The 282682-nt window shown below is 40.0% G+C and overlaps 1 protein-coding gene across 1 annotated transcript; it reads left to right on the forward strand.

Moving 5' to 3' along the window:
- The first annotated feature begins 57750 nt into the window (after window positions 1-57750).
- Window positions 57751-230067, forward strand: LOC119562801. Its single transcript, XM_037875967.1, has 3 exons — window positions 57751-57846; window positions 105114-105715; window positions 229806-230067. The coding sequence occupies exons 1-3, from the start codon at window positions 57835-57837 to the stop codon at window positions 230050-230052; spliced, it is 861 nt and encodes a 286-aa protein (XP_037731895.1). The 5' UTR covers window positions 57751-57834; the 3' UTR covers window positions 230053-230067.
- Window positions 230068-282682: the final 52615 nt, after the last annotated feature.

Below are 282682 nucleotides of genomic sequence, written 5' to 3' on the forward strand. Positions count from 1 at the left end.
GACTGTATTTCCATCGTTCGAATTCGCGTGGAGCGAGCTTATCGCCCTCCTCGAGCGCCTTTACGGAGCAACTCCGCGCGGCTTTGGCTACGCCAATTTTACCGGAAGACTATAAAACTTGTACTTAGAGGGTGGCTGTTCGAACGGCTCCCTTTTCCGGACACTTTTCCGCGGAAACCTAAACTTTCATCCTGCGACTGCCTGCGGACGTGCGGGGATGACGCCTTCAACCGCGGTTGAAAAAATGTCTGGCCGACCATCGCTGCTTTTCATGCTCTGCACCACGGGCTCCAAAGGTCCTACGGATTTGTCCTCCACAGTTCAGACTGCCAAGAGTATCCTACCGGCAAATCGGTATCTTATACAAGCGCCAAGCCTATTAAAAAAATATGATTTCGACCAAACTTGTTTCTCCTTTCTCCGTCTTTCTTTATACTCACTTCCTAGTTCCCACAGCGACTCCTAAGAGCGTTACCCGATCCACCGATCAGATTGGGAATTCAGGCTCGATAATGCTAGCAGAGGAAGCATAAATCAACTTCAATATAAACGCTGATGTTTGTAGCTCCCAGCGCAATGAGGTAATTAATGAGGCATTGGCAGAGGCAATACCACTGTAACGGACATTGAGGTGACAACAGCAACACCGATACTGGCTCGTCGTTACTAAGTTGCATTTTCAAAAAGATTGCACTGTGATCTCATTTAAATCTCTTACTCAAGCACAATATCATCAGTAAGAGCACCTCACCACACGCGTCGTCGGCGATATTAGTCCCAAAAGCAAACAGAGAAAGCCGATAGTACATCGAGGAAAAATTTGCGTAGCTGCCTGAAAATTTTTACTTTACAACTCTGGACATGACTTCAGTATACTACCAGATTTCCGTGGGCCAGAAGAGGAAGAAATCAACTGCATTTATGACCCAGATGGACTATACGAGATCAACGTATTGCCACTTGGCATGGTAAATCTGCTAATGTTATTTCAGGAAGTAATCATGGATTTGCTACTTCAACTAGAACACCAACGCAACATAACAAGTTATGTAGATGAAGTCATTATACCATCAAAAACATTCCATCGCAGATTTCTCAGAATTACTGCAGCAAAGGAAATGCAGGCGTTCTACTGCAAGAAGAAGACGAAGGAGTCAATCCGGTATTCTATTACAGCAGGCTTTGCTCGGGAGCTGAGAGTCGTTACTCAAGTTATGCGCTGGAAGTTCTAGCTGTTATCCGAGTTTGTAGTGGTGACCGATTGTAATGCTGTGGCAACGCTCAAGGAGTCAACGGCTTTACAACCTCAAATCGCACGCTGGTGGTTGCGACTACAAGAATTTGTCTTTAAATGCAAAATTCGGCCTAGAGAGCAAATGCCTTACGTAGATGGGATGAGTAGGCACCCAAAAATAAAAGACATATTCGAGGTTTTTGCCAAAAAGGACGCCACTTACCAGTGGAGCCAAATAAGAACAGACTATGTAATCTGTAAAAGCCGATTGTATGGGACAACTGATGATGGCGACAGCCAATCTGATGGCGCGTTATCAAGTCCAACCATAACACTATGGGGCATTTCACCACTTTGGTTGGCCAAAACCCATTTTTGAAAAGTCGTTAAACCAAAAAATGTTGTTTGAGGATGCATTAGCAGAAGATCAATCTTCAATATAACGGTTCAGAAAATCCGATAGACGGCGTCTCTGTTAACATAACAGGTGTTAAAACAGCTGGTTGTGATGCAATCTATGTGTTTGTGAAATTCGACTTTTTGCCGAGCATTTTTAAAGTATACACAAAAAAAAAACAATTTAAAAGCGTTCCAAGAAGTTGTTGTAATATGAATTCAAAGACAGGTGGTGTATAATAAGTGTTTGTGTGTTTAAATGGTTGAAATGTGTCGTGTTGTTCTTGTAATTAATTGTTTAAGTGAGTTGTCTTTTACGGTTTTATTAATTAAAAATCTTAAGATTAACTAGAGCAACAATGTGATTTCAGCGGAGTCTACTTCGGAAACCTATTAAGATTTGTAGAGCATTTAATTCTTCTTCAAATGTATGTTGTCAGAATCGCCACTTATTGCCACTTTTTGTAAAATTTAATTTTTTTCGTACATAACCTCATGTTATGCAACTTTGAGTTGTTTTCTGAAAAGAAAATGCAACCAAGAAGGCCAAAGAAGATCCTATTCTAACTTTTTCAAAGCCAAAGTAGCTAGTTCTGACCTAGAGAAATGGGAAAAGTCTTTGGTCGCGAGAAGCAGAACAGTTTGCTATTTCAAATTCAAAGACAAAAGCGAATGTGTCTTCCTACTGAAGTCATAGAGTTGTTATCTAGTTCTACGAATAGTAATAATTAACCATTGGAGGGCGATAGTAGTTTGGCTAAAGTTGAGAATCTTTTTGATTTTTCATGTAATATTAAACTGGAGTTTCATAGCAGCTGCGTCTGTTAAGTCCTACAGTGAGTCATTCCCCGAATGCTGCGTAAACAAGGTAAAAGGCGGACAATCTGAGGGTGAAATATTGTAAGAAGTAGACCCCGTTCTGTTCCGAACAATTAACATTGATCACATTGGGCCGTTCTTAAAAAGTCGTGCGTGCTTTCACCAAATACATCTTCATAATACCAACACGTAAAACCAAAACGACACCGGTTTTAAAATGTTTCATTTTTATACCCGTTACTCGTAGAGTAAAAGGGTATACTAGATTCGTCGGAAAGTATGTAACAGGCAGAAGGAAGCGTTTCCGACCCCATAAAGTATATATATTCTTGATCAGGATCACTAGCCGAGTCGATCTAGCCATGTCCGTCTGTCCGTCTGTCCGTCTGTCCGTCTGTCCGTCTGTCCGTCTGTCCGTATGAACGCTGAGATCTTGGAAACTATAAGAGCTACAATACTGGGATTAGGCATGCAGATTCCTGAGATTCCTGCGCAGCGCAAGTTTGTTTCAAAAGAGTGCCACGCCCACTCTAACGCCCACAAACCGCCCAAAACTGTGGCTCTTACAGTTTTGATGCTAGAACAAAAATTTTAACTGAAATGTATTGTTCTCATCAATACCTACCGATTGACCCAAAAAAAAGTTTGCCACGCCCACTTTAACGCCCACAAACCGCCCATAAACTTCAAAAAATCGTAAATATGAACGCGGATATCTCGGAAAATATCAAAGATAGAGAAACGAGATTTCAGATTTAGATTCCGTAGGCTTGAGCGCAGCGCAAGTTTATTGCGCGAATATGCCACGCCCACTCCAACGCCCACAAACCGCCCAAGTCTGTGGCGCCCACAATTTTAATGGTAGATAAAAAATTTAAACTGAAATGTATTGGTCTCGTCAATACCTAACGATTGATTTAAAAAAAAGTTTGCCACGCCCACTCTAACGCCCACAAACCGCCCAAGCCTGTGGCGCCCACAATTTTCGTGCTAGATAAAAAATTTTAACTTAAATGTATTGGTCTCGTCAATACCTATCGATTGATTTAAAAAAAACTTTGCCACGCCCACTCTAATGCCCACAACGCTTAAATCTGTCTACCGCCGGTAGGTGGCGCATTTGCTGCTTGCATATCTCCATTTTCCTTTGGTCCCTTTAGCTGAGTAACGGGTATCTGATAGTCGAGGTACTCGACTATAGCGTTCTTCCTTGTTTGATTTTGGGTAACCTGTAACCTGCCTAATACATCGTTTACATCAAAGGAGTTCGACCATTCTATATATGAAAATGGGATACATCACCTCCAAACGACAGTTGGCACGATTCGCGCTAATGGCCATGCTGAACGTATAAATAAAACTTTACTGTGCATTGAAAACTAGCACAGCCAACGATAAAGGTTGGAATCAAAACCTTGACAAATTTCAGTGCACCATAAATACGAACATCACGAAATTTTGCCCAAACGATCTGGAATTTAACTTTAATCTACGAGATGTTTAAAAAAATCTGTTAATTCAAATTTGATGTGGAAGTGAATCGCCAGCAAGCAGAAGGAAATATTAAAACGGATCAGCAACAATGGAAGATACGCTATGATGCAAGGCATAGGAGTAGGAGTCGAAGAATTTCTGGGTGATCCTTGATGCTTCGATTGGGCAAGAGGCGTTCGCAAGAAAGGCAGTGTCGCCAGCGTAAGTAGCCAGAATCGTGCCGGTTTATTAGGATCTGAAGTGAACAGGGTGTACAAAACGGGACCCAGAACGCTTCCCTGAGGACCGCCAGCTCGAACGATTCTGATGCTTGACTTTCCCTTGTCACCTCGACCAAAAACTTCGGTCAAGCAGGTATGATTTTAATAGCAGGAATTGGATAGTCGGGAGAAGGGACTTCAACTTATAAAGTAAGCCATCATGCACGCGGTCGAAAGCTTCCTTAACGTCGAGAAAAATTGCAGAGCTGTATTGCTTGTTTTCAAAAACGTCTAAAATATGCTGGATAACTCATTTGGCTTGCTCTGGGGTTCCATGATAATGCCTAAAACCAAACTGATGGTCGGGAATGGCATCCTGCACGCTTCCTACTCCCATGATTCTGCTAAGAAATATTCTTCCGAATATTTTAGAGAATTTGGGTAGCAAGCTTATCGGTCGGTAAGACTGAACAAGGCTCTGCGGTTTTCCTGGCTTTGGTATCATCGATATCACAGCACGCTTCCATTGAGAAGGAAAGTGGTGGATACGTAGCATTGAGTTAAATAGGAGAACAAGGATCGGAATTCCCTTGGCGATTCTGCCATCAATGCCATCGAAGCCCGGAGCTTTTCTAGGATGTAGCTTTTGGATATGAAAATAAAACTTCTTCTGGGCTTACGTGTTGGATCGGCAAAGCATCTAGGAAAGGAGTATCAAGCAAGGCAAGTGTTTCGTCAACATCCTCGCGGCTCGAGAAGTCAAATGGCTGGATGCGTTTCTCAAGTTCGTCCGCAAAAGCTAAAGAAATTTCTGAGTCGGACCTGCACCATGTATCATCAGATTTTTTTATGGGGATCTTTCGGAGAGGCTGTCGCAATCAGGAGCATCTCATCAAAATATTTCCATTTGGTTTCATAAAGATGCTTCTTAGGATCGTCCTCTGCTCGTCGATATTCGCTTTTGTCGACAGGATCTTTAGGCCTCATATATCTGCGACGTAGGGATCGTTTCAACCTTACCAGGTCCATAATCTCAGGTTTTGAAAGAGCCTGAGGTGTATTGGAGGGGCTTGAGACTTGTCCACTAGTTGAGGACTCGGCAGCGATATGAATGTTCCGGACATATATTCAGGAGAGCTTAACATCGTATTGAGGTTAACAAGCCGGTTGACTGCTTCTTGAAAGCGTGGGAGGCTCGCATTTCGAAGAAGGATGCGGCCTACGGGAAATGTTTTGCTCAGCGACTCTTTATTTTACTATGAATGGGATGTGATCAGCGCTTAGCTCAAGACTTTTTTTTTTATTGAATCTTCTCCCTTTGGATACTAACAATAAGTGTATCAGATCTTAAACTAATTCATCTAACTAACAGTCATATGACTGATATTGTGCTAAAGGGGGCCTGAAAGTTATTTCTGGCTTGGCAGGTCGTTGCGTTGTAGACGGGATCGGCTGGAAACCCAAGTCAAGCAAACGAGCGATAAGAATCCAGTGGAAGCTGCTGGCTTTTAGTTTTAGATGTAATTTCTTGCGATCGATGTGTCTTCTCCAGGTTAGTCGTCTGTCAAGGTGGACGCCGAGATACGTTACATCGTTGACTTGGGGAATCTGCGTATAATTCAATGATAATGGAGGGCATGTTTGCCTGTTGAGAGTAAACGTTATGTGTTTACATTTTTGTTCATTTGTTTTAATCCGCCAATCAGATAGCCACCTCTTTACTACGGAGAGGTAGTTTGCTGGCTGTGTTGTGGCTCGGCCTGGGCACCGCAAGCGACTTAAAATTGCGGTGTCGTCAGCGAACGTAGATGTTATTAGCTGCTCGTTCGTGGGAATATCCGCTGTGTATAGGAGGAACAGAGTAGGCCCTAGCGCACTTCCTTGCGGGACTCCTGCTTTGATAGTGTAGTCGTCGGATGTTGTTGTGTTGCACCTTACTGCGAAGTTCCTGTTGTATAGATACGACTCAAGAAGCTTGTGAGTGTAATCAGGCAAGTGTGTTTTGATTTTGTGCATGAGACCATCTAGCCATACTCGATCGAAGGCTTGAGATACATCGAGGAATATTGCGCTGCAGTATTTCCGATGCCCGATGTGGTAGGACAAGTGAACCAGTGGCAGGGTTCGGCTGGAAGACGTTTCTGAGATGTAAAGAAAAAGTTTCGGTTCTATCTTCGTCGCTGCGGACCCAGCTGCCACATGAATTTCTTATCGGACTGACTGTTTCGATTGGAGAGCTCAGATTTGGGTGAGCCCTCCACAGAAGACGTTCTGTACTGGTTGGCGAAAGTTTTTTAATGTTCCGCAGCTGTGCATTTTCTGTTTCTTGCTTTAGAGCTCGATTTAGTGTGCGAGTGGCTTTCTTAAGACGTTGTTTTGATGACGGCGATCTGTTGGTTTGCCAGGCACGTCGCAGGCGCCTCTTTCTGAAAGGGAGAGTCTTTAGGGCCGTAGCCTTCTGTAGACAGCAAAGTCAATGGCTATTGGTTGCGATTATGAAAATTGTTCCCAGATCTTCGAAGAGTTTTTCGAAGTCGTCGGCAGAACATTGTACGTTTTGTGGACAATAGACAGACGCAATAGCTGTTTCACCAAGGTCTGTTTTAACTTTGACGGCGACACATTGAACATTTGGACTTTGTAGACTATAGAACTGGTTACATTGAAGACAGGATTTTATTAAAACTGTAGGGACAGCACGCTTCCGATCAGCCGGATGGGTTGCTTGATGGATATCGTACCCGTGCCACTTGTAGTACGACCTCGAGCAGAAGTGTGTTTCACTAACCAACATAATGTCAATACTATGACATTTTACAAAGAACTCCAGCTCAAGGGCTTTATTGGCAAGTCCGTCAGCGTTTCACAAACCAATGTTGAGTCCGATTTTACTCATGGTTGTGCATGGAGAGTTTTGTAGTAAAAGTTTTGAGACAAGTCCCATCATAGACACCATCATTTGGAACAACTTGTTAATCTGAGCGACGAGGACCGAAAGATTTTGGTTAGATTGGATGAAGATTTGTTCTTGACGCTGCCATTGCTGGTCGATGATCAATGAACATCCTTTACGCAGGCCTACAAACCGGGTTGTAGGCCACATCTGACGCATTTGGAGAGTTTTTGGCAATGATTTTTAGTGTGTCCAATTCCTGATACCAGTGGCATCGTCCTTTTTTGAATTTCGTGAATTTCTTTGTTACTTGCCGCCGGCTCTAACTATACTAAAACAAGATTGACGAACTTGGGTTAGCCGAAGCGGCTTCTAGGTCTATTTACAAATCGAACCTTGTGGCCACTCCAGGTAAGACTTTCCATAATGTTTTCATCTGGGATGGAATGATGAACACCACGGATGATTACACGATTGGATCTCTCTTCTTTTAGCTGCCACGAGTGGAATGACACTTTTTTAAGGGTAAGTGACTAGGTTAGGTTAGTTAGGTTAGGTTAGGGCGGCTGTCGGACTATAGTCCGACACACTTAGACCTCAATGGGTCTTGTGATACCGCATGATCTCGTTTTTCCTTCTCTGGGGTCCCGTTTCTAGTAGTTTCAGCCTATGTTAAGCTGGTCAGCATGTCTTCCACCCGGAAGATTTAATAAAGGCACCTATGCTTTTGAGATTTATCTCCGATATTTCGGTAAGATCGTCGATGAAGGGTTGCGTTTTGCCAATGGGTGTTGGCTAGTGTGTTGAAGTGGTTTTTTATGTTTAGCTTGCAAGTAGCCATGGGCATACCGACATTTTCCTCTCCTGGTAGGAGAGGCTTGGTGGTGCCCTGCCTGGCTAATTCGTCCGCTATGCAGTTGCCTACGATGTCCCGGTGACCCGGAACCCATATTAGGCTGATAGTAAACTGATTTGCCATCTCGTGGAGAGATCTGCGACAGTCTGCTATTGTACGGGAGTTGGTGTTTGTCGAGTAGATCGACTTAACAGCCGCTTGGCTGTCACTATATATGTTTAGGTGTCCTCTTTGGAGGCTAAAGTTCCCTAAACAGGTTAGTGCTTCTTTTATAGCGTGGACCTCCGCCTGAAAGACGCTACAGTGGTCCGGGAGCCTGAATGACTTCCTGATATCTAAATGTTCGGAGTATACACCTCCGCCAACGTGTCCTTCTAATTTGGAGCCATCTGTATAGAAACAGATTGCGACCGTCGTGCCCGGTCGGCCCTGTTCCCATTCCTCTCTATCGGGAATCAGGGCCTCAAAGGGTGTGTGAGTATATTCAATGGATTTGCATAGATCCGTGATCTTCGGAATCGATTTATCATGCTGGAGAATTTTAGCATGGCCATAAAATTGGGCTTTCCACTGCCCTGTGTCCCTCAGTCGAATAGCTGCCGATTTGGCCCTTTCCATGCCTGCTAAGTCCAGGCTAGGGAGGTTCAAGATCGCATTCAGCGCTTCATTCGGGGTGGTTCGAAGGGCTCCACTAATACACAAAGCCGCCATTCGCTGTACTTTGTTTAGAGGAGTCAGTATGCATTTTTTGTGCAAGGCGGTCCACCACAGAGCCACTCCGTACAGTAGGATTGGCTTAACTACCGCTGTGTATATCCAGATAACTATTCTTGGGGACATGCCCCATCTTAGCCCGATTGCTTTTTTACAGGAGTAAAGTGCAATGGTCGCTTTTTTGGTTCTCTCTTGGTTGTTTAAGCCCCATTTGAGGCGTTTATCTAGCACTAACCCCAAGTACCTGGCGTGATCGCTAAAAGAGAGATTACAATTGTTTAGAATGGGTGGGTTAAGTTGTGGAATTTTGTACCTATTTGTAAATAGAACAAGTTCTGTTTTCGAGGGATTTACACCGAGTCCGTTCGCTATCGTCCATTCCGATAGTATTTTAAGTTTAGCGGTCATGAGATCGCAAAGTGTTTGTGGATATTTTCCATTAAAGATGATGGCGACGTCGTCTGCGTATGCCACGACCTTACAACCTCCTCCCTCCAGAATCCGCAGTGGTTTATTTACTGCGATATTCCACAAGAGGGGTGACAGTACACCTCCTTGCGGGGTGCCTCTGTTCACTAGTCTAGTCTGGGTTGAGGTCCCTAGTGTGGCTGTGCTTATCAGCAATTTATGGATTAGCCTCACCATTGGCGGCTCAACCCCTAGTTCTGTGAGATTCTGTTATAGCAGTGGGAAGCACGTTATTGAAGGCTCCCTCTATATCCAGGAAGGCGATCAGTGTGTATTCCTTGATGTTGAGTGATTTCTCGATGCTGCTTACCACCAAGTGTAGCGCCGATTCGGTTGACTTACCTTTGGTGTAAGCATGTTGTGCTTCTGATATTTGTGTCGGGTCTACGGTGGCCCTTATGTGTAGGCTTATCATTCTTTCAAAACTCTTAAGCAGGAATGATGTTAGGCTTATTGGCCTAAAATCCTTTGCTGTGGTGTGAGTGGCCTTCCCTGCCTTGGGAATGAAAACCACCTTTGTTTCTTGCCATGCTGTTGGTAGTTCTCCTACCGCCAGGATGGATTGGAAGATTTTTTTCAACCAGTTTATGGCTATTTGTCCTGCTTGTTGGATGTGAGCCGGTGTTATCCCGTCCGGTCCCGGCGATTTGTATGGTTTGAAACTATGAATGGACCATTTCATGTTGCGGTCTGATAGGAGTGTATCTAATTCGATTCCCTCTCCTTTCAAGAGGATGACCTGCTTGTTGGCTCCCCGGGAAGTGAGCGTCTAGGAGCAGGTCCAAGGACTCTTTACTGGAGTCTGACCATGATCCATTTGCTTTTTGAAGATAGCCCAAAGGCGCGGCTGTCTTAGAGAGTATTTTCTTCAGCCTTGCGGCATCAGTTGTTTTTTCTATGTCAGAGCAGAAGGTCTGCCATGCCGTTCGTTTTGCTCTTCTAATGGCCTTTTTGTAGGAGGCTAGTTCATGCTTGTAGTTCAGCCAATTTGTGTCCTCATTTCCCGCCTTTGCTCTGTTAAACAGGCATCTGCAGTTGGTTCTGAGGATAGATAGTTGTTGGGTCCACCAGGGGGTTTTTTCCTTCCTCTTGGTTTCTCTGTGGGGCATGCCACTTTGAAGGCAGTGTTGCATGCCTCTGTGAATTTGTATACTGTTTCGTCCAGCTCCTGTGGGTTTGTGATGCTTTCTGATGGTTCCATGGGGAGGAAATTTGTCAGAACTTCTTTGTACCTGTGCCAGTCGGCTCGTCCAGTGACTAGGTTATGGGCTAGTGAAATTTCTCAGAATTTTGGTAACTAAACTGTTATCTGGAGTCAAGAAGGCGTTTGCTGTTTGCCGAACTTGGAGACCACAGTCTTCAAAGTCGCTATTTATGGCTGCTAATTCCTGTTCAACATCATAATTTGATAATGATGAGATTTGGAAGAAAGTGAATGCATATAGCCGGCCGAATTAAGCTAATGAGCTATTAAGTGCCTCACTCATAATCTGTTGTTGTCGAGCCACAGAACTTCTGATGTTTAGCTCATCATCGAAGCCCCAATGACCACTTCTTATATATATTGGGTACTGCTTTACCGACTTTTTGTATACAAAGGACCTTTGCACGGTTTGCGAGAAAACGATTGTGGCCTAGTGGGCAATACGAAAGCGCACTCAGGCAGCACCCAGCTCGATCACACTTAGGCTCGAACAAATTCCAACTTTTTTTTTTATTTGGGATGAAAATCTGAACACAAATTGCCGTAGTACCAAAACCTGTCACATGTGTGGTACCTAAAACAGTCACCTGTGTACCGCAGCGGAAACAAATTTTTGTTTCTCGGCTAAATCCTGACCTTTCATCCCTGGACATTACGGCCTATATCCGTAACAAAGTTCAGATTGATGATCTAAAGGTTGAACGATTTAATTTTCCATATGCTAGGGAAGTATCATCTTTTAAGATCGGTGTTCCCTGTGCTCATTTTGCAACTATGTGCTCACCCAATTTTTGGCCTGTTGGCATTTTTGTTAAAGAGTACGAAGCTAAAAAAAAGAAAATTCGTTCAAAGGAAGTTGGAAATCCCTTTAAAGAGCCATCCACATCTACATCCTCATCTATCTCAAAAAACTAGATTCTTTTCTTCAGCTTTATTATCAGAATACAAGAGGTTTACAAAGTAAGTTGACCAAATTGTATACTGATAGTTTTTCCTTGTCTTCCCATGTTATTGTTTTTACTGAAACCTGGTTAAAACCGGAAGTTCTAAGTTCCGAAGTTTTTCCAAGTAAGTACACAACTTACAGGCTTGATCGTCCGTCCCGACGTGGAGGTGGAGTTTTAATTGCAGTTGACTCAGAATTAACGTCTGAAGTAATAACGTCCGACGAAATAAATGACATTGAATTTCTGTGTATAAAACTATCCCTTCCGGGTATTTCTATATACATAACATGTTCATATATTCCGCCATCATCGGAATTCCCGACATATGCGAATCATCTGTCCGCTATCCAGTTCATTTCAAGTAAACTATCAGATAGGGATCAGTTAATAGTTTTAGGTGACTTTAATATACCTAGGGCGACATGGTCCACCGTCAAAACCTCAAATATATTGTTACCTTCAACGCAGCATGATTTTCTTGACGGTTTGCTTGATATTTCATTGTCTCAAGTAAATCATGTATTAAATTTCTTAGGACGATTACTGGATCTATGCTTTGTTTCCAGTCCAGATTGTGTCTGCATAGCTAGAACCTCTGCAATTACTTTACCAGAAGACCCTTATCACCCAACGCTAGAGCTGACTATTGACACGGGTACAAAAGTGTATGAAGTATCTGAAAAAATAGCTAAACGCATCCCCTGCTTTCGTAGAGCGAACTTTGCACTCATTAATAGCCTTATAGCTTGCTCGGATTGGTCCAATCTGTACTTAAGTACTAATATAAATGAAGCGGTTAATATATTTTATAACATATTAAACGAAGTTTTTGATACATGCGTTCCTACGTATTATCCTAAAATTTCAAACCAACCTCCGTGGTTTAACAAAGAGCTGGCACGACTTAAAAATGTAAAGTCTAGACTCTACAAAAAGTTTAGAGCTTCAGGTTCACAAGCTGCCTTTTCCCGATACTTAAATGCTCGGTCTGATTTCACCGTGCTTAACGCCCAGTGTTATAAAAACTATTTAGCTCGTTGCAAGACCCAGTTTACACTGGATCCAAAACAGTTTTATAATTTTGTTAACACAAAGCGTAATTCTTCTAGTTACCCATCATCACTTAAATTTGAAAATTCGGCTGCTAGCACTGATCAAGCCATAGCCGATCTTTTTGCACAGTTTTTTCAAACCACCTATTCAACATCAAGTCCTCCAGATCAGTCTTACCCATATGTCATTCCTAAATCAAACTTTATTTGTTGTCCTGTTATAAGTAAAAGTTCACTTCTTTTAGATTTGCAAAGGGTCAAACCAGTCTACTCTCCGGGTCCTGACGGAGTCCCTGGATGTGTGCTTAGGTATTGCGCTGAGACTTTGTGTAGACCATTGCACAAACTGTTTACTTTGTCTTTAGAAATATCCGATTTCCCACACAGATGGAAGGAATCGTTTGTTATCCCGCTTCATAAAAAGGGAGTAAATTGAACGCATGTAATTACAGAGGTATTTCAAAGCTATCAGCAATACCGAAGCTCTTTGAGAACATTATTACGCCTCATTTACAACACAGTTGTAGGTCCCTTATTTCCTCTTGTCAACACGGATTTATAAAACGTAGGTCAACGACAACCAACCTTTTGGAGTTTACTTCATTTGTTATAGGAGGTTTTAGAAAGAATCGTCAGACTGATGTGGTCTACACTGATTTTAGTAAGGCGTTTGGTTCTGTAAATCACCCGATTTTAGTCCGGAAATTGGACCTTTTAGGGTTTCCAGGTGATCTTCTTAGGTGGATTTTAAGTTATTTGAATGATAGGACTCAAAGGGTCATTTTTAAAAACTCTTTGTCATCCCTAATCCGAGTTACTTCCGGTGTACCACAAGGAAGTCATCTTGGTCCGCTCCTGTTTACATTATTTATAAATGACCTTCCATTAGTCTTAACGAAGTCACGGGTTCTTATGTACGCAGATGACGTTAAGTTGTGCCTGCAATATAATGACCCCGCACAAAGTTTAGCTTTACAATCGGATCTAAATGCATTTCAAACATGGTGCATGGATAATGAATTGAATTTAAATGGTTCTAAGTGTAAACTAATGACCTTTTTTCGTGTCAGCCCCCACTACTCAACGTATACTTTGAGTGGTTGTGCGTTAGATAGGATAACGCATGCTGACGACCTTGGAGTCTACATGGATCCTAGACTTAAATTTTCCGATCACATTACTACTATGGTAAATAAAGCCTGGGGCGTGCTTGCATTTATCAAAAGGTGGTCGAAGGAATTCGATGATCCCTATGTCACAAAGACCTTGTTTATTTCATTAGTCCGACCAATTCTTGAGTACTGCGCTCCTGTTTGGAGTCCCCAATATGGGGTGCATATAGACCGGATTGAGTCTGTGCAAAAAAACTTCTTAATATTTGCCTTACGGAGACTTAACTGGGATACAAGCCTAATACTACCATCCTACTCTAGTAGACTACTTCTAATTAACTTACCATCGTTAGCTAACCGTAGAACTATGCTTGGTATTACGTTTATTAGAAATCTTATTCATGGTGATGTAGAGAGTCCCGAGTTACTGGGTCGCCTGCATTTTAATGTGCCAAATAGATTCACTAGAAACTATATTCCTTTAGTATTAAATCACTGTATCTCTAATTACGCAATGCATGAACCTTTTAGAGTACTTTGCAATGATTATAATAGACTATATCATCTAATATCTACTACTGACTCACTTCCTATCTTTAAATCAATAATACTATCCTCCCTAGTAACTAATTAGTTTTACTTGATGTATTTTGTCTATTCGTGTATTGACCTGTATTTTTAATTGTCTATTGTTACATTGTCCTTTTCTTTGTCCGCGATTATGTTTACTCGCCCAAAACGGTGATGGGCTCCGCGCGTAACAAGCTTTGCTTGGTGTCGTAGGGCCACTTGTTTGTACTGACCATAGTGCATCAACGTCCAAAAAAAAAAAAAAAAAAAAAAAATGAATTTAAATGCAAATTTAAACCAACTAGCGCGTAAAAGAATTGCAACCGTTCGTTTTGACTTTCTGTTCCACTTGTTTTCGCGACTAGGTACAACTAACGGACCATAGCAGCACTGACACTGCGAAATAAGAGACAGATTCACGAAAGCAATAACTTTTGCCACGGAGGTGGACTTATCCATGGACTCTTAACAAAGAATTTCGCACCGATGCAAAAAGGCATCTGCCTTACACGAAAGCATGATGGAGACGCATTGAATTGTTTTACCCTTGCAGAGGGTATAATGATTTCAGTCAGAAGTTTGCAACGAAGTGAAGGAGACGTGAGACGTACGCAAGCTAGTCTCTCAGTTTTAGAGCTATCGCGATGAAACCCACCGAAAAGTATTATTTCTATTGCATGTAGTACATAAGTCAGAACGGACAACTATGTCCTATAGCACCAACAGGAATGATCAAGAAAATATATTTAAAAAAATTATATCTTCCGTGTTTTTTGACAAGTCCATCGGCGTTCCACACACCAACATATGAACTAACTAACAGTTGGGGCACGGTGCTGCGATGGATGTGACACTTTTACGTCGATTTGCAATCTGCTGGTAGACGACACAGTTTTTATAGCTAGCTGTATGGTATACTACAAAGGTTACGCCCTTGACTGGGTGAACATCCTTTACGCAGGCCTCCAAACCGTGTTGTAGGCCACATCTGACGTATTTGCTTTCGGCAATGATTTAAAGTGTGTCCTAATATTTGTGACCGGTGGCGTTAAAAAGGAGTTTAACTTGAACGCGTTGCCGACAAAGTGTCTTAATTTCATGCATTTTTCTGTTATTTGCCGCCGGTTCTAATTCAAGAAAAACTGGGTTGACGAACATAATTTTGTCGAAGCGGCTGTGGCCTTCTTTTAGCTGCCAGGAATGGGATGATAGTTTTTTTTAGGGTAAGAGATTTTGTAATAGCTCTGTATGCATCTGAATCTGCAGTCAGAATAAAAACAGAGTTGTTGTGATGGCATTTCAGGGAGTGTTTGGACGACTCAACGATCTTGTCTGTGGATCTAAAAAGTCCATTCAGATTCTCGCAGTCATTACCCACAATTGGGGGTGGTTTGTGGGAGGCTGCCAGACGGTTGGCTGTGTTTCTTAGTGTTGCTAGCGGTATGGTTGCCAACATTAGTGTTGACAACGTTGTTGCTGCTGGAGGTACTGGCTTTTTCAGCGTCGTTGGGGCTGACCATTAAAGGAACTTCGACGTGTATGTTTATGTTTGACAGTTCTGAAAAACGGGTAGCAGAGACGTTCTTTTTTGGGCGGTTAGAATTTCTAATTATTTTGGTGACTGAATTCGGTGATGTGGAGTCAAGGAGGCGGTTGCTGTTTGCCAAACTTGGAGTCCACCAGTCCTCATCCTCGCCATTTATGGCTGCTAGTTCCGGATTAACTTCATTGTTTGGTAAAGGTGTGTTGTTGTGAGAGGTGGCATTATATAGCCGACTAAATTTGGCTAATGAGCAATTCAGTGCCTCACTCATTTTCTTCTGTTGTAGAGCCACACTATTTCGGATCCTTAGCTCATCTTCGGAGTCCGAAAGACCAGCCATTGTTGCTATTAGCCACTGGTGTGCACCGCTTTACCGACTTACAAGTATTGTATACAATAGCCCTTTGACCAGCCTGCTTTGAGGCGATCGTGGCCTAGTGGGTAAGGCGCTCAAACCCACCAAGAGGCGGGCAATTTCAAATTTATTTTTTTCTTTCATTTGAAATAATGAATATAAATATAATTCGAACTCGAAATTGAACCAACTAGTGGTAATTTGTACGTACAACAATTGCAACTGTTAGTTCTTACTTTCTGTTCCACTTGTTTTGTCCTCGCGACAACGCTCAACTAACGGAGCGTAGAAGCACAGACACCGCGACCCTAGAAGTCGGATTCACAAAAGAAGTAGGTTTTGCCAAGTAGGTGGACTTTTCACAGGGAATTTCACAGCGATGCAAAAGAGAGTCTGCACTCCACGAAAGCATGATTGAAACTGAAATCGAAATCTGTAGAAGGGCATCTAAGCAATTTATTGACATGCATCAAAAGAATTGAGTATAAACTCTCGAAAATATTTTAAGTCATAACATACAACCGCTATTCTACAAATACTACACAATAGTTAGAATATATGCTCATATACGTCTATATTAACTATTAAAAATTTTGTTGTCCAGTCTTTTCTATATTTATTCATATCCTAAATTGTTTCGATTTCAAATATTTTCCATCATCAGCAATATCAGCTTTAACCCAGTTTATCGCCACAGCTTACTGTCTGATCCAATATGAGCGCATTATAAGAATTGTTTTATTTAAATTCAAAGCTAGTTGCAAGGCTCATTTCATTGCTTCAACATCCCCACTCACCATTGTTGACTTTCGCTTAGCTTGGGAAAATCAAATCGATTGCAGGTGAACTGAAAACTTTCTCTGGGACCACATGGACCCATCGCACAAGAGTCTGGAGCAGCCTTAATGGAATTTAAACACACCATTCATGGTGCACATTCTATCTGCTTTCCGGCATTAATATTGAGTGGTGAGACCCAATCCTCGACATTATGGAAGCAATACTTACGAAATTCCTACTTGGCTTGACCTTGATTCATTCCTCACTGAGCGCCGTGGAACCCTTGAGGCCGTCGGGGCTAATTCACTCCAGAATGTTCACGCCAAAAGGCCGTGTACTTTCTGGAGACAGTGTCGAGCAGCAGCTTTCTCCAGATGTTCACATCTCGCTAGCTCGCCTTGCCCTTCGCTCACCCTCTCCTCTTCCTCAAGCCACCGCTTCGATTAGGAGCTAATACCATAGGCTTATACCCTATCCACACAAAGGAGGTTTCGCTTCATCGAGCAATTTCCGCTTTAGCGACCTTTTTTCTCTCCATTAGAAATACAAGTGTAGAAAAAAGACGGGAAAATGCGACCTTACACGCACACCGATTCAGTATTCCAGTGTTTAATTCTGTTAATTTAATGATTTTAATTTCTTCTTTTTGATGTTCAGCGTGTTCTCTCTTCTTCTTCAATTAATAGTACATTCGTTGTGTATCGACAATCGAGTTCACAATGTAATCGATATCTGTTGTCTTATCGATGCTTAATATAAAATTACATTGTAGAAAGTACACACTAAAATACAATGCAAAACATAACATTATGTTCACACTTAATACTATTTAGTATATATTCACATATGTTTACAACAGAAAGTACACACTAAAATACAATACATAACATAACATTATGTTCACACTTAATACTATTCAGTATATATTTACATATGTTTACAACTCGGTAAACCTGATATATTGATCGACCTCGATCAAGATTATGTACAAAATAAAGATCAGTGGGTTAGTCCCGCGTAGTACCGCTGCGTAGCTCTGCGTCTTAGCTGTGTAGCTCTGCGTCTTCGCTGTGTAGCTCTATGTCCTACTGCTGATCCTGATGTATCTCGTCCTGTAGTGGCCTAGGCCAGGTGCTGGAACGATGATTAGGTTGGCGGTAAGCTTTACCGCTATTGCTGGCCTTAAGCTTAGTCAATAATAAAAGATATGGCTTAACGGCTTTGCCGGAGTATGTTATTTATTGAGACAAGTGAACTGTCGTATTGTTCATTCCAGACTGACAATAAGAGTTTACAATAAGAACCTTAAAGCCAAGCAACAATGCATCACTCCACAAAGTCATGGTCGGCAAGCTGACTCAGCATTCCATACAGCGCAGCACTCCACTTCGAATATGAAGTGTCAGCATATCACTGTTGGTCGTTCTTGGCGCAGAGCGCTGAACTCAAATGTGGCGCATCGGCATTACTCACGTAAGCTATTTGATAACTAGGGCAATACATTGTGCAATATTATACTTAGTTGTTAGCTTACATAATGCTACAGTCTTCTTTAATATTTGTAGCCATGGTTTTAACCTCGCAGCTTCTAAAATCCCTTTATAAGGTAACTGAGTTAATTGACAGTTATCCATATCTGTTACTTCATACCTTTCGTTGTCAAAAACTCTATATTTAGGCGTAAATTTTTTACAAGTCCCAGGTGTTACGTCTATATTTCTAATTGCCACAAAAACTCCAACGCTATATTCCGATGGTGTTTTCTGTTAGCTGCTTTAATAATTTCATTTCTTTTCTGAGACTCTACAATCTTTAAATTTGCTTTATCCCTTATTTCTTTTTAATTTATCTTTTTGTCTTTATTTAAATTATCATCTAAATACTCATATAATTCATCAACTATTGGACCTTTTTGATCTACTCCAAAGAGGATCGTGCTTGGTGTTTTTAATGTACTAGAATGGACTGAATTGTTGATCCCGTGTTCATCCTTATTTATAAGTTCATACCAATTAGCTTGATTAATTGGATTAGACACTTTTCCTAACATCGGTGTCAGCACTCGATTTACTCTCTCAACATGTCCGGTTGCTCGGGGAGCACATGTCGCCACTTTTATATGTCCAATGTTACGTTCCGTAAAAAATTCACTAAATTCTAATGAAATAAAGCAACTACCTCTATCAGAAATAATTCTGCGTGGCCTTCTATAAAATTCGAAATATTTACTTAAACTCGCAATTACTTCACGTGTACTTGTAGAATTTACAGGGAATAACTTCACAAACTTTGTAAATGAGTCAAATACTACCAATAAATGTTTCCTTTTTGAATTTATACACGGCAAGGAATCGGCACTTTGGGTATACTATGTAAAATTCTATTGTTAACTGACTTTGGAACAGATGTAAAATGCACTTCACACAATTTCGAATCAACTCATCTATTTTCGTTCTCATTAAGGGAAACCAATACTTAGACTTCATATTATTGTAGCATAAATAATCTCAAGTGTCTCGAGCTCGAAACTGTGGTACCTTGATTCGGCTGCCGAAGCTTTTAATGAATAACAAAAGAATGGATGCATTTTCCCATCGTTCTGTTTCTGCAATAAAACTGCTTCAAATCCTCGAGAACTGGCGTCAGTATGCAATTCCGTTTCACGATTAGGGTTAAATATTGAAAGTATTGGCGGAGTTGATAAACGATTTCTTAAGTCCTTAAAAACTTTCATTTGTTCTTCATCCATCGGGAACGTTCCTCCTTTCTTTAATAGTTCAACTAATGGTCGGGCTATACTTGCATAAGAAGGAACAAATCTACGAAAATATGAGAACATACCCAAACATAAGTTAAGTTGTTTGGTATTATTCGGAACAGGATAATTTTTTATAACTTCTATATGCGAATCATTAGGCAAAATCCCTTTATTGCTAACACTGTACCCTAAATAATCTATTACCTTTCTTCTTGTAGCTACTACTATATCGTCCATGTAAACAACAATTTTGCGATTTCTAACCAAGTCCATCAGACTATTAGAAAAAAATCGCTGAACTACTGACGGCCCATTTCGCAATCCAAATGACATTCGTATATACTCAAACTGTCCTTGTGGCGTTACAAACGATGTATACTTTATAGAACTTTCTTCAACACCGACTTGATGGTACTCACTTTTTAAGTCAACCGAAAAACAATTTTGCCCTCTAAATACTCAAGGCAATCTTCTATTAAAGGCAAAGGGAAATTATCACGAACTGTGCACTTATTAAGGCTTCTGTAATCAACACATAATCTGATTTAACCTGGTTTTTTTTAAATAATACAATTGTGAAGGCAAATGGTGAATTACTCGGACGTATTATGTTATCGTGTAACAGCTCTTCAATAATTTTCGAAACTTTATCTCGTTCAAAATATGATAGCCGTCAAGGTTTAAAATGAAAAGGAATATCACTTATTAGTTTTATAATCATTTTGCAAACAGGTTCAGCTAATTTCGTACTTAAAACATTTAAATAACTTTCACAGATCAACTTACAGCATTTTTCTCTATTCCCAAACCCGAATTCGCAACCGATATCTAGATTTGTATTTAACTCTGTTGTAACACCTGCACACAAACAATCCTTGGCATTCATCCACTGCTCAATTTGAGTATTCTCGGTAGTTAATTGACCTCCGTTTATGTCAATGTTTATCCTATTGTCATTTGTATTATAAAACAGAGATGCACAAGAAGTAGTTAAATCAAATTTATTATAATCAAATACTCACATTTTTCCGTAGTCTGAGTTTCTTTGGTATAATTGTAATTGTAAAGCGTCAATAGCGTTTCTGCCAAGAATCATAGCAACAGGTAATACATCATCGTGAACAACAAAAACTTCAATTTCATAAACTTTCAAATTGAACTTAATATAGTATTTAACTGCGCCGCATAGCATAATATTTCTTCCATAAATTCCACGGTATTTACTCTCAAATGGATTGGCTAACGTAACATCTTTGGGAAAAATTTATTTTGCTTACGAAGCTAACCAGGGTACCGGTATCAAAAAGAACATTAATTACTATAAATTTTGTGCATCTAAGTTCATTTATATTAAAACTTACTAAATGTTTACCAATTATGTCAGCAACAGCTTGTTGATCTTCCACACTCGCCACTGTCTGCTGCAGTTTCCCAGTCACACGCTTCGGGGAGCTACGGAATTGATGATCCACGCGTCCACAAGTATAGCAACTATTCGGTTGAAGTATGGTCTTGTTGCCATCTTTTATCATATGTCCTGGCTGACGACAATTGTAGCATTTTATATCATGGACGCTCGAAGTACCACGACCAGCGTAAGAATTTGGCAGTGATAAACGGATTGGATCATACTCTATCAAACGGCGACGCAATTGATCAAGATTGTCGCAAAAATAAAGTGACGCAGTAAGCTTAAGCTTTATAATTTGTCTATTTCATCATCAGTTATTCCTACTATCTGGAAGGACTCTTTTATCATTCCACTTCAGCTTGTAATGAAAAGTCCTATATTTTAAATTATTAATTTAATTCTTATTAAAACTGTTTAGAACAAATGTGTTTTACTTTAGAAACCATAAAACAAAAATGTACAGCTTGGCGGGCACCTAAAGTCGCAGATTGTTTCAATAGAAACTATAATACATTATTATCCAATTTCGACATAATTTTAAATTTAGTATTATCAACGTTAAAACTACTAATCAATTATCTAAAAAAAAAATTATATATGTTGCCTAAAAGTACAAAAAAACGTTTGGTAAAGTTTCATCCCGATATCTTTTAAATTGCGCGAGTTATTAATATTGACCAATAGAAGTGGTCAAATGCCCCATAGTGCGGCGCTTCTGTTATTTATTCATCGTTTTACGAGGACGATCTGCTTTGCGGAGCAAGCGACGTACACACTTTGGAACTCATCAAACAAGAAGTCATCGAAGTTCTTCAAGGGGGGCTGCTTGACCAAGTGGAACTCCAGCGATCCAGGAGATCAACTAAGACTAAAGCAAATAAGTTAAGATTTTAGTTTTCAATAGAGGGATAGAAGTTGAGGTGTAGTATGTTCACATATCGAATGCACACTGTACTCAGTGTTATGCATTAATATAAGTACAAACACATAGTAGCACTTGGCCACAACACTTACATACAAATCTACGACCCAAGCAGTTACCCAAGTGCTCGGTAATATGACCACCATTGAGTGCACTGGGACTGGACATTGCAGAGTCAGCATAATACGCCACCTATAGGCAGTAGACAGATTTAAGCGTTATGGGCGTTAGAGTGGGCGTGGCAAATTTTTTTTTGGGTCAATCGATAAGTTTTGACGAGACCAATACAGTTCAGTTAAGATTTTGTATCTAGCATGAAAATTGTGGGCGCCACAGGCTTGGGCGGTTTGTGGGCGTTAGAGTGGGCGTGGCATATTTGCGTAACAAACTTGCGCTGCGCACAAGGCTACGGAATCTAAATCTGAGATCCCAATTTTCTATCCTTCATAGTTTTCGAGATATCCACGTTCAAATTTACGATTTTTTGAAGTTTGTGGGCGGTTTGTGGGCGTAAAAGTGGGCGTGGCAAACTTTTTTTAATCAATAAATAGGTATTGATGAGAAAAATACATTTCCGTTAAAATTTTTATTCTAGCATCAAAACTGTAGGAGCCACAGTTTTGGGCGGTTTGTGGGCGTTAGAGTGGGTGTGGCACTCTACTGAAACAAACTTGCGCTGCGTAATAAGCTCAGGAATCTGCACGCCAAATCTCAATAGCCTAGCTCTTATAGTTTCCGAGATCTCAGCGTTCATCCGGACAGACGGACAGACGGACATGGCTAGATCGACTCGGCTAGTGATCCTGATCAAGAATATACTTTATGGGGTCGGAAACGCTTCCTTCTGCCTGTTACATACTTTCCGACGAATCTAGTATACCCTTTTACTCTACGAGTAACGGGTATAAAAAGTTAAAGCAGAGAATAGCGCATCCGAAATGGTTACTCTATGCAAAAATCCCAGCACCCGCATGGTCGACGTCTCAAATGCTACAAGCTGAGCTCGTTTTTTGATAGAAATCAAAAAAAGTTTCCAACACGTCTACTCACTCAAAAGAAATTAAGACCACATTGGAACAAACAATTAATAAACCAGCTACCCAAAAAAAAAGCTTCCCTAACTCAACGACTGCAGAGGACTCCTGGAATCATAATTTTCTGAATACACCTGTGCCAGTACCGGTAATACAACAGTGAAGTCACTGGAGTAGTAGCAGCCTGCGCAGCCACCAAATGTCCCGTCCGGCGCACCAAGCCGGACTACGGAAAAGTGAACCGACAGCGCTTCCAAGAGCGCACAGCTATGATTTTTTTATACCCGTTACTCGTAGAGTAAAAGGGTATACTAGATTCGTCGGAAAGTATTAACAGGCAGAAGGAAGCGTTTCCGACCCCATAAAGTATATATATTCTTGACCAGGATCACTAGCCGAGTCGATCTAGCCATGTCCGTCTGTCCGTCTGTCCGGATGAACGCTGAGATCTCTGAAACTATAAGAGCTACAATACTGGAATTAGGCATGCAGATTCCTGGATTCCTGCGCAGCGCAAGTTTTTTTCAGAAGAGAGTCTTGTCAATACCTATCCATTGACCCAAAAAAAAAATTTTCTACGCCCACTCTAACGCCCACAAACCTCCCAAGAAAAAAAGCTATGACGTCAGAGCCAGACAATGCGAAATGTTTTTACGCGTGTATGTGTGTGTATGTAAATAGTTGCCGGCCGAACTTAGCGGCAAAGAAAAAAGCACTGCCGGCGCTCAGAGAAAGCAAAGGTCGCGGCTAACTTATTCTATTGAATAATGATTTTTTCACGCCTACCGTAACGCCCACAACGCTTAAATCTGTCTTCCGCCGGTAGGTGGCGCATTTCAATCTCGCTTTGCTGCTTGCATATCTCCATTTCCCTTTGGTTCGTTGGGCTGAGTAACGGGTATCTGATAGTCGAGGCACTCGACTATAGCGTTCTTCCTTGTTTTGTTTTATGATCACGATACATTTTATCACCACTTGAACTTACATGATCCAATTAACAAGGTTCGAAACTGAAGTTGGGCGCCAAATAAAGATCAGTGGGTTAGTCCCGCGTAGTACCGCTGCGTAGCTCTGCGTCTTAGCTGTGTAGCTCTGCGTCTTCGCTGTGTAGCTCTATGTCCTACTGCTGATCCTGATGTATCTCGTCCTGTAGTGGCCTAGGCCAGGTGCTGGAACGATGATTAGGTTGGCGGTAAGCTTTACCGCTATTGCTGGCCTTAAGCTTAGTCAATAATAAAAGATATGGCTTAACGGCTTTGCCGGAGTATGTTATTTATTGAGACAAGTGAACTGTCGTATTGTTCATTCCAGACTGACAATAAGAGTTTACAATAAGAACCTTAAAGCCAAGCAACAATGCATCACTCCACAAAGTCATGGTCGGCAAGCTGACTCAGCATTCCATACAGCGCAGCACTCCACTTCGAATATGAAGTGTCAGCATATCACTGTTGGTCGTTCTTGGCGCAGAGCGCTGAACTCAAATGTGGCGCATCAGCATTACTCACGTAAGCTATTTGATAACTAGGGCAATACATTGTGCAATATTATACTTAGTTGTTAGCTACAGTCTTCTTTAATATTTGTAGCCATGGTTTTAACCTCGCAGCTTCTAAAATCCCTTTATAAGGTAACTGAGTTAATTGACAGTTATCCATATCTGTTACTTCATACCTTTCGTTGTCAAAAACTCTATATTTAGGCGTAAATTTTTTACAAGTGCCAGGTGTTACGTCTATATTTCTAATTGCCACAAAAACTCCAACGCTATATTCCGATGGTGTTTTCTGTTAGCTGCTTTAATAATTTCATTTCTTTTCTGAGACTCTACAATCTTTAAATTTGCTTTATCCCTTATTTCTTTTTAATTTATCTTTTTGTCTTTATTTAAATTATCATCTAAATACTCATATAATTCATCAACTATTGGACCTTTTTGATCTACTCCAAAGAGGATCGTGCTTGGTGTTTTTAATGTACTAGAATGGACTGAATTGTTGATCCCGTGTTCATCCTTATTTATAAGTTCATACCAATTAGCTTGATTAATTGGATTAGACACTTTTCCTAACATCGGTGTCAGCACTCGATTTACTCTCTCAACCTGTCCGGTTGCTCGGGGAGCACATGTCGCCACTTTTATATGTCCAATGTTACGTTCCGTAAAAAATTCACTAAATTCTAATGAAATAAAGCAACTACCTCTATCAGAAATAATTCTGCGTGGCCTTCTATAAAATTCGAAATATTTACTTAAACTCGCAATTACTTAACGTGTACTTGTAGAATTTACAGGGAATAACTTCACAAACTTTGTAAATGAGTCAAATACTACCAATAAATGTTTCCTTTTTGAATTTATACACGGCAAGGAATCGGCACTTTGGGTATACTATGTAAAATTCTATTGTTAACTGACTTTGGAACAGATGTAAAATGCACTTCACACAATTTCGAATCAACTCATCTATTTTCGTTCTCATTAAGGGAAACCAATACTTAGACTTCATAATATTGTAGCATAAATAATCTCAAGTGTCTCGAGCTCGAAACTGTGGTACCTTGATTCGGCTGCCGAAGCTTTTAATGAATAACAAAAGAATGGATGCATTTTCCCATCGTTCTGTTTCTGCAATAAAACTGCTCCAAATCCTCGAGAACTGGCGTCAGTATGCAATTCCGTTTCACGATTAGGGTTAAATATTGAAAGTATTGGCGGAGTTGATAAACGATTTCTTAAGTCCTTAAAAACTTTCATTTGTTCTTCATCCATCGGGAACGTTCCTCCTTTCTTTAATAGTTCAACTAATGGTCGGGCTATACTTGCATAAGAAGGAACAAATCTACGAAAATATGAGAACATACCCAAACATAAGTTAAGTTGTTTGGTATTATTCGGAACAGGATAATTTTTTATAACTTCTATATGCGAATCATTAGGCAAAATCCCTTTATTGCTAACACTGTACCCTAAATAATCTATTACCTTTCTTCTTGTAGCTACTACTATATCGTCCATGTAAACAACAATTTTGCGATTTCTAACCAAGTCCATCAGACTATTAGAAAAAAATCGCTGAACTACTGACGGCCCATTTCGCAATCCAAATGACATTCGTATATACTCAAACTGTCCTTGTGGCGTTACAAACGATGTATACTTTATAGAACTTTCTTCAACACCGACTTGATGGTACTCACTTTTTAAGTCAACCGAAAAACAATTTTGCCCTCTAAATACTCAAGGCAATCTTCTATTAAAGGCAAAGGGAAATTATCACGAACTGTGCACTTATTAAGGCTTCTGTAATCAACACATAATCTGATTTCACCTGGTTTTTTTTAAATAATACAATTGTGAAGGCAAATGGTGAATTACTCGGACGTATTATGTTATCGTGTAACAGCTCTTCAATAATTTTCGAAACTTTATCTCGTTCAAAATATGATAGCCGTCAAGGTTTAAAATGAAAAGGAATATCACTTATTAGTTTTATAATCATTTTGCAAACAGGTTCAGCTAATTTCGTACTTAAAACATTTAAATAACTTTCACAGATCAACTTACAGCATTTTTCTCTATTCCCAAACCCGAATTCGCAACCGATATCTAGATTTGTATTTAACTCTGTTGTAACACCTGCACACAAACAATCCATGTCATTCATCCACTGCTCAATTTGAGTATTCTCGGTAGTTAATTGACCTCCGTTTATGTCAATGTTTATCCTATTGTCATTTGTATTATAAAACAGAGATGCACAAGAAGTAGTTAAATCAAATTTATTATAATCAAATACTGACATTTTTCCGTAGTCTGAGTTTCTTTGGTATAATTGTAATTGTAAAGCGTCAATAGCGTTTCTGCCAAGAATCATAGCAACAGGTAATACATCATCGTGAACAACAAAAACTTCAATTTCATAAACTTTCAAATTAAACTTAATATAGTATTTAACTGCGCCGCATAGCATAATATTTCTTCCATAAATTCCACGGTATTTACTCTCAAATGGATTGGCTAACGTAACATCTTTTGGAAAATTTATTTTGCTTACGAAGCTAACCAGGGTACCGGTATCAAAAAGAACATTAATTACTATAAATTTTGTGCATCTAAGTTCATTTATATTAAAACTTACTAAATGTTTACCAATTATGTCAGCAACAGCTTGTTGATCTTCCACACTCGCCACTGTCTGCTGCAGTTTTCCAGTCACACGCTTCGGGCAGCTACGGAATTGATGATCCACGCCTCCACAAGTATAGCAACTATTCGGTTGAAGTATGGTCTTGTTGCCATCTTTTATCATATGTCCTGGCTGACGACAATTGTAGCATTTTATATCATGGACGCTCGAAGTACCACGACCAGCGTAAGAATTTGGCAGTGATAAACGGATTGGATCATACTCTATCAAACGGCGACGCAATTGATCAAGATTGTCGCAAAAATAAAGTGACGCAGTAAGCTTAAGCTTTATAATTTGTCTATTTCATCATCAGTTATTCCTACTATCTGGAAGGACTCTTTTATCATTCCACTTCAGCTTGTAATGAAAAGTCCTATATTTTAAATTATTAATTTAATTCTTATTAAAACTGTTTAGAACAAATGTGTTTTACTTTAGAAACCATAAAACAAAAATGTACAGCTTGGCGGGCACCTAAAGTCGCAGATTGTTTCAATAGAAACTATAATACATTATTATCCAATTTCGACATAATTTTAAATTTAGTAATATCAACGTTAAAACTACTAATCAATTATCTAAAAAAAAAAATTATATATGTTGCCTAAAAGTACAAAAAAACGTTTGGTAAAGTTTCATCCCGATATCTTTTAAATTGAGCGAGTTATTAATATTGACCAATAGAAGTGGTCAAATGCCCCATAGTGCGGCGCTTCTGTTATTTATTCATCGTTTTACGAGGACGATCTGCTTTGCGGAGCAAGCGACGTACACACTTTGGAACTCATCAAACAAGAAGTCATCGAAGTTCTTCAAGGGGGGCTGCTTGACCAAGTGGAACTCCAGCGATCCAGGAGATCAACTAAGACTAAAGCAAATAAGTTAAGATTTTAGTTTTCAATAGAGGGATAGAAGTTGAGGTGTAGTATGTTCACATATCGAATGCACACTGTACTCAGTGTTATGCATTAATATAAGTACAAACACATAGTAGCACTTGGCCACAACACTTACATACAAATCTACGACCCAAGCAGTTACCCAAGTGCTCGGTAATATGACCACCATTGAGTGCACTGGGACTGGACATTGCAGAGTCAGCATAATACGCCACCTATAGGCAGTAGACAGATTTAAGCGTTATGGGCGTTAGAGTGGGCGTGGCAAATTTTTTTTTGGGTCAATCGATAGGTTTTGACGAGACCAATACAGTTCAGTTAAGATTTTGTATCTAGCATGAAAATTGTGGGCGCCACAGGCTTGGGCGGCTTGTGGGCGTTAGAGTGGGCGTGGCATATTTGCGTAACAAACTTGCGCTGCGCACAAGGCTACGGAATCTAAATCTGAGATCCCAATTTTCTATCCTTCATAGTTTTCGAGATATCCACGTTCAAATTTACGATTTTTTGAAGTTTGTGGGCGGTTTGTGGGCGTAAAAGTGGGCGTGGCAAACTTTTTTTAATCAATAAATAGGTACTGATGAGAAAAATACATTTCCGTTAAAATTTTTATTCTAGCATCAAAACTGTAGGAGCCACAGTTTTGGGCGGTTTGTGGGCGTTAGAGTGGGTGTGGCACTCTACTGAAACAAACTTGCGCTGCGTAATAAGCTCAGGAATCTGCACGCCAAATCTCAATAGCCTAGCTCTTATAGTTTCCGAGATCTCAGCGTTCATCCGGACAGACGGACAGACGGACATGGCTAGATCGACTCGGCTAGTGATCCTGATCAAGAATATATATACTTTATGGGGTCGGAAACGCTTCCTTCTGCCTGTTACATACTTTCCGACGAATCTAGTATACCCTTTTACTCTACGAGTAACGGGTATAAAAAGTTAAAGCAGAGAATAGCGCATCCGAAATGGTTACTCTATGCAAAAATCCCAGCACCCGCATGGTCGACGTCTCAAATGCTACAAGCTGAGCTCGTTTTTTGATAGAAATCAAAAAAAGTTTCCAACACGTCTACTCACTCAAAAGAAATTAAGACCACATTGGAACAAACAATTAATAAACCAGCTACCCAAAAAAAAAGCTTCTCTAACTCAACGACTGCAGAGGACTCCTGGAATCATAATTTTCTGAATACACCTGTGCCAGTACCGGTAATACAACAGTGAAGTCACTGGAGTAGTAGCAGCCTGCGCAGCCACCACCGGTCCCGTCCGGCGCACCAAGCCGGACTACGGAAAAGTGCACCGACAGCGCTTCCAAGAGCGCACAGCTATGATTTTTTTATACCCGGTAGGTGGCGCATTTAAATCTCGCTTTGCTGCTTGCATATCTCCATTTCCCTTTGGTCCCTTAAGCTGAGTAACGGGTATCTGATAGTCGAGGTACTCGACTATAGCGATCTCCCTTGTTTTTATATACAAGGGTGGTCAAAAGTGTTTTTACAAAACAAAAGTTAAATATACTCATAATTTGAACTTACTTCTTGTTTGTTTGGCACCAATGAAAAGGTAATTTAAATGCCGTTTGAATGATACAATACATTTCTTAACCCATTCAGTACTTATTGAAAAGGACGAATTTGTGTAAACATCTACTTCTTAAACTTTTTTCCTCGACATGAAAACTTAAATTTTTTGATTCAAAAAGTTTTTTCAAACAAAAATAATAGTAACTGCAAAAAGAATTTATCAAAAATCATTTTGCTTATATTTTTTATGATTACCCATTACCCTGGGAGGAAAATAAAAAAATTAAGAAAGAACTAGAGAATACGTATAGAGAGTTAGATGCGTATAAAAATAAGATATACATGAAAGAAGCGAGAAAACCAAAGTGCCCTGCACATTGAAAAGGGCCTTTTGAAAATACAGATAGCGAATATACATGTCAGAGCAAAAACTAAATATATGAAAATAAAAGAAACATTTACTATGAATGACTTTTTTTATACCAGTTACTCGTAGAGTAAAAGGGTGTACTAGATTCGTCGGAAAGTTTGTAACAGGCAGAAGGAAGCGTTTCCAACCCCATAAAGTATATATATTCTTGATCAGGATCACTAGTCGAGTCGATCTAGCCATGTCCGTTTGTCCGTATGAACGCTGAGATCTCGGAAACTATAAAAGCTACAATACTGGGATTAGGCATCCAGATTCCCTGGATTCCTGCGCAGCGCAAGTTTGTTTCAGCAGAGTGCCACGCCCTCTCTAAAGCCCACAAGCCGCCCAAATCTGTGGCTCCTTCAGTTTTGATGTTAGAATAAAAATTTTAACTGAAATGTATTGTCCTCATCTCATCAATACCTATTTATTGACCCAAAAAAAAAAGTTTGCCACGCCCACTTTAACGCCCACATTTCGGTGTCCAGGCACCCAGATGAGGTTAATTCTCAGATGAGTGGCCGTCTCGTTAAGAGATTTGCGGCATTCAGATATAGTTTTTGAGTTTGTTGTGTAGGAGTCGAGGGCCCTGAGGGCTGCTTGACCATCGGAAAAGATGAAAATATCTATGTCGTGATGATCTGGTGGGACATGGCTTCCTAAATTGCCATGACTTCCGCTTGGAAAACACTACAGTGGTCTGGTAGGCGGAATGAGACTTTTATGTCTAGTTCGGGAGAGAAGACTCCCCCACCAGTTGGGAGTTAAGCTTGGAGCCATCTGTGTATATGTTGACGGCGTTTTCGAATTGGTGTGGAAGGTTGTCCCAGTCTGTATGGGTGGGTATGAAGATCTTGTATCTTCTTACGAAGTTGGCTATCGGTGGAACGTAGTCTGTACTATGTGGTATGGATATATGGTTTGTTAGGATGCTGGAGTGACCCGTAGAGCGTGTTGTCCATGCCCCTGCAAGTAGGTCCAGGTGTTGGAGGTCGAGGATTGTGTTTAGTGCTTAAGTGGCGGTGGTGCGGAGCGCCCCACTGATGAAGAGTTCTGCGCTTCTTTGGATCTTGTGAAGGATCCTGAGGTTACAATTCTTTTCTAGGAAAGGCCACCATACGATGTTTCCGTAGAGGAAAATGGGCCTGACTTTTGCAGTGTATAGCCAGTGAACTATCATGAGGGAGAAACCCCACTTCCTCCCTATGGCTTTTTTACAAGTGTGCGATCTAGGATGTTGTGTTGTCTGTCCAGTGGTGCTTATTGTCAAGGATGACACCTAAGTACTTTGGTTGATTGCTAAAGGTTAGGTGCGTTTGTTGTAGTTTTGGGAGAGTTAGATTTGGTATCTTATACTTCCTTGTAAAAAGAACTAGTTCGGTCTTTTCTGGGTTAACTCCCAGTTCACAATCAGCTGTCCACCTTGAGAGGGTGGATAGGGCTGTCTCGATTAGATTGCAAGGAGTTTGTGGGAATTTACCCTACCATAGGATAACCACGTCATCCGCGTAGGCTACCACTTTAGTGCCCGCCTCTTCTAGAAGTGATAGTAGTTTGTTGACCACTATAACCCATAGAAGAGATGAGGGTACACCCCCTTGTGGGGTTCCTCTGCTGACATTCCTGGTCGAGTGGGCTGATCCCATAGTGGAGTATACTACTCTGCTGGTAAGGATGGTGTGTATGAGTCATACTATGGGCCTCTCAATGTCCAGTTCAGTCAGAGCGTCAGTAATAGCCGTTGGGGTGACGTTGTTGAAGGCGCCTTCTATGTCTAGAAACGCTGCCAAAAGTATTCCTGGAGGGCGGTATCTGTTGATCTGCCTTTACAGTACGCGTGCTGTGCCTCGGAGAGTAGGCTTGGGTTGATGGTTAGCCTGATATGGATGTCTTTCCAGGGTCTTCAACAAGAAGAGAGACTTATCGATGGAAGTCCTTTAGGTTGGTGTGTGAGGGTTTGCTGGCTTTTGGTATAAAAATTACTTTAACGTCCAGCCACCTTGTTGGAATGTGGTTTAGAACAAGGAAGTCGTGGAAAATGACTGTCAGCCAGGGTAGGCATATATCTAGTGTCCGTTGTAGCTGGGCCGGGGGATTTGAAAGGCTTAAAAGAGTTAATAGGCCACTTAATGCGGTCAGGGTTCGAGATGTTGTCTATGCTCTGGTCGTTAAGGTTCTCCTCTATGTAGATGTCCTCCACTACTTGGGTGTTTTTAGGGGAGTGGATGTCTAACAGGAGTTCAAGGGTTTCCTGACTGTTTTCCGTCCAGCTATCAACATTGGTTTTTAGGTAGCCAATGGTTGCTGGAGATTTGGCTAAAATTCTGGATGTCTGGATGCCTCCGCAGTAGATTCTTTGCTACTATAGAAATTAGCCCATGCTCTTTTCTTTGATATTCTTATTTCCTTTTTGTATAGGCTTAGCTTTGTATGGTATAAGATCCAGGAAGATTCGCTGTTGTTGTATTTAGCTCTATTGAATTTAGTATTTAGCTCTCTTTTAAAATTCGCCAGGGTTGTGTTTCACAATGGCGGTTTGTGCTTTGCTGTGAGCCCTTTTAATGGCCTCACCGCAGATGTCAGTGAAAGTATTAACTAGTTTTTCTAGTTCTTGACCGTTGAGTACGTGCGTCGGTGGAGCGTGTAAGTTCCTGTTGAGAAGATTTTTGTAGTATCCCCAGTTGGTTAATTATACCCGTTACTCGTAGAGTATAAGGGTATGCTAGATTCGTCGGAAAGTATGTAACAGGCAGAACGAAGCGTTTCCGATGCCATAAAGTATTTACAGGGGTGGTCAAAAATATTTTCACAAAACAAAAGTTGAATATACTCATAATTTGAACTTACATCTTGTTAGCTTTGGCATCAATGGAAATGTAATTTAAATGCCGTTTGAATGATACAATACATTTCTTAACCCATTCAGTACTTATTGAAAAGGACGAACTTGTGTGAAAATGTCCTTTTTGAACCTTTTTGAAAAAGTTGCCACACCCACTCTAACGCCCATAACGCTTAAATCTGTCTACCGCCGGTAGGTGGCGCATTTTAATCTCGCTTTGCTGCTTGCATATCTCCATTTCCCTTTGGTCCCTTAAGCTGAGTAACGGGTATCTGATAGTCGAGGTACTCGACTATAGCGATCTCCCTTGTTTTTATATACAAGGGTGGTCAAAAGTGTTTTTACAAAACAAAAGTTAAATATACTCATAATTTGAACTTACTTCTTGTTTGTTTGGCACCAATGGAAAGGTAATTTAAATGCCGTTTGAATGATACAATACATTTCTTAACCCATTCAGTACTTATTGAAAAGGACGAATTTGTGTAAACATCTACTTCTTAAACTTTTTTCCTCGACTTGAAAACTTAAATTTTTTGATTCAAAAAGTTTTTTCAAACAAAAATAATAGTAACTGCAAAAAGAATTTATCAAAAATCATTTTGCTTATATTTTTTATGATTACCCATTACCCTGGGAGGAAAATAAAAAAATTAAGAAAGAACTAGAGAATACGTATAGAGAGTTAGATGCGTATATAAATAAGATATACATGAAAGAAGCGAGAAAACCAAAGTGCCCTGCACATTGAAAAGGGCCTTTTGAAAATACAGATAGCGAATATACATGTCAGAGCAAAAACTAAATATATGAAAATAAAAGAAACATTTACTATGAATGAACTTTTTTATACCAGTTACTCGTAGAGTAAAAGGGTGTACTAGATTCGTCGGAAAGTATGTAACAGGCAGAAGGAAGCGTTTCCAACCCCATAAAGTATATATATTCTTGATCAGGATCACTAGTCGAGTCGATCTAGCCATGTCCGTTTGTCCGTATGAACGCTGAGATCTCGGAAACTATAAAAGCTACAATACTGGGATTAGGCATCCAGATTCCCTGGATTCCTGCGCAGCGCAAGTTTGTTTCAGCAGAGTGCCACGCCCTCTCTAAAGCCCACAAACCGCCGAAATCTGTGGCTCCTTCAGTTTTGATGTTAGAATAAAAATTTTAACTGAAATGTATTGTCCTAATCTCATCAATACCTATTTATTGACCCAAAAAAAAAAGTTTGCCACGCCCACTTTAACGCCCACAAACCTCACCCAAACTTCAAAAAATCGTAAGTATGAACGTCCTGTGGCGCCCACAATTTCCATGCTAGATTAAAAATCTTAACTGAAATGTATTAGTCTCGTCAATACCTATCGATTGAACCAAAAAAATTGCCATGCCCACTCTAACGCCCATAACGCTTCAATCTGTCTACCGCCGGAAGGTGGCGCTTTTCAATCTCGCTTTGCTGCTTGCATATCTCCATTTCCCTTTGGTCCCTTTAGCTGATAGTCGAGGTACTCGACTATAGCGTTCTTCCTTGTCTTAAATGAACAGTAGGTTAGGTTAGGTTAGGTAGGAGTGGTTGGAGATTAGATACTAATCCCTACTCCTACCACGTGATCTCTGTGCAGATCCTTTTCCCTAGCTCATGGTCTAATTGTTTTCGATAAGTATTTTGTTCTTCTTAGGAAACATACGAATTTTTGAATGTTTACGCCTTGAATGGCAGCAAGGTTCGGAAGTGTGTAGCTTCCTAGGGTTTGAAAGCGCTTTAGGTTATGTGCTGAGCAGAAGCATTGGAGGTGTTCGATGATCTCCTCTTCGTCTATCTGTTTGCAGCTACGGCAGAAGTCGTGGTTACTGAATCCCAGCCTGTACGCATGAGTCCTCATAAGACAGTGGCCCGTGAGGGCATTTAGGAGAGTGGAGATGTCTTTCCTACTACATTGTAGAAGAGTTAGTTCTTTTCGAGTCGTAATTTGACGTGAGTCTAGAATCTTGGCATGTTGAGATTGAGTTCCAACGGTTGTTGGAGAGGGTGTACAGTCTCTGCCTGAGATGGAGCTTGCAGGTAGCCATGAGCGTACCCACCGTGTCCTTATGGTCTGCTATGCAGTTGCCCTCAATATTTCGGTGTCCAGGCACCCAGATGAGGTTAATTCTCAGATGAGTGGCCGTCTCGTTAAGAGATTTGCGGCATTCAGATATAGTTTTTGAGTTTGTTGTGTAGGAGTCGAGGGCCCTGAGGGCTGCTTGACCATCGGAAAAGATGAAAATATCTATGTCGTGATGATCTGGTGGGACATGGCTTCCTAAATTGCCATGACTTCCGCTTGGAAAACACTACAGTGGTCTGGTAGGCGGAATGAGACTTTTATGTCTAGTTCGGGAGAGAAGACTCCCCCACCAGTTGGGAGTTAAGCTTGGAGCCATCTGTGTATATGTTGACGGCGTTTTCGAATTGGTGTGGAAGGTTGTCCCAGTCTGTATGGGTGGGTATGAAGATCTTGTATCTTCTTACGAAGTTGGCTATCGGTGGAACGTAGTCTGTACTATGTGGTATGGATATATGGTTTGTTAGGATGCTGGAGTGACCCGTAGAGCGTGTTGTCCATGCCCCTGCAAGTAGGTCCAGGTGTTGGAGGTCGAGGATTGTGTTTAGTGCTTAAGTGGCGGTGGTGCGGAGCGCCCCACTGATGAAGAGTTCTGCGCTTCTTTGGATCTTGTGAAGGATCCTGAGGTTACAATTCTTTTCTAGGAAAGGCCACCATACGATGTTTCCGTAGAGGAAAATGGGCCTGACTTTTGCAGTGTATAGCCAGTGAACTATCATGAGGGAGAAACCCCACTTCCTCCCTATGGCTTTTTTACAAGTGTGCGATCTAGGATGTTGTGTTGTCTGTCCAGTGGTGCTTATTGTCAAGGATGACACCTAAGTACTTTGGTTGATTGCTAAAGGTTAGGTGCGTTTGTTGTAGTTTTGGGAGAGTTAGATTTGGTATCTTATACTTCCTTGTAAAAAGAACTAGTTCGGTCTTTTCTGGGTTAACTCCCAGTTCACAATCAGCTGTCCACCTTGAGAGGGTGGATAGGGCTGTCTCGATTAGATTGCAAGGAGTTTGTGGGAATTTACCCTACCATAGGATAACCACGTCATCCGCGTAGGCTACCACTTTAGTGCCCGCCTCTTCTAGAAGTGATAGTAGTTTGTTGACCACTATAACCCATAGAAGAGATGAGGGTACACCCCCTTGTGGGGTTCCTCTGCTGACATTCCTGGTCGAGTGGGCTGATCCCATAGTGGAGTATACTACTCTGCTGGTAAGGATGGTGTGTATGAGTCATACTATGGGCCTCTCAATGTCCAGTTCAGTCAGAGCGTCAGTAATAGCCGTTGGGGTGACGTTGTTGAAGGCGCCTTCTATGTCTAGAAACGCTGCCAAAAGTATTCCTGGAGGGCGGTATCTGTTGATCTGCCTTTACAGTACGCGTGCTGTGCCTCGGAGAGTAGGCTTGGGTTGATGGTTAGCCTGATTTGGATGTCTTTCCAGGGTCTTCAACAAGAAGGAAGAGAGACTTATCGATGGAAGTCCTTTAGGTTGGTGTGTGAGGGTTTGCTGGCTTTTGGTATAAAAATTACTTTAACGTCCAGCCACCTTGTTGGAATGTGGTTTAGAACAAGGAAGTCGTGGAAAATGACTGTCAGCCAGGGTAGGCATATATCTAGTGTCCGTTGTAGCTGGGCCGGGGGATTTGAAAGGCTTAAAAGAGTTAATAGGCCACTTAATGCGGTCAGGGTTCGAGATGTTGTCTATGCTCTGGTCGTTAAGGTTCTCCTCTATGTAGATGTCCTCCACTACTTGGGTGTTTTTAGGGGAGTGGATGTCTAACAGGAGTTCAAGGGTTTCCTGACTGTTTTCCGTCCAGCTATCAACATTGGTTTTTAGGTAGCCAATGGTTGCTGGAGATTTGGCTAAAATTCTGGATGTCTGGATGCCTCCGCAGTAGATTCTTTGCTACTATAGAAATTAGCCCATGCTCTTTTCTTTGATATTCTTATTTCCTTTTTGTATAGGCTTAGCTTTGTATGGTATAAGATCCAGGAAGATTCGCTGTTGTTGTATTTAGCTCTATTGAATTTAGTATTTAGCTCTCTTTTAAAATTCGCCAGAGTTGTGTTTCACAATGGCGGTTTGTGCTTTGCTGTGAGCCCTTTTAATGGCCTCACCGCAGATGTCAGTGAAAGTATTAACTAGTTTTTCTAGTTCTTGACCGTTGAGTACGTGCGTCGGTGGAGCGTGTAAGTTCCTGTTGAGAAGATTTTTGTAGTATCCCCAGTTGGTTAATTATACCCGTTACTCGTAGAGTATAAGGGTATACTAGATTCGTCGGAAAGTATGTAACAGGCAGAACGAAGCGTTTCCGATGCCATAAAGTATATACAGGGGTGGTCAAAAGTATTTTCACAAAACAAAAGTTGAATATACTCATAATTTGAACTTACATCTTGTTAACTTTGGCATCAATGGAAATGTAATTTAAATGCCGTTTGAATGATACAATACATTTCTTAACCCATTCAGTACTTATTGAAAAGGACGAACTTGTGTGAAAATGTCCTTTTTGAACCTTTTTGAAAAAGTTTCCACACCCACTCTAACGCCCATAACGCTTAAATCTGTCTACCGCCGGTAGGTGGCGCATTTCAATCTCGCTTTGCTGCTTGCATATCTCCATTTCCCTTTGATCCCTTTAGCTGAGTAACGGGTATCTAATAGTTAGCGTTCGTCCTTGTCTTACATTAGTAACGTTCTTGGCGGAAGAACAGTTTAGAGTTATTGTAAATTCTATGTATCGATGGTCGGAGAATGAGTGCTCGATCCCCACCTTCCACGCTTCTAGCTGGTTAAGTAGGGGATCAGATATTAGTGTAATGTCTAAGACTTCCCTCCTATTTCTAGTGATGAAAGTTGGGTCATTACCTAGATAGATAGAGATAGTCGTAGAGAAACTCACCCCTTTAGTTTGTTTTTGTACTTTTCCATTGCGTGTGGTGTGAGTTAGCGTCCCCACCCAGGATGAGTTCCTTAAATAAGTGTGTCTTTGTAAGGATGGTTTTCGTTTTATCCTTACCCTTGGTGTAAAATAGCTTCTATAAGGGGGTTAATAAGCCACAGATGTTGTTACCAACAATCCATGGCTCTTGAATGAGGACTGCGTCTATATTGCCTGTTGCCAGGAAGATGAGGAGGGCAGCGGATGCTGCCTTGCTGTAGTGCAGATTAATCTGCAGGAACTGCACCATCTTTAGGACCGTGGTCGGGCTGGGAAACTTCCGCTTCCTCCGCTATGTCTTGGAGAACAGTGCGCCCTGGTCGGGTCGTGTCCTGGGTGCACAGCTGCTTCAGGCTTTCTGTTAGCTCTGAGTCAGTTGACACGTACCCTGTATGGGTGGCCTCCTCGTTCTCCATTTCTTCGTCGCTTGGGGGTTCATACGTCGCACAGGCAGCCAGGTTGTCTGCCGCTAGTTTTTCTGTGTCGTAGATGCGAAGTTGCACCTTTTCGAACCCGTAATTCAACCGGTTCTGTTGCGCTGCGAGGGGTTCCAAGCAGGCCTGGTTCAGGAGGATTACCACGTTCATAGTGACGCGCTTAACCACCTTCCAACCGTCTATCGGAAGCTTTGGGTTGAACCTGGTCAGCAGGCTGATGATAGCCCCTGGCTCCGATGGTTCCGACGGCAGCCACACCCTCGCTCTCGGTCGAGAAGGGATGTCTGCAGCCTCGCAAACTGCCAGCTTGGCCCCGGGGTAGACCTCGACGACCTTGTTGATGGCAGCCTTGTAAAGTGCTGCCGATCTCTTGTCCTCACAGGCGATTAACTTTACGTTGCCCTGGTACCACCCTGCATCTGTGCAATCGGGTGGCGCCTTTGCCCAGGCTATGTCTTCTCGGATTTTTTGGTAATCTAGTTTCGACGTTTGATCCTCACGTATGGGGTTGATGGGCAGCCGTTTGAGGATACGGAGTGCTTTCTTTCGTTTAAGAGGTCCTGCCTGGTTAGGTGGTGTCCTCTTGAACTCCTTTGTCCTGGTGCTCACCACAAGACCGGCTTTGGCGCTCCCCTCAGGTTGGAGTAGCTGGTTAGCCACTCCTACGCTGGTGGGAGGCTTGGGCTGGTCTTTTTGGTGAATTGGGCTGTTCGCTGGCCTTGGCAAGGGTCGACGTCACATGGACTTGGGTTTTCGGAGCAGTGTTCTTGCTCGTCTTATCGTCGCTGGTTGCGACTTCCGAATTTTTAAGAGTGTCGGGCTCTTGTTTGGTGTTGTTGTCGTTTTTCAGATTGACTCTCGGCACGGTATGAGTGACATCTTAGTCCAGACCGGGGTGAGATGAGTGTTGTGCGGGTAGGAAATAGGTAGGTTTAAAACGTGTGGGAGGGGGTAAGTGTGAGCTATTTGTCGGAGGCGGCAGCACAACCGCGACTGACTGTAAGGGGCTACTTATTTACGCTTTATATATTTATATTATTATCAATAATTGTTTTTTGAGTGCATTCGTTTTGTATAAAGCCTATAAGTACCACAATAAGTGTGTATCAAAAAGGCCCATAAACAGAAGCCAGGCTAACGATCTGGATAAGATCTTAATTAATAAAACACAAATAATTGTTTTAAAAATATGTTTTAAAATAAAAATAAAATACAAAATATGTATATGTAAACAGTGACATTAAAAAGAGAAAATTAAATGTTGTCTAAGAAAATGACCCTTTTGAAAAAGAAATAAAAATTATTAAAAACTAAAAACGAATACACAGGACTGCAGAAACAGAGCAGAGCCTCTATTAATTTCCGATTTTGAACATGAGTATATGAATAGGTACAACCTAAGCTTTTTCCCCACTTATTCATTGCAGCTGCACGCAATAAGCAACAGTACTGTCTACCGTAAGAAACTGTAAAGTATTCTCGGAAATAGACATACACCCATTGTTAGGACTCATAAATGTGCCAAAAATTATGCACAATTAATACAAAAAAAATAATAAATACAATTTTAGTATGGAATGGGAGCAATTAACTCCATATACGAGAATTAAGGGACAGCTTTGATAAGTCTTACAAATGTATAAGCCAAAATAGGCCAATACATAAAGACAAAATTAATAAACGTGCAAAGACTCTTGCAGATTCTTTCAATACGGCTGAACCCTAGGACATGAAAATAGGGAAGCAATAAATAAAAGAAATTGGTCACAATTATCTAAATTAGTGATCACGTTACGTACAAATCTAATAACTGTCAAAGATAGGTATAATTATACCCGTTACTCGTAGAGTAAAAGGGTATACTAGATTCGTCGAAAAGTATGTAACAGGCAGAAGGAAGCGTTTCCGACCCCATAAAGTATATATATTCTTGATCAGGATCACTAGCCGAGTCGATCTAGCCATGTCCGTCTGTCCGTCTGTCCGTCTGTCCGTATGAACGCTGAGATCTCGGAAACTATAAGAGCTACAATACTGGGATTAGGCATGCAGATTCCTGAGATTCCTGCGCAGCGCAAGTTTGTTTCAGTAGAGTGCCACGCCCACTCTAACGCCCACAAACCGCGCAAAACTGTGGCTCCTACAGTTTTGATGCTAGAACAAAAATTTTAACTGAAATGTGTTGTTCTCATCAATACCTACCGATTGACCTAAAAAAAAGTTTGCCACGCCCACTTTAACGCCCACAAACTTCAAAAAATCGTAAATATGAACGCGGATATCTCGGAAAATATCAAAGATAGAGAAACGGGATTTCAGATTTAGATTCCGTAGGCTTGAGCGCAGCGCAAGTTTGTTACGCGAATATGCCACGCCCACTCTAACGCCCACAAACCGCCCAATTCTGTGGCGCCCACAATTTTCATGCTAGATAAAAAATTTTAACTGAAATGTATTGGTCTTGTCAATACCTATCGAGTGCCACGCCCACTCTAACGCCCACAACGCTTAAATCTGTCTACCGCCGGTATGTGGCGCATTTGCTGCTTGCATATCTCCATTTTCCTTTGGTCCCTTTACCTGAGTAACGGGTATCTGATAGTCGAGGTACTCGACTCCTTTGACAATAAATCAAGAAATAGACCTAACGGAAAATGAAGATTCCGATTCGAGCGAAGGAATTGAAATAAAAGAAAAAGATCTACATGATCTAACAATTCCTGCAGTTATAACAGTAACAGAAGCAGAAGAAAATATATAGAATCAGATATAAGCGTGCCAGATATAAAAGAAAACATAATGGCAGATCCAGCAGCACAAAGGGCATATATAAAAGATATCTTAAATGCAATCCCGGAACTTAACTTCCCAATAGTATAAGATAATATGTCAAAAAACACAGAAGGTATAATTTGTTTCTTATTATTTTTCAATTTTTCGATCGTTTCTATGGCAGCTATATGATAGAGTCGTCCGATTTTGATAAAATTAAATTCGAAGTTCAAAACTAATTAAAATATGATATTTTCAAGCGTAGGAGGTTATATGTTAAAAAACAACAAAGACATAATTTTTGTTAAATTTTTTTTCCCGATTATTCCTATGGGAGCTATAAGATATAGTGGCCCGATCCGGCTGGTCCTGACTTATATACTACCTGCAAAAGAAAGAAGACTTTTGGGAAAGTTTCAGCTTTAAAACTGAGAGACTAGCTTGCGTAGAAACGGACGTACAGACGGGCAGACGGACAGACGGACATGGCTAGATCGACTCGTCTAGTGATGCTGATTAAGAATATATAAAAAATTGCAAGACACTATAGTCGGCGAAACATCCGACGTAGTCAAAGCCAAAATGGCAAAAACAAGCCAGAAAGGCTTATTATTTTCGACCATATATTTATGGAAGACATTTTACAGTCAAAACAGACCATAGGCCATTAACTTACTTATTTTCAATGACAAACCCGAGCTCAAAACTAACAAGAATGAGATTAGACTAAGAAGAATATGATTTTATTGTGGAATATCTTAATGGAAAATACAACCATATAGCCGACGCGCTTTCAAGAATAACTATAAGGGACTTAACAAATATGCAAACAAGTAATAAAATTCTGAGAGTCAGTACCAGAAACCAAAGTAAACAGAAAAATTCCTGCGCAGGAAAAAAAAATAGATTTGCCTAGGCAAACTCTAAATAAAGCTTCTCAGCCGTATACGAAGACATTGTAAATGACGAGGTTCGAAAAGTAGTGACCTTGCGAATAACAGACTCACTATGCTTACTAAAGCATGGAAAAAAAGTTATAGCAAGAATTAATGTTAGCGATATGTACACCAATGGAATTCTAGACTAGGAATTCTAGTCAGTTCTTTCAAAGGCTTGAAAAAGAATCCGGTATACTAATATATATAAATGACGAGCCAATACAAGGAGGTCATACAGGCATAGCTGAACATTAGCAAAAATAAAAGGCTATTATTTTTGGAAAATATGATAAAACAAGTTATATAAGAAAATGCCAAAAATATCAAAAATCAAAAACAATAAAACATACATACATACATACTTCAAATTTTCCTAAACATTTCAATAGTATAGACAAAATAAAACCACTATATATATAGATGACTATGCTAAAGAATCAAAGTTTAGACTAGAACAACCACTTAAGAGAGGTAGATTAATGTTAGAGTCTCAAAGGCAGAAACAAAAAATTAGCTACGACTAAATACTTTAAATTTTGATTTAAAAATATGAGATCAGGTTTTATTGAAAAATGAAACAGGGCATAAGCTAGACTTTAAATATACTGGACCCTATTAGGTTGAAAGTATAAAGAAAAATATAGCATAGTAATTTCAAATAATAAAAATAAGAAACAAACAGTACATAAGGATAGGCTACAAATTTTTACTACATAATCACTTTAATTCTCTTTATATACATATATCACGTATGGCACGTATATACATAAAATAAGAACCATACTTATAATGGACCAAATATACAAAAAATATTTAAAAAAAAAACTAAATAAATACTTTCTGATTCGAAAAAAAACAAGAAAAGAAGTTAACTTCGACAAGCCGAAGTTTGTATACCCTTGCAGTTGTAATTATTAAATTTAAATTGAAATTCTGAAAAATACAAAAAATGATATTCCCAATAGTATAAGATAATATGTCAAAAAAACACCGAAGCTATAATTTGTTTCACATTATATTTCCACCAATTTTCCGACCGTTCCTAAAATGAAATTCGAAACTCAGAACTAATTAAAAAATGTTATTTCCAAGCGTAGGAAAGCTATAATTTATTCTATATTATTTTCCCACCAATTTTCCGCTCGTTCCTATGGCAGCTATATGATATAGTAGTTCGATTTTGATAAAATTAAATTCGAAATTCACAACTAATTAAAAATTTCATTTCCAAGCGTAATTTTGTTTAATTGTTTTTTCCGATCATTCCTATGGGTTCCGACTTATAGACTGCCTGCGAAGGAAAGAAGACTTTTGGGAAAGTTTCAGCCCGATAGCTTTAAAGCTGAGAGACTAGATCGACTTGTCTAGTGATGCTGATTAAGAATATATATACTTTATGGAGTCGGAAAAGTCTCCATCACTGCGTTGCAAACTTCTGACTGAAATCATAATATCCTCTGCAAGGGTATAAAAATAATAATAATAATAAAATAAAATGTTTATTTATATTGTATATACATATACTAAGAAAATAACTTCATAGAAATACGTTATTTTTCAAAAGGAGGGAGATGTAGGACGGTTCACATTTGTATGCAAATTTTTAAGGTCCTACTCTCACCCGCCTATACTGTGCGCTTTGATGTATTTAATGTATACCAAAAGAAATTTTTTGAAAAAAAAGGCGTTTTAGGGTCTGCGAATTAGTTTCAAAGTTTATAACTCATACGCACTGTTGCCCTCGATCAAATATATTTTTTTCATATGGGTGGCCTTGCCTTGGTTTTATTTCTCAAATTCGTTTGTCACCTTTCCGAACTACTTTGAAAGCTTTAAAAATTTAAAAGGTTTTCTAGTTGCTAAGACCAGAATTTACAAGATCGATTTGGATTTAATTTTTGAAAATATTGACAATAAGGTATTAAAATCCTCGACTTGCATAATAAGTCATTTAAAACATTTCGCATATAATTTTATTTATTGTTGAAAATAACCGTTTCATAAATGGACCTTCTCTAAACACTTATATACCCAAATGAGGAAGGACAAAGAAGGCAATACTTAATTATATATGCTTATTTATTATTTAAAAACTGCCATCAGTTACATTGCCATCACTTTCTTCCGACAAAGCAGATGAAGATGCCATGGCATGGTTAATATTAAAGCCTTCGTTTAACATGATTGTAAAACGGTTTTCCCTGTTTCGGTGAAGCTCTCCTATCTTATTAACATTTTTTTTTAGGCTAAAAAATCTTTGTGAAGCCGCGATATGGATTTAATAATATGATGGTGAGGCCGTTAATTCGATGTGTCAAATTCAGATTTTAGATGTCCAAAAAAAAACATTTCGGAATTGTGAATTTTTGTACTAATATTGACTGAGTTTAGAATGTTGACAAAGTTGGGGGTGGGAAATCGATTTTTTCGAATAAAGTTCTGACTGGAACACATGTCATATGAGTAATTTTAAAGCAAACTTTGAGGACGATTCGCAAGGTCTAAATCTCAACAAAAATTTTTTTTATTTTTGATTACATTTTTTACAGACCTTAATCTACCATGTAAAATAGTGAGAACCAGTTTTCATTTTTTGTACCACCCTAAAGTTCACATATCGAATGCACACTGTACTCAGTGTTATGCATTAATATAAGTACAAACACATTGTAGCACTTGACCACAACTTACATACAAATTTACGACCCAAGCAGTTCCCCAAGTGACCACTTTTGAGTGAACATCGCGAATTTCCATGCGCGACCGCGCGGCCCTCCGTCAGCCTCACATATACCCATTTATACATAATCCCCGACCGCCATTCTGCCGGCGTCTCTGCCACAAATGGATAACATATATTTTGGGATGGATCTTTAAACCTTTATAGAGGAACAAATAAAATGATATTGATATAATGATAATGATATAATTATTGGTTAGAACGCGAAAGGGCTCGTGCTGACTAAAATTAGATGTACATCGTGGACAGTTAATAGGATAGTAGTTTCGCATTAGTCCAACAGGAACATTCAAGGTTAGGCTGCCAAATTTATATCTGATAAGATTATGCATGAAAATATTACGAATCATAATTCTACGATTTACTAGAGTAGGCAACTTAATCAATAGCAATTTACACGAGTAAGAAGGCCACCTGACGTTTTGATCCCAGTTCAAACCACGTAAGACAAAAAGAAGAAATTGTTTCTGTATAGACTCTATACGTCAATGTGCACTTGATACTGTGGACCCTTAACCAAAGAACAGTATTCTAAATTAGGACGGACAAGGGAGGTAAATAATAATTTGGTAGTGTATGGATCATCAAATTCTGTTGACCAATGCTTTATAAACCCAAGAACACTCATAGCTTTATTTACAGTAGAGGTTATGTGGGAGACAAATTTATGTTTTGGATCCAGGAGAACCCCTAAATCGTTTACTGAGTACTTTCGGTCCAGAGACATGTTCTGAAGAGAGTAACTCATGAACTTTGATATCCTACGAACATATGGAAATTTAAACTGTTCCACTGTGATGTTTTGCGATGGAAATTCTTGGTGTATAAATTCCAAAACATCTGCAGATGTGGTTTCAGGGATTAAACGATGTAGTATTTTGAGAATTCTCCCTGCGAGCAAAAGGGCGATATTTCTATCGCCTGTCATCCAGAAGTCACTTAGTAATTTCTGCGCGATAGAAACACGATAGAACACATTTTACAAAAACAAAATATACTTATACATATATCGCGTAGAAGTAACTTCTAGGTCACTTCTGGACGATACAATGGCGATAGTACACATTTTACAAAAACAAAAAGGGTCGGGATCGCGAAGAAGTAACTTCTGAGACACTTCTGCGCGATAGAAAGGCGATTGAACAGATTTTACAAAAACAAATAGGGTCGGGATCGTGAAGAAGTAACTTCTGAGACACTTCTGTGCGATAGAAAGGCGATTGAACAGATTTTACAAAAACAAATAGGGTTGGGATCACAAAGGAATAACTTCTGAGACACTTCTGCTCGATAGAAAGACGATAGTAGTGGGTAAAACACGCGATAAAAAGAGGTCCCGATAATTTTCCGTTACCCCTTTATTTCGGAAAATTTCTCGGGTCTTCCTTTTGACACACGCTATTATTTTTCGCCCGAGCGTCATTTCGTTGCGCGATTTGTCTATGGAAAGTGCGGTTTTGCATCAAATTTGTGCGTTTACGAAATATAGCTTCGTTTTTTCTAATTGTTTTTAATTGTCCCTCTCAACAAAGGGTGCGAAATTACGTGCTTATCGTGAGCTGTACGATTATTACTTGGCGTGTAACTGCATCCCACGATTCTCAACATATTTCATTATAAAAGGTAATGTATTCCAGTTTATTTTTATTTCCTACATGCCAGGGATTTTGTATACAAGCGGACAAAGCCCTTATACAAAAAATAAATGCAAAATATTGAAAGTATACAAAAAAATGTTTTTATTCAAGATTTTGCAATTGGGAAAGACTCTTCTAGGTATCTTCTACAGGCATATGTAAAGTCACTTCTGAGTATCGCATTCGGATCGCGGAAGTGACTCCCGTCGGGAAGAAATGTACTACTTCGGCGACACTTCTCGGAGTCACTTCGGCGACACTTCTAGAAGTGTCGCCGAAGTGGCAAATTTCTTCCCGACGGGAGTCACTTCCGCGATCCGAATGCGATATCGCGGACGATCGTATTCATCTTCTAGAAGTTACCTAATAGTGCCTTCCGCGATAGAAAATGCTTGCAGGGCTTGGTGTATAAATTCCAAAAAATCTGCAGATGTGGTTTCAGAAGTTAAACGAGACACAAATAATTGCTTCCTTAATGAAACAACAGTCTCTTTCTTCTTCAGTCTCTTTCTTCCGCCACCAACAATCTGAACATCGTTCATCTGATTTTTGAGACCAGGGACTCCTATAGAGCTAACTTCACTTGTAGGCACAGAAAGCTCAGTAGTGTTTGACCCCTTAGGCTGACTAGCAGAACCAGGGACTCCTCCAGAGCATTCGGTACCTATAGGTACGGCTGGCAGTAAAGCTTTTGGCCCCCAGCGTCAGTGGATGCCGACATAGCTGCCGTTACCGATCGGGTAAAAATATTTCAAACTAAGTTGGGATTTGGGACTGATGCCTTTACTCCCACAGATTTTAAAGGAGCAGTCTTTTTGCGCTTAGGTGACCCTACTGACATTTTTATATTATCAAGGTCGGCCTTGAACTCTTTGAATTCAACAGCTACGTTTATAAGTTTATCAAAAAGTTTCTTAAAACGATCATTGGTCTGCACCACATGGCCATACAAATCATGGTCTTTTTTAACGCATGAGGCACACATCCACGAAAAACCAACACGCATATTAATATACAGTTGCAAAGACGACAGTAAATAAAAACGTCATAGGTTACGACCGAAACTAACAATCTTTTCTGGAACAAAAGACAGTAATTTTTATAAGTATATTAAATATTTAAAATTTAAAATGTAAATAAAAAAGTTATTTATAAGAATCAAAATATTTATAACTACCTCACTCAATTTGACACTGGGATCAAAAAAATAAACTGTACACACACAAAAACACAAAAGTATAAGAGCGCATAGAGACTGCGAGAGCGTGGCTTGCGAAACACAAACAAAATATACACGACAACAGTTTAAACAACAAGAAACGGGAGAGGGATTACAGAAAGCTATGGGAAACAACAACAAAACCTATTGAAACAAATCCACTACAGCGTACAGAAGTTAAAACAAGGAAGAACGCTGTAGTCGAGTACGTCGACTATCAGATTCCCGATAGGGAAATGGAGATATGCAAGCAGCAAAGCGAGATTGAAATGCGCCACCTACCGGCGGTAGCCAGATTTAAGCGTTATGGGCGTTAGAGTGGGCGTGGCAAATTTTTTTTTTGAATCAATCGATAGGTATTGACGAGACATTTCAGTTACAATTTTTTATCTAGCATGAAAATTGTGGGCGCCACAGGTTAACAAACTTGCGCTGCGCTCAAGGCTACGGAATCTAAATCTGAAATCCCAATTCTCTATCTTTGATATTTTCCGAGATATCCGCGTTCATTTGTGGGCGGTTCGTGGACTTTAAAGTAGGTGTGGCAAACTTTTTTTCGGTCAATAGGTATTGATGAGAACAGTTCATTTCAGTTAAAATTTTTACTCTAGCATCAAAAATGTAGAAGCCACAGTTTTGGGCGGTTCGTGGGCGTGGCACGCTGCCGAAACAAACTTGCGCTGCGTAAGAAGCTCAGGAATCTGCATGCCAAATCTCAATAGCCGAGCTCCTATAGTTTCCGAGATCTCAGCGTTCATCTGGACGGGCAGATAGACGGACATGTCTAGATCGACTTGGCAAGTGATCCTGATCAAGAATATATATACTTTATGGGGTCTGAAACGCTGCCTTCTGCCTGTTACATACTTTCCGACGAAAAACTTTTAGAATTTAGTACATTAAATACTTCAGGAGGAGCAGATATTTTAAATGATGATATCCTACAAACATATGGAAATTTAAACTATTGTGGTTTTTTAAGATGGGAATTCTTGGTGTACAAATTCAAAAACATGTTCAGTTGTGATTTCAGGAGTTAAATGAGACACAAGTAATTGCTTCCTATAGGGAACAACCGAGCGTCTCGTTCTTACCTACAATCTGAACATCGTTCGTCTGATAATCGAGACCAGGGATTCCTATAGAGCTAACTTCACCTGTAGGCTTAGAAAGCTGCGTAGCGTTTGACCCCTTAGGCTATAAATAGGGACTCCTCCACAGCTTTCGGTACATATGCCCTTCAGTTCCAAAAAAAAGTTTCACTTGTGAATCACCTTGTGAAGCCCGTGGGACCAGTCCTCTTGCACAAGTGAAGAAAAAGTGACACTCCATATAGACAATTGTATGGGATGTCCGCTTTTTCCCAAGTGTAAATTCAAATGAAAATTTTTCGTAGTCCCACGGGATTTCACTTGTTCCTTATACTCATCTGTCGTATTGCCTGTCACGTGCCGGTGACACGTCCCATGAGAAATCACTTGTGAAATCCAGAATATTTCCAATGAGTTTTCACTTATGAAATCACTTGCAAGTGACACGTCCCAAGTGAAATCACTTGTGAAATTCAATTCATACAATTTGAATTACATTTTAATTAAATCGTATTATTAATATTTTCAATAAGGGGACAAAAATTGTTGTTGGTATTTCTGTTTTTTTGTTTTGTTAGTTTTTTTTCACGTTTGTTATCGCCTTTCTCAAACAATTTTCCTGGTCCTCGGAGTCCTTGGCCAACGCTCCTGAATAAAATTTTGGGCATGTGATGATAAATGCGTATTACTTGTTTATTTGTATATTTACCATTTAGAGCTGTGTATAAACCCTTTGCGGGATTTTTTTGGCACAAAACATTTCATCATCCTCTTTCGGCTAACGGAACCCATTGAATACCTTCAAAATGTACGTACTTTAAACTAAGATCAATGCACAACATCTTAAACTTAACGTAGCACTTACCTGACTTTATTATATTAACTTAAAGAAACGATTAAAGTAACTCTGCTGCACACAATTAAAATGGATGCTTCCCTTTCAGTCACTCAAACAGAATGCACCAAGTCTTCTTCTCACCCCTTTACTTGATTTCTTTTCTTTTCTCTTCGCTGTTGACGCGTGCCACTGCGAAAAAATATCCGACTACATAATTTTTACTTCTTGGGTAAAAAATACAATATGAGTTTTTTAAAAATGTTAATACTAAAAAGTTTTTAAATATTTAAATCAATTTTAACGGACTGAATTTCTATAACTAAACTAAAAAATTATATTGTGATAAAAATGTATAATAAGTAAAAATAACATTATTAGTAAAATCAATTTACTTAATTTTAATATAATCAAATAATTTACTTTTCTAAAACAATGTTAGTTGTTTTTTTCGATATACAATAATGATTCTAATATATTAGGGCATTCACATGTCGCTGCGCCACGAAAATTTTTCCTCCGAAATGTTAGTCGCTAGCCAAACATAACGGAGAGACGCAAAAAAAAATAACGGACCGGCCAAAACTTGTCTCTGAGAGCGCCGAGTGCAGGCAGATTATAAGAAAAAACGAAAGGGAACCTCCGCATATCTGCCTCTCCTTGTTGCACGATCGTTTTCGTGGGCAGTCTTCTACGCTGCGCCGACTTCTCTGCTGACGTCAACAGCGGCACAGCGTTTTAGGCACAACAAAAAAACAAAAAATGTTTTTTGCCTTGAGCCATGTCACCGCGTCCCTACTGCAGAACTGAAGGGCGGGTACTGCCGGCAGTGAAGCTGTAGACACACAAAAACACAAAAGTATAAGAGCACGTAGAGACTGCGAGAGCGAGAGAGCGCGAGAGAGTGACTATCGCCTGAGCGTGGCTTGCGAAACACAAACAAAATATACACAACAACAGTTTAAACGACAAGAAACGGGAGAGAGATTACAGAAAGCTATGGGAAGCAACAACAAAACCAATTGAAACAAATGCACCACAGCGTACAGAAGTAACAATAACAAAATGCACAGGCAAAAATCAGAATACAGTTTTGTTAAAATTGCTACAATAAAGTAGACAATAAAGCATGAAAAACGTTTTTAAACACAAACACGGCTGATTACGTTGGACTAGGTCACAAAGCAAGGCACCAGTACCACATATATTAATGACAAATTGATAAGAATCACAGAGCACAAGATTAACACAACCGGTCACAAGCGACGCTAAAATGGAGTTTCGTGCCCACCCAAAGCAACCCCGCCGTTATTGCATGTCAAAGTTGCTGGTTGGAAAAAAGGTTGCCATAGATTTGGACATCGTCAAAAAACGGTACACGGAAACACATATTTTCAACCATATTTTGCATCGCTCGAAAATCACAACTCACACGCCGTCTGTCTACGCATTGTCGCGTGGACGTTTCGATTCATATGCGCCATACGGAGGTCATCCCAGTTAAAAGGTCTTACCCTTAGACCAGAAGAGTTAGAACACGCATCAAACTGCATAACCTGTAATCTACAGAGTAACTCATTTTCGGAAGAACTGCGACACCTCAGGAACAGCAAGTAATTAACGGTTCTCTAAAGTGTCTTTCTCCTTTCTAAGATAACTCTACTGGATTTTAACTCATAAAGGTCGGAGGAAGACTTGACTATTCCGATCTACCAGAGATTGAAAAGCACCCGATAATATTTCCCAGCAAATCTTTAATGGTGGTTAAATATATCCGCCACCTTCACAAATAAGAATAAGAATCGAGACGGGATAGTTTTAGTTACACTTTAATTAAATGACTACGTTGTCGTTAGGACACAAACATAATTATACGTTTTAAAGTTAATCGTTGAGTTGGACGCGTACGTTATTGCCGTTCGTTGCAATCACGTCTGCTCGGATCGTTGGCTTTTTCGTGACTATTTTCTGTGGCTCTCCCGTGGCAGTGTCTTGCGGATTATTCAAGAATTAATGTATATATGTAACTTAGAAGGATGCCAACAGGTTGCATTTTAGTAAGAGGGTGACAGAAGCGGTACTGAAGAGCGCAGAAGGCCTACTCAACATAACCTTTTTAAATTGTACCAAATTATCGTACGATAAGATCACAACAGTCGTGGTTGAGATAGAAGCAATTCTCAATTCACGCCCCCTCACGCCCGTGTGATCAGAACCGAACGACCTCTTGGCTCTCAGAAGGTCACTTTTTGACGGGAGATTCACTGCGTTCCATGCCCGAACGTATCATCAACAAATCTAAGGTCAGCACATTGCAACGATTCGAATCGGTCCTGGCGGTAAAGCAGTCCTTTTGGCGTCGCTGGTCTACAGACTTTAATTCACTCTGAGCAAGAACCAAGTGGGTTTCCCCATTGCCAAACGTCGCTGTCGGTTCACGAAAATATGGTACCCTCTCAGCACTGGCGAATGGGCAGAATTAGATCCCTTGTATACGGTTGTCCAGCTACGCACCACCAAGGGAACCTGTTACCGCCCTGTTCACAAGCTTGCTCTACTTCCGACGTCTTGAAAGCGGATCCTTTCAACGGGGCTGAGATGTTGGATATAATATATTCTTATATTGTTTAACCCTAATGTCTACAAATTTAAAACTGTAAGCCCTATAATAATAATCCGATCTGCTCGGCTTAATGAGCCTTCGTAAAATAAATCAGTCCCATTTAATCTGTAAGAGAGGAAAGTCGTCGTTGTCTTAAATTGGTCGGTTGGTCTATTGATTGCACTTAAACTTTCGTACACCACCATTTCTGATTTTAATGAGTTATAATTATAGAAAACGCCCCATAATTCACCGTTCAGTAATTTTAATCCTTTTAGATGCTCATCACAAGTTGGTTTCCATTACTTCCCAAAAATAGGTCGTACCCGTTTACGCCGGCAGTGGCCAGGCAGCGGCTTGCAAGCGCCCTTGTACTTATATTACATATATATTCTTGATCAGGATCACTAGCTGAGTTGATCTAGCCATGTCCGTCTGTCCGTATGAACGCTGTGATCTCAGAAACTATACAAACTGCAATACTGGGATTAGGCATGCAGATTCTAGAGACTCGTGCGCAACGCAAGTCAGTGTGCCACGCCCACTCTAACGCCCACAAGCCGGCCAAACCTGTGGCGCCCACAATTTTCATGCGAGAAAACAAATTTTAACTGAAATGTATTAGTCTCCATAATTTCTATCGATTGGCCAAAAAAAACTGCCCTGCCCACACTAAAGCCCATAACGCTTAAATCTGTCTGCCGCCCAAGTAACCATATATTGAGATCGCGGGTAGGTTGCGCCTTACAATCTCGCTTTGCTGCTTGCATATCTCCATCTCCCTTCGGTTCCTTTGGCTGCGTAACTCGAGGTACTCGACCCTAGCGTTCTTCCTTGTTATCCCTGTTACTCGTAGAGTAAAAGGGTATACTAGATTCGTCGGAAAGTATGTAACAGGAAGAAGGAAACGTTTCCGACCCCATAAAGTATATATATTCTTGAACAGGATCACTAGCCGAGTCGACCTAGCCATGTCCGTCTGTCCGTATGAACGCAGAGATATCGGAAACTAAATAGCTAGGCTATTGGAATTTGGCACGCAGATTTCTGAGCTTCGTGCGCAGTGCAAGTTAGTTTCAGCAGGGTGCCACTCCCACCCGAACGCCCACAAGCCGCCCAAAACTATGGCTCCTACAGTTTTGATGCTAGAATAAAAATTTTAGCTGAAATATATTGTTCTCATCAATATCTATCGATTGACCCAAATAAAGTTTGCCACGCCCAGTTTACCGCCCACTAGCGAATATGCCACGCCCACTCTAACGCCTACAAACCGACCAAACCTTTGGCGCCCACAATTTTCATGCCAGATAAAAAAATTTAACTGAAATCTAATAGTCTCTTCAAAAAAAAGTTTGCCACACCTACTCTAACGCCCATAAGCTGCCTAAGCCCACAATTTTCATGCTAGCAAAAAATTTTAACTAAATAAAAAAGTTTGCTTCACTCACTCTAACGGCCATAACGCTTAAATAAGTATACCGCCCACATAGCCATATATTAAGATCATGGGTAGGTGCCGCATTTGAATCTCGCTTTGCTGCTTGCATATCTCCATTTCCCCTTGGTCCCCTTAGTTGAGTAACGGGTATCTGATAGTCGAGGTACTCGACTATAGCGTTCTTCTTTGTTTTTTATTCATATTGACTGAGATACGTGAGTTGACAAAGGTGGGGATGGGAAATTGATCTTATTAAAAAAGTTAAGGCTGGTATACATGTCGTACGAGTAATTTTTAAAGAAACTTGGGGACGTTTCGCAAGGTCTAAAGCTCAAGCAAAAAATTTTAGTCTTTGAATACATTTTTTGAACACTTTAAACAACCACGTGAAGGGGTGAGAGCAATATTTCATTTTTTGGACCGCCCTAATACTCATACATATAGCTGGTAACAGCGTGGGCGCGAGAGAGATGTTCCTGCATGCATCGGCTGTTTGTGCGCTCAGGCCAAAAGAATATGTTGACACTTTCACTTTCCATATGTTGGGCTCTAAGGCGCATTTTGGGAGGTTCTGTTTCAGAAGGGCACTTGAATATATCGACAGTGCCTTTATGTTTACGCAAGTGCATTTTAACTCAATGTTGGCATTGGTACAGTGGGTACTCGCTACAGCGATATATGCATACTACGTCTCCCTCCTTTTGAGAGATAACGGAATAAAATAAACTTATTTTGTTGAGATTATTTATGTTTTTAAGATTGTGGATTTTATACCCTTGCAGAGGGTATTATGATTTCAGTCAGAAGTTCACAACGCATTGAAGGACCCATAAAGTATATACAAGGGTGGTCAAAAGTATTTTCACAAAAAAAAAGTTAAATATACTCATAATTTGAACTTACATCTTGTTAACTTTGGCATCAATAGAAAGGTAATTTAAATGCCGTTTGAATGATACAATACATTTCTTAACCCATTCAGTACTTATTGAAAAGGACGAATTTGTGTAAAAATGTCCTTTTTGAACTTTTTTCCTCGACTTGAAAACTAAAATTTTTTGATGCAAAAAGTTTTTTCAAACAAAAATAATAGTAACTGCAAAAAGAATTTTTCAAAAACCATTTTGCTTATATTTTTTATGATTTTTTAAAGGTGACAATGTCGGAAAAAATTTGTATGAAAAAGAGAAAAATATGGCTAAAATGCATGTTTCTAAGCATTTTCAAAAAATCATAAAAAATATAAGCAAAATGTTTTTTGAAAAATTCTTTTTGCAGTTACTATTATTTTTGTTTGAAGAAACTTTTTGCATCAAACAATTTAAGTTTTCAAGTCGAGGAAAAAAGTTCAAAAAGGACATTTTCACACAAATTCGTCCTTTTCAATAAGTACTGAATGGGTTAAAAAATGTATTGTATTATTCAAACGGCATTTAAATTACCTTTCCATTGATGCCAAAGTTAACAAGATGTAAGTTCAAATTATGAGTATATTTAACTTTTTTTTTGAGAAAATACTTTTGACCACCCTTGTATATTCTTGATCAGCATCACTAGACGTGTCGACTTAGCCATGTCCGTCTGTCCGTCCGTTTCTACGCAAACTTGTCTCTCAGTTTTAAAGCTATCGGGCTGAAGCTTTACCAAAAGTGTTCTATATTTTCAGGTATCGGATTGCAGGATTGGACAACTATATCTTATAGCTCCCATAGGAATAGTCGGAAAATCAAATTTTAAAAAAGTATATCCTTGGTGTTTTTATACCCTTGCAGAGGGTATTATGATTTCAGACAGAAGTTTGCAACGCAGTGAAGGAGACGTGTCCGTCTGTCCGTCCGTTTCTACGCAAACTAGTCTCTTAGTTTTAAAGATGTTCTTAAAAATACAAAAAAATTATATTCCCAATGGTATAAGATAATATGTCAAAAAACACCGACGCTATAATTTGTTTCATTTTTTTTTCCCACCAATTTTCCAATCGTTCCAATGGGAGCTATATGATATAGTCGGCCGATATTGATAAAATTAAATTCAAAACTCAGAAGTAATTAAAAAATGTTATTTCCAGCGGAGGTTATATGTTAAAAAATACCAAAGGTAAAAATTTTTTAAATTTTTTTTCCGATTATTCCCATGGGAGCTATACCTGCAATAGAAATAAGATTTTTGGGTAGGCTTTATACCGATAGCTTTCAAACTGGAAGACTAGTTTGCGGGCGCCATAGATGTCTAAACCATTATGCCACCACTGCCGTTTTTGAAGGTTGGGGCAAGTTTTTTTTAGCTCTATACCATTTATTCAGCACACGTGCCCCTTTATCCCAAATATACAGAATTTTCAATCGTAACTAAAAATCACTTCTTCCATAACTCCTTGGGCTCATTTTAGAATTTATTAGCAAATTCCATCCGTTAAGTTTCGTTGACTAGTGAGATTAGTGGTTTCTTTCGTGCACCACGGCTGTTATAGCCTTCTTAGAGTTATAAGTCTTCTTTTCATAAATCCATAATGGATCCCAAGAAGTATATGGACATCCTAATTGAAAATTCGGATCTAAGCGTCACGAAACTGGGACTCGAAATTGATTTTTGGATCCAACAGGACTGCGACCCTAAGCATTGTGCCCACAAAACAAAGCTTTGGCTGCTCTATTATGTGTAAAACCTGATAAATTTGCAACCGAAATTCCAGATCACATTACCATTAGGCATTTGTGGGAAGACCTCGGGTGCAGGTTACGCCTACATATTGTGTGTATTGAAGGATATGCTGAAAAAAGTCATTGTGAAGAAATGCAATCAAATAACGGTGAAGGATGGAGGGAAATTAGTCTAATCAATGCAAAATGGGTTGACTTAAAAAACACCAAAACTGGTCATCAATAGGTGATTTTTATACCCGTTACTCGTAGAGTCTACTAGATTCGTCGGAAAGTATGTAACAGGTAGAAGAAGCGTTTCCGACCTTATAAAGTGTATATATTCTTGATCACTGTCAGTCTGTCTGTCCGTCCGGATGAATGCTGAGATCTCGGAAACTATAAGAGCTAGGCTATTGTGTTCCTACAGTTTTTATGCTAGAATAAAAATGTTAACTGAAATGTATTGTTCTCATCAATACTTATCGATTGACCCAAAAAAAGTTTGCCACGCCCACTTTACCGCCCACAAGCTTCAAAAAATCGCTAGTATAAACGCGGATATCTCGGAAACTATGAAAGAGAGAGAATTGGGATTTTAGATTTAGATTCCGTAGTCTTGTACGCAGCGCAATTTTGTTACGCGAATATACCACGCCCACTCTAACGCCCACAAACCGTTCAAACCTGTGGTGCCCACAATTTTCATGCTGAAATGTATTAGTATCGTCAATACCTATCGATTGATCCAAAAAATTTGCCACGGCCACTCTAACGCCCATAACGCCTAAGTCTGTCTACCGCCGGTAGGTGGCGCATTTCAATCTCGCTTTGCAGCTTGCATATCTCCATTTCCATTTGGTCCCTTTAGCTGAGTAACGGGTATCTCTGAAAAACAGACCCGACAAAAAGCGTTAGCCGCCTTTTTGCCTCTTGCTCACTCCTATGGTTAGCTTGCGGTTACACAAAAAATACAAAGGCACAGTCATACTTTTTTCGAAGACTTTTCGATGTTCCGTTTTGATATGAAAACCATATCAAACGGGTATCGTTCCTTTTTTTCTCTGTATTCCAAATTCAACGTACTTTGCCCAAAATAAGCGTTTCTTAATGATATGTGCGCATACTTTTTCTGATGTTTCCTTCTTTGGTTTGGCTTTTTTGTAAATTTTTTTTTAATATTATGAGTCACATCTAATTAAAACTTAATAAATTAACTTTTCCAACACGTTTTTTAACTCCAAAGTTTCGGAACATGTTTGTATGCATACTTTTTCTGGCAAGTTCTCAATTTGACCTACACCCAAAAAATGTTCTTGGTCAAATTGACCAATGCATATACAATACATATACAGTTTTTTAACTTTAAAACATTACTTTACTTTTGGATACCTATAAAAATATATATTTAACTAAAATCGATAGGTTGGGGGCCCAAAGGATCCGTTCACAGAGTTTTAAACACTTTGACGGCCGCCTGTTGCTGCCAAAAATGTATTTACATCGTCGACAAAGCAACGTGCTCTGTGCGGCGACCTACATTTGAATGTATGTACAGTGTAGTTTGTACACACACGCCTGCATCAGGCACTACCGAAAAGCTCCTTATAACCGAAAAGCTCCTTATAACTGACATGCGCAGAAGCGTCAATAATTTGTGGCACTACTTCGCTCCTGACCAGTCCGCCAATAATGGCGCCAGTATCTACCTCAAGTTTAAACACGAAACACACTCTGGTGCGGGATTTGGCAAAATACGCTTGTTTTTCTGCGTATTAGAGTTGTCTGTTACGGGCCATGTTTGACCAAGTAAAAGCGAACTTTGATTAATTTATTGTATTTAAGACGAAGAGTGTTAGAAAGGAGCAATGCTTAGGAACCGTAGTAGTATTTACAGTACCAACCCTTGCTTATCTTTCCTTCCTATAGCCAAAAAAATGCTTATCACTGTATCGGTGTTAGTGCATGAGCTTGGCACTTTTTTAAGCCATTGGGTTGGCTTTGAAATGGCCAACAATTCTTAAGTCGATCAATAAAATTAAATTGGGTCGCAATATAGTTTAATCAAATACATTTTTATGCGGCATAGTGGTTCGATCAGAGTTGCTTTTGGGTGTGACTATCTGTCTTTTAATGTGTTTACGAAAAATAAAATGCTAAAAATTAAAAATGTTAAAAATTGCGGTCAAAATAAAAGAACAAAATATGGATCGTGCAGTTATTTATCAAAAGTATTTATAATAAAAAAACTGGCCTTATACATGATTTAACAGTAACAGATCCTATATTTTATCTCCAGCACCGCGCATTAGTTACCTTTACTTGTTAATATTGAAAATAATAACATACTTGAAAAAACAGCAAAATTTTGAACCGAAATCTTAGTTACTTAGGTTAAATATCGCACTCATAGCAAATATATCAAAACGGAAATTGGTCCGATGTGTCAAACAGAATATCGATTTATCGCACATACTTGTATATCGCAACGTTAAGAGCGGCTATATGATTTTTGCACAGGGAATTCTTAAATGGTGGTGTTTGACCTGGAATGCTCTACAATTTTTGTGGTTAATGGTTAATACTATGAATTTTATGTATTTTCGAACACAATAAAAAACAAGCAGTTATAATTATTAAACTAACTTCGAAATTTCTAAAAATTAAAAAAAAAAATATATTTCCAATAGTATAAGATAATATGTCAAAAACACCGAAGCTGTAATTAGTTTCATATTATTTTCCCACCAAATTTCCGATCGTTCCTATGGCCGCTATATGATATAGTCGTCCGATTTTGATAAAATTAAATTCAAAATTCAGAACTAATTAAAAAATGTTGTTTCCAAGCGTATGAGGTTATATGTTATGTCCGATTTTGATAAAATTAAATTCGAAGTTAAGAACTAGTTAAAAAATGTTATTTCTAAGCGAAGGAGGTTATATGTTAAAGAACACCGAAGCTATAATTTGTTTCATATTATTTTCCCACCAATTTCCCGATCTTTCCTATGGCAGCTATATGATATAGGCATCCGATTTTGATAAAATTAAATTCGAAATTCAGAACTAATTATAAAATGTTATCTTCAAGCGTAAAAAAACACCAAAGACATATTTTTTAAAAATTTTTTTCCGATTATTCCTTTGGGAGCTATAAGATATAGTTGTCCGATTCTGGTGGTTCCGACTTATATACTACCTGCAAAAAAAGAAGACTTTTAGGAAAGTTTCAGCCCGATAGCTTTAAAACAGAGACAAACGGTCAGACGGACAGACGGATATGGCTAGATCAAGGACCATAGAATAACAAGATGCGTAACTAGGAGTAAGAAAATGTACACAGGCGGGCTAATTTTTGCAAAGCAACCCTTACACGTATAGGAATCTATTTTTAGCAGAGCTCGCAAATAACTGTTGACCGTTTTTCTTCTCGTGCTCTCGTTGCGAGCAAAACCGAAAAAGGTCCTACTGTCTCGCTCTAGCTCTGAGCAAGAGACACTTGCTGTCATCATTTATGTTTTCTGTTGAGCGCTTTTCGTTGAGCTCGTTGTATGTTGCTCCTTAATGAGCAGTGCGTAAAGAGCGGAACGAGAAACGCTCGCACAATGACAGTCAACAAAAGACCGATTGACCGAAAAACTCAAGGCAAACGGTCTTTACATTTACTTTCGTTGTTGTGAAAAAGAAATAATATAATTTGTTTAATACAACATTCTAAATTTATTTTCAAATGTTTTGGTTAACAAGTTCCATTTCGATTCCATATTCCATATAACAAATTGATATCAAAAAGCAATAAAAAGTTTCAGAATATGTTGTTTTTACATTTTATTTTATTATGTTAAGCTTTATAACTAATAAGGCGTTCAGATTCTCTGCACTAATCGAACTTCTTCGTTCACTTAATATAAAGTGTAAGGCTGAGAATGCCCGTTCGGCTGCAAAACCGACGATTAACGATTTGCTTGCCTATGCGTGTGAGTGTATACCAACACATACGCAAAAGACCGTTTGCCTCACCTGAACAGGACAAAACGGTCCTGGAACAACCGTAACAAAACAGAATAGAAAAAAAAGGTTTTGCTCTGAGCGCGAGCGAGCTCATTCAAGAACCCATAAATCGGTTGCTCTCTGAGTCTTTTCGTAAAGAGTCAGGAAAAGACACATATTTCCAGACAACGAGAAACGGTCAACAGTTATTTGCGAGCTCTGATTTTTAGAATGCCGTTGCTTTGTTTCCTTCTCTCTCCCTCTCTCTTGCTATCTCGCTCGCGACACTTCGCGCTGTGAAAAAGTCAAAATTCAATTTTTGTCTCAATTGTCGATTCTTGAATTATGTTGACGAAAAGGAATCGATCTAAGAGACGCATTGCTCATGCGAATTATAAGCGGGCTGTGGCGCTCTGCGTATGTTGGTGACCCGTGGATAATGGATTTGAGTTCCATGTTCGAGTCCACTCAGAGGCTGGATTCAACTTAATTTTTTTTATAGTTTTTTTTATTTTAATATTTTTTTAGCTGTAAATTTTTGACAATTTTTTTTAGTAGATAGATTTTTTATTTTTTTAGTTTGTTTTCAGTTTTTTTATTATTTTACGTTATGTTTTTATAGCCGAAGTTTTTTTTAAATGTACCAATTGGGACTTTAGCAATTAATCGCTCCTATAGATATATTTTTTTTTGTGTAAATTACATATCAAAGGCTTTAGAAAAATATCTAATAACAATAAAAATATGAACACAATAAGTAATTCACTTTGAATAAAAGCGTAATGTGTACTCAAGAAAACGATTTTTCATTATATTTTGTTGAACATGGTGAGTGCAAAATGCAAATTTTTGATAAATGGATTAAAGCTTTACTGTTCATAACCCCCAGATATTTATTTATTTTTGACGAAGTATATTTAGCTTATTGCTACTTTTACATTTGTCTGGGGAGTCTAGCCACTAACAATGTTTGTACAGCAAAACTGTAATCAATTTACCTAACATTAGCATTTTATGTGAATAACACTCATGATTTTCATTAATTAAAAAAAAAAAAACGATTGCATAAAAAGAAAAGTTGTTCCCAGTCGGGGTTGAACTCCGACCTGCAATTCCCGCGGTTGAGCGGGCCTACAGGCCATTGACACCTCACGTTAGTCAAATGCGAAATTGAGCCCTTATTCCAGCAGACCACACGAAATGATTCAACAACACAACCAAAGAGCTTTACACGGACAACGCACACTAGCAAAATCGAAAATCCACATCGAAAATCCACACCAAAAATTTTGACGTACATTCCGTTGTATGGCTGTTACGCATCTTGTTATTCTATGGTCTTTGGCTAGATCGACTCGTCTAGTGATGCTGATCAAAAATATATACACTTTATGGGGTCGGAAACGCTTCCTTCTGCCTGTAGGAAGAACGCTATAGGCGATTACCTCGACTATCAGATAACCGTTACTCAGCTAAAGGGACCAAAGGGAAATGGAGAAATGCAAGCACCAAAGCGAGATTGAAAGGGGCCACCTATCCGTGATCTTAATATATGGTTATGTGGACGGTAGACAGATTCAAGCGTTATGGCCGTTAGAGTGGGCGTGGCAAACTTTTATTTGGATCAATCGATAGGTATTGATGAGACTTATCAATTTCAGTTAAAATTTGTTTCTTGCACGAAAATTGTGGGCGTAGGCGGTTTATGGGCGTTAGAGTGGGCGTGCCAAACTTTTTTTGATCAATCGATAGGTATTGGCGAGACTATTACAATTCAGTTAAATGCATACAAGGCCACGGAATCTAAATCTTAAATCCCAATTCTCTATCTTTGATAGTTTCCGAGATATCCGCGTTCATATACACGATTTTTTGAAGTTTCCGGGCGGTAAAGTGAGCGTGGCAATTTTTTTGGGTCAATCGATAGATATTGATAAGTACAATACATTTCAGTTAAAATTTTTATTCTTCCATCAAAACTGTAGGAGCCATAGTTTTGGGCAGTTTGTGGGTGTCAGAGTGGGCGTGGCACCCTGTTGAAACAAACTTGCGCTGCGCAGGAAGCTCAGGAATCTGCATGCCAAATTCCAATAGCCTAGATTTTATAGTTTCCGAGATCTTAGCGTTTATACGGACAGTCGGACAATAGCTTAGCTGTTATAGAGAGAGATCTCATGGCTAAATCGACTCGGCTAGTGATCCTGATCAAGAATATATATACTTTATGGGGTCGGAAACGCTTCCTTCTGCCTGTTACATACTTTGTTGTTGCTAAGGAATATATTTGGGGGTAGGCCGAAGAACCACTTTTCGCTTTTTGAAAAGTAAAACGAAACAAAAATGTGAAAGTGAAAACCGAAGCCCGGCTAATTTTGCAATATTCCACTCCCTTGAATCAGAAAATACACACCCTTTTCAGCGCCGCTCAAACTAAAACATCTAATTTTCATTGCCTTTTTCATCGGAAATTCATTGGGTTTATTTTACACCCATCAGACAATTGGATACATGGACCGCCGGCTAGTGGGAGACTCATTTCAGACTTAGACGCATAGACTGCCGCTCTGCCCAATTTTTCGTGATGTGTTTATTTTTATTTTTAATTACTCCACATGTAATATTTTCAAGGTGAGAAAGTGGTTTTCACTACATATTCTTTCCACTATTTTCTTAAAACCTACATTAAATGAAATGACTTTCCTAAACCACGGCGGCTTCCTGGTTTAAAGGGGTCGGGTTCCTTGGCAACCTCCTCAGCTTCCACAGTCACAGCTTCCTTTTTAAAGGAATGCATTACCTTTTGTAAGGTGTTCTCAGGAGGTTTCATTATATACCGAGACAAGAATTTACATACTTGTATAAGCGATAAACTGGAAGTAATTAGTATCGGTCAATTTTATTTTTGGCATTTATATGCCGACATCTATTTAATTTTTGTAAGCCTCTCACTTTCCATATTTGTAATTTATTAAAACAATTTTATACTTTTCACTTTTGTTGAAAATAACACTTTTCCACGGAACAAAAATTAGAGATGCTTAAGACTTTTATAAATTTTTAACAAATTTTAAAATCACTGCTGCTGTTAGTAGTAGGGAAAGACGCGTTCTGGGACAATTAGCATATTAATGGCCACCGCCCCCCCTCCCCCCTTATTAACGTATGCGGGTTCTGGGACAATTAGCATAATCCATAAATTATCTGATTTTAAAAGGTTTAGATGTCATAAAAATGTCACGATCATATCCATAAAGAGCATACTAAATTGCCCCGAACCCCACACCACCATGTGACAATACTGATCACGTGACCTTTTTGCCTCATTATCAGCAGTTAATATTTAGCAGGTGTTGCTGTACACGACAGAAATGTCGCACACTTTCCCCACTTCCCCATGTGACAATATTAATCATGTATCCTTTTCCTCATTATCAGCAATTAATATTCAGCAGGTGTTGCTGTGCACGTGAGAAAGGTCGCAAACCCAAAACATCTAAAGATGGTTGCCTTCGAGGGACATGTCCGATCATGTTGGGGAATAACGTTTCCTATGATTGTAAAACTAATTTAGAGATCAAAAGAACCCCAATAAAATAAATCTCACAAGTTAATGATTCTCAGATGTCGATTATTTTCAAACAGACATTTTTTTTCGCCCCAGAATGTTTAACTGGTAAATTTTCCAAGATCTCCATTCCACAAACGGGTCATCAACATATTATAAAAGGGATTCAAGCAAGAGCTACCCGAACATGCGCACCTGTCTATTACCTGACCGGAATAAAAGGGACACATGCACAAGTCTGAAGGAGCACGCCCATTGACAAGATCATGGGCGTCACGCCAACGATCACACGGCTGACTACTAGCTCTAATACGTTCCCATAAGGGTTGAAATCACGACCGCGCAACAATTCGCAAGTAGCCGACATATCTCAGTCAAGGAAGTATTTTCCATTCTCCATACCTGTAATTTTAACTCGAAATAAAAGGTCAGAAGTTTATTTTGTAGCATAATAATACATTTATTCATTTATTTTGGTATTGCGAACATGTTTTATTATGTATTGAAATTAATTTTCTGGTAAGTGTTCATCAAAATTCATAGTTTTGAGATCATGTCCACCTCGATTCATGAACATAGTTTTTTTTGTTTAGAAGGTATTGAAAATACTGACCAATTATCTGTCCTTTAAATTATTTAATAAATTGGTCAATTTCCTCTTAAAACTTAATTTTGTTAATTTTGTTTCTTGCACATCTTTACACATCTACTCTTAACTTTAAAATAATGTATTAAAATTATTTTATTGTTTTGGAGCTACTTTTAAAAAATGTCAAAATAATGTATGCATTGTTAAGAACACAATCCCCGCCCTTAAGGTGTGTTTCACAATAGGGAAACCGGTTTCCTTTAAACCTGTTTAATGACGGACAGCCCATTTCCTCGATATTAATGAGCTGACGACTCCCAAAAACCGTCTGTAGAAATCGTTTCTTTTCCACACCTTTACAAATAATTTGTTTTCCGCTTGTAATTGTCCTTAGATACTTTCGAGTTTATAGAAAACTATTTTCTCCATCGTTCCAAAAAATTTTGTGATGTGTATTGGCTAACCAAATTGCAGTCTTTCGAGATTTTGTATTTAGCAAAGTAAAATCATATGGTGGTTCTATTAAAAAACTATTATTCAAGTTTGGATCTTTTTCGAATACAATTCCAATTTCCTTTAGAATAAAATTATTATTATTATCAAAGAAACCTTGAACATCAATCGAAACAGTATCATTCAACATTTTTCTAATGTTAAACAACTCGTTGTACTAGTCCGTTTAATGGGTTATATTCAACTAAACGGTCATGTATAAGGAGACAGTAAGCTTGGGTATTTTCATGACTTGGTGTCTTTAGTTCTATTGAAATTCTCACATCAATAGGACCAATTTTTACTGATTCGTTTTGATATGAAAGATCAACCACAATAATAGGGGTCTTCAATTTAAATTCATTTGGGGTTAAAAATGGTTGTGATTCACGAACTAGATTGAAATCTTGTATACATTTCATATAGGTGAGCATACTAATTCTTACTAAAATCAACATTCAGATTATTATGGATATGGCTCAGAATTCAAGTGAACTTTCTAGTTTGATAAGTTATTTGTGATAAGTTCTCCATTTAGTGTAAATACAATTATGGCAAATCTTGGTTTTTCGCGGTTAGCCGACAATTTCACATTTCAGCTCTGTTGACTTCCATACCCCAATTTGGGGTTAACATATAAATCCCAACTCTGGAACGCGATTGGTAGGTTTACACAACTTTTAATAATATCGTACATCTTAATTTTTGTAAAATCGCTCAGAGTTACATGGGGAATTTTCCCGGTTTTATTCGTAATTTCCAGTTTAAAAGTTTGTTCATTTCTGGTTTGTTCAAGATTCACCAAGATTCTTAGTTAGCATCAACACTAGTTCGTGTTTACAATTTAACAAAACTTTTTTATAATCCTCAGCCAATCCCAACAAAATTTTATTGGTACAGAAAAGTTGAAGTGGGGTACCGTAGAAATTTCGTCTCCACTGCTCCATCCAGAATTTAATAGGTATTGACTTTGAAGATTATCCAGAGATATATAATTTTTTAGGGTAGTACTCATATTGGCATGGACTTGACTGTTTAGTCTTTTTTTTGGATGGTTACTTTTGTATAGTACCTGTACAGTACTTGGTTTTGGATGGTTACTACATATCTGTATAGTATCTGTAAAGTACTTGGTTTTAGATGGTAACTAAATGTTAACAAGTATTATGAGTTGCTATAGTCTCTTATTAAGATTTATCAAAGTACACAAGTTAAAGTTTCTAAGATGTGTTAGCCAAACACACTTGCAGTGAACTATCATTACCTGACCGTCATCAAAGTCACATGCCCAAGACCCAAGGACATTAAATAAAATACTTCCCCTTCATTTAATATTAATAATTGGGAAACTCTATTGATAAATCTAAAAAATTGTAAGATATATTATGAATATTATTTGAATGCGATTAATGAATAATTTTCAGAAATAAATAATTTTGAAATTATACTAATAAGAACTATGTATTATTCATGGGATATTATCACAAAAACATTATTATCTCTGTTGGCTTAATAATTTTTAATAATTTAATTCTAAGAATAAAATGAACTCCAAAACCAGTTTTTGAAATTTCTTAATATTGATTAGAAGAAAAGGGACGGAAATATATTGTGCATTACAGATACCTTGAGAGTCAGTTCTATGAGGTTGTAAACCAGTGTCTGAATGGTATGGAGTTGGCAGCCATTTGTTAAAAATTGGTATTCACCAGCGGGAATCTGTGAAATCAATAAATTAGAAAATTAAACTGCAAATACCAAACTCTTCTCCAGGGATTGTAGATGGTAAATTGAATTGTAGGTAAATCTTGTCTTTTTAGAGTCTGATTTTTTTGACTATATTCTGCTAGTTACATTTTATGAGTTACTATCTGGGATTTCGGGTGCTCAATAATCCCATAAAATGATAAAAGTTTTACAACCTACTGTTAGGAAAAGATCAGAAATATAACGAAAATAAAGTAGAGGATGTCATTAAAGAGGGAGGTCAGAACCAGTTTAAAAATTGTGTACATTGCTTAGAAAGAAAAAGAGAAAATCAAAAGAAATGTACAGTTTAGGTAGCTGGGGCAGCCATTGGAAAAGTCAAATCTGTTACAGTGGTGGGTGTGGCTAGGGGTTGAAGCATGCAATACAATTCTAAACCTGTTTACATGGTGGATAAAAGGATATTAGTTAGAGAAGGATGGAAATATCTTAAATATGAATTACAAGTACCCATCTATGTTGCGGAGGTTGGTCGGGGTTGACAAACCATCATTATTAAATATGAGGAACATATATTTCACCGGTGGGGAATTAGAGGGATACAAAAGATCAATTTTATGAGAGAAGACTAATACTGTTTTTGAAAAATTAAATAGACACATGAAAACTTATTACTCTATTAGTTAGAGAATATCAAACAACTAGATTTATCAAGCATTTTGATGGAAAAAATCAAAGTATTGAATTAATATATATTTTTTTATTATCCAAATATCATAGAAGAAATTTTCGTTTTTGGTCAAGGGATAATATTCCATGAATTTTTCCATTACCTTGACCTTTGCGCCTGCATCAAGGCATTTTAGCAATCCTTTGTAACAACTATTTGTGTTGTTGGTAACAGTTATAAATTGTTCGCAAATAAAAAATACTTTCCTAATTATATATTTTATGACCTCTTTTATGAAGGGATATTCCATCAATTTTTTCCAAAACCTTGACCTTTGCGCCTGCGTCGAGGCATTTATGCAAATCCTTTGTAACAACTATTTGTGTTGTTGGTAACAGTTATAAATGGTTCGCAAATAAAAAATACTTTCCTAATTATATTTTTTATGACCTTTTTTATGACCTTTGCGCCTGCGTCGAGGCCTTTTAGCAATCCTTTACACCACTACCTATGTTTATTGTATGTAACCAACTTGACTCTGCGGTTATGGTACGGTTAGCAATGGGTGGTTTGCTTAATGGGATTTAAATTATCGGTGACCAATTTATAAGTGAAAGTCACAGACATTTTTGGACAAAGGATACAATTGGTCATTTAGGTGTGGGTATACACATTTGTTATGGTGATAGAAAATGGGATAATCACAGTGGTTTTTGTTTTTTACTGTATTACGCCGGAGCGATTTCAATTACTTTCACAATTATAGTTTTAAATCGTTTTTTGACATTCATATATTTTATTCTATCTGGACATTTTATTGTAGCTAATAACTATAGTTATGGGATGTAAGGCTAGCTATCGTAGTTTAGATTACATTTATTATACCTACATAAGATGAAAGAACATGAAAAATGAAAATGTTTTATTTTAACAATATAGTAGTTAAAGTAGATGATATTAATATATATTCATAGTATCTGTCATTATGAATCAAAATTGTTTATCAAAAAGGCTTCTAAACAGCTTTTAGACAGCTTGTGAACAATTTATTTCTCAATTAGTTTTACAATCACAGGATACATCTTCCCCCAACATAATCGGATATGTTCCTCTAAGATTTATATATCAATCTTGAGATATTTTGGCTTTGCGTTCTTTCTCACGTACATAGCAAACACATTGAAAATCAGAGTGTAAGTTTAAACTTCACATCGAAAGTCGTCTAGTGATCAAGAATTTTGGATCATTCTTAACAAAAGACTATAAAAGCTCGTAGACGTTAATAGCAACAAGTAACCAGCTAATAATAACTAGTAAACATCAAGTAAACAGATACTAAGCAAATAGAAACCAAATTTTAAACAACTAGTAAACAACTTGTATACATTTACTAAACAACTTGTCTACATCTACTAAACATATAGAAACCAGATACTAAACAGCTAGTAAACAACTTGTATACATCTAGTTAACAACTTGTATACATCTACTAAACATATATAAACCAGATACTAAACAACTTGTATACATCTACTAAACATAATATAGTAACCAGCTAATAAAAACTAGTAAGCAACTAATAGACATCTATCAAGCAGATAGTAACCATCTAATAATAGCTCATAACAGTTAATAACAGCTAGTAATCAAAGTCCAAGCAGCTCAACCGCCATCATGAATCACGAAAACCAGATGAGTATTGTAATTAAAGAGTTTATTAAACTTATTCAGAATCTTAGACAATTATGCCTTACTTATACAAATAGTATACAAATAGAATAGAACTAGAAAACTAGAACTAGAAAAATAGTTGACAACAAAAACCGATATTACCAGTTCCCAACACCTCTATCATAAACTTGAATCAGAAATTAAATTGAAAGACGCTCCTATGCTAGCTAATGATGCTTTCGAAATATGTTATAATATTATTATGGGTTATAACAAATGAATTCTTTAAAAATAATCCAAAATCTGAGAACGATTACATTGTGAGAACTATTTTACATATATATATGGGAACCAAGCGAAAATCTGCGCCTGGAACGAAGATTAATAACCGACATGTTTCTTACAGAGGGATGGAGTAAGAAAATTAATTATATACAAATATACACAAAATATAATTAATTATGAATTTAATGAAATATGTTTACAATAATAAAATATATACAAAAATATTTAATGATCCTACAAATTTTGTTTCTGACTGTAATTAAAACTACAGGTACAAATGAAGGGGAAGTATTTTATTTAATGTCCTTGGGTCTTGGGCATGTGACTTTGATTACGGTCAGGTAATGATAGTTCACTGCAAGTGTGTTTGGCTAACACATCTTAGAAACTTTAACTTGTGTACTTTGATGATTCTTAATAAGAGACTATAGCAACTCATAATACTTGTTAACATTTAGTTACCATCTAAAACCAAGTACTTTACAGATACTATACAGATATGTAGTAACCATCAAAAACCAAGTACTGTACAGGTACTATACAAAAGTAACCATCCAAAAAAAAGACTAAACAGTCAAGTCCATGCCAATATGAGTACTACCCTACAAAATTATATATCTCTGGATAGGCCTAGTATTCAACCTAACAAAAAGTTATCCAAAAACCTTCTAAACAAAAAAAAATATGTTCATGAATCGAGGTGGACATGATCTCAAAACTATGAATTTTGATGAACACTTTACATTTTGTAACCCTGAATTGACGTCGGAAACGTGCGCCTGCCTCTTCTATGCAAATCGCTGGAACAAAGCCAAAAAATTAATTTCAATATATAATAAAACATGTTCGCAATACCAAAATAAATGAATAAATGTATTATTATGCTACAAAATAAACTTATGACCTTTTATTTCGAGTTAAAATTACAGGTATGGAGAATGGAAAATATTTCCTTGATTGAGATATGTCGGCTACTTGCGAATTGTTGCGCGGTCGTGATTTCAACCCTTATGGGAACGTATTAGAGCTAGTAGTCAGCCGTGTGATCGTTGGCGTGACGCCCATGATCTTGTCAATGGGCGTGCTCCTTCAGACTTGTGCATGTGTCCCTTTTATTCCGGTCAGGTAATAGACAGGTGCGCATGTTCGGGTAGCTCTTGCTTGAATCCCTTTTATAATATGTTTATGACCCGTTTGTGGAAAGGAGAGATTTTGGAAAATTTACCAGTTAAACATTCTGGGGCGAAAAAAATGTCTGTTTGAAAATAATCGACATCTGAGAATCATTAACTTGTGAGATTTATTTTATTGGGGTTCTTTTGATCTCTAAATTAGTTTTACAATCATAGGAAACGTTATTCCCCAACATGATCGGACATGTCCCTCGAAGGCAACCATCTTTAGATGTTTTGGGTTTGCGACCTTTCTCACGTGCACAGCAACACCTGCTGAATATTAATTGCTGATAATGAGGAAAAGGATACATTATCAATATTGTCACATGGGGATGTGGGGAAAGTGTGCGACATTTCTCCCGTGTACAGCAACACCTGCTAAATATTAACTGCTGATAATGAGGCAAAAAGGTCACGTGATCAGTATTGTCACATGGTGGTGTGGGGTGTAATTATAGACATAATCAACACAATATACTTATTAAATTTTTAAGTATGGTAAAGTGACGAACTGTTAAATACACACTAAAACTTTGTTCAGATGTGAAAATTTTTTGTCATGAAAATTGTGGGCGCCACAGGATTGGGCGTGTGGTTGTGCCAAAGCGGCGTTAAACCAAAAAATTAACAAGGAAGAACGCCTATTGACGAGTACATCGACTATCAGTTACCCGTTACGTTTTTCTGGGCCAGACGAAATTATAGCGTGTTTGATGATTGGGTCCGAAATAACGTCAGGAAAAGTCTTCCCTGTTTTTGTGTTGATAGGAGGCAGTGAATCTGTTCCTGTTGTAGGGCTCCCCCTACTCGCATCGAACGTAGAAGACTGAACCTCGCGATCTCTTACATTTTGGGATGATTTTGGCTGTGGCTGTGGTTCTGTGGCCAACGGAGATAGATTCTGAGTTGATGTACTTGCTTCAGGCTCTGAGAATTCTGTATGAAAAATTATTTTCTTAATCTCAACTTGGATTATTCGCAATTTATGAAATATTTAAAATATTTCTTTTTTTCAAAGGGATTATTTTTAAAAGAATTATGGGATAATTTTATTGGTCATTTTACTGTCTACATTTTTCTGATTTATATATCAATAAATTGTTTTCGTTTTCTACTTAACGCTTATGTTACCGATATTTAATTTAAGTATTTTTCTACCCGTTACTCGTAGAGTAAGAGGGTATACTAGATTCGTCTGAAAATATGTAACAGGCAGAAGGAAGTAACTTGAAGAACATTTTCCAACAACTCATGTGCCCTAATTAAGTCTATCGCTTCTGCTTGAAGAGCTTTTGACACAATATAAAGTATATATATTATTGATCAGGATCACTAGCCGCGTCGATCTAGACATGTCCGTCTGTTCGTGTGTCAATATGAATAAAAGAGCTAGGGATCCCTTCCTTGGGATTCCTGGCAGATTCCTGAGGTTCTTGCGCAGCACAAGTTTGTTTCAGCAGGGTGCCACGCCCACTCTGACACCCACAATCCGCCCAAAACTGTGGCTCCTACAGTTTTAATGCAAGAATACAAATTTTAAATGAAATGTATTGTTCTCATTAATACCTATCGATTGACCCAAAAAAAAAAATTTACCGCCCCGAAACTTCAAAAAATCGTGAGTATGAACGTGGATATCTCGAAAACTATCAAGGATAGAGAATTGGGATTTAAGATTTTGATTCAGTGGCCTTGTATGCAGCGCAAGTTTGTTACGCGAATATGCCACGCCCACTGTAACGCCCACAAGCCTAATCGTGTGGCGCCCACAATTTTCATGCTAGATAAAAAAATTTATCTGAAAGGTATTGGTCCCGTCAATACCTATCGATTGATCAAAAAACAGTTTGCCACGCCCACCCTTAAACCCGTAAGCCGGCTAAACCCACAATTTTAATGAAAGAAAAAAATGTGAACTGAAATGTATTGTTCTCATCAATACCTATCGATTGACCCAAAAAAAGTTTGCCACGCCCAGTTTACCGCCCACAAGCTTCAAAAAATCGCAAATATGAACGCGGATATCTCGGAAACTATCAAAGATAGAGAATTGGGATTTCAGATTAATATTCCGTAGCCTTGTACGAAGCGCAAGTTTATTACGCGAATATGCCACGCCCACTCTAACGTCCACAAACCGCAAAAGCCTGTGGTGCCCACAATTTGCATGCTAGATAAAAAATTTGAACTGAAATGTATTGGTCCCGTCAATACCTATCGATTAATTAAAAAATTTGGGCGGCTTGTGGGCGTTTGAGTGGGCGTGGCACTCGTCTGAATCAAACTTGCGCTGCGCAGGAATCTCAGGAATCTGCATGCCTAATCCCAGTATTGTAGCTCTTACAGTTTTCGAGATCTCAGCGTTCATACGGACAGACGGACAGACGGCGAATCTAGTATACCCTTTTACTCTACGAGTAACGGGTATAAAAACTATCATCAAGAAACAATTGAAATAAAAAACAGGTTGAAGGGCAATCCCTCGCCAAATAAAGATAGTTACAAAGAAGGAAGACCGAAAAATTAAAAATCTAAAAAACAAAAAGTGAAGGACGACCCCAACAGGATAATCAATCAAGAGTAGGACGACCCCGATACAGGATCATCAAGAAACAGGAAGACAAATAGATTATTTTTAGTTTTAAATAATAAATTAAATTAATTTTTTTTTATTAACTAAGAATTTTTTAAAAGGGAAGTAATAAACTAGAATGGAAGATAATTTCGGCATGCCTAATTTTGTATACCCTTGCAGTTATAGTTATTAAATTTGATTCGAAATTCTGAAAAATACAAAAAATTATATTGCCAATAGTGTAAGATAATATGTCAAAAAACACCGAAGCTATAATTTGTTTCACATTCTTTTTCCACCAATTATCTGATCGTTCCTATGGCAGCTATATGATATAGTCGTCCGATTTTAATAAAATTAAATTCGAAATTCAGAACTAATTAAAAAATGTTATTTACAAGCGAAGGAGGTTATATGTTAAAAAACACCGAAGTTATAATTTGTTTCATATTATTTTCTCACCGATTTTACGATCGTTCCTATGGCAGCTATATGATATAGTCGTCCGATTTTGATAAAATTAAATTCGAAATTCAGAACTAATTAAAAAATGTTATTTCCAAGCGTAGGAGGTTATATGTTAAGGAACACCGAAGCTATAATTTGTTTCATATTATTTTCCCACCAATTTTACGATCGTTCCTATGGCAGCTATTTGATATAGTCGTCCGATTTTGATAAAATTAAATTCGATATTCAGAACTAATTAAAAAATGTTATTTTCAAGAGTAGGAGTTTATATGTTAAAAAACACCAAAGAAATAATGGGAGCTATTAGATATAGTTGTCCGATCCGGCTGGTTGCGACTTATATACTACCTGCAAAAGAAAGAAGTCTTTTGGGAAAGTTTTAGCCCGATAGCTTTAAAATTGAGAGACCACTTTGCGTAGAAACGAAGGGACAGACGGACATTGCTAGATCGACTTGTCTAGTGATGCTGATCAGGAATATATATACTTTATGGGGTCGGAAACGTCTCCTTCACTGCGTTGCAAACTTCTGACTGAAATCATAATACCCTCTGCAAGGGTATAACAAAGTGGAAGAATTAATTTCTTAATTTGAAAAAATTCTTAAAATGAATCCTTCAGAGCCTTCAACCAGCCAGGCTGGAACCAACAATAAAAGACCACACCTAATGAATCCGCATCAAGAATATACAAACCATCAGGGGGTAACAAATAATGAAATGTTAAATGTTTTAGATTTAATAAAACAAATTGTAAATTTTGAATTCAATTCATTAAAAGAAGAGGTTGTGATCCTAAGATCGCAGTTAGCTTACAAAATAAAAAAGGTTGGAGATTATCAGATAGAGATTATTGATCCCAATATTAAATTGGACAGGTCTTATGAGATCATCAAATCGGTAAGAGAATATAAAGGTGAGGAAGACAAATATGTTTGTTGGAGAGAATCAGCGGAAAAAGCTATGGGCCAATATGCCAGAGGCAGTGAAAGGATTTATTTTATTTAGTCAATCGATAGGTATTGATAAGAACAATACATTTTACCTAAAGTTTTTTTTCTTGCATCAGAACTGTAGTCGGTTTGTGGGCTTTAGAGTGGGCGTGGCACATTGCTGAAACAAACTTGCGCTGCCCAGGAGTCTTAGGAATCTGCATGCCTAATCCCAGTATTGTAGCTCTTAAAGTTTCCGAGATCTCAGCGCTCATACGGACAGACGAACAGTCGGACATGGCTAGATCGACTCGGCTAGTGATCCTGATCAAGCATATATATATATACACTTTATGAGGTCGGAAACGCTTCCTTCTGCCTGTTACATACTTTCCGTCGAATCTAGTATACCCTTTTAGTCTACGAGTAACGGGTATAATAGCTCCCGGAACCCGGGCAGATTTCATCAACAAAATCAGTGGAACACTTTTAGGCAGCCACAAAATAAGCCAGAGCCAATGGAGATAGACGAGTCTTTTCAGATTCAAAATGGGGCCAATAACGGCTATAATTAGGGCTATAACAAATATCAAAATAACAATTATAATCAGAACAAGTGGGATCAGACCAAAAGAAATGAAAACCAGAACACTCAGCAAGGACAAGCCCAAAATAAAAGGGTACTAACTGGAACTGTTGACCAACCGGCTACCAAGACAATGAGATTGAACAATATTGAGGAGGACCATTTTTAAACAATTAAATCATATGATAACTATATTTGATACACGATTCAGATTTACTTATTGGTAATAACCTTTCTAAAAAAAATAGGAGCTGTGATTGACACAGCTAAAGGAGTAATCAAAAATAACGGAAAGAAAGAAAAATTAAATTATGACAACATTTTAAACCAACTTTCCTTAACAGAAGAAAACTGCATTCTTCCATTACAGGAATTTATATTAAAAATATATTTTGATGAAAAGACTCAAATCAGATCTGAATCTGAAGTGGGTAATCAAAGCGAATTTAGGGATATAAAAATCTTGAACACGCCATCGTTGAATTATCCGACAACCAAAAATAATCATTATAAAAATATCATCTGCAAATCAAAGAAAAGATTTGGAGAATGAAATATTGAAAATTATCAATGAGGAGCATTCAATAAAAAATATGCAGATACCTTTTAGGATAGATATACATATATTTGTAAACTCTCAAATAAGTCGAATGGTAAAAGAAGAAAATATAAGGCCAAGTACAAGTCCTTATATTTGCCCAATGCTAGTATTACCAAAAAAGGGTTTCAACGAAGATGAAACTCCAAAACTCAGACTAGTAAAAAATTAAAAAACTCAATGAAAATACTATACCTGATAGATATCCAATGCAGGACCCTTCGTTGATTTTTTCTAATCTAGGAAACGGTAAGTACTTTTTCACAATTGATTTGGAATCTGGATTTCATTAGATTCTCATGAATGAAACAGACATACGAATTCCCTTTGGTTTTACAAACGCTCAATGAATATTCCAACGAGCAATAGATGATATTTTGAGAGAACAACTAGGTAAAACGTGTAATGTTTATATGGAAGACATTATTATATTTTCAAAAACGATTGAACAACATTACAAAGATATAGTTGTCATAATTAAAATTTTGCTGAACGTTTAAAGTTCTTTAAATTAGAAACAAACTTTCTCAGTTACGTTGTTTCTCACAATGTGATCTAAGCCGATCCCAAAACAATTTCAATAAATTTAGCATATCCAATTCCCAAAAATATTCGAGAGCTTAGAAGCTTTCGTGGTTTTATAGAAAATTTGTGCAAAATTACGCAAACATTGCGAAACCTTTAACAAAATATTTAGAAGGACAAAATGGAAAAGTATCTAAAAAAAATTTACAAGCTTTTAACGAGCTGAAAGATAATTTAGTCGCACAACCAATTACATTTATTTCAAAAACCTTAACCAAAGCCGAACAATTATACGCAACAAATAAAAAGGAACTTTTAGCCATAGTATTTAAAAAATGCAGAATTACTTATACGTGACTAACAATATCGAGATCTACACAGATCATCATCCTCTTTCATTCTCAATTTCTCAAAAAAATCCAAATATCGAATTGAAGAGGTGGTATTCCTTCATTGAAAGTTATTCCCCCAAAATTATTTATAAGCCAGGAGCAACAAATGTTGTGGCGGATGATTTATCAAGGATCCAAATAAACAACGTGACGGAAAGTAACGAATCGGTCTCAGATCAAAGCACTCAGCATTCAGCAGAGAAAAATTTTGAGAATGTTAAACAATAAACCCGAAAACTCTTAAACCAATTTAAGCAACAATTGCTAATACCAACGGGGAGGTATACAATACATGAGTCGATTATTGTATTCGGAAATACTAGACATGTTATAGAGTATGACACTCCAGAAAATGTAATGTCAATTTTGAGGGAATATATTCCGCCTAACATAAAAATAGGAGTTTACTGTACTTTAGAGGACTTTTATAGAATTTAAGAATTACTCAAAGAAAATTTTATAAATAAATTTGTATACATAAAAACATTTGTCCAGGATGTCGAAAACGCTGAAGACAGATCGCTTATAATCACAGAAACGCATTGTAGGGCTCATAGAGGGCTTGATGAAAATTATAAACAAATAACTCGACATATTATTGACCTAACTTAAACAAGATGTTTTGTAGTATTTATTATTATTTTATTGTATTATTTATTGTATATTTTTATTTGATAATTATATGTTGATCCCAGTAAATACTTCAATTTGGTTTCAGTGACCATCGGCCACTCCAAGATGTTTATTCATTGATGCTCAGAGTTAGAGTGACTTACAACTAGCTATTCGCGGCTGCGCTGCCTGTAAACATCGGCAGCGGCCGTCATGTCTATATCACAAATGTATTTGGCTGATAGCAGCTAGAGCGCGAGAGAAGTTGTATATGCATTCATTGTATGTGTCTACACTCAGGCCATGGGAATATGCTGACACTAGCACTTCCCATAAGGTGGTCTCTGACACGCGTTCATATTTCGGATGGCCGCACGAGATTAGCGGCCGGGACTTTTGTATTTGCTTAAATACACTGTAACACAATGTTGGTGTCGGTACAGTGGGTACTCACTACAATGATACATGCATACTACATCTCCCTCCTTTTGAAAAATAACGTTATATTATGAAGTTATTTTATTAGTATATTTTACTTAAAAGAATAATTTTTAATTAACAAAGAAAAATTAATTATCACCTACTGATATATCGTTAGTTACAAAGAAAATGGAATTAGGAATAATAATCGTACGTAAAGAAGAAATATTTTTGAGCATGTCCATACTAAATACATTTATGAAATAAACATTTTAAGTCTGTCCTTATGAACTGTTTGTTTTTGTTTTTGTTATTCGTTATTATAATGTTATTTCTATCTCCTATTTCCGTCACTTTATACGGACCAGTATATTTATAATCCAACTTATGACCTGTTTCATTTCTTAAGAGGACTATTCTAGCTCTTTTGTATGCTACTTCTTATCTATATTTACTTTTCTTAGCAAAGTCATCTATATTATATATGGGTTCTATATTTTCTATACTATTAAATTGTTTTGGTAAATTATTTGTTTTACCAAATACTGGCTCATTTGGACAATAAGTATGTGCCATTGAGGGGGTCGTGTTGAAACAAAAAACGAAATATTGAAGCCATACGTCCCAATCAGTTTTATTAACCGATATATATGAGCGTATGTATTCATGACTTCGATATATTGTTCCTACTGTCTGGTGGTGGTGTGCCGTAGATGTTATATTTTCAATTTTTAGGTATTTGCATAAATCATTTATAATTGAATTCTTATATTCTGTACCCATGTCCGTAATGAACGTATTTATTGGAACATATTTCAGAATAAATGATTCAAAAATTGTTTTAGCGACAGCAACTAAATATTAAGTTAAGTCACATATTAGAGTGACTGCATATTCATTGGCATTTTCTGATTTTGGTAGTGGACCAAAAGTGTTAACTATCACTCTGTCGAAAGCATTTATAGGCGTATCAGTTACTATAAATGGAGTCTTATTGTGCTTGATATATTTATCTTTTTTGCATTTATGGTATTTTCGTATGTACTCAGTAATATCTCGAGTCATACCTTTCCAAAAATAATGCCTTCTGACCTTGGCCAAGGTTTTTGTAATGCCAGTATTACCTCCTTGTATTTGATTGAGTTGAGTAGCGCTAATCTTAATGTATTCAATATCATATTGCCCATTTGATTGAAATTATCTATTAAAAAATGTTCAAAGATTTTTTCCTACGGTGCCATTTTGAGTTGGCTGATTTTGTTTATAACGGCTTGCATTTCAAGCCTTTGGAAAAATTGACCTAAGTCTAGGATTCCATTGGTATAAAAATCGCTTACATCATATCTTGCAGAAATTGCAGAAACTTAGCATATCTTTTACATTCAAGGTCACTACTTTACGTACTTCGTCATTGCTTATGACTTTATATACGTTGGGCTTAGAAGCTTTCTCTGTAGATTGCGTAGGCAATTTTATTTCTTTGTTTTCCGCGCGGATTCTTTGTGTATTTTGATATCTAGTAGTGACTTTCATTATATTTCCAGTAATGTTTTGTAGATCTTTAATGGTTATTCTTGATAACGCATCAGCTACATAATTGTCTTTTCCCTTTAGGTATTTAACTGTGAAAACATACTCTTCTAATTCTAGGCTCATTCGTGTCAGTTTAGAACTCGGATTGATCAATGAAAATAGATATATTAATGGTCTGCGATTTGTTTTGATTGTAAAGTGATTTCCATAAATATATGGTCGAAAATTTAATATTCCCCAGTGAATTGCAGCTTATTCCTGCTGTTGTACACTTATTACTTTCTTCCTTAGTGAAAGCTCTTAATGAATATGCAATGGGAAGTTGGAGTCCGTTATGGTTTTGAGTAAAAGCCGCTCCACACGCTTGCTTACTTGCATCCGTAATTATACAAAATTCTTTGCTGAAATCGGGATATTGTAGCAAAGTAGGTTCCATGAGTTTTGTTTTTAAATATTGGAATTCGTTTTGGCATTCATCTGTCCATTCAAAAGGAACATTCTTTTTACATAATCTTGTTATGTGCCGTGAATATTCAGCGAAGTTTTTTATGAAACGCCTATAATAAATGCAAAATTTCTTGATTTGAAATCAATACACTGTCATCTTTTGAATTTAGATGAATTTTTCTAATAATTTGGACTCTTGCTGGCAGAAGTATTGAGTTGTTGCCAGAACTGTATGTTATTGGAACATAAATTGAAAATTATAATTTATTAGGTCTAATTATAAGCCAATCTTCAGATGGCTTGAAGTCTAATTGACAGTTGTATTTTTTTATAAAGTCGATTCCTAATATGCCTTCCCAAGGAATAGTGAATTGTAAATCCACGATGTGAAAATAGTGTTGAATTATGTACTTAGTGGTCTGTATCTCAATAGAAGTAAACCTCTTGGATTTGGTTACCTCTTGACTTATTCCTTTTATGTCTATAATATAATTATCTTTTATGTCATGAAAGACATCAGAATTTTCTTTAACTATTGAAATGTCTGCACCTGTGTCTACTAAAAAGACAAGTTATTTTCCTGTAGCCACATGATTGAATGATACAAATATGTTTTGACTGAGATTAACGGAACCCTTGTATTTTCACGTGCCGGTGACATGTCCCAAGTGAAATCACTTGTGAAAATCAGAATTTTTCCAATGAGTTTTCACTTATGAAATCACTTGCAAGTGACACGTCCCAAGTGAAATCACTTGTGAAATTCAGAATTTTTCCCATGAGTTTTCACTTATGAAAATATAGAATTTAAAGTACATACATTTTTAATAACATTTAAATTAATTTTAACTACATCGTATTATTCAGATTTTCAATAAAGGGACAACTATTGTTTGTATTTCTGATTTTTCGTTTTGTTAGTTTGTTTTTCACGTTCGTCATTGCCTTTCTCAAACATGTGTCCGGGTCCTCGGAGTCTTTGGCCAACGCTTCTGAAAAAATGTATGTGCATATGATTCAAAAATGAGTTTTACTTGATTATTTGTATAGTTACCTTTTAGAGCTGTGTATAAACCCTTTGCGGGATTTTTTGGCACAAAACATTTCATCATCCACTTTCGGCTAACGGAACCCATTGAATACCTTCAAAATTTACGTACTTTAAACTAAGATCAACGCACAACATCTTAAACTTAATGTAGCATTTACCTGACTTAATTATATTAACTTAAGGAAACGATTAAAGAAACTCTGCTGCGCACAATTAAAATGGATGCATCCCTTTCAATCACTCAAACAGAATGCACCAAGTCTTCTTCTCACCCCTTTACTTGATTTCTTTTGTTTTCTCTCCGCTGCACAGTGGGCCAGAAAGTTCATTTTTTGGCCAAAAATCTGTAATTTCTTTCCTGGGATAGTTAGAAGGATGCAGTTTTTTGCATTTATCTCTTAAAAGATTGAACTTTTCAACGAACTAAAAGTAAAATTTATTGGAATTTTATATGGTATAGATAATCCAAACCAAAATCGGAAAATTTTACATACTTTTCGGTTTTTTATTTTTAAAAAAATAACTAGAAGACGCACTCAATCCATTTTCATACACGATTAAGTATGAGAGAAAACAAATTAAAAAAAATTAACACCACTATAAAATATGATGTCGTTTGAGATTTATGAACCGTTAAAAATTGCTACTTTCGGAGGCTCCCACTTAAACGTTTATTTAATAATCGACCTAACAAAATTTTCTATTTTTTTCTTCTTGTTATCTGTTTAGATTCTTATAATCAAATTATTAGAAAAAAATTGTTTGAAAAATATTGTTTTTTAATTTGTGTAATTTTAATTTGACATTTTCTGAAGTCATCACAAAAGTATGCTATTTATTTAATTATTTATTAATTTGAGATCATAGTAAAGTTTAAAAAACTAATACTAACATAGGGGGTAGTGCTAGCTACGAGGCCTTCGACTACGTATTTATGTAAGCTACATTTATATTCTTATAATATATTTTAGTTCTTCTCCGAAGAAAGTACAAGAAATGCAGCATACCTTTGGGCATACATAAGTCCTCCCTTAAGCGCTCTGCCAGGCATTTCATCTCTGAGCTGTAATTTCCTGTTTAATAGTTTCCGCATGGAAACTATACAGATTTCGAAAGTGACATGAACGGTTAGTGTAACTTTCTGTACCAATCACATGAAATTCCACATAAACGATCAACGTGGCGCTCACAACATTTGTCAACAAAGAAAACGAAACGGATTAGATTCGCTTGCCTTTAGGCTCAGCTCGCAAGCGGTATTGAAATAGAAACTGACAGTCTGCCTATTCTAGTGATCATGATCCTTCTGTCAAATGTTGTGGGCGCCACGTTGACCGTTTATGTGGGATTTCAAGTGATTGGTAAAGAAACCAAGAGTTGAACGGACGAATAGATGGATTTTAGAGATTGTAAGCCTTTAATATTCTTCTTCTGACAATTCTAGGGAGTTTTGGTCCTCTGAGTCTGAATCGGAAAAGTCTGAGTCGCTTATGTATAAATTTTCATTTGGGTTTAACATACACAATGCTTCTTTTGGAAAGTGCTGTTCTCGTTCCTTGCAATTTTTTAAACGTAATGAAGAAATAACAGGGTCGGAACAGTCCATTGATCTATAAAAAAGGTCTGACATCGTTGATATGCGATCACACTTTCTCGTATGGTTTATACGATCCTTTTTGTAAGAGTTGTTTTTAGCCTCAGAGGCTTCTTCGCCCAACATACCTACCGGTAAAATACTCGTTCGAATTATATCTGCTCCATGAACCAATATTTTATGTAAAGTAGCGGTCATTGGGTACCACGGATATGCATCTATATAAAGAAGAGCAGTTTGTAAAGCATATTTTTCAAATTTTTGATCATTTATGTCATGTTTTGAGTTAATTACTATTAAAATAATTTTTAACTTATAAAGGAGCTTGGATTTTAAGCCCGTTATTTTTGAAAAAACGTCGATGTCCTTGAAGGCTCTTCTGGCAGTATTTCCTGTGTTGGTGTTGCCGTACCCGCCGGGCTTTGGCTGGCTTACCCTTAGGCTCAGCTTTTCCCAAAACTGATTTTGAATATAAGCCTTTCTGGAATTAAATTCCAGTTTGTCTTCCTCGGACCAAACGTGATGTCTTTTTATATTCAGCCTGTACGATATTTGTAGGCACATTTCAAAAATCCGAATATAGGCATGCAATGGGCTTATGCCGAAGGTAAGTGCAGATTTTATTGACACAAAAAGACGACCCTCAATATTGGCCTTTACATTAAAATCCTTGGGATTTCGATGACAAATGGGGCATGTTTGCATCGATTTTGTGCCTGTCAAATCGTTTAGAACTTTTCCGTCTATTAATGTAAGAGATAGCACGAACTCTACTGAAATATTGGTATTTTCAATAATCGTTTGGAACAGTTGTAGACTAGAAATCTCCTTTTCCAAATTATTGTACTCCGATAAAATCAATTCTTTACTTTCTTTCACGAATTGTAACTTTATCGGCCTACAAAATTTGTCGGACTGAGCCGATTTGTTGTTCCAAATTATTTCGCCAGATGGTCTTACAATAATTCTAAGAGGAATTAGAGTTGTTGCGAACAAATTTTCATCCTTTCCAGGCCCATTCAAAAATTTTTGGTTATAAGCAGAATGTCCGCTGCTACCGTCAAACCCATAGGAAAATATAGCCTGCAAGTCAAGTGAATTGCTGCCTAAACTTATTATTAAGTCTGAACATAAAGTTAAAAGCCGTTGGGTCGTGTGATTCACTAAAGCTTGTAGCTTAACTTCAGCTCTGTCTTCGGAAATTTTCACAGTCTCTGCGGACGGACGGCATTAATGTTTAGCCTCTCTTAAAGTATTATAAGAAGGCCAGAAGTCGGCAGAAGATTCCTTCGACGATATTCGAATGGCAGTATATTGTGCTTTGGAAAACGAATTATTTAAAAAAAAAGCCAAGGCTTCATCGGCACTTTTTTTTAAAAGTTCCCTTTTTAATTCCAGTCTATTAGAAATATTGTTCAATGCTGAACTTAGATTCTTATCCCCAGACCTCTTTGCAGCATATGTCCCAGCTTCGAGAAGCTTCTGTGAATCATTATTATGCTTGACACTTATATTTGAAATTTCTCGACGCTGCGACCTGTTAGACATTTCCGAAAATTTTAATTTCGGACGACCCCTCTCGGATGGACCACGTTTTAAGGGCATTGGAAATAAGAATAATGAATTTAACCAAGTCGAATGACGTTCGTTAAAATTGAGACTTGATTTTTTCAAATTACTCCTTTTAACATGGTATTCGGATCTCAGTTTGCATACTTTAAGTTTTATAGCTTTAATGCAATTGTCATCAGAAATTCCAGCTTTAGATGCAATAAAACCAGCTTCTAAAGATATATCATTGTTGTATTCAGAAAGTAAGTCCACAATTTCCGCTTTTTTAAAGTTAGGCATGGTGTGTTCGCTTCGAGTTTCGAGCACCGAATGACTGAAATTGTGAACATTTTTAGAGAAGAGCCAACAAAGTTGATATTTCTCTTTTCGATATATCGATATAACATTCGATTGTTGGGTTTCAGAAATAAAAGAAGCGGGAATGAATGAAAAAAGTAGATTTTAGATCTAAGGCAGACTAAAATCAAATTTTGGCGCGCAAAACGTACATTAAAACCTGACGGAAAAAAAATACGGCATACTTTTAGGCATTCTTAGTAAAGCTCATCAAAATGGTTCGACTTCAAATTAAGCCATCAACTAAAACTAAAATTACTGAAAACTAAGGCAAAACCGCATCGAGTCGGCGATGAGCGATTTTAGTAAATTAATAAAAGAATTTATTTTTGATGTAATGACTTCATTCGGGGATGGCACTCAAAAGCACTCGAAAAGCAAAGTACTCATTTGCTAAAAAAAGCAGTAAAAATCAACGAAAAAGTTTCTTTTAGGAAACAAGTAAGTCAGAAGAGCTATTTAATATTTTTTACTTGTTGAAAATAATGACTTCTAAAAGTTCTGTGAAGAAGTCGAACAGCTACATCAGCATCTTTGACTTCTAGATTTTTTTCATTTCCATCAATATTTGATGAATTTTTAACTTTAAAAATACGGTAAAAAAAAACTACTTGCCCGAATTCTTTGAAACTTTGGCATAAATTAGTTTAATGTATTAAAAAAATGACTCCATACTCGGTCTTGTCATTTTCTTAAAAAAAAAAAACGTATTTTTGGCCAAAAATCGGATCGGCTGGCCCAGTGTGCGCTGTTGGCGCATGCCATTGCACCTATACCCTTTCTAAAGCGAAAAATATCCGACTATATAATTTTTACTTCTTTAGTAAAAAATACAATACGAATTTTTTTTAAATGTTAATACTAAAGTTTTTTAAATAATTGAACCAATTTTAACGGACTAAATTTCTATACCTAAACTAAAAAATTATATTGTAATAAAAATGTATAATAAGTAAACATAACATTATAAGTAAATTCAACTAACTAAATTTTACTATTATCAAATAGTTTACTTTTATGAAACAATATTAGATGTTTATTTTCGATATACAATAATGCTTTTAATATATTAGGGCATTCACATGTCGCTGCTCCACGAAAATTTTTCCGCTGAAATATTAATTGCTAGCCAAACATAACGGATAGACGCAAAAAAAATAACGGACCGGCCGAAATTTGTCTCTGCGAGCGCGGAGTGCAGGCAGATTATAAGACAAGAAAAAAAGGAAAATCTCCGAATATCTGCCTCTCTTTATTGCACGACCGTTTTCGTGGGCAGTCTTCTACGCTGCGCCGACTGCTCTGCTGACGTCAACAGCGGCACAGCGTTTTACGCACAAAAAAAAAACAATAAAGCTTTTTGCCTTGAGCCATGTCACCGCGTCCCTACTGCAGAACTGAAGGGATGGTTTCTGTCTAACTCCCCTGCAGTACCATTCAGCGCCGATTGAGCACTCAATCACTGCAAAAAGTTCATCACTCAGCGCTCAATAGGGGCCCAATTTATATGGGATTGAGTGCTCAAATTAACATAGGCATGTCCTAGGGTTCAACAGTGCACAAAAACTAGCACTCATTGAGCGCAGAAAAAGCACACATTCAGCACACGTTGAGCGCTCGATTAGGCAGCAGAAAAGGCACACATTCAGCACACGTTGAGCGCTCGATTAGGCAGCAGAATAAGCACACATTCAGCACATGTTAAGCGCTTAGCAGCAAATATAATTTCAGTTGTAATTATTTATTTTTATTTATTTGTTTTAAAATTTCAGCTCGGGGGTTCCCGGTGTTATCGGAGTCGTTGGTTCGTCAGCATCTGGGGCCGGCGTTGACTTCTTTTTTGCCCAACTTAAGTTTTTAACGCACCTCATTGCTTTTTGGAGTGCCTTTTCGGGAGGCTCCGAGGGCTCCACCAGAGCGATTGCATCTAGTATTAGAAGAAAAATTAGTTTTGAAAATAGAACGAGACGAAAATAAAAACGAGTGACCGAAAGTAATCGTTATTTGTAAGTTTTATTTATAATAAAAGATGTGTTATCTTTGACATTCAATGTAAAAATTTCAGAAGTCTTTTAAAAATTAAACTTACAAACAATAGTTACTTTCGGCCCCAATAAAAACTTACCCAACAAGGCACGGACGAAATTTGGGTAGACTTTGAGCTTCTTCTTGTTTTGGCCCCCCTCCAAGTTGTGGGACAGAACAAGTTCCTCGGATAATATGCTTAAATTGGAACGACTTAGCCTTCCATTTTTTTATAGATTTACCATCAGCCTTGTCTATAAATAAAAGAAAATTAAAAAAATATAGAGAAGAAACTTGCAAACTTTTGTTTTCGGTCACTTGATTTATTTTATTTTGTTGTTGTTTTGTACACAAAAGTAATAATTTTGGTTTAGTATTATTAATATTAATTCTTAACAAAAATTCACCACAAACATAAGTTTTAAAAACGAACATCTCTTATTTGTTGTCCCTAGAAACTTTGCTCTCAATAAGATTTTTAAATGCTTTCACAGATTTGTTTATTTGTTTATTATATGCACTATTTGTTGCTTTTCACGTCAAAAATTAATATTTTTCACAGCTAGTTTTTTCCGCCACGTGTTTTTTGGGAATCTTATATTTCCCTTATTTTAAATATTGATTATCTTGTTTTTTACTTTCACTGTTTTCAAAATTATTGGTCTGCGACAGACTTACCTGGGAATTGTTTCTCTTTTACTTTTAAGCCACTATTTATTAAATATTACAAAGATAATTGCTTGTAGTTTTGCTTGAACTTCTAACTCCTTCACTTAAGTAAACGCAAGTGAAGATGACGAAAAAAGGCGCGTGCCTTCCAGAAAAACCACAAGCAACAACAACAATGGTTCCGCTAATCCGTTGTTGTTCTGTTTTTTTGGCATGTCCCGTTTGGTCTATGCATCTTGCACTTAGAAGCAGGGTGTTTATAGACATATCCGACTATGCAAATCGTTATAAAAAAATATATTTTTAAAACTTCACATATTAATAAATAATATTAATAAACTTATAAATTTTTTTAAGAAATACAAATAATTTAAAGCCCAAACATATTGTTTCAATTGGTTGTTTTAACATTTACGAAAAAATGTCGCATTATTCAAAAGGCAAGGGTGCACAAAAGTCTAGCTATTTTAATTGATGGGCCTTCTTCTTGCCCTCACACGCATGTCTTCAGCTGAGACATGGCGAGAGACGGAGAGCCCAAAAGTACTTTTTGTGCGTTCTCTTTGCGGACCCCGACTGAGAGCGCGTCTCTTTGCCGCCGTTGCGCTCAGCTCTGCCGGCGTCGCTGGCTGCTCTGCCGACGTCGCAGTCGGCTTCGTGATGATTGGGCGCCTAACTCAATTGTGGAACTGCAGGGTAGATGCAATAGCTCTGGTGGAGCCCTCGGAGCCTCCCGAAAAGGCACTGCAAAAAGCAATGAGGTGCGTTAAAAACTTAAGTTGCACAAAAAAAAGTCAACGCCGGCCCCAGATGCTGAAGAGCCAACGACCCCGCTAACACCGGGAACCCCCGAGCTGAAATTTTATAACAAATAAATAAAAATAAATAAAAATAAATAATTAGAACTATTATATTTATATAGATATTATTTATTATAATAATGTGCGCTTTTTCCGCTGCTCAATCGAGCGCTCAACATGTGCTGAATGTCTGCTTTTTCAGCTGCTCAATCGAGCGCTCAACATGTGCCGAATGTGTGCTTTTGTGCTGTTATATATGCACCTTCTAAAGCTTTTGTCATCTGCTCAACTTCTTGTGTGTACTGGCTAGCAGTTTTATTGCGTTGCTTAAGGTTCATCAGTTTTGCTGACAACACTTCTACAGTTTCGCCTTTGACGTTGCTTTTTAATCTGGAAATGACTTCAGTTATTGTTGTTTCATTTCCGGTTAGGTTTCTGTCGTTACCTTTTAGCTTTGCTTTTATTATGGAAACCGCTAATTGTTTGTGCTCGTCTTTTATTGATCCTATTATTTGTAATGCATCAATTAAACTTGTTAAGTTTTCAGCTTTTCCATCGAAAACTGGTATAAGCTTGGATGCTGTATTAATAAAATCAATATTAGATTGCGCCATTGTGATATTGTAGCATCAGAATCTGTAGAATTATCCAGATCTGACATTAAAACAGCTGAAAAAGTAAGATTATTTAAGTTTTGCTCTTCTATTTTAGGATTTGTCTCTGCAAGCTCTGATCTAACTTGCACACCTGGAATGGTGGATAACACAATTCCCTTTTGGGTGCTTGTGCAATGTATTAATGGGGAAGCATCTACAAGGGTGGTCAAAAGTATTTTCACAAAAAAAAAGTTAAATATATTCATAATTTGAACTTACATCTTGTTAACTTTGGCATCAATGGAAAGGTAATTTAAATGCCGTTTGAATGATACAATACATTTCTTAACACATTCAGTACTTATTGAAAAGGACGAATTTGTGTGAAAATGTCCTTTTTAAACTTTTTTCCTCGACTTGAAGACTTAAATTTTTTGATGCAAAAAGTTTCTTCAAACAAAAATAATAGTAACTGCAAAAAGAATTTTTCAAAAATTATTTTGCTTATATTTTTTATGATTTTTTAAAGGTGACACTGTCGGAAAAAATTTGTATGAAAAAGAGAAAAGTATGGCTAAAATGCATGTTTCTAAGCATTTTCAAAAAATCATAAAAAATATAAGCAAAATGATTTCTGAAAAATTCTTTTTGCAGTTACTATTATTTTTGTTTGAAGAAACTTTTTGCATCAAAAAATTTAGGTTTTCAAGTCGAGGAAAAAAGTTCAAAAAGGACATTTTCACACAAATACGTCTTTTTCAATAAGTACTGAATGTGTTAAGAAATGTATTGTATCATTCAAACGGCATTTAAATTACCTTTCCATTGATGCCAAAGTTAACAAGATGTAAGTTCAAATTATGAATATATTTAACTTTTTTTTTGTGAAAATACTTTTGACCACCCTTGTATATTAAAAGTTTCAGTATATACATTTTCTAAATCATATATGGGCAAATCCGAAAAATGGTCAACCAGGACCGAAACAAAAAATCTTCATAATCATCGTATTTTTTGCGTATTTTCACAAATAAATGGCCATATTTATATAATACAGTGGAACCAAAGCATATTTAATTTTTTTTGTTGAAGAAATTTCCCTGAAAACTGAAAAAATTTACTTTTTTTTCATTTTTAGCTTCTTTTTAAGGCATTTTTCTGATTAATTATTTCGCAAGGAAAACATATGATTTGTTTGAACTTTTCTACCAAATCTCTTTATTACAATCTAATAAGAAGATAAAAATCCAAAGGAGGCAAATAAATTTTCAATTAACTGTTAATAAAACAACATGGAAAAATCGTACGTTCGCGACCGGTACTTAGTTCAATAAAAAAAAACAAATGGAGATATTTCCTTGGGAACAGACTCGAATGAAAGCTACATGAATCCATTTTAAAAGTAAAGTTATTGTTTTAGAATATTCCGTCCCGATTCGCAGATATTTGCATTTTACTAGATTAAGCCAAAGTCGACTTCCATTTTGTGTACGTTCGCGACCGCATGTTTTTTGCCAATATTATGAAAATGATAGCTCATTAGATCCCATCATTTACACTAAGCTAAGAGCTAACAAAATGCTATCGAACAGCAAAAAATATTTAAAAAACGTTTATTTTCTTTTTTTATTTGCACAAAGTGCGTACGAACGTACGTTCGCGACCCCTGGAAATGCCCATATGCTTACTGAAGACTAATTGCTGAACTCTTTCTTTAAAATAAGGGTCCCTATCATATGTTTCTCTAATTGCCTTTAGTGTAGCCATATTTTAGTTAATATATATTTTTATTTGTATTTATTTGTAGTATTTATTTATATTTATTTTTTTTCCATTTTCTTAAGGCTTAAAAGTTGATTACAGAATTATTTTTTCAATCAATATTGCTCTTTTTTTTAAATTAAATTTTGTACAGATCATTTGCCTGGTTCATATATTTCTTTTTTAAGACATTTATTATGTAACTTATACAGTTTATAAAAACAATTTGCGCACATTATAACAACAGTTATTATCAACGGTATGTGTATTAATTCTAAGTCATTATTATATGACTCTACCTTATTAATGACATTAGCCGTGGAGTCCACTGACTTAACGTCTAAAATTGCCATTTTTGGCGTATATATATAAAATTATAATTATAACTATCTGTATCTTCAGAAAATTTACTTATTGCATTACTTTACATTTACTTTTACAGGTTTTCTACCTTTTGATTTGTATAGCTTTACGGGCTACATTTCTAATCGGGCAGAAAAGGTTCCGCTCAATTTTACAGACTATAACTAACTAACTAACTATAATTAAAGTAACTTAGATTGATTTTTTTTTTGTTATTTTGTAGTATTCTTATATATATATATATATATATATATATAAATATATATGTACATATATTCGTATATTCTTCAATACGTCTTCCCTCAGACCCTCTATTGCATCAGCTGGGCGTCGCCGGGGGTGGCACGCTGATGGCGTAGGCGGCTGCTTGCCTCCCACGCTTGTAGTTTCAGCTGCAGATGTCCTGTGCCTATGGACTCAGGCGGCGCACAGGGTTTTGCGCACGTACTCTCGCAAAATGGGCTTTCGGGCACTCTTTGCTTCTCTTGGGAATCTGTTTTGGAGGTGGAGGTGTTATTTTTGTATCTCTATTGATTGCCTTTATCACTGAGTGAGCTGGAGATATTGGCTTTTTATTTACAAGACTTGAATTAAGAAAATCAAGTTCTTGTAATTTTTGGGCTGTTGCCCAGGGGGGTGGCGTTTGGTTTTTAAATAATAGCCACTTTAAGCGCGCTATTCTTTTATTTATTTTGCTCTATACGCCCCCACGTTTTGCCATAACTCCGTCTCTACTCACTCAGATTTATATGTCCAAATTCCAGTCCAAATTGCAGTTCCTTCTATTCTATCACAATTATAGTTTCAGCTCTTTCCTTTTGAATCCAGATTGGTTTCTTGATGATCTTCTTCCGAGACGATTTGTTGTAGGGTGGTCGCGGTTGCGAGTTGAGTTGTCGACGGCCGAATTTATCCTATGTCCGTGGATGCACGATCCACCAAGTCACGGTCGCCATGTATTATTTATTGTATATTCTCATTTGATAATTATATATTTATCCCAGTAAATACTTCAATTTGGTTTCAGTGACCATCGGCCACTCCAAGATGTTTATTCATTGATGCTCAGAGTTAGAGTGACTTACAACTAGCTATTCGCGAATGCGCTGTCTGCAAACATCGGCAGCGGCCGTCATGTCTATATCACAAATGTATTTGGCTGATAGCAGCGAGAGCGCGAGAGAAGTTGTATATGCATTCATTGTATGTGTCTACACTCAGGCCATGGGAATATGCTGACACTAGCACTTCCCATAAGGTGGTCTCTGAGGCGCGTTCATATTTCGGTTGGCCGCACGAGATTAGCGGCCGGGACTTTTGTATTTGCTTAAATACACTATATCACAATGTTGGTGTCAGTACAGTGAGTACTCACTACAATGATACATGCATACTACATCTTCCTCCTTTTGAAAAATAACGTTACATTATGAAGTTATTTTATTAGTATTTTTTACTTATATATGATGGACGTTGATGCACTACGAGCAGTACAATCAAGTGGCCCAACGACACCAAGCACGTGCTTGTTACGCGCGGAGCCCTTCTATAAATTTGGGCAAAAATGCGAGTTCGCGAGGAAGATACAAAAAACAAATAGAGACGGGACACAAATGAAAATAAAAGAAGCAACTAAGAATGAAGCAAATGAGTTAAAATATTAGTTTTTAATACCGGGATAGAAGATGAGATGCAAATTAAATGGTAAAGATTGTTATAATTATTACATAGAACGCGAAAGGGCTCGTGCAGACATAAATTTGATGTACATTGTGGCAAATTTAGGGGATAATAATTTCGTGTTAGTCTAGCAGGGACATTGAAAGTTAGGCGGTTTACAAGTTCTACAGAATCAATATCACCTTTAATAAGGTTTTGCATAAAAATAGTACCAAGCATTGTTCTACGATTTACAAGTGTAGGTAAATTAAGCAATAGTAATCTACTCTGATAGGAAGGTAGCCTTACGTTTTGATCCCAGTTCAAACTACGACGGGCAAAAAGAAGAAATTTTTTTTGTACCGACTCAATACGGTCAATGTGCACTTGATATTGTGGACTCCAAACCGAAGAACAATATTCCAAAATAGGACGGACAAGGGAGGTAAATATTAATTTGGTTGTATAAAGGTCATCAAATTCTTTTGACCAACGCTTTATAAACCCAAGAACACTCATGGCCTTGTTGACAGTGGACATTATGTGGCAGTCAAATTTAAGTTTTGGGTCCAGAAGAACGCCTAAGTCATTAACGGAATATATACGGTCGAGTGACGTATTTTGAAGAGAGTAACTAACAAAAGTAGGAGTACCCCTATAAAAAGTCATAACGTTGCATTTAAGGCAGTTCAAATTTAAAAGGTTATACTCACACCATCCCTGAAAACAATCAATATCTGACTGTAAGTTGGAACCCGACGCTATATCGTTATATGATAAACAAAGCTTAACATCATCAGCATACATTAGTACACGAGAATGTTTTATGGTAGAGGGAAGATCGTTAATAAACAAAGTAAACAGCAAAGGACCCAAATGACTACCCTGAGGCACTCCAGATGTCACGTAGATCAATTTTGAAACAGCGTTCTTGAATATAACCCTCTGAGTCCTACCATTCAAATAACTTGAAATCCAAGTTAATAGCTTACATGGAAACCCAATCTGATTTAATTTGAATAATAGAAGAGAGTGGTTGACAGAGTCAAAGGCCTTACTAAAATCTGTATATATAACGTCAGTCTGCATTTTTTTCTTAAATCCATTTATTACAATAGATGACAATTCAAGAAGGTTGGTGGTGGTCGATCTTCGCTTAACAAAACCATGCTGACACGGTGATATTAGCGAGGAACATAAATGTAGCAAATGAGAAGTAATAATACGTTCAAATGCTTTAGGAATTGCCGACAATTTGGAAATACCTCTATAATTCTGGGCATCCGCCTTCGCACCCTTTTTGTGAAGTGGAATGATAAAAGAGTCCTTCCAGATAGTAGGAAAAACTGATGATGAAATAGACAAATTAAAAAGTTTAAGAATCGGTTTACATATGGTTGACGCACAAAACTTAAGCACACACCCGGGGAGTCCATCTGGACCGGGAGAATAAGTTGGCGTTGTTGTTGCTAAGTCTCTTATGAGAGAACTTTCCGTAATTTCAGGGGTAAAAATACAGTTTGCCCTATTTAAGGGATTAGGGTAGTTAGAATTTGACCAAGCAACCGAACTATAAGTAGTTTGGAAAAACTCGGCAAATAAATCAGCAATTTCAGAATCCGTCGATGCCTCCATTGAGTTAAAACGTACAGATGAAGGCAATGCCGACGACTTACGCTTGGCATTAACAAAGTTATAAAACTGCTTCGGATCATTTGAAAATTCGAATTTACATCGACTTAAATACATAGAATAGCAATGACTATTGAGAACATTAAAGTCCGATCGAGCCACCACATATTTCGAAAAATCAGATGGCTTACCCGATTTTTTATACTTTTTATAGGTGTTTGTTTTAAGGTTTTTAAGTCTTTGAAGCGCATTGGTAAACCAAGGAGGCCTGTTTAGCTTTGAAGGAAGCCTATCAGGAACGCATTCATTAAAAAAAGTATTTAACACTATATAGAAGAGTTCAGTGGCACTTTCAATATCCATACAATTGTACAAGTCTGTCCAATTATATTGAGAAATCATATCGTTAAGTTTTTTATAGTCACATTTTCGAAAACATCTCATTTTAGTTTGAGGAACTAAAGGAGAGAGGGTATCAACGCATGGGAGGCAGATTGTCAATTCCATTGTTGGATGATATCGGTCTTCAGGTACAACAAGAGCGTCAATTCTAGATACCGTGACTTCAGAAGGGTCTGAAACAAACACGAGATCTAGTTGTCTATTTAATGAATTCCGTATAAGCCTTACTTGCTGTAACGATAATTCTAGAAGACCATCTACAAAATCATGGGCGGATAGAGGTATAGCGACAAGTGAGTCAGTAGGAGAAGACCAAGAGATATCAGGGAGATTAAAGTCACCCAAAACAATCAAAAGGTCTCTGTTAGAAAGAAGGGATAGAACAGATTTTATGGCAGACAGATGGTGCTCATAAATTATTAAATCAGAGCCAGGTGGAATATAGGAACATGTTACAAAAATAGATATGGATTGCAAGGAAACTTTCACACTAACAAATTCAATTTCGTTATGGGTATCAAAGTAAATTTTTTCAGATGTGAGGCTAGTGGTAACGGCAATCAGCACACCGCCTCCCCAACGTGAGGAGCGATCGGTCCTATAGGCATTAAAGTTATTTGACAGAACTTCAGAGTCAGATATCTCTGCTTTCAGCCAAGTTTCCGTAAAAGCCAAATATCTGCAGTAAATGCAGAGGAGTCAGCATAAAACTTGGGTAGCTTCATATTTAGTCCCCTAACATTTTGATAAGCCAAAAATAAACTTTTTAGTTTTTTGGCGCAGTGGAGGGTCTGTTATTTGTTCTCGGTTTATTGGGAACAAATTCTTTTATTACTAAAAGAATAATTTTTAAAAACCAAAGCAAAATTAATTATCACCTACTGATATATCGTTAGTTACAAAGAAAATGGAATTGGGAATAATATTCGTACGTGAAGAAGTATTTTTAAGCGTGTCCATTATAAATACATTTATGAAATAAACATTTTTAGTCTGTCCTTATGAACTGTTTGTTTTTTGTTTTTATTATTCGTTATTATAATGTTATTTCTATCTCCTATTTCCGTTACTTTATACGGACCAGTATATTTATAATCTAACTTATGACCTGTTTCATTTTTTAAGAGGACTTGATCACCTACTGATATATCTATGTTTATTTTCTGATCATATAGTATCATATTATTTTTCTTATTTTCTTCTATACTTATTCTAGCTCTTTTGTATGCTACTTCTAATCTATATTTACTTTCCTTAGCATAGTCATCTATATTATATATGTGTTCTATATTTTCTATACTATTAAATTGTTTTCGCAAATTATTTGGTTTACCAAATACTAGCTCATATGGACAATAAGTATGTGCCATTGAGGGGAACGTGTTGAAACAGAAAACGAAATATTGAAGCCATACGTCCCAATCAGTTTTATCAACCGATTATATGAGCGTATGTATTCATTGAAAGTTCTATGACTTCAATATATTGTTTCGACTGTCTGGTGGTGGTGTGCCGTAGATGTTATTTTTTCAGTTTTTAGGTATTTGCACAAATCATTTATTATTGAATTTTCTGATTTTGGTAGTGGTCAAATAGTGTCCACTATCACTCTGTCGAAAGCATTTATAGGCGAATTAGTTAATATTAATGGAGTCTTATTGTGCTTCATATTTTAGCTTTTTGGCTTTCTGACATTTTCGTATGTACTCAGTAATATCTATACCTTTCCAAAAATAATGCCTTCTGACCTTGGCCAAGGTTTTTGTATTGCCAGTATAACCTTCTTGTATTGGATCGTCATGGAATTTAGACAGTATAGCTTCTTATTTATTTATTTATTTATTTATTTATTTTCTTATCGCCAATGGATAAATCCTTATCTGGCTACATATGATTATCTTAAATCTATTATTGAAAATTAATAAAGAAATATTCCCTAAGAGTTTGCCCTAGCATATCTTCCTCGGTCCCCCAGCTGAATTAAACAATCTAAGAGCCCTTAGTAGTGGCTCATTGCTAGCATTATTAGTCCTGACAGCACGGTCCAAGGAATGGAACCATGGTACGGAGATTCCTGGCAGGAACATTAAAATTGATGCATCCCAACAGGCAAGGACAATCAATATTTCCTACTAGCAAATCATTCAGAAAGAGAAGGCCAGCAGTTGCACGGCGATCCTTCAAGGATGAAGTGTGAAGCAGGGAACACTGACTATCATAGGCCGGTTCAGTAAAATGCAAGGATTGCAATGCAAACTTCAAAAACTTTTTCTGTAACCTCTCAATCCTATTGATCTGGACACTTCCCGAGGGATTCCAAATAAAGGAAACATATTCAACCCTAGAACAAAGCCGAACATTGCATAAGCCTTTGGTAATATAAAATTCAGGTGCTCATTAAACATAAATTTGTCATCAAATAATACCCCCAGCTCAACTATTTAATTCAAAACAGGAGAGGGTGGTTATTGATGTGATAAGTGGATGGAATGGTTACAGAACGTTTCGCATAACGAACGATGTGGCATTTATTAAGGTTTAAAGGCAAACTATTCTTGGAACACCAACTACTGATACTATCTAGGTCAGATTGAAGCAATATCGAGTCATTTACTGTATTGACAGTCCTATAGATCTTTAGGTCATCCGCATAAAGAAGGAAGCAAAAAAATGGGTACAGGCGCAAATGTCATTTATAAAAATAATGGAAAGTAAAGGGCCAAGAGAGCTACCCTGAGGAAGTCCAGGTGTCGCTTTATAAGGATGGGATAGTGCACCACCTACTTCAACATGATAGTTTCGGTTATCCAAATACGATGCTATCCAGTTAAGAAAAGAGGAGTGAAAGCCAAGTTTGGAAAGTTTAGCCTTTAGGGCAGAGTGACAAACCTTGTCAAAAGCTTTAGTAAAATCTGTGTATATCGTGTCCATCTGTGAATGATCCTCAAATGCATGTATAAAGTGATTCGTAAAAATAGCCAAGTTGGTCGTCGTAGATCGACCGGGCATGAAGCCATGTTGATTAGGTTCGATGTAACCCCTTATTAAGAAAGATAATTTTTTGAAAATGATTCTTTCGAACAATTTAGCCATGTTTTTGATTTTAGCAATTGGCCTATAGTTAGAAATATCAAATTTACTTCCTCCTTTATGGGCCGGCATGACTCTAGAAATTTTCCATCTAATTGGGAATCTTCCTTGAGACAAAGAAGAAGAGAACATAATTTGCAGGGGTAGGTAAAGACTGGAAATACAATTCTTAAGGAAGAATGAAGAAATTCCATCAAAGTCTAGTCTGGGGGAATCATCAAAATAACTAATTGCTTCATCATACGATATGGCATCCAGGCTTCCAATGTTGCAAATTTCTGAAATTGAATTTAAAGTTTCCTGGTCATACCATTCATCGGAAGGTTCAATGTTCGAGGAAAATCAGGCAGCAAACAAATTGACGATATCGGCCTCGGTGAAAGCAACAACATCACCTTACGACATTGTTGAAGGTATATACGAATTTAATTCTATTGAGTTAACAAACCGCCAAAACGCCTTAGGGTTGGCCTTCAAACTATGCTCAACTTCACAAATGTATTGGTTATATAGAAATTTATTAAGAAACTCAAACTCACGTTTGTGCTGCCTATATCTTTCACCATCGGCCGGGTTATGTGTTTTAGAAAATTTTTTGTATTTTGTTTGTTTAAGCACAATGGTTTGTGATGTACAACACAATTTGAAATCGTAAAGCCATAGTTACGTTAGAATGAACAATAGAATTAATTAATATTAAATCAAGAAGCTTATGCAAATCATTGAAAATATTATTAATTTGGGTGAGGCCCATACTAAAACAGTCATCGATGACAATTATTTAATGAGAATGATGCACATTTCCAGGCACCATAGCAGATGCTTGTGGGTCCCACGTCCAGAAAACAGAGCTGAGGTTGAAGTCTCCTGCCACACATATGCCATCAGAGTCCTCCAAGCTGGCATGGATGTTAGCGATGTTGTCTAAGTGAGCCTGGTAAAGCCCAGAATCACTGCCAGGTGGAACATAGGAAGCCACAATCGATATCTTCCCGGATGAGCCAGACACCGTCACCGCCAATTGGTCCAGAAGGGAGTCATCATTAAGGAGTCGAATTACAGTGCAACAGAATTTACGGCTAACAGCCACGATGACACCATCTCCTCTCTCGCACTGCATTCTGCCGAAGCCTCTATCTTTACGAAAAGCTTGGAATAACTTACGATCGAAGAATTCATTCGAACTAAAGTTAGAATTTAGCCAAGTCTCAACCAGTATGATAATGTCATAGTCACTGTTGGAAGTATTCATAAAGACAGACTGCGTTTTAGTTCTCATGCCGGATATATTTTGAAGTATCTTTTCAAGCCATTATTTCCTGAATGATGGCTGTTTGAGTTTACTGCGGACAAGCCCATAGCAGGTTGCCGGTTGTCGGCCTCGCGTGATCGTAACTACTATTAAGTACCTTTTGCAACGTATCAGGTTGAGAGCGTCATTCCATGGAGTAATAGTGCAGTAAAATGGGGATATGTAAATGAATTTCCTAATGACGCATGCCTGTTCTGTGACGGCCATCCAAAGAGCGCAGAAGAAATTGTATCAATAGAGAGAGGCGGTGAAGAGCACAGTGAAGAGTGAGTCCGACTACTCATATAAGAGAGCGCTATCCCAAAAGGCGCGCTGAGCTCAATAGTATCAGAATCCGAAGATAGCAGCATCCGATGTTGGTTTAACTCCAGCGGCGAATATGTAGAGAACATATTTTCAATGAGCGGGTTCCAACCTAATGAAGAGTAAGAATCCAGCCGATGTTCTAGGTACTTCGGGAGAGAGGCGCAAGATGATGAGAGCGCAACTCCGAGGAGCGCGCCGATATTAGAGCCAGGCGGACGGCGAATGTCGCGCAAAGCGGGCAACAAAACTCCAGCTGATGTTGTTGATGGTGCAACGGGAGAGAGGCGCAAGATGATGAGAGCGCGCCGATATTAGAACCCAGCGGACAGCGAGTGTCGCGCAAAGCGGACAACGAAAGCTCCGGCTGATGTTGTTGATGTAGCGTCAGGAGAGCAACGGAAAATGATGTGAGCGCAAGTCCGAGGAGCGCTCCGATAATAGAGCCATACGGACGGCGAATGTCACGCAAAGCGGACAACAAAAGCTCCAGCTGATGTTGTTGATGATGCGTTAGAAGAGAGACAGAAGATGATCAGAGCGCAGTGAGAAAGGCAAGCAGCTGCCGATGTTGTTGCGAAAACGACTCAGACAAATGAGGAAAGGCTCTCAGAAAATGTCCCGCAAAAGTAACGACGCCAGTGGCGTCGAACGCTGAGGGTTTTTTGATGATGAATGACTTGATTGTGAAGTTTGCCCAGGCTCCGGAAAATTAGCTAAGACTCTATCCCCTTTAACAATGGCCCGTTCTCTATGAATAAATCTTTTGACCTTAATTAGAAAAATTTCTTGGTCGTCAAGACATGATGATCTTCGGCATTAGGAGCAACTCCAACAACATGTTTATTGGGCTTGTTGTTGTTCCTTCTCTTCTTATTTCGAACTTGTATAAAATTTCCTCTCTCAATATCCAGAGCATGATTAGAAGGGTCAACGACCTCGGAAGACGTAGCAGTAGCAGCTGCGTATGACTGGGGAGCTGCAGCTACGTTGGTAGGCCTCGGTAGACGAGGCTTGGGATTTAAATTTAAGTTCTGAGACAATGCATCATATTTAGAGGGGAACGCCTCCAAGAATTTGTTATGAAGGCCCTGATATAAGCGCTCCAGGGCTTTAAATTTATCATCAACCACACAGCCATCACATTGCCACAGTGTGTTTGGATTTAATAAATGTTTGAGCACATCGTCCGGTAGGGCTACGCAAGAAGTATGATAGGCGCGACGGCACAAAGAAGAACAGCGAACAGCGTCCGAATGGACCAATGTAACATCGGTATTGCACTCGGGACAGCGGGGAAGTAACATAGCGAGAATTTTAAGCACGTCTGAACGCAAAGAAAGCTAGATGACGACTTTCTCATCTTGTTTTTCAAGAAGGGCCACCGGGTTGAGTAGCGCTCGAACTCGCTGAGTAGAACTCGGATTGATCATTGAAAATAGATATATTAATGGTCTGTGATTTGTTTTGATTGTAAAGTGATTTCCATAAATAAATGGTCGAAAATATAATATTCCCCAGTGAAGTGCAGCTAATTCCTGCTCAGTTGTACACTTATTATTTTCTTCCTTAGTGAAAGCTCTTGATGCATATGCAATGGGAAGTTGGAGTCCGTTATGGTTTTTAGTTAAAACCGCTCCACACGCTTGCTTACTTGCATCCGTAATTATACAAAATTCTTTGTTGAAATCGGGATATTGTAGCAAAGTAGGTTCCATGAGTTTTGTTTTTAAACATTGGAATGCGTTTTGGCATTCATCTGTCCATTCAAAAGGAACATTCTTTTTACATTTGTGCCGTGAATATTCGGCGAAGTTTTTTATGAAACGCCTATAATAATTGCAAAATGTCACGAAACGTCTAGCGCTGTCCGCATTGTGCGGCGCAGGGTAATTCATAATGACGTCATATTTCTTGTCGTCTGGAAGTATTCCTTTATCTGTGCATTTATGACCGAGAAAAGTCACCTCATGCATAAAAAATAAACATTTTTCTGGATGTAACTTGAGATTTCCTACATTTCTCAAACGTATGTTAAGTTTTTAAGCATATGTTTTTCGGAACAACGTATAACTATTAAATCATCCATATAAAGAAATGCTTGTGAAGGTTATAATCCAGAGAATGAAATAGTCATCATTGTCTGAAATGAATTAGGCGCCATTCTTAATCCTCGTGGACAATCGTGGATTTTTAACTAACCCACCCCCCTATTTTTGTCCACGTGGACTTTTTTATTGAAAATTTTCTGAGCTTCTTGCATCCTGACATACATTATGCCCAAAATCTGATATTCATTACTTGTATAGATTCTTATTCAAAATATTTAGCAGTAATACAAATTCCGAATAAACTAAATATAGAAAACAAAGTTTCAGAAATTTTGCAACAATTTCCATTAGATGATAGATAAGGTGCCAAGTTTTTCTTCATCCCAATTTAAGTCTTTTGCACAAAGAAACGGGATATCTTCATTCGTTGCGTATCCTCGACATAGTACGTCCAACGGACAAATAGTCAATAGTATTTAAGATGGAGCCATTTTTCTAATACCCGTTACGTTAATATTAATCATATTTACATTTATATATTTACTTACCATGATTATAATCAAGTACAGAAAATGTTTAATATTCATACCACGGCAAATCCATATAGAAATTCAGCAAGAAAGAAATATTTCCGACAATGAAAAAAGTATTCCCGACAATGAAAATACCCTAGAAGAAATTATCATTGTGGAATTGACCAACCAATTACATTCAATATACCCATGTTCCAATGAATCGGGACGATTCCATTTAGAATGGGGGGAGTTATATAACGCATTATTTAGGGTCACTTACTCAATTTATAAACAACTTTGAGCCGAGATACAATCTCCAAATAACTCTGCCTAACTCCGTGTTAAATCCGTGGTCAGCTTTTTCTCTCAACTAAGCCTTCAAATTATTCCCACCTAGATCAGTTTCAAAGACTCCGCAAAGTGTGCCCGAATATTCAAAAGTAGGGATTTCTATAATGTTAATTTTTGTAATGTACATAACAGTAGGAATGGCGTATAAACTGTTATGTTCAACACGCCCCCTCAAAAATTACATTATTTTAAAATATACGTTCAATATATATTCGTTTTTCACTAAAAATGGTTGAATTGTATTCTGGGGAGGTATCAGCACACTACTGTAAACATCTAAGCCGATATCCCAGAGTCCCAGAGTAAGCCCTGAAGTCCGCTAACGTAAACACAAGATCCCCAAAGCGATCCCTAAAGTCCGCTACCGTAAACACGAGATCGCTAACGTAAACACCAATTTCCGGCCGAATTTTAATTTCAAATTTAATTGCCAAATTGTATTATTCTAATTCACCGACTCTCTTGAGTCTCTTTTTTAATCAATTTTGAGATAATCAATTTTTAAATAAATCTCTTAAGCCGAGGTTTGATTATTGATCATTGAACTCGAGTTAGGGCAGTCCGATTTTGAGAATCGAATCGATCTGTTGAATCGAGTATAAAGTAGAGAGCAGTGAATATAAAATAAGTTCGACCTATATAATTGTAATAGTGAATAAGTGAAGTAAGAAACTAAAAATAATTTTTTTTTAATATTCACTAGTGAGAAAGTTAATTTGCATGACCTAAAATTTTGTTCATTATTTTTCTGGGTGTTGATGAAAGTCGACGCTCTTGCTAGTGTCGCACCTTTTTATTCGTTGCTCTTACAATAACTCCACAAATGTTTTTCGTTTTATGCAAACATAAATTTTTTCGGTTGAAAAACGACACATTTTTATATCCGTTATTCGTAGAGTAAAAGGTTATATTGTGTTCGGGGAAAGTATGTACCAGGTAAAAGGAAGCGTCTCCGACCCCATCAAGTATATATACTCTTGATCAGCATCACTAGCCTAGTCGATCTAGCCATGTCCCTATGTCCAACTGTCCGTGTGAACGCTGTGACCTTTGAAACTATAAAAGCTAGAGAGTTGGGATTTCAGATTTAGATTCTTTATCGTCGTAAGCAGCGCAAGTTTGTTACGCAAACATCTCACGCACTCTCTGACGCACACAAATGATTGTTTAGCCTATATCCAAGGAAAACTGTTTTTTTTTCCAATTGCTTTGCAAGCAACCATTAATTCCGCGATTTCACAAGCGCTCACAAATGTATCAGTTGTATCGAAACAGCCGTCCTACTACTACGATGATTTCATCCGACTCTCCAAGGCCGCGTCAATTCCACACACAATTTTGTCATATTCAGCGCAAGTTTCCAGAGCACATGATCTTTCCAAGTTATCCGCCACCGACAATCGCCACTGTTACTCAGCTAAAGGGGCCAAATGGAGATGGAGATATGCAAGCAGCAAAGCGAGACTGAAAGGCGCCACCTGCCCGCGATCTCAATATATGGTTATGTGGGCTGTAGACAGATTTAAGCGTTATGGGTGTAAGAGTGGGCGTGTCAATCTTTTTTTTGGGTCAATCGATAGATACAGAGGACTAATACATTTCAGTTAAAATTTTTTTCTAGCATGAAAATTGTGGGCGTTACAGGTTTAGGCGGTTTGTGGGCGTTAGAGTGGGCGTGACAATCTTTTTTTGGATCAATCGATATGTATTGACGAGACTAAAACATTTCAGTTAAAATTTTTTTTTAGCATAAAAGTTGTGGGAGCCACGTGTTTGAGAGGCTTGTGGGCGTTAGAGTGGCCGTGACATATTCGCCAAATGACCTTGCGCTGCGTAAAAGGCTACAAAATCTAAATCTGAAATCCCAATTCTCTATCTTTGATAGTTTCTGAGATATCAGCGTTCATATTTACGATTTTTTGAAGTTTGTAAGCGGTTTGTGGGCGTTAAAGAGGGCGTGGCAAACTTTTTTTTAGGTCGGTCGATAGGTATTGATGAGAACAATTAATTTTAGTTAAAATTTTTGTAGGAGCCACAGTCAACACGGCAAGTCCCAACTTTCTAGCTTTTGTTTCGATCTAGACTCGGCTAGTGATCCTGATCAAGAATATATATACTTTATGGGTCGGAATATATATATGTATACCCTTTTACTCTACCAATAACGGGTATACAAAGTTAATACCATTCTTCTAAAAAGCCGCGGTGTTCAAACTTCTATATACAAATATTAAAGCATGTTAAGTTTGTTACCAAAGAAATACTGTTGCTCTAAGAAACGGGCAAAGATACCCGCTAATCAGCCAAAGGGAGTGCGAGGGAGATTTAAATAAGCAAGCAGCAAATCGGCTTTTTCCGAGATTGCACACTTATAACTTTTTACTTAATAATTCGATTTGGACAATTTTTGGCATGAACATAGATATTGATAATAAAAGCAAAATCCATTTACACTTTTACATAACCTTTAAAACTGCGGGTGATAGATAGTTTCTAGCGTGGGCGTATAGGCGTTTGTGGGAGTGGCGCCCTACTGAAATAAACTTTCGCTGTCCCAGGCCCAATCTGCATGCCAAATCCAATCTGTCTAGCTATTACAGTTTCTTAGATCTCAGAGTTCATACGGAAGGACAGACAGACGGTAACTGCTACATGGTTTCAAAGAATCTTTTACTCCACGAGTAAAGGGTATAATTATTAACAAGGAATAACGCTATAGTCGAGAGCCTCGACTATCAGATATCCGTTACTTAGCTAAAGGGACAAAGGGAGATAGCGTTATAAGTGTTTGTGGGCGTTAGAGTGGGCTTGAAAAACTTGTTTTAGGTCAACCGATAAGAATTGACGAGACAAATACATTTCAGGTAAAAATTGTTTCTAGAATGAAAACTTTGGGCGCCACAGTCTTGGGCGGTTTATGGGTGTTTGAGTGGGCGTGGCAAACTTTTTTTGGGCGGCTTCTGGGCGCTTGAGTGGGCAAGGCGCATTCGCGTAACGAACTTCCGTACAAAGCTACGGAATCTAGATCTCAAATCCCAATCCTCTGTCTTTGGTAGTTTCCGAGATATCCGCGTTCATACTTACGATTTTTTGAAGTTTGTGGGCGCTTGAGTGGCGTGCCAAACTTTTTTCGTGTCAATCGATCGTTATTGATGGAAGCAATACATTTCAGATTTTTTTTAGCATTTTTATCCTAGCATTTTAACTGCCTAATCCCAGTATGGCAGCTTTTATAGTTTCCGAGATCACAGCGTTCATACGGACTGACGGGCAGACCTAGACCGACTCGGCTAGTAAACCTGATCGAGAATATATATACTGTATGGGGTCGAAAACGCTGCCTTCTACCTGTGACATACTTTTCGACGAATCTAGTATACTCGCTTACTTTACGAGTAACGGGTAGAATAACATGATGATGGTAAATTCTGGTAAAGTTGGGCACTACAATATTTGGTATCTCCGTGCTTTAATTTATATCACGAGATGCTTTTAACCAACTAAGGTAATATATGCTTAATTTACAACTAACATTGCAGAATAAATGAAAACGTCACATTGAGTATATTGTGAGCTACAACTCGACAAACATTGAAAATGTGAATTTTTTTTTTAGCAATTTAGTGACTGTAAGGCGTCTTTTGATATCATAAATGTGAATTTCCACATAAATTCCTTTTAAATTAACAAATAATACCGAAAACGTCCTTTGAACGTATGAGACTTAATATCAGTTACGCTTTTTGTTCACTTACAGCCCCCCGAGAACGAACTGCAGAAGTCGCATGACCATAGTACGGACGCCTTGAGCGAGCACCAACTGCGCGTCCGGGCATCGCTTCAGCGGCTCAATATACCAGATTGGTTCCGTGATTACAATAAAGAGATCCGAAAGTTACCAGATGTCGGCAATGCCGCCACAAACTCAATATCCGGTGGACTTCAACTTGGCAATTTTACCCGCAAGGGCACACAGGAGTCAGGACGTTGGCTGGGGCTCAACTCAAAGACTACCTCTCTCAGCTCGCTGGGATCGGATCGAAGTCCCCTCCTAATGAGTCCCTCGGCGCATAGTCATCACGGCGGTCATAACACCTATCCCTGCGGCCCGACCGCGTGGCATGGCTCAGCTACTGGACAGACGGGCGTGAGTGCCACGCGCTGGTCCACCTCGCACCTCAGCTCCACTCAGACGTCACCAAGTGTCTCGCAGCGCGGAAACTTTGCACGCGGAGCCTATATTAATAGCAGCTTCATGTCCGTAGCTATCACAAGCGGCGGTTTGCGTAATTCATACCGGCAGCCGTACCTGGGGTGGCGCAGTACCGAGAAACTAGCCCATTGGACGCCCCATGAACGGTTAGTACTGAAAACACATAATGTCTTTATAATTCCTATAGACATAATTATAATCTCTGGCTCAGTCACAATAACTAAATAGGTTTTCAAGAAAGTCTTGAAAATCGTATCTTTGATATATCTGAGTAAACATCTCTTGACAAAAATTACAAAATTTTAGTTAAATTTTTAAGATCTTTTTGATTTAAAAATATTGATCAACAAGGGCGTGGAGGCCAGTCTTAGGCGCCTCTTCGAAAAAAGTGATCTGCGGTGAACATCATAGCGCGTAAAAAGGCTAACCGGAAAAAAGTTTAAGCTTAAGTCACAGTATCAGATTTTTGGCCGAATTTTTATACCTTTGCAGAGGGTATTATGATTTCAGTCAGAAGCTTGCAACACAGTGAAGGAGACGTTTCCAACCCAATAATGTATATATATTCTTGATCAGCATCATTAGACGAGTCAATCTAGACGTGTCCGTCTGTCCGTCTGTTCTACGCAAACTAGTCTCTCAGTTTTAAAGCTATCTGGCTGAAACTTTCCCAAATTGTTCTTTCTTTTGAAGGTAGTATATAAGTCGGAACCAGCTGGATCGGACAACTGTATCTTATAGCTCCCATAGGAACAATCGGAAATAAAAATTAAAAAATTATATCTTTGGTGTTTTTTAACATATAAGCTACTACGCAAATAACATTTTTTAATTAGTTCTGAATTTTTTTAACATATAAACTCCTACGCTTGGAAATAACATTTCTTAATTAGTTATACCCGTTACTCGTAGAGTAAAAAGGTATACTAGATTCGTCGGAAAGTTTGTAACAGGCAGAAGGAAGCGTTTCCGACCCTATAAAGTATATATATTCTTGATCAGGATCACTAGCCGAGTCGATCTAGCCATGTCCGTCTGTCTGTCCGTCCGGATGAACGCTGAGATCTCGGAAACTATAAGAGCTATTGGCTATTGAGATTTATCATGCAGATTCCTGAGCTTCTTACGCAGCGCAAGTTTGTTTCAGCAGCATGCCACGCCCACTCTAACGCCCACAAGCCGCCCAAAACGGTGGTTCATACAGTTTTGATGCTAGAATAAAAATTTAAACTGAAATGTATTATTCTCATCAATACCTATCGATTGACTTTAAAAAGAGTTTTCCCCGTCCACTTTAAGGGCCACAAACCGCCCACAAACTTCAAAAAATCGTAATTATGAACGAGGATATCTCGGAAACTATCAAAGATAGAGAATTGGGACTTCAAATTTAGATTCCGTACCCCTTAGCGCAGCGCAAGTTTGTTACGTGAATATGCCACGCCCACTCTAACACCCACAAACCGCCCAAACCTCTGGCACCCACAATTTTTTTAATTGATAAAAAACTTTAACTGAAATGTATTAGTCTCGTCAATACTTAAGATTGATCCAAAAAAATGTTTGCCGCGCCCACAAACCGTTCAAACCTGTGGTGCCCACAATTTTCATGCTAGAAAAAAATTTTTAACTGAAATGTATTAGTATCGTCAATACCTATCGATTGATCCAAAAAAAGTTTGCCACGCCCACTCTAACGCCCATAACGCTTAAATCTGTCTACCGCCCACATAACCATATATTGAGATCAGGGGTAAGTGGCGCATGATGTTTTGATACCAGTTCAAACTACGAAGGGCAAAAAGAAGAAATTTTTTTTGTACCGACTCAATACGGTCAATATGCACTTGATATTGTGGACTCCAAACCGAAGAACAATATTCCAAAATAGGACGGACAAGGGAGGTAAATAATAATTTGGTTGTATAAGGGTCATCAAATTCTTTTGACCAACGCTTTATAAACCCAAGAACACTCATGGCCTTGCTGACAGTGGACATTATGTGGCAGTCAAATTTAAGTTTTGGGTCCAGAAGAACGCCTAAGTCATTAACTGAATATATACGGTCGATTGGCGTATTTTGAAGAGAGTAACTAACAAAAGTAGGAGTACCCCTATGAAAAGTCATAACGTTGCATTTAAGGCAGTTCAAATTTAAAAGGTTATACTCACACCATCCCTGAAAACAATCAATATCTGACTGTAAGTTGAAACCCCACGCTATATCATTATGTAATAAACAAAGCTGAACATCATCAGCATACATTAGTACACGAGAGTGTGTTATGATAGAGGGAAGATCGTTAATAAACAAAGTAAACAGCAAAGGGCCCAAATGACTACCCTGAGGCACTCCAGATGTCACATAGATCAGTTTTGAGGCAGCGTTCTTGAATATAACCCTCTGAGTCCTACCATTCAAATAACTTGAAGTCCAAGTTAAAAGATTACATGGAAACCCAAGCTGATTTAATTTAAATAAGAGAAGAGAGTGGTTGACAGAGTCAAAGGCCGTACTAAAATCTGTGTATATAACGTCAGTCTGCATTTTATTCTTGAATCCATTTATTACAATAGATGACAATTCCAGAAAGTTGGTGGTGGTCGATCTTCGCTTAACAAAACCATGCTGACACGGTGATATTACCGAGGAACATAAATGTTGCAAATGAGAAGTAATAATACGTTCAAATGCTTTAGGAATTGCCGACAATTTGGAAATACCTCTATAATTCTGGGCATCCGCCTTTGCACTCTTTTTTTGAAGTGGAATGATAAAAGAATCCTTTCAGATATTAGGAAAAACTGATAATGAAATAGACAAATTAAAAAGTTATAAATCGGTATACATATGGTTGATGCACAAAACTTAAGCACACACCCGGGGAGTCCATCGGGACCGGGAGAATAAGTTGGCGTTGTAGTTGCTAAGTCTCTTAAGAGAGAACTTTCCGTAATTTCAGGGGTAAAAATATAATTTGCCCTATTTAAGGGATTAGGGTAGTTAGAATTTGACCAAGCAGCCGAAGTAGTTTGGAAAAACTGGGCAAATAAATCAGCAATTTCAGAATCCGTCGATGCCTTCATTGAGTTAAAACGTACCGATGAAGGCTATGCCGACGACTTACGCTTGGTATTAACAAAGTTATAAAACTGCTTCGGATTATTTGAAAATTCGAGTTTAAATCGACTTAAATACATAGAATAGCAATGACTATTAAGAACATTAAAGTCCGATCGAGCCACCACATATTTCGAAAAATCAGATGGCTTACCCGATTTTTTATACTTTTTATAGGTGTTTGTTTTAAGGTTTTTAAGTCTTTGAAGCGCATTGGTAAACCAAGGAGGCCTGTTTAGCTTTGAAGGAAGCCTATCAGGAACGCATTCATTAAAAAAAGTATTTAACACTATATAGAAGAGTTCAGTGGCACTTTCAATATCCATACAATTGTACAAGTCTGTCCAATTATATTGAGAAATCATGTCGTTAAGTTTTTTATAGTTACATTTTCGGAAACATCTCACTTTAGTTTGAGAAACTAAAGGAGAGAGGGTATCAACGCATGGGAGGCAGATTGTCAATTCCATTGTTGGATGATATCGGTCTTCAGGTACAACAAGAGCGTCAATTCTAGATACCGTGACTTCAGACGGGTCTGAAACAAACACGAGATCTAGTTGTCTATTTAATGAATTCCGTATAAAGCTTACTTGCTGTAACGATAGATTCTAGAAGACCATCTACAAAATCATGGGCGGATAGAGGTATAGCGACTAGTGAGTCAGTAGGAGGAGACCAAGAAATATCAGGGAGATTAAAGTCACCCAAAACAATGAAAAGGTCACTGTTAGAAAGAAGGGATAGAACAGATTTTATCGCAGACAGATGGTGCTCATAAATTATTAAATCAGAGCTAGGTGGAATATAGGAACATGTAACAAATATTGAGAATGATTGCAAGGAAACTTTCACACTAACAAATTCAATTTCATTAGGAGTACCAGAGTGAATTCTCTCGGATGTTAGGCTAGTGCTAACGGCAATCAGCACACCGCCTCCCCTACGTGAGGAGCGATCGGTCCTATAGGCATTAAAATTGTTTGACAGAACTTCATTGTCAGATATCTCTGGTTTCAGTCAAGTTTCCGTAAAAGCCAAAATATCAGCAGTAAATGCAGAGGAGTCAGCATAAAGCTTGGGTAGCTTCATATTTAGTCCCCTAACATTTTGATAAGCCAAAAATAAACTTTTTAGTTTTTTGGCGCAGTGGAAGGTCTGTTATTTGTTCTCGGTTTATTGGGAAAAAATTCTTTTATTACTAAATCATCGTTAAGCCAAAAGCTTTCAGAAAGTAGTACCTTAAACACATCAGGCGGAACAAATATTTTAAAAGACGATATACTACGAGCATATGAAAATCTATATTGTTCAACTGAAATATTCTCGGATGGGAATTTTTCACGAATAAATTCCAAAACATCCTCAGATGTGGTATCTGGGGTGAATCTCGAAACAAATAATTGTTTTCTATGTGGAACAACTGATAATTTCTTACGTCCCCCAGCAGCAGATTGCACCTCACTAAGCTGAGAGCCAGAAACGGTAACTTCTGTACCTATAGGTACGGTCGGCACCGTAGCCGGCACTGAAGATTTCTTTACCACCCGACTTTGAGAAGCAGTGACTTCACCTGAAACAGCTGTATCCATAGGCGCAGTAGGTTCACTTACCACAGTGTTAACAGAGACTGCTGCAGCCACCAAGTACGGATTTGGGGTGGATACCGTGACCGTATTAACTGCCGCTAAGCTGGTTTTTTTACGTTTAGGCGACTCAGTTAGTAATTTTTTATTATTAAATTGGGCACAAACGGAATTGAACCCCTCATTGAGCTGTTTAAAAGCACCAGAGTGATTCAAAGGGCTGTCTCGAGTCTGCTTCATAAAGCCGCTCATCTCAACAACCATTTCCTTGCAGGATCCGCATGACCACATGAGTCCAGAATTCTGATCAATGAAGTCTTTGACTCTACCAGTAAATCCTGCGCATTTAACGTGCATCATCGATTCGCAGAGCCAGCAGAAAATAAAAGGGTCTTTAGTTGAAGACGAAAGAGTACAATTTTTCTTAGAGCAAACAAGAGCCATTTAAAGGAAATGAAATAAAATAAAATAATATATGAAAAATACCTCAAGTAAATTTGGCACTGGGGTCAAGTTCCAAAACCACAAAGGCACAAAACACGAAAACAAATAAGAGCGCGAGATCGCGTATTATTTTAAATGTAAGAGAGCACGAGAGAATAAATCTTCTATCGATTGAGCGTTGCTTGTGGGACACTGACAACTTTACGCAGGAACAGTTACAATGTAAAGCAAGCAAGAGAGAGAGAGAGAGAGAGAGAGAGACAAGAGAATAGCACACCAAAAGTCTACCAGAAATTTGGGAGGTTCAGAGAGAGTTTAAGTTACAGTTGTAATATAGAGCGGGAGAGAGAGTGAGAATCAAAGAGTTTTAGCAAGTTTAGTGAGTATAAAATTACACTAACAAAGCTAGGAGATTAAACAAATCTAATATAAATGTTAAAATAACTATAATCACTGGGAGATCTAGTAAAAAACACTAAACACACTAACCCAGCGGTTAGACTAAGCTTTGTTAATAAACAAACACAAAACAATCGCAAAAAATCACAGAATAGACAAAAATTCAGAGCACAAAAGTAAACACAACCGTTCACAAGCGACGCTAGATCGATGTTCTTGTTTATTTTTTTTTTTAATATATCGAATGATATTTTAAAGCTTACACGTTTTGTACATATCAGATACACGTTTGCATAACTTACAAAAACTATATCTCCTAAATTACAATGTACAACAAAATGAAGTTTTTTAAATGCCTATGGGGATTAAATTATGTTAATATAGACATACAAGTATATAAGCATATCTGTATACATTGTTTTGATCCTAACGTGTGGTATTTGTGAAATCGCGGCTTGGAAAAAAAAGATTAAATCCTTTGATTAAAGATAACTTAGAGAGTTTGTACTCATTTTATAGATTTGCTTGCTAATAAATGGCTTAGATGGCCTCCTACTGATTTACATTTAAGGCTGATCACAACTTATGGAAATTTAAGTAATTTGTTAACCTCTATTTTACTTTAGGACTTTTTAGGATTTTAGAAAAAAATTCTATAAATTCCGTCCTTCGACGTACATTGGAGGTTAGTATCTTAAAAATTTTGGAAAAGACTTCTCTAAATGCACGTCAAATATTTTTGGACTCACATTATTCCTTCTTATTTTTAAAGCCTTTTCACCACATACAATTTTTAGTAAATAGTAAATAAATAGAATAGAAGTTCTGAAAAAAAAAATTTACATATTGCTGTGTTTTGCAATTCAGATATTTTAAGATACTTCTTAAAAGATCAACAGGGATCCATAATAAATCGAGTTTTCTAACCAGAAGAACGTGATTTACAGAGTTGTTGTTGACCTACATTTCACAAGCCCATGTTGACACGGAGATATAACTGAGAGAGGTACAGCAAATGGAGAGTAATAATATTTTTAAAGAGCTTCGAAATGGCTGACAGTTACCCTTCTTGTGGAGAGGAATTACAAACGATTCCTTTTCATATCGGAAAATAGTGAGTTCTCATTTGAGAAGGCACAAGGCCTCCGTGCCATATCTAAGAACGCAGCCAGGAATTCTATCGGGAACAGGCGAATAGATGGGCTTAACGCGTTGAAGGTCAACAAGTAGAGAGTTTTTATTTAAGGTGGGACAGAATATTAAGTTTGACTTGGATACAGTGTAAGACTAAGGTTGTGAGGAATGATGAGTGGCAAAGATATCGGCTATTACCTGAGCAGCTGTTGCGGTAATATTTTCAAAAGATAGCGAGGAAGGATAATCGGTGGATATACGCTAAGTGTAAACAAATTTATATAACTTTTTCGTATTCTGAATTCAACTTTACAACGACTTAAATAGTTTTTGTAACACAGAGAGATTAGCACGGTAAAACTAGTCCGAGCACTTAAGTATCTAGGAAAAATAGATTGAGAAACGGTATCTTTAAATTTCCTATAAAGTCTGGACTTCTTATTTCTTAGGTGTGTCAGCTCTTTACTGAACCAAGGTGGCTTTTTGGAGGCTAACGAATAGTATAACAGAACACAAGTATTGAAACATGAACTTACGGTACTATATAAAATATTTATAGCATCATCCATATTTTGGGATGAGTAGAAATCGGATTTTTCTACTAACACAGCACCAGTGTCGATTAAGACCTCGAAGCAATATGATAAGGATCAACAACAGAAAATTTACGTGTAGGTAAATAAATATTTACTGTTGCGGGCTGAAATCATACATTTAATATAGTTTATTTATTTTATCGAATGTAATATCATTTTTCATCACAATTGTTGATATCAGAAATTTTTGGTAAAGGCGCGTTCGCCACTTCATTTTACCTCGTTAAGAGATGTTTTTCTTTGATACTTCATAGGGTCGGAAACGCTGCATTCTACCTGTTACATACTTTCTGACGAAATAATGGGTATAAATACTGCAGCAATGAATAAATAGCCTGGACAGCTAAGCTGATGAAATACGAGATTCTTGATTGCAGGACTGGGTCGAAGCCACAAGTGAAGTGGCGCCTGAGAAAAAGAAGAAGAAACAAGGAAGAACGCTATAGTCGAGTCGACTATCAGATACCTGTTACTCAGCTAAGGGGACAAAAGGGAAATGGAGGTATGCAAGCAGCAAAGCGAGATTGAAATGCTCCATCTACTCGCGATCTTAATATATGGTTATGTGGGCGGTAGACAGTCTTAAAGCGCTATGGGCGTTAGAGTGGGCCTGGCAAACTTTTTTTTGGGTCAATCGATAAATACAGACGAGACTAATACATTTCAGTTAAAATTTTTTTCTTGCATGAAAATTGTGGGCGCAACAGGCCAAGGCGGTTTGTGGGCGTTAAAGTGGGCGTGGCATACTTTTTTTTTGGGTCAATCGATAGGTATTGATGAGACTAATACATTGTTTTTATTTTACATGAATGTTGTGGGCGCCACAGGCTTGGGCGGATTGTGGCATGTCAGCAGCGCCCTTTTTGGGCGATAAGGGGGTCATGCACATCGCTGACCTACATAAAAACAATCATCCTCGAGGAGCAGCTGTCTTGCGAGAGGACCTATATGTTAACAGGAACAGACCAGATCACCGACACTGACACCGTAAACATCCTTGCTAAGGCTGGACTTCATCTTACAAAGTTCAGCAACTCGAAGAAGATCACCAAAACTTCTGAAAACGAGGTGTTCATTGCACTCAACGATCAAGATGTATCCAAAACTCTTGAAATGGTTTGGAAGCCAATTACTGATGTCTTTACATTTCGATACCCCTGTAATTATCAAGAGCCATTCACCAAGCGAACAATTCTTTCAGTTGTCGCCCGAACGTTCGACTTGCTGGGATTACTCAGCCCTGTTATCGTACGTTGCAAGATCTTTATCCAAGATGTTTCACTTAAGAATATATTGGGACAAACCTGTCGACGTCATCTGAAAGAAAGGAGGATAAACCTGTTAGACGACTTAAAGAACCTAGCGAACATTCAAATACATTGGCTTGTATACACATCCGAATCGCATCACAGTGAAATTCATGGCTTCTCTGACGCGTCTGAAAGAGCCTGGATATTGCATTTATGTTCTTTCTAGACTCGTGACAACTGGCTCCAACAAAGGTGCAATCACTACCTAAGCTTGAACTTTGCGCAGCATTATTGTTAAGCAAGACTTGGCGAAAATTCGCAGACATACTTTAAAAATACATTGACCAAATTACGTTTTGGAGCGATTCCAAAATTGTGTTACGGGGACTCATAATGCACGCATCAAAATTGAATTGCTTTGTAGCCAATCGCATATCGACCATCTGCGAAGATTCGTGCGGATATCGTTTCCCGCGGCTGCTGTGCAGCTGAGCTACAAAGCACCATGTGGCTAACAGGCCCAACGTTTCTACGTCAGCCAGAAACTGAGTGGCCGCAACTAACAGAAGTGGCTCTGTTACCTACTGATCGAAATACGGACCACGGCAATTCCTTTATGTAGCAAAACAGACAGCGCATAACGCATTATTAACATAGTTTCGTATCTGTTTCGCTGTTTCTGTTTCGCACAGTACTAAAAGATATTCGCATCTCAGCAGCCGAGTCTTTATATACGTTTTGGGGAACAGTCACTTTGATACAGAAAGAGAGTTACAAACGCGAAAGGGCAGCTCTGGCAAACAATAAGACGTTACCTCTCAATCCCCAGCGTTTGGCTCCGTTTTTACATCAATTTAACGTAGGCAAAACTGTATTCTGATAAGTGTGATAAGATACCAATGTCCCATTCAATTCAAAGCACCAGGCTCTACATCCCAAAACCATCGGTTTACACGACTGCAGGTGGAATACCTTCACTACAGCAACCTTCATGCAACCCTCGCCTACTGACGCAATTGATGGGAAGTCTTCAGACCGCCTGCGAGCGGAAAGACCATTTTTAGTTACTGGGGTCAACTTCTGCGGACCCTTTCTAACTTCATACAAAGGCCATTCACATCGAGTTGGTGTCCAAATTATGGACAAACGATTTTTTGCTTTGCAGATTCATCGCTCACCGCGGTGTTCCGTTGCGAATGGCTTGCGATAACGCAACAAACTTTGCCGCCACCGCCAAGAAACTAGACGAATTCAAAACAAGAATGCTCAGTTCAGATCAAAGGCTTTCAATTCTGTTTTATACCCCCCAGGGCACCACACTTCGGTGGCCCATTTGCTAATCGGAACTAAGTTAACCTAGGCACCAGAGGCGTTGTTGTACAATTCATTGGATCATTCAGGAGAGGAAATGCGGTATCTGGACGGAATGCAACGGGTGACCTACCTCAAACAAAAGTTTTGGTCACCTTGGCATCGGGATTACCTTCACAATCTTCAACAACGCACAGTGGGCCAGAAAGTTCATTTTTTGGCCAAAAATCTGTAATTTCTTTCCTGGGATAGTTAGAAGGATGCAGTTTTTTGCATTTATCTCTTAAAAGATTGAACTTTTCAACGAACTAAAAGTAAAATTTATTGGAATTTTATATGGTATAGATAATCCAAACCAAAATCGGAAAATTTTACATACTTTTCGGTTTTTTATTTTTAAAAAAATAACTAGAAGACGCACTCAATCCATTTTCATACACGATTAAGTATGAGAGAAAACAAATTAAAAAAAATTAACACCACTATAAAATATGATGTCGTTTGAGATTTATGAACCGTTAAAAATTGCTACTTTCGGAGGCTCCCACTTAAACGTTTATTTAATAATCGACCTAACAAAATTTTCTATTTTTTTCTTCTTGTTATCTGTTTAGATTCTTATAATCAAATTATTATTTGATCAAATTATATTTTATTATTAAAAATTGTTTGAAAAATATTGTTTTTTAATTTGTGTAATTTTAATTTGACATTTTCTGAAGTCATCACAAAAGTATGCTATTTATTTAATTATTTATTAATTTGAGATCATAGTAAAGTTTAAAAAACTAATACTAACATAGGGGGTAGTGCTAGCTACGAGGCCTTCGACTACGTATTTATGTAAGCTACATTTATATTTTTATAATATATTTTAGTTCTTCTCCGAAGAAAGTACAAGAAATGCAGCATACCTTTGGGCATACATAAGTCCTCCCTTAAGCGCTCTGCCAGGCATTTCATCTCTGAGCTGTAATTTCCTGTTTAATAGTTTCCGCATGGAAACTATACAGATTTCGAAAGTGACATGAACGGTTAGCGTAACTTTCTGTACCAATCACATGAAATTCCACATAAACGATCAACGTGGCGCTCACAACATTTGTCAACAAAGAAAACGAAACGGATTAGATTCGCTTGCCTTTAGGCTCAGCTCGCAAGCGGTATTGAAATAGAAACTGACAGTCTGCCTATTCTAGTGATCATGATCCTTCTGTCAAATGTTGTGGGCGCCACGTTGACCGTTTATGTGGGATTTCAAGTGATTGGTAAAGAAACCAAGAGTTGAACGGACGAATAGATGGATTTTAGAGATTGTAAGCCTTTAATATTCTTCTTCTGACAATTCTAGGGAGTTTTGGTCCTCTGAGTCTGAATCGGAAAAGTCTGAGTCGCTTATGTATAAATTTTCATTTGGGTTTAACATACACAATGCTTCTTTTGGAAAGTGCTGTTCTCGTTCCTTGCAATTTTTTAAACGTAATGAAGAAATAACAGGGTCGGAACAGTCCATTGATCTATAAAAAAGGTCTGACATCGTTGATATGCGATCACACTTTCTCGTATGGTTTATACGATCCTTTTTGTAAGAGTTGTTTTTAGCCTCAGAGGCTTCTTCGCCCAACATACCTACCGGTAAAATACTCGTTCGAATTATATCTGCTCCATGAACCAATATTTTATGTAAAGTAGCGGTCATTGGGTACCACGGATATGCATCTATATAAAGAAGAGCAGTTTGTAAAGCATATTTTTCAAATTTTTGATCATTTATGTCATGTTTTGAGTTAATTACTATTAAAATAATTTTTAACTTATAAAGGAGCTTGGTTTTTAAGCCCGTTATTTTTGAAAAAACGTCGATGTCCTTGAAGGCTCTTCTGGCAGTATTTCCTGTGTTGGTGTTGCCGTACCCGCCGGGCTTTGGCTGGCTTACCCTTAGGCTCAGCTTTTCCCAAAACTGATTTTGAATATAAGCCTTTCTGGAATTAAATTCCAGTTTGTCTTCCTCGGACCGAACGTGATGTCTTTTTATATTCAGCCTGTACGATATTTGTAGGCACATTTCAAAAATCCGAATATAGGCATGCAATGGGCTTATGCCGAAGGTAAGTGCAGATTTTATTGACACAAAAAGACGACCCTCAATATTGGCCTTTACATTAAAATCCTTGGGATTTCGATGACAAATGGGGCATGTTTGCATCGATTTTGTGCCTGTCAAATCGTTTAGAACTTTTCCGTCTATTAATGTAAGAGATAGCACGAACTCTACTGAAATATTGGTATTTTCAATAATCGTTTGGAACAGTTGTAGACTAGAAATCTCCTTTTCCAAATTATTGTACTCCGATAAAATCAATTCTTTACTTTCTTTCACGAATTGTAACTTTATCGGCCTACAAAATTTGTCGGACTGAGCCGATTTGTTGTTCCAAATTATTTCGCCAGATGGTCTTACAATAATTCTAAGAGGAATTAGAGTTGTTGCGAACAAATTTTCATCCTTTCCAGGCCCATTCAAAAATTTTTGGTTATAAGCAGAATGTCCGCTGCTACCGTCAAACCCATAGGAAAATATAGCCTGCAAGTCAAGTGAATTGCTGCCTAAACTTATTATTAAGTCTGAACATAAAGTTAAAAGCCGTTGGGTCGTGTGATTCACTAAAGCTTGTAGCTTAACTTCAGCTCTGTCTTCGGAAATTTTCACAGTCTCTGCGGACGGACGGCATTAATGTTTAGCCTCTCTTAAAGTATTATAAGAAGGCCAGAAGTCGGCAGAAGATTCCTTCGACGATATTCGAATGGCAGTATATTGTGCTTTGGAAAACGAATTATTTAAAAAAAAAGCCAAGGCTTCATCGGCACTTTTTTTTAAAAGTTCCCTTTTTAATTCCAGTCTATTAGAAATATTGTTCAATGCTGAACTTAGATTCTTATCCCCAGACCTCTTTGCAGCATATGTCCCAGCTTCGAGAAGCTTCTGTGAATCATTATTATGCTTGACACTTATATTTGAAATTTCTCGACGCTGCGACCTGTTCCGAAAATTTTAATTTCGGACGACCCCTCTCGGATGGACCACGTTTTAAGGGCATTGGAAATAAGAATAATGAATTTAACCAAGTCGAATGACGTTCGTTAAAATTGAGACTTGATTTTTTCAAATTACTCCTTTTAACATGGTATTCGGATCTCAGTTTGCATACTTTAAGTTTTATAGCTTTAATGCAATTGTCATCAGAAATTCCAGCTTTAGATGCAATAAAACCAGCTTCTAAAGATATATCATTGTTGTATTCAGAAAGTAAGTCCACAATTTCCGCTTTTTTAAAGTTAGGCATGGTGTGTTCGCTTCGAGTTTCGAGCACCGAATGACTGAAATTGTGAACATTTTTAGAGAAGAGCCAACAAAGTTGATATTTCTCTTTTCGATATATCGATATAACATTCGATTGTTGGGTTTCAGAAATAAAAGAAGCGGGAATGAATGAAAAAAGTAGATTTTAGATCTAAGGCAGACTAAAATCAAATTTTGGCGCGCAAAACGTACATTAAAACCTGACGGAAAAAAAATACGGCATACTTTTAGGCATTCTTAGTAAAGCTCATCAAAATGGTTCGACTTCAAATTAAGCCATCAACTAAAACTAAAATTACTGAAAACTAAGGCAAAACCGCATCGAGTCGGCGATGAGCGAGTTTAGTAAATTAATCAAAGAATTTATTTTTGATGTAATGACTTCATTCGGGGATGGCACTCAAAAGCACTCGAAAAGCAAAGTACTCATTTGCTAAAAAATGCAGTAAAAATCAACGAAAAAGTTTATTTTAGGAAACAAGTAAGTCAGAAGAGCTATTTAATATTTTTTACTTGTTGAAAATAATGACTTCTAAAAGTTCTGTGAAGAAGTCGAACAGCTACATCAGCATCTTTGACTTCTAGATTTTTTTCATTTCCATCAATATTTGATGAATTTTTAACTTTAAAAATACGGTAAAAAAAAACTACTTGCCCGAATTCTTTGAAACTTTGGCATAAATTAGTTTAATGTATTAAAAAAATGACTCCATACTCGGTCTTGTCATTTTCTTAAAAAAAAAAAACGTATTTTTGGCCAAAAATCGGATCGGCTGGCCCAGTGTGCAACGCAGCAAATGAAAGAACATAATATGGTTGTCGTGCAACTAGTCATCGTCCACGAGAACAACATCCCAGCGCAACATTGGCCGTTAGCACCAGTTATGTCCGTAACTGCAGGATACAATTGAAAGGTTCGCGTTGCCGAAATCAAGACACTAAAAGGAGTTTTCAAGAGACCTGTGTTTAAAAAATTCAATTCGCTCTTTCAGTGAACGGTCGTGTTTTTGTCTTGCGCTCCGAATTTTTGTTCTTTTTGTCTTTAAACCATCGGGGCTTATTTCATTTTTTCCTACATTTATATAACTTTTTATGTCCCTAACAACATCCGTTCGCTTTGCGAGTGCATAATGATTGTTTTGTGTTTAAATTAACAAAATTAGTTTGCACGTCTAGTCTCTGTGCAGTGTTTGTTGCTATTGTTTTTTTTTTCTAATAGCCTTCTTCTTTTCTTCCAAACGCTGTTTGGAGCGGTAAGAGTCTAAACGGTAGTTACCCGCTCTCCCGCACTCCCGCATATAACTTTGTTGTTGAGACATCAAAAACTTACGCTCCCCCAGCTTACTCACTCCCGCTCACTCTCTCCCGCTCTCTTACTCTCTCTTTTACTTGCGTAGCTTTATTCTCTTTGCACTGTGGTTCGGAATATCGCGATAATGGCTGTCTGCAATTTAAAGAAATGCAAGTCGTTGATTTCGGCTGGTCAACAGAGCATTCCGTGCCATTCGTGCGAGAATATTTTTAATGAAAAATGCCTTGGCTATTCGGGCCTGTTACGCGATGCAATCGACATATGAGAAGTGGCTTGCGCTACTATAAGGCGGCTTACAAAAAGCACTGTTACGGAATTAGTCCGGAACAGCCGTAGAAATACGGATCTGCTTGTGGAGCTTGAGTCTCAGCTCACTAGCCGTATGCTATCTGAGCCCGATTCTCCTAAGCGTAAAAAGATCGCGGTTGATAGACAACCCATGGTTGCTGCTAGTGTAACTCTCTCTAGCGACTAACTATCAGATAGGGATCAGTTAAAAGTTTTAGGTGACTTTAATATACATAGGGCGACATGGCCCACCGTCGAAACATCAAATATATTGTTACCTTCAACGCAGCATGATTTTCTTGACGGTTTGTTGGATATTTCATTGTCACAGGTAAATTACGTTTTAAATTTATTAGGACGATTACACGATCCATGCTTTGTTTCCAGTCCAGATTGTGTTTGCATAGCTAGACCCTACCTGAAGACCCATATCACCCAACGCTAGAGCTGACAATTGACACGGGTACAAAAGTGCATGAACTATCTGAAAAGTCAGCTAAACGCATCCCCTGCTTTCGTAGAGCAAACTTTGCACTCATTAATAGCCTTATAGCTTGCTCGGATTGGTCTAATCTGTACTTATGTACTAATATAACTGAAGTTGTTAATATATTTTATAATGTATTAAACGCAGAGCTGGCACGACTTAAAAATGTAAAGTCTAAGCTCTACCAAAAGTTTAGAGCTTACGGTTCACACGCTGCCTTTCTCCGATACTTAACTGCTCTGTCTGATTTTACCGTGCTTAACGCCCAGTGTTTTAGAAACTATTAAGCTCGTTGCAAGATCCAGTTTACACTGGATCCAAAACAGTTTTATAATTTTGTTTACACAAAGCGTAAATCTTCAAGTTACCCGCTCAGTGTTATAAAAACTATTTAGCTCGTTGCGAGACCCAGTTTACACTGGATTCAAAACAGTTTTATAACTTTGTTAACACAAAGCGTAAATCTTCAAGTTACCCATCATCACTTTAATTTGAAAATTCGTCCGCAAACACTGATCAGGCCATGGCCGATCTTTTTGCACAGTTTTTTCAAAACACCTATTCAACATCAAGCCCTCCAGATTGAACGCATGTAATTACAGAGGTATTTCAAAGCTATCAGCTATACCGAAGCTCTTTGAGAACAATGTTTACGTCAAAAGGGCGTTTAATTTCAGGAGGCAGTGTCCAGCGGCAGTTTTATCCAGATGTCTACATCTCGCACGCTCGAACTGCCGTCCGCTCTCCCTCTCCATCTCTCCCCTAAGTCTCCGCTCCGCTATGGAGCGCTTAAGTTAAGTTAGGCTTAATGAGTTCTTATGTCCAAGTGAACCAATAAACACCAACGCACGTCGCGCAAAAAACCCCAAAATACCCCCGTGTTTTTTTGCAAAACCTTCGTTCTTGGGACTTTATCAATTTAAGCGATCAAGCCACCCCGCCCCAACATTTTGGTCCTTCGAGATTTTAAAATCTTTGGATTTTCCTCTCGTGGAGTTTCCTTGGTTTTTTTCCAGCAGGCTTGAACCGCTCCAGATAAGTTCCACTTACTATATTTTGCCGGTCATACAGCCAGTTTTTCGAACCCTATTTCGACTAACTTTCTGTTTGATATATTGTCTAAATCCAAAAGTGATTAATCCGACGCAACGGCAATAAATATATGTATTTCAATTCCGTTATTAGTGCCCGACAATATTCCAGTTTCCTTTGCCCACAATTGTACACTTGAAACACAATAAATATTTCAGTGCTACTACTTAACTAAAATAATTCTCAATTATTTTCAATTGCAATTGTGTGTAAAATATAACTCAGCCACAGTAAAAAATTCCCGATGATAAAAATTTTCCTAAAGATTTGCACTCCTTTTTTTTTACTGTGTTCCAGCTGCGTGTGTATATTTACACAAATATTCTAATATAGTTCACTCTAACTACTCTTTCTAATACGGTCCACTCCAACTACTTTTCTCGACCTACAAATACGGCTAAATTATTTCTAAGATTAAAAACAAAGTTACAATATCCAAAAATTTATTTCAGCAAATCGTCTGCAATTTAGTTGTGCAGTTGACAAACAAACGCACCGACAAACAAACATAAGCGAAGTCTTTACAATTCCCGCAACGTTATTTTGCTATTCCGCACCCCACATATGTACATTAGGGCGGTCCACATTTGTATTGAAATTTTTAAGGTCCTACTCTCACCCGCCTATACGGTGCGCTTTGAGGTATTTAATGTATACCAAAAGAAATTTTTTGAAAAAAACGCGTTTTAGGGTCTGCGAATTGGTTTCAAAGTTTATAACTCATACGCACTGCTGCCCCTGATCAAATTTACTATTTTCGTATGGGTGGCCTTGACTTGGTTTTATATCTCAAATTCGTTTGTCACCTTTCCGAACTACTTTGAAAGCTTTAAAAATTTAAAAAGTTTTCTACTTGCTAAGACCAGAATTTACATGGTCGTACAAGATCGAATTGGATTTAATTTTTGAAAATATTGACAATAAGATATTAAAATCCTCGATTTGCATAATAAGTCATTTAAAACATTTCGCAAACAATTTTATTTATTTTTGAAAATAACCGTTTCATAAATGGACCTTCTCTAAACACTTATATACCCAAATGAGTAAGGACAAAGAAGGCAATACTTAATTATATATATTTACGATTTAATTAACATTTTTTTTTAGGCTAATAAAATCTTTGTGAAGCCGCGATATGGATTTAATAATATGATGGTGAGTCCGGACTAGAATTCCCCTTAGACTCCAAAGGGTAACTAGCATTTGTGTTACATCTTTGGCGCTTTGTAAAAATGTTTTTCCGGAAAATCTAGTCCATTTTTTACTAATATTGACTGAGTTTAGAATGTTGACAAAGTTGGGGGTGGGAAATCGATTTTTTCGAATAAAGTTCTGGCTGGAACACATGTCGTATGAGTAATTATAAAGCAAACTTTGAGGACGATTCGCAAGGTCTAAACCTCAACAAAATTTTTTTTACTTTTGATTACATTTTTTAAAGACCTTGATCTACCCTGTAAAATGGTGAGAACCAGTTTTCATGTTTTGGATCACCCTAATGTACATATGTACAGTGTACATACATACGTATATCGATATTTTCGCAAGTGCACAGTGGGTCAAGGGCTCACAATAAATGTTCCTTCCAAACAAACAAAATTATAGTGCGTAATTGTTTACATAAGTCCGACAATCCGATATAAAAAATATTTATTGACTGCCTATCCGACAGTATGACTGTATATATTTACAAACTTGATTGGTTCCGAAATTCCAATTGGATTCTAGCCCGTTTCCTTACTTCTGAATTACAAATTTTATATTATTTTTACGTCAAGGCAACATCAGTCAAATCCGCTTTAACCCGATTGAGGCCACTGTGAACGCTCCAGGTGCTCCTACCCCAACGTTATCCGCGTGTAAAATCCGTCGCGATCACTTCAATTCCTTGTGGCAAACGGTAAAGGCAGCATACGAAATATGATCCGACTGCATTATAGCTGCAGGCGAGGGCGCCTCAGACACAAAATCCATACTAAAATCCAAGTTTTACCAAACGTACTCCACCTTTGAAATGTTTGCCGCGCAGCTCATGGAACAAATCCAAAAAGGCTCCTCCCAAATACCTCAAGCTCCAGTAACTCCGTTCCAAAATTCCACGTCTTATGACTGTCGGCTCCCTCCTATCGACACAGAGGTTTTCTCTGGCGATTATCTTCGCTGGCCGACTTTCCGGGACCTTTTCACGGCAATATACATAGACAATCCGAGTCTAACGCCCGTTGTAAAATCATTCCACTTAAATTCAAAAACAAGTGGCGAAGCTCATCCAAAGTTTCGAGATCCCCACTCACCAATGATGGCTTTCGCTCAGCCTGGAAAAACCTAACTGAGCGTTTCAAAAATAAGCGATTGCAGGTGAACAGTCACTTAAAAACACTTTTCAATGTGCAATCCATAGCACAGGAGTCGGGAGCAGCCTTAAAGGAACTTCAACGCACTTTTCAAGGTTGCTTAACTTTCTTAAAATTTTCCGGTGTTAATATTGAGAATTGGGACCCTACCCTGGTTTATATGTGCTCGACAAGACCACCAAAGCTCACCCTCTCATTATGGGAGCAATCCATCCAAAATAAAGCCGAAATTCCTACGTGGCTTGAGCTTGAGGCCGTCGATAGCTTCCGATCTGACAATTTCCTCCATGTTCAATCCAAGGACACAAATCGAGTGGCAGAATTTCCAAAAATAAATGCATTCAACACAAGGTTAGTTCCGATACCCAAAGGCTGCGATCTGTGTTCGAAGAAGAACCACCCCGTGCGTATATGTCCACGCTTCCTACAGATGACGGTAGACGATCGCCTGGCCTATATTCAAAGGAAGCAGTTGTGCTCCAATTGCTTTGCAAGTAGCCATCAATTCCGATACTGCACAAGCGCTCACAACTGTCTCACTTGCCAAGATCGGCATCACACATTGCTGCATCGAAACAGCGGTCCTACTACTCTGCCGATTCCATCCGACCCTTCAAGGCCAGTATCCGCCTCAGTTCCACACACCATTTCGTCCTATTTAACGCAAGTTTCCTCCCAAAAATACTCTATCCGAATATTGGGTCCCATACCCTGCCTTGGATGGCAGACGTACTCGAGGAATTAAATCCTACCAATGCTGAGTCTGCCAAAATATCCATCCTCTTCGGAAGTGTCACCACTTTCTACGGCTAAGCCCCCAGAATCGGCTCTAGGAAGTACATATCCAGAAGTACTGCTCCAATTGCTTGGCTCACAATCATTCCAAGGACTCCTGCCGCAGTGGTCATTACTGCCACAAGTGTGGAAAGGGCCACCACACTCTCCTACATACGGACGACCGGTCTTCACTTCCAACATATTCCTGAGCCTACTATCCTGGGGTTCTTGCTACGGGTGTCCTCGCAAGGGGGGGGGGGGGGGGGGGGGGGCGTCAAAAGGGCGTTTAATTTCAGGAGGCAGTGACGAGTGGCAGTTTTATCCAGATGTCTACATCTCGCACGCACGCACTGCCGTCCGCTCTCCATCTCTCCCCTAAGTCTCCGCTCCACTCTGGAGCGCTTAATGACCACGCACAAAGTTTAGCTTTATAATCTGATCTCAATGCATTTCAAACATGGTGCATGGATAATGAATTAAATTTAAATGGTTCTAAATGTAAACTAATGATTTTTTTTCGTGTCAGCCCTCACTGTTCGTACCCAAAGGTACTCAACATGACCACACCCAACAAATCAAGCAGTAGCCAAATTGGGAACAGTACCAGGCGCTCAGTAGTACTCACTGCAGATGAGAATTGCTGATCAGCATATTATAGGTCTCACTAACTCACCATCTCACCGTCACAACGATACGCTGACCCGCCAATGCAGTCAGCACATTTGCGGTGTCAGCCGAGCCAACTACGCAACTGCTACCATAATCATAATTCCGTGACCTACTTTAGACTATAGCTTACTTCACTAATCATTACACTAAACTTCCGTGTTCCAAGTAGTATATAATAATGTCTCAAATGAACAATAAATCAGTTATCAACACACCTCATAACTCCGCGGTTCTACTTCCTACCTCTAGGAATAGGGCTCGTAATACACTATCTCAACTAGCAGCTAACCACGTTAGCTCAACCTCAGCGCAGTTCAGCATCGCCTGTGGTCCGGCATTGCAGTAACCATCGTTACCATTGCCGCGACGCGATCGTCCTGCAGGTGTCTACTTCGGTTAGGCACAAACATTGTTCGACCAGCTCTCCCCCCCATTGAGGGGTACCCTCAATTAAAGGCGTGATGTCGGTCAGCCCTTGGCCGAATTGTATAGAAAGCACCTAACAAATCATTGACCACGGGGGATCTTCAACTGCGGCGGTTCCTGTTTGTGATTCAGGTCCTTCACATCTTCTTGATGCTGCTGAACACTCCCCTTTGCGATAAAATTTACATTACCGTGGGGACTGAAATTGTGCCCTCGTAGAATTTGATCATTTGGCACGTCTATGGTATGTGGACGTTCTGCAACAAAACTAAGATCTTTCTTGGTTAAGTTTAGAAATGTTGAACCAAAGTCAGCCTTCTTGTAAGTTTTGAATTGATGAGACGTCGGTTCTATATTCATCGGATTTTTATCTTTCGTTGGCTCATAAGCAGCGTTCGGTCCTGCAAAATCATCTCTGTTTTCTATTAGATTGGGGTTGATTTCCGTATCAGATGAGGTTTCTTTATTGAGATAACCTGTGATTACATAACCAAGCCTTGTGCCTAGTGCCAAAGGTTTATTAGGTCCTAGTTCAAGACGTTCACCGGTAATTACACGAGAAAATACTTCAACCCCTAAAGTTAGGTCAATGGGTCCTGGTTGCCGAAAGTCAGGATCTGCTAACGGCAGTCCCTCGGGAATATTAAGATCGTTTGTAATCGGTACTGACGGTTGGTCTGTAATGACTGTGGGCATAATAAATACCTCTAATAGTTTTTCAAACCCTGATGTACAGGATGAGAGCTTTAGTGTTGATCTAATTGCTGTTGATATCTTTCCTCCGATTCCAGATATTTCAATCGGTGACCTTTGTTTAAGAGATAGCAGATCTGCCATTCTCCTTGAAATAAGATTCACCTGTGATCCACCATCTATTACAGCGCGACATGTTTTTAATTGACCGTTTGGCCCTTGTAATGAGACCTTGGCGGTCGCGAGCAAAGTATATCCTCCTTCGTGGTCGTAGCCTGCAACGGTTACTGCGCCGGCCACTGGATTGCTAGTCGGTCCTTGGTGTAACAGTGAATGATGCCGTTGCTGGCAGACTCGACAAGTGGTCGGTGATCCACAGTTTTCAACCTTATGAGCTGTAGACAAACAATTTGTGCATGCTCCTACTTGAATAATGGCTTGGCGCCGTGTTTTGGGGTCCATTTCCTGGAAACGGCTGCATGCTCTAATATGATGTGGTCCTAGATGACAAATCTTACAGCTCTCTTCGTTGTGAACTGACTGATAGCGGAGTGTTGCTGTGGGTTGAGCGCTTATCGTCTCCAGCATGCAAGCGCGCCGCTCAATAAACGTCAGTACACTCCATAACGTTGGAATTTCCGTTGGTGCATCCGCTGAATTTTCGAGAGCAGCTAGGGACTGCTGGTCTAGTTTTCTTCTGATAAGAAAACACAGGATTGGATCCCAGGATTTTGTGCTGATATCAAGGTTTTTAAGAGTACTCATTGAATTTTTTATAGTGTCATGCAAGGCCCTTAGTTGGCGCGAGGAGCCGTCTATAGGCTTATGGTCAATAATTTTTGCAATGGCGGCGAATACTAGTATTTTTCCGTTCTGGTACCTGGCCTTTAAACGCAACCAGGTGTCGTCATAGCCACCCTGTGAGAAGGCTGTGTCTGTCAAGACGTTTCTCGCTTCACCACGAAGCGAACTCTGTAGAATATGTAGTTTTTGACTGGCCGAATATGGTTTGTTATGTACCAATTCCACAAAGAGATCATGGAACCGTGGCCAGTCTAGATACTCGCCGTTGAACTCCGGAATGCTAATTGGCGGAAGTGCCAAGTTTAGGCTCATTGGCGCGTCGTTTTCTCGTAGCAGGTTCATTTCGTATTCCTCGTATAATGTGTGGAATTGGGCTAGCTCTGCTTCTGCCAGAGCTGCGGCCCCAGGTGTGCTATCCAATTCGTCGTGGGCTTGCCTTAGTAACGCCCAATGGAGATCCAGGTGCCTTTGTAGGGCTGGGGTGACAGTTGGGGCGTTCGAGGCTAATGTTAATGATGACTCCAATTCGTTGCATCTTCTCTGCAACTGTCGGATCACCGTGTCAATTGTGGAATCTCCTTTGACTTGATCTCTTGTTGCGAGCTTGATGTTGGTCGAAGTTCGTCTGGGGGCCTTCGGAAGCTCGCTTCCAGTCGGCATGTTGTCCAGAAAGATATTCTGATATTTTTCGACCAGCTCTTTAAGTGCTACTAGTCGTGAAGAGTACTCACTTCCAGTGGGTAGTGCCGCTTGCTGGACTTCTTCATCTAGGTCGCAAAACTGCTGCCAGAGATCGTTTAACTGAGTTAGCTTACCGGAATAATATCCGTCTCGGTGGCGTCGGTCGGCAGAATCCTTGCCATAATTCTTAATGAGCTGTTGGATTTTCCCTTGCAGCTCGTTTTGGGTGTCTAGTAATCGATTGTGTAAATCGATTCTTGTGTGACTTGTTTCCTCAATGAATGAAGTAGACATATTGTGTGTCTTGGAAACAAAGAATCTTGTGAAGCTGGATGAAGCTGAGTATCCTGTGAAGCTGGATGAAGCTGAGTATCCTGTTAAGCTGGATGAAGCTGAAGTTCCTGTGACGCTGGAAGAAGAAGCGTATCCTGTGAAGCTGGATGAAGCTGAAGTTCCTGTGACGCTGGAAGACGAAGCGTATCCTGTGAAGCTGGATTAAGCTGAAGTTCCTGTGACGCTGGAAGAAGAAGCGAATCCTGTGAAGCTGGATTAAGCTGAAGTTCCTGTGACGCTGGAAGAAGAAGCGAATCCTGTGAAGCTGGATTAAGCTGAAGTTCCTGTGACGCTGGAAGACGAAGCGGATCCTGTGAAGCTGGATTAAGCTGAAGTTCCTGTGACGCTGGAAGAAGAAGCGTATCCTGTGAAGCTGGACTAAGCTGAAGTTCCTGTGACGCTGGAAGAAGAAGCGAATCCTGTGAAGCTGGATTAAGCTGAAGTTCCTGTGACGCTGGAAGAAGAAGCGAATCCTGTGAAGCTGGATTAAGCTGAAGTTCCTGTGACGCTGGAAGAAGAAGCGAATCCTGTGAAGCTGGATTAAGCTGAAGTTCCTGTGACGCTGGAAGAAGAAGCGAATCCTGTGAAGCTGAATTAAGCTGAAGTTCCTGTGACGCTGGAAGACGAAGCGTATCCTGTGAAGCTGGATGAAGCTGAAGTTCCTTTAGTGGGAAGGGGGTTGCTTGAGTGTGATCCTTTGTTGTTAAAGGATCACGTCGGGGTCACCAATGTTTGTGCCTAACCGAAGTAGACACCTGCAGGACGATCGCGTCGCGGCAATGGTAACGATGGTTACTGCAATGCCGGACCACAGGCGATGCTGAACTGCGCTGAGGTTGAGCTAACGTGGTTAGCTGCTAGTTGAGATAGTGTATTACGAGCCCTATTCCTAGAGGTAGGAAGTAGAACCGCGGAGTTATGAGGTGTGTTGATAACTGATTTATTGTTCATTTGAGACATTATTATATACTACTTGGAACACGGAAGTTTAGTGTAATGATTAGTGAAGTAAGCTATAGTCTAAAGTAGGTCACGGAATTATGATTATGGTAGCAGTTGCGTAGTTGGCTCGGCTGACACCGCAAATGTGCTGACTGCATTGGCGGGTCAGCGTATCGTTGTGACGGTGAGATGGTGAGTTAGTGAGACCTATAATATGCTGATCAGCAATTCTCATCTGCAGTGAGTACTACTGAGCGCCTGGTACTGTTCCCAATTTGGCTACTGCTTGATTTGTTGGGTGTGGTCATGTTGAGTACCTTTGGGTACGAACACTCACTATTCAACTTATACTTTGTGTGGTTGTGTGTTAGATAGGATAACGCATGCTGACGACCTAGGAGTGTATATGGATCCTAAACTTAAATTTTCTGATCACATTACTAGCATGGTAAATAAAGCCAGGGGCGTGATTGCATTTATCAAAAGGTGATCAAAGGATTTCGATGATCCCTATGTCACAAAGACCTTGTTTATTTCATTAGTCCGACCAATTCTTGAGTATTCTTGAGTATCCCCAATATGGGGTGCATATAGACCGGATTGATTCTGTGCAAAAACTCTTCTTAATATTTTCCTTACGGAAACTTAACTGGGATACAAGCCTAATACTACCACCCTACTCTAGTAGAGTACTTCTAATTAACTTACCATTATTAGCTAGCCGTAGAACTATGCTGGGTATTACGTTTATTAAAAATCTTATTCATGGTGATGTGGAAGTCCCGAGTTACTGGGTCGCCTGCACTTTAATGTGCCAAATAGATTCACTAGAAACTATATTCCCTTAATATTAAATCACTGTATCTCTAATTACGCAATGCATGAACCTTTTAGAGTACTATAATAGACTATATCACCTTATATCTACTACCGACTCACTTCCTATCTTTAAATCAATTATACTATCCTACCTAGTAACTAATTAGATTTACTTTATGTATCTTGTCTATTCGTATTTTGACCAGTATTTTTAATTGTCTATTGTTATATTGACTTTTTCATTGTCCGAGATTTTGTTTACTTGCCCAAAACGGTGAAGGGCTCCGCGCGTAACAAGCATTGTCGTAGGGCCACTTGTTTGTACTGACCATAGTGCATCAACGTCAAGAAAAAAAAAAGATCTGGCGCCTTTTCCGGAATACATTTTTGAAATTTTTGAAACATTTCAACGCGGACAGAATGTTGGAGGAGAACACCTCCGCCAGAGACAATTACTTATTGAATTTTCCGGATCATTGTATTTACAATTTTTTAAAACCAACTTGTTACTTATGAATATTTTTTGAATGTTTTTACGATTGCCTAAAAAGTACGGGATCTGGCAACCCCAGCCTCGGTCTTTTCGGTCTACCTCTTTGGCACTGTCATTCTTCTTGTGACAGTCCTAAGTTTGGGAGATTTTTGATACAAATAAAGGAAAAAGAAAAACCGCTAAAACCACGCTTATGCTGACTTGGGCCAGGGAGTTACACGGGAATTACACAAAACATTTAGCCAAACGAAGCTCCAAAAGGAGGAAGTTTAACTGGCCCAGAAAGCGGCCAAAAATTACTTCACATTTTTTTCTTGAAAAAACTATTGCTTGATGCTTGTTACAAGTCTAAAATGTGTAAGCACTCGATTTATAAATTTTGTTATGTACGCGGAAGTTATATATTCAGCGGAAGAAATGCAAGTTTAATGCAAAAAAGACCAAGTGATTGTTGAGTAAGTGCATTTTCAGCAATCGTTTGGATTTTTCGCATTAAACTTATAACGCTTTTCAAATGTGGAGATATCTTGGAGAAAGCTTTCTCCCTGTTCATCACTTCCCGCCCCAAGTGTAATGGAAAAAAGTCTAAGTGATTGGTGCAATAAGTAATGAACAGGGAGAAAAATTTTATCAAGATATCTAAACATTTAAAATTTGTTATAACGATTTTTGGACGAAGGAATGATAAGTGACTACTGTTGGATGCAGCTCCAGGAAGATTCTTCTTCTCTCAACCGAAGCAGTTCAAGTAAAAAGATATTCTTTTAAGCAAAAAACTCAACTGGACTTTCAAATGAGAAATGGCTTGTCTTTCCATTTTAAAAAGGGGTTGGCCGAGATGTACATTCCCGCATAAAGGCAATGGTTTATTTACATTTTTCGCTTCAAAACCAAAATACTGTTTAAAAGCGCATAATCAAGATGTCGTTATATTACTCCAATTTTGTTCGCTAATCCTTTTTTCGAGGAAACATGTAAAGTAATGAAACTGAATACTTCTACTACACCAGCCATTGATTTTGATTTGCCACCGATTTTTACAAAGTTGGTCTTAACATTCAAAGGACACACAAACAATCTTAAGAACGATTCTTTGAAAAATTTTTGAGTGATACCAACGTGTACAGGAAGAACATATTAGTCTAGAAAAAGGTGTTTTAAGGCTGATTTCGAAGAAAATGTATTTTTGAATCTAGTGTGGTCTACAAAGTCGAAATTTTCAATGTGTCGCATTCAAAGACAAAACCGACTTTGGTGATACAGATATTGTTTCTATCTATTGCCCACCATTCTTCAAATGTTTCGCCGACGACTTCGAAAATCTTTTTAACGAATGCTCACCACCGTCTCTGGGGGTCTCGTAACTCAACCGCCTGCGGAAGAGTACTCGCGTACGCCATCCATACAGCCAAAGAACGCCAACAGCCATTGACTTTGCTTTCTAGAGAGGGACATAAACTGAGTGTCTCTCCATCTCAGGATGTCTTGAGGTTAGTTCTGATCTCATCCCATTGATAGTAAAATTAAGATCCCCATAAAGAAATCTGACGATACAAGGTGCAGGTCCGACTCAGAAATTTCTTTAGCTTTTGCGGACGAACTTGAGAAACGCTTTTAGTCATTTGACCTCGCGAGCCCCCGAGGATGTTCAAGAAACACTTGCCTTCCTTAATTATCCTTCCCTGGATGCGTTACCGATCCAACACGAAAGTCCAGAAGAAGTTGCCTTTATGCTAAAAAGCTACATCCCATGAAAACGGTCGACTTCGATGGCATTGAAAGCAGAATCAAAAAGGCTTTTCCTAAAAAAGGATTGCTACGTATCTACCACTTTCCCACTAGAAGTGTGCTGTGATATGCACGATAGTAGATAGCCAGGAAAGTCGTAGTAACTTGTCGACAACTTGCCCACATACCCGCAACTACGGGAGTAAAAAGCGTGCAGGATTCCATTCCCGACAACCAGTTTGGCTTTTGGCATCATCGTAGAACCCCAGCATTTGAAAATAAGTAATAAAGCTCTGCTTTTTTCCTCGACGTTATGTAAACTTTCGACCGCGTGTGGCATAATGGCTTACTCCATAAGTTGAAATCCCTACTCCCTCCTGGGTTCCGTTTTAAATACCCAGTTCACAACAGATTTGCCGGGTCCTAATGAACACACTTCTGGCTACCTGCCTTCCTTGCGAACTCATTATCACCCAGGAATTTCTGGACTCTTACGGCAAGTGGACCAACAGGTGGAATATTTCTGTGAATGGAATAAAATCGCCATTTTACTGAATGATCCTTCCTTGGGATGAGCTTCACGACACTACCATCCCACAATCCCCCCAGACGCAGTACTTGGGCTTGATCCTGGACAAGCGGCTCACCTGGAAACAGCACGCAACTAAAATAGCAGCTACATGTCGTGCTAAGCGTAAAAAGCTCTGTTTGTGCCTAACCGAAGAAGACACTCGCAAGCCGATCGCGTCGTGGCAATGGTAACGATGATTACTGCGATTCCGGACCACAGGCGATGCTGAGCTGCGCTGAAGTTGGGCTATCATGGTTAGCTGCTAGTTGAAATAGTGTATTACGAGCCATATTCCCAGAGGTAGAAAAAAGAATCGCGGAGGTATGATTGCGTTGATAACTGATTTATTCTTCATTTGATACATGTTTATATACTACTTGGAGCACGGAAGCTTAGTGTAATGATTAGTGAAATAAGCTATATTCTAAAGTAGGTCACTGAATTGTGATTATGGTAGCAGCTTGAGTAGTTGGCTCGGCTGACACTGCAAAATGTGCTGACTGCATTGGCAGATCAGTGCACCGTTGAGTCGGTGAGTTAGTGAGACATATAATATGCTGACCAGAAATTCTCATCTGCAGTAGGTGCTACTGACTGCATTGGCGGGTTAAGTTGGTGAAACGGTGAGTTAGTGAGACATATAATATGCTGATCAGCAATTCTCATCTGCAGAGGGTGCTACTGAGCCCCTAATACTGTTCCCAACTTGGTTACTGCTTGATTTGTTGGGTGCTGGTCATGTTGAGCACCCTTGGGTACGAACATTTTCCCCCCCATTGAGGGGTACCCTCAACTAAGGCGTGATGTCGGTCAGCCCTTGGCCGAATTGTATAGAAAGCACCTAACAAATCATTGTCCTTCAGCTGCGGAGGTTCTTGTTTGTGATTAAGGTCCTTTATATCTTCTTGATACTGCTTAACACTACCTTTTGCTATAAAATTGACATTTCCGTGGGGACTGAAATTGTGCCCTCGTAGAACTTGATCATTTGGCACGTCTATGATATGTGGACTTTCTGCAGCAAAACTTAGATATTTATTGATACATTAAGAAATGTTGAACAAAGGTCAGGCTTCTTATAGGTTAAAGTTAATGAGAAGTCGGTTCTGTATTAATTGGTTTTTCTCTTGTAGTATAAAGTTTAGTCAGCTGCTATGAACTATTATGTATAGCGGTTGATTCTCGATCGGACGAGTCAGTGTCGCTTGTTCTTGATTGGCTACAAATATCTTCAGGCTCCTTTATTTTATGATCCTCATCGAGTGAAATCTCATTCTTCCGTTTGCTATCTTCTATATCATATATCATATTGATTATCATGATTGATTCTATATCATATTGATTATCATTCATCAGATTTTTATCTTTCGTAGGCTCATTTTGATTTTCTAGTAATCGATTGTGTCAATGGATTCTTCTGTGACTTGTTTATCCTATGAATGAAGTAGACATATTGTGTGTCTTGGAAACAAAAAATCCTGTGAAGCCGGATAAAACTGTGTGTCCTGTGAAGCTGGATGATGCTGAGTATCCTGTGAAGCTGGATGAAGCTGACGATCCTATGAAGCTGGATGAAGCTGAGTATCTTGTGAAGCTGGATGTAGCTGGATATCCTATAAAGCCGGATGAAGCTGAGTATCCTGTGAAGCTGAGTATCCTGAGAAGCTCGATGAAGCTGTGAGTCCTGTGAAGCTGGATGAAGCTGACGATCCTATGAAGCTGGATGAAGCTGAGTATCTTGTGAAGCTGGATGTAGCTGGATATCCTATAAAGCCGGATGAAGCTGAGTATCCTGTGAAGCTGAGTATCCTGAGAAGCTCGATGAAGCTGTGAGTCCTGTGAAGCTGGATTAAGTTGACGATCCCGTGGCGCTGGATGAAGAGGCGTATCCTGTGAAGCTGGATGAAGCTGAGTATCCTCTGAAGCTGGATGAGGCTGAGTATCCTGTGAAGCTGGATGAAGTTGAGTATCCTGTGAAGCAGGATTAAGCGGACGATCCTGTGACGCTGGATGAAGAAGCGTATCCTGTGAAGCTGGATGAAGCTGAGTATCCTGTGAAGCTGGATTAAGCTGATCCTGTGACGCTGGATGAAGAAGCGTATTCATTATTCTTTGTTGGTAAAGGATCACGTCGGGGTTACCAATGTTTGTGCCTAACCAAAGTAGACACTCGCAAGCCGATCACGTCGCGGCAATGGTTACTGCAATGCCGGACCATAGGCGATGCTGAGCTGCGCTGAGGTTGAGCTAACATGGTTAGCTGCCAGTTGAAATAGTGTATTACGAGCCCTATTCCCAGAGGTAGAAAAAAGAACCGCGGAGTTGATGAAATAAGCTATATTCCAAAGAAGGTCAGGGAATTGTGATTATGGTAGCAGTTTGCGTAGTTGGCTCGGCTGACACTGCAAAATGTGCTGACTGCATTGGCGGGTCAGTGCACCGTTGAGTCGGTGAGTAAGTGAGACATATAATATGCTGATCAGCAATTCTCATCTGCAGTGGGTGCTACTGAGCGCCTGGTACTGTTCCCAACTTGGCTACTGCTTGATTTGTTGGGTGCTGGTCATTTTGAACACCCTTGGGTACGAACAAGCTCAACTAGTAGCTTAAGCCAACGAGCAAGCTCTGCCTTGGCAACAATGACTTATTGTTTCCAATTATGGGGCATGGCTTTAGACTCAAACGTCATGAAAGTCCAAAGCGTCCAAAACCGGGCGCTGCACCAAGGCAGAATAGCCTTGGTACATTAGGAACGACGAGCTAGCACGAGCTAGCACCTCCCTCAGTCAGGGAACAGAATAACAGGAACTCGAGCCTAGCACCTTCCTTGGCAAACCAATCGATTAGAAGAAGACTGAACAAGTAGTTGTGTATTGTTCACTTATAAAAAATTGTTAGTCTGTCTCATATTATACTCAACGTTTATAATCATTAAGTTGGTTGACGTTTTAAATAAAACTATATGTTATACTTATATGGAAGCATATTCGTCTGCAAGTAACGGAAGCTCAAAGTCGTTGCTTATATCATTTATAAATAAAATATATAGAAAAGGACCTAAAGCACTTTCGTATTAAAGGTCACTTATGGGCTCGAAAAAACCCCATTGTTTTCGACTCTGTGTACCCTGTTGCTTAAGGACCAAACCCAATTTAAGATTAAAGAGTGGAAACCCAGACACTATCAAATGCTTAGGCTAAGTCAGTATAAACTCCATCCACTTGGTGGTGATTCACGAAGGAATTTACCCAAAAACAAGGAAGAACGCTATAGTCGAGTACGTCGACTATCAGATACACGTTACTCAGCTAAAGGGACCAAAGGAAAATGGAGATATGCAAGCAGCAAATGCGCCACTTACCGGCGGTAGACAAATTTAAACATTTTTTATCCAGCACGAAAATTGTGGGCGCCACAGGCTTGGGCGGCTTGTGGGCGATAGAGTGGGCGTGGCGAACTTTTTTTTAGCTCAATCGATAGGTATTGACTAGACCAATACATTTTAGTTAAAATTTTGTATCTAGCATGAAAATTGTGGGCGCCAAAGGTTTTGGCGTTTTGTGGGCGTTAGAGTGGGCGTGGCATATTCGCGTAACAAACAAGCGCTGCGCTCAAGCCTACGAAATCTAAATCCGAAATCCCGTTTCTCTATCATTGATATTTTCCGAGATATCCGCGTTCATATTTAAGATTTTTTGAAGTTTGTGGGCGGTTTGTGGGCGTTAAAGTGGGCGTGGCAATTTTTTTTGTAGGTCAATCGGTAGGTATTGATGAGAATAATACATTTCATTTAAAATTTTTGTTCTAGCATCAAAACTGTAGGAGCCACAGTTTTGGGCGGCTTGTGGGCGTTAGAGTGGGCGTGGCACTCTTCTGAAACAAACTTGCGCTGCGCAGGAATCTCAGGAATCTGCATGCCTAATCCCAGTATTGTAGCTCTTATAGTTTCCGAGATCTCAGCGTTCATACGGACAGACGGACAGACGGACAGGCGGACAGACGGGCAGACGGACATGGCTAGATCGACTCGGCTAGTGATCCTGATCAAGAATATATATACTTTATGGGGTCGGAAACGCTTCCTTCTGCCTGTTAAATACTTTCCGACGAATCTAGTATACCCTTTTACTCTACGAGTAACGGGTATAATTATTGAAGGGTGCTACATATGTGGTTAGGGAAGGTTGTGCCAACTCAATGTCCAATGTTGCAATGTTGTCCACAGGAGCGAATAATGCATTGTCATACATAGCCATGTTAAGTCAAGTTTCAACTGGGACAAGCCGCATTGTGAAGTTGCCAAGTAGAGATACTGCGATATGGAGCGCATACGAGCGATGTTTTGGAAAAAAAATGCTGAAAGATGTGTTACTTAGGACTGCCTTTTCAATCTGTCTTTCACCCCCCATGATATCAAATTTTCTACAATGTGTTTTTTATAATTTCCAAGTAGGTGTAGCGTCTCGTACACCTAGTCTCCCAAGCCGAACTCTAAAAAGTTAAGACTTTACTTAACCACACTAGCTGGAAGTCACCTTTAAAAAGTGCAATTTTAAAACAAGAGAGATCGCTATAGTCTAGTGTCTTGACTATCAGATAAACGTTACTAAGCTTTTAAATTGAGAATTAATAAAAGTTAAGTTAAAATGTTAAGATGACTGCTTTTAAATTGGAATACGTTTCGAAAATTCGGGAAAAATCTCATTAGGCACACGGGTCTCGCCATACGAGAGTTAGCCGTAGACTAATGGGAAAACTGAAAGTCTTTCAGCGCTGTCGCATGCACAAATTTTCGGTCCGTTTACTGCTTTCTAGTGCTTTTCAACACTGGGTAAACGATCTTCCGTCTCTTTCTTTTTCACTTATGTGAAAACGGAGAGATACAATTGTTTTTCAGTTTACATTAACATAATTGAAATTGGTATTGAGTTTATTGAAGAGAGAGGGAGAAAAAAGGGACAAATTGCTTAAATTGTTAGTTATTATTATTCTGCTCTCTCTTAGCGCAGGAAACGCTGTTGGCTTTTCCGCGCAGTTCGGCATGCAACTATTTACACACACATACATGCATAAATAAATTTGTTATTGTCTGGCTCTGACGTCGTTGCTCTTCCTCATGGAAGGTTTATTGGCTTTATATTGGGCGTGGAAAACTTTTTTTTAGGTCAATCGATAGGTATTGACGAAACCAGTTAAATTAATTTTTCTAGCATCAAGACTGTGGGCGTTAGAGTAGACGTGGCACATTGCTGAAATAAACATGCGCTGTGTAATAATCGCTAGAATTTGCATGCCTATCCGTCTGAAAACCGAACAGATCAGCCAAAAAAAGGACACAAATCTTTTAAAACGGATAAAAGATAATAATTACTTAATTATACCCTTGCAGAGGGTATATTGATTTCAGTCAGCAGTTTGCAACGCAGTGAAGGAGACGTTTCCGACCCCATAAAGTATATATATTCTTGAACAGCATGACTAGACGAGTCGATCTAGCCATGTCCGTCTGTCCGTCTGTCCGTCCGTTTCTACGCAAACTAGTCTCTCAGTTTTAAAGCTATCGGGCTGAAACTTTCCCAAAAGTCTTATATCTTTTGCAGGTAGTATATAAGTCGGAACCAGCCGGATCGGACAACTATATCTTATAGCTCCCATAGGAATAATCTGACAAAAAAATGAAAAAAAATTATATCTTTGGTGTTTTTTAGCATATAAACTCCTAAGCTTGGAAATAACAATTTTTAAATAATTTTGAATTTTGAATAAAATTTTATCGAAATCGGACGACTATATCATATAGCTGCCATAGGAACGATCGGAAAATTTGTGGAAAAATAATATGAAAAAAATTATAGCTTCGGTGTTTTTCAACATATAACCTCCAACGCTTGGAAATAACATTTTTTAATTAGTTCTGAATTTCGAATTTAATTTTATCAAAATCGGACTACTATATCATATAGCTGCCATAGGAACGATCGGAAAATTGGTAGGAAAATAATATGAAACAAATTATAGCTTCGGTGTTTTTTGACATATTATCTTGTACTATTGGGAATATCATTTTTTATGTTTTTAAACTTAATAATTATAGCTGCAAGGGTATAAAAGCTTCGGCTTGCCGAAGCTAACTTCCTTTCTTGTTTAACATAAAACCTCTTAAGCTTGGACATGACATTTTTTACATTTTATTTGGTTAGAATATTGAAATTATTTGAAATTATTTATTTATAGAACAGAAATTATATTATTTTAAGGGCCGAGTCAATAATTTCGCCATCCTCGGTTGCCTCTTCGGTGTATGCTGCTTTGGTACCAATCATCTTTAGGTACTCATCAGGTATATTGTAGTTGTGGCAACATGATTCGTGTCGTCGTAAGCCAAATCTTTCAACAAAAACAATTAAGTTACTCTTACCCACACTTATCCAGAGGATTACAAAATTGCCTTTTTAACAGAGTTGCGTAAAGGGTTTCCGTTTGCATGGAATTTCGCAACTAAGCCTTTTCCAGAGAGACCTGACTGAAAACCTTCTCCACCTCGGCATTAGACCACGGCAATGTCAACAAATTATTAGCAATTGTTGCTAACTGAAAAAAAAATTGGACGTTTCCTGCTGCATCCTTGTAATTAAATACCTCAGCCCAGAATTGAACGGTATTATGTATATTCTCCCACTTTATGATATTGATTTTATTATATTGTGATATAATTTTATCAATATGACTGATAATCCAAAAGATTAAGGATATTAGAAATGCTTGGCTTGTGCGTGTTTTCTGCAAAATTTCAAAACTTTCCGGCAACCTAAAACAAACAATGAAGAACGTTTTAGTCGAGTACCTCGACTATCAGATACCCGTTACTCAGCTAAAGGGACCAAATGGAGATGGATATATGCAAGCAGAAAAGCGTTATGGGCGTTAGAGTAGCCGAGGCAAACTTTTTTTGGGTTAATCGATAGGTAATGACGAGACTAATACATTTCTGGTTAAAATTTTTTTTCTAGCATGAAAATTGTAGGCGCTACAGGCTTGGGCGGTTTGTGGGCGTTGGAGTGGGTGTGGCAAACTTTTTTTGATCAATCGATGGGTATTAACGAGACTAATACATTTCAGTTAAAATTTTTTATCTAACATAAAAATTGTGGGGCCCACAGGTTTGGGCGGCTTGAAGGCGTAAGAGTGGGCATGGCATATTCGCGTAACAAACTTGCGCTTCGCTCAAGCATACGGAATCTGAAATCCCAATTCTCTATCTTTGATATTTTCCGAGACATCCGCATTCATATTTACGATTTTTATACCCTTGCAGAGGGTATAATGATTTCAGTCAGAAGTTTGCAACGCAGTGAAGGAGACGTTTCCGACCTCATAAAGTATATATATTCTTGATCAGCATGACTAGACGAGTCGATCTAGCCATTTCCGTCTATCCGCCCGTTTCTACGCAAACTAGTCTCTCAGTTTTAAAGCTATCGGGCTGAAACTTTCCCAAAAGTCTTATATCTTTTGCAGGTAGTATATAAGTCGGAACCAGCCGGATCGGACAACTATATCTTATAGCTCCCATAGGAATAATCGGAAAAAAAAATGTAAAAAAATTATATCTTTGGTGTTTTTTAACATATTACCTCCTTTTCTTGGAAATAACATTTATTAATTAGTTCTGAATTTCGAATTTAATTTTATCAAAATCGGACGACTACATCATATAGCTTCCATAGGAACGATCGTAAAATTGGTGGGAAAATAATATGAAACAAATTATAGCTTCGGTGTTCCTTAACATGTAACCTCCTACGCTTGGAAATAACATTTTTTAATTAGTTCTGAATTTCAAATTTAATTTTATCAAAATCGGACGACTATATCATATAGCTGCCATAGGAACGATCGGAAAATTGGTAGGAAAATAATATGAAACAAATTATAGCTTCGGTGTTTTTTGACATATTATCTTATACTATTGGGAATATCATTTTTAGTGTTTTTAAATTTAATAATTATAGCTGCAAGGGTATATAAGCTTCGGCTTGCCTAAGCTAACTTCCTTTCTTGTTTTATATTATTTCCCACCAATTTTCCGAGCGTTCCTATGGCAGCTATATGATATAGTCGTCCAATTTTGATCAAATTAAATTTGAAACTTAGAACTAATTAAAAAATGTTATTTTCAAGCGTAGGAGGTTATATGTTAAAAAACACCAAAGATATATATCTAGATATATATCTAGTGATGCTGATCAAGAATATATAGACTTTATGGGGTCAGAAACGTCTCCTTCACTGCGTTGCAAACTTCTGACTGAAATCATTATACCCTCTGCAAGGGTACAAAAACTTCCAATTTATATATGTTATATTATGTGGGATTGGTTTTTCCGATTTAAATGAAAAGTCCCACTAATTGTAATTTTTTTATAATATGCTTATAGTTATATTCGCACGCTCTCTTGCGCGCTTCGCCACTACGTGTACTGCCGTCCACAGTGATCAAACAAAAACACAGTAGTGGCGAACGCGCCTTTAACAAAAATTTCTGATATCAACAATTGTGACGAAAAATGATTACATTCGATAAAATAAATAAACTATATTAAGTTTATGATTTCGGCCCGCAACAGTACATATTTATTTACCTACATGTAAATTTTCTGTCGTAGCGTGCCGAATACATAAATTTAATATAGTTTATTTATTTTATCGAATGTAATATCATTTTTCGTCACAATTGTTGATATCAGAAATTTTTGTTAAAGGCGCGATCGCCACTACTTTTTACCTCGTTAAGAGGTGTTTTTGTTTGATATCAGAAGTTTTTTTTGCACAAGTACCCCAATACCATGTCTAGGAGTCATCCCCATATGGCATGGCTATTGAAAAACCAAACACACAGATTCTACCCCTAATCTTAGCTGAGCGCCACCTTAAATTAGGCACAACAAGTTTTATAGCTTCAATTACCTATTTTAATAGCACAAGTTTGGAATCTGAAGGGCTGTATAGTTTCAGATTCCAAGAGAAATCTGTCGTTTCTTACATTACGAACTAGCGGGTTTTTCCAAAGTGGTAGAACAAATAGATCAAGATTCCTATTTCGATTAGCTTCTTGCAAGTAAAGCACCCTAAAACCATAACAAATTTTCCGTTTGAAAAAATCGAATAAGAAATTTTTTTCATCAAATTGGTTTTTTTCTTGTTTACTCGAATAAGTATGAAATATTACGTATACGGAGCTGAAACGAGTGGCACTTTTTATCGCTTAATATCTTTCAAACGGTAATTTTTAGGCCAAAAAGTGTTATATATCAAAAGTTGAGGAATCTCAAGGGCTGTATGATTTAACATTTAAAAAGAAATCGTTCGACTCAATTTTGAGAAAATAGTCAAAAAGTAGTTTTAAAAAATAAATTTTTATCATAACTCTAAATCTATTATATTCACACAATTTTACTGTATTACCAAATTAAATTAACTTTTCAGAGATATACAGCACGTTTCGGTAGCATTAGTTGTTTAGATACTATAAGCATTTTAAGTCAGGCTTCTTTTTTTGAATTTCCGCTAAACTATCGGGTTTTTCCTTTCTATTTCAAGCTACTTTATACACCCATAGGGTTTCTAAAACCCTTAAACTAAGATGGGATGCATACAAACCCACAAACAAAGGGACAAACATTTTCATTTTGGGAAGAAGAAGAAAATATTGTTTTTTGAATTACTTTTGAACGGGACATCGGATTTCAACAAATGAGGTGTCATTCAAAGCGTATTCTTAGTAAGAATAAAACTAGCTTAACAGCCTGGGGCTTTTATCCCCACCGTATCCAGCAGCTCCAATTTTCTAAATTTTTACTTTTACACTTTCACCGCTTTTTCTCCCAAACAAATCTATAGTTCGAAAGCCTCGGTATGCAATCTTCTTAGTTTTTGCAATACCTTTCGATTGGTGTATCACACGTTGCGATCGGACCATAATTGCAGATTTTCAATTCTGCGGCTATATATAGTAGTTGTCTTCGCACGCTCTCTTGCGCGCTTCGCCACTACGTGTACTGCCGTTCACAGTGATTTAAAAGGAATAGTGATAAGTAGTTCTTAATATATTTTTAGGTATTTAATAGGGACTTTTACAGCGTTTTTTGATTATTACTCGCGTCGTTCTTTTACTTCGTATATATTTCACGTCTTTCTTATTCGTCTCTCTCGTCCTAAGTGCTCGCCCAAGACTTCCTTTTTCACCTCGCCAATAATTAGTAGTGCTGTTCATCTGTGGTGGGTTCAGCTGACAAGGATGCCAGACCTATTCCCACATCTCGGCCACCCTTCTAAACATTCGTCCCGAATGTATCCTCGTCGTCCTCGGAAGATATTTTTATCCATGGCTTCATATACTCAGCGCAAGAGGTAGTGTATCTTGGTCCGTCCGTAGTTAGTGATTCCTTTACAACATCGTAAGTGTCCTTCGGCTTGACTTTTGTAACGCGGTAGGGACCCAAGTACTTAGGCTTTAACTTAAGTCCACCACCAAGTTGTGTGCGTTTGATAGCGACAATATCGTCAACTTTGTATGTTGCTGCTGGTCTACGTCTGAGGTTTTATGAGTGCTTGTTTTCATTCTGCATAGCTAGGATCTGTTGCTTTGCAGCTTTGCGGATGTCGTCTCGATTGTCCTGAAACATTTGTATCAACTCTTGCTCAATCATTTCCTTCAACTGGACGTCTGTTTTGATGCCTACAAGAAGGTCGAATGGAGTTGTGTGTGTACTTCTGCAGTACGTCGAATTAATTGTCTGCTGCACCTGGTTTACGAACTTATACAACTTGCTGGGATCATCTAAAGACAGTACAGATACAATTGTGGCGTTGAGGCGTTCGACTTGACCGTTTGCTCTTGGAACTTTAGTTGTTACTGCGTGAAGTTCAATGCCCTCGTTCTTACAATACTTCTTAAACTCGTCTGAAGTGAACGCTGTACCTCGATCGGATATTATTTGAGCAGGCTTTCCAAATATTGCGCTCTGAACCTCTAGTCTAGTGATGACGTCCTTAGAGGACGTTCATTTCGTAGGATATAGCCAACAAAATTTGGTGACAGCAAGAATGTGCTTGTACGCCTTGTGGGTTGATTCGAGAAGTCCCAAGAAATCAATGTGGAATGTTTGAAGTGGCTCCGCTTCCTTGGGCAATGGGTGCAACTCTCCTTTTTTCCCAAGTTTGCGGTTGGATACGATACACGGAATGCAGCATTTGATCTGTCTTTGGATCTTGTCTTCAAGTTTCGGAATGTAATATTTCTTTCCGATGATTTCTTTGGTTTTCTTTACAGAAAAATGTCCTTTTTCATGAGCCTGCCGAATGATTTCACGTTGAAAGATCGGTTGTACAACTATAAGCTCGTCGTCGTTCACCAATTTGTACAGCAATCCAGATCGTAAAAAGAAATTGTTGTGGATATATTTTTCAGCAAGGATGTCTATTATGGCTTTTAATTCCTCGTCCTGCGATTGAACACACTTCAATTTGCTGTGCAAACTTTCGTCGGAGATCATCAATACAGAGTAACAGCCTAGAGCATCAGCATGGTATGCGTGTGCCTGATCTGTGCTCGACTTCAAAGTCAAACTCATGAAGTTCGAGGATCCAACGTGCGACTCTAGTGCAGACATCTCTTTTCTCAATCGTCTTCGTGAAAGCACTGCCATCGCTGATCAGCTTGAAATGCATACCCAACATATGTACTCGGAAATTTCGGAAAGCTTCTACCACTGCCAGGATCTATAACTCGTAGCTAGAAAACTTTCTTTCTGCGTCTGTAGTTTTCTTACTCCTGTAATACACTGGATGAACTTGGTTATCCTTAGGAGATTTTTTGAGTAAAACTGCCCCAAAACCATCAATTGAAGCATCTGTATGAAGTTCTGTTTCGTGTTTCTCTTAAGCTTGTTAAAATCGTCAATCTTTCTGCCAGAAAAACAAAACTTGGCGTCATGCTTTATAAGATCGGTCAAAGGTTTGGCTATGATCGAAAAGCTCAGGATGAATTTGCGAAAATATCCAACCAGAAAGCTTTATAATTGCTTCTGGTTTGTCGGGAGAGGAAACTTCGTCACAGTTTTCGTCTTGTCGTCTGTGATGCTGATCGATTGGTTTTCAATACGATAGCCTAGAAACTCGATTTTCTTTTTTAGGAAGCAGCATTTCTTAAGGTTGACTAAACCATACTCCTCACATCACTTGACGACTGTCTTGAGATTAGCTACTGCTTCGCCTTCGTCTGCAGCTGGGACAATGATATCGTCGACGTAGGGAATCGCAATATCAGATCAGGTTAAGTCTCGGAAAATGGCGTTAACGTGCCTTTGAAATACGCCTGGAGAATTTGTGACGCCAAAAGGGACTTTCAGGAACTAGTACTGGCCATTGTGAGTTACAAAGGATGTGAACTTGCGGCTTTCTTCATCGACATAAACGTGGAAAAATGTTTTTGAGGTCCAGCGTGCTGAATACATGGGCATCTTGCAGACGGTCTAATTGGTCTTCGATCAAGGGAACATATCTCGTACTAATACCTTGTACTATTACCTGTAGTCAATGCAGAGTCGAGGTGTGTTATCGCGTTTCTTTACCAGGACTACCGGACTGCTGTACTCGGACTCAGAATGCTCGATGATTCCGTCGTTGAGCCATTGTTTGATTTGATCGTCTATAATACACCGCTCGGAAAACGCTAATCTACGCGGGCGCGAATGTACGGGAGTGTCGTCCTTTAAAAAGATACGCATTGAAACGTTTTTTGTTTTTGTACACTTGGCTTATAGTTTTTAATTAGATCGTAAACTTCGCGTTTTGCCTCAGTTGTTGCACTCGCGTTGATTTTCATTAGTGCACCTAATCATTTTCGGCATGCTTTTCCTGGCTTTGTATTTTTATTCCGTCACGATTTATTCTTATTTCAGCGTTGTTACAAAGTTCGGCACCTAACACAACTTGCACGTCTAGAAAGTCAGATGAGGCAACAAGAAAATTTTCTTCAAACACTTGATCGTCAATTCGAATTCTTCTTTATAAGAACCGAATGGCTTTACACGGTTGTTGTTCCCGAAACCGACAAGAAAAATGTTCACAGCACTCAGTTTTGGCTTGTTCAAGTTTACGTACGTTGTTTCACTTACAATGTTGTATTTGCTGCCTGTGCCTAAAAGGGCTGTGTACTTGTTGCTTTTAATATAAATGTATTTACACATCGAAAGTTTTTCATCGGATACTTTGCGCGTATTTTTCGGAGTTTCAACCGTTTTTAGGCTTTCCGGATTTCTCGCTAATTTTCTCGTAGCAATTCAATTTTTCCGTTAACTCCTTCAAGTCTTTGGCATTGTACAAAATCGATTTGTTAACACTTAAATCATTGATGCCATCAATCATCAGTTGTCTACACTGCCACGAGAAGCAATTTCTTTCATTTTGAGATGATATTCTCTAACACTTTCATTGTTTTTGATTTTCTTTTCGGATAGCAACTTATACAATTGAGCACTATTTACTTCGACTTTGAACTCTTTGATCAACGCGTTTTTTAACATCGCGAAGATGAGTTTTTGCAGGTCATCCCAATACATAATGGAAGCCATGTCCTCGAAATCGGAAATCCAAACCTCAACTGCAAGGGTGTCATCTTCACTGAACGGCCGAATAGAGTCTTCCATATCGCGGAAGTTTACAGAAAAACGCGGAGAATTCACAGCGAAACTTTGTACAGAGGCGGAATCGATATTGTTGGACGCCACTGTGCCAGCACGTGCGTTTTTCAGTTTTTTCTGCATCTTTGTGTTGCTTCGCACAGAGCGAAACTCGTCGCCTTCGCCGTTGGAACTTTTCTCGTCGTTATCTTCGTCATTCTCTTCTCGTTCGTCTATTTCATCATCTTCGGAGTCCTCTTCATCTGCATCTTCCAGCAGTTTTCCTGCGCCCAAATTTCGGAACATATGAAGTTTGAGATCACTTTTGTCGTTTTGCAAGCCCAAAATGTTGCAAATTATGCCAAGGTCGCTGTTTGATAAATTTTGCGCAACGTAAGACATTTTCTGGTTGAAGAGCTCATCAGATTCCAAAAAGTCAAATCAGTCGAAACCCCGTAGTCGCTTTCGTTTATGCGGATCGCCGTCATTTTCGTATACAAACTTGTGCAGCAGGTCAACATTCTTTTTATTTTCAGATTTCAAGGCTTGAAAAACCGACTCAAAATCAGCTAGACTGGACATGTTTGCAGAAACAGTTTTTGTAAATGTTCGCTCGTACTCGTTGTTCTTACTTACACTCGTATTCGTCGTTCTCACTCACGTTCTCTGCCCGTCGTTTATATACACATATGCGTCGTTATATATGTATATGGCAGATCACAGTGGTGGTTGTAGCGTCGTTTTCACACACTCGTACGTCGTTTTTAAGCTTTTCCTCGTTTTCCACAGTTTTCGTCATTGAAAATCTTTTCTCAAGCACGTTTTTCGTCGTTTTACTTTTCACGTAGGTTGAGCCCCCATATTTGTGGGGTTGGTTTTTCTGATTTAAATGAATATAGTTTTAGGTATTTAATAGGTACTTTCACAGCGTTTTTTGATTATTACTCGCGTCGTTCTTTTACTTCGTATATATTTCACGTCTTTCTTATTCGTCTCTCTCGTTCTAAGTGCTCGCCCAAGACTTCCTTTTTCACCTCGCCAATAACACCAGTTTACGAAAAAAAATCGATGAAATACGCCTTCAAGGAAAACTTTGTTTTCCGGTAAGGTACATCTCCCTGATTAAGAAAAGGGCACTTAAAATTTTGTCTATGGTACCATTTTTTTTAAGTGTAAAAAACGTTTTTTGGACTTTTTTATTTTTTAACTCAAGTTCTGATAAACCGAATACGGTCATCAAAGACTCATTTTACAGGTAATAGAATGCGGTTTCCTTGAAGGCGTATTTCATCAATTTTTTTTTGTAAACTGGTGTAATTAGTAGTGCTGTTCATCTGTGGTGGGTTCAGCTGACAAGGGTGCCAAACCTATTCCCACAATTATGAATAAATACTTGAATGAGCAAAAAGGAATTTAAGCCGAATCGATGTGTTGAAAAAATCAACAATATAATGAAAACCTTGGGATCACAAAATCCTGAGGACGCCAACGTAGAATTATCCGTTAACAAATAAATAGAACAAATAAATAAAACAAATTAATAGCTTGGGTTCCAAAACTCCTAAGCGCCACAGGCTTGTGCGGTTTGTGGGCGTAAGAGTGGGCGTGGCATATTCGCATTACAAATTTGCGCTTCGTACAAGGCTACGGAATCTCAATCTGAGATCCCAATTCTCTATTTTTATTAGTTTACGAGATATCCACGTTCATATTTACGATTTTTTGAAGTTTGTGGGCGGCTTGTGGTCGATAAAGTAGGCGTGGCAAACTTTTTGATGAGAACAATACATTTCAGTTAAAATCTTTATTCTAGCATCAAAACTGTAGGAGCCACAGTTTTGAGCGGTTTGTGGACGTAAGAGTGGGCGTTGCACTCTACTAAAACAAACTTGCGCTGCGTAAGAAGCTCAGGAATCTGCACGCCAAATCTCAATAGCCTAGCTCTCATAGTTTCCGAGATCTCAGCGTTCATCCGGACAGACGGACATGGCTAGATCGACTCGGCTAGTGATCCTGATCAAGAATATACATACTTTATGGGGTCGGAAACGCTTCCTTCTGCCTGTTACATACTTTCCGACGAATCTAGTATACCCTTTTACTCTACGAGTAACGGGTATAATTACTGCAAGATGATGTAAGCGATTTATATACTAATGTAATTTTCGACTTAGGTCAGTTTTTCCAAAGGCTTGAGGTGCAAGGCGGAATACATAAAACCAGTCAACTTAAAAAGACACCGTCGGAAAATATCTTTGAACAAGTTTCAAATGATAATTTTAAAGAAATGGGCAATAAAATACTGAATTCATTGAGAGTAGCGCTTCTCAGCTCGGTTACCCTAATTGAAAACCAAAAAAAAAAAGCTAATCTGTCTACATTTCTCAATGCACCTATACACGGGAACACACCGGTATAACAAAAACCTTGGTCAAGGTCAAAAGACATTATATTTAGACATTATATATCGGTTGATAAAGGTGATTGGGACGTATGGCTTCAATATTTTGTATTCTGTTTCAACATAACATAACATAGAAGACTACGCGAAAGGAAGTAAACACAGGTTAGAAGTAGTATATTAAGGAGCTGGCATAATAATAGAAGAGAATAGGAAAAAGAGTAGGGAATTATATGATTACAGGTTCGTATATCGTAACGGAAATTGGAGAAAGGGAAAATATTATAGTCTCCAATAACAAAAATAAGAAACAAACAGTTCGAAGGGATAGATTAAAACTCTTTATAGAATAGACACTTTTAGTATGGCCATACATAAATAAAAACCCAACTTCATAATATTACGTTATTTTTTGAAGGGAGGGAGTTGAAGTATGATCACATTTCCAGTACACACTGTATCCTTAATATCTTAAATACATTGTAGAATTTGTTTAAAACCCAATTGAAAATACGTGGCGAATTCGCGTAGTAACGATGCGGCAAGGAGCGGTTGGATAAGAAGAGAGTTTGGAGACCAATGATGGAGAATAGGAGAGTTTATAGACCAAGGATGGAGTATGAGAGAGTTTGGAGACCAAGGGGCGGACCAAGGGGGCAGAGTGAAGGACAAGTGGGTCAACCAGGAGGCACGGACTTTGGACCCGGAGTGGAGAGATCCAGCGGGCCGTGCGCAAAAGGGAAATAACGGTTCCCGGAGGCCCTATATAAGGCCGCAGAGCGCTGGCAGCTGGATCAGTCGATCACGAGGAGTCAAACCATCAAGATCAGTTAAAATACCAAAGTGAACCGTCAGTTATCTACGAGGGAGCCACACTAAGGCGAGTCGTCGGAAGCAGCGCCGTGGGAAGCCTACAAGGAACAAGATCGCTACGTTGGGATTCGGGATTGGGACATTAGGAATCTCCGAATTGGGACACACGGCTAAGTCAAGGCGTTTGGTTTCCAACATTGTCACGACCACACCCTGGCGAATCGCGCGGCGGGTCTATCAGAGTCAAGCGAAAGAGGCCTGCGACGAGGAACAGTGAGCTCGGGGGGGAAAGTTGTTCAAGACCCAGTTTACCTTGCCCGACCAAGCAGGACCTGGCGCGCTGTATCGGTTCGTGGTTTTAAGAGGCGTTGTCCTTTAGAGCCCTGCGATTACCGGCGAAATCCCCGAACAGCAACTGCCCAAAACCCCGAGTGCCAGAAACGCCAAGCTACCAGTCAGTAAGGGCGAGCGATCGACCCGTTGAGGCATTCAAGAGGCGTTGTCCTGGAGAAGCCCAGCGGTCCGGCAAGTCCCGGAACGGCTGTTTCCCAAGAAACAGCGCAGAGGACATCGGCAGCGACGCCAGCAGACATCACCGGAAGCCACGTCACCATCGCCGCACGGAGCTCATTCGGGAGCGCAGGAACGTCACGGACGTCAAGCATTAGGGTGAAGCCGGGTGGAACGTTCGTCTGCGTTAGCCTTGACTGTCAGCGCGATCTGAGCAAGATCCTAGGGGGACCGTCCGCGATAGAGCAAGGGACAGGTATTGCCTCGAAAGGCGTTGACCTGGAGAGCAAGGCTTGTTCACCCTAGTCTGAGAACGGTAACGCTTCCCTAAGCCCGCAAGGCCGAACTCTCTGCGAGTCCAAGGCGCGACAAGCGACCCCGAGGCAGCGCGTCGGCAAGCGAGCAGAGGCGGCCATTACGAGCATCCCGAGACACAGGAGCCAGCGGTCATCAAGTCAGCGCGTCGACAAGCCAGGTCGAGGAACATGAGCAGCCTGTAGAATCAGAGCAAGGAGATACCGAGGCCAGCCCAGCCACACACCCGCTGTGTTAATAACAAAAATTAATAGTAAGACCCACTGTTACCATTCGAACCCTGTGTTTTTTCATTTGATCTACGGGGCAGTCACGTCATAAAAAATTGGTGGAACGAACACACAATCTTCTGAGCTAGCCGCACGCGTCTCGTAGCGAGCAGACCGACAAAATCAGTTTGTTACAAATGAAATGCTGACCGATGCAATTTGTTTGAAAGTTGGAACGCAAAAGTTTGGGCTTCGATCGTGACAGATTGGGATTCAAGCGCAAGCTTGTGTTTGCTTTACGATTGGTTTATTTATCTTAGAACAGCCAAGCGGTGCCCTCGGGCTTAATGGGTAAGGGCAGAATCTAAAACAAAGGCAAAGGGAATATAGCTGAAGGAAAAGGCAACATCGCTGAGATTAAATTTCAAAAATTGTTTATTAATTTCATATGTTTCATGAGTTGGATAACTCTCCCCCTTCTAAAATGGATCGTCCCGATTCATTATGAATTTCATTTAAGCGATCTCTTAATTCTGCAAAAAATTCTCCATCTTTAATAGGTTTTTCTAGTTCTGGCCGTTTGTTTTTGGTTAAAAATATATTTTTGTATTTAACAATAAGTAAAGAATTGAAATATACAATAATACAAATTAATAATGAAAAAAATACTTTGTAACTATTAATTTTAATTTATGGACTTAAAATGTTTATACAAGGTGAGTTCCAAAGTAAACAGGACTTTTTAAAAAAGACAGAACAAATAGTTTCTTCGCCAAAATCAATTTATTTTATTCAAAATAGTCTCCTTCTGCTTTAATACAGAGTTTTGCACGGTCCAACAGCATGTCGAACGAGTGTTTTAGGTCGTTGCACGGTATGACCGCCAGTATGCCGGTGCAAGCCTTTTGAAAGGCCTCTACGTCTGCATAACGCCTTCCTTTCATCGGCAAATCCATTTTTCCGAAAAGGTAGAAGTCGCACGGTGCCATATCAGATCAATACGGGGAGTGGTTGATGGTTAAATTGTGATTTTTGGTCAAATAGTCGGACACAAGCGTCGATCGATGAGACGGCGCATTATTGTGCAACAAACGCCAACTTCCATCTTCGCGATATTCGGGCCGAACACGTCAAAACTCCAAGATAGAATACCGCATTAACGTTTTGGCTGCGTGGAACAAATTCTTTGTGGACAATACCCCTGGAATCATAACAAATCAGCAATGTCTTCACTTTTGACTTCTCCAGGCCCGATTTTTCGGGTTTCGGGTCGTCTAGCGGCTTCCATTCAGCACTCTGGCGTTTCGATTCGGGATCATATTAAAAACACCACGTTTCGTCACCAGTCACAATCTTGTAAAGGAAGTTCGGGTTGTTAGGAATGACCCGTTAAATTCGGAGTTGCTGACAATATTTTTACCATTTGTATGAATGGCACCAACTTGGATAATGTCTATTCTTTTATTTTTCTCTCTTCTTTTTTTACAAATTGATTTCTTACCGTTTAATAATCGGGTAAAACAAGTTTTTTCCAAATTTAAAGTGCAATAATTATTAAATGTGGGCATTTCATAATACGTATGTATTTGCGCATTTGCGACTTGATTACTTATTAATATTTTCCATCGGTTTGGGAAATGGCTCTAGCGTCATATATTTCGCATCTGTTTTTTATTATTGGGTATTTATACAAATTAATAAAAGTTTATTGTGCATCGCGATTTTCAATACAGAGATATCCATTAAGTCAGCGATAATTACTAGCTTTTGTTCGTGTTTTAATATTTCTTAAAAATTTTTATAATTTAAAATTTTTGTATTAAAACATTAATTTTTGCCAGTGTGTATCAATTAAATTTTTTTCGTCAAATGTCAATAATCGTAAGATGTTTTTTTAATGGTAGATCTTGATCAATAAAAACTTTTTTTAAGTCTTCTTTTTATTTCTTAGCACAGTTTGTAACTGATAATAATTTGTTTATTATTATTTTCAATTAGGTCATTGATTTTATTTTGTACCTTTATGAAATCACCGTGATCCGAAGTTCTAGATAACCATTTCCACACAGTGCCTCATTCATTTATTCCCCTTTTTGATCTAATTGATATTATCTGTGACAAAATCAATTCGATAACTTTGATGTCGTATTTAATTTCCCATTTTGACCTCCTAATAGAATCCCTTTTTATATTATTTGATTCAATGTTTATTATTTCTTTATTAAAACTTAAATTAGTTACGTGGAACAAATCGTTGTATGATTCGTAAGTATGAACATCCTTGTTTTCCTTGAACAGAAAAAATGCATGGTTTGAGCAATCAATTATTTTTGATCTGGCCAATATAAAAGATAAAAGAGGTATAAGGGTAAGCATTTTCTGTAAGTTTACAAAAATAATTTGTTTATCCTTAATATTATCTTTGCGTATAATTCTGTTTCTAATATAAATTAATTTTTTATTAGGCATAGCTTCCTGACCTACTTGGTTTTTATACCTTAGCTTAAGTTTATTTCTTTCCCCATATTTCTTTTCATAAACTACTCGTCCTACATGATATTCTTTTTTTTCTGTTTTCATTATGTGTTTCTAACATTTTCTCTTGAGTTTTTTTTCAGTAATTGAGGAATATTATCGTGGTCGATTTTATTATAAAGAATGCCAAAAGGTTTTTGATTCGTTGTGGAATGAATACTCGATTATATTCCTGAGCCTCTCTTATAACGATTTCAGAATAATCGGTTAGAGTAAATTATTCTTTTAAGCAGCGAGCTTTTTCTGTTAATGTCGAATGTGCCCTTTCAACCGGTCCGTTTGAGGTGCCGTGTTTTGGGTCTGCGTAATGTAAAGATAATCCGCACCTTTGTGCAAAAGATTCAAATTGGGCCGTGAAAAAGCTCGGTTCAATATCGGTCATGAGTACTTTGGCTTGGGGAAATTGTTGAAGTAATTTCATTACATTATTTTCAATGTTTCTATTTTTATTGTTTTTTAAGGTGCTCTCCAGCAAGATTTATACCCTTATGCATGCGTTTAAACCAACTGTCGAAGCAATCTGTCCACTGGGATTGAGACTACTCCAAAAAGTGATTTCTTAACGCTTCAACAGCATCTTTTGGTGTGGTGATGTTCGGGAACATAAAGAAGTCACGGCTGTACGGCGGATGACCCATTAATTAGACGTTTTGTCCAGTCAAAAAGGCGTTGGCTTGAGCTGATTTGTGAGAGCTCACATTGTCATGGTGCACAATGATCATTCTTCTTTGGTCCGTTTTTCGAGGGATTGTCATATTGTGCGGTATCCAACAAGAACGACCATGTTTAAGGGCCGGATGTTTATGCAATATCGAATGTATGATGGTGGAAAAAATGCCGAAGGATGCTTCTATCTCTTCTTCAAATGTTAACTGAAATTTATTGCTCTTATCAATACCTATCTATCGACTTAAAAATATGTTGCCACTCCCACTCTAAAGCGCACAAACCGCTTACGAATTTCAAAAAATCGTCCATTCGAACGCTTATATCTCGGAAACTATCAAAGCTAGAGAGTTGTGACTTCAGACTTAGATGTCACGCCAAAGTGCCACTGACACAAACAGTGTGGCTGCTAAAATTGTTGGTGATATATTTTTGTTTCGCCAATATATGTATAGATTGCCCACTCTGACGCCCACAAACGCCCATAACGATTAAATCTGTCTGCTGTCGGGGGTAGGTGTATATCAACACCTCCCTCTGGCTCCCATGTTACATGAACAATACCCGGTTTTTTTGCATAAAATGAAATCCATACCATTGTAACCCACCTGACAACCAACTTACTTTCCACAAGCTAAACATTTTTTTCAGTGCTCTACAGCGACTCAGAGTGAGTTCCAAACGTCCACATTCGAAGCATTGTCTGGTCTGTGGCACAAAATGTGACACAAAAGGAGAACAGACCCCAAAGAGTCTGATTAAATTAGGAATTTCATCGCAAGCAAAACCGATTTTTACGGAAAGGGTAGGAATTAGTTATAATTTGATTGCATAAAAAGCCTTGTAACGAACTGTTTTTCCGTATATGCTCTCTACGAAATTCCAATCTCTATAGATTTGTGTGTTCGCCCGACTAAATTTATAGTAAACGTGACCGCCCAGTTAACAATTAACAGTAACAACAGTTAAGAGGCGTTTATTTACGGCTCTGGATTACAAAGATTATTGTATCTCTTGCTGGTGCTTCTGCGCTGATGCTTCCCGTGATTCTCCGCTCTCGGTCGCCTCCGCTGCTCCGGGTACTTCTGACGTCACTCGCAAGAGATGACGAGGAGTTGGGCTGTTGGCGCTGAGCTTCTTAGACAACCGCCCTGCCAGCCACAGCCAACTGTCTCTTGTTCTTTCCCGGCCGGTCTCGCCAGACGCTCACTCGGTTTCTCAGACGCTACGGGTAACCGTCCGGCTTACGCCAGCAGTAACGATAGGCTGTTACATTCCTACCTGAAGCGGTATCCCCTGGTGATATTTCGTTCAACGTGCTCGGCGCTGACGGCGATGTCCTTGCTCTGCAATGTCCTTCCATTGCGATGTCCTTTCTCTGCGACGTTCTCCGTAACTGGATCTCGGGCTCTCAGTGCTCCGACGCCCCGTCTGCTCAATTCCTGCTTAACTATTCGGGATACCATTCACATTTTTTGGAATAAACGTCTAGGACATGTACAATTTAAACATTGAAATGCTTACCACTTTAATATTTTGGATACCCTTTAAATAAAGATTTTTAGTTTTTTCATATAAGTAAAGGCAATTTGTATACCCTTTACTTGTAGAGTAAAAAAGTATATTGTTTCGGGGAAAAGTACGTAACAGGTAGAAGAAAGCGTTTCCGACCTTATAAGATATATATATTCTTGATCAGGATCATATATATATTCTTGTTGGGTCGATCTTGCCATGTCCGTTTTATCGCCTGTCAGTCTGTCCGTGCGAACGCTGTGATCTTGGAAACTATAAGAGCTAGTGAGTTGAGATTTTTGAAGATAGAATACAAATATGAACTGAAATGTAATACTCTCGTCGTTACCTATCGATTGACCTAAAAATAAGTTTGCCACACCCACTCTAACGCATACAAACGCCCATTACGCTTAAAACTGTCTGCCACCCACAGGTCCATATACAAAAATCGCAGAAAGGTGGCTATTAAGAATCTCGCTTTGCTGCTTGTATTTCTCCATCTGCCTTTTGCTCCCTTTAGCTGAGTAATGGTTATCTGAAAGTCGATACACTCGACTATAGCGGCCTTCCCTGTTTATCTTAGTGCTAAAATATTTGCATTTGCAACAAAAAAACATGCGTGGACCACTGTGGCCCTGGTCATACAAATTTACCTGACCCCTAGCTAACAGTTCGGTAACCGGAGTGCTGGATTTATTGCTTCTAGCTACTAAGATAACTGAATTGATACATTCACTAGAGTTTTATATAAATGGTGTAGAAGCATCCTCCACTACTATCACTCTGGTTTTTGGAAGATGCTCCTGAAACTTATTTTATAATCATTTTTATTTTTCAACCATTCTTAAACCATTTTCTTTCTTTTTCTTTGTGCTAAATTTGTCAACTTAAAACTTACGCTAAAATAAGAAATCTTCAATCAATCAATAAAAACTATACAGTCTTAGTTTAAATTATTAATTAATTAATTATTATTATTATAATAATATATTATTATTATTATTATATATAATATATTTCGCGGATATTATTTGTGTTTATTAATACTGTATTTCAATATAATTTATTTATATTATTTTATATACAAGTATATTTATCTTTAATATTTAAATGCCAATGCCAACAACATCCGCTTGTTAAATGCCACACTTTTCATGTTCAAAAGTCAATATTAAGACAACATACAACGACGAATATGTGCAAGCTTTCTTCGCTCTCGCGAATTCGCCCCGTTAAAGTTCAGTTGTTACATCAAATAAATCCCGGATCACAAGTTTTCGCGTTTTTTCCTTAATACAGAATAGTATTAAGTTTTCATGGTGACCCCGACGTGATTTGTAGTGATTTGTAGCGATTTTTTTGGTGAAACAAGTTAACAAATAACAAACACATATCGAGCCGGCTTGCGTAAAATCATTGAAGTTGTTGGTAAATTGTTGCTGGTGGAAAAGTTTTCAACGCTGTTTAGTTGCAGTTGTTGGGTTTCATCGCCGCTGCTGGACCGTTTTTGTTGTTGGAAATCTAATGGATTTAAACAGGGAAGTTTCCGACGGATGTGAATCGTCCCCACAGTTTCAGAATGCTAAAAGTTGAAAGTTAATCTTTGGCGTGTCAAAAATGGTGTTTTGGCCCATCTTTCAACTTTTTGCATTCGTGTGAAAAAATTCGGTAGATCATTACAAGATCATTCTAACCAAGAAATAAATAAAACTTGCATGCACTAACGATTATAATTCTGATGTATACGTACATCCATACAAACATATTTCGAACTGTACATACATAAGTGAATCGCTTTGGATCTAAATCAAATAAATATTTTTCGGCGACCTGGTTTTTGAATAGAAAACTTCCCCTACATCTCGTCGTAGTGAGCACCAATTTGAGTTTAGCAAAGTAAAAGTTGAGAATTGTGAAAAATTCAAATTCCAGAATTACAGACCCGGCAAATTTTCTCTTATTCCTCTCGTTGGTTATAATTTTTATAAATTAAAAAAAACAAGGAAGAACGCTATAGTCGAGTACCTCGACTATCAGATACCCGTTACTCAGCTAAAGGGACCAAAGGAAAATGGAGATATGCAAGCAGCAAAGCGAGATTGAAATGCGACACCTACCGGCGGTAGACAGATTTAAGCGATGTGGGCGTTAGAGTGGGCGTGGCAAATTTTTTTTTGATCAATCGATAGGTATTGACGAGACCAATACATTAAAGTTAAAATTTTTTATCTAGCATGAAAATTGTGGGCGCCACAGGCTTGGGCGGTTTGAGGGCGTTAGAGTGGGCGTGGCATATTCGCGTAACAAACATGCGCTGCGCTCAAGCCTACGAAATCCAAATCTGAAATCCCATTTATCCATCTTCGATATTTTCCGAGATATCCGCGTTCATATTTACGAATTTTTGAAGTTTGTGGGCGGTTTGTGGGCGTTAAAGTGGGCGTGGCAAACTTTTTTTGAGTCATTCGATAGGTGTTGATGAGAACAATACATTTCAGTTAAAATTTGTATTCTAGCACCAAAACTGGAGCCACAGTTTTGGGCGGTTTGTGGGCGTGGCACTCTTCTGAAACAAACTTGCGCTGTGTAAGAAGCTCATGAATCTGCATGCCAAATCTCAATAGCCTAGCTCTTATAGTTTCCGAGATCTCAGCGTTCATCCGGACAGACAGACAGACGGACAAACGGACATGGCTAAATCGACTAGGCTAGTGATCCTGATGAAGAATATATATACTTTATGGTGCCGGAAACGCTTCCTTCTGCCTATTACATACTTTCCGACGAATCTAGTATACCCTTTTACTCTACGAGTAACGGGAATAAAGAAAACCGAAGCTATAATTTGTTTCATATTATTTTTGCCACCAATTTTCCGATCGTTCCTTTAGCTATATGATACAGTCGTCCGATTTTGATAAAATTTAATTCGATATTCAAAGCAAATTAAAAAAAAAAGTTATTTCCAAGCTTAGGAGGTTTTATGTTAAAAAACACCGAAGCTTAATTAGTTTCATATTATTTTCCCACCAATTTTACGATCGTTCCTATGGCAGCTATATGATATAGTCTTCCGATTTTGATAAAATTTAATTCGAAATGTAGAACCAATTAGAAAATGTTATTTCTAAGCTAAGGAGGTTATATGTTTAAAAACAACAAAGATATAATTTTTTTACATTTTTTTCCGAATATTCCTATGGGAGCTGTAAGATAGCTCCGACTTATATAGTACCTGCAAAAGATATAAGACTTTTGGGAAAGTTTCAGCCCGATATCTTTAAAACTGAGAGATTAGTTTGCGTAGAAACGGATGGACAGACGGATAGACGGACATGGCTAGATCGACACGTCAAGTGATGCTGATCAAGAATATATATACTTTATGGGGTCGGAAACGTATCCATCACTGTGTTGCAAACTTCTGACTGAAATCATTATACCCTCTGCAAGGGTATAAAAACACCAAAGATATAATTTTTTTTACATTTTTTTCCCGATTATTCCTATGGGAGCTATAAGATATAGGTGTCCGATAAGGCTGGTTCCGACTTATATACTACCTGCAAAAGATATAAGACTTTTGGGAAAGTTTCAGCCCGATAGCTTCAAAACTGAGGGACAAGTTTGCGTAGAAACGGACGGACAGACGGACATAGCTAAATCGACACGTCTAGTAAGGCTGATCAAGACTATATATACTTTATGGGGTCAGAAACGTTTCCTTCACTTGGTTACAAACTTCTGACTGAAATCATTATACCCTCTGCAAGGGTATAAAAAGGGTTGAAACGTAGAGGTCTCGTCTGATAGAAGTAAATCTTTGTTTGTATGCTTATGTTTTTAGCTAGTGTTATCGTCCTCGTTAAATACTAAGGGCTATATATTGTACAATGTACATTGTTCATGCATATGTATGTAGGAATCAGAAAACCAGAAGAGCAAATGGAAAGATTATCAAGGAGTGGTCGCCGTTTCTAGAAGAAAACGATCGAGAACACAAGGAAATGAAGCGAGTTAAAATTCAACGAAAGGCAGTCGGTGCCAAGGTCGCGTTCGCTGCAGATGCAAGTTGACACAATTTAATTTAAGAAAGTCACAACTGAAAGTTTATCAATAGGTGACTAAAATATTCATAGTATTATAAATATTATCATAATAATTGTGATGCGCAATCAGAAAGCAGCGTGTGCGAAAAGGATATCCCAGAGTTGCAAATTTGGTTAAAATTGCGAAATTCTTTTGCTACGTCGAAAAAGAAGTGGAAGAGAAACCGACGCACAGACGATGGACATAGGCAACATAGAAGGCGATTGAACGGCGAGTACAAATCTGGACGTCAACCAGCAAGAGGCAGGATCGTTGGCGGAGTCATCTGGACAAAGAGCAAGGCGTGGAGCAGTTTAGGTAGCCATCGGATCGCAGGAGTTGTGCATCAGGGGAGGCAAGAAAAGGGCTGTAAGAGAAGGAGTCGAAGAGCTGAAAAGGTGTTGGTGATCAGCGAGAAGACCACTCTGGAGCAGTATTGGTGACGCGACGTGAAAAGAAATTCTGGAGCGAGTTGGTCATTCTGGAGCGGTGTTGGTAAGGCAGCAAGGCAATTTATTTGATATTTAACGTATATTCTATTCTTTATCTATATAATTATATTTAAGGAAAAATGAACAGGGAAGAGATTTTGGCACTGCACGTGGCAGATTTACGGGGCAAATTGACAGAATTAGGATTAAACAGAAATGGTAACAAGTCTGAATTACAAAACAGACTAATTGCTCACTATGGTTTGGAATCTGATGAAAATGATGAGATAAGCTAAACAATTACTTGGAGGTCTTTAAAAAACTGCTCGATGAGTTCGGTATGACGGTATCATCGGCAGAGGTTCATCGTAGAATTGGCTAACGACAGCAGAAGAAGACCGAATCGTTGCACGAGTACCTGTTCGCTTTTATGGAATTAGCAAAACCAATACAATTAGATGATGAAAGCCCAATTAAATACTTTGCCGAAGACATTTCAAACCCTAAGGTAAATTAATTCTTACTATAGCAAGCCAAGACTATGAGCCAGTTAAAAGTTCAGATCGGGGCACATCCGAAGTTACGAGGCTCTACAGAGCAAGTCAGGTATGACACTCATTTCAACGGTCAAAGTAGTTGAGAAGGTGAAGAAATGTTTTAACTGGGGAGACGAGTCTCACGTGAAGAAAGATTGTCCAAAAAGAAACAATAAATGTTTCAGGTGCAACAATCCAGGACAGAGCGGCCAAGTGACAGGTCAAAATGGTACCAAAGAAGGAAAAAACCACAATCCTTGTATAGGCAGATGGCAAGTCGAAGCTAATAAGCACGTTTACGTCTTCAGGACTCGCAAATCAGACAGTCAGATGTCAACGACCCAAATCGAACATCCAAAAAGTGAAGACAAAAGCTCATGCATAGAAATATTTTATGAGTTTCAGAGTTTGTGCATGATAACCTTAGAGTAAATAGGGAGTAAGCTTGATGTGGAGTTGTCGCATTTACCACAACTACACCGAAGTGTTATGAAGCGCATAATAGAACAGAAACGTTCATTGCTCAGTCGAGATGAAAATTTTGCTTACCGACATATCGCCAGTATTTCAGAATGCTCGCCGTATAGCTTATACAGAGCAGAAGATAGTATACGAACAGGTTGTGAGGAGTTGAATAACTCCCCACAAATCTCAGCAGCAGCACCAACAGATGTCAGACTGTCAGATGTAGTAACGGCACTGCGGGAAGAGAGAGTTTGGAGAATCCAGTTCAAGAGAGTTTGGAGCATTCAGTTCAAGAGAGCTTGGAGAATTCAGTCCAAGAGCGTTTGGAGAGTCCGAGGAAAGAGAGCTTGGAGAGAAAGAGCGAAGGGTAAACGGTAGTTCGCCGCGCTTAGCACCCTAGTGTGGGGCCATGTGCACAGGGCGAAAGGTGGAACGGTAAAACCGCGGACTTTGACCCTGAAGCGGTGCCGTGCGCAGATGCCAAGAATTAATGGTACCAGGAGCCCTATATAAGTGGGCCCAGCGCTGGTAGCAGGATCAGTCGATCACGAGGAGTCAAACCATCAAGATCAATCAAGATACCAAAGTGAACAGTCAGCCAACCAAGTAATCTAAGAGGGAGCCACAACAAGGCGAGTCGTCGGAAGCAGCGCCGTGGGAAGCATACAAGGAGTAAGATCGCCACATCGAGACGTTCGGGATTGGGACATCAGGAATCTCCGAATTAAGACACAAGTGGCTGAGGTCCGAAAGGCATCACACGGCTAAGTCAAGGCGTTTGGTTTCCAACTTTGTCACGACCACACCGTGCCGAATTGCCCGGCGGGTCTTTCAGAGCCAAGCGCAAGAGACCTGCGACGAGGAACTGTGAGCTCCTGGGGAAAGATGTCTACGACCCTGCGCGAAGGACGAGCGGTGGATAGATTTGTGGTTTCAAGAGGCGTTGTCCTGGAGAGCCCTGCGATTACCGGCGAAGTCCCCGAACAGAAAGTGCCCAAAGCCCCGAGTGCCAGAAACGCCAAAATACCAGTCAGGAAGGGCGAGCGATCGACCCGTTAAGGCATTCAAGAGGCGTTGTCCTGGAGAGGCCCAGCGGTTCGGAAAGTCCCGGAACTGCAGTTGTCCAAGGACACGCAAGACCAGAAACAGCGCAGAGGACATCGGCAGCGACGCCAGCAGACATCACCAGCAGCCACGTCACCATCGCCGCGCGGAGCTCATTGGGGAACGCAGGAGCGTCGCGGACGTCAAGCATTAAGATGGACGGGTGGAACGTTCGTCTACGCTAAGCGTAAAGGAAAGTGAACGGCTAGGCAGCTTCCTGGCGTTAGCCTTGACTGTCAGCGCGATCTGAGGAAGAACCTAGCGGGACCGTCCGGGACAGAGCAAGGGACAGGTATTGCCTCGAAAGGCGTTGCCCAGGAGAGCAAGGCTTGTTCACCCTAGTCGTAGAACGGTGACGCTTCCCTAAGCCCGCAAGGACGAACTCTATGCGAGTCTAAGACGCGACAAGCGACCCCGAGGCAGCGCGTCGGCAAGCGAGCAGAGGCGTGCCACTACGAGCATCCCGACATACAGGAGCCAGCGGTCGTCAAGTAACTGCGTTGACGAGCCAGGACGAGGAACATCAGCAGCCTGAACCAGAGCAAGGAGATACCTAGACCAGCCCAGCCACACACCCGCTGTATTAATAACACGAGACCATTCGAACCCTGTGTTTTCTCACTGATCTACGGGGCAGTCACGTCATATAAATTTGGTGGGACGAACACACAATCTTCTAAGGTAGCCGCACGAATCTCGTAGCGAGCAGACAAACAAAATCAGTTCGTTACATCTGGCGCCCAACGTGATTGTCCCAACAGTGAGAGCAACACAATAAAAATGGAAAGAAGTGGATTTACCTCCTAAAGAAGGAGGACTTCGCCCATGTACCACAGAAGCCCAATGTCGCCCTGGAGGGCAGGCTAGACGACATGAGGAAGGCACTGTCGGAAAACTACTCAGAAACGGAGAACGACCCACAACTCGTCGACATCTGGGCCGAGCTGGAAGCAACGTACCGCGAAAGAGCCGGCCAACGCATCACGTTAACGAACGCTGAAGGGGACAACCTAGTGGCAAGCCTGAGCATTGACCAATTGCAAAAAGAGGCCCACAGGAAAGAGTCAAGCCAAGATAGAAAACAGCAGCGCTGACCTCGAGACCCAGCCAGTCGGACTATGCAAAGCTCCCTAAACAGGTCCGCGAATGGTCGTTCAGGTTCGACGGGGCGTAAAAGCATTTGAGTTCCTGGAACAGGTAGAATGGTCCGCCAACACGTACGGCTTGGACTTAGATATGATCCCCCGAGCGATGCCGAAATTGCTTAGGGGAAGGGCTTTGAAGTGGTTCATCGCCAATAACAAGCAAAGGAGAAATTTATCTCAAAGACTTCAAAGGAAATCAGTTCGTTAAAATGTAAGTAATTGTATACATAAACAGCTTAATTGACTAACTATTTTATATACTAACTATTTTCAATAAATACAATACTATTTATATTGTGTGCATAATTATACAACTAAGGATAGGTATCAACCATAGGTCCTGTGGCCTTCGTGGAAAATCGCGCCTAGATTTCTGGCAATGAGACAGCTTGCACTTCTTTCTACTGATCTGTACTCTTTTTTCATTCAAATGGGCTAATTAGATCGTTCTAATAATAATCTATTGGAACTCAAATCTATGTCAATAGCAGCAGCACCAGCAAAAAGTAAAATCGGCGCGCGAAGTTACAAACCAATGTAAAGAACTTCAATTTTCACTTACATTATTATATTACACTGATGCAGCAGATTACGTTTAAATCGATGGGAAAAAGTTTAAATATTTAAAATCATTGAAAATCAACCTGTTCAATCGCAAAATTGACCTTCTTGAGGCGGGACATGCGTGCATAAGCAATAATCGTTGTCTTCGCAGTTTTTTCACACTTCGTTCGCTGAATTCCCTAATGACATTTACCCAAATGTTAAGCCATGTATGAAATAAATTATGTATCACTACACACGTACATATATTCGGTCTTTACTGTAAAATATAATTTATTCGTGTAATTATCATATATAGGCAGAACAAAATAAATGTTTTCAATATAGGGGCCAATCGCCTTCCAAAATAACTTCTAAAGTTAAGGGTATATTTTAACAGCGCTCGCTGTCGAAAACGAATACATGCAGGCCTATTACCAATGCTTAAGAATACGGATGATTTTCAAGACATAGTTTCTTTGGCAATATTGCTTAGAATTGTCCATTGATTACGTTTCTCCCTACGATTCATCACTTTTTTTGGGCACATACAAATCGACCCGATCGTTACGAGTGATACATCAATCGAAAGGTATTGCAAAAACTAAAAGGATTGCATACCAAGACTTTAAAAAAATCAATTTGCTTGTGAGAAAGAGCGGTGTTCAGTTGTGACGCCGTGCCGAAAAAAAGCTCTGTACGGCTGTCATTGTAAGAGGGGCTCTTGGGAGTAATTAAACGACTGAAGTTCAAATATGACAGTTTAGCCTTTAATTCATTACCTTATAATGTGTACACTTCACTCTTCTTCAATAGTTCTTGCTTTTAGTTCTCACTGCTCTCCTCTCAAGTTCTGTAGGGTTGCCAGATGTCCTGACCTTCGTCTTCAGTTGGCAGGGCTATCAGCTGTGCATACGCACCAAGTACCGTGGGACCGAACAAGCGGTGAAAGAGTAAAAGGTAAAATGTAAAAAATGATTTCTGTCGGGTAAGTTGGAAAAAAATGCTCTAATTTATTAGCCTAGTTGTATTCCCACTTAAATACACAATGACACCTCATTTGCTCAAATCCGATGCTCGGATCAATAGTTATACGCAAGACATGATTTTGGCGGACTTCTCAAAATGCAAATTTGTCAGTTTGTCCCAAAACTGTATTCTAGGTTCCTGAAAATTCTAGACGACAGATCTTTATATAAAAAACTTTAGTTCTACCACTTTTGGAAAACTCGGTAGTTTGGCAGGAAAACAGCTATAAATAGCTAAATTTCGTACACCAATAACTTGTAAGCTACAAAAGCTACTGGCTAGTGCTGTATGTCGTTAGAAAGGTGTTTTGAAATACTGTGTACAATTCCTAACATGATTTGTCTAAAAACCATCTTTCTAAAATTATGCTCAAAAAATTTTTTTATTCCGATTTTGTATACTTTTTTTTTATTTTTCAAGAACGGCTCTTACGATTTGGGTTTCAACCATAAAGAGCATAGCTCTTGAGATTCCTCAATTTTTGGCATACAACACTTTTTAAAGTTCTTAATAAACAAATGGGACCAGTTAAGAACATCTAACACTTCCTAAGCAATGAAATTTTTTTGTGCGTATCCAATCTCTGTTTTAAGGTTCTGGAAATCTTAGAAGATGTTAAACAGCTTAATGTAGGAATATTTAGTTCTACCATTTTTGGAAAAACTCGTCAGCTGGCGGGAAAACAGCTATAAATAGCAAAATTTCGTACACCCGTAACTTGTGAACTACTAAAGCTTATGCTATATGTCGTTAGAAAGGTGTATTGAAATACTGTGTACGCCTTCCTAACATGATGTCTAAATACCATCGCTTTAAACTTATGGGCTTTTTTATCTCGATTTTTTTGCTTTTTTATTTCTCTAAAACAATAACTGTTAAAAATTAAGCTTTATAGCCCTTGAGATTCCTCGACTTTGGACAACATTGAATTTTGTATCCAAACGCTATTTTAGGGTCATGGAATCATTTAAATTGTTATAAAATCGATTTAGAGTCGCTTGTGAACAGATGTGTTTACTTTTGTGCTCTGAGTTTTTGTCTTATTCAGTGATTTTTTGAAAGTGTCTTGTGTTTGTTTTTTAACAAAGCTTAGCCTAACAGTTGTGTTAGTGTTTTTGACTAGATACCCCAGTAAACGGGTATGTGGTTATAGTTATTTTAACATTTCTAATAGATTTGTTTAATCTCCTTGCTTTGTTAGTGTAATTTTACTCTCACTAATCTTGCTAAAACTCTTTTATTCCCACTCTCTCTCCCGCTCTATATTACAACTGTAACTTAAACTCTCTCGTAAACTGCCGAATTTCCGGTAGACTTTTGGTGTGCTATTCTCTTACTCTCTCTCTCTTGCTTGCTTTACATTGCAACTGTTCTTGCGTAAAGTTGTCAGCGTCCCACAAGCAACGGTCAGTCGACAGAAGATTTATTCTCTCGTGCTCTCTTACATTTAAAGTAATACGCGATCTCGCGCTCTTATTTTTTTCGTGTTTTGTGCCTTTGTGGTTTTGGAATTTGATCCCAGTGCCAAATTTACTTGAGGTTTTTCTCAAATTTTATTTTATTTTATTTCATCTTCTTTAAATGGCTCTTGTCTGCTCTAAGAAAAATGGTAGTCTTTCGTCTTCAACTAAAGACCCTTTTATTTTCTGCTGGCTCTTGTCTGCTCTAAGAAAAATGGTACTCTTTCGTCTTCAACTAAAGACCCTCTGCGAATTGATGATGCACGTTAAATGCGCAGGACTTACTGGCAGAGTCAAAGACTTCATTGATCTGAATTCTGGTCTCATGTGGTCATGTGGATCCTGCAAGGAAATGGTAGTTAAGATGAGCGGCTTTATGAAGCAGACTCGAGACAGCCTTTTGAATCTCACAGGTTCTTTTAAACAGCTCAATAAGGGATTCAATTCCGCTTGTGCCCAATTTAATAATAAAACAGTACTACCTGAGTCGCCTAAACGCAAAAAATCCAACTTGGTAGCTGCAGCAGTTTCTGTCGACACTTGGGTAAGTGAACCAACTGCGCCTAGGGATACAGCTGATTCAGGTGGAGTCACTGTTTCTCGAAGTCTGGTGGTAAAAAAATCTTCAGTGCCGGCCACGGTGCCGACCGTACCTATAGGTACAGAAGGTACCGTTTCTGGCTCTCAGCTTAGTGTGGTTCAATCTGCTGCTGGGGGACGTAAGAAACTGTCAGTTGTTCCACATAGGAAGCAATTATTTGTTTCTAGATTCACCCTAGATACCACATCTGAGGATGTTTTGGAATTTATACGTGAAAAATTCCCATCCGAGAATATTTCAGTTGAACAATTTCGATTTTCATACGCTCGTAGTATATCCACTTTTAAAATATTTGCACCGCCTGATGTGTTTAAGGTACTACTTTCTAAAAACTCTTGGCTTAATGATGATTTAGTAATAAAAGCATTTGTTCCCAATAAACCGAGAACAAATAACAGACCTTCCACTGCACCAAAAAACTAATGAGTTTATTTTTGGCTTATCAAAATGTTAGGGGACTAAATATAAAGCTACCCAAGCTTTATGCTGACTCCTCTGCATTTACTGCAGATATTTTGGCTTTTACGGAAACTTGACTGAAACCAGAGATATCTGACTCTGAAGTTCTGTCAAATAACTTTAATGCCTAAAGGACCGTTTGCTCCTCACATAGGGAAGGCGGTGTGCTGATTGCCGTTACCACTAGCCTAACATCCGAGAGAATTCAATCTGATATCCCTAACGAAATTGAATTTGTAAGGGTGAAAGTTTCCTAGCAATCCTTATCTATTTTCCTTACATGTTTCTATATTCCACCTGGCTCTGATTTAATAATTTTTGTGCACCATCTGTCTGCGATAAAATCTGTTTTATCCTTTCTTTCTAACAGAGACCTTTTGATATTCTTGGGTGACTTTAATCTGCCTTATATTTCTTGGTCTCCTCCTACTGACTCACTTGTCGCTATACCCTTATCCGTCCATGATTTTGTAGATGGCCTTTTAGAACTATCGTTACAGCAAGTAAGCTTTATACGGAATTCATTAAGTAGACTACTAGATCGTGTGCTTGTTTCAGACACGTCTGAAGTCACGGTATCTAGAATTGACGCTCTTGTTGTACCTGAAGACCGATATCGTCCAACAATGGAATTGACAATCTGCCTCCCATGCGTTGATACCCTCTCTCCTTTAGTTCCTCAAACTAAAATGAGATGTTTTCGAAAATGTGACTATAAAAAACTTAACGATATGATTTCTCAATATAATTGGACAGACTTGTACAATTGTATGGATATTGAAAGTGCCACTGAACTATTCTATATAGTGTTAAATACTTTTTTAATGAATGCGTACCTGATAGGCTTCCTTCAAAGCTAAACAGGCCTCCTTGGTTTACCAATGCGCTTCAAAGACTTAAAAACCTTAATACAAACACCTATAAAAAGTATACAAAATCGGGTAAGCCATCTGATTTTTCGAAATATGTGGTGGCTCGATCGGACTTTAATGTTCTCAATAGTCATTGCTATTCTATGTATTTAAGTCGATTTAAACTCGAATTTTCAAATAATCCGAAGCAGTTTTATAACTTTGTTAATACCAAGCGTAAGTCGTCGGCATTGCCTTCATCGGTACGTTTTAACTTAATGGAGGCATCGACGATGCTGATTTATTTGCCGAGTTTTTCCAAACTACTTATAGTTCGGCTGCTTGGTCAAATTCTAACTACCCTAATCCCTTAAATAGGGCAAATTATAATTTTACCCCTGAAATTACGGAAAGTTCTCTCTTAAGAGACTTAGCAACTACAACGCCAACTTATTCTCCCGGTCCCGATGGACTCCCCGAGTGTGTGCTTAAGTTTTGTGCGTCAACCATATGTAAACCGATTTTTAAACTTTTTAATTTGTCTATTTCATCATCAGTTTTTCCTACTATCTGAAAGGATTCTTTTATCATTCCACTTCAAAAAAAGAGTGCGAAGGCGGATGCCCAGAATTATAGAGGTATTTCCAAATGGTCGGCAATTCCTAAAGCATTTGAACGTATTATTACTTCTCACTTGCAACATTTATGTTCCTCGCTAATATCACCGTGTCAGCATGGTTTTGTTAAGCGAAGATCGACCACCACCAACCTTCTTGAATTGTCATCTATTGTAATTAATGGATTTAATAAAAAAATGCAGACTGACGTTATATATACAGATTTTAGTAAGGCCTTTGACTCTGTCAACCACTCTCTTCTATTATTCAAATTAAATCAGCTTGGGTTTCCATGTAATCTATTAACTTGGATTTCAAGTTATTTGAATGGTACGACTCAGAGGGTTATATTCAAGAACGCTGCTTCAAAATTGATCTACGTGACATCTGGAGTGCCTCAGGGTAGTCATTTGGGTTCTTTGATGTTTACTTTGTTTATTAACGATCTTCCCTCTACCATAACACATTCTCGTGTACTTACATATGATTGCTGATGATGTTAAGCTTTGTTTATAATATAATGATATGGCGTCGGGTTTCATCTTACAGTCAGATATTGATTGTTTTCAGGGATGGTGTGAGTACAGCCTTTTAAATTTGAACTGCCTTAAATGCAACGTTATGACTTTTTATAGGGGTTCTCCTACTTTTGTTAGTTACTCTCTTCACTCGACCGTACATATTCAGTTAATGACTTAGGCGTTCTTCTGGACCCAAAACTTAAATTTGACTGCCACATAATGTCCACTGTCAAAAAGGCCATGAGTGTTCTTGGGTTTATAATGCGTTGGTCAAAAGAATTCGATGACCCTTATACAACCAAATTATTATTTACCTCCCTTGTCCGACCTACTTTGGAATATTGTTCTTCGGTTTGGAGTCCACAATATCAAGTGCACATTGACCGTATTGATTCGGTACAAAAAAATTTAATCTTTTTGCCCTTCGTAGTTTGAACTGGGATAAAAACGTAAGGCTACCTTCCTATCAGAGTAGATTACTATTGCTTAATTTACGTACACTTGTAAATCGTAGAACAATGCTTGGTACTATTTTTATGGAAAATCTTATTAGAGGTGAGTCCACAATATCAAGTGCACATTGACCGTATTGATTCGGTACAAAAAAATTTAATCTTTTTGCCCTTCGTAGTTTGAACTGGGATAAAAACGTAAGGCTACCTTCCTATCAGAGTAGATTACTATTGCTTAATTTACGTACACTTGTAAATCGTAGAACAATGCTTGGTACTATTTTTATGGAAAATCTTATTAGAGGTGATATTGATTGTGTAGAACTTGTAAACCGCCTAACTTTCAATGTTCCTGTTAGACTTACACGAAATTATTATCCCCTAAATTTGCCACGATGTACATCTAATTTTTGTCTGCACGAGCCCTTTCGCGTTTTATGTAATAATTGTAACAACCTTTACCATTTAATTTGCACTTTAACTTCTATCCCGGTATTAAAAACTAATATTTTAACTCATTTGCTTCATTCTTAGTTTCTTCTTTTATTTTCATTTGTGTCCCGTCTCTATTTGTTTTTTGTATCTTCCTCGCGATCTCGCATTTTTGCCCAAATTTATAGAAGGGCCCCGCGCGTAACAAGCACGTGCTTGGTGTCGTTGGGCCACTTGTTTGTACTGCTCGTAGTGCATCAACGTCCATCATATAAAAAGTTCCATATAAAAACTTGAGTTCTACGGCTTTTGGAAAAGTACATGAATTTGATGATTAATGTTTAAAACTGAAAGTTCTGATATCAAACCTAACACCTCTTAACAAGGTACAAGATCTACTGACGATTGCACCTTCAACAAACAAAAGTTCTGATATCAACTTTTGTGACAAAATGTGTTATTCGATCTACTTAATAAATACACTTTCTACATTTTTTATATTCGGTGCAATTCAATATGCCTGAGTTTATCTGTACTTTTTTGATGAAGCGTATCGAATGAGAAAAATTTAGAACGTGTATTTTTTTTTTGATATATGTTGACATTATATCGTTATTTGTTCCTGTTCGTGCCTAACCGAAGTAGTCACTCACAAGCTGATCGCGACGCGGCAATGGTAACGATGGTTACGGCGATGCCGGACCACAGGCGATGCTGAGCTGCGCTGCTGCGATAGTGTATTACGAGCTCTATTCCCAGAGGTAGGAAGTAGAACCACGGAGTTATGAGTTTGATAACTGATTTGTTCTTCATTTGATACATGCTTATATAGAACTTGGAACACGGAAGTTTAGTGTAATGACTATTGAAATAAGCTGTTTTCTAAAGTACGTAGGTAAGTAGGTCAGGGAGTTTTGATTATGGTAGCAGTTTGCGTAGTTGGCTCGACTGACACTGCAAAATGTCCTGACTGGGTCAGTGTACCGTTAAGTCGGTGAGACGGTCAGTTAGTAAGACATATAATATGCTGATCAGCAATTCTCATCTGCAGTGGGTGATACTGAGCGCCTGGTACTGTTCTCAACTTGGCTACTGCTTGATTTGTTGAGTGCTGGTCATGTTGAGCACCCTTGGGTGCGAACTTTCCTTCCCCCATTGAGGGGTACCCTCAATTAAGGCGTGATGTCGTTCAGCCCTTGGCCGAATTGTATAGACCGTGGAGGATCCTTCCCCCAGCTGCGGAGGTTGATGTTTGTGATTAAGGTCCTTCATACCTCCTTGATGCTGCTTAACACCCCCCTTTGCGATAAAATTGACATAACCGTGGGGACTGAAATTGTGCCCTCGTAGAACTTGATCATTTGTCACGTCTGTGGTATGTGGACTTTCTGCAAAAAAACGTAGATATTTCTTGGTTTAATTTAGAAATGTTGAACAAAAGTCAGGCTTCTTGTAGGTTTTAAGTTGATGAGAAGTCGGTTCTGTATTAATTGGTTTTTCTCTTGGAGAAAAACATTCGCAAAATCAACCATTTTAAACTATCTTCTGGAAGCCGTATACAAGTTCAGCTCACATGGCAGCCGCCTATCAGTAGTCGCGTGGATACTTCGATTTGCCCATTCCTCAAGAAGGCTTCAAATAGTCAACACTTCCTCACCATCCGCAGATAAGCAGCAACGCGCACTGCATTGTGTTGCTTGGAATTTCCAAGCGAGGTATTTCACCGATGAATTTAATCTGCTGCAAAGGAGCAAGGATATTCGAAGCAATTAAAAAAACCGTTTGCATGTGCCTAACCGAAGTAGACACTCGCAAGCCGATCGCGTCACGGCAATGGTAATGATGGTTACTGCGATGCCGAACCACAAGCGATGCTGAGCTGCGCTAAGGTTGAGCTAACGTGGGTAGCTGCTAGTTGAGATAGTGTATTACAATCTGTATTCCCGAAGGTGGAAAGTAGAACCGCGGAGTTATAGGTTGCGATGATAACTGATTTATTCTTCATTTGATACATGCTTATATACTACTTGGAACACGGAAGTTTAGTGTAATGATTAGTGAAATAAGCTATATTCTAAAGTAGGTAGGTAGGTAGGTAGGTCAGGGAGCTTTGATTGTGGTAGCAGTTTGCGTAGTTGGCTCGGCTGATACTGCAAAATGTGCTAACTGCATTGGCGGGTCAGAGTACCGCTGAGACGGTGAGTTAGTGAGACATATAATATGCTGATTAGCAATTCTCATCTGCTGTGGGTGCTTCTGAGCGTGTTGTACTGTTTCCAACTTGGGTACTGCTTGATTTGTTGGGTGCTGGTCATGTTGAGCACCCTTGGGTACGAACATTCTCCCCCCATTGAGGGGTACCCTCAATTAAGGCGTGATGTCGGTCGGCACCGAACAAATCACGGACCGTGGAGTATCCTTCCTTCAACTGCAGAGGTTCATGTTTGTCATTAAGGTCCTTCATACCTTCTTGATGCTGATCACCTTGCGATAAAATTGACATTTCCGTGGAGACTGAAATTGTGCCCTCGTAGAACTTGATCAATTGGCACATCTATGGTATGTGGACTTTCTGCAACAAATCATTTCTGAGTTTAATTTAAAAATGTTGATCAAAAGTCAGATTTCTTGTAGGTTTTAAGTTAACGAGAAGTCGGTTCTGTATTAATAGGTTTGGCAGTATAAAGTTCAGTCAGCTGCAATGAACTATTATGTATAGCGGTTGATTCTCGATCTGACGAGTCAGTGTCGCTTGCTCTTGATTGGAGACATATATCTTCAGGCTCCTTTATCTTATGATCGATCAATGCTAAGTTCGTTAACTGAATCTCTCCTTCGTCGAGAGAAATCTCATTCTGCCGTTTGCTATCTTCTATTATTATTATTCAACGGATTTTTATCTTTAGTTGGTTCATAAGCAGCGTTCGGTCCTACACGGTCATCTGCGTCTTCTACCAAAATAGGGTTGATTTCCGTATCAGATGGGGTTTCCTTATTGAGAAAACCCGTGACTACATAACCAAGCCTTGTGCCAAAGGTTTATTGGGACCTAGTTCAAGAAGTTCTGCGGTTTTAAACCCCTAAGGTTAGGTCAATGGGTCCAGGTTGCTGAAAGTCAGGATGTGCTAAAGGCAGTCCCTCGGGAATATTAAGATCGGTTGCAATCGGTACTGACGGTTGGTCTGTAAATACGTCTACTAGTGTTTCAAAACCTGATGTAACTGATGAGAGCCTTAGTATTGATCTAATTGCTGTTGTTGTTTTTCCGCCGATTCCAGATATTTCAATCGGTGACGACATTTTCTTAAGAGATAGCAGATCTGCCATCCTCCTTGAGATAAGATTCACCTGTGATCTACCATCTATTACAGCGCGACATGTTTGTAGTTGAGCGGTTGGCCCTTGTAATGATACCTTGGCGGTCGCGAGCAGAGTATATCCTCTAGGGTTGTCGTAGCCTGCAATGGTTGCGCGCCGGCCACTGGACTGAGAGTCGGTCCTTGAAGTAACAGTGAATGATGCCTTTGCTGGCGGACTCGAAAAGTGGCCGGTGATCTTCAGTTTTCAACCTTATGAGCTGTAGACAAACAATTGATGCATGATCCTACTTAAATAATGGCTTGGCGCCGTGTTTTGGGGTCCATTTCCTGGAAAGGGTACATGCTCTAAGATTATGTGGTCCTAGGTGACAAATCTTACAGCTCTCTTTGTTGTGAACTGACTGATGGCGGAGTGTTGCTGTAGGTTGAGCCCTTATCGTCTCCAGCATACAAGCGCGCCACTCAATAAATGTCAGTACACTCCTTAACGTTGGAATTTCCGTTGGTGCATCCGCTGAACTTTCCAGTGCAGCTACCGACTGCTGGTCTATTTTCCTTCTGATAATAAAACACAGGATTGGATCCAAGGATTTTGCGCTGACATCGAGGTTTTTAAGAGTACATAATGAGTTTTTGATAGTGTCATGTAAGGCCCTTAGTTGGCGCGAGGAGCCGTCTATTGGCTTATAGTCAACCATTTTTGCTATAGCGGCGAATACTAGTATCTTTTTGTTGTGGTACCTGGCCTTCAATCGCAACCAGGTGTCGTCATAGCCACCCTGTGAGAAGGCTGTGTCTGTCAAGACGTTCCTCGCTTCACCACGAAGCGAGCTTTGTAGAAATTGTACTTTTTCACTGGCCGAATATGGCTTATTATGTACCAACTCTACAAAGAGATCATGGAATGGTGGCCAGTCTAGATACTCGCCATTGAACTCCGGAATGCTTAGTGGCGGAAGTGCCAAGTTTAGGCTCAATGACGCGCCGTTTTCTCGAAGCAGGTTCATTTCGTATTCTTCGTATAATGTGTGGAATTGGGCTAGCTCTGCTTCTGCCAGAGCTGCGGCCCCAGGTGTACTAACCAATTCGTAGTGGGCTTGCCTCAGTAACGCCCAATGGAGACCCAGGTGCCTTTGAAGGGCTGGGGTGACGGTTGGGGCGTTCGAGGCTAATGTTAATGATGATTCCAATTCGTTGCATCTTCTCTGCAACTGTCGGATCACCGTGTCAATTGTAGATATTAGGTGATAAAGTCTACTATAATCATTGCAAAGTACTCTAAAAGGTTCATGCATTGCATATTTAGAGATACAGTGATTTAATACTAAAGGAATATAGTTTCTAGCGAATCTATTTGGCGACCCAGTAACTCGGTACTCTCCACATCACCATGAATAAGATTGCTAATAAACGTAATACCAAGCATAGTTCTATGGTAAGCTAATGATGGTAAGTTAATTAGAAGTAGTCTACTAGAGTAGGACGGTAGTACTATGCTGGTATCCCAGTTAAGTTTCCGTAAGGCAAATATTAAGAAGAGTTTTTGCACAGACTCAATCCGGTCTATATGCACCCCATATTGGGGACTCCAAACAGGAGCGCAGTACTCAAGAATTGGTCGGACTAATGAAATAAACAAGGTCTTTGTGACATAGGGATCATCGAAATGCTTTGACCACCTTTTGATAAATGCAATCACGCCCCTGGCCTTATTTACCATAGTAGTAATGTGATCAGAAAATTTAAGTTTAGGATCCATATACACTCCTAGGTCGTCAGCGGTTAGAATATGTGGGCGAAGGTTAGTTGTACAATTTGTATGGCGGACGCTTCTGACCGCTGCAGGATCGCATTTCAGCGCCGCCTGAAGTTAGGGAATGTTAAGTCAGCTAAGACAAAACTGCCAGTGAACTAAATTTGTAATACTATAAGAGGTATTCCTGGTTAAGGTGATTTTTGATTTTGTGATTTTGGACCGCCCTATAGTCGATTTGCTGCATGCATACCTCCAACTTATCGGCAATTCCTTTAGCGGAGTAACGGGTATCTAAGATCCTCGTTTCATCATAAAGGCAAGACTTAGCACCTACCCTGTTATTCTTTAAAAGTTGCATGGACTTACCACTTTGGTTCAAATTTCCGTAGAATTCAGCTGGCAGAAACAGCCTGTGGGAGGGCTTGTTAATATCTCAGAACCATCGATAGGTCGGTCATATACATTATAATAAGAAAACTCTTGTCGGATAAATAAAGCATACGATTATTAACGTTCAACAAAGGAGGACGCTCAAGTTTAGATTGCTACAATTATTACCTGTGATGATGTTGTTCATAGGGATTGCAACTCAACCCACCCTATATATGGGCTTTCGTGACGTGTACAGCTACCAAAAGGGCAATCGGTTACCTTTCTATACCATCAAGGTAGATATTCTTACACCATTATAACAACTTAATTTCATTTATCCAAGAAAGTTATAACTCATGTTTATTTAAGCTAAATGTAGCGCTACTTGGCGTTCTGGGGGTTCCGCTCCATTTCGAATTTTTAAACCTTTGGTTTAATTTTACGCCAACAGTGAGTATCAAAAATTTTTCCTTTAAGGTTTAACGAAATTATAACATAACGTATAGCTGAGCTATGTAGAAAAGACTTGGTTGTTTTGCACTTACTCTTTATTTAGCGAAGTACAGCACAATGACTGATTTAAATTCAAGTAGGAAATTTGTTTCAACACATCTGGGTAAGTTATAAGAACATTTTGGTTACTAAGTAAGGCTTGAGCTTCGTCTAACGTGGAATCGCCAACTGAACCGCTTATCGTGAAGCCGTACATTAGGTCTGAGAATTTCGGTTAGTATCAAGTTTGCGGCATAACGCCGCTTTTACCGGGAACAAGATAGTTTACATTGAAACGCACTCACCAGTTGGATGACAGCAGTAATGAAGGCCTACACTGATGCTTGCTTTACTGTTGAGTATAAAAATATTTAAATGTATCTTTTCCTGATTACATAGTGGTTTTTGGGTGAAACGATTACAAAAGTGTACACTGACAACGATTCCAGGAATTTTTGCCTTCCTTTTGGCAGCAGAAGCTCTATCCTTGACTCGCCATGCCCCGTCGTAACCACAAGTCAATTCTTCTCTCCGCCATTAATCCTCTGGTGTTTACTCGATTATTCAGGTGCACGCTGTTGAGGATCTACATGTAATATCTGTCTTCCAAATTCCAAAAATTTGGTTTTACGGTGTTTTGTGTTCCTTCAGCCAGCTATACTGCTGGTGAACGCCCACACTACCAAAGTATGGTTACCGTTATTCTCTTGTCTAGATAATCACCAGAAATTAGATACAGTCTGATAAAACGAAAGTTCACTTTTACTGAGCTTTCTACGAATGTCCTCGGCTTTCACATATGACCACAATTGTCTACGATTGACGTAATCTTGCGAGCTGGATATATTTCTGTCTGCGCTACAATCAGAAAAACTGGCAGTGCGAATAGATGTGCGTTATTGTTACGCTGCCGAGGGTTAGACTGCACGTTTGGTTGTAGTAATAGTGCGCGCCGCTTCGTCGCAAGCTTTTTAACCAGACTGTCCCTGTTGCACGCACAAATTATCCACTCGATTGCAAAGCTTATTTGGGTCGTTCTGATATGTGAACTTCTCTCGTCCTTGCAAAACTAGGCGTGTGAAAATGGAAAATGCTGCTTATCGCGTGGTAAGTCTCTTAGCATATTTGCATCTCCCTCGCGATCCCCTGAGCTGAGTAACGGGTATTTGTTAGTCGGTGGCATCAGCTATAGCGTTCTCTCTCGTTCTCTTGTTTTATAGTCGGAATCAGCTTGAAATAAGAAACCTGCCATTCACAACGCGTTAACAATCCTCTTTACATCGTTGTCAGATCCATAACACATATTCTGGTAACTCGTCAGCTACAAAAAAATAATAACACCTTAACGAGACAGTTTGAGTTCGAATTAACCGCATTAAAAATAATTTCAACGTCGGTTTCCCACAGCCATTAATTAGGGCGTTTTATCTTGTTTTTCGGTTATTTTAATCGTCCGATGAATGAGTGCAAGATTCAGAGTATAAGATAATATTTAAAAAAAGCACCGAAGCCATTAGTCCAGGAAGCCATTAGTCCAGAATTAGTCCACAATGGAAATTTGGCGAACACTAAAATTCTTCTACAGCCTGCTGAGTTGCTTTCATTTCATAGCCAATCCTGCATTCCTTTTCCTTTTTCTTCCTTCACTCTGTCTACATGTTGATCATGTGACGACTGCGTTCGAGAGTGAAACGAACCACCCCTGCCCTGAACCTAGTCGGCAAGTTAAATGATGATAACTCTAGTGCGTAGATTGACAGTCGCCTTTGTTACATACAGCCGATTGCATTTGCAAGTTATTGATTGTTACTTGGTTATACCTTTTTAAGGAATGGTCCGGTTTCAATAATTTTTGGCATGCTTAAATCCAATACTCTAGCTCTTATAGTTTCTGAGATCTTAGCGTTCATACGGACAGACAGCAAGACAGACAGGCGGACTTGGCTAGATCGACTCGGCTAGTGATCCTAATCAAGAATATATGTACTTTATAGAATAAAATCTCGCTTGCATTTGTTTTAATAATCCTTTTATTTAAGTTTGGAGCAGCAAAGGTGCCGCTACATTTTTCCTTATGTTCTAAGTAAGCCTAAGTCTCGTGGCTGCGCTGCCCACAGTTGGACAGCAGAGAGACGGCTATGTATATCTTATATATATTAGTGTATTTAATTATGCTCCCTTTAGCTGGAGCGCGAGGGTATATGTATGTACTTGAGTTTGGCTGAGCGACCGGCGTGTGCAACAGAATGCTGACACTTGCACTTTCTGTGAGCGCGCCGATCGACTCATGTTTCGGCCACTTAGGTTTTTGACCGGGCCTTTGTTTATGTAAACACTGCAACAAAGTGTTACAGTGTGTTTGCTTCAAGTACTCTTGGTACAGTAGTTATTCAATATATGTGCATACTACAAAAGAGAATTGCACCCCAAGTCTACGGATCTTCCTAAGAGCTTACAAAGTCTCGGACCTGGATACGCTAATGATCCCAGCCGATGAGTACGAAAAACCAACAAGTTCTCGAAGACCAAGTCGGCATCACCAACGCAGGACACATGCAGAAGATGCGAGGAGACAGACAACCAGGAGACACGGGGAAATGACCAATGGTCACCACCACAACAGACGCACCACGCGGGGGCCAATGGACACCACCCCCGCAGCAACAGAGACAGCCAAACAATACCTTGTGGAGGCCGCCAAGCAACACACAGAGGCCACAAGATGCCACCCATATCACAGACCCGCAGGAGGCCTGTCAGAAATGTGGTGGGAACGGACACTGGGCTAGAGGGTGTCGAAACAAACGGCTGTTATTCTACTGGATATGCGGCAAGGTAGGTGTCAGGAGGGTTTCAGTCAGAAGTTTGCAACGCAGTGAAGGAGACGTTTCCGACCCCATAAAGTATATATATTCTTGATCAGCATCACTAGACGAGTCGATCTAGCCATGTCAGTCTGTCCGTCTGTCCGTCCGTTTCTACGCAAACTAGTCTCTCAGTTTTAAAGCTATCGGGCAGAATCTTTCCCAAAAGTCTTATATCCTTTGCTGGTAGTATATAAGTCGGAACCCGCCGGATCGGAGAACTATATCTTATAGCTCCCATAGGAATAATCGGAAAAAATTGTAAAAAAAATTATATCTTTGGTGTTTTTTAACATATTACCTATTAATATGAAACAAATTATAGCTTCGGTGTTTTTCAACATACAAGGGTGGTCAAAAGTATTTTCACAAAAAAAAAGTTAAATATACTCATAATTTGAACTTAAATCTTGTTAACTTTTGCATCAATGGAAAGGTAATTTAAATGCCGTTTGAATGATGCAATACATTTCTTAACCCATTCAGTACTTATTGAAAAGGACGAATTTGTGTGAATATGTCCCGTTTGAACTTTTTTCCTCGACTTGAAAACTTAAATTTTTTGATGCAAAAAGATTTTTCAAACAAAAATAATAAAAACTGCAAAAAGAATTTTTCAAAAATCATTTTCCTTATATTTTTTATGATTTTTTGAAGGTGACAATGTCGGAAAAAATTTGTATGAAAAAGAGAAAAATATGGCTCAAATGCATGTTTCTAAGCATTTTTAATATCATTTTTTGTGTTTTTAAATTTAATAATTATAGCTGCAAGGGAATATAAGCTTCCTTTCTTGTTTATTATGTTCTCTGGCTGGAGCGCGAGGGTATATGCATTTACTTGAGTTAGGTTAAGCGGCCTGCGTGTGTAACAGAATGCTGACACTTGGACTTTCTGAGAGCGCGCCGATCGACTCAGGTTTCGGCCACTTAGGTTTTTGACCGGGCAATTGTCTATGTAAACACTGCAACAAAGTGTTACAGTGTGTTTACTTCAAGTACTCTTGGTACAGTAGACATTTAATATATATGCATACTACATCTCCATCCTTTTAAAAAATAACGTTATATTATTTTATAAGTATATTTTACTTAAGAGAATAATTTATTTTTTTAAATTTTTTTTTATTAGTTACTAGGAAAATGGACTTGGGAATAATATTCGTACGTAAAGAAAAAGTAGTTCTAAGTATGGCCATACTAAATACAATTATGAAATAACCATTTTTTTAATCTTTCTTTATGAACTTTTTGATTTTTGTTCTTACTATTTGTTATTATAATGTTATTTCTTTCTCCTATTTCCGTTACTGTATACGGACCGGTATATTGATAATCTAACTTATGAGCTGTTTCATTTCTTAAGAGAACTTGATCACCTACTGATATACGAGTTCTTATACTATGTTCCTTATTTTCTGATCATATTGTATCTTATTATTTGTCTTATTTTCTTCTTTCATTATTCTAGCTTTTTTGTATGTTACTTCTAATCTATATTTACTTTCCTTAGCATAGTCATCTTTGTTATATATGGGTTCTATATTTTCTATACTATTAAATTGTTTCGGTAAATTATTTGTTTTACCATAGCTCATATGGACAACAATTATGTGCCATTAAAGGGGTCGTGTTAAAACAAAAAACGAAATATTGAAGCCATACGTCCCAATCAGTTTTATCAACCGATATATATGAGCGTATGTATTTATTGAAAGTTCTATGACTTCGTTCTATTGTTCCTACTGTCTGGTGGTGGTGTGCCGTAGATGTTATATTTTACATTTTTAGGTATTTGCACAAGTCATTTAAAATTTAATTCTTATATTCTGTACCCATGTCCGTACCTTAATATAAAAGATTCAAAAATTGCTTTAGTGACAGTGTTCTGGAACTGGTATGGCAACTAAATATATTGTTAGGTCACATATTAGAGTGACTGCATATTCATTGGCATTTTCTGATTTTGGTAGTGGACCAATAGTGTTAACTATCACTCTGTCGAAAGCATTTATAAGCGCATCAGTTATTATCAATGGAGTCTTATTGTGCTTAGTTATTTTAGCTTTTTGGCATTTCTGACTTTTTCGTATGTACTCAGTAATATCTCGAGTCATACCCTTCCAAAAAAAATGTCTTTTGACCTTGGCCAAGGTTTTTGTAATGCCAGTATGACCTCCTTGTATTGGATTGTCATGGAATTTTCAGAAAATAGCTTCTTTCTCATCTTGTTTTTCTATAAGGGCCACCGGGTTAAGTAGCGCTATTCTTAATGCATTCAATATCTTAGTGCCCATTTGCTTAAAATTATCTATTGAATCATGTATAAAGATATTTTCCCAAGGTGCCATTTTGAGTTGGCTGATTTTGTTTATACCGGCTTGCATTTCAAGCCTTTGAAAAAATTGACCAAGTCTAGGATTCCATTGGTATATAAATCGCTAACATCATATCTTGCAGTAATTTTTCTACCATGTTTAAATAAACATAGCATATCTTTTACATGCAAGGTCACTACTTTACGTACTTCGTCATTGCTTATGATTTCGTATACGTTGGGCTTAGAATCTTTCTCTATAGATTCCGTAAGCAATTCTATTTGTTTGTTTTCCGAGCGGATTTTCTGTCTATTTTGATATCTAGTAGTGACTTTCTTTATATTTCCAGTAATGTTTTATAGATCTTTAATGGTTATTCTTGATAACGCATCAGCTACTTAATTGTCCTTTAGGTATTCAACTGTAAAATCATAGTCTTCTAATTTTAGCCTTGATCATTGAAAATAGATATATTAATGGTCTGTGATCTGTTTTGATTGTAAACTGATTTTCATAAATATATGGTCGAAAATGTAATATTCCCCAGTGAATTGCAGCTAATTCCTGCTCAGTTGTACACTTATTACTTTCTTCCTTAGTGAAAGCTCTTGATGCATATGCAATGGGAAGTTGGAGTCCGTTATGGTTTTGAGTTAAAGCCGCTCCACACGCTTGCTTACTTGCATCCGTAATTATACAAAATTCTTTTCTGAAATCAGGATATTGTAGCAAAGTAGGTTCCATGAGTTTTGTTTTTAAATATTGGAATGCGTTTTGGAGTTCATCTGTTCATTCAAAGGGAACATTCGTTTTACATAATCTTGTTATGTCCCGTGAATATTCGGTTAAATTTTTTATGAAACGTCTATAATAATTGCAAAATGCTACGAATCGTCTAGAGCTGTCCGCATTGTGCGGCTCAGGGTTATTAATAATGTCGTCATATTTCTTGTCGTCTGGAAGTATTCCTTTATCTGTGCACTTATGACCGAGAAAAGTCACCTCATGCATAAAAAATGAACACTTTTCTGGATGTAACTTTAGATTGTATTTCCTACATTTCTCAAAAACGTCTGTTAAGTTTTAAAGCATATGTTTTTCGGAACAACCTATAACTATTAAATCATCCATATAAAGGAATGCTTGTGAAGGTTCTAATCCAGAGAATGCAATAGTCATCATTCTCTGAAATGAATTAGGCACTATTTTTAACCCGAAAGGTAATCAAGTAAAGCGATACGAACTATTGCTCCTTGAAAATGACGTTATATCTCTTAAACATTTTTCGAGTTCATTTTGATGAAATCCTGACATTAAGTCAAGGCATAAAAAATATTTTGCTCGTCCTAGTTGATCCAAAATGTCATCAATACTTGGGAATGGAAATTTATCGGACAGTAGTTATACCGTAGAGTAAAACGGTATACTAGATTCGTCGGAAAGTATGTAACAGGCAGATGGAAGCGTTTTCGACCCCGTCAAGTATATATATTCTTGATCAGGATCACTAACCGAGTCGATCTAGCCATGTCCGTCTGTCCGTCTGTCCGTATGAACGCTGAGATCTCGGAAACTATAAGAGCTACAATACTAGGATTAAGCATGCAGATTCCTGAGATTCCTGCGCAGCGCAAGTTTGTTTCAGCAGAGTGCCACGCGCACTCTTACGCCCACAAACCGCCCAAAACTGCGGCTCCTACAGTTTTGATGCTAGAATAAAAATTTTAACTGAAAAGTATTGTTCTCATCAATACCTATCGATTGACCCAAAAAAAAGTTCGCCAAACCCACTTTAACGCAAGCAAACCGCCCACAAACTTCAAAAAATCGTAAATATAAACGTGGATATCTCGGAAACTATCAAAGATAGAGAATTGGGATCTCAGATCTAGATTCCGTAGCCTTGTACTCAGCGCAAGTTTGTTACGCGAATATGCCACGCCCACTCTTACGCCCACACACCGCCAAAACCTTTGGCACCCACAATTTTAATGCTAGATAAAAAAGGGTACTCAACTCGAGGTACTCAACTATAGCGTTCTTCCTTGTTACACTTTTGCAGAGGGTATAATGATGTCAGTCAGAAGATTGCAACGCAGTGAAGGAGACGCTTCCGACCCCACAAAGTATATATATTCTTGATCAGCATCTCTAGACGAGTCGATCTAGCCATGTCCGTCTGTCCGTCTGTCCGTCCGTTTCTACGCAAACTAGTCTATCTCGGGCTGAAACTTTCCCAAAAGTATTATATCTTTTGCAGGTAGTATATAAGTCGGAACCAGCCGGATCGGACATCTATATCTTATAGCTCCCATAGGAATAATCGGAAAAAAAATGTAAAAAAATTATATCTTTGGTGTTTTTTAACATATTACCTCCTTTTCTTAGAAATAACATTTTTTAATTAGTTTTGAATTTCGAATTAAAATTTATCAAAATCGCAAGGCTATATCATATAGCTGCCATAGGAACGATCGTAAAATTGGTGGGAAAATAATATGAAACAAATTATAACTTCGGTGTTTTGTAACATATAACCTCCTACGCTTGGAAATAAAATTTTTAATTAGTTCTGAATTTTAAATTATAATTTTTTTAAAATCGGACGACTATATCATATAGCTGCCAAAGGAACGATCGTAAAATTGGTGGGAAAATAATATGAAACACATTATAGCTTCGGTGTTCCTTAACATATAACCTCCTACGCTTGGAAATAACATTTTTTAATTAGTTCTGAATTTCAAACTTTAATTTTATCAAAATTGGACGACTATATCATATAGCTGCCAAAGAAACGATCGTAAAATTGGTGGGAAAATAATATGAAACAAATTATAGCTTCGGTGTTTTTTAACATATAACCTCCTAAGCTTGGGAATAAAATTTTTAATTAGTTCTGAATTTCGAATTTAATTTTATCAAAATCGGACGACTATATCATATAGCTGCCATAGGACCGATCGGAAAATTGGTGGGAAAATAATATGAAACAAATTATAGCTTCGGTGTTCCTTAACATATAACCTCCTACGCTTGGAAATAACATTTTTTAATTAGTTCTGAATTTCAAATTTTAATTTTATCAAAATTGGACGACTATACCATATAGCTGCCAAAGGAACGATCGTAAAATTGGTGGGAAAATAATATGAAACAAATTATAGCTTCGGTGTTTTTTAACATATTACCTCCTAAGCTTGGGAATACAATTTTTAATTAGTTCTGAATTTCGAATTTAATTTTATCAAAATCGGACGACTATATCATATAGCTGCCATAGGGCCGATCGGAAAATTGGTGGGAAAATAATATGAAACAAATTATAGCTTCGGTGTTTTTTTATACCCTTGCTGAGGGTATAATTATTTCAGTCAGAAGTTTGCAACGCAGTGATGGAGACGTTTCCGACCCCATAAAGTATATATATTCTTGATCAGCATCACTAGACGAGTCGATCTAGCCATGTCCGTCTGTCCGTCTGTCCGTCCGTTTCTACGCAAACTAGTCTCTCAGTTTTAAAGCTATCGGGCTGAAACTTTCCCAAAAGTCTTATATCTTTTGCAGTTACTATATAAGTCGGAACCAGCCGGATCGGACAACTATATCTTACAGCTCCCATAGGAATTATAGGAAAAAAAAATTAAAACAAGAAAGGAAGTTAGCTTCGGCAAGCCGAAGCTTATATACCCTTGCAGCTATAATTATTAAATTTAAAAACACATAAAAATTATATTCCCAATAGTATAAGATAATATGTCAAAAAACACCGAAGCTATAATTTGTTTCATAATATTTTCCTGCCAATTTTCCGATCGTTCCTATGGCAGCTATATGATATAGTCGTCCGATTTCGATAAAATTTAATTCAAAATTCAAAACTAATTAAAAAATGTTATTTCCAAGCTTAGGAGGTTATATGCTAAAAAACACCAAAGATATAAAATTTTTCAATTTTTTTTCCTATAATTCCTATGGGAGCTTACAGCTTATAACCTCCTAAGCTTGGAAATAACATTTTTTAATTAGTTTTGAATTTTGAATTAAATTTTATCGAAATCGGACGACTATATCATATAGCTGCCATAGGAACGATCGGAAAATTTGTGGAAAAATAATATGAAACAAATTATAACTTCGGTGTTTTTTAAAATATAACCCCTCCTACGCTTGGAAATAACATTTTTTAATTAGTTCTGAATTTCGAATTTAATTTTGTCAAAATCGGACGACTATATCATATAGCTGCCATAGGAACGATCGGAAAATTGGTAGGAAAATATTATGAAACAAATTATAGCTTCGGTGTTTTTTGACATATTATCTTATACTATTGGGAATATAATTTTTTGTATTTTTAAATTTAATAATTATAGCTGCAAGGGGATATAAGCTTCGGCTTGCCGAAGCTTACTTCCTTTCTTGTTTTTTATTAATTTAAGTCTAATTGACAGTTGTATTTTTTTATAAAATCGATTCCTAATATGCCATCACAAGGAATAGCAAATTGTAAATCCACGATATGAAAATCGTGCTGGATTATGTACTTAGTGGTCTATATCTCAATAGAAGTTAACCCCTTGGATTTGGTTACCTCTTGACTTATTCCTTTTATGTCTATAATATAATTATCTTGTATGTCATGAAAGACATCAGAATTTTCTTTAACTATTGAAATGTCTGCACCTGTGTCTACTAGAAAGACAAGTTATTTTCCAGTAGCCACATGATTGAATGATACAAATATGTTCTGACTGAGATTAACGGTTGAATATCTAAAGGGTTTTGTGAGTTTGCCGATGTATTATTGGTTACTCGGACATTATTTTGGTTATTATTGTTGTGGCCTCGACTCGAGTTGCCACGGCCTCTATGGTTTCCTCTATATTGGCCTCGTCCATTATTGTATTGGGTACCATTGTTGTGGTAATTATTATTACGACTACGACAGTGTTTGGCTGTCCGGTTGCTTCTGTGCAACTATTTAAAAATTTTGATACGGCATCATTCATAGTATTGAAAGTACCAGCTTGCATGATAAGTTTTACTTTATCTATTTTACAATTTTTAGTCATTGCTTTGACTGCATGCTGAGTGGAATAACTTCTGGCTAACTCTAGGGGTAAGCCGTCTGTTATATACGAGTATGCACCTTCTAAAGCTTTTGTCATCTGCTCAACCTGTTGTGTGTACTGGTTAGCAGTTTTATTGCTTTGCTGTAGGTTCATCAGTTTTGCTAACAATACTTCTACAGTTTCGCCTTTGACGTTACTTTTTAATCTGGAAATGACTTCAGTTATTGTTGTTTCATTTCCGAATAGATTTCTGGCGACACCTTTAAGCTTTGTTTTTATTATGGAAACTGATAATTGTTCGTGCTCACCTTTTATTGATTCCATTATTTGTAATGCATCAATAAAACTTGTTAAGTGTTCAGCTTTAAGATATCGATCGAAAGCTTAACATACGATATATACTAAATATGTGCTATAAAACATGTCCCTTCTAAAGGTTTTATTCATATTTTCAATGCTTACAATTTCAATTCATTAATGATTAACGACCTTTCCCTCCAATCGGGGTCTAAGGATTCTTTTGGGTGTTATACTCCCAATTGGGCTTCTAGAGGAAGAATCCACACATACTTCAGATTCCTCATTTTGTGTATCAGCATTATTCCACAGTTGTGCACATTTGTGAACCTGATCCGTATTGTCCATCCGTTTTGTGTTATCCTCGGGAGCTCGGATATGATCGGTGTTCCGCTTTATGATTCTGTGGTTGTGAGCAAGGTTGCACAAATATGTTCGGGATCCTAACTTCTTGTCTATTGTTGCCTGTGACCAAGATGCCTTATTTGGATTCGTGTAATCCCGAATGTATACTTTTTGTCCCTGATTAAATGATTCTAGACGATTTCCTTTTTAACTTTTTATGCTTTTTTCTTGCTATTTCAAAATTCTTGAACTGACTGTGGGTGGTCTCATGAAATCAAATCTAGTTTTTAGACTTCTACCAAAGAAAAGCTTTGCTGGGGTTTCTCCCGTTGTACAATGAGGTGAATTTCGGTAGTCTGCTAAGAATCAGTTTGTAATGGTTTCTAAACTTCCGTGACATTCCTTATCAAGTGTTGCTAGAATGGATTTTTAAGTTTTCAAGTCGAGGAAAAAAGTTCAAAGAGTAGATTTTCACACAAATTCGTCCTTTTCAATAAGTACTGAATGGGTTAAGAAATGTATTGTATCATTCAAACGGCATTTAAATTTCCTTTCCATTGATGCCAAAGTTAACAAGATGTAAGTTCAAATTATGAGTATATTTAACTTTTGTTTTGTGAAAATACTTTTGACCACCCCTGTATACGGTCGAGAGACGTATTTTGAAGAGAGTAACTAACAAAAGTAGGAGTACCCCTATAAAAAGTCATAACGTTGCATTTAAGGCAGTTCAAATTTAAAAGGTTGTACTCACACCATCCCTGAAAACAATCAATATCTGAATGTAATTTGAAACCCGACGCTATATCATTATATGATAAAAAAAGCTTAACATCATCAGCATACATTAGTACACGAGAGTGTGTTATGGTAGAGGAAGATCGTTAATAAACAAAGTAAACAGCAAAAGACCCAAATGACTACCCTGAGGCACTCCAGATGTCACGCAGATAAATTTTCAAACAGCGTTCTTGAATATAACCCTCTGAGTCCTACCATTCAAGTAACTTGAAATCCAAGTTAATAGGTTACATGGAAATCCAAGCTGATTTAATTTGAATAATAGAAGAGAGTGGTTGACAGAGTCAAAGGCCTTACTAAAATCTGTGTATATAACGTCAGTCTGCATTTTTATATTAAATCCATTAATTACAATAGATGACAATTCAAGAAGGTTGGTGGTGGTCGATCTTCGCTTAACAAAACCATGCTGACACGATGATATTAGCGAGGAACATAAATGTTGCAAATAAGAAGTAATAATACGTTCAAATGCTTTAGGAATTGCCGACAATTTGGAAATACCTCTATAATTCTGGGCATCCGCCTTTGCACTCTTTTTTTGAAGTGGAATGATAAAAGAATCCTTTCAGATAGTAGGAAAAACTGATGATGAAATAGACAAATTAAAAAGTTATAAATCGGTATACATATGGTTGACGCACAAAACTTAAGCACACACCCGGGGAGTCTATCGGGACCGGGAGAATAAGTTGGCGTTGTAGTTGCTAAGTCTCTTTAAAGAGAACTTTCCGTAATTTCAGGGGTAAAAATATAATTTGCCCTATTTAAGGGATTAGGGTAGTTAGAATTTGACCAAGCAGCCGAAGTAGTTTGGAAAAACTCGGCAAATAAATCAGCAATTTCAGAATCTGTCGATGCCTCCATTGAGTTAAAACGTACCGATGAAGGCAATGCCGACGACTTACGCTTGGTATTAACAAAGTTATAAAACTGCTTCGGATTATTTGAAAATTCGAGTTTAAATCGACTTAAATACATAGAATAGCAATGACTATTAAGAACATTAAAGTCCGATCGAGCCACCACATATTTCGAAAAATCAGATGGCTTACCCGATTTTTTATACTTTTTATAGGTGTTTGTTTTAAGGTTTTTAAGTCTTTGAAGCGCATTGGTAAACCAAGGAGGCCTGTTTAGCTTTGAAGGAAGCCTATCAGGAACGCATTCATTAAAAAAGTATTTAACACTATATAGAATAGTTCAGTGGCACTTTCAATATCCATACAATTGTACAAGTCTGTCCAATTATATTGAAAAATCATATCGTTAAGTTTTTTATAGTCACATTTTCGAAAACATCTCATTTTAGTTTGAGGAACTAAAGGAGAGAGGGTATCAACGCATGGGAGGCAGATTGTCAATTCCACTGTTGGATGATATCGGTCTTCAGGTACAACAAGAGCGTCAATTCTACATACCGTGACTTCAGACGTGTCTAAAACAAACACACGATCTAGTAGTCTACTTAATGAATTCCGTATAAATCTTACTTGCTGTAACGATTGTTCTAAAAGGCCATCTACAAAATCATGGACGGATAAGTGTATAGCGACAAGTGAGTCAGTAGGAGGAGACCAAGAAATATTAGGCAGATTAAAGTCACCCAAGACAATCAAAAGGTCTCTGTTAGAAAGATGGGATAGAACAGATTTTATCGCAGACAGATGGTGCACAAAAATTATTAAATCAGATCCAGGTGGAATATAGGAACATGTAAGGAAAATAGATATGGATTGCTAGGAAACTTTCACCCTAACAAATTCAATTTCGTTAGGGATATCAGATTGAATTCTCTCGGATGTTAGGCTAGTGGTAACGGCAATCAGCACACCGCCTCCCCTATGTGAGAAGCGATCGGTCCTTTAGGCATTAAAGTTATTTGACAGAACTTCTGAGTCAGATATCTCTGGTTTCAGTCAAGTTTCCGTAAAAGCTAAAATATCTGCAGTAAATGCAGAGGAGTCAGCATAAAGCTTGGGTAGCTTCATATTTAGGCCCCTAACATTTTGATAAGCCAAAAATAAACTTTTTATTGGGAACAAATTATTTTATTACTAAATCATCATTAAGCCAAAAGCTTTCAGAAAGTAGTACCTTAAACACATCAGGCGGTGCAAATATTTTAAAAGAGGATATACTACGAGCGTATGAAAATCGAAATTGTTCAACTGACATATTCTCGGATGGGAATTTTTCACGTATAAATTCCAAAACATCCTCAAATGTGGTATCTGGGGTGAATCTAGAAACAAATTATTGCTTCCTATGTGGAACAACTGACAGTTTCTTACGTCCCCCAGCAGCAGATTGAACCACACTAAGCTGAGAGCCAGAAACGGTACCTTCTGTACCTATAGGTACGGTCGGCACCGTAGCCGGTACTGAAGACTTTTTTACCACCAGACTTCGAGAAACAGTGACTCCACCTGAATCAGCTGTATCCCTAGGAGCAGTTGGTTCACTTACCCCAGTGTCGACAGAAACTGCTGCAGCTACCAAGTTCGGATTTGGGGAGGATACCGTGACCGTATTAACTGCCGCTAAGCTGGCTTTTTTGCGTTTAGGCGACTCAGTTAGTAATTTTTATACCCGTTACTCGTAGAGTATAAGGGTATACTAGATTCGTCGGATAGTTTGTAACAGGCAGAAGGAAGCGTTTCCGACCCCATAAAGTGTATATATTCTTGATCAGGATCATTGGCCGAGTCGATCTAGCCATGTCCGTCTTTCCGTCTGTCCGTCCGTCCGTCTGTCGGTCTGTCCGGACGAACGCTGAGATCTCGGAAACTATGAGAGCTAGGCTATTGAGATTTAGCGTGCAGATTTCAGCAGAGTGCCACGCCCACTCTAACGCCCACAAACCGCCCAAAACTGTGGCTCCTACAGTTTTTATGCTAGAATTAAAATCTTAACTGAAATGTATTCCTCTCGTCAATACCTATCAATTGACCCAAAAAAAGTTTGCCACGCCCCCTTTAACGACCATAAACCGCCCACCAAATTCAAAAAATCGTAAGTATGAACGTGGATATCTCGGAAACTATCAAAGATAGAAAATTGGGATTTTAGATTGAGATTCCGTAGCCTTGTACGCAGCGCAAGTTTGTTATGCGAATATGCCACGCCCACTCTAACGCCCACAAACCGCCCAAGCCTGTGGCGCCCACTATTTTTATGCTAGATAAAAATTTTTATCTGAAATGTATTGGTCTCGTAAATACCTATCGATTGATCCAAAAAAAGTTTTGCCACGTCCACTCTAACGCCGATGCATATCTCCATTTCCCTTTGGTCCCTTTAGCTGAGTAACGGGTATCTGATAGTCGAGGTACTCGACTATAGCGTTCTTCCTTGTTTATTATTAAATTGGGCACAAACGGAATTGAACCCCTCATTGAGCTGTTTAAAAGCACCTGAGAGATTCAAAAGGCTGTCTCGAGTCTGCTTCATAAAGCCGCTCATCTCAACTACCATTTCCTTGCAGGATCCACATGACCACATGAGACCAGAATTCAGATCAATGAAATCTTTGGCTCTGCCAGTAAATCCTGCACATTTAACGTGCATCATCGATTCGCAGAGCCAGCAGGAAATAAAAGGGTCTTTAGTTGAAGACGAAAGAGTACAATTTTTCTTACAGCAGACAAGAGCCATTTAAAGGGTGTGAAATAAAATAAAATAAAATATGAAAAATACCTCAAGTAAATTTGGCACTGGGATCAAATTCCAAAACCACAAAGGCACAAAACACGAAAAAATAAGAGCGCGAGATCGCGCATTAATTTAAATGTAAGAGAGCACGAGAGAATAAATCTTCTATCGACTGAGCGTTGCTTGTGGGACACTGACAACTTTACGCACGAACAGTTATAATGTAAAGCAAGCAAGAGAGAGAGAATAAGAGAATAGCACACCAAAAGTCTATCAGAAATTCGGCAGGTTCCGAACCTGGACAGTGGACATGACAATCGTTAGCATGCATTCGAACATCTCCAATCAGCCCTAATAAAACCAACTTTGTTACGATACCCAGATTTCAGCAAAGAATTTTGCATAATAACAGTTGCTAGTAAGCAATCCTATGGAGCAGTTTTAGCTCAAAACAAGAATGGACTCCAACATTCAGTTGCATACGCATCCACATCGTTCACAAAAGGTGAAATTTACAAAAATACAACAGAATAGGAACTCTCAGCAATTCATTGCGCAATAATACATTTTGGACCATATATTTATGGCAGACAATTTACTGTCAAAACAGACCACTTACGTAATACGTATCTATTTCCAATGGTAAATCCGAGTTCGAAATTAATGCGAATAATACTTGAACTAGAGGAATATCATTTTACAGTAGCTGATGCGTTATCAAGAGTAACCATTAAAAACTACAAAATATCAAGAAAAGTTTAAAAAAAGTCACTACAAGATACCAAACTAGACTGAAATCCTGGGCAGGAGAGAAAGAAATAGACTTGCCTAGGCAATCTATAAAAATAGCTTTAAAGCCCAACGTATTCGAAGTCATTTACCAAGACGAAGTACGAAAAGTAGTCACCTTTTATGTAAAGAATATGCGGTTTCTTTAAACATAAATAGAAAACAAGAAAGAACTCTATAGTCGAGTACCTCGACTTTCAGACCTCTGCAATACCTTCTACTGCGGTCATTACCGTAGAGTAACGCCCACAAACCGCCCAAAACTGTGGCTCCTACAGTTTTGATGAGATCTCATGGCTAAATCGACTCGGCTCGTGATCCTGATCAGGAATATATGTACTTTATGGGGTCGGAAACGCTTCCTTTTGCCTGTTACATACTTTCCTACGAATCTGGTATACCCTTTTACTCTACGAGTAACGGGTATAAGTACTGCAAGATACGATGTAAGCGATTTATATACTAATGTAATTTTCGACTTAGGTCAGCTTTTCCAAAGGCTTGAGGTGCAAGGCGGAATACATAAAACCAGTCAACTTAAAGTGACACCGTGGGAAAATATCTTTGAACAAGTTTCAAATGATAATTTTAAAGAAATGGGCAATAAAATACTGAATTCATTGAGAGTAGCGCTTCTCAGCTCGGTTACCCTAATTGAAAACGAAAAAAAGCTATTCTGTCTACATTTCTCAATGCACCTATACACGGAGGTCATACCGGTATTACAAAAACCTTGGTCAAGGTCAAAAGACATTATATTTAGACATTATATATCGGTTGATAAAGCTGATTGGGACGTATGGCTTCAATATTTTGTATTCTGTTTCAACATAACATATTATAGAAGACTACGCGAAAGGAAGTAAACACAGGATAGAAGTAGTATGTTAAAGAGCTGGCATAATAATAGAAGAGAATAAGAAAAAGAGTAGGGCATTATATGATTACAGGTCCGTATATCGTAACGGAAATTGGAGAAAGGGAAAATATTATAATCTCCAACAACAAAAATAAGAAACAAACAGTTCAAAGGGATAGATTAAAACTCTTTATAGAATAGACACTTTTAGTATGGCCATACATAAATAAAAACCCAACTTCATAATATTACGTTATTTTTTGAAGGGAGGGAGTTGTAGTATGATCGAAATGTGATACAATGCGGTACACACTGTATACTTAATATCTTAAATACATTGTAGAATTTGTTTAAAGCCCAATTGAAAATACGCGGCGAATTCGCGTAGTAACGACGCGGCAAGGAGCGGTTGGATAAGAAGAGAGTTTGGAGACCAATGATGGAGAATAGGAGAGTTTGGAGACCAAGGATGGAGTATGAGAGAGTTTGGAGACCAAAAGGCGGAGCAGAGCAATAGTGCCGTGTGCAAAAGGGGATAACGGAACTCCACCGGACTTTGGACTCTGCCGTGAACTTTGGACCGGAAGAAGAAGTGCCACATCTCGTGAGTGGAGCGGCACACAGGCGTGCCACAAGCATCACGGGAACCAGCGGGACGGCAGCAGTGGGCAGAACATCGGTTGGAATGTGTGCGGAAAGGACAAGTGGGTCAAACAGGAGTCACGGACTTTGGACCCGGAGTGGAGAGATCCAGCGGGCCGTGCGCAAAAGGGAAATAACGGTTCCCGGAGGACCTATATAAGGCCGCAGAGCGCTGGCAGCTGGATCAGTCGATCACGAGGAGTCAAACCATCAAGATCAGTTAAAATACCAAAGTGAACAGTCAGTAATCTGCGAGGGAGCCACACCAAGGCGAGTCGTTGGAAGCAGCGCCGTGGGAAGCCTACAAGGAACAAGATCGCTACGTCGGGATTCGGGATTGGGACATCAGGAATCTCCGAATTGGGACACACGGCTAAGTCAAGGCGTTTGGTTTCCAACATTGTCACGACCACACCCTGGCGAATCGCGCGGCGGGTCTATCAGAGTCAAGCGAAAGAGGCCTGCGACGAGGAACCGTGAGCTCGGGGGGGAAAGTTGTCCAAGACCCAGTTTACCTTGCCCGACCAAGCAGGACATGGCGCGCTGTATCGGTTCGTGGTTTCAAGAGGCGTTGTCCTGGAGAGCCCTGCGATTACCGGCGAAATCCCCGAACAGCAACTGCCCAAAACCCCGAGTGCCAGAAACGCCAAGCAACCAGTCACTAAGGGCCAGCGATCGACCCGTTGAGGCATTCAAGAGGCGTTGTCCTGGAGAAGCCCAGCGGTCCGGCAAGTCCCGGAACGGCTGTTGCCCAAGAAACAGCGCAGAGGACATCGACAGCGACGCCAGCAGACATCACCGGCAGCCACGTCACCATCGCCGCACGGTGCTCATTCGGGAGCGCAGGAACGTCACGGACGTCAAGCATTAGGGTGAAGCCGGGTGGAACGTTCGTCTGCGTTAGCCTTGACTGTCAGCGCGATCTGAGCAAGATCCTAGGGGGACCGTCCGCGATAGAGCAAGGGACAGGTATTGCCTCGAAAGGCGTTGACCTGGAGAGCAAGGCGTGTTCACCGTAGTCTGAGAACGGTAACGCTTCCCTAAGCCCGCAAGGCCGAACTCTCTGCGAGTCCAAGGCGCGACAAGCGACCCCTAGGCAGCGCGTCAGCAAGCGAGCAGAGGCGGCCACTACGAGCATCCCGAGACACAGGAGCCAGCGGTCATCAAGTCAGCGCGACGACAAGCCAGGACGAGGAACATGAGCAGCCTGTAGAATCAGAGCAAGGAGATACCGAGGCCAGCCCAGCCACACACCCGCTGTGTTAATAACAAAAACAAGGGAGAACGCTATAGTCGAGTACCTCGACTATCAGATACCCGTTACTCAGCTTAAGCGACCAAAGGGAAATGGAGATATGCAAGCAGCAAAGCGAGATTTAAATGCGCCACCTACCGGCGGAAGACAGATTTAAGCGTTGTGTGCGTTAGGGTAGGCGTGACAAATTCATTGTTCAATAGAATAAGTTAGCCGCGCACTTTGCTCTCTCTGAGCGCCGGCAGTGCTTTTCTCTTTGCCGCTAAGTTCGGCCGGCAACTATTTACATACACACACATACACGCGTAAAAACATTTCGCACTGTCTGGCTCTGACGTCATAGGTTTTTTTTCTTGGGAGGTTTGTGGGCGTTAGAGTGGGCGTAGAAAAATTTTTTTTGGGTCAATCGATAGGTATGGACAAGACTAATACATTTCAGTTAAAATTTTCTATCTAACATCAAAACTGTAGGAGCCACAGTTTTGGGCGGTTTGTGGGCGTTAGAGTGGGCGTGGCACTCTACTGAAACAAACTTGCGCTGCGTAAGAAGCTCAGGAATCTGCTCGCCAAATCTCAATAGCCTAGCTCTCATAGTTTCCGAGATCTCAGCGTTCATCCGGACAGACGGACAGACGGACAGACGGACAGACGGACAGACGGACAGACGGACAGACGGACAGACGGACAGACGGACATGGCTAGATCGACTCGGCTAGTGATCCTGATCAAGAATATATATACTTTATGGGGTCGGAAACGCTTCCTTCTGCCTGTTACATACTTTCCGACGAATCTAGTATACCCTTTTACTCTACGAGTAACGGGTATAATTAATAATAAAACTCACTGTTACCATTCGAACCCTGTGTTTTTTCACTGATCTACGGGGCAGTCACGTTATATAAATTTGGTGGAACGAACACACAATCTTCTGAGCTAGCCGCACGCGTCTCGTAGCGAGCAGACCGACAAAATCAGTTTGTTACAAATGAAATTATGCTGACCGATGCAATTTGTTTGAAAGTTGGAACGCAATGTGATTTGAACTCAGAACGCAAAAGTTTGGGCTTCGATCGTGACAGATTGGGTTTCAAACGCAAGCTTGTGTTTGCTTTACGATTGGTTTATTTATCTTAGAACAGCCAAGCGCGGCCCTCGGACTTAATGGGAAAGGCAAAGGTAAGGGCAGAATCTAAAACAAAGGCAAAGGGAATATAGCTGAAGGAAAAGGCAACATCGCTGAGATTAAATTTCAAAAATTGTTTATTAATTTCATATGTTTCATGATTTGGATAACTCTCCCTCTTCTAAAATGGATCGTCCCGATTCATTATGAATTTCATTTAAGCGATCTCTTAATTCTGCAAAAAATTCTCCATCTTTAATAGGTTTTTCTAGTTCTGGCCGTTTGTTTTTGGTAACAAGTATATTTTTGTATTTAACAATAAGTAAAGAATTGAAATATATAATAATTAAAATTAATAATGAAAAAAATACTTTGAAACTATTAATTTTAATTTATGGACTTAAAATGTTTATACAAGGAGAGTTCCAAAGTAAAAAGGACTTTTTAAAAAAGACAGAACAAATAGTTTCTTCGCCAAAATCAATATATTTTATTCAAAATAGTCTCCTTCTGCTTTAATAGAGAGTTTTGCACGGTCCAAAAGCATGTCGAACGAGTGTTTTAGGTCGTTGCACGGAATGGCCGCCAGTATGCCGGTGCAAGCCTTTTGAACGGCCTCTACGTCTGCAAAACGCATTCCTTTGATCGGCAAATGCATTTTTCCGAAAAGGTAGAAGTCGCACGGTGCCATATCTGATCAATACGGGGAGTGGTTGATGGTTAAAATGTGATTTTTGGTCAAATAGTCGGACACAAGCGTCGATCGATGAGACGGCGCATTATTGTGCAACGAACGCCAACTTCCATCTTCGCGATATTCGGGCCGAACACGTCGAATACGGCGCACCAAACGCTTCAAAACTCCAAGATAGAATACCGCATTAACGTTTTGGCTGGGTGGAACAAATTCTTTGTGGACAATACCCCTGGAATCATAAAAACAAATCAGCAATGTCTTCACTTTTGACTTCTCCAGGCCCGATTTTTCGGGTTTCGGGTCGTCCAGCGGCTTCCATTCAGCACTCTGGCGTTTCGATTCGGGATCATATTAAAAACACAACGTTTCGTCACCAGTCACAATCTTGTAAAGGAAGTTCGGGTCTTTTTTTGCCTCTTTAATGATGTCCTTCGAATGTTGAATTCTGAGCAATTTTTGGACGTCAGTCAATTTGTGCGGAACAAACCGTGCACACACCTTTTGTAAGCCCAAATGTTAGGTCAAAATGCGATAAGTCGATGTTTTGGAGATGTTCAATTCTATTTCCATGAATTTCAATGATGATTTCGGCTGATTTTTTATGAATTCACGCACAGTTTCGATGGAATTTTCGGTGATCACGGATTTTGGTTGGCCCACATGTTCATCGTCATTTATGTCCTCACGACCACTTTGAAAACGTTGAAACCACTCGTGCACTCTGCTACGGGATAGGCAATCATCGCCATTAACTTGTTTCATCAATTGAAACGTTTCGGTAAAAGTTTTACCAATTTTAAAACAAAATTTAATGTTTGCTCTTTGTTTGAAGCTCATTTTCGCACCGATGACAAAAACATACTCACACCTAAAACGCAATAACCTCACTTCCAATAGATGAAATGTCATGAAATTTTTACTGGAAGTTGATAAACGATAGCGTTATTTGATAAAATTTAATCGGATATTTCATAATTTTTGAAGTGGTTCGTAGTTATACAGCTAAGAATTCGCTTGTCTAAATTGGTATATGAAACGTTATAATTTGTGGATGTACCATTAAATGTTGTTAGGAATGACCCGTTAAATTCGGAGTTGCTGACAATATTTTTACCATTTGTATGAATGGCACCAACTTGGATAATGTCTATTCTTTTATTTTTCTCTCTTCTTTTTTTACAAATTGATTTCTTACCGTTTAATAATAGGGTAAAACAAGTTTTTTCCAAATTTAAAGTGCAATAATTATTAAATGTGGGCATTTCATAATACGTATGTATTTGCGCATTTGCGACTTGATTACTTATTAATATTTTCCATCGGTTTGGGAAATGGCTCTAGCGTCATATATTTCGCATCTGTTTTTTATTATTGGGTATTTATACAAATTAATAAAAGTTTATTGTGCATCGCGATTTTCAATACAGAGATATCCATTAAGTCAGCGATAATTACTAGCTTTTGTTCGTGTTTTAATATTTCTTAAAAATTTTTATAATTTAAAATTTTTGTATTAAAACATTAATTTTTGCCAGTGTGTATCAATTAAATTTTTTTCGTCAAATGTCAATAATCGTAAGATGTTTTTTTAATGGTAGATCTTGATCAATAAAAACTTTTTTTAAGTCTTCTTTTTATTTCTTAGCACAGTTTGTAACTGATAATAATTTGTTTATTATTATTTTCAATTAGGTCATTGATTTTATTTTGTACCTTTATGAAATCACCGTGATCCGAAGTTCTAGATAACCATTTCCACACAGTGCCTCATTCATTTATTCCCCTTTTTGATCTAATTGATATTATCTGTGACAAAATCAATTCGATAACTTTTATGTCGTATTTAATTTCCCATTTTGACCTCCTAATAGAATCCCTTTTTATATTATTTGATTCAATGTTTATTATTTCTTTATTAAAACTTAAATTAGTTACGTGGAACAAATCGTTGTATGATTCGTAAGTATGAACATCCTTGTTTTCCTTGAACAGAAAAAATGCATGGTTTGAGCAATCAATTATTTTTGATCTGGCCAATATAAAAGATAAAAGAGGTATAAGGGTAAGCATTTTCTGTAAGTTTACAAAAATAATTTGTTTATCCTTAATATTATCTTTGCGTATAATTCTGTTTCTAATATAAATTAATTTTTTATTAGGCATAGCTTCCTGACCTACTTGGTTTTTATACCTTAGCTTAAGTTTATTTCTTTCCCCATATTTCTTTTCATAAACTACTCGTCCTACATGATATTCTTTTTTTTCTGTTTTCATTATGTGTTTCTAACATTTTCTCTTGAGTTTTTTTTCAGTAATTGAGGAATATTATCGTGGTCGATTTTATTATAAAGAATGCCAAAAGGTTTTTGATTCGTTGTGGAATGAATACTCGATTATATTCCTGAGCCTCTCTTATAACGATTTCAGAATAATCGGTTAGAGTAAATTATTCTTTTAAGCAGCGAGCTTTTTCTGTTAATGTCGAATGTGCCCTTTCAACCGGTCCGTTTGAGGTGCCGTGTTTTGGGTCTGCGTAATGTAAAGATAATCCGCACCTTTGTGCAAAAGATTCAAATTGGGCCGTGAAAAAGCTCGGTTCAATATCGGTCATGAGTACTTTGGCTTGGGGAAATTGTTGAAGTAATTTCATTACATTATTTTCAATGTTTCTATTTTTATTGTTTTTTAAGGTGCTCTCCAGCAAGATTTATACCCTTATGCATGCGTTTAAACCAACTGTCGAAGCAATCTGTCCACTGGGATTGAGACTACTCCAAAAAGTGATTTCTTAACGCTTCAACAGCATCTTTTGGTGTGGTGATGTTCGGGAACATAAAGAAGTCACGGCTGTACGGCGGATGACCCATTAATTAGACGTTTTGTCCAGTCAAAAAGGCGTTGGCTTGAGCTGATTTGTGAGAGCTCACATTGTCATGGTGCACAATGATCATTCTTCTTTGGTCCGTTTTTCGAGGGATTGTCATATTGTGCGGTATCCAACAAAAACGACCATGTTTAAGGGCCGGATGTTTATGCAATATGAAATGTATGATGGTGGAAAAAATGCCGAAGGATGCCTCTATCTCTTCTTCATATGTTAACTGCAATTTTTTGCTCTTATCAATACCTATCGATCGACTTAAAAATATGTTGCCACTCCCACTCTAAAGCGCACAAACCGCTTACGAATTTCAAAAAATCGTCCATACGAACGCTTATATCTCGGAAACTATTAAAGCTAGAGAGTTGTGACTTCAGACTTAGATGTCACGCCAAAGTGCCACTGACACAAACAGTGTGGCTGCTAAAATTGTTGGTGATATATTTTTGTTTCGCCAATATACGTATAGATTGCCCACTCTGACGCCCACAAACGCCCATAACGATTAAATCTGTCTGCCACCCATTTAACCATATGTTGAAATCGGGGGTAGGTGTATATCAACACCTCCCTCTGGCTCCCATGAACAACGTGACTTATGGAAGTTCGCCAGCACCCTATCTGGAAATCCGTTATTTAATGCAGCTTGGAGAAATTGCGCAAGACTCGTACCCAAAAGCCACCAAGGTCACTCAGAATGACTTTAATGTTGACGATTTGTTGACTGGCGCCAGTTGCAGCTGCCCAAAATCAAGGTATCGCGATTCGTACATACAGACGCCAAAGTCCCGGCAGAAATACATGGTTTCGTTGACGCTTCCATGCGAGCAAAAGCCGCCAAGGTCATTCAGAATGACTTTAATGTTGACGATTTGTTGACTGGCGCCAGTTGCAGCTGCCCAAAATCAAGGTATCGCGATTCGTACTCGTCGCAGCCCTTTGGTAAAAGTATGAACTGAACTGAATTTTGCGTTCGAGAAAATAGTTAATGTGATCCAATCTCACGAGTTCAGTGACTACATAGTTAAAATTCGGAAAAATAATCCCTTTGTTCAAGAGAAAAAATCAGATTGGTCTTCCTCGACATTGCTGCGAGTTGGGGGTCGGTTACTAAATGCTCCTATCCCGTACGAAGCCGAATTCCCGTTGTTGTTATCAAAAGGTTCACAGTTTTTTAAAACCTACGTGTCATACCTTCACGTTACAAATAGTCATGCTGGCCCTCGAGCACTTGTAAGTCTGTTGCGAGAAAAGATATGGTTGGTTTATGCGCAGGAAGTTTGCCGCCGAACAGTTCGTTCTTGCATTCGCTGCTTTCACTTTTGGCGCAAATCATGGGGAACTTGCCATCAGACAGACTTCGAGCACTTACCCCATTTAACATTTGTGGTGAGTTTGCGAGTTTACATTCATACCGCCAAGAACACCTCACTTCGGTGGACTTTGGGAGGCAGGTGTGAAGTCCGCAAAGCACCTGTTCCTTCGAACGGTCGGCGAAGACATCCTGGCCGCGGAGGAGCTCGGAACTCTCCTCACCAGCGTGGTGGCCGTCCTCAACTCCAGGCCCCTCGGAGCGATCAGCAGCGATCCAAACGACGGCGAAGCCCTAAGCCCAGGCCATCTTCTGATCGACGACTCCCTTCTGGCTCCACCATCATTCTGGCTCCCGGACCAAGTCAGCCCAACCTGCTTGCGACGATGGCGCAGTTTCTCGTCTCTCAGGCATAGGATTTGGCAGCGATGGTCCCGGGAGTATTTTTCCAGCCTCCAGGCGAGAAACAAGTGGTGGCACCAGGAGATTCCAAACGTCACCGTTGGAGCTCTCGACGTCGTCGCCGACGACAATCTTCCGCCGCAGCAGTGGCTGGTCGGGCGTGTCGTGGCGGTACACGTCGGCGCTGATGGCAAAGTTCGACTGGCGGACCAAGGATGGCACTTACCGGCGAGCGATCCATAGGCTCGCGTTGCTGCCTGTGGTGTGCTGAAGACGGCGGTCCTTCAGAGGGGGATGTGTTGTAAGGCGGGAGCGGGAGCTCAATAAGGCTTTCTTCGCTCTCGCAAATTCGCCCCGTCTCTCACCCCTAGTTAAGAGGGGCTTAAGGGAAATGTAAATTAAAATTAAAACTTCAGTTGTTTTTTGAGAATTATTGCGCACACTCCTATCGTCATCAAATAAATCCCGGATTTTCCTGATACCACCAGTTTTCGCGTTTTTTCCTTAATACAACACCATATTACATTTCCATCCTCTTTTGCAAAGCAGTCATTACTATAAATGTATTACCCATTGTATATACCACACCTCCCCTAATGCAAATATTGCTGTAGGTAATTCTCAGTCAATCACCTATCAATAATTTAAAAAAATTTATATTTTTATCTTTTATTGTTTTATTTCATCTTATTATTATTATTTTTTAAAATTTTTAAAATTAAAAATTCATATGTTTTTAAAAACGTACACTTGCCAAAATTTTGCTACGAACGTAAATCCTTCGCGCACTTTTGAAAAATAAACAAACTACTTAATGATCCTAAAGGAACGACTCGGTGGTCGCCCATTTTATACCCTGAAAGGTCCAGTGGCCACCTCGATAACTATTGGGAAGTGCCTTATGACAGTGCCGTACCAACACAAATAAAAAAAAAAGGAAGAACGCTATAGTCGAGTACCTCGACTATCAGATACCCGTGACTCAGCTAAAGGGACCAAAAGGTAATGGAAATATGCAAGCAGCAAAGCGTAGTTGAAATGTGCCACCTACCGGCGGTAGGGTGATTTAAGCGTTATGGGCGTTAGAGTGGGCGTGTCAAATTTTTTTTGGATCAATCGATAGGTATTTACGAGACCAATACATTTCAGTTAAAATTTGTATCTAGCATGAAAATTGTGGGCGCCACAGGCTTAGGCGGCTTGTGGGCGTTAGAGTGGGCGTGGCATATTCGCGTAACGAACTTGCGCTGCGTACAGGGCTACGGAATCTAACTCTGAGATCCCAACTCTCTATCTATAATAGTTTCCGAGATATCCACGTTCATATTTACGATTTTTTGAAGTTTGGAAACGGTTTGTGGGCGTTAAAGTGGGCGTGGCGAACTTTTTTGGGTCAATCGATAGGTATTGATGAGAACAATACATTTCAGTTAAAATCTTTATTCTAGCATTAAAACTGTAGGAGCCACAGTTATGGGCGGTTTGTGGGCGTTAGAGTGGGCGTGGCACTCTGCTGAAACAAACTTGCACTGCGCGGGAATCTCAGGAATCTGCAGGCCAAGTCCCAGTATTGTAGCTCTTATAGTTTCCGAGATCTCAGCGTTCATACGGACAGACGGTCAGACGGTCAGACGGACAGATGGACAGACGGACAGATGGACATGGCTAGATCGACTCGGCTAGTGATCCTGATCAAGAACATGTATACTTTATGGGGTCGGAAACGCTTCCTTCTGCCTGTTACATACTTTCCGACAAATCTAGTATACCCTTTCACTCTACGAGTATATAGACATACACACTACGCCGTTTTCTTAATAAAGGCAATTGCTTCAAAATGAACACTGAGAAAAAGGAAACCTGTTTAATTAATAAAAATAACGAAATTTGTTGCTCATCAAATTTATTAATCGATGGCCGCGACTATCAGATTCCCATTACTCAGCTAAGAAAAACAGCAGAAACACGCTATCACTCCAACTAACGTTTATTTCTGTCGACGCTAGGTGGCATGTTAGTAAGTGTGAAATATCCAAAATATACGATTGAATTTGCATGCCTAGTCCCAGTATTCTAGCTAGGAATAGAGGGACATGTCTACATCGACTCGGCTAGTGATCCTAATCAATTTAATCTTGGGTGCCAAGTCAATGCTGTACGGAGGATGATCTATCAATTCGACGTTTTGGCCGGTCAAAAAGGCGCTGGCTTAAGCTGATATGTGAGAGCTCGCATTGTCATGTTACACAACGATCCGTCTTCTTTTGTTCGTATTTCGAATTATTCGAAGGACTTCAGGCAAACGATTTGCGGTGTACCACTCAGAAGACTCCTTTGTTTCTCAAGCGGAACGGTCGCCACATGACCAGTTTTACCGATGAAACAGGCAACCATTTGCTTCGAAGTGCATCTTCTTCGAACAACTTTCGTTGGATTTCTGGTAGAATCACATGACAAACAATGCAAGCTGTATCCTTCAATAACAAAATTGCATCGAAAAATTAAGTTTAAGGCAATGCTCTCGAAGAACTGTACGACCAATTTTAAATGTCAAAATTGCGCTAAAAAAGCGCAAAAAGTTCACCTGGTTTCCTGCTGGAGGCGTCTCTTAGTGATGCCAGTACTGGGGCACCTTGGTATATTCTTCTTGCTCGTTCCAGGATTTCGATAGCCCCCGATTCATCGCATTTTCTCTAGGTGCCGCTGTTGAGTATTCCGAGTGTGATGTGGCCAGACAGTGGCCTGTGAGGATTACTACTAACAGTCTACAGTTTTTCCGTGGTAGATTAAGTACATAGTGGCTGAGTTTATCTTTGCGCTCTTTGCACATAGTTCTTTAGATTCGGCAAGTCTTTATATTCCTCTACCTGCTTTTTGCTCGCGTGTCCACCTGTTTCTCCAGGGCGCTTTGTAGCGTTCGGAGGGAGATAGGCACGTTCTCCGTTCTGTCGTTCGTCAGCTCTACGCCCTCCATTAATAGAACGTCAGCTGTCTCATTGCCATCGATGCCCTGGTGGCTGGGAACCCCATAGATCTGCATTGACTTTGTCTTGCTGAGGCTATCTAGTGCATCCCTGCTCGCCATTACATTTTTGGAACTGACCGTTGACAATTGCATGGATCTTATCGCCGCTTGGCTGTCCACGAACGAGTTGACCACATCATGTGGTCGGTTTATATTTTTAGCCACTTCTGCCGAAGACTTCTGCCTTGAGTATGCTGCAGTGGCTGGGTAGCTTAAAAGACAGCCTTATTTCAGGGTCCGTACAGTATAAGCCTGCTCCTACTCCCCCTTCTATCTTGGAACCGTCTGTGTATATTTTGAGGTATTGAGTCTGGTCCCGACCAGTTTTCTAGTTGTCTGGGCCCATGAGCGCGGTTGTTTTAGCCATCGGGCACGTTCTGGGGATCATGTAGTCCGTTTTGTTGATCATGCTTCGGCCGATTAAACTATGCCCGAAACTTTGCGTCGTCATGTTACCAGATGCAACTAGACGTTGTGCTGCCTCTCCTGCAGTTTGTTGAGCGTGGATATCTATGGGGTAGATTCCGAGGATCGTTTCTAGAGCTTTGATTGCGGTTGACCTCCGGAGTCTAGCTGTTTCCGGGACGTTCTCGATGATTCTCCACGATCTTCTCTGTGCCCTGCGTGATTCCTTCTTGTAATCCCTAAGTAGGATTTTGTATTCCCATTGTCTGCTTTATTGGCGATTTTGAAGAATTCACGGATGTTCTTGGTGTCGGGCATGATGCGTGATACTCATCCAGTAATTCCTTGGACAGGGTCTCTAGGGACGTTTCTATGTCTTTCACGGATTTTACTACGTCTGGGCTAGTCGCGAGTTTCGAGGTAACTGTCCTTGTAAACTTTTCCCAGTTCGTTCTCCGGGGGTTTCTATAGACAGTTACATTTGGAGTACTTTTAAAATCATACGTGAACTGAAGGAGAAGGATGATGTTTTTAGGACTCTCCATTCAGAGACCAAAGTACTCTGTCCCTTTACAAGCATTATATCTAGCACGGTGTGTTCCTCCCCCACGTTTGCTTTATATAAGTTAGTAGATAGAATAAAGTCTAGGAGTGACTCACCTCTGTCGTTGATGTCGGAGCTTACCCACACGCTGTGGTGTGCATTGGCAATCCAGGGCAATCAGGAGCTCAACCGATGAGAGTCTGCTTATATGGAGATTGAGCTGCAGCACCCTCAGTGTCATGGGTGGCTGGCTCATCTCCGCTCGACGGGTTGGCTATGACAGTCAGGTCACCGTCCTCCTCGTCCTCCGAGTCGTCTAGCGCAAGGCCCTGGGCGGCTTCCACAAGGGCTTCCAGACCTAGGTCTTTCTCCACCTCGCCTGCCTGCTGGATGTGTGCGCCCCTGTCGTCGGGGTGGCGCTTCTTAAGACGCATTTATACACTACCCATGCCCCACGCCATCTCCCCGAATCTTGGGTACAGCAGAACCTCCGCCTCCATGTTGATTTGGAGAACCACACTTTGGCCCCCCTCGTTGGGTAGTGGGCTGGGCATGTGCAGAATTTTCTAATTCGCCGTTGGGACGTCTGGGTTCTGCCGTTGAAACAGCTTTAGCGCCCGATCCTGGTCGGATCGTCATTGCACTTCAGGATTTTGACACCGTTCAACCACTCTGCACCATCGAATATGGGCATGGGGGCTGTGGGGCCTCTTCCATCCGTGCAAAGAGAGACTCAACTAGTCGCACATGGATGATCTTCCAGCGCGCCTCCGTCATCTTCCCATTCTCGTCGTTCCTGTCAATTAGTGCCACGACCAGGTATCGGTTGACTACATCACTGACCTTGGCCTTCCTGTTGGCCTTCCTTGCTACTTTGGGTGGCGGAGAGCTTGCCTCCTTGGGCCCGTGTTTCCGCTTGCTTAGCGGAATGTCCTTGGCGGCACTCTCGTGTGAGCGTTGCCTTTTGTTGGCAAGCATCTCCTCCACCTTGTTCGCAAATCCGCCCGTCGACGCCATCGCGGGTTTGCTTGCGAAGTGCAGCCTTCCTTCCTCAATCCTTTGCTCTGCCCAGGCTAGCTTTTCCTTCTCCTCCTGGGAGAGGGCCGCTTTGTCCTGTAGCCGGTTCTTGATATTGAGGACTGCCATGTATTGCGTTTGAGCCTTCTCCCCTCGCTTGTACGCTTCGGCCCTTCCCTACGCGGGGACTTGGAACCTGGTTCAGGCAAGCGAGTATGGCTTGTTTCGGCTTCGTCTAGCACGCTCTCCGAGCCCGAGTCTGCTTCAACAACGACACCCGTGCGGCTTAACATTGCCTGAGACGTGGAAGTAGCATTACCACTGAGAAGACTTGCAGCCGTCATGCCAGAGGACCGCTGGCGGCACGCAGAGAGGATTGCTCCTCCCCGTGGCCGCCTATGGTAGCAGTCGTACTTCCCATCGACATTTGGGCTGATATCCCAGCCCTGATTTTTCCCTTCTCGCCGTCCATACTGGTTTGTTTTTCAGGGGAACCACCCACTAGCGTTTTATGCCTACCGCCAGGCACCTCCAACCATGGCCACTGATTCAAGGGGTTTAACCAGTCACCTTAGCTAGACACTGCACAACCTCGGGCAGGACAAGCGACATTGCACTACCCTGCTCGGGGTAATTCAGTGACCATTGCCCAGCCGGCACCCTCGTGGAGGGTTCAGTTGGAGGATTCTCGCCAGCCGCGAATGCGGAGGGTCAAACGTGATTTATAAGACACCATTGGCAATATTGCTTAGAATTGTCCATAGATTACGTTCCCCTACGATTTATCCCTTGGACCCGCTCTAATATATATACTTTTTTATACTCGTTACTCGTAGGTAAAAGGGTATATTGTATTCAGGGAAAAGTATGCAACATGTAAAAAGAAGTGTCTCCGACCCCATAATGTATATATATTCCTTAGCTTCGTATGCAGAGAAACTTTGTTACGCGAATATGCCATGCCCACTCTAACGCCAGCAAACCGCCCAAAACTGTGGCTCCTGTAATTTTAAAGCTGGGAAAACAAAGTTAGATGAAATGTATTGCTCTCGTATATACCTATCGATTGACTTAAAAAATTAGTGCCACGCCCACTCTAATGCCCACAAGCCGCCCACAAACTTCAAAAAATCCTTTGAACACGGAAACATTCAAATCTAGAGAGTTGGGACTTAAGAATTAGATTTTATAGCTTCGTACGCAGCTCTATCTTGTTACGCTAATGTGCCACCCCCAGTCTAACATCCGTAAACGATCATAATGCTTAAATCTGTCTACCGCCCACATAACCATATATTGAGACCCTCCCTTTTGCTCCCTTTAGCTGAGTAGCGCGTATCTGATAGTCGAGGCACTCAAATATAGCGTTCTTTCTTGTTTCCTCTTGGCTTTATTTCGCCGTCCCGCTTTCGAGTGCCTTATACCTCCACAGCCAGCCCTAGCAGCAATCCGATGCACCACCAGAGAAGCTTTCACCAGCGCCCCGCTGCCCCAGCGTGTCAATGACGCCGCAGCTCACCCCCGTTCCCCGCCACACATTCTATAGTTTCAAAATCCCAATTCAACAACGATGGCTTTTGCTCAGTATGGGACAACCTGACTGAGCGTTTCGGAAATAAGCATTTGCAGGTTAACAGCTTAACATCATAAAATTTTTCAATGTGAAATCCATTGCACAAGAGTCTGGAGTTGCCTTGAAGTGGCAGAAGTTAAAAAAAGTATTTATTTTTGTTTTTTATTTTTTTTTTTTAATACAAGGGTAGCGCAAATTTTCAAGGCTACCAAATTTTCAATTCTGGACTACGAACAAAAGGTCCCTCCCACAAATAGTTCATCCGACTATTGGGTTATATATTATGTTATACCAATGCCGAGTCTGTCAAAAGATCCATCCTCTACGGAAGTGCCACCACTTTCTGCGACTTAGCTCCCAGAAACTCTAGGAAGTACATATCCAGAAGTACTGCTGCAATTGCTTGGCTCACAATCGTTTCAAAGACTCCTGTCGCAATGGTCATCACTGCCAAAAGTGTGGAAAGCGCCACCACACTCTTCTACACACGGACGACCGATACTCGCTTCCACCATGCTCCTGAGCCTATTATCCTGAGGTTTTTTCTACGAATGTCCTCGCTAGGGGGGAGAATGTTCGCGCCAAAAGGTCGTTTAATTTCTAGAGGCAGTATCGAGCGGCAGTTTTATCCAGATGCCACGTCTCGATCGCTCGCACTGCCCTCCGCTCTCCCTCTTCAACTCTCTCGTCAGTCTCCGATCCGATCTGGATCGCTTTAGTTAAGATTGGCTTAAGCACTCCCTATTTTCAAGTGTCACTGTAAGCAAACGGTAGGACTTACCAATTCCTGGCATATTGCACAAAAAAAAATTTTAGTTTATAGTTACAATTTTTTTTTACATTGTTTAAACAATAGTCCAAAAAAATCTTGTTTTTCTATATCTGCAAACAACAAGTAGTGTTACGCGCAGGGTATGCGTTAAATTCTTTTTTAAGTTTTGATATTTAAATACAAATTGTGAACAAATTAGAAGAGTCACATTCTGTAAAAGACGTCTTTTAGTAAACACAGAAAATTTCGTTCTTTTATATATCACCAGTCCTGGATTTGTACGCACTTAAAAATAGGAATTCCTAGTTGTATTACTTATCAGCTGATTAGAGAAAATAGTGACATTAAAATAGAAAAGTATTATGCAAAACTTGAAAGGTTCATTTCAGGTATATAATAGTCGAGGCCATCGACTATTGTTTCTCTTTTTTAAAATAAAACACTTAGTGGACTTGACCACATAGAGTAGAAGACCAATTTCTTAAGCCGAATCAGTCTTGGCTAGATAAAGTCTTACCATTTGTTTGCGAGGTCAGACGAGGCAGCAACAAGAAATCGTTTGAAGAGCCTGGCAACCGAGGTAAACTTCGGAAAACCCCGACATTGCACTATGTTCCAAGAGGACGATTTTATGGCTTAAAGTGGAAACTTGTTTGTTAATGTTTTGTATTTTTGATTTTAAATTCTAAATGTTAATACATCATGCATATCCAAACTTAAAAAAGCTTTAAAAGCAACGCTAACGCTTTTAATGAGCTTTCAAAAGTACACAACCGACCAGCTGCTTAGGACTAAGAAATTTGCGCCAGAAAATAAAAATTCTTTGTCCAATTAAACTTAAGTGAATTTTGAAAATGGAAGATCAGGTACGTAGTATTCAGTGTTTATAGTACATTTATGTGTAATGTCCAATTTATGTGTATTTTTGTAGAAAATTAACATTCAGTTAATGCCAGTTTGTACACATATTGGTCGTTTTTCATAGCTTATTAACACCTTTTCCCGGTTAGTCCCCCCTTTTCAAGTAATTTCACGATATTCAGGAACCTTTGAGTTTCTTCATAGCGATCTCTTCGATGTTTGGCGCATAAACAATCGCCAAATATCACTTGTGTATAATTGAAAGTATAAAAAATTGACAATTTTCAATTGAAAGATGATGTAACATTCAAAATTAATAAAAAATAAAGTATTTTGAATCCTTTATAAAAGAAAACTTCCAAAATGTAATTATATTATAAAGCATTCTAAATGGATTTCGTCTGAAATTACAATTACAAAAATTACAAAACTGTGATACAACTCAGAGACGTAGACGCCCAACCTTGTCTTATACAAACGCAGGGCCACGATTGAAAAGAAAATTGGCAACTGAGCTTCCGAATGAAAAAGATCACAAAACAAGCTAAGAAAGAATGTAATATAAACGTGGCCTCGGTTCTTAAAGAAACGATTACAACATCTGAATACACCACGAAATCGGGAAAGCAAATTTAAAAGCAAAAACTGAATCCAAAACTGAAAACCAAACAGCAATATGTCAACCCTAGGGTTTTAAATATAAGACATCACAGCGTCATTTATCCGAGTCACAGTAAAGTAATAGAAGCTAAAATTCAGTGTCGGCCAATGGGTATAGAAACTACTGAAACTACTGCTCAAGGGTGACGAACGGATACTGAACATAGCCAAAGCGAGAGTCTTTCTGTTTTAATTTGCAAAAGCCCACGTACACAGAAAAAAAAACGAGTCAGGATCAATTTGATATGCGCATGGTAAATTTCTGTTTTTTAGACACATATACTTATACCCTTGCAGAGGGTATATTGATTTCAGTCAGAAGTTTGCACCGCAGTGAAGGAGACGTTTCCGATCCCATACAGTATATACTTGTATATTCTTGATCAGCATCACTTGACGAGTCGATCTAGCCATGTCCGTCTGTCCGTCCGTTTCTACGCAAACTTGTCTCTCAGTTTTAAAGCTATCGGGCTGAAACTTTCTTTTGCAAGTAGTATATAAGTCGGAACCAGCCGGAACGGACAACTATATCTTATAGCTCCCATAAGAATTATAGGAAAATAAATATTAAAAAAAATTATATCTTTGGTGTTTTTATACACATAAACTCCTAAGCTTGGAAATAACATTTTTGAATTAGTTTTGAATTTCGAATTGAATTTTATCAAACTCGGACGACTATATCATATAGCTGCCATAGGAACGATCGGAAGATTGGTGGAAAAAATAATATGAAACAAATTATAGCTTCGGTGTTTTTCAACATATAACCTCCAACGCTTGGAAATAACATTTTTTAATTAGTTCTGAATTTCTAATTAAATTTTATCAAAAATTTGGACGACTATATAATAAAGCTGTCATAGGAACGATCGGAAAATTAGTGGGAAAATAATATGAAACAAATTATAACTTCGATGTTTTTTGACATTTTATCTATTGGGACTATTATGAATATCATTTTTGCATTTTTAAATTTAATAGTTATAACTGCAAGGGTATACAAACCTCGGCTTGCCGAAGTTAACTTTCTTTCTTGTTTAACATATAACCCTTTAAGCTTGGAAATAACATTTTTTAATTATTTTTGAATTTCGAATTAAACTTTATCAAAATCGGACGACTATACCAAATAGCTGCCATAGGAACGATCGTAAAATTAGTGGGAAAATAATATGAAACAAATCATAGCTTCCGTGTTTTTTAACATATAACCTCCTAATTAATAACATTTTGTAATTAGTTCTGAATTTCTAATTAAATTTTATCAAAAATTTGGACGACTATATCATAAAGCTGTCATAGGAACGATCGGAAAATTAGTGGGAAAATAATATGAAACAAATTATAGCTTCGATGTTTTTTGACATTTTATCTATTGGGAATATCATTTTTGTATTTTTAAATTTAATAGTTATAACTGCAAGGGTATACAAACTTCGGCTTGCCGAAGTTAACTTTCTTTTTTTGTTTAACATATAACCCTTTAAGCTTGGAAATAACATTTTTTAATTAGTTTTGAATTTCGAATTAAACTTTATCAAAATCGGACGACTATACCAAATAGCTGCCATAGGAACGATCGTAAAATTAGTGGGAAAATAATAAAAAACAAATCATAGCTTCCGTGTTTTTTAACATATAACCTCCTACGCGTGGAAATAACATTTTGTAATTAGTTCTGAATTTCTAATTAAATTTTATCAAAAATTTGGACGACTATATCATTAAGCTGCCATAGGAACGATCGCAAAATTAGTGGGAAAATAATATGAAACAAATTATAGCCTCGTTGTTTTTTAACATATGACCTCCTACGCTTGGAAATAACATTTTTTAATTAGTTCTGAATTTTGAATTTAATTTTATCAAGATCGGACGACTATCACTGTGGACGGCAGTACACGTAGTGGCGAAGCGCGAAAGAGAGCGTGCGAAGACAACTACTATATATAGCCGCAGAATTGAAAATCTGCAATTATGGTCCGATCGCAACGAGTAATACACCAATCGAAAGGTATTGCAAAAACTAAGAAGATTGCATACCAAGACTTTCGAAGTATAGATTTGTTTGGGAGAAAAAGCGGTGAAAGTGTAAAAGTGAAAATTGAGAAAATTGGAGCTGCTGGATACGGTGGGGATAAAAGCCTCCGTCTGTTTAGCTAGTTTTATTCTTACTGAGAATACGCGTCGAATGACACCTCATTTGTTGAAATCCGATGTTCAGTTCAAAAGTTATTCAAAAAACAAGATTTTCTTCTTCTTCCCAAAATGAAAATGTTTGTCCCTTTGTTTGTGGGTTTGTATGCATCCCATCTTAGCTTTAGGGTTTTGGAAACCCTATGGGTGTATATAATGCAGCTTAAAATAGAAAACGTTTGTTCTACGACTTTTGGAAAAACCCGCTAGTTTAGCGGGAAATAAAAAAAAAAAGGCCAGATTTAAAGTATAAAAAATTGACAATTTTCAATTGAAAGATGATGTAACAGTCAAAATTAATAAAAAATAAAGTATTTTGAATCCTTTATAAAAGAAAACTTCCAAAATGTAATTATATTATAAAGCATTCTAAATGGATTTCGTCTGAAATTACAATTACAAAAATTACAAAACTGTGATACAACTCAGAGACGTAGACGCCCAACCTTGTCTTATACAAACGCAGGGCCACGATTGAAAAGAAAATTGGCAACTGAGCTTCCGAATGAAAAAGATCACAAAACAAGCTAAGAAAGAATGTAATATAAACGTGGCCTCGGTTCTTAAAGAAACGATTACAACATCTGAATACACCACGAAATCGGGAAAGCAAATTTAAAAGCAAAAACTGAATCCAAAACTGAAAACCAAACAGCAATATGTCAACCCTAGGGTTTTAAATATAAGACATCACAGCGTCATTTATCCTAGTCACAGTAAAGTAATAGAAGCTAAAATTCAGTGTCGGCCAATGGGTATAGAAACTACTGAAACTACTGCTCAAGGGTGACGAACGGATACTGAACATAGCCAAAGCGAGAGTCTTTCTGTTTTAATTTGCAAAAGCCCACGTACACAGAAAAAAAAACGAGTCAGGATCAATTTGATATGCGCATGGTAAATTTCTGTTTTTTAGACACATATACTTATACCCTTGCAGAGGGTATATTGATTTCAGTCAGAAGTTTGCACCGCAGTGAAGGAGACGTTTCCGAAATATGAATATTTCATATATTAATATGAAACAAATTATAACTTCGATGTTTTTTGACATTTTATCTATGTGGACTATTATGAATATCATTTTTCATTTTTAAATTTAATAGTTATAACTGCAAGGGTATACAAACCTCGGCTTGCCGAAGTTAACTTCCTTTCTTGTTTAACATATAACCCTTTAAGCTTGGAAATAACATTTTTTAATTAGTTTTGAATTTCGAATTAAACTTTATCAAAATCGGACGACTATACCAAATAGCTGCCATAGGAACGATCGTAAAATTAGTGGGAAAATAATATGAAACAAATCATAGCTTCCGTGTTTTTTAACATATAACCTCCTAATCAATAACATTTTGTAATTAGTTCTGAATTTCTAATTAAATTTTATCAAAAATTTGGACGACTATATCATAAAGCTGTCATAGGAACGATCGGAAAATTAGTGGGAAAATAATATGAAACAAATTATAGCTTCGATGTTTTTTGACATTTTATCTATTGGGAATATCATTTTTGTATTTTTAAATTTAATAGTTATAACTGCAAGGGTATACAAACTTCGGCTTGCCGAAGTTAACTTTCTTTTTTTGTTTAACATATAACCCTTTAAGCTTGGAAATAACATTTTTTAATTAGTTTTGAATTTCGAATTAAACTTTATCAAAACCGGACGACTATACCAAATAGCTGCCATAGGAACGATCGTAAAACAAGGAAGAACGCTATAGTTGAGTACCTAGACTATCAGATACCCGTTACTCAGCTTAAGGGACCAAAGGGAAATGGAGATATGCAAGCAGCAAAGCGAGATTTAAATACGCCACCTACCGGCGGTAGACAGATTTAAGTGTTCTGGGCGTTAGAGTGGGCGTGGCAAATTTGTTTTTGGATCAATCGAGAGGTATTGACGAGATCAATACATTTCAGTTAAAATTTTTCATCTAGCATAACAATTGTGGACGCCACAGGTTTGGGCGGTTTGTGGGCGTTATAGTGGGCGTGGCATATTCGCGTGACAAAATTGCGCTGCGTACAAAGCTACAGAATCTAAATCTGAGATCCCGATTCTCTATCTTTGATAGTTTCCGAGATATCCACGTTCATACTTACGATTTTTTGAAGTTTGTGGGCGGTTTGTGGGCGTTAAAGTGGGCGTGGCAAACTGTTTTTTGAGTCAATCGATAGGTATTGATGAGAACAATACATTTCAGTTAAAATTTTTATTCTAGCATCAAAACTGTAAGTGCCACAGTTTTGGGCGGTTTGTGGGCGTTAGAGTGGGCGTGGCACTCTACTGAAACCAACTTGCGCTGCGTAAGAAGCTCAGGAATCTGCACGCCAAATCTCAATAGCCTAGCTCTCATAGTTTCCAAGATCTCAGCGTTCATCCGGACGGACAGACAGACGGACAGACGGACAGACGGACAGACGGACATGGCTAGATCGACTCGGCTAGTGATCCTGATCAAGAATATATATACTTTATGGGGTCGGAAACGCTTCCTTTTGCCTGTTACATACTTTTCGACGAATCTAGTATACCCTTTTACTCTACGAGTAACGGGTATAATTAGTGGGAAAATAATAAAAAACAAATCATAGCTTCCGTGTTTTTTAACATATAACCTCCTACGCGTGGAAATAACATTTTGTAATTAGTTCTGAATTTCTAATTAAATTTTATCAAAAATTTGGACGACTATATCATTAAGCTGCCATAGGAACGATCGCAAAATTAGTGGGAAAATAATATGAAACAAATTATAGCCTCGTTGTTTTTTAACATATGACCTCCTACGCTTGGAAATAACATTTTTTAATTAGTTCTGGATTTTGAATTTAATTTTATCAAGATCGGACGACTATCACTGTGGACGGCAGTACACGTAGTGGCGAAGCGCGAAAGAGAGCGTGCGAAGACAACTACTATATATAGCCGCAGAATTGAAAATCTGCAATTATGGTCCGATCGCAACGAGTAATACACCAATCGAAAGGTATTGCAAAAACTAAGAAGATTGCATACCAAGACTTTCGAAGTATAGATTTGTTTGGGAGAAAAATAAATGAAAATGTTTGTCCCTTTGTTTGTGGGTTTGTATGCATCCCATCTTAGCTTTAGGGTTTTGGAAACCCTATGGGTGTATATAATGCAGCTTAAAATAGAAAACGTTTGTTCTACGACTTTTGGAAAAACCCGCTAGTTTAGCGGGAAATAAAAAAAAAAAGGCCAGATTTAAAATGCTTATAGTATCTAAACAGCTTATGCTACAGAAACGTGCTATATATCTCTGAAAAGATAATTTAATTTGCTGAATACTCTTCATACAGTAAAATTGTCTGAATATAATAGATTTAGAGTTATGATAAAAAGTTATTTTTTAAAACCACTTTTTGACTATTTTCTCAAAATCGAGTCGAACGATTTCTTTTTAAAATTTAAATCATACAGCCCTTGAGATTTCGCTACTTTTGATGTTTAACACTTTTTGCCCTAAAAATTACCGTGTGAAAGATATTAAGCGATAAAAAGTGCAACTCGTTTCAGCTCCGTATACGTAATATTTCATACTTATTCGAGTAAACAAGAAAAAAACCTATTTGATGAAAAATATTCTTATTAGATTTTTCCAACGGAAAATCTGTTATGGTTTTAGGGTCCTTTACTTGCAAGAAGCTAATCGAAATAGGAAACTTGATCTATTTGTTCTACCATTTGTTTGGAAAAACCCGCTAGTTCGGCGGGAAATGTAAGAAACGACAGATTTCTCTTGGAATCTGAAACTATACAGCCCTTGAGATTCCAAACTTGTGCTATTAAAATAGGTAATTGAAGCGATAAAACTTGTTGTGCCTAATTTAAGGTGGCGTTCAGCTAAGATTAGGGGTCGAATCTGTGTGTTTGGTTTTTCAATAGCCAAGCCATATGGGGACGACTCCTAGTCATGGTATTGGGGTACTTAAACTCTTGAGCAAAAAAAAACTTCTGATATCAAACAAAAACACCTCTTAACGAGGTAGAAAGTAGTAAGGAACGCGCCTATAACAAAAATTTCTGATATCAACGATTGTGACGAAAAATGATATTACATTCGATAAAATAAATAAACTATATTAAATTTATGTATTCGGCACGCTACAACAGAAAATTTACATTAAGGTAAATAGGTAAAATAAAGTTAATTTATTTAATCGAATGTAATATCATTTTTCGTCACAATTGTTGATATCAGAAATTTTTGTTATAGGCGCGTTCGCCACTACTTTCTACCTCGTTAAGAGGTGTTTTTATTTGATATCATAAAGCTGCCATAGGAACGATCGGAAAATTGGTGGGAAAATAATATGAAACAAATCATAGCTTCGGTGTTTCTTGACAGGGAAGCGTTTCCGACCCCATAAAGTATATATATCTAGCGATGTCCGTCTGTCTGTCTGTCCGGATGAACGCTGAGATCTCGGAAACTGTGAGAGCTAGGCTATTGAGATTTGGCGTGCAGATTCCTGAGCTTCTTACGCATCGCAAGTTTGTTTCAGTAGAGTGCCACGCCCACTCTAACGCCCATAAACCGCCCAAAACTGTGGCTCCTACAGTTTTTATGCTAGAATAAAACTGAAATGTATTGCTCTCGTCAATACCTATCGATTGACCCAAAAAAAGTTTGCCATGTCCCCTTAACGCCCACAAACCGCAAACTATCAAAGATAGAGAATTGGGATCTTAGATTGAGATTCCGTAGCTTTGTACGCAGCGCAAGTTTGTTACGGGAATATGCCACGCCCATTCTAACGCCCACAAACCGCCTAAGCCTGTGGCGCCCACAATTTTCATGCGAGATAAAAAATCTTAACTGAAATGTATTAGCTCGTCAATACATATCGATTGATCCAAAAAAAGTTTGCCACGCCCACTCTAACGCCCACAAACCGCCCAAACCATATATTAGATCAGGGGTAGGCGGCGCATTTCAGTCTCGCTTTGCTGCTTGCATATCTCCATTTCCCTTTTGTCCTTTTAGCTGAGTAACGGGTATCTGATAGTCGAGGTACTCGACTATAGCGTTCTTTCTTGTTTTTATTCTTCCTATGGGAGCTATAGAATTATAGTTGTCCGATCCGGCTCGTTCCGACTTATTTACTACCTGCAATAGAAAAAAGCTTTTGGGAAAGCTACATACATATATTGTAATATACAACCGAAGGTGTTAGGGAAAGATTGATGTCTGGCATATACACCGTTGGTGGTAAACGGGGAAGGAAAATGGTGTCGAGCTAAAGAACCTTGTTGGATGTAGAAATTGCATCAAGTTTTATAAGCACTCTTACGGAACATCAAATTTTGGTAAAACACAGGTGCGTCCTTGCGTGTTACTGTTGAGAAAAAGAAAAGGAGATTTTGCTTGATTTGGATTCCTTCTACGGAACAATTCTTAATGCATTTAAGAAACTCCAACAAATCAAATGCGACATTAGTTTATTATTCATATGCATTAAGTTTTATGCCCATTTTTGCTTCACCAGCGCGTATTTAAATATATATATTTTTTTTCTAGCTTACTCTATTTATGACCTCGGAAACTATAAAAGCTAGAATGTTGGAAGTTCGGCTTCCTGCGCTGTGCAAGTTTGTGGGTGCCACGCCCACTCTAACGACCACAACACTAAAACCCGTCTAGCGCCCACACTTTTTTATATTTTGTAAAAATGTAAATGCGATTTTGTTCTCATTATCAATACCCATATAGGTTAGGTTAGATAGGAGTGGTTGGAGACTAGATATTAGTCCCCTCACTTAGGCCACAATGGGCCCCTTGTGATACCACATGATCTCTGACAGATCCGTTTCCCTAGCTCATGGGTTATCTGCTTTCGCGAAGTATTCTGTTCTTCTCAAGAAACATAGTAGTTTTTGAATGCTTACGTCCTGAATGGCCGCAAGGTTCAGAAGTGTGTAGCTACCTAGGGTTTGAAAGCGCTTTAGGTTATGCGCTGGGCAGAAGCATAGGAGGTGTTCGATGCTATCCTCTTCGTCTATCTGTTTGCAGCTGAATCAGAAGTCGTGGTTACTTAGACCCAGCCTTATTGCATGAGTCCCTATAAGACAGTGGCCCGTGAGGGCATTTAGGATAGTGGAGATGTCCTCCCTGCTACATTGTAGGAGAGTTTTTGTTCTTTTCGTGTTGTAGATTGGCCATGTGAGTCTAGAATTGTGGCATGTTGAGATTGAGTTCCAACGGTTGTTGGAAAGAGTATACAATCTCTGCCTGAGATGGAGCATGCAGGTAGCCATGGGCATACCTACCGTGTCCTTATCACGAAGGATATCGGCGGTTGTCCCCTGTCTTGCTAGCTCGTCTGCTATGCAGTTGCCCTCAATGTTGCGGTGTCCAGGCACCCAGATGAGGTTGATTCACAGATGAGTGGCCATCTCGTTAAGAGATTTGCGGCATTCAGAGGTTGTTTTTGAGCTCGTTGTGTAGGAGTCGAGGGCCCTGAGGGCAGCTTGACTATCCGAGAAGATGAAGATATCTATGTCTTGATGTACAAACGTGTTCAGGTGGGTAGTGGCTTCCTGAATTGCCATCACTTCCGCTTGGAAAACACTACAGTGGTCTGGTAGGCGGAATGAGACTTTTATGTCTAGTTCGGGGGAAAAAACTCCCCCACCTGTTTGGGAGTTAAGCTTGGAGCCGTCCGTGTATATGTTGACGGCGTTTACGAATTGATGTGGGAGGTTGTCCCAGTCTGTACGGGTGGGTATATAGAACTTGTATCTTCTTTCGAAGTTGACTATGGGTGGGACGTAGTCTGTATTACGTGGTAGGGGTGAATGTTTTGATAGGATATTGGAGTGACCCGTGGAGCCTGTTGTCCATGCCGCTGCTTCACGGAGACTCAGCGCTGTTGCAGATGCCCAGCTTTTGGCAAGTAGGTCCAGGGGTTGGAGATCGAGAATTGTGTTTAGTGCCTCAGTGGCGGTAGTGCGCAGCGCCCGACTGATGCAGAGCTCTGCGCTTCTTTGGATCTTGTGAAGGATACGGAGGTTGCAGTTCTTATCTAGAGAAGGCCACCAAACGATGTTTCCGTAGAGGAGAATGGGCCTGACTATTGCAGTATATAGCCAGTGAACTATCATGGGGGAGAAACCCCACTTCCTCCCTATGGCTTTTTTACAAGCGAAGAGGGCTATGGCCGCTTTGCGTGTGCGATCTAGGATGTTATCTGTCCAAAGGAGCTTTTTGTCAAGGATGACACCTAGGTACTTTGCTTGGTTGCTAAAGGTTAGGCGCGTTTGGTGTAGTTTTGGGGGAACTAGAATTGGTACCTTATACTTCCTTGTAAAGAGAACTAGTTCGGTCTTTTCCAGGTTAACTCCCAGTCCACAGCCAGCCGTCCACCGGAAGAGGGTGGATAGGGCTGTCTCCATTAGATTGCAAAGGGTTTGCGGGAATTTGCCCTGCAGTAGGATAACCACGTCATCCGCGTAGGCTACCACTTTTGTGCCCGCCTCTTCTAGAAGTGATAGCAGTTTGTTGACCACTAAAACCCATAGAAGAGGTGAGAGTACGCCCCCTTGTGGGGTTCCTCTACTGTCGTTCCTGGTGGAGTGGGCCGATCCCATAGTGGAGTGCCCTACCATGCTGGTTAGCATGGTGTGTATGAGTCCCACTATGGGCCGCTCAATGCCCAGTTCAGTCAGAGCACCAGTAATCGCCGCTGGGGTGACGTTGTTAAAGGCGCCTTCTATGTCTAGAAACGCTGCAAGAGAGTATTCCTTATTGCGGAAGCCTCGTTCTATACTGTACAATAGAGAGTGGAGGGCGGTATCGGTTGATCTACCCTTACGGTACGCATGGTCGATGGTTAGTCTGATATTGGTGTCAATTAGCCTTTCCAGGGTCTTCAACAAGAAGGAAGAGAGACTGATCGGGCGGAAGTCCTTTGGGTTGGTGTGGGAGGGCTTGCCGGCTTTCGGTATAAAAATTACCTTAACGTCCAGCCACCTTGTTGGAATATGGTTTAGAGCAAGGCAGCCGTGGAAGATGGCTGTCAGCCAGGGAAGGGACACATCTAGTGTCCGTTGTAGCTGGGCCGGGAAGAACCCATCTGGGCCAGGTGATTTGAAGGGCTTAAAAGAGTTAACAGCCCACTGAATGCGGCCAGGGTTTGAAATGTTGTCAATACTCTGGTCGTCTAAATTCTCCTCTATGTGGAGGTCCTCCACTACATGGGTGTTCTTAGGGAAGTGGGTGTCTAACAGTAGTTCAAGGGTTTCCTGACTATTTTCCGTCCAGCTATCAGCATTGGTTTTAAGATAGCCAATGGTTGCTGAAGCTTTAGCTAGAATTCTTCTGAGTCTGGATGCCTCCGCAGTAGATTCTATGCTACTGCAGAAGTTAGCCTAAGCTCTTCGTTTTGATATTCTAATTTCCTTTTTGTATAGGCTTAGTTTTGTATGATATAAATTCCAGGAGGATTCGCTATTGTTGTATTTAGCTTTATTGAAGTAAGTTCTACACTCTCTTTTAAGGTTCGCCAGGTTTGCGTTCCACCAAGGGGGTTTGTGCTTTGTTTTGACTGTTCTGTTTGGGCAAGCCCTTTTTAAGGCCTCACCGCAGATATCAGTAAAAGTGTTAACTAGGTTATCTAATTCTTGACGGTTGCGTTTGTGTGTCGGAGGAGCGTGTAGGTTCCTGTTGAGGAGATTTTTGTAGTATCCCCAGTTGGTTAATCTTAGATTAGTGATGTTCTCGGCGGGAGGACATTCTAGACTTATTGTAAATTCTATGTATCGGTGGTCTAAGAATGAGTGTTCGATCCCCACCTTCCACGCTTCTAGCTGGTTAAGTAGGGGGTCAGATATTAGAGTAATGTCTAGTACTTCCCTCCTATTTCTAGTGATGAAAGTTGGGTCGTTACCCTTGTTGCAGATGATTGATTTGATTGAAGGAGATAGTCGTAGAGTAACTCACCCCTTTCGTTGGTGTTTGTACTTTCCCATTGTGTGTGGTGTGAGTTAGCGTCCCCACCCAGGATGAGTTCCTTAGATGAGTGAGTGCGTATGAGTTGTTGTGTAGTGGTGTTTGGTAGTGGCCCTTCGTAGTCGTGAGCCAGATAGAATGATGCTATGGTGTAATGGGTGTGTTCCTTTAGCTCCAGTCTGACCGTGGTAAGGTCGCCTTTGCTAAACTGTGGAATAAGAAATGTATTAAAGTGTGTCTTTGTAAGAATGCAGGTTCTGGTTTTACCCTTGTAATTGGTGTAAAATAGCTTGTTTAGGGGGGTTGATAGGCCACAGATGTTGTTACCAACAATCCATGGCTCTTGAATAAGGACTACGTCTATGTTGCCTGTTGCCAGGCGGGTGAGGAGGGCAGCGGATGCTGCCTTGCTGTGGTGCAGGTTAATTTGCAGAAACTGCATCATCTTTGGGACTGGGGTCGGGCTGGGTACCCTCCGCTTCCTCCGCTATGTCCTGGAGAACAGAGCGCCCTGGTCGGGTTGTGTCCTGGGTGCACAGCTGCTTCAGGCTCTCTGTCAGCTCCGAGTCGGTTGACACGTAGCCGGTGAGGGTGGCCTCTTCATGATCTAGTTCGTCGTCGCTCGGGGGTTCGTACGACGCACAGGCAGCCAGGTTGTCTGCCGCTAACTTATCGGTGTCGTATATGCGTAGCTGCACCTTATCGAACCCGTAGTTCACCCGGTGTTGTTGGGCTGCGAGGGGTTCCAAGCAGGCCTGGTTCAGGAGGATAACCACGTTCATGGTGACGCGCTCGGTTTTCTCCACCTTGACCACCTTCCAACCGTCTGTTGGAAGTTTTGGGTTGAACCTGGTCAGCAGGCTGAGTATAGCCTCTGGTTCCGATGGTTCCGACGGCAGCCACACCCTCGCTCTCGGTCGAGACGGGATGTGTGCAGCCTCACAAACTGCCAGCTTGACCCCGGGATAGACCTCGCCGACTTTGGTGATTGCAGCCTTGTAGAGTGCTGCCGATCTCTCGTCTTCGCAGGCGATCAACTTTACATTGCCCTGGTACCACCCTGCATCTGTGCAATCGAGTGGCGGGCCTGGGTTTTCGTCCAGCACTTCCAAGGCCACTGACGCAAGGGCCCGTCTAACCAGACCCCATTGGTTTCTTGGGATCCTACCGCCTTCATCGCTCTGGTCGATGACACCAATGATCTTCCGATCCTTTACCACTTCCGCAAAGGATCTCGACCATGTGCCGCGGTTGGTTACCTTAGCCTTCTTGCTCGCTGGTTGAGCTGACTCCATCGTTTTGTTTTTAATTTGTTAAATTCTCCATGTTAAATCCCACGAGCTGCGGAGAAAGGACAGGTCCACACGGGCAGAGATCCGCCGTACCCGGGTAAGGCTGACTTAGAACAGGCGGTCGCCACTTGCCTGAGCTCACCGTTTGAGACTGAGTTATTTGATGACTCGGGCTCCCAGCCAGATTGACTCTCGGCACGGTAAGAGTGACACCTTAGTCTAGCCCGGGGTGAGATGAGTTGTGTGGGTAGAGAAGAGGTAGGTTCAAAGAGTGTGGGAAGGGGTATGTGTGAGCTATTGTCGGAGGCGGCAGCACAAGCGCGACGTCGGTACTGCTACGGCGCAGATACCCGCTGACTGTCCGGGGCTACTTATTTGCGCTTCGTGTTGGGAGCTTGGCGGTAGCCGGGCCGTGTCCAACTTCCACGCTTATTCGTAGCTACCCTGGAGAATCAGGGCGCTCGCTATCCGCAACCTGCGACCCGTTCGGTAGCCTTCAGCTCGGCGCCCTCAGAGCCATCCCACTAGCTCTTTGGCCGAAATCAATACCCATATACTTGCCGAAAATAATTGAAATCGGGCCAAGTTAAATCGAGATGGCACCCATGCAGCAAATCAGCTGTTTTCCCTCAATAATAATTTTAAAACACGGAACTTGCGCTGAATACGAAGCTAGGGAACCTAAATGTGCAATCCCAACTCTCTAGCTCCCTAGTTAGCGAGATCACAGAATATATATGTAGAGAAAGGCTTCCATTGGCTTCCGTAAATATATTTAAAGATTATTAATAGTTTATTCTTTGATTTATACACTTCATTGATACAGTTTTTTATACTTAAGTTGACATATTATTTATTACTGAGACACACGCGACCTTCTTCTGCTGATGCTCAATCTCTACTACTCTTGCGCAATTTTCACGCTTTATAACACTACTGAAAAATGTTACGGAACAGAACAACTGATCTGTTACTAATAGAGCTGCCAATCCTACATTCGGCTATTCTGACAATTCATTCCACCCGAATGAGGATGACCACAACTTCATATATTCAGCGACAGTGTTCGTTTTATTCGGACCTTCATCATCTCCTACTTTTTCAACAAGTTATCGACCATGTCTCAACTTACGAGTAACGGCGTAAGGCCCTAAGAACTTATTTTTCAATTTCAATCCGGCACCAAACTGTGTTCTTTTAATAGCTACTAAATCTCCGAGCTTGTACTCACACTCTGGCTTCCTTGATTTGTTGAATGACTTGCGATTCTCGTCCTGAATCTTTGCGATGTTTTCTTTAGCTTCCACTCGAACCTTCTCCTTCTCTTCCTGTAACTCCTTTAAGAAATCTTCCTCTGATAGCTTGACTAACTCCTTATCGTACTTGGTCTTCATATTGATCCCAGGAAGGATCTTGAATGAAGCTATCTTTGTGCTTCTAGGAGGAGAGGAATTTATAAACTGTTGAACCCTGCCTACATGCTTATACCAAGATTTCGGGTCTTCCGCACAAAGTTTCGTCAATATAGTGATGACAATCCTGTTGATACGCTCTACTTGCCCGTTGCCACGTGGCACTCCTGTGGCTACCAGCAAATGCTGGATATTGTTAACCTTACAGTACTCCTGAAAAGCATTGGCTGTGAATGCCGTTCCACGATCGGTGATTATACGACTTGGGTTGCCGAAAACATCAGACTGCCTCTCCATTCTATCCACTACCTCGTCAGCGCCAGTACTCTTAGTGGGGTAAAGCCACACAAATTTAGAGAAAGCGTCGACCACTACCAAAACATGATTGTATTGTTTTTTTGTCATATCCATCGGGCCAATGTGGTCAATATGATAGGTCTGTAACGGTTCGTCTGCCTTGTTTATCGGGTGTAAGAAACCCTCTTTTTTCCCATACTTAGCCTCGCCAACTATGCACTCTACACAGGACTTCACGATAGTTTGAGCCTTCCTCTCTAACTCTGGAATGTAATAATCGCGCTGAACCAAGTCAATTGTTTTTTTGATGCCAAAATGTCCTTGTCGGTGAGCTGTGTTAATTATTTCGTTCTCCATGGCTGATGGGATTATTATGAGCTCTTTTATAGGATTCTTGTGAAGAACTTCGTGCTTCAGATAGAAGTCGTCGTAGGTATGTGTTTCCAGGACCTTACAAATGGCTTTTATCCATTCATCCTGACGTTGTGCCTGTTGAATTCGATGTCGGACTGACTTTTGGAGCAACAAGGTATGTACGCGGCTTAAGGCGTCGACATGTTTCATCTTTGTGCCTGGACGATGCTCTATTGTGTACTTAAAGTCTTGTAAAAACATGGCCCAACGAGATACTTTCACTGGTACATCATTCTTTCGCATGGTCATAGCAAACGCATTGCAGTCGGTGACGATCTTAATCTTTCTTCCCAGCAAGTAGATTCTCCACTTCTTCAGAGCCTGTATTATAGCGAGTACCTCTAGCTCATAAGAAGGATATTTCTCCTCGGTATCTGTTGTCTTGCGGCTCATGTACTCTACTGGGTGAAATTCTTGATCAGCTGAATTCTTTTGAAGAAGGACTGCTCCATATCCGTACATGCTTGCATCACAATGGACTTCTGTAGCACTCTTTAGATCGAATAATTTCAGAACAGGCGAACTAGACAAGGATATTTTCAATTGATTAAACGATGCTAGCTCTTCCTCGCCCATCTTAAAGAATGTGTTCTTTCTAAGCAAGTTCGACAAAGGTCTGCCAATGATAGCGAAGTCTTTCATAAGCCTTCGGAAATAGGATGTTAGCCAAGGAATTGGACCCTCTTCTGTAAGACCTGACACTTTTCCCACTTTATACGCAGACCTGAACACATAGCGACATCTAAAACTTTCTTCAATTTCTCTAAACCTTCCTGTTCGTCCTTTGATAAAATAATCAAATCATCCATGTACAGGACAAGGGTACCGTCTTCAATTAATGGCCTGAGCACTGCAAATATGTATCGCATAAACACTGCAGGAGAATTGGAAATTCCGAATGGTACGAAGCAGAATTCGTATTGACCACTTTGGGTGACGAACGCGGTTTGTATTTGCGAGAGCTTTCTTGGACGGGGACATGGAAAAATCCGTTTGATAAGTCCAGCGTTGTAAATACTTTCCCCTTCTGAAGCTTATGTAAAACATCGTCGATCAAGGCCATAGGGAAGTTGTCGCGAATAATCTTCTGGTTCAATTTGCGGTAGTCGCAACAGAGTCTTTTAGTGCCATCTTTTTTAGCAACCAACACTATGGGTGAGGCGTATTCGGAAACACTTTGACGAATGATTCCTTTCTTAAGCCAATCCCTGATCTGCTTGTCGACTTTCTCAGTTTCCTCGTACGGTAAGCGCCTAGGTCTCTGATAGACTGGGACTTCATCGGTGAGGAGTATTTTCATTTCTACTGGGCTTGAGTCTGGCTTTAATGGCTTGTAATTTTGAACTAACCCAACCACTGCTGATCTTATGTCGTTGCTCAAGTGAAGCAGATCTAAATCTGGCATGAAATTTTCTTCAATGAAGTTAGATGAAATTAACTGATGAAAAGTTTCTGTCAAGTCTGAAATGCCAGTGGAAGACGCATCTACAGTCAAATTTTGATTGTCACTATAATGAGTGAGGTTTATGTCATGGCTTGGACTAATTTCATCTCTACCTAAGGTGAGATCAGACAAATGTCCAAGATCTACTAGATGAACTGCGTGGAAAACGACTCCGTTTGCTCCAATTGTTGCGGTTACTGTATTAAGGACATCGCTACCGATCACACCTTCATAAAGGGTATCCTTGTCGCGCACTACATGAAAGCACATATCAACGTCAGCGTCATCTAACTTAGTCGCAACTGTGAACGAACCTAGAGTGTATATCTTCTTGCCACCTATTCCAATTAGCTCTTTAATATCAGGTTTGAGAATGTCGGGGTGGATGCGAGTGTAAGCCGTCTCGCAAATGGTACAAATATCGCTGCCAGAATCGAATAACGCCGTAAACTGGTCGCTACCAATGTTTATGTTTTTAAACGCTCTGTTGAAAGTTAACTGTGACAGCTGCTGAATGTTTGACTTTTCATTTTTCACTTCCTTACGAGCTTCCTTGGTACCGCATTGATTTGCCATGTGACCAAACTGATTGCATTTGAAACATTTTATACCTACTTCCTTACAATCCTTTGCAAAATGATTGCTGCCACCACACTTAAAGCAACGTCTGCCATCTTGGTTAGTTTTAACTAACTCTCAAACTTCGGCTTTGGTTTAAACCCCTGACTCGCGCTAATCTTCTCGTAAACCTTAAGTTTACAAACAACTTTTATTTTGCTTCGAGTCTGGTATACCCTCCACTATGTATTCTATAATACTTTCTTCGTCCAACTTCGACTGATTTGCCAATGCGGTCATACTGTAGAAGTATTCTATCAGACTCTCTTTCTGGGTTTTCTTCCTGTTTTCGAGCATCTTGTGCACCCGTTTCGCTGTAAGCTTTTCTCCAAATTCGTTTTTTAAAGCTTCTTTTAGTGCTTCCCAATCATTTATTCCTGGTTGGCTGCCCAAGAATAATTTTGCAGCTCCCTTTCCCAACTGCCTGCCGTAAATGAATTTTTGAAGATCAGTCCACCCAACTGTAATAGAATTAAGCTCGAAATCTGCAAGCCACTCATCAATATCCGGAGAACCATTTCCGGTGAATGCAGAAAGCGAATCTTCAATATCTCTCAGAGTGAAAGTCATGGCTAAGGGTTGAGAATCAGATGAATCTGACTCTGCGACGTTAGTTTCCTCGTACACTGACTCCTCTGAACCTTCTGTATTTTCCTGCTGGTCGATATTTTCTCCCTCAAAATAGGAGATGAGTCTTTCCTGTAATTCTGCTTTGAGGCCTGAAACTGGTAATCTTAATTCTTTTAACTTGTCTTTAAGCTCTGCAACAGAAAATCGTGTGATCTCTTCAACATTCATCTTTTCTAAACTTACATCACTTATTTTATTTCTTAAACCAATAAAGTATGTACTGCTTACTTTTCTAAAAAATTAATAAATAAGAACATTTTAAATGGGAATAAAATATTGTTAACGTTGCATAAAATTGTTTTGTTTAACTTCAAATTCGGTATTTCAATTCAATATAATGTATGCATGTATGGATTTATACTTGCGAATCGCCTGCTGTATCTAGTCTTTTGTTACTCATCTCTGATATTTGCCACTGCTTTTCAATTTCGTCTCTGGCAAATCGTTGCAATAAAAGCTGCAACCGTTGTCTGCTCTGATGACTGCTTTTCGAACTGCTTTTCAACTCCAACTTCAATCGCGCCTTCAATATCGCCTTCAACCACGCCTTCAATATCGCCTTCAACCGCTTTCAACTTCAGTGGCGTCACCTTGCCGCCTCGTATCAATCACCTCATCTGGATCTCTGCTCCGTCGTGATCTCCTCCAGCTTTTGCTTTTCCAAGTTTTCCTCCTGGTCAAGTTGTAGCTTTAGCCATTATTGTCGCTCTCTGCGACAACGGATTGTATAAACGCCTTTCGTCGTCTTCCGTTAGGAATTTACTTGTCGCCACATAACCAATTTTGCACTCAGATCGGCAAACTGCGCAATAAATTTTGTAGTTTTGTAGTTTCAGAATTTCATAATACTTCGCAAAACTTGGTGGAATTGCGCAACATGAAAATTCTCAGCTCTTCTGGATGGTTTTTTAGTCTCTCTTTCTCGTAATCACTTCAGTTTTATAACTTTCTAGTTTCTTTGTTTCGTTTTGTTCATTAAACTGCGATCGATGGAATCTTAGCACAATAACTTGATTGTTGTTTGGCCGCGTATCACATTTAATCTTTCGTTTGTCGATTGTTCTCGGTCGAGCCCCCAAAATTGTAGAGAAAGGCTTCCATTGGCTTCCGTAAATATATTTAAAGATTATTAATAGTTTATTCTTTGATTTTTACACTTCATTGATATAGTTTTTTATACTTAAGTTGACATATTATTTATTACTGAGACACACGCGACCTTCTTCTGCTGATGCTCAATCTCTACTACTCTTGCGCAATTTTCACGCTTTATAACACTACTGAAAAATGTTACGGAACAGAACAACTGATCTGTTACTAATAGAGCTGCCAATCCTACATATATACTTTATGGGGACGGAAACGTTTCCTTTCCCAGGACACAATAAGTACTGGACAAAAAATTATGGCATCGTTGCTTTTATTCATATTCAGTTTTTGGAATTTAATTGTTTTCTGATCGGACAGTTATATCATATACGGTCAAATCGAAATATTATGAGAAAATAATATAAAAACAACTTATAAATATAAAAAAAGAAATGATTGCGTGACATGGTTTTGGCTGTATGTTAACTTCGGCTGGAGTTTCTAGCTTTAGCCGGAAATGGAAAAACAATGGTTCAAGACGGGACATATACTAAAAAATTAAAATGGCTTGACAAAATTGTAATATTGTTTGGACTGCGTGTTCCTATGCTAGTAATGATTGCTGACGTCGTTACCGAGAGATATACAACTTAATAACTTAACTAATCAAATTTTCTATTTTCAGTCTGGCCAACTCGCTGCTGACCCATCGGACAAAGCCATCACCTATTTATGCACCCAGTGAAAAAAAAATCGTTCAATCTGTAACACCAGAGATTCAAAGCTCAATTAAGGAAGTCACATCCGCAATCGTTCACTACGTAAATAACCAGCATCAGATCCAACAATCACGCAGCCGCTCAGCCAGTCCGAATTTGAGGTATGAAACAGATTCTAGACGTTGTAAGAGGACAAGAAAAATAAATAGATAGACACCCACAATTTCTTCCACCTCTCTTACTGTCCCCCACCACAGTGTTCAACCAAAGACCGTAAAATACCTTATGACCGTACATCTGAGAAGAAAAAAAATGTTTAGCGTGAACTTTCGATCTTCTTAGTGTGCGTTGTTAAACACTTTGATTTGCAAAAGTATAATGCCCCAGGGGGCAAGTAACTGCAGAAATTATCAGAACGGGTTCAAGGTCACAAAGTACCAATAACTGTTTCTAAAGATCTTATCAATACTTGTATATATTTATCAGACTTGGTTTTCTCCAAATCTTTGCTCTGGCACTGCTGAAACACATATAAACTAAATAGGTTTATAATTGGACACTCCCGCAGAAAATATATTAAGTTCACTTATCCCTCTAACATTTAAATATTCATTATAGGTTAAGTTAAGAATAAAATCAAATAAGCTAGGCGATCTTAATTCTTGGGAAAAATTATCTAGCCGACTAGTAATATATAAAATCCAGTCCCGAACCTTGTGAACGGGGAGCTAAGCCGCCTTCCCACACAAGGTCATTACACAGTTCCTAAAGATTCAGAAAGCGCAATCCGACTCATTTCTCTGGCCCATGTACCGAGCTTAGCTTATTTCCTTATTTGATTCGGTCATAATTAGAGTACGCAGCATTTTTTTGGAAAACGACTGGAACCTTTCATATCCATCGCGTTCAGCGTGTTCAAAAGCTATTCTTACGCATTGCCTTACTTCTTCATTTTACCGAACCCGCTTTTTCCTATTCCACTAAGTTTCATCTTGTGCATCGGTCTTCTCTTTAAATATCAATGAAGAAAGAAGATCAAAGAATTGTAATTGCACTGATCTTTATTCAAGACTTATTAGGGGGCAAAATTGAATGACTGTTTACATGGTTATACCCCTTACTCGTAGAGTAAAAGGGTATACTAAATTCGTCGGAAAGTATGTTACAGGCAGAAGGAAGCGTTTCCGACCCCATAAAGTATATATATTCTTGATCAGGATCACTAGCCGAGTCGATCTAGCCATGTCCGTCTGTCTGTCCGTCCGGATCAACGCTGAGATCTCGGAAACTATAAGAGCTAGGCTACTGAGACTTGGAATTCAGATTCCTGAGCTTCTTACGCAGCGCAAGTTTGTTTCAGCAGCGTGCCACGCCCACTTTAACGCCCAAAAACCGCCCAAAACTGTGGCTCCTACTGTTTTGATGCAAGAATAAATATTTTAACTGAAATGAATTTTTCTTATTAATACCTATCGATTGACTAAAAAAAAGTGTGCCACGCCCACTTTAACGCCTACAAACTTCAAAAAATCATAAATATGAACGTGAATATCTCGGAAACTATCAAGGATAGAGAATTGGGATCTCAGATTTAGATTCCGTAGCCTTGTACGCAGCGCAAGTTTGTAACGCGAATATGCCACGCCCACTCTAACGCCAACAAACCGCTCACACCTGTGGCGCCACAATTTTCATGCTAGATACAAAACTTTAACTGAAATGTATTGGTCTCGTCAATACCTATCGATTGATCCAAAAAAATTTGCCACGCCCACTCTAACGCCCATAACCCTTAAATCTGTCTACTGCCCAAAAGTTTGCCACGCCCACTCTAACGCCCACAAACCGCCCAAACCTGTGGCGCCTACAATTTTAATGTTAGAAAAAAAATTTTAACTGAAATGTATTAGTCTCGTCAATACCTATCGAATGACACAAAAAAATTTGCCACGCTTACTCTACCGCCCATAACGCTTAAATCTGTCTACCGCCCAAAAGTTTGCCATGCTCACTTTAACGCCCACAAACCGCCCAAAAACTTCAAAAAATCATACATATGAACGTGGATATCTCGGAAACTATCAAATATAGAGAATTGGGATCTCAGATTTAGATTCCGCAGCCTTGTAAGCAGCGCAAGTTTGTTACGTGAATATGCCACGCCCACTCTAACGCCCACAAATCGCCCAAGCGTGTGGGGCCCACAATTTTATGCTAGATAAAAAATTTCAACTGAAATGTATTAGTCTCGTCAATACCTATCGATTGACCCAAAAACATTTGACACTCCCACTCTAACGCCCATAACGCTTAAATCTGTCTACCGCCCACATAACAATATGTTGAGACCAGGGAAAAGTGGCGCATTTCAGTCTGGCTTTGCTGCTTGCTTATCTCCATTTCCCTTTTGTCCCTTTAGCTGAGTAACGGGTATCTGATATTCGAGGTACTCGACTATAGCGTTCTTCCTTGTTATACCCGTTACTCGTAGAGTAAAAGGGTATACTAGATTCGTCGGAAAGTATGTAACAGGCAGAAGGAAGCGTTTCCGACCCCACAAAGTATATATATTCTTGATCAGGATCACTAGACGAGTCGATCTAGCCATGTTCGTTTGTCCGTCTGTTTGTCCGGATGAACGCTGAGATCTCGGAGCTAGGCTATAGAGATTTGGCGTGCAGATTCCTGAGCTTCTTACGCAGCGCAAGTTTATTTCAGCAGAGTGCCGCGCCCACTCTAACGCTAGAGAAGCTAGAGAAAAAGTTTTAACTGAAATGTGTTGCACTCGTCAATACCTATCGATTGACCCAAAAAAACGTTTGCCACGCCCACTTTAACGCCCACAAACCGCCCACAAACTTAAAAAAAATCGTAAGTATGAACGTGGATATCTCGGAAACTATCAAAGACAGAGAATTGGGATTTTAGATTGAGATTCAGCGCAAGTTTGTTATGCAAATATGCCACGCCCACTCTAACGCCCAAAAACCGCCCAAGCCAGTGGCGCCCACATTTTTCATGCTAGATAAAAAATGTTAGCTTAAATGTATTGGTCTCGTCAATACCTATCGGTTGATGCAAAAACAAAATTTTGCCACGCCCACTCTAACGCCCATAACGGTTAAATCTGTCTACCGCCGGTAGGTGGCGCATTTCAATCTCGCTTTGCTGCTTGCATATCTCCATTTCCCCTTGGTCCATTTAGCTGAGTAACGGGTATCTGATAGTCGAGGTACTCGACTATAGCATTCTTCCTTGTTATACCCGTTACTCGTAGGGTAAAAGGGTATACTAGATTCGTCGGAAAGTATGTAACAGGCAGAAGAAAGCGTTTCCGACCCCATAAATTATATATATTCTTGATCAGGATCACTAGCCGAGTCGATCTAGCCATGTCCGTCTAACCATCTGTCCGTATGAACGCTGAGATCTCGGATCTATAAGAGCTACAATACTGGGATTAGGCATGCAGATTCCTGAGATTCCTGCGCAGCGCAAATTTGTTTCGGCAGAGTGCCACGCCCACTCTAACGTCCACAAACCGCCCAAAACTGTGGCGGCCCACGTTAGAGTGGGCGTTGCAAACGTTTTTTTTGGATCAATTGATAGGTATTGACGAGACCAATACGTCATTTAATTTTTTTCGTCTAGCATAATTGTGAGCGCCACAGGCTTGGGCGGTTCGTGGGCGTTAAAGTGGGCGTGGCATATTCGCGTGACAAATTTGCGCTGCGTACAAAGCTACGGAATCTAAATCTGAGATCCCGACTCTCTATCTTTATAGTTTCCGAGATATCCACGTTCATACTTACCATTTTTTGAAGTTTGTTTGTGGGTGTTAAAGTGGCTGACTTTTTTTCGGGTCAATCGATAGGTATTGATGAGAACAATACATTTCAGTTAAAATTTGAATTCTAGCATTAAAACTGTAGGAGCCACAGTTTTGGGCGGTTTGTGGGCGTTAGAGTGGGCGTGGCACTCTGCTGAAACAAACTTGCGCTGCGCGGGAATCTCAGGAATCTGCATTCCTAATCCCAGTATTGTAGCTCTTATAGTTTCCGAGATCTCAGCGTTCATACGGACAGACGGACAGACGGACATGGCTAGATCGACTCGGCTAGTGATCCTGAGCAAGAATATGTATACTTTATAAGGGTCGGAAGGAAGCGTTCTGCCTGTTACTTATTTTCCGACGAATCTAGTATTCCCTTTTACTCTACGAGAAATGTATTAGTCTCGTTAATACCTATCGATTGACCCCAAAAAAAGTTTTCCACGCCCACTCTAACGCCCATAACGTTTAAATCAGTCTACCGCCCCCATATTCGTATATTGAGATGATATTGATGATTTGCCACGCCCGCCCCAACGCCAATAACGTTTAAATCTGTCGACCGCCCACACAACCATATACTGTGATCAGGAGTAGGTGGCGCATTTCAGTCTCGCTTTGCTGCTTGCATATCTCCATTTCCCTTTTATCCCTGAATAACGGGTATCTGATAGTCGAGGTACTCGACTATAGCGTTCTTCCTTGTTTTCCCTTTTAAAAGTTGTAGGGTGACGACTACATACACACTAAAACTCTATGCAGTTGTAAAAATTATTTATTTTTTCTTCAATTAAAAATCAAAATGTACAATAATGGAATCCAAAATTAACCGTACACCTACAAAAATGGCGGCTTCAGTTCTGTCTTCAAATATAACAAATTAAGTTTTTTAATTTATAGTTCATTAAACTGAACAAAAAACAAGAAAAGAAGTTAACTTCGTCAAGCCGATGTTTGTATACCCACGCAGTTTTAATTATTAAATTTAATTCGAAACTCTTAAAATACACAAAATGTTATTCCCAATAGTATAAGATAATATGTCAAAAAACACCGAAGCTATAATTTGTTTCATATTATTTTTCCACCAATTTTCCGATCGTTGCTATGGCAGCTATATGATATAGTCGTCCGATTTTGATAAAATCAAATTCGAAGTTCAGAACCTATGAAAAAATGTTATTTCCAAGAGTAGGAGGTTAAATGTTAAAAAGGATGTTATATGTTAAAAAACACCAAAAATATAATTTTTTTAAATTTTTTTCCCGCTTATTCCTATGGTAGCTAAGATACAGTTGTATATGATTGTGTTTTTTTCATTTTTGCTCCACCTATTGTCGCCTGCTCCCAAGATTGCAAACTTTATTTGCTTAGCTGTTTAATTTTGAAAACAAAATCTCATTCGATTTAGCGTCGCTTGTGACCGGTTGTGTTTATCTTGTGCTCTGTGATTTTTGTCAATTTGTCATTAATATCTGTGATACTGGTCCCTTGCTTTGTTACCTAGTCCAACATAATCAGCCGTGCTTGTGTTCATTGTCTACTTTATTGTAGCAATTTTAGCAAAACTAAATTCTGATTTAGCCTGCGCATTTTGTTATTGATACTTCTGTACGCTGTGATGCATTTGTTTCAATTGGTTTTGTTGTTTTTTTTATTATTATTATTATTATTAATTGTTTTATTTAGTTCTTAAACTTATAAATTACAGCGCTAGTCACAAGTGGTAAACATATTTAAATTTCGACAAAATTGGTTCTTAAATCTAATGAAATATATTGTTACATTTATAGTTGAACATTTAGATACGTAGAAATGAAGTTAAATCGAAATTTAAACAAGGGAGAACGCTATAGTCGAGTACCTCGACCATCAGACACCCGTTACTCAGCCTAAGGAACCAAAGGGAAATGGAGATATGCAAGCAGCAAAGCGGGATTGAAATGCGCCACCTACCGGCGGAAGACAGATTTAAGCGTTGTGGGCGTTAGGGTAGGCGTGGAAAATTTTTTTAAAATCAATCGATAGGTATTGACGACCAATACATTTCAGTTAAAATTTATTTCTAGCATGAAAATTGTGGATGCCACAGGTTTGGTCGGCTTGTGGGCGTTATAGTGCGCGTGGCATATTCGCGTGACAAAATTGCGCTGGGTTCAAAGCTACGAAATCTGAATCTGAGATCCCGATTCTTTATCTTTGATAATTTCCGAGATATCCACAATCACACTCACGATTTTTTGAAGTTTGTGGGCGGCTCGTGTGCGTTAAAGTAGGCGTGGCAAACTTTTATTTGGGTCAATCGTTAGGTATTCATGAGAACAATACATTTCAGCAAAAAATTTTATTCTAGCATCAAAACTATAGGAGCCACAGTTTTGGGCGATTTGTGGGCGTTCGAGTGGGCGTGGCACTCTGGTGAAATAAACTTGCGCTGCGCAGGAATCTCAGGAACCTGCATGCCTAATCCCAGTAGTGTAGCTCTTATAGTTTCCGAGATCTCAGCGTTCATACGGACAGACGGACAGAATCTAGTATACCCTTTTACTCTACGAGTAACGGGTATAACAAGGGAGAACGCTATAGTCGAGTACCACGACTATCAGATACCCGTTACTCAGCCTAAGGAACCAAAGGGAAATGGAGATATGCAAGCAGCAAAGCGAGATTGAAATGCGCCACCTGCCGGCGGAAGACAGATTTAAGCGTTGTGGGGGTTAGGGTAGGCGTGGCAAATTTTTTTTTAGATCAATCGATTAGTATTGACGAGACCAATACATTTCAGTTAAAATTTTTAGTTCTAGCATCAAAATTTTAGTTCTAGCATCAAAACTGTAGGAGCCACAGACGGACAGGCCTAGATCGACTCGGATAGTGATCCTGATCAAGAATATATATACTTTATGGGGTCGGAAACGCTTCCATCTGCCTGTTACATACTTTCCGACGAATCTAGTATACCCTTTTACTCTACGAGTAACGGGTATAACAATGGAGAACGCTATAGGAGAGTAACTCGACTATCAGATACCCGTTACTCAGCCTAAGGAATCAAAGGGAAATGGAGATATGCAAGCAGCAAAGCGAGATTGAAATGCGCCACCTACCGGCGGAAGACAGATTTAAGCGTTGTGGCCGTTAGGGTAGGCGTGGAAAATTTTTTTTTTAGATCAATCGATACTTATTGACGAGACCAAAACATTTCAGTTAAAATTTTAATTCTAGCATCAAAACTGTAGGAGCCACAGTTTTGGGCGATTTGTGAGCGTTAGAGTGGGCGTGGCACTCTGCTGAAACAAACTTGCGCTGCGCAGGAATCTCAGGAATCTGGATGCCTAATGCCAGTATTGTAGCTCTTATAGTTTCCGAGATCTCAGCGTTCATACGGACAGACGGAGAGACGGACAGACGGACATGCCTAGATCGACTCGGATAGTGATCCTGATCAAGAATATATACACTTTATGGGGTCGGAAACGCTTCCATCTGCCTGTTACATACTTTCCGACGAATCTAGTATACCCTTTTACTCTACGAGGAACGGGTATAACAATGGAGAACGCTATAGTAGAGTAACTCGACTATCAGATACCCGTTACTCAGCCTAAGGAATCAAAGGGAAATGGAGATATGCAAGCAGCAAAGCGAGATTGAAATGCGCCACCTACCGGCGGAAGACAGATTTAAGACCAGAGACCAAAACATTTCAGTTAAAATTTTAATTCTAGCATCAAAACTGTAGAAGGCACAGTTTTGGGCGATTTGTGGGCGTGAGAGTGGGCGTGGCACTCTGCTGAAACAAACTTGCGCTGCGCAGGAATCTCAGGAATCTGCATGCCTAATCCCAGTATTGTAGCTCTTATAGTTTCCGAGATCTCAGCGTTCATACGGACAGACGGAGAGACGGACAGACGGACATGGCTAGATCGACTCGGATAGTGATCCTGATCAAAAATATATATACTTTATGGGGTCGGAAACGCTTCCTTCTGCCTGTTACATACTTTCCGACGAATCTAGTATACCCTTTTACTCTACGAGTAACGGGTATAACAAGGGAGAACGCTTTAGTCGAGTACCTCGACTATCAGATACCCGTTACTCAGCCCAAGGAACCAAAGGGAAATAGAGATATGCAAGCAGCAAAGCGAGATTGAAATGCGCCACCTACCGGCGGAAGACAGATTTAAGCGTTGTGGGCGTTAGGGTAGGCGTGGCAAATTTTTTTTAGATCAGTCGATAGGTATCGACGAGACCAATACATTTCAGTTAAAATTTTAGTTCTAGCATCAAAACTGTAGGAGCCACAGTTTTGGGCGACTTGTGGGCATTAAAGTGGGCGTGGCACTCTGCTGAAACAAACTTGCGCTGCGCAGGAATCTCAGGAATCTGCATGCCTAATCCCAGTATTGTAGCTCCTATAGTTTCCGAGATCTCAGCGTTCATACGGACAGACGGACAGACGGACATGCCTAGATCGACTCGGATAGTGATCCTGATCAAGAATATATATACTTTATGGGGTCGGAAACGCTTCCATCTGCCTGTTACATTATTTCCGACGAATCTAGTATACCCTTTTACTCTACGAGTAACGGGTATAACAATGGAGAACGCTATAGTAGAGTAACTCGACTATCAGATACCCGTTACTCAGCCTAAGGAATCAAAGGGAAATGGAGATATGCAAGCAGCAAAGCGAGATTGAAATGCGCCACCTTCCGGCGGAAGATAGATTTAAGCGTTGTGGCCGTTAGGGTAGGCGTGGAAAATTTTTTTTTAGATCAATAGATACGTATTGACGAGACCAAAACATTTCAGTTAAAATTTTAATTCTAGTATCAAAACTGTAGGAGCCACAGTTTTGGGCGATTTGTGGGCGTTAGAATGGACATGGCACTCTGCTGAAACAAACTTGCGCTGCGCAGGAATCTCAGGAATCTGCATGCCTAATCCCAGTATTGTAGCTCCTATAGTTTCCGAGATCTCAGCGTTCATACGGACAGACGGACAGAGGGACATGCCTAGATCGACTCGGATAGTGATCCTGATCAAGAATATATATACTTTATGGGGTCGGAAACGCTTCCATCTGCCTGTTACATTATTTCCGACGAATCTAGTATACCCTTTTACTCTACGAGTAACGGGTATAACAATGGAGAACGCTATAGTAGAGTAACTCGACTATCAGATACCCGTTACTCAGCCTAAGGAATCAAAGGGAAATGGAGATATGCAAGCAGCAAAGCGAGATTGAAATGCGCCACCTTCCGGCGGAAGATAGATTTAAGCGTTGTGGCCGTTAGGGTAGGCGTGGAAAATTTTTTTTTAGATCAATAGATACGTATTGACGAGACCAAAACATTTCAGTTAAAATTTTAATTCTAGTATCAAAACTGTAGGAGCCACAGTTTTGGGCGATTTGTGGGCGTTAGAGTGGACGTGGCACTCTGCTGAAACAAACTTGCGCTGCGCAGGAATCTCAGGAATCTGCATGCCTAATCCCAGTATTGTAGCTCTTATAGTTTCCGAGATCTCAGCGTTCATACGGACAGACGGACAGACGGACATGGCTAGATCGACTCGGATAGTGATCCTGATCAAAAATATATATACTTTATGGGGTCGGAAACGCTTCCTTCTGCCTGTTACATACTCTATACGCTATAGTCGAGTACCTCGACTATCAGATACCCGTTACTCAGCCCAAGGAACCAAAGGGAAATGGAGATATGCAAGCAGCAAAGCGAGATTGAAATGCGCCACCTACCGGCGGAAGACAGATTTAAGCGTTATGGGCGTTAGGGTAGGCGTGGCAAATTTTTTTTTTTAGATCAGTCGATAGGTATTGGCTAGACCAATACATTTCAGTTAAAATTTTAATTCTAGCATCAAAACTGTAGGAGCCACAGTTTTTGGCGATTTGTGGGCGTAAGAGTTGGCGTGGCACTGTCTGCTGAAACAAATTTGCGCTGCGCAGGAATCTCAGGAATCTGCATGCCTAATCCCAGTAGTGTAGCTCTTATAGTTTCCGAGATCTCAGCGTTCATACGGACAGACGGACAGACGGACATGGCTAGATCGAGTCGGATAGTGATCCTGATCAAGAATATATATACTTTATGGGGTCGGAAACGCTTCCTTCTGCCTGTTACATACTTTCCGACGAATCTAGTATACCCTTTTACTCTACGAGTAACGGGTATAACAAGGGAGAACGCTATAGTCGAGTACCACGACTATCAGATACCCGTTACTCAGCCTAAGGAACCAAAGGGAAATGGAGATATGCAAGCAGCAAAGCGAGATTGAAATGCGCCACCTGCCGGCGGAAGACAGATTTAAGCGTTGTGGGGGTTAGGGTAGGCGTGGCAAATTTTTTTTTAGATCAATCGATAGGTATTGACGAGACCAATACATTTCAGTTAAAATTTTTAGTTCTAGCATCAAAATTTTAGTTCTAGCATCAAAACTGTAGGAGCCACAGACGGACAGGCCTAGATCGACTCGGATAGTGATCCTGATCAAGAATATATATACTTTATGGGGTCGGAAACGCTTCCATCTGCCTGTTACATACTGTCCGACGAATCTAGTATACCCTTTTACTCTACGAGTAACGGGTATAACAATGGAGAACGCTATAGGAGAGTAACTCGACTATCAGATACCCGTTACTCAGCCTAAGGAATCAAAGGGAAATGGAGATATGCAAGCAGCAAAGCGAGATTGAAATGCGCCACCTACCGGCGGAAGACAGATTTAAGCGTTGTGGCCGTTAGGGTAGGCGTGGAAATTTTTTTTTTTAGATCAATCGATACTTATTGACGAGACCAAAACATTTCAGTTAAAATTTTAATTCTAGCATCAAAACTGTAGGAGCCACAGTTTTGGGCGATTTGTGAGCGTTAGAGTGGGCGTGGCACTCTGCTGAAACAAACTTGCGCTGCGCAGGAATCTCAGGAATCTGGATGCCTAATGCCAGTATTGTAGCTCTTATAGTTTCCGAGATCTCAGCGTTCATACGGACAGACGGATAGACGGACAGACGGACATGCCTAGATCGACTCGGATAGTGATCCTGATCAAGAATATATACACTTTATGGGGTCGGAAACGCTTCCATCTGCCTGTTACATACTTTCCGACGAATCTAGTATACCCTTTTACTCTACGAGTAACGGGTATAACAATGGAGAACGCTATAGTAGAGTAACTCGACTATCAGATACCCGTTACTCAGCCTAAGGAATCAAAGGGAAATGGAGATATGCAAGCAGCAAAGCGAGATTGAAATGCGCCACCTACCGGCGGAAGACAGATTTAAGACCAGAGACCAAAACATTTCAGTTAAAATTTTAATTCTAGCATCAAAACTGTAGAAGGCACAGTTTTGGGCGATTTGTGGGCGTGAGAGTGGGCGTGGCACTCTGCTGAAACAAACTTGCGCTGCGCAGGAATCTCAGGAATCTGCATGCCTAATCCCAGTATTGTAGCTCTTATAGTTTCCGAGATCTCAGCGTTCATACGGACAGACGGAGAGACGGACAGACGGACATGGCTAGATCGACTCGGATAGTGATCCTGATCAAAAATATATATACTTTATGGGGTCGGAAACGCTTCCTTCTGCCTGTTACATACTTTCCGACGAATCTAGTATACCCTTTTACTCTACGAGTAACGGGTATAACAAGGGAGAACGCTTTAGTCGAGTACCTCGACTATCAGATACCCGTTACTCAGCCCAAGGAACCAAAGGGAAATAGAGATATGCAAGCAGCAAAGCGAGATTGAAATGCGCCACCTACCGGCGGAAGACAGATTTAAGCGTTGTGGGCGTTAGGGTAGGCGTGGCAAATTTTTTTTAGATCAGTCGATAGGTATCGACGAGACCAATACATTTCAGTTAAAATTTTAGTTCTAGCATCAAAACTGTAGGAGCCACAGTTTTGGGCGACTTGTGGGCATTAAAGTGGGCGTGGCACTCTGCTGAAACAAACTTGCGCTGCGCAGGAATCTCAGGAATCTGCATGCCTAATCCCAGTATTGTAGCTCCTATAGTTTCCGAGATCTCAGCGTTCATACGGACAGACGGACAGACGGACATGCCTAGATCGACTCGGATAGTGATCCTGATCAAGAATATATATACTTTATGGGGTCGGAAACGCTTCCATCTGCCTGTTACATTATTTCCGACGAATCTAGTATACCCTTTTACTCTACGAGTAACGGGTATAACAATGGAGAACGCTATAGTAGAGTAACTCGACTATCAGATACCCGTTACTCAGCCTAAGGAATCAAAGGGAAATGGAGATATGCAAGCAGCAAAGCGAGATTGAAATGCGCCACCTTCCGGCGGAAGATAGATTTAAGCGTTGTGGCCGTTAGGGTAGGCGTGGAAAATTTTTTTTTAGATCAATAGATACGTATTGACGAGACCAAAACATTTCAGTTAAAATTTTAATTCTAGTATCAAAACTGTAGGAGGAGAGACGGACAGACGGACATGGCTAGATCGACTCGGATAGTGATCCTGATCAAAAATATATATACTTTATGGGGTCGGAAACGCTTCCTTCTGCCTGTTACATACTCTATACGCTATAGTCGAGTACCTCGACTATCAGATACCCGTTACTCAGCCCAAGGAACCAAAGGGAAATGGAGATATGCAAGCAGCAAAGCGAGATTGAAATGCGCCACCTACCGGCGGAAGACAGATTTAAGCGTTATGGGCGTTAGGGTAGGCGTGGCAAATTTTTTTTTTAGATCAGTCGATAGGTATTGGCTAGACCAATACATTTCAGTTAAAATTTTAATTCTAGCATCAAAACTGTAGGAGCCACAGTTTTTGGCGATTTGTGGGCGTAAGAGTTGGCGTGGCACTGTCTGCTGAAACAAATTTGCGCTGCGCAGGAATCTCAGGAATCTGCATGCCTAATCCCAGTAGTGTAGCTCTTATAGTTTCCGAGATCTCAGCGTTCATACGGACAGACGGACAGACGGACATGGCTAGATCGAGTCGGATAGTGATCCTGATCAAGAATATATATACTTTATGGGGTCGGAAACGCTTCCTTCTGCCTGTTACATACTTTCCGACGAATCTAGTATACCCTTTTACTCTACGAGTAACGGGTATAACAAGGAAGAACGCTATAGTCGAGTACCACGACTATCAGATACCCGTTACTCAGCCTAAGGAACCAAAGGGAAATGGAGATATGCAAGCAGCAAAGCGAGATTGAAATGCGCCACCTGCCGGCGGAAGACAGATTTAAGCGTTGTGGGGGTTAGGGTAGGCGTGGCAAATTTTTTTTTAGATCAATCGATAGGTATTGACGAGACCAATACATTTCAGTTAAAATTTTTAGTTCTAGCATCAAAATTTTAGTTCTAGCATCAAAACTGTAGGAGCCACAGACGGACAGGCCTAGATCGACTCGGATAGTGATCCTGATCAAGAATATATATACTTTATGGGGTCGGAAACGCTTCCATCTGCCTGTTACATACTTTCCGACGAATCTAGTATACCCTTTTACTCTACGAGTAACGGGTATAACAATGGAGAACGCTATAGGAGAGTAACTCGACTATCAGATACCCGTTACTCAGCCTAAGGAATCAAAGGGAAATGGAGATATGCAAGCAGCAAAGCGAGATTGAAATGCGCCACCTACCGGCGGAAGACAGATTTAAGCGTTGTGGCCGTTAGGGTAGGCGTGGAAAATTTTTTTTTTAGATCAATCGATACTTATTGACGAGACCAAAACATTTCAGTTAAAATTTTAATTCTAGCATCAAAACTGTAGGAGCCACAGTTTTGGGCGATTTGTGAGCGTTAGAGTGGGCGTGGCACTCTGCTGAAACAAACTTGCGCTGCGCAGGAATCTCAGGAATCTGGATGCCTAATGCCAGTATTGTAGCTCTTATAGTTTCCGAGATCTCAGCGTTCATACGGACAGACGGAGAGACGGACAGACGGACATGCCTAGATCGACTCGGATAGTGATCCTGATCAAGAATATATACACTTTATGGGGTCGGAAACGCTTCCATCTGCCTGTTACATACTTTCCGACGAATCTAGTATACCCTTTTACTCTACGAGTAACGGGTATAACAATGGAGAACGCTATAGTAGAGTAACTCGACTATCAGATACCCGTTACTCAGCCTAAGGAATCAAAGGGAAATGGAGATATGCAAGCAGCAAAGCGAGATTGAAATGCGCCACCTACCGGCGGAAGACAGATTTAAGCGTTGTGGCCGTTAGGGTAGGCCTGGAAAATTTTTTTTTTAGATAAATCGATACGTATTGACGAGACCAAAACATTTCAGTTAAAATTTTAATTCTAGCATCAAAACTGTAGAAGGCACAGTTTTGGGCGATTTGTGGGCGTGAGAGTGGGCGTGGCACTCTGCTGAAACAAACTTGCGCTGCGCAGGAATCTCAGGAATCTGCATGCCTAATCCCAGTATTGTAGCTCTTATAGTTTCCGAGATCTCAGCGTTCATACGGACAGACGGACAGACGGACATGGCTAGATCGACTCGGATAGTGATCCTGATCAAAAATATATATACTTTATGGGGTCGGAAACGCTTCCTTCTGCCTGTTACATACTTTCCGACGAATCTAGTATACCCTTTTACTCTACGAGTAACGGGTATAACAAGGGAGAACGCTTTAGTCGAGTACCTCGACTATCAGATACCCGTTACTCAGCCCAAGGAACCAAAGGGAAATAGAGATATGCAAGCAGCAAAGCGAGATTGAAATGCGCCACCTACCGGCGGAAGACAGATTTAAGCGTTGTGGGCGTTAGGGTAGGCGTGGCAAATTTTTTTTAGATCAGTCGATAGGTATCGACGAGACCAATACATTTCAGTTAAAATTTTAGTTCTAGCATCAAAACTGTAGGAGCCACAGTTTTGGGCGACTTGTGGGCATTAAAGTGGGCGTGGCACTCTGCTGAAACAAACTTGCGCTGCGCAGGAATCTCAGGAATCTGCATGCCTAATCCCAGTATTGTAGCTTCTATAGTTTCCGAGATCTCAGCGTTCATACGGACAGACGGACAGACGGACATGCCTAGATCGACTCGGATAGTGATCCTGATCAAGAATATATATACTTTATGGGGTCGGAAACGCTTCCATCTGCCTGTTACATTATTTCCGACGAATCTAGTATACCCTTTTACTCTACGAGTAACGGGTATAACAATGGAGAACGCTATAGTAGAGTAACTCGACTATCAGATACCCGTTACTCAGCCTAAGGAATCAAAGGGAAATGGAGATATGCAAGCAGCAAAGCGAGATTGAAATGCGCCACCTTCCGGCGGAAGATAGATTTAAGCGTTGTGGCCGTTAGGGTAGGCGTGGAAAATTTTTTTTTTAGATCAATAGATACGTATTGACGAGACCAAAACATTTCAGTTAAAATTTTAATTCTAGTATCAAAACTGTAGGAGCCACAGTTTTGGGCGATTTGTGGGCGTTAGAGTGGACATGGCACTCTGCTGAAACAAACTTGCGCTGCGCAGGAATCTCAGGAATCTGCATGCCTAATCCCAGTATTGTAGCTCCTATAGTTTCCGAGATCTCAGCGTTCATACGGACAGACGGACAGACGGACATGCCTAGATCGACTCGGATAGTGATCCTGATCAAGAATATATATACTTTATGGGGTCGGAAACGCTTCCATCTGCCTGTTACATTATTTCCGACGAATCTAGTATACCCTTTTACTCTACGAGTAACGGGTATAACAATGGAGAACGCTATAGTAGAGTAACTCGACTATCAGATACCCGTTACTCAGCCTAAGGAATCAAAGGGAAATGGAGATATGCAAGCAGCAAAGCGAGATTGAAATGCGCCACCTTCCGGCGGAAGATAGATTTAAGCGTTGTGGCCGTTAGGGTAGGCGTGGAAAATTTTTTTTTAGATCAATAGATACGTATTGACGAGACCAAAACATTTCAGTTAAAATTTTAATTCTAGTATCAAAACTGTAGGAGCCACAGTTTTGGGCGATTTGTGGGCGTTAGAGTGGACGTGGCACTCTGCTGAAACAAACTTGCGCTGCGCAGGAATCTCAGGAATCTGCATGCCTAATCCCAGTATTGTAGCTCTTATAGTTTCCGAGATCTCAGCGTTCATACGGACAGACGGAGAGACGGACAGACGGACATGGCTAGATCGACTCGGATAGTGATCCTGATCAAAAATATATATACTTTATGGGGTCGGAAACGCTTCCTTCTGCCTGTTACATACTCTATACGCTATAGTCGAGTACCTCGACTATCAGATACCCGTTACTCAGCCCAAGGAACCAAAGGGAAATGGAGATATGCAAGCAGCAAAGCGAGATTGAAATGCGCCACCTACCGGCGGAAGACAGATTTAAGCGTTATGGGCGTTAGGGTAGGCGTGGCAAATTTTTTTTTTAGATCAGTCGATAGGTATTGGCTAGACCAATACATTTCAGTTAAAATTTTAATTCTAGCATCAAAACTGTAGGAGCCACAGTTTTTGGCGATTTGTGGGCGTAAGAGTTGGCGTGGCACTGTCTGCTGAAACAAATTTGCGCTGCGCAGGAATCTCAGGAATCTGCATGCCTAATCCCAGTAGTGTAGCTCTTATAGTTTCCGAGATCTCAGCGTTCATACGGACAGACGGACAGACGGACATGGCTAGATCGAGTCGGATAGTGATCCTGATCAAGAATATATATACTTTATGGGGTCAGAAACGCTTCCTTCTGCCTGTTACATACTTTCCGACGAATCTAGTATACCATTTTACTCTACGAGTAACGGGTATAACAAGGGAGAACGCTATAGTCGAGTACCTCGACTATCAGATACCCGTTACTCAGCCCATGGAACCAAGGGAAATGTAGATATGCAAGCAGCAAAGCGAGATTGAAATGCGCCACCTACCGGCGGAAGACAGATTTAAGCGTTGTGGGCGTTAGGGTAGGCGTGGCAATTTTTTTAGATCAGTCAATAGGTATTGACGAGACCAATACATTTCAGTTAAAATTTTAATTCTAGCATCAAAACTGTAGGAGCCACAGTTTTGGGCTATTTGTGGGCGTAAGAGTGGGCGTGGCACTCTGCTGAAACAAACTTGCGCTGCGCAGGAATCTCAGGAATCTGCATGCCTAATCCCTGTATTGTAGCTCTTATAGTTTCCGAGATCTCAGCGTTCATACGGACAGACGGACATGGCTAGATCGACTCGGATAGTGATCCTGATCAAGAATATATATACTTTATGGGGTCGTAAACGCTTCCTTCTGCCTGTTACATACTTTCCGACGAATCTAGTATACCCTTTTACTCTACGAGTAACGGGTATAACAATGGAGAACGCTATAGTCGAGTACCTCGACTATCAGATACCCGTTACTCAGCCTAAGGAATCAAAGGGAAATGGAGATATGCAAGCAGCAAAGCGAGATTGAAATGCGCCACCTACCGGCGGAAGACAGATTTAAGCGTTGTGGGCGTTAGGGTAGGCGTGGCCATTTTTTTAGATCAGTCGATAGGTATTGACGAGACCAATACATTTCAGTTAAAATTTTAATTCTAGCATCAAAACTGTAGGAGCCACAGTTTTGGGCGATTTGTGGGCGTAAGAGTGGGCGTGGCACTCTGCTGAAACAAACTTGCGCTGCGCAGGAATCTCAGGAATCTGCATGCCTAATCCCTGTATTGTAGCTCTTATAGTTTCCGAGATCTCAGCATTCATACGGACAGACGGACAGACGGACATGGCTAGATCGACTCGGATAGTGATCCTGATCAAGAATATATATACTTTATGGGGTCGGAAACGCTTCCTTCTGCCTGTTACATACTTTCCGACGAATCTAGTATACCCTTTTACTCTACGAGTAACGGGTATAACAATGGAGAACGCTATTAGTCAGCCTAAGGAATCAAAGGGAAATGGAGATATGCAAGCAGCAAAGCGAGATTGAAATGCGCCACCTACCGGCGGAAGACAGATTTAAGCGTTGTGGGCGTTAGGGTAGGCGTGGCAATTTTTTTAGATCAGTCGATAGGTATTGACGAGACCAATACATTTCAGTTAAAATTTTAATTCTAGTATCAAAACTGTAGGAGCCACAGTTTTGGGCGATTTGTGGGCGTTAGAGTGGACGTGGCACTCTGCTGAAACAAACTTGCGCTGCGCAGGAATCTCAGGAATCTACATGCCTAATCCCAGTATTGTAGCTCTTATAGTTTCCGAGATCTCAGCGTTCATACGGACAGACGGAGAGACGGACAGACGGACATGGCTAGATCGACTCGGATAGTGATCCTGATCAAAAATATATATACTTTATGGGGTCGGAAACGCTTCCTTCTGCCTGTTACATACTTTCCGACGAATCTAGTATACCCTTTTACTCTACGAGTAACGGGTATAACAAGGGAGAACGCTATAGTCGAGTACCTCGACTATCAGATACCCGTTACTCAGCCCAAGGAACCAAAGGGAAATTGAGATATGCAAGCAGCAAAGCGAGATTGAAATGCGCCACCTACCGGCGGAAGACAGATTTAAGCGTTATGGGCGTTAGGGTAGGCGTGGCAAATTTTTTTTTTAGATCAGTCGATAGGTATTGGCTAGACCAATACATTTCAGTTAAAATTTTAATTCTAGCATCAAAACTTTAGGAGCCACAGTTTTTGGCGATTTGTGGGCGTAAGAGTGGACGTGGCACTCTGCTGAAACAAACTTGCGCTGCGCAGGAATCTCAGGAATCTGCATGCCTAATCCCTGTATTGTAGCTCTTATAGTTTCCGAGATCTCAGCGTTCATACGGACAGACCGACAGACGGACATGCCTAGATCGACTCGGATAGTGATCCTGATCAAGAATATATATACTTTATGGGGTCGGAAACGCTTCCTTCTGCCTGTTACATACTTTCCGACGAATCTAGTATACCCTTTTACTCTACGAGTAACGGGTATAACAATGGAGAACGCTATAGTCGAGTACCTCGACTATCAGATACCCGTTACTCAGCCTAAGGAATCAAAGGGAAATGGAGATATGCAAGCAGCAAAGCGAGATTGAAATGCGCCACCTACCGGCGGAAGACAGATTTAAGCGTTGTGGGCGTTAGGGTAGGCGTGGCAATTTTTTTAGATCAGTCGATAGGTATTGACGAGACCAATACATTTCAGTTAAAATTTTAATTCTAGCAGCAAAACTGTAGGAGCCACAGTTTTGGGCGATTTGTGGGCGTAAGAGTGGGCGTGGCACTCTGCTGAAACAAACTTGCGCAGCGCAGGAATCTCAGGAATCTGCATGCCTAATCCCTGTATTGTAGCTCTTATAGTTTCCGAGATCTCAGCGTTCATACGGACAGACGGACAGACGGACATGCCTAGATCGACTCGGATAGTGATCCTGATCAAGAATATATATACTTTATGGGGTCGGAAACGCTTCCTTCTGCCTGTTACATACTTTCCGACGAATCTAGTATACCCTTTTACCCTACGAGTAACGGGTATAACAAGGGAGAACGCTATAGTCGAGTACCTCGACTATCAGATACCCGTTACTCAGCCTACGGAACCAAAGGGAAATGGAGATATGCAAGCAGCAAAGCGAGATTGAAATGCGCCACCTACCGGCGGAAGACAGATTTAAGCGTTGTGGGCGTTAGGGTAGGCGTGGAAAATTTTTTCTTTAGATCAATCGATAGGTATTGAGGAGACCAATACATTTCAGTTAAAATTTTAGTTCTAGCATCAAAACTGTAGGAGCCACAGTTTTGGGCGATTTGTGGGCGTTAGAGTGGGCGTGGCACTCTGCTGAAACAAACTTGCGCTGCGCAGGAATCTCAGGAATCTGCATGCCTAATCCCAGTATTGTAGCTCTTATAGTTTCCGAGATCTCAGCGTTCATACGGACAGACGGACAGACGGACATAGCTAGATCGACTCGAATAGTGATCCTGATCAAGAATATATATACTTTATGGGGTCGGAAACGCTTCCTTCTGCCTGTTACATACTTTCCGACGAATCTAGTATACCCTTTTACCCTACGAGTAAAGGGTATAACAAGGGAGAACGCTATAGTCGAGTACCTCGACTATCAGATACCCGTTACTCAGCCTAAGGAACCAAAGGGAAATGGAGATATGCAAGCAGCAAAGCGAGATTGAAATGCGCCACCTACCGGCGGAAGACAGATTTAAGAGTTGTGGGCGTTAGGGTAGGCGTGGAAAATTTTTTTTTAGATCAATCGATAGGTATTGACGAGACCAATACATTTCAGTTAAAATTTTAGTTCTAGCATCAAAACTGTAGGAGCCACAGTTTTGGGCGATTTGTGGGCGTTAGAGTGGGCGTGGCACTCTGCTGAAACAGTATTGTAGCTCTTATAGTTTCCGAGATCTCAGCGTTCATACGGACAGACGGACAGACGGACATAGCTAGATCGACTCGGATAGTGATCCTGATCAAGAATATATATACTTTATGGGGTCGGAAACGCTTCCTTCTACCTGTTACATACTTTCCGACGAATCTAGTATACCCTTTTACTCTACGAGTAACGGGTATAACAATGGAGCCACCTACCGGCGGAAGACAGATTTAAGCGTTGTGGGCGTTAGGGTAGGCGTGGCAATTTTTTTAGATCAGTCGATAGGTATTGACGAGACCAATACATTTCAGTTAAAATTTTAATTCTAGCATCAAAACTGTAGGAGCCACAGTTTTGGGCGATTTGTGGGCGTAAGAGTGGGCGTGGCACTCTGCTGAAACAAACTTGCGCTGCGCAGGAATCTCAGGAATCTGCATGCCTAATCCCAGTATTGTAGCTCTTATAGTTTCCGAGATCTCAGCGTTCATACGGACAGACGGACAGACGGACATAGCTAGATCGACTCGGATAGTGATCCTGATCAAGAATATATATACTTTATGGGGTCGGAAACGCTTCCTTCTGCCTGTTACATACTTTCCGACGAATCTAGTATACCCGTTTACTCTACGAGTAACGGGTATAACAATGGAGCCACCTACCGGCGGAAGACAGATTTAAGCGTTGTGGGCGTTAGGGTAGGCGTGGAAAATTTTTTCTTTAGATCAATCGATAGGTATTGACGAGACCAATACATTTCAGTTAAAATTTTAGTTCTAGCATCAAAACTGTAGGAGCCACAGTTTTGGGCGATTTGTGGGCGTTAGAGTGGGCGTGGCACTCTGCTGAAACAAACTTGCGCTGCGCAGGAATCTCAGGAATCTGCATGCCTAATCCCAGTATTGTAGCTCTTATAGTTTCCGAGATCTCAGCGTTCATACGGACAGACGGAGAGACGGACAGACGGACATAGCTAGATCGACTCGGATAGTGATCCTGATCAAGAATATATATACTTTATGGGGTCGGAAACGCTTCCTTCTGCCTGTTACATACTTTCCGACGAATCTAGTATACCCTTTTACTCTACGAGTAACGGGTATAACAATGGAGCCACCTACCGGCGGAAGACAGATTTAAGCGTTGTGGGCGTTAGGGTAGGCGTGGCAATTTTTTTAGATCAGTCGATAGGTATTGACGAGACCAATACATTTCAGTTAAAATTTTAATTCTAGTATCAAAACTGTAGGAGCCACAGTTTTGGGCGATTTGTGGGCGTTAGAGTGGACGTGGCACTCTGCTGAAACAAACTTGCGCTGCGCAGGAATCTCAGGAATCTGCATGCCTAATCCCAGTATTGTAGCTCTTATAGTTTCCGAGATCTCAGCGTTCATACGGACAGACGGAGAGACGGACAGACGGACATGGCTAGATCGACTCGGATAGTGATCCTGATCAAAAATATATATACTTTATGGGGTCGGAAACGCTTCCTTCTGCCTGTTACATACTTTCCGACGAATCTAGTATACCCTTTTACTCTACGAGTAACGGGTATAACAAGGGAGAACGCTATAGTCGAGTACCTCGACTATCAGATACCCGTTACTCAGCCCATGGAACCAAGGGAAATGTAGATATGCAAGCAGCAAAGCGAGATTGAAATGCGCCACCTACCGGCGGAAGACAGATTTAAGCGTTGTGGGCGTTAGGGTAGGCGTGGCAATTTTTTTAGATCAGTCAATAGGTATTGACGAGACCAATACATTTCAGTTAAAATTTTAATTCTAGCATCAAAACTGTAGGAGCCACAGTTTTGGGCTATTTGTGGGCGTAAGAGTGGGCGTGGCACTCTGCTGAAACAAACTTGCGCTGCGCAGGAATCTCAGGAATCTGCATGCCTAATCCCTGTATTGTAGCTCTTATAGTTTCCGAGATCTCAGCGTTCATACGGACAGACGGACAGACGGACAGACGGACATGGCTAGATCGACTCGGATAGTGATCCTGATCAAGAATATATATACTTTATGGGGTCGTAAACGCTTTCTTCTGCCTGTTACATACTTTCCGACGAATCTAGTATACCCTTTTACTCTACGAGTAACGGGTATAACAATGGAGAACGCTATAGTCGAGTACCTCGACTATCAGATACCCGTTACTCAGCCTAAGGAATCAAAGGGAAATGGAGATATGCAAGCAGCAAAGCGAGATTGAAATGCGCCACCTACCGGCGGAAGACAGATTTAAGCGTTGTGGGCGTTAGGGTAGGCGTGGCCATTTTTTTAGATCAGTCGATAGGTATTGACGAGACCAATACATTTCAGTTAAAATTTTAATTCTAGCATCAAAACTGTAGGAGCCACAGTTTTGGGCGATTTGTGGGCGTAAGAGTGGGCGTGGCACTCTGCTGAAACAAACTTGCGCTGCGCAGGAATCTCAGGAATCTGCATGCCTAATCCCTGTATTGTAGCTCTTATAGTTTCCGAGATCTCAGCATTCATACGGACAGACGGACAGACGGACATGGCTAGATCGACTCGGATAGTGATCCTGATCAAGAATATATATACTTTATGGGGTCGGAAACGCTTCCTTCTGCCTGTTACATACTTTCCGACGAATCTAGTATACCCTTTTACTCTACGAGTAACGGGTATAACAATGGAGAACGCTATAGTCGAGTACCTCGACTATCAGATACCCGTTACTCAGCCTAAGGAATCAAAGGGAAATGGAGATATGCAAGCAGCAAAGCGAGATTGAAATGCGCCACCTACCGGCGGAAGACAGATTTAAGCGTTGTGGGCGTCAGGGTAGGCGTGGCAATTTTTTTAGATCAGTCGATAGGTATTGACGAGACCAATACATTTCAGTTAAAATTTTAATTCTAGTATCAAAACTGTAGGAGCCACAGTTTTGGGCGATTTGTGGGCGTTAGAGTGGACGTGGCACTCTGCTGAAACAAACTTGCGCTGCGCAGGAATCTTAGGAATCTGCATGCCTAATCCCAGTATTGTAGCTCTTATAGTTTCCGAGATCTCAGCGTTCATACGGACAGACGGAGAGACGGACAGACGGACATGGCTAGATCGACTCGGATAGTGATCCTGATCAAAAATATATATACTTTATGGGGTCGGAAACGCTTCCTTCTGCCTGTTACATACTTTCCGACGAATCTAGTATACCCTTTTACTCTACGAGTAACGGGTATAACAAGGGAGAACGCTATAGTCGAGTACCTCGACTATCAGATACCCGTTACTCAGCCCAAGGAACCAAAGGGAAATTGAGATATGCAAGCAGCAAAGCGAGATTGAAATGCGCCACCTACCGGCGGAAGACAGATTTAAGCGTTATGGGCGTTAGGGTAGGCGTGGCAAATTTTTTTTTTAGATCAGTCGATAGGTATTGGCTAGACCAATACATTTCAGTTAAAATTTTAATTCTAGCATCAAAACTTTAGGAGCCACAGTTTTTGGCGATTTGTGGGCGTAAGAGTGGACGTGGCACTCTGCTGAAACAAACTTGCGCTGCGCAGGAATCTCAGGAATCTGCATGCCTAATCCCTGTATTGTAGCTCTTATAGTTTCCGAGATCTCAGCGTTCATACGGACCGACGGACAGACGGACATGCCTAGATCGACTCGGATAGTGATCCTGATCAAGAATATATATACTTTATGGGGTCGGAAACGCTTCCTTCTGCCTGTTACATACTTTCCGACGAATCTAGTATACCCTTTTACTCTACGAGTAACGGGTATAACAAGGGAGAACGCTATAGTCGAGTACCTCGACTATCAGATACCCGTTACTCAGCCTAAGGAACCAAGGGAAATGTAGATATGCAAGCAGCAAAGCGAGATTGAAATGCGCCACCTACCGGCGGAAGACAGATTTAAGCGTTGTGGGCGTTAGGGTAGGCGTGGCAATTTTTTTAGATCAGTCGATAGGTATTGGCTAGACCAATACATTTCAGTTAAAATTTTAATTCTAGCATCAAAACTTTAGGAGCCACAGTTTTTGGCGATTTGTGGGCGTAAGAGTGGACGTGGCACTCTGCTGAAACAAACTTGCGCTGCGCAGGAATCTCAGGAATCTGCATGCCTAATCCCAGTATTGTAGCTCTTATAGTTTCCGAGATCTCAGCGTTCATACGGACAGACGGACAGACGGACATAGCTAGATCGACTCGAATAGTGATCCTGATCAAGAATATATATACTTTATGGGCTCGGAAACGCTTCCTTCTGCCTGTTACATACTTTCCGACGAATCTAGTATACCCTTTTACTCTACGAGTAACGGGTATAACAATGGAGAACGCTATAGTCGAGTACCTCGACTATCAGATACCCGTTACTCAGCCTAAGGAATCAAAGGGAAATGGAGATATGCAAGCAGCAAAGCGAGATTGAAATGCGCCACCTACCGGCGGAAGACAGATTTAAGCGTTGTGGGCGTTAGGGTAGGCGTGGCAATTTTTTTAGATCAGTCGATAGGTATTGACGAGACCAATACATTTCAGTTAAAATTTTAATTCTAGCAGCAAAACTGTAGGAGCCACAGTTTTGGGCGATTTGTGGGCGTAAGAGTGGGCGTGGCACTCTGCTGAAACAAACTTGCGCAGGGCAGGAATATCAGGAATCTCAGGAATCTGCATGCCTAATCCCTGTATTGTAGCTCTTATAGTTTCCGAGATCTCAGCGTTCATACGGACAGACGGTCAGACGGACATGCCTAGATCGACTCGGATAGTGATCCTGATCAAGAATATATATACTTTATGGGGTCGGAAACGCTTCCTTCTGCCTGTTACATACTTTCCGACGAATCTAGTATACCCTTTTACCCTACGAGTAACGGGTATAACAAGGGAGAACGCTATAGTCGAGTACCTCGACTATCAGATACCCGTTACTCAGCCTACGGAACCAAAGGGAAATGGAGATATGCAAGCAGCAAAGCGAGATTGAAATGCGCCACCTACCGGCGGAAGACAGATTTAAGCGTTGTGGGCGTTAGGGTAGGCGTGGAAAATTTTTTCTTTAGATCAATCGATAGGTATTGAAGAGACCAATACATTTCAGTTAAAATTTTAGTTCTAGCATCAAAACTGTAGGAGCCACAGTTTTGGGCGATTTGTGGGCGTTAGAGTGGGCGTGGCACTCTGCTGAAACAAACTTGCGCTGCGCAGGAATCTCAGGAATCTGCATGCCTAATCCCAGTATTGTAGCTCTTATAGTTTCCGAGATCTCAGCGTTCATACGGACAGACGGACAGACGGACATAGCTAGATCGACTCGAATAGTGATCCTGATCAAGAATATATATACTTTATGGGCTCGGAAACGCTTCCTTCTGCCTGTTACATACTTTCCGACGAATCTAGTATACCCTTTTACCCTACGAGTAAAGGGTATAACAAGAGAGAACGCTATAGTCGAGTACCTCGACTATCAGATACCCGTTACTCAGCCTAAGGAACCAAAGGGAAATGGAGATATGCAAGCAGCAAAGCGAGATTGAAATGCGCCACCTACCGGCGGAAGACAGATTTAAGAGTTGTGGGCGTTAGGGTAGGCGTGGAAAATTTTTTTTTTAGATCAATCGATAGGTATTGACGAGACCAATACATTTCAGTTAAAATTTTAGTTCTAGCATCAAAACTGTAGGAGCCACAGTTTTGGGCGATTTGTGGGCGTTAGAGTGGGCGTGGCACTCTGCTGAAACAAACTTGCGCTGCGCAGGAATCTCAGGAATCTGCATGCCTAATCCCAGTATTGTAGCTCTTATAGTTTCCGAGATCTCAGCGTTCATACGGACAGACGGACAGACGGACATAGCTAGATCGACTCGGATAGTGATCCTGATCAAGAATATATATACTTTATGGGGTCGGAAACGCTTCCTTCTACCTGTTACATACTTTCCGACGAATCTAGTATACCCTTTTACTCTACGAGTAACGGGTATAACAATGGAGCCACCTACCGGCGGAAGACAGATTTAAGCGTTGTGGGCGTTAGGGTAGGCGTGGCAATTTTTTTAGATCAGTCGATAGGTATTGACGAGACCAATACATTTCAGTTAAAATTTTAATTCTAGCATCAAAACTGTAGGAGCCACAGTTTTGGGCGATTTGTGGGCGTAAGAGTGGGCGTGGCACTCTGCTGAAACAAACTTGCGCTGCGCAGGAATCTCAGGAATCTGCATGCCTAATCCCAGTATTGTAGCTCTTATAGTTTCCGAGATCTCAGCGTTCATACGGACAGACGGACAGACGGACATAGCTAGATCGACTCGGATAGTGATCCTGATCAAGAATATATATACTTTATGGGGTCGGAAACGCTTCCTTCTGCCTGTTACATACTTTCCGACGAATCTAGTATACCCGTTTACTCTACGAGTAACGGGTATAACAATGGAGCCACCTACCGGCGGAAGACAGATTTAAGCGTTGTGGGCGTTAGGGTAGGCGTGGAAAATTTTTTCTTTAGATCAATCGATAGGTATTGACGAGACCAATACATTTCAGTTAAAATTTTAGTTCTAGCATCAAAACTGTAGGAGCCACAGTTTTGGGCGATTTGTGGGCGTTAGAGTGGGCGTGGCACTCTGCTGAAACAAACTTGCGCTGCGCAGGAATCTCAGGAATCTGCATGCCTAATCCCAGTATTGTAGCTCTTATAGTTTCCGAGATCTCAGCGTTCATACGGACAGACGGAGAGACGGACAGACGGACATGGCTAGATCGACTCGGATAGTGATCCTGATCAAAAATATATATACTTTATGGGGTCGGAAACGCTTCCTTCTGCCCGTTACATACTTTCCGACGAATCTAGTATACCCTTTTACTCTACGAGTAACGGGTATAACAATGGAGCCACCTACCGGCGGAAGACAGATTTAAGCGTTGTGGGCGTTAGGGTAGGCGTGGCCATTTTTTTAGATCAGTCGATAGGTATTGACGAGACCAATACATTTCAGTTAAAATTTTAATTCTAGCATCAAAACTGTAGGAGCCACAGTTTTGGGCGATTTGTGGGCGTAAGAGTGGGCGTGGCACTCTGCTGAAACAAACTTGCGCTGCGCAGGAATCTCAGGAATCTGCATGCCTAATCCCTGTATTGTAGCTCTTATAGTTTCCGAGATCTCAGCATTCATACGGACAGACGGACAGACGGACATGGCTAGATCGACTCGGATAGTGATCCTGATCAAGAATATATATACTTTATGGGGTCGGAAACGCTTCCTTCTGCCTGTTACATACTTTCCGACGAATCTAGTATACCCTTTTACTCTACGAGTAACGGGTATAACAATGGAGAACGCTATAGTCGAGTACCTCGACTATCAGATACCCGTTACTCAGCCTAAGGAATCAAAGGGAAATGGAGATATGCAAGCAGCAAAGCGAGATTGAAATGCGCCACCTACCGGCGGAAGACAGATTTAAGCGTTGTGGCCGTTAGGGTAGGCGTGGAAAATTTTTTTTTTAGATCAATCGATACTTATTGACGAGACCAAAACATTTCAGTTAAAATTTTAATTCTAGCATCAAAACTGTAGGAGCCACAGTTTTGGGCGATTTGTGAGCGTTAGAGTGGGCGTGGCACTCTGCTGAAACAAACTTGCGCTGCGCAGGAATCTCAGGAATCTGGATGCCTAATGCCAGTATTGTAGCTCTTATAGTTTCCGAGATCTCAGCGTTCATACGGACAGACGGAGAGACGGACAGACGGACATGCCTAGATCGACTCGGATAGTGATCCTGATCAAGAATATATACACTTTATGGGGTCGGAAGCGCTTCCATCTGCCTGTTACATACTTTCCGACGAATCTAGTATACCCTTTTACTCTACGAGTAACGGGTATAACAATGGAGAACGCTATAGTAGAGTAACTAGACTATCAGATACCCGTTACTCAGCCTAAGGAATCAAAGGGAAATGGAGATATGCAAGCAGCAAAGCGAGATTGAAATGCGCCACCTACCGGCGGAAGACAGATTTAAGCGTTGTGGCCGTTAGGGTAGGCCTGGAAAATTTTTTTTTTAGATAAATCGATACGTATTGACGAGACCAAAACATTTCAGTTAAAATTTTAATTCTAGCATCAAAACTGTAGAAGGCACAGTTTTGGGCGATTTGTGGGCGTGAGAGTGGGCGTGGCACTCTGCTGAAACAAACTTGCGCTGCGCAGGAATCTCAGGAATCTGCATGCCTAATCCCAGTATTGTAGCTCTTATAGTTTCCGAGATCTCAGCGTTCATACGGACAGACGGAGAGACGGACAGACGGACATGGCTAGATCGACTCGGATAGTGATCCTGATCAAAAATATATATACTTTATGGGGTCGGAAACGCTTCCTTCTGCCTGTTACATACTTTCCGACGAATCTAGTATACCCTTTTACTCTACGAGTAACGGGTATAACAAGGGAGAACGCTTTAGTCGAGTACCTCGACTATCAGATACCCGTTACTCAGCCCAAGGAACCAAAGGGAAATAGAGATATGCAAGCAGCAAAGCGAGATTGAAATGCGCCACCTACCGGCGGATGACAGATTTAAGCGTTGTGGGCGTTAGGGTAGGCGTGGCAAATTTTTTTTAGATCAGTCGATAGGTATCGACGAGACCAATACATTTCAGTTAAAATTTTAGTTCTAGCATCAAAACTGTAGGAGCCACAGTTTTGGGCGACTTGTGGGCATTAAAGTGGGCGTGGCACTCTGCTGAAACAAACTTGCGCTGCGCAGGAATCTCAGGAATCTGCATGCCTAATCCCAGTATTGTAGCTCCTATAGTTTCCGAGATCTCAGCGTTCATACGGACAGACGGACAGACGGACATGGCTAGATCGACTCGGATAGTGATCCTGATCAAGAATATATATACTTTATGGGGTCGGAAACGCTTCCATCTGCCTGTTACATTATTTCCGACGAATCTAGTATACCCTTTTACTCTACGAGTAACGGGTATAACAATGGAGAACGCTATAGTAGAGTAACTCGACTATCAGATACCCGTTACTCAGCCTAAGGAATCAAAGGGAAATGGAGATATGCAAGCAGCAAAGCGAGATTGAAATGCGCCACCTTCCGGCGGAAGATAGATTTAAGCGTTGTGGCCGTTAGGGTAGGCGTGGAAAATTTTTTTTTTAGATCAATAGATACGTATTGACGAGACCAAAACATTTCAGTTAAAATTTTAATTCTAGTATCAAAACTGTAGGAGCCACAGTTTTGGGCGATTTGTGGGCGTTAGAGTGGACATGGCACTCTGCTGAAACAAACTTGCGCTGCGCAGGAATCTCAGGAATCTGCATGCCTAATCCCAGTATTGTAGCTCCTATAGTTTCCGAGATCTCAGCGTTCATACGGACAGACGGACAGACGGACATGCCTAGATCGACTCGGATAGTGATCCTGATCAAGAATATATATACTTTATGGGGTCGGAAACGCTTCCATCTGCCTGTTACATTATTTCCGACGAATCTAGTATACCCTTTTACTCTACGAGTAACGGGTATAACAATGGAGAACGCTATAGTAGAGTAACTCGACTATCAGATACCCGTTACTCAGCCTAAGGAATCAAAGGGAAATGGAGATATGCAAGCAGCAAAGCGAGATTGAAATGCGCCACCTTCCGGCGGAAGATAGATTTAAGCGTTGTGGCCGTTAGGGTAGGCGTGGGAAATTTTTTTTTTAGATCAATAGATACGTATTGACGAGACCAAAACATTTCAGTTAAAATTTTAATTCTAGTATCAAAACTGTAGGAGCCACAGTTTTGGGCGATTTGTGGGCGTTAGAGTGGACGTGGCACTCTGCTGAAACAAACTTGCGCTGCGCAGGAATCTCAGGAATCTGCATGCCTAATCCCAGTATTGTAGCTCTTATAGTTTCCGAGATCTCAGCGTTCATACGGACAGACGGAGAGACGGACAGACGGACATGGCTAGATCGACTCGGATAGTGATCCTGATCAAAAATATATATACTTTATGGGGTCGGAAACGCTTCCTTCTGCCTGTTACATACTCTATACGCTATAGTCGAGTACCTCGACTATCAGATACCCGTTACTCAGCCCAAGGAACCAAAGGGAAATGGAGATATGCAAGCAGCAAAGCGAGATTGAAATGCGCCACCTACCGGCGGAAGACAGATTTAAGCGTTATGGGCGTTAGGGTAGGCGTGGCAAATTTTTTTTTTAGATCAGTCGATAGGTATTGGCTAGACCAATACATTTCAGTTAAAATTTTAATTCTAGCATCAAAACTGTAGGAGCCACAGTTTTTGGCGATTTGTGGGCGTAAGAGTTGGCGTGGCACTGTCTGCTGAAACAAATTTGCGCTGCGCAGGAATCTCAGGAATCTGCATGCCTAATCCCAGTAGTGTAGCTCTTATAGTTTCCGAGATCTCAGCGTTCATACGGACAGACGGACAGACGGACATGGCTAGATCGAGTCGGATAGTGATCCTGATCAAGAATATATATACTTTATGGGGTCGGAAACGCTTCCTTCTGCCTGTTACATACTTTCCGACGAATCAAGTATACCATTTTACTCTACGAGTAACGGGTATAACAAGGGAGAACGCTATAGTCGAGTACCTCGACTATCAGATACCCGTTACTCAGCCCATGGAACCAAGGGAAATGTAGATATGCAAGCAGCAAAGCGAGATTGAAATGCGCCACCTACCGGCGGAAGACAGATTTAAGCGTTGTGGGCGTTAGGGTAGGCGTGGCAATTTTTTTAGATCAGTCAATAGGTATTGACGAGACCAATACATTTCAGTTAAAATTTTAATTCTAGCATCAAAACTGTAGGAGCCACAGTTTTGGGCTATTTGTGGGCGTAAGAGTGGGCGTGGCACTCTGCTGAAACAAACTTGCGCTGCGCAGGAATCTCAGGAATCTGCATGCCTAATCCCTGTATTGTAGCTCTTATAGTTTCCGAGATCTCAGCGTTCATACGGACAGACGGACAGACGGACAGACGGACATGGCTAGATCGACTCGGATAGTGATCCTGATCAAGAATATATATACTTTATGGGGTCGTAAACGCTTCCTTCTGCCTGTTACATACTTTCCGACGAATCTAGTATACCCTTTTACTCTACGAGTAACGGGTATAACAATGGAGAACGCTATAGTCGAGTACCTCGACTATCAGATACCCGTTACTCAGCCTAAGGAATCAAAGGGAAATGGAGATATGCAAGCAGCAAAGCGAGATTGAAATGCGCCACCTACCGGCGGAAGACAGATTTAAGCGTTGTGGGCGTTAGGGTAGGCGTGGCCATTTTTTTAGATCAGTCCATAGGTATTGACGAGACCAATACATTTCAGTTAAAATTTTAATTCTAGCATCAAAACTGTAGGAGCCACAGTTTTGGGCGATTTGTGGGCGTAAGAGTGGGCGTGGCACTCTGCTGAAACAAACTTGCGCTGCGCAGGAATCTCAGGAATCTGCATGCCTAATCCCTGTATTGTAGCTCTTATAGTTTCCGAGATCTCAGCATTCATACGGACAGACGGACAGACGGACATGGCTAGATCGACTCGGATAGTGATCCTGATCAAGAATATATATACTTTATGGGGTCGGAAACGCTTCCTTCTGCCTGTTACATACTTTCCGACGAATCTAGTATACCCTTTTACTCTACGAGTAACGGGTATAACAATGGAGAACGCTATAGTCGAGTACCTCGACTATCAGATACCCGTTACTCAGCCTAAGGAATCAAAGGGAAATGGAGATATGCAAGCAGCAAAGCGAGATTGAAATGCGCCACCTACCGGCGGAAGACAGATTTAAGCGTTGTGGGCGTTAGGGTAGGCGTGGCAATTTTTTTAGATCAGTCGATAGGTATTGACGAGACCAATACATTTCAGTTAAAATTTTAATTCTAGTATCAAAACTGTAGGAGCCACAGTTTTGGGCGATTTGTGGGCGTTAGAGTGGACGTGGCACACTGCTGAAACAAACTTGCGCTGCGCAGGAATCTCAGGAATCTGCATGCCTAATCCCAGTATTGTAGCTCTTATAGTTTCCGAGATCTCAGCGTTCATACGGACAGACGGAGAGACGGACATGGCTAGATCGACTCGGATAGTGATCCTGATCAAAAATATATATACTTTATGGGGTCGGAAACGCTTCCTTCTGCCTGTTACATACTTTCCGACGAATCTAGTATACCCTTTTACTCTACGAGTAACGGGTATAACAAGGGAGAACGCTATAGTCGAGTACCTCGACTATCAGATACCCGTTACTCAGCCCAAGGAACCAAAGGGAAATTGAGATATGCAAGCAGCAAAGCGAGATTGAAATGCGCCACCTACCGGCGGAAGACAGATTTAAGCGTTATGGGCGTTAGGGTAGGCGTGGCAAATTTTTTTTTTAGATCAGTCGATAGGTATTGGCTAGACCAATACATTTCAGTTAAAATTTTAATTCTAGCATCAAAACTTTAGGAGCCACAGTTTTTGGCGATTTGTGGGCGTAAGAGTGGACGTGGCACTCTGCTGAAACAAACTTGCGCTGCGCAGGAATCTCAGGAATCTGCATGCCTAATCCCTGTATTGTAGCTCTTATAGTTTCCGAGATCTCAGCGTTCATACGGACAGACCGACAGACGGACATGCCTAGATCGACTCGGATAGTGATCCTGATCAAGAATATATATACTTTATGGGGTCGGAAACGCTTCCTTCTGCCTGTTACATACTTTCCGACGAATCTAGTATACCCTTTTACTCTACGAGTAACGGGTATAACAAGGGAGAACGCTATAGTCGAGTACCTCGACTATCAGATACCCGTTACTCAGCCTAGGGAATCAAAGGGAAATGGAGATATGCAAGCAGCAAAGCGAGATTGAAATGCGCCACCTACCGGCGGAAGACAGATTTAAGCGTTGTGGGCGTTAGGGTAGGCGTGGCAATTTTTTTAGATCAGTCGATAGGTATTGACGAGACCAATACATTTCAGTTAAAATTTTAATTCTAGCAGCAAAACTGTAGGAGCCACAGTTTTGGGCGATTTGTGGGCGTAAGAGTGGGCGTGGCACTCTGCTTAAACAAACTTGCGCAGCGCAGGAATCTCAGGAATCTCAGGAATCTGCATGCCTAATCCCTGTATTGTAGCTCTTATAGTTTCCGAGATCTCAGCGTTCATACGGACAGACGGACAGACGGACATGCCTAGATCGACTCGGATAGTGATCCTGATCAAGAATATATATACTTTATGGGGTCGGAAACGCTTCCTTCTGCCTGTTACATACTTTCCGACGAATCTAGTATACCCTTTTACCCTACGAGTAACGGGTATAACAAGGGAGAACGCTATAGTCGAGTACCTCGACTATCAGATACCCGTTACTCAGCTAAAGGGACAAAAGGGAAATGGAGATATGCAAGCAGCAAAGCGAGATTGAAATGCGCCACCTACCGGCGGAAGACAGATTTAAGCGTTGTGGGCGTTAGGGTAGGCGTGGAAAATTTTTTCTTTAGATCAATCGATAGGTATTGAGGAGACCAATACATTTCAGTTAAAATTTTAGTTCTAGCATCAAAACTGTAGGAGCCACAGTTTTGGGCGATTTGTGGGCGTTAGAGTGGGCGTGGCACTCTGCTGAAACAAACTTGCGCTGCGCAGGAATCTCAGGAATCTGCATGCCTAATCCCAGTATTGTAGCTCTTATAGTTTCCGAGATCTCAGCGTTCATACGGACAGACGGACAGACGGACATAGCTAGATCGACTCGGATAGTGATCCTGATCAAGAATATATATACTTTATGGGGTCGGAAACGCTTCCTTCTACCTGTTACATACTTTCCGACGAATCTAGTATACCCTTTTACTCTACGAGTAACGGGTATAACAATGGAGCCACCTACCGGCGGAAGACAGATTTAAGCGTTGTGGGCGTTAGGGTAGGCGTGGCAATTTTTTTAGATCAGTCGATAGGTATTGACGAGACCAATACATTTCAGTTAAAATTTTAATTCTAGCATCAAAACTGTAGGAGCCACAGTTTTGGGCGATTTGTGGGCGTAAGAGTGGGCGTGGCACTCTGCTGAAACAAACTTGCGCTGCGCAGGAATCTCAGGAATCTGCATGCCTAATCCCAGTATTGTAGCTCTTATAGTTTCCGAGATCTCAGCGTTCATACGGACAGACGGACAGACGGACATAGCTAGATCGACTCGGATAGTGATCCTGATCAAGAATATATATACTTTATGGGGTCGGAAACGCTTCCTTCTGCCTGTTACATACTTTCCGACGAATCTAGTATACCCGTTTACTCTACGAGTAACGGGTATAACAATGGAGCCACCTACCGGCGGAAGACAGATTTAAGCGTTGTGGGCGTTAGGGTAGGCGTGGAAAATTTTTTCTTTAGATCAATCGATAGGTATTGACGAGACCAATACATTTCAGTTAAAATTTTAGTTCTAGCATCAAAACTGTAGGAGCCACAGTTTTGGGCGATTTGTGGGCGTTAGAGTGGGCGTGGCACTCTGCTGAAACAAACTTGCGCTGCGCAGGAATCTCAGGAATCTGCATGCCTAATCCCAGTATTGTAGCTCTTATAGTTTCCGAGATCTCAGCGTTCATACGGACAGACGGAGAGACGGACAGACGGACATAGCTAGATCGACTCGGATAGTGATCCTGATCAAGAATATATATACTTTATGGGGTCGGAAACGCTTCCTTCTGCCTGTTACATACTTTCCGACGAATCTAGTATACCCTTTTACTCTACGAGTAACGGGTATAACAATGGAGCCACCTACCGGCGGAAGACAGATTTAAGCGTTGTGGGCGTTAGGGTAGGCGCGGAAAATTTTTTTTAGATCAATCGATAGGTATTGACGAGACCAATACATTTCATTTAAAATTTTAGTTCTAGCATCAAAACTGTAGGAGCCACAGTTTTGGGCGATTTGTGGGCGTAAGAGTGGGCGTGGCACTCTGCTGAAACAAACTTGCGCTGCGCAGGAATCTCAGGAATCTGCATGCCTAATCCCAGTATTGTAGCTCTTATAGTTTCCGAGATCTCAGCGTTCATACGGACAGACGGACAGACGGACATAGCTAGATCGACTCGGATAGTGATCCTGATCAAGAATATATATACTTTATGGGGTCGGAAACGCTTCCTTCTGCCTGTTACATACTTTCCGACGAATCTAGTATACCCTTTTACTCTACGAGTAACGGGTATAACAATGGAGCCACCTACCGGCGGAAGACAGATTTAAGCGTTGTGGGCGTTAGGGTAGGCGTGGAAAATTTTTTCTTTAGATCAATCGATAGGTATTGACGAGACCAATACATTTCAGTTAAAATTTTAGTTCTAGCATCAAAACTGTAGGAGCCACAGTTTTGGGCGATTTGTGGGCGTTAGAGTGGGCGTGGCACTCTGCTGAAACAAACTTGCGCTGCGCAGGAATCTCAGGAATCTGCATGCCTAATCCCAGTATTGTAGCTCTTATAGTTTCCGAGATCTCAGCGTTCATACGGACAGACGGACAGACGGACATAGCTAGATCGACTCGGATAGTGATCCTGATCAAGAATATATATACTTTATGGGGTCGGAAACGCTTCCTTCTGCCTGTTACATACTTTCCGACGAATCTAGTATACCCTTTTACTCTACGAGTAACGGGTATAACAATGGAGCCACCTACCGGCGGAAGACAGATTTAAGCGTTGTGGGCGTTAGGGTAGGCGTGGAAAATTTTTTCGTTAGATCAATCGATAGGTATTGACGAGACCAATACATTTCAGTTAAAATTTTAGTTCTAGCATCAAAACTGTAGGAGCCACAGTTTTGGGCGATTTGTGGGCGTTAGAGTGGGCGTGGCACTCTGCTGAAACAAACTTGCGCTGCGCAGGAATCTCAGGAATCTGCATGCCTAATCCCAGTATTGTAGCTCTTATAGTTTCCGAGATCTCAGCGTTCATACGGAGAGACGGACAGACGGACATAGCTAGATCGACTCGGATAGTGATCCTGATCAAGAATATATATACTTTATGGGGTCGGAAACGCTTCCTTCTGCCTGTTACATACTTTCCGACGAATCTAGTATACCCCTTTACTCTACGAGTAACGGGTATAACAATGGAGCCACCTACCGGCGGAAGACAGATTTAAGCGTTGTGGGCGTTAGGGTAGGCGCGGAAAATTTTTTTTAGATCAATCGATAGGTATTGACGAGACCAATACATTTCAGTTAAAATTTTAATTCTAGCATAAAAACTGTAGGAGCCACAGTTTTGGGTGATTTGTGGGCGCTTGAGTGGGCGTGGCACTCTGCTGAAACAAACTTGCGCTGCGCAGGAATCTCAGGAATCTGCATGCCTAATCCCAGTATTGTAGCTCTTATAGTTTCCGAGATCTCAGCGTTCATACGGACAGACGGACAGACGGACATAGCTAGATCGACTCGGATAGTGATCCTGATCAAGAATATATATACTTTATGGGGTCGGAAACGCTTCCTTCTACCTGTTACATACTTTCCGACGAATCTAGTATACCCTTTTACTCTACGAGTAACGGGTATAACAATGGAGAACGCTATAGTCGAGTACCTCGACTATCAGATACCCGTTACTCAGCCTAAGGAACCAAAGGGAAATGGAGATATGCAAGCAGCAAAGCGAGATTGAAATGAGCCACCAACCGGCGGAAGACAGATTTAAGCGTTGTGGGCGTTAGGCTAGGCGTGGAAAATTTTTTTTTTAGATCAATCGATAGGTATTGACGAGACCAATACATTTCAGTTAAATTTTAGTTCTAGCATCAAAACTGTAGGAGCCACAGTTTTGGGCGATTTGTGGGCGTTAGAGTGGGCGTGGCACTCTGCTGAAACAAACTTGCGCTGCGCAGGAATCTCAGGAATCTGCATGCCTAATCCCAGTATTGTACCTCTTATAGTTTCCGAGATCTCAGCGTTCATACGGACAGACGGACAGACGGACATAGCTAGATCGACTCGAATAGTGATCCTGATCAAGAATATATATACTTTATGGGGTCGGAATCGCTTCCTTCTGCCTGTTACATACTTTCCGACGAATCTAGTATACCCTTTTACCCTACGAGTAAAGGGTATAACAAGGGAGAACGCTTTAGTCGAGTACCTCGACTATCAGATACCCGTTACTCAGCCTAAGGAACCAAAGGGAAATGGAGATATGCAAGCAGCAAAGCGAGATTGAAATGCGCCACCTACCGGCGGAAGACAGATTTAAGAGTTGTGGGCGTTAGGGTAGGCGTGGAAAATTTTTTTTTTAGATCAATCGATAGGTATTGACGAGACCAATACATTTCAGTTAAAATTTTAGTTCTAGCATCAAAACTGTAGGAGCCACAGTTTTGGGCGATTTGTGGGCGTTAGAGTGGGCGTGGCACTCTGCTGAAACAAACTTGCGCTGCGCAGGAATCTCAGGAATCTGCATGCCTAATCCCGGTATTGCAGCTCTTATAGTTTCCGAGATCTCAGCGTTCATACGGACAGACGGACAGACGGACATAGCTAGATCAACTCGGATAGTGATCCTGATCAAGAATATATATACTTTATGGGGTCGGAAACGCTTCCTTCTACCTGTTACATACTTTCCGACGAATCTAGTATACCCTTTTACTCTACGAGTAACGGGTATAACAATGGAGCCACCTACCGGCGGAAGACAGATTTAAGCGTTGTGGGCGTTAGGGTAGGCGTGGCAATTTTTTTAGATCAGTCGATAGGTATTGACGAGACCAATACATTTCAGTTAAAATTGTAATTCTAGCATCAAAACTGTAGGAGCCACAGTTTTGGGCGATTTGTGGGCGTAAGAGTGGGCGTGGCACTCTGCTGAAACAAACTTGCGCTGCGCAGGAATCTCAGGAATCTGCATGCCTAATCCCAGTATTGTAGCTCTTATAGTTTCCGAGATCTCAGCGTTCATACGGACAGACGGACAGACGGACATAGCTAGATCGACTCGGATAGTGATCCTGATCAAGAATATATATACTTTATGGGGTCGGAAACGCTTCCTTCTGCCTGTTACATACTTTCCGACGAATCTAGTATACCCTTTTACTCTACGAGTAACGGGTATAACAATGGAGCCACCTACCGGCGGAAGACAGATTTAAGCGTTGTGGGCGTAAGGGTAGGCGTGGAAAATTTTTTCTTTAGATCAATCGATAGGTATTGACGAGACCAATACATTTCAGTTAAAATTTTAGTTCTAGCATCAAAACTGTAGGAGCCACAGTTTTGGGCGATTTGTGGGCGTTAGAGTGGGCGTGGCACTCTGCTGAAACAAACTTGCGCTGCGCAGGAATCTCAGGAATCTGCATGCCTAATCCCAGTATTGTAGCTCTTATAGTTTCCGAGATCTCAGCGTTCATACGGACAGACGGAGAGACGGACAGACGGACATAGCTAGATCGACTCGGATAGTGATCCTGATCAAGAATATATATACTTTATGGGGTCGGAAACGCTTCCTTCTGCCTGTTACATACTTTCCGACGAATCTAGTATACCCTTTTACTCTACGAGTAACGGGTATAACAATGGAGCCACCTACCGGCGGAAGACAGATTTAAGCGTTGTGGGCGTTAGGGTAGGCGCGGAAAATTTTTTTTAGATCAATCGATAGGTATTGACGAGACCTATACATTTCAGTTAAAATTTTAATTCTAGCATCAAAACTGTAGGAGCCACAGTTTTGGGCGATTTGTGGGCGTAAGAGTGGACGTGGCACTCTGCTGAAACAAACTTGCGCTGCGCAGGAATCTCAGGAATCTGCATGCCTAATCCCAGTATTGTAGCTCTTATAGTTTCCGAGATCTCAGCGTTCATACGGACAGACGGACATAGCTAGATCGACTCGGATAGTGATCCTGATCAAGAATATATATACTTTATGGGGTCGGAAACGCTTCCTTCTGCCTGTTACATACTTTCCGACGAATCTAGTATACCCTTTTACTCTACGAGTAACGGGTATAACAATGGAGCCACCTACCGGCGGAAGACAGATTTAAGCGTTGTGGGCGTTAGGGTAGGCGCGGAAAATTTTTTTTAGATCAATCGATAGGTATTGACGAGACCAATACATTTCAGTTAAAATTTTAATTCTAGCATAAAAACTGTAGGAGCCACAGTTTTGGGTGATTTGTGGGCGCTTGAGTGGGCGTGGCACTCTGCTGAAACAAACTTGCGCTGCGCAGGAATCTCAGGAATCTGCATGCCTAATCCCAGTATTGTAGCTCTTATAGTTTCCGAGATCTCAGCGTTCATACGGACAGACGGACAGACGGACATGGCTAGATCGACTCGGATAGTGATCCTGATCAAGAATATATATACTTTATGGGGTCGTTAACGCTTCCTTCTGCCTGTTACATACTTTCCGACGAATCTAGTATACCCTTTTACTCTACGAGTAACGGGTATAACAATGGAGAACGCTATAGTCGAGTACCTCGACTATCAGATACCCGTTACTCAGCCTAAGGAATCAAAGGGAAATGGAGATAAGCAAGCAGCAAAGCGAGATTGAAATGCGCCACCTACCGGCGGAAGACAGATTTAAGCGTTGTGGGCGTTAGGGTAGGCGTGGCAATTTTTTTAGATCAGTCGATAGGTATTGACGAGACCAATACATTTCAGTTAAAATTTTAATTCTAGCATCAAAACTGTAGGAGCCACCGTTTTGGGCGATTTGTGGGCGTAAGAGTGGGCGTGGCACTCTGCTGAAACAAACTTGCGCTGCGCAGGAATCTCAGGAATCTGCATGCCTAATCCCTGTATTGTAGCTCTTATAGTTTCCGAGATCTCAGCGTTCATACGGACAGACGGACAGACGGACATGCCTAGATCGACTCGGATAGTGATCCTGATCAAGAATATATATACTTTATGGGGTCGTAAACGCTTCCTTCTGCCTGTTACATACTTTCCGACGAATCTAGTATACCCTTTTACCCTACGAGTAAAGGGTATAACAAGGGAGAACGCTATAGTCGAGTACCTCGACTATCAGATACCCGTTACTTAGCCTAAGGAACCAAAGGGAAATGGAGATATGCAAGCAGCAAAGCGAGATTGAAATGCGCCACCTACCGGCGGAAGACAGATTTAAGCGTTGTGGGCGTTAGGGTAGGCGTGGAAAATTTTTTTTAGATCAATCGATAGGTATTGACGAGACCAATACATTTCAGTTAAAATTTTAGTTCTAGCATCAAAACTGTAGGAGCCACAGTTTTGGGCGATTTGTGGGCGTTAGAGTGGGCGTGGCACTCTGCTGAAACAAACTTGCGCTGCGCAGGAATCTCAGGAATCTGCATGCCTAATCCCAGTATTGTAGCTCTTATAGTTTCCGAGATCTCAGCGTTCATACGGCCAGACGGACAGACGGACATGGCTAGATCGACTCGGATAATGATCCTGATCAAGAATATATACTTTATGGGGTCGGAAACGCTTCCTTCTGCCTGTTACATACTTTCCGACGAATCTAGTATACCCTTTTACTCTACGAGTAACGGGTATAACAATGGAGAACGCTATAGTCGAGTACCTCGACTATCAGATACCCGTTACTCAGCCTAAGGAACCAAAGGGAAATGGAGATATGCAAGCAGCAAAGCGAGATTGAAATGCGCCACCTACCGGCGGAAGACAGATTTAAGCGTTGTGGGCGTTAGGGTAGGCGTGGCAATTTTTTTAGATCAGTCGATAGGTATTGACGAGACCAATACATTTCAGTTAAAATTTTAATTCTAGCATCAAAACTGTATGAGCCACAGTTTTGGGCGATTTGTGGGCGCTTGAGTGAGCGTGGCACTCTGCTGAAACAAACTTGCGCTGCGCAGGAATCTCAGGAATCTGCATGCCTAATCCCAGTATTGTAGCTCTTATAGTTTCCGAGATCTCAGCGTTCATACGGACAGTCGGACAGACGGACATGCCTAGATCTACTCGGATAGTGATCCTGATCAAGAATATATATACTTTATGGGGTCGGAAACGCTTCCTTCTGCCTGTTACATACTTTCCGACGAATCTAGTATACCCTTTTACTCTACGAGTAACGGGTATAACAATGGAGAACGCTATAGTCGAGTACCTCGACTATCAGATACCCGTTACTCAGCCTAAGGAATCAAAGGGAAATGGAGATATGCAAGCAGCAAAGCGAGATTGAAATGCGCCACCTACCGGCGGAAGACAGATTTAAGCGTTGTGGGCGTTAGGGTAGGCGTGGCAATTTTTTTAGATCAGTCGATAGGTATTGACGAGACCAATACATTTCAGTTAAAATTTTAATTCTAGCATCAAAACTGTATGAGCCACAGTTTTGGGCGATTTGTGGGCGTAAGAGTGGGCGTGGCACTCTGCTGAAACAAACTTGCGCTGCGCAGGAATCTCAGGAATCTGCATGCCTAATCCCAGTATTGTAGCTCTTATAGTTTCCGAGATCTCAGCGTTCATACGGACAGACGGACAGACGGACATAGCTAGATCGACTCGGATAGTGATCCTGATCAAGAATATATATACTTTATGGGGTCGGAAACGCTTCCTTCTGCCTGTTACATACTTTCCGACGAATCTAGTATACCCTTTTACTCTACGAGTAACGGGTATAACAATGGAGCCACCTACCGGCGGAAGACAGATTTAAGCGTTGTGGGCGTTAGGGTAGGCGCGGAAAATTTTTTTTAGATCAATCGATAGGTATTGACGAGACCAATACATTTCAGTTAAAATTTTAATTCTAGCATAAAAACTGTAGGAGCCACAGTTTTGGGTGATTTGTGGGCGCTTGAGTGAGGGTGGCACTCTGCTGAAACAAACTTGCGCTGCGCAGGAATCTCAGGAATCTGCATGCCTAATCCCAGTATTGTAGCTCTTATAGTTTCCGAGATCTCAGCGTTCATACGGACAGACGGACAGACGGACATGGCTAGATCGACTCGGATAGTGATCCTGATCAAGAATATATATACTTTATGGGGTCGTAAACGCTTCCTTCTGCCTGTTACATACTTTCCGACGAATCTAGTATACCCTTTTACTCTACGAGTAACGGGTATAACAATGGAGAACGCTATAGTCGAGTACCTCGACTATCAGATACCCGTTACTCAGCCTAAGGAATCAAAGGGAAATGGAGTTATGCAAGCAGCAAAGCGAGATTGAAATGCGCCACCTACCGGCGGAAGACAGATTTAAGCGTTGTGGGCGTTAGGGTAGGCGTGGCAATTTTTTTAGATCATTCGATAGGTATTGACGAGACCAATACATTTCAGTTAAAATTTTAATTCTAGCATCAAAACTGTATGAGCCACAGTTTTGGGCGATTTGTGGGCGCTTGAGTGAGCGTGGCACTCTGCTGAAACAAACTTGCGCTGCGCAGGAATCTCAGGAATCTGCATGCCTAATCCCAGTATTGTAGCTCTTATAGTTTCCGAGATCTCAGCGTTCATACGGACAGTCGGACAGACGGACATGCCTAGATCTACTCGGATAGTGATCCTGATCAAGAATATATATACTTTATGGGGTCGGAAACGCTTCCTTCTGCCTGTTACATACTTTCCGACGAATCTAGTATACCCTTTTACTCTACGAGTAACGGGTATAACAATGGAGAACGCTATAGTCGAGTACCTCGACTATCAGATACCCGTTACTCAGCCTAAGGAATCAAAGGGAAATGGAGATATGCAAGCAGCAAAGCGAGATTGAAATGCGCCACCTACCGGCGGAAGACAGATTTAAGCGTTGTGGGCGTTAGGGTAGGCGTGGCAATTTTTTTAGATCAGTCGATAGGTATTGACGAGACCAATACATTTCAGTTAAAATTTTAATTCTAGCATCAAAACTGTATGAGCCACAGTTTTGGGCGATTTGTGGGCGTAAGAGTGGGCGTGGCACTCTGCTGAAACAAACTTGCGCTGCGCAGGAATCTCAGGAATCTGCATGCCTAATCCCAGTATTGTAGCTCTTATAGTTTCCGAGATCTCAGCGTTCATACGGACAGACGGACAGACGGACATAGCTAGATCGACTCGGATAGTGATCCTGATCAAAAATATATATATACTTTATGGGGTCGGAAACGCTTCCTTCTGCCTGTTACATACTTTCCCACGAATCTAGTATACCCTTTTACTCTACGAGTAACGGGTATAACAATGGAGCCACCTACCGGCGGAAGACAGATTTAAGCGTTGTGGGCGTTAGGGTAGGCGTGGAAAATTTTTTTTTAGATCAATCGATAGGTATTGACGAGACCAATACATTTCAGTTAAAATTTTAATTCTAGCATAAAAACTGTAGGAGCCACAGTTTTGGGTGATTTGTGGGCGCTTGAGTGAGCGTGGCACTCTGCTGAAACAAACTTGCGCTGCGCAGGAATCTCAGGAATCTGCATGCCTAATCCCAGTATTGTAGCTCTTATAGTTTCCGAGATCTCAGCGTTCATACGGACAGTCGGACAGACGGACATGCCTAGATTTACTCGGATAGTGATCCTGATCAAGAATATATATACTTTATGGGGTCGGAAACGCTTCCTTCTGCCTGTTACATACTTTCCGACGAATCTAGTATACCCTTTATCTCTACGAGTAACGGGTATAACAAGGGAGAACGCTATAGTCGAATACCTCGACTATCAGATACCCGTTACTCAGCCTATGGAACCAAAGGGAAATGGAGATATGCAAGCAGCAAAGCGAGATTGAAATGCGCCACCTACCGGCGGAAGACAAATTTAAGCGTTGTGGGCGTTAGGGTAGGCGTGGAAAATTTTTTTTTTAAATCAATCGATAGGTATTGACGAGACCAATACATTTCAGTTAAAATTTTAATTCTAGCATAAAAACTGTAGGAGCCACAGTTTTGGGTGATTTGTGGGCGCTTGAGTGAGCGTGGCACTCTGCTGAAACAAACTTGCGCTGCGCAGGAATCTCAGGAATCTGCATGCCTAATCCCAGTATTGTAGCTCTTATAGTTTCCGAGATCTCAGCGTTCATACGGACAGACGGACAGACGGACATGCCTAGATCTACTCGGATAGTGATCCTGATCAAGAATATATATACTTTATGGGGTCGTAATCGCTTCCTTCTACCTGTTACATACTTTCCGACGAATCTAGTATACCCTTTTACTCTACGAGTAACGGGTATAACAATGGAGCCACCTACCGGCGGAAGACAGATTTAAGCGTTGTGGGCGTTAGGGTAGGCGTGGCAATTTTTTTTAGATCAGTCGATAGGTATTGACGAGACCAATACATTTCAGTTAAAATTTTAATTCTAGCATCAAAACTGTAGGAGCCACAGTTTTGGGCGATTTGTGGGCGTAAGAGTTGGCGTGGCACTCTGCTGAAACAAACTTGCGCTGCGCAGGAATCTCAGGAATCTGCATGCCTAATCCCAGTATTGTAGCTCTTATAGTTTCCGAGATCTCAGCGTTCCTACGGACAGACGGACAGACGGACATGTCTAGATCGACTCGGATAGTGATCCTGATCAAGAATATATATACTTTATGGAGTCGTAAACGCTTCCTTCTGCCTGTTACATACTTTCCGACGAATCTAGTATACCCTTTTACTCTACAAGTAACGGGTATAACAATGGAGAACGCTATAGTCGAGTACCTCGACTATCAGATACCTGTTACTCAGCCTAAGGAATCAAAGGGAAATGAGATATGCAAGCAGCAAAGCGAGATTGAAATGCGCCACCTACCGGCGGAAGACAGATTTAAGCGTTGTGGGCGTTAGGGTAGGCGTGGCAATTTTTTTAGATCAGTCGATAGGTATTGACGAGACCAATACATTTCAGTTAAAATTTTAATTCTAGCATCAAAACTGTATGTGCCACAGTTTTGGGCGATTTGTGGGCGTAAGACTGGGCGTGGCACTCTGCTGAAACAAACTTGCGCTGCGAAGGAATCTCAGGAATCTGCATGCCTAATCCCTGTATTGTAGCTCTTATAGTTTCCGAGATCTTAGCGTTCATACGGACAGACGGACAGACGGACATGCCTAGATCGACTCGGATAGTTATCCTGATCAAGAATATATATACTTTATGGGGTCGGAAACGCTTCCTTCTGCCTGTTACATACTTTCCGACGAATCTAGTATACCCTTTTACCCTACGAGTAAAGGGTATAACAAGGGAGAACGCTATAGTCGAGTACCTCGACTATCAGATACCCGTTACTCAGCCTAAGGAACCAAAGGGAAATGGAGATATGCAAGCAGCAAAGCGAGATTGAAATGCGCCACCTACCGGCGGAAGACAGATTTAAGCGTTGTGGGCGTTAGGGTAGGCGTGGAAAATTTTTTTTAGATCAATCGATAGGTATTGACGAGACCAATACATTTCAGTTAAAATTTTAATTCTAGCATAAAAACTGTAGGAGCCACAGTTTTGGGTGATTTGTGGGCGCTTGAGTGGGCGTGGCACTCTGCTGAAACAAACTTGCGCTGCGCAGGAATCTCAGGAATCTGCATGCCTAATCCCAGTATTGTAGCTCTTATAGTTTCCGAGATCTCAGCGTTCCTACGGACAGACGGACAGACGGACATGGCTAGATCGACTCGGATAGTGATCCTGATCAAGAATATATATACTTTATGGGGTCGTAAACGCTTCCTTCTGCCTGTTACATACTTTCCGACGAATCTAGTATACCCTTTTACTCTACGAGTAACGGGTATAACAATGGAGAACGCTATAGTCGAGTACCTCGACTATCAGATACCCGTTACTCAGCCTAAGGAACCAAAGGGAAATGGAGATATGCAAGCAGCAAAGCGAGATTGAAATGCGCCACCTACCGGCGGAAGACAGATTTAAGCGTTGTGGGCGTTAGGGTAGGCGTGGAAAATTTTTTTTTAGATCAATCGATAGGTATTGACGAGACCAATACATTTCAGTTAAAATTTTAATTCTAGCATAAAAACTGTAGGAGCCACAGTTTTGGGTGATTTGTGGGCGCTTGAGTGAGCGTGGCACTCTGCTGAAACAAACTTGCGCTGCGCAGGAATCTCAGGAATCTGCATGCCTAATCCCAGTATTGTAGCTCTTATAGTTTCCGAGATCTCAGCGTTCATACGGACAGTCGGACAGACGGACATGCCTAGATTTACTCGGATAGTGATCCTGATCAAGAATATATATACTTTATGGGGTCGGAAACGCTTCCTTCTGCCTGTTACATACTTTCCGACGAATCTAGTATACCCTTTATCTCTACGAGTAACGGGTATAACAAGGGAGAACGCTATAGTCGAATACCTCGACTATCAGATACCCGTTACTCAGCCTATGGAACCAAAGGGAAATGGAGATATGCAAGCAGCAAAGCGAGATTGAAATGCGCCACCTACCGGCGGAAGACAAATTTAAGCGTTGTGGGCGTTAGGGTAGGCGTGGAAAATTTTTTTTTTAGATCAATCGATAGGTATTGACGAGATCAATACATTTCAGTTAAAATTTTAATTCTAGCATAAAAACTGTAGGAGCCACAGTTTTGGGTGATTTGTGGGCGTTTGAGTGGGCGTGGCACTCTGCTGAAACAAACTTGCGCTGCGCAGGAATCTCAGGAATCTGCATGCCTAATCCCAGTATTGTAGCTCTTATAGTTTCCGAGATCTCAGCGTTCATACGGACAGACGGACAGACGGACATGCCTAGATCTACTCGGATAGTGATCCTGATCAAGAATATATATACTTTATGGGGTCGTAAACGCTTCCTTCTACCTGTTACATACTTTCCGACGAATCTAGTATACCCTTTTACTCTACGAGTAACGGGTATAACAATGGAGCCACCTACCGGCGGAAGACAGATTTAAGCGTTGTGGGCGTTAGGGTAGGCGTGGAAAATTTTTTTTAGATCAATCGATAGGTATTGACGAGACCAATACATTTCAGTTAAAATTTTAATTCTAGCATCAAAACTGTAGGAGCCACAGTTTTGGGCGATTTGTGGGCGTAAGAGTTGGCGTGGCACTCTGCTGAAACAAACTTGCGCTGCGCAGGAATCTCAGGAATCTGCATGCCTAATCCCAGTATTGTAGCTCTTATAGTTTCCGAGATCTCAGCGTTCCTACGGACAGACGGACAGACGGACATGGCTAGATCGACTCGGATAGTGATCCTGATCAAGAATATATATACTTTATGGGGTCGTAAACGCTTCCTTCTGCCTGTTACATACTTTCCGTCGAATCTAGTATACCCTTTTACTCTACAAGTAACGGGTATAACAATGGAGAACGCTATAGTCGAGTACCTCGACTATCAGATACCTGTTACTCAGCCTAAGGAATCAAAGGGAAATGAGATATGCAAGCAGCAAAGCGAGATTGAAATGCGCCACCTACCGGCGGAAGACAGATTTAAGCGTTGTGGGCGTTAGGGTAGGCGTGGCAATTTTTTTAGATCAGTCGATAGGTATTGACGAGACCAATACATTTCAGTTAAAATTTTAATTCTAGCATCAAAACTGTATGTGCCACAGTTTTGGGCGATTTGTGGGCGTAAGACTGGGCGTGGCACTCTGCTGAAACAAACTTGCGCTGCGAAGGAATCTCAGGAATCTGCATGCCTAATCCCTGTATTGTAGCTCTTATAGTTTCCGAGATCTTAGCGTTCATACGGACAGACGGACAGACGGACATGCCTAGATCGACTCGGATAGTGATCCTGATCAAGAATATATATACTTTATGGGGTCGGAAACGCTTCCTTCTGCCTGTTATATACTTTCCGACGAATCTAGTATACCCTTTTACCCTACGAGTAAAGGGTATAACAAGGGAGAACGCTATAGTCGAGTACCTCGACTATCAGATACCCGTTACTCAGCCTAAGGAACCAAAGGGAAATGGAGATATGCAAGCAGCAAAGCGAGATTGAAATGCGCCACCTACCGGCGGAAGACAGATTTAAGCGTTGTGGGCGTTAGGGTAGGCGTGGAAAATTTTTTTTTAGATCAATCGATAGGTATTGACGAGACCAATACATTTCAGTTAAAATTTTAATTCTAGCATAAAAACTGTAGGAGCCACAGTTTTGGGTGATTTGTGGGCGCTTGAGTGGGCGTGGCACTCTGCTGAAACAAACTTGCGCTGCGCAGGAATCTCAGGAATCTGCATGCCTAATCCCAGTATTGTAGCTCTTATAGTTTCCGAGATCTCAGCGTTCCTACGGACAGACGGACAGACGGACATGGCTAGATCGACTCGGATAGTGATCCTGATCAAGAATATATATACTTTATGGGGTCGTAAACGCTTCCTTCTGCCTGTTACATACTTTCCGACGAATCTAGTATACCCTTTTACTCTACGAGTAACGGGTATAACAATGGAGAACGCTATAGTCGAGTACCTCGACTATCAGATACCTGTTACTCAGCCTAAGGAATCAAGGGGAAATGAGATATGCAAGCAGCAAAGCGAGATTGAAATGCGCCACCTACCGGCGGAAGACAGATTTAAGCGTTGTGGGCGTTAGGGTAGGCGTGGCAATTTTTTTAGATCAGTCGATAGGTATTGACGAGACCAATACATTTCAGTTAAAATTTTAATTCTAGCATCAAAACTGTATGAGCCACAGTTTTGGGCGATTTGTGGGCGTAAGACTGGGCGTGGCACTCTGCTGAAACAAACTTGCGCTGCGAAGGAATCTCAGGAATCTGCATGCCTAATCCCTGTATTGTAGCTCTTATAGTTTCCGAGATCTCAGCGTTCATACGGACAGACGGACAGACGGACATGCCTAGATCGACTCGGATAGTGATCCTGATCAAGAATATATATACTTTATGGGGTCGGAAACGCTTCCTTCTGCCTGTTACATACTTTCCGACGAATCTAGTATACCCTTTTACCCTACGAGTAAAGGGTATAACAAGGGAGAACGCTATAGTCGAGTACCTCGACTATCAGATACCCGTTACTCAGCCTAAGGAACCAAAGGGAAATGGAGATATGCAAGCAGCAAAGCGAGATTGAAATGCGCCACCTACCGGCGGAAGACAGATTTAAGCGTTGTGGGCGTTAGGGTAGGCGTGGAAAATTTTTTTTTTAGATCAATCGATAGGTATTGACGAGACCAATACATTTCAGTTAAAATTTTAGTTCTAGCATCAAAACTGTAGGAGCCACAGTTTTGGGCGATTTGTGGGCGTTAGAGTGGGCGTGGCACTCTGCTGAAACAAACTTGCGCTGCGCAGGAATCTCAGGAATCTGCATGCCTAATCCCAGTATTGTAGCTCTTATAGTTTCCGAGATCTCAGCGTTCATACGGACAGACGGACAGACGGACATGGCTAGATCGACTCGGATAGTGATCCTGATCAAGAATATATATACTTTATGGGGTCGGAAACGCTTCCTTCTGCCTGTTACATACTCTTCGACGAATCTAGTATACCCTTTTACTCTACGAGTAACGGGTATAACAATGGAGCCACCTACCGGCGGAAGACAGATTTAAGCGTTGTGGGCGTTAGGGTAGGCGTGGAAAATTTTTTTTAGATCAATCGATAGGTATTGACGAGACCAATACATTTCAGTTAAAATTTTAATTCTAGCATAAAAACTGTAGGAGCCACAGTTTTGGGTGATTTGTGGGCGCTTGAGTGGGCGTGGCACTCTGCTGAAACAAACTTGCGCTGCGCAGGAATCTCAGGAATCTGCATGCCTAATCCCAGTATTGTAGCTCTTATAGTTTCCGAGATCTCAGCGTTCATACGGACAGTCGGACAGACGGACATGCCTAGATCTACTCGGATAGTGATCCTGATCAAGAATATATATACTTTATGGGGTCGGAAACGCTTCCTTCTGCCTGTTACATACTTTTCGACGAATCTAGTATACCCTTTATCTCTACGAGTAAAGGGTATAACAAGGGAGAACGCTATAGTCGAGTACCTCGACTATCAGATACCCGTTACTCAGCCTAAGGAACCAAAGGGAAATGGAGATATGCAAGCAGCAAAGCGAGATTGAAATGCGCCACCTACCGGCGGAAGACAGATTTAAGCGTTGTGGGCGTTAGGGTAGGCGTGGAAAATTTTTTTTTAGATCAATCGATACGTATTGACGAGACCAATACATTTCAGTTAAAATTTTAGTTCTAGCATCAAAACTGTAGGAGCCACAGTTTTGGGCGATTTGTGGGCGTTAGAGTGGGCGTGGCACTCTGCTGAAACAAACTTGCGCTGCGCAGGAATCTCAGGAATCTGCATGCCTAATCCCAGTATTGTAGCTCTTATAGTTTCCGAGATCTCAGCGTTCATACGGACAGTCGGACAGACGGACATACCTAGATCTACTCGGATAGTGATCCTGATCAAGAATATATATACTTTATGGGGTCGGAAACGCTTCCTTCTGCCTGTTACATACTTTCCGACGAATCTAGTATACCCTTTATCTCTACGAGTAAAGGGTATAACAAGGGAGAACGCTATAGTCGAGTACCTCGACTATCAGATACCCGTTACTCAGCCTAAGGAACCAAAGGGAAATGGAGATATGCAAGCAGCAAAGCGAGATTGAAATGCGCCACCTACCGGCGGAAGACAGATTTAAGCGTTGTGGGCGTTAGGGTAGGCGTGGAAAATTTTTTTTTTAGATCAATCGATACGTATTGACGAGACCAATACATTTCAGTTAAAATTTTAGTTCTAGCATCAAAACTGTAGGAGCCACAGTTTTGGGCGATTTGTGGGCGTTAGAGTGGGCGTGGCACTCTGCTGAAACAAACTTGCGCTGCGCAGGAATCTCAGGAATCTGCATGCCTAATCCCAGTATTGTAGCTCTTATAGTTTCCGAGATCTCAGCGTTCATACGGACAGACGGACAGACGGACATGGCTAGATCGACTCGGATAGTGATCCTGATCAAGAATATATATACTTTATGGGGTCGGAAACGCTTCCTTCTGCCTGTTACATACTTTTCGACGAATCTAGTATACCCTTTTACTCTACGAGTAAGGGGTATAACAATGGAGCCACCTACCGGCGGAAGACAGATTTAAGCGTTGTGGGCGTTAGGGTATGCGTGGAAAAGTTTTTTTAGATCAATCGATAGGTATTGACGAGACCAATACATTTCAGTTAAAATTTTAATTCTAGCATAAAAACTGTAGGAGCCACAGTTTTGGGTGATTTGTGGGCGCTTGAGTGGGCGTGGCACTCTGCTGAAACAAACTTGCGCTGCGCAGGAATCTCAGGAATCTGCATGCCTAATCCCAGTATTGTAGCTCTTATAGTTTCCGAGATCTCAGCGTTCATACGGACAGTCGGACAGACGGACATGCCTAGATCTACTCGGATAGTGATCCTGATCAAGAATATATATACTTTATGGGGTCGGAAACGCTTCCTTTTGCCTGTTACATACTTTCCGACGAATCTAGTATACCCTTTATCTCTACGAGTAACGGGTATAACAAGGGAGAACGCTATAGTCGAGTACCTCGACTATCAGATACCCGTTACTCAGCCTATGGAACCAAAGGGAAATGGAGATATGCAAGCAGCAAAGCGAGATTGAAATGCGCCACCTACCGGCGGAAGACAGATTTAAGCGTTGTGGCCGTTAGGGTAGGCGTGGAAAATTTTTTTTTTAGATCAATCGATACCTATTGACGAGACCAATACATTTCAGTTAAAATTTTAGTTCTAGCATCAAAACTGTAGGAGCCACAGTTTTGGGCGATTTGTGGGCGTTAGAGTGGGCGTGGCACTCTGCTGAAACAAACTTGCGCTGCGCAGGAATCTCAGGAATCTGCATGCCTAATCCCAGTATTGTAGCTCTTATAGTTTCCGAGATCTCAGCGTTCATACGGACAGACGGACAGAGGGACATGGCTAGATCGACTCGGATAGTGATCCTGATCAAGAATATATATACTTTATGGGGTCGGAAACGCTTCCTTCTGCCTGTTACATACTTTTCGACGAATCTAGTATACCCTTTTACTCTACGAGTAACGGGTATAACAATGGAGCCACCTACCGGCGGAAGACAGATTTAAGCGTTGTGGGCGTTAGGGTATGCGTGGAAAAGTTTTTTTTAGATCAATCGATAGGTATTGACGAGACCAATACATTTCAGTTAAAATTTTAATTCTAGCATAAAAACTGTAGGAGCCACAGTTTTGGGTGATTTGTGGGCGCTTGAGTGGGCGTGGCACTCTGCTGAAACAAACTTGCGCTGCGCAGGAATCTCAGGAATCTGCATGCCTAATCCCAGTATTGTAGCTCTTATAGTTTCCGAGATCTCAGCGTTCATACGGACAGTCGGACAGACGGACATGCCTAGATCTACTCGGATAGTGATCCTGATCAAGAATATATATACTTTATGGGGTCGGAAACGCTTCCTTCTGCCTGTTACATACTTTCCGACGAATCTA

This window comes from Drosophila subpulchrella, unplaced genomic scaffold (assembly GCF_014743375.2).
Source record: "Drosophila subpulchrella strain 33 F10 #4 breed RU33 unplaced genomic scaffold, RU_Dsub_v1.1 Primary Assembly Seq96, whole genome shotgun sequence".
In the NCBI taxonomy this organism is placed as follows: domain Eukaryota; kingdom Metazoa; phylum Arthropoda; class Insecta; order Diptera; family Drosophilidae; genus Drosophila; species Drosophila subpulchrella.

Bases quoted from the DNA above. Each gene is read 5' to 3' on its own strand.
- LOC119562801 (XM_037875967.1), top strand. The intron at 105,716-229,805 runs GTTAGTACTGAA...TTCTATTTTCAG, and splicing joins CATTGGACGCCCCATGAACG to TCTGGCCAACTCGCTGCTGA.